This window comes from Mastacembelus armatus, chromosome 15, assembly GCF_900324485.2.
Source record: "Mastacembelus armatus chromosome 15, fMasArm1.2, whole genome shotgun sequence".
NCBI lineage: Eukaryota > Metazoa > Chordata > Actinopteri > Synbranchiformes > Mastacembelidae > Mastacembelus > Mastacembelus armatus.
Genome location: NC_046647.1, coordinates 21,257,215 through 21,543,189, shown reverse-complemented (window position 1 = coordinate 21,543,189; position 285,975 = coordinate 21,257,215). Strand labels below are relative to the sequence as shown.

Below are 285,975 nucleotides of genomic sequence, written 5' to 3'. Positions count from 1 at the left end.
TTGCAGGTCTCGCTTGTAACGCCACATTTTCTCCCTCCCGTCTCATCATTTTTACTCCTCCCTCCTTTACCCTCTCGCTCTTTCAACAACCTTTTCGTGCATCATTCACTTCTCTCCTTCGTTTGCGTCATTTATACTCATGCTTTTCTCCTTAAAACCCAACTTCTCTTGTCCTCCTTTATTTCTTCTACTTCTACCATTTCTACTTGTCTTTTTCTCCTTCTCGTGTTTTCTTCATTTCATCTGGACTCGTCCTCTGCTCTCATCCTTTCCTCCTCACTCTTTTTCTTCTCTCCTTCTCTTTATTTGTCGATGTTCTTATCTTTTGCTTTCGTCTTCTCTCTTTGTTTCATCAGGACCTTTCCAACCTTGTTGTCAGTTCGTGTTTTGTCATCCTTTGGGGTTTATCCTTTCTGTCCCCTGTCCTCTTCTTTTCTGTTGTCTCTTCTTCTTAACAAGACATTTGTTGCCTTGTTTTCCACGTGTCTTTTCTTCCTTCCATCACTTCTCTGCTCCTCTTCCCTTTCTCCTTGTTTCAAAAAGCGACCTCTTCTCTTCTGACGACACATTTTCTTGCTTCCAACTCATCTTTTCCTCTGACCATTACTCCTCTGCTCCTCTTCCCTCACAGGTCGATATTACTGCTTTTTTTGATTTCCTCTTCTTCATTTTATTCTACTTTGCCTTTTCTTCATATCTGTCTCCTCCTCTTTCTTCTTCCCATCGTTCTCTCCAGTTTAGTCTCCTCTCTCTTGGTTTCCTTTCTGTTCTCTCTTCATATCAGTTATCACTTTCTGTTTGTCTTTCCTCTCCTCTCAAATCTTCTTTCTCCTCCATCGTTTCCTTTCCTCTTCTTATGCTCAGTTTAGTGAGCAGTAAAAACAATGATAAAATAATAATAAAAACAACAACTGTCCTGTAATTATAAACCCATCTCCATCTGGATCTCACACACACACACTGAGCGAACAGGAAGTCAAACAGAAGGCCAATAAGACACGCTTGACTAGCGGCGACTCTGCAGTGTGTGTGTGTGTGTGTGTGTGTGTGTGTGCGATAGAGAGAAAGATAAAGTGAGTGTGTGTGTGAACAGAGTATTCACTCCTGGCGTCGTGTGAACCTCGTGTCCTCACAGCCACAGGAAGATTAGATAAATCCTAAAGCATTTTCGTCGATACTCAAGGGAACATTTTCAGACTAAAGACACCTGGAGGTCAGGGAGTGACGCTGCATCCTCCTTTGGTAAAACAGTCTGTAATCAAGACTCATTACTATGTGGAGATGAAGAGCAGCTTCATGTTATTTATTTTACTGTGTGTGTGTTTGAGTCATGAGATGTGTGACTGTCACCTTCTTAAACATCCTGGGACTGAATTTACAGCTATAGGTTTTTACAAATGACTGAAGGAATCTATTAATACAAACTTGATGTGTGTGTGTGTGTGTGTGTGTGTGTGTGTGTGTGTGTGTGTGTGCATGCGTCTGATTAAATTTAAGAAGCAGTGGTGCAAGAAATCATTGCAAAGGGACACATCTGGTCATAACAGCCCAAGGGACGAACACACACACACACACACACACACACACACACACACACACACACACACACACACACACACACAGCAGAGTTTGAACTGTGCGTCGCTTCGTTAGGGGAAAGAGAGACTTTATCACACTGTCACTGCCTCTAATAACATATATTTTAGGAGAAATTTCAGTTTCTAGTTCCATAACTAATTGGCTTCATCATTCATTCGTCAATGCGTGGAGGCGCGGTCTAATAGCTGGTCGTTGAGAATCGCTGATCTGACACAGAATCCACGCACAGTAATTACACACGGACGCACAAAACAACATGCGAAAGCAGCTCAGGAGATAAATGACGTAGCCCCGATCGGTCATGTCGCACAGAGCACGAAGGAAACGAACTTTTAAAATTACATTTGATTTTGAATCATACTTCATAAAGCTCTTTGACCTTTTATTGCAGTATCAGAAATGTTTATGGTTAGTTGTCAGTTTTGTTTGCTTGTGCTGCAGCTCTGGTCTTTTTTTTGACTCCACACTGATTTTTACCTCATACACCAGTTTCATGGACAATATTGCTTCTATTGAACTGAAATGAGACGTTACATGGTTTAAATATGACTTTTAGCAAAATGGTTTTGCTCGCTCACCTAAATATAACAACAGTAAAAGTTTTGTGACTGGGTCAGTGGTTTGACAGAGTCGTCTCGGGCTGTTTACTCATCAAGGTGTCTAAATCTTTGTAGGTCTTTCCTTTGCTGCCGCCGTGTTTTTGTCTCTCCAGGAAACTCTTCACGTCACCTAATGTTCCCCAGCGTGGAGCCGACATCTAATTTCTTCAACAAATAATCAGATCAAGCATTTAACGGCCAATATTTCCCCCTGAACGGATTGTTAAAGGTTTTTATTTCATCTCCAGTCTGTTCCCGCTACCTGATGCATCTTTGTTCTGACCAAGCTGTTATTCCTGCAGCAATGGAAAATCCCATGCAGGAGAAAAAAATGACAGGAATGTTTAAAATATACAGTCATGACCAAAACAATGTGCAAAATAGTCTCATTACATCTGAAGCCTGGTCACATCAGGCCTCTGGGGTCAGTTCTTATGTTCCACTGTTTAGTGAACTACGACCCCTGTTATCTAACCTTTTGTCAGCTCATCCTGGGCAGGGGTCCTCGGAGCACCCCGGACAGAATAAACACAGATGACACGTAGATGCCCTTGCTCCGGAGCACATCAGCAGTGTTGGCTCTGTTGATACCTTGCATCCAACAAGTAATTCCTTCTGCTGCTCAGAGGCCTTTCTAAGAAGAAAGTAAGATAGTCAGATATTTTGGCACTCAGGCTCTGCTCTAATGACACAGCACACAAGCAGATAGCATTGATTAGAGTGACCCCTCTTTCTAAATCAATAGCAATGATCCCATCTAGATAACGTTACACACAATCAATAATGCTCTGTGTGTGTGTCTGTGTGTGTGTGTCTCTGTCTGTATGTGTGCGGGTGTCTGCAGTTGTTCCTCATGACCTGTGTGTGTGTGTGTGTGTGGGTCTTAAGATAGTTTTGAGACCGCATTTGTCTGTGTCAATTCGTGCATGTGTAAGTGTGTGTGTGTGCGTGTGTTTCAGGGGGTGGGGCAGCTTAAGGTCAGCCAAGGTGAGACGTAATGGGACTCTGACCAGATCCAATCTGGGACCACTTGTGGCAAAATGAATTGGCCCCACACGCGGAAGCTGAGTCAATCCGAGAGTGTGTGTCTGACTTTGTGTGTGTGTGTGTGTGTGTGTGTGTGTGTGAATGTGTGCCCTGCGTTTGTATATGTGTAAAGGCCAGGCTCGCTGTGGAAAACTAATCTAATTTTGACAGGTTCGCACAGACAAAAGGGCACATGTATTAAAAAAAAAAGAAAAACTTCACGCCGCGCCACATTTGCTTTGTACTTCCAAGTGTGTACACACTCGCAGGCTGAACACATCAAGTGTTTCACACACCAGCCGCCACTTTGTGACTGTCTGTGATAAGTGTAAAATGTCACATGATTGGCTGTGGAGAAGCATCTCCGTTCGCTGCCTTCTGGTCCATCGAAACACGGTTGAATATTGTAATAAGATGCAGCTTTAAGTCCTCGAATTCTCTCCGCTGCCTTTTTTGCTCCTTCGCTGCAGCTTCTTGACCGCTTTGCCCCTGCTATTGATTTGGGTGATTTGTGGGTCAAAAGACGACTAAACAAGGTTAAAACTGGGCTAAAGTCAGCTGAGGAGAGAGAAGGATCAGAAATGTTCACTTACTAAACAAACTCAACCTAATTTCAAGCCAAATGTCTACGTGTCCTTTGACCTGCAAATCACCATGATTACTGGGAGCTTTGTCTTGACTTTATGATTCACCTTCCTCGGTTCTGCAGAAACAAAGGCATTCGCTCCTCGTCACCTCTAGGTGCTGAGCTCCACACAGTGACGACAGTGCAGGAGGCTGCTGTTTGAGTCTGCACCTCAGCAACAACACTTTTGAACTGTTGTTCAAACCTCTGATGCTGTTTATCAATGCAGAGTGTGTTCTGGTGAAATACAGTCTTCTACAGAGAATTATTGATTGTTTGTAGCCTTAATGCTGCTAGGCTAGCAGGTCTGCAGTTAGTTGGCACCTAAAGTCTTGGTCCAACCTGCAGGAGATTCTGAAGCCAATGAGTTTCGTCTTTTGCTGCCACACAGGAAACGTATTCAGGACATGCCCTGATGTCTTTACTGCAGAAATTAACCAGGGAGAAAATGTGTGGAACAAGAATTCCAGCTGTCATGGATGATGAGCTCAAATGACAGAGAAAATGTCAGAGAAAATGATTCTGACCACTGCAGACAAGACATAAAATGGGTTTGCATATTACTGCATTTCATCCGAGGAGAAGACTCTTCTGCTTGGATTAATGGCATCTCAGGACGGCTACTACATTATTTGATACTGAAAAGAGTTTTGCTTTAACCATGGAGTCATGGTGGTGCCTGACCCTCCTGTGTTCAACCAATCAGACGCTTTGAAAAGATTTCCTCAGCCATCGCTGTCACTCTATCACTGAGGCTTGAATGTCTCAGACTTTCTCTCACTGCTATTTCCGGCTTCCCTCGGTTTACCTCTTCCCTCACCACGCACCCCCATGCAGCGTGGAATGTAAATAAACCAACACTGAAAAGCCACAGCCACACACACACACACACACACACACACACACAGATTTGTATGCAGCGACAAGTTCGACCGTGTTTCTATTTTGGGCCAGTTCGACTTCTTTGTGAGTCTGCCGCACCGGCTTTTGAGTGTTTTGTGGTTGTAAAATAAAGGCTGCAGATACATGTACTTCTCCTCAAAGATTTGTTAGTGCTCTCTATTACAAGGTGTGTGGCTGCGTGTTTGTGTGTGTGCTCGACTGTGTGTGTGTGTGTGTGTGTGTGTGTCTGTGTGTGGAGGGGGAGACAGAGATAACACTGTTCTCCCAGAAATCTATCAGCGCCAACAGGATTGCTTTTCCCCCCGCCTCGCGTTTTCCTGTGTTTCATTCCTGTTTCCATCTCCCCTGTCTCGCCTCTCTTTTTCCATCCCCTGTTCCCCACCCCCTTTCTCCCCCCATTTCTCTACCTCCTACCCCTGTTTTTCCATTAGTCCCTCTTCTCATCCACCTCCCAAACAGAGCACCAGTTGCACTTTATAACATCTAGTTTAGCAGCTGCCCACCAAACACAGAAAGAGACAATGGATAGCTATAATGTGTGTGTGTGTGTGTGTGTGTGTGTGTATTGGCATGTCTGCAAAAGCCATCTTCTCTAAATGATACTCTGCCTCCTCTACCCCTGACAGAGGGAGAGATAGATATGAAGACGGCAGAGAAATGGGAGTAGAGAGGGAAGTGGTGAGGTGGGAGACGGATGAGAAGACGGGAGAAAGAGAGAGGAAAGAGGGATGAGTGGGACAGGGCGATGATGGAGGAAGATGTAACAGAGGGGAAATGACTGATGGAGGGCAAAGAATAAAAAGAGATGTATAGGGTTTAGGTGAGAGGGAAAAAATTAGTTATTGCTGCTGCAGTTTGGAGACAAAGGGGATTGAGGTAGGGTGCGGCAAGGTTGAACTTTGCATTTGTCAATTCAACTGTTATGCTCAGAATATAAAATTTCCTCATGTAGGAGACAAATACATGCGAAGTACAACATATGAAAGGACAAGTGAGCAACCGAGGAGAACCTGGCTGTGATGAAAAAGCTACAAAGCTACGTTAGAGCCAATTAAAAGACCATAACCAACAATGTGTTAGTCCATCTTTCAACTTTCTGACTTCCTAACCTTTCTGTGCCACTGAGCCTGAACATCACGGCTGAAGTTATAAATCCCTCCGGTGCCCCGTCTACTCCACAAGGTGTCCTGCTTATTGAAACCTCACTTGTATGTTTGACCTTCACTGTGCAGAACTTGACAGTCGATGACTGACAGGTCTTAAATCAGAGTTTAAGATGTGCCTGTACAAGCGTGAATGTGTGACACAATGACTTTCTGAATTCTTAGGCCCAAAATGTGACCTTACCTTATTTCTTACTCTTTAGTCTGTTTAGCTTAGAACACGTCTTCCAGCAGCAGCAAGAATAAAGTATCCATTCATCCATCAATCCATCTTTCTTTCTATCTGTCTAATCGACCATCGTGCACACGTCTTAGTCTTTGACAGTCAGGAGGAGAGAGCACCAGCCTTACAGCTGAGCAAATACACCAACACAATAACTGGAGCTCTGCTGGTAGACAACAACTGCACACCCACAAGTGTCAGGGCTGTTGTACCAAAACAAACATGGGCGGCATCCTGCAGTTTGCCCTGTTTACATGCAGTGCACTTCACACTGAAAAAGTCAAAACAGGAAGAAAGCTGATGGTTTAGGTGAGCTCCTGGATGGAAAGGCGTGGGCGACACGGACTGTATCATCTACAAAATGAACGACAAAACTCTTCTTCTTTTGTTTATTTAGCGTACGGCTTCCTCGGCAGCAGGTGCTGACATCAGTCGCAAACATCAGAGGTTGAAGAAATCTTTATGAAAACAACAGGCTTGAGATTAGAGTCTCGTCTTGTATCTTCTGACATGTTGATTAGATCATTTTAAGAAGTTTTAACAAGGTAATTTGAAGTTTTCTTGTGTGGGGAAAAAAAACAACTAGTTCTTAAGAAACTGACTCTCGTCTGTGCTGTAACTGTGAGCTCGGGGTTAATTAGCTAAGGAAGGCCTATCAGAACTTTTAAAGCTTTGCAAATTAACACATTACTTGTTTATTCAACACAGAAATCTAAAAATGACAAGTTGATTTTAGGGGTTGTCACATGCTAACTTGGACCCAGCCCGGCTTTCCTCCTGCGTGGACGTATAAACATGGGAGCAGGAGTAAACGTCCTTTTGGGGACTATTTTTAGCTGCGGATTCATACACTTTTAGTGTTTCAGTGAGTATCTGAGGCAGAAGGACAGTGTGTGTAGGTGTGTGATTGAGTGAAAATAAACTACAGCGGTCGTGTTCATCACAATGAAGAACGAAGCGTGGCTCTCTGATGTGTTTCTAATCATCTTTGTCACAGACGTCCACTATAGTACAAAACAATATTCTGACACTTATGTCTTTTCATGGGATAATAGGAAAATGGGACAGTAGATGAGATGGAAAAAGATAAAGTGATTAAAAGTTTTTCAAACCACATTTATTTCTTTATTAATACACTATAAATGACATTTTAACCATCACACTCCACTTCTTGTACATAAATACATACAATCACAGTGATGTCATTATGTCCCTGTTTAAAACTACAAGTCCAGACATGTTTTGTGCTTAAAAGTCAGTCAATCAATGATCAGTTGTCCTGCTGCTCTCAGTTATAAAATCATTTGTGCTGTTACAAAGACACGGCTGTATGAAGTGGACAACACAAATGCCACAGGCAGAAAAAAAACACACACTGTCCCTGGACAAGACGTTTGTCTCAAATGTCAACTTTTATGTAACTAAGAAAAACACTGTTCCCTGAATTGACCAACACGAGTTGTTTTATGCCCACGGGTATGTTTGTTTGTTTGTTTGTTGTTGTTTTAACCAACTGAAGTTCAGACCTGTCATCATCAGATCAATGCACACAGAAGCCAGAATCAATTCATGAATTATTGACAGGTCAAATATATATATATGTTATATTATACTCAGACAGTACTTCTGTTTTTAAACTGTGCTACCTAAATGATGCTTCAGCCCTTCTCTCTTTCTGTTTTAGTTTTAGTTTGATTATATTTATTTTACAAAACGAAGTAACTAAATAAACTAGTCTTTTGTTAAACTCTAATTTATCTCATTTGTTTTATATTTTTAAAGAATTTACAGTTAATTTCACCAGAATATCTCTGGCTTATAAGGTTGTTATGCTAAAATTGCCAATTTACACATCAACAGACAGGGAACAATGTTAGTATTCATTTGGAGATGTGTTTGCATCATAATTCCTATTTTCTCTCCTTTTAGCTCTGATTTGGTGTCTTAAGAGCTGCTAAACATGTAGCGTCCTCCCCCAGTTAGCTGCTAACTTTGTGTGTGTGTGTGTGTATTTTGGTGTCTGAAGCTGCAGTTTTGGCCATAGGTTATAATTCACTATATGCAGAATAAGCAGATTCACTGTTATTATTCCAGAGAAAGATTAAATTAGTATTCACCTAAATGCAAACATGCAGCATACTGTATTACATTTACCATCCCCTGTTCAAACGCTTCAATATGTACATTTAAATTTTACAAACCGTGCCGCCTCAGCTGACAGTGATTTATTGGATTAACTGCATCTATTCTACTTGGAATTCATAACCTAAATCTGTGCTATAAAAAAACCCCCCCCAAAAAAAAACGGGTCTTGCCATTATGGGTTTAGGCTTTAAGTAATTATGTTGCAGGTATCTCCTGTTAGGAAGTTAGCAAGCCTTTCTAATTGCAGTATTGGATTGCTCATGCCTTGCTGCAAACCATTAACTAAATGTCTGAGGAGCCAGATATACGCTGTGAGGTAGTTAATTAGAATGGAGCAATGCCAGCGGTTAAGACATCCCATAATATATCTATAATGCCTGAGAGATCTGGAATGAGCAACCTCTCTGACTGCTGGAGAGTGGCTCAAGCTACCAGCTGCATTTTCTGACTTCTGAGATGCTGAACGTCAGATATTGAAAGCACTGTAGCGAGAGGAGGCAGAGATGTTCATTCATCAATCACTTCCAGAGGATTTTGTCATTTCTCACAATTTGCAAAAGAAATCCTGATCTTAGCTGAAACATCCTCCATCTATCCTTCATTACCTCGAACTCCTGGCCTGTCTTTTCTTTATCTACCCACCTGTATTTCCTCTCTTTTATCCACCCCTCCTCCGGTCGGTTTCCCACTCTATGCTCCTCCATCACCTCTTCATCTCTTCGTTTTCTGTCTCTTCCTCCTATTCCCTCTAGTCAGAAATTCCTTAACAACACTTTTCTTTTTTTGCGAGAGGACAGACAAAGATTGATGGAATGAACGGCAATAAAGAGACAGGAGGAGAGGGGGGAGCACGAGTCAGAGAGACGGGGGGTAAGTGAAAGAGCAGGGAGGGATGGAGGAAAAAAAAAAAAGAGGAGTGAAAAATCTCTGAGCCATAATCTTCACTCAGACTGGAGAAGCTCTGCCAAGCTGACCGACCACACACACACACACACACACACACACACACACACACACACACACACACACGATTTGTGTGGGCTAAGTTTAAGACAGAGTGGAAATCAATGCAACCACTACCACTATACATGCTAATGAGAAACACTGTGTGTGAGAGAGAGTCAGTATGACAGAGGATATGTGTATAAAACGAGTATCTCTGTGTGTGTGTGTGGACGTAAGTGGAGGATATCTGCAGCGTGTGTGTTTGTGTGTGGTCTAATCCTAACTAAGCCTGTGGATGTGTGTCTGACTCTGATACAGACTTGTAGGCTGATTGGTGCATCTGCCCTGAGTGTATATGTGTGTGTGTGTGTGTGTGTGTGTGTGTGTGTGTGTGTGGTGCATGAGTACACACGTGTGTATCTGTGTTACGGCCTCACTGGAGGTAAACCGGGCTTCCTGAATGCAAAGGACCGGGGTAGTATGTGAAACTAGTCTCTCTCTCTGGTCATGCTATCTCTGCTCAGGCGGGACAGGCTGACGTCTGCTCCGCCGCCCGGGGGAGGTGGACACAGATGCCCAGGGTCAGGGCGGTTGGAGGTGAAAGACGAGGCCGCGTAACTACAAGCTGCGCTAACCCGTCCCTGAGTCTGAAGCCGTGATCCACAATCGTCATTCCTGGTCCCGCTCCAGGATCCGAAAAATCCATAACACCACAGCCAAACATCAATGTTGGGCAGTTTATCAGCAGTTTAGTCAGATTACAGTGGCTGCAGCACAGAGATAGTACAGTTAAGATGTCTGGCTGTCGTATGGTGGAACATTTACATTTGTTTTACGAGGAGCTGGTCTTTATTTTAACTCTGATTTACATACACAATGTGCAACTGTTCTGCATTAGTGAAATCTGTTTTTTCAGGGGAATATTGGTGGGATTATGTTTCCCGTCGTGTAGCACATTCGACAGCACAGATTTTATCTCACGAGCTGATGTTTCAGCACAAATGTACCACCTCCAGAGCTTAAAGACAAAAACAGAATTACATCCTACATACACCTGGATATGCAGATCCCTGTGAAAAGAACAGTTGGTCTGGGTAATTGTAACTGAGCACTGAAGAAGGTGCACCGGTGCTGAAACATGAGCTTCTGCACTGAAGTCTTTATGTTTGTTTGACACCTACAGCCACAGATAATGTTTCCCTGCAGACTGAACAGTCACAACATCAACAGTCACAACGTTTTTACCAAACATTCAGCACATTTTCTCACCGGTTATCAGTTTGGACCCATCGCTGACTATCTTATATTTATGGAACATGTTATTAACTTTGGCAGGTGGATCTGAACAGTTCATTAACCTAAGATCTTAGAAGAATAAAATTTAGGTCATCTGTACTTCTGCTCTACATGGATGAATATTATTATGATTTTATGAATTTTAACTCAATTTGATTCAACTGACCTCACACACTGGCCCACCTACTGTACTGGATCCTGACACTGATTACTGCTGCTGCAAATGATTATCACACATATGATGGACAGACCACACTTCATGTCTAAACTGAGCCTGTGTCACTAAGTTCCTGGAAGAACCTGACTCCAACAGACCAGACCAGACCAGACCAGACCAGACCAGACCAGACCAGACCAGACCAGACCAGACCAGACCAGAACAGCCAGTTTCTCCCCCAAATCACAAAAAACCCTGAGATCCTTCTTAGTTTAAATATCAGCCTGGATCTCTCTTGCTGTTGTAGCAGCCGCACAAACACACAAAGAGAGTGAATTTACTTCACTTAAAGCAGAACAAATTTCCAGACTGTGTATAAAAGTGAAAGTATTAAAGCAGCCTGCAGCCTCGAGTCTGTACACAAATGTAATCTACACAATGTGCTGAGTCCAATCCAAACTGAGCCTTGTTGGACTCAGTTGTGTGTGTATTTATCTCCATATATGCACTGTACTTTAAGTGTTTGTGTGTATATAATGGGTGAAAGTGTGTGTGTGAGTGTGTGTGTGGATCTTTGGTGCGTGAGTGTGATTTGTGAGTGTGTCTCCGTGTTAATTGGAGGGCTGTTGTCTTGAAAGATCATCCATTTGTCTCCATCTGGCCCTCTGGCTACAGACACCTCCCTGCTACAACACACACACACACACACACACACACACACACACACACACACACACACACACGCAATCACATCTACTCACAAGTGAACAGCACATTCACTCGGCAGTGGAGTTTTCCGCAGCGAGCCAAGGTCCTCACCAATACACTTCTTCAAGGCAACAATACTGACAACATTATATCAAAGCCGCCACTCAAACACATTTTAATCTGCATCTTCAATCAAACGTGGCTCTGTGCTGTATGATTTCCAGTTCTGAAGTGTGCAGGATAAAAGCCTCTAATATCGACTGTAAAGTGGAGGTGCAGGGCATACAGCAGACCCACTGGCTCATTTCAGAGCAGCCTCGCCTCTCATTCATTTAGCGATGGAAAGGTGATGCTCAGACTCTCTCTCCATTAAAAACAACACAATTGCCTCCTTCTTTCATCCAGCGTGAGCAATAAAGTCTCTGTCTAAAATGAAATAACCATAATTGTGAGTGATGAGTGAAGCTGTAGTGATGAGGCCTGTCGTGCAAACACTCAGGACAACAGCGAGCACGTGTGTGTGTGTGTGTGTGTGCGTCTAATGTGAACAATGTTTATTCATGCCATTTAGACTGTTTGGCTAGAATGTGGGTCATGCTCACAAAATAACAGGCCAAACACTCTTGAAAACGATGCAATATTAATGTCAATATGTCTGTCTCATTCTCATCTCACTGTCACAGATTTGGTGGGACTTTTTAAAGGGCCATTACACCCAAAAAGCACTGTCACATACTGATTAATTGTTAATAATAATAATCTGTAACTTTATAATAAAGGCACATCTTATGTCAGTAAATTTTCAAAAATACTCATAACATTTTAGCTGCACAGGCGAAACCTGCACTGAGGGACAAGCACGTACAATAATACATTCAGCAGTAAGGCAGCAACAGCCCAGACGCTCTGTGTGAATTTGTATTACTAGTTCTTCATCAATGGCTGCAGAAAAAAAGACTTGAACTCGGTCTCACCAAGCATTACGTATGTTTTCACTATCTGAGCTTCATTTGTCTGGATGGATGAGCAAACATGCTTTCCCATATAATACCAGATCACACCGAGAACAAAAATTACCATTTAAAAGCAGCTGGCGTTAAATGCAACTTGGCAGTCTGGCCGGTATTCGGCCTGTGTGGGAGCGCACCGAGGCACAACAACACATACACAATGGAGTTCAACCCATATGGTTTCTGAAGGCTGCAGCAAATATGCTCAGACCAAAGTCACCAGCAGCAGATATCAACTATTTTTGAAAGGTGACTATTTTTAACAGAAGTGCAACACTTATTATTTCCATTCTCAACTTCTTCTTTGCTGACTAAAAACATTCAGACTCTAAAAACAACGAGCTGAGTTGATTTATTTGCCTATTTTGCCAAACCCACACCCTGAAACATTAAACATCCAGTTTCCTGATATGGAAAATAAACCAAACAGAATATTTGGCTTCATTTCTGTTGATCACCTAATCACACATTTCATCTCAAATTGAAATGATATTGACATTAACTCTAAATGTGTAAACTTCAATACTGTAATTAGTATAAGTCAAAAGATGGCACCGTACTTGAATTAGGTACAAATGTAAATGATTTTTAAAGTGAAATTGGTTGTTTTTAAGTATTTCAGCAGTCAGCATATCACACGACCTATTTACGTATCTCATTGCAGCTTCACCCCTCCACCCACACAGATTCTTTCCTTTCATACAAGTACAAAGTGAAAGAAGTGGGAGGGAAAGCCTGTGTAATTAACCCACAAAGTGCACTGAAGACTTCAAAACCCTTCTGTCTTGTTCTCGTGCTGTCTCTGTGAAGTCCAGTTGCCATATCAGACGGGCTAATTAAAGCAACGCGGAGCGAGAGAGCAGAGGAGGAGGAGGAGGAGGAAGATGGAGGGTACGAAGGAGCGATGAAGAAGAAAGGAGGGATTCAGGGATGTCACATTTCTATCAAAGAAACCTCCTCTTCAAACTCATTTCTTTGCCACTGGACCTTAATGTAATGCTGATTTTCTTCATATTTGGTGTTTGCTGTTCTAGAATCATTAAAGTCCCATGTGATTGCTTTTTCGATGACAGTGTTTTGATAAAGAGAAGCAGATGATGCCTGTGGAGTGTTAATTAAGACTTTTTTGAAGTTAAGGAAATGGAAAACGTCAGCCTGAGGACCTCCCTGGAGGGGGAGAGTCAACTTTTGAAAAAACAGGCAAACCCATTCATTTGAAATTACCTAACAGACTAACCCCCTGGGGGGGGGGGGGCACCTGTGTGTGTTTGTTTTGTTCTGATGCATCTGAGTCGTCTTTAAAGTGATTCCTGTCTGGGTTCTACCTGGACATGAACTACATGCAAAGAGAAGCCCTGCAGCTAAGAGTCTGACTCCACAGCCGGGGCCGGGGTCGTGCTTGACACAGACGTGCACAGGGACACCCACCGAGCAACACGCACATCGAAAGACACACAAAATCTCTTTGGGATCATTTTGAATCTCTTTGTGGTCATTTTGGGTTTCTAGGATCCTCTTATGTTCCTTTGTGATCATTTTGCATCTGTTTGTGTCTATGTTGTGTTCCTTTCTGGCCATTTTGCATCTGTTTGTGGCCATTTTGCTTGTGTGGGTTTTTCATCTCTGTAGCCATTTTGCATCTCTTTGTACTCATCTACTAGCCTGCACTAGGTATTTTTTGGCTATTTTGCATTGCTTTGTGGACAATTTGCATCATTTCATGGTCAGGTTTTCCTGCTGCAGATAGTTTGTCTCTTTTCGTGGCCATTTTGCGTCTCTTTGCGGCGATGACATCTGGAGTCAGCCTGCTCAGTAATTCGTCCATGGTCCTTTACCGTCTCAGCCCATATGGAATAAACTTCTCTGAGTGATTTTGACTCAGCCTTGTCTCTGCTGCATGACTTATGATGAAATGAGCTGAAAGATGAGACACAAAGAGAGATGGAGACATGGAAAAGGGGAAAGACAGGAGGAGGACAAGACAAAGAGTGGAGACGCATAGAGATGCAGAGACAATAAGGAGGATGTTATTCCTGCATCATTACTTTAACACTCATTCTCCCTCTACTGTCTCATCTTCGCTTTATTATTCGCTCTCTCTCTCATCTTTTGCTTCGATTATTCATCCCCTCTTCCAGTCTCTATCATTAGTTTTTATCTCTGTCTCTCTCACTTTCTGTTGTTCAGACAGTCGAACAAATGAGCCATGAAATATTCGCCATCAAGACACAGACAGAGTTTCTGTGTGTGTGTAAGTGTATGTGTGTGTGTGTGTGTGTGGGTGGCAGGCTGTGCACATGCATGTGTGTGTGTGTGTGTGTGTGTTCAGTCTGACTCTGGCTTTGAAGTCTGTTAGGTCTACTAGCCGCTCTGGAAGGTAGCCCACCTGTGCTCGATCAGACTTTTGTGATCCAAAAAATCATTTGGCAGGCACAAAATCAAACTGGCTGCTAAAAACTGCGAATGAATGGCTGCTGCACAGCTGACCAGCCAGGGAGAAAGGATGTTTCATGTAGATCTCAGCCAGAAATCTCACAAACTGTTTGTAAGGATCAGATAGTAAAAATGTAATAAGTGAGATTTCAACCAAATCTGAGTGTGATGACGTTGCAGAACCTCAGCCCCTTTACAGGCGTACAGTTAACATCTGCCTCATCACTGACCGTAGCTTTTTGTTTTTGTGTTTTGAGAGAAATCCAATGGATACTGACATCTGTTTATAAATTGGTTTTCACTATCCTCTGTTTAAATCTCCATTAAAATGACAAAGTACTTGAAAACTGGAGTCACTTGCTCAATTTCCCTTTTAGTTGGTACCAAACTGTGCAGCAAATATGTCAAGACAGCTGAAGTAGCTGACCTGGGTAAACCAAGATCACTTTTATTGGAAAGTGAAGGTTATTTCCACATTTAATTGATCATAATCTAGTTATTAGTTCCAATTCACTTCTCAAATTTAGTCCAGTTTTAACCTCTTGACCTGTAAATGATCAAATTAGCGCTGACTGGGATACTGTAGTCCATTAGTGGCTGCTACAGACCTGTTGATGTTGTAATTACCTGGTTCCTGTCAGAGGTCGATCAAAGTCCTCAATGACGTAATATCCCATCAAGATAATTAGGTTAACATCTTCTAATTAAGCAGGAACTGAAAGGATGAAAGTGAACGGAACAAGAAGTGAGCAGACCGACAAATGTCCAAAGTGCTGGATCCTGACTCATGGTGGGGAAAAAACTGATTTCCAGCAACGTGCGTTTGGTTTGAGTTTTTTTATTAAAGTGTTTGTTTTGTTTTCTTAAACTCAGAAATCTGCATCATAGAAGTTGTTCTGTGGATGTGCTGTTGTTTAAAGTGCATCATTTGTTTGCAGCACAGATGTTCCAGATGTTACTCATCCTCGCTCTTTTCACAAAACTTGAAAAATCTGCTGAACATTCTGCGTCACAGATTTGAAGCCAGAGACTCTGCCTCTGTCTGCATCCGGTGCGGGTCAGTTAACGTGCCGTGAAGTCGGAGATCTGTTCGTCGACATGCGTCGTTTCAGGTGTCACCCTCGTTTTAGTTTCTGCTCCTTTGATTGTGAACTTCAGCTCATTGTGGAACAAACTGTTCTGGATCCAAACATCTTCCCTTTTGCCATGAAAACTGTAGGAAACGGCTTCACTTTCAGCCACCGGCTGTGCAGGATTTACACAAATGATGTCATGTCATCATGCTAATTATGAGGCTGGTAGCAAGTGGAGTAGATAAATAAATAAGTAAATAAAAACATCAGCAGACATAGTTATGACTTTGGGGTATTTCTTGTTTCTAAGACAAGAAACAAACAGTCTCTTGTTCTGTTACATCTCTGCTCCAACTGGATCACTTAGTGCCATGTTGGCATGTCTGTCATGTCAGAATAAGGAGATCTAGTAGCCAGAACACTTCCCTACATGTCCACCACAGATAGCTCGGCGCTTGGTAGTGAAGTTCAGTAACGAAGTGATGTAGATTTATGTTACCTAGGCAACAAAAAACTGCGCTTTTCAACCTCAACACCTAGACGTCTTGTAAACCATCAGGTTAATGCTCAGCTCACAGAAACGGTTAATGAGTCCGCTATTCGATGTGGATAAGATCTCTCCTGGTTCTATCTGCAGTGGGTTTGCTGCTGAGGAAACTGTCAGCCCCCTGGATCTAGTCCAGAGAAAATCTCACTGCAGCACGATGGGCAGCTGGAGCACAGATACATCCAGTCGGCTCAGTGCTGCTCAGCCTTTAGAGTCCAACCAGTGCTGCTGTTGCTGGGCCTCTGCCGCTCTTTGCTGCAGTGCCTCAGTGCACAGAGTTGTGCTCTCCACCAACACGCTCTGACACAAACAACATGTTAAAAATGTGAAGCAATCCCCCGAGTGCGGACTGGGAAGTTGTTCTGGCTAAACGAAATGCAGCAACTCCAACAGCTGAGTGAGCAGGAGGGCGCTCCCCAGAGGCAAAGGCCTGAAAACCAGCCCTGATATAAGATCACATCAGTGGAGTCTGGAGGTAAACTATCCAAACCCATATATATAAAAAAGAACTTTAGTGGTATGATAGAAAAAAAACACGAAAATCTGCCAAATGTACTTTACTCTGCCCATTTTTCCTTGATTTTACTTTGTGCAGTTGTTCACCTGCATGGCTGTAATGACTATGGAGCTTTTAGTGCTAACTATAATTAAAATGCTGAACATATTTTTAGATGTTTTCATGGAGAAATAAAGCATGTTGGCTCTCTAATGACTCAAATACCTGAAATAATGAAAGTCCTTCTTGCCTGTCCGTTCATTAAGGTAAAACTGTGATGGACGTGTTGGGTTGCCAGGTTTCTGATGTTTTTACATCTTTTAGAGGAGGTCTTAATACTGCGGAGTCAAGCTGTCAAGACATTTCTGATAAATGTTTTGCAAATAGTTCCTTTCAATTAAAAATGAATCTTAAGTCTCCAGGCTAAAATTTATTTTAATTTTTCTTCATTTTGTTCCATTAAATTCATTTGGCAGACGAGTAATGTGCAATAACTGCATTCACACTGGACTGGACATATTTCATCTCTTCTCTCTTTATTATACACTGAATTCTAACTGAGGTAGCAAATATTTTGTGCTCGAGTTACTTTCTTTCTTCGTAAACTGCTTCTCTTTAGAAAAGTCTTATTTCCTCTGACTGGTCACTTCAGCTTCCAGTCTTATCCTCCCAACTCTGCACGTTCAGCCGCGAGTACGAAGGGTCATTCTCTTCTTGACCCACGTCAAATCTCCAGTAAATGAACAAGAGACATTTGCTCAGCTAACAAACCTTACAAAGGTCTCATCAGTTCAACCCTGCGCTCATCCGTTCTGTCTAAAGGAACAGGTCTGAGACTGTTAGAGTTTCTAAAATACAAAACAAGACAACAGTAGGTTTCTGTTTGCTGCGCTGCGATAATGTGGAAGTCTGGATGTCTTCATGACAAATTAATAAACTCTTATTTCCCTCTAGAAGACCAGAACAGTCCACTAATATAATATAACATAACATAATATAATATAATATAACATAATATAATATAATATAATATAATATAATTTTGTTCCTTTTACCAGGGCTGAGTGGTGCGTTTAGTAAAATGTAAGAAGGCACTGATGGGAAGGTCAACCTCTTTTCTTTAATTTCAATTAGAAAAATACACTTATTGTGATTGTATGGTAGATGGTGCATGCACATATGCAAACACACACACACACACACACACACACACACACACACACACACACACACACACACACACACACACACACACACACACTCATTTCATTTCAAATTCCTTTTAATTTAAACCTTGATTGTCCCAGGCGGTGTTATTTTCTTTGCTTCTGGATTGGATTTGTGATGAAAAACATACAATATTAAAAACAATTAACACAATAACACACACAGAAAATTACAACTGAATGCAATATACAAACAAAAAAATAAATAAATATACAACAGCTCCAGAGTTAACAGCTCCATAAGGTCCTATAAAAAGTTGATTATCATTGGAAAATATGATGTTCAAATTAAGCAATTACACTTCAGTGGGGGTAAAGTAATCCCATATTCTTCTTCTCTTGATTTTTGGCACTCGGAGATGTTACTCCGAGGGCTCACGGCGTCCCCGAAGGGCCCGGCCAGGGCGGTGAGGCGCGGCATCAGCTTTCCTCAGCGTATGTTTGTCAAAGGTTGAGTCAGTTTTTCCTACTGAACGCCAGTGACCTTCCTGGTTACTTTTCACTGAGCTTTCTAATCTGTTTTTACTGCTGGAGCCTGTTGAGTCAAGCCGCAATTGAAAATGCTCAGAAGAACGTGATGAAACTCGGCGCCTTCCTACAGGCTGCACGTCTGATTGTGTTTTTCTAAACACACAGTTTGCAATAACAAGATATTTGTCCACCACTTCAATTTTTTTGCCTTTTATCACAGTGGGTTTCAGAAAAGGGTTGAGACCCTTTTAAGAGCAGCACAGCGATGAGTCTGCCACAGCATGGGGACACAAAATAATCAACACAAAGGCTCGGCCTATTTTCTCGCTTTTTGCAAAAGATTAAAAATGACCCCACGTGACCCTCAAACTTGATAAAAATGTCTCTCCATGTACTCGCAGCAGTGAGTCATTAGTGTTAAGAAAGTACAAGCTTGCAGACAGAACACAAACCTGAGGGAGACAAGGGAGAAGAGATCTGTCAGTAAGAAAGTCATTTACTGGAGCTGCAGCTTCTGTGAGGCTGGAAAAAAGCTTCACTCACAAGTCGTCACACTTCAGACTTATCAAGCCAGTTACAAGACACCGAAAATCAAATTAGTTACAGCCGAAAGCTTTGTTTCTGCACAAGTTCTATATTTCAAGATACTGAGCTGAGCGAGGCATCCCATAATGTGGATTATTTCATGTTTTTCTCTCTTTTATCATATTCATTCTTCAGTCCCAGGTAAAAGCATAAAGCGGCAGAGTTGAAATGAAAACAATGGGACATTAACAATCAACAACTCTGCAGCTCTTTAGCTCGTTCCTTCAGTTTTCCTGCAACACGAGGTCATTTATCAAACATCCTCACTTCAACCAGACGCAGGCGAAGAAAGTTGAGCGTCTAGCAGCTAAATAAACTCTTCCCAGTCTGCTAGAGACCAAACCGGAGCAAAAAGAAGGAGGAACACTTGGCTTGGACTAATGTGGTGCAAAGAAACTGTGTCCACTGGATGTGTAAAGAAGGAATTAGCTGTTAGCTGTTAGCATTTTGTGCCAACAGTGTGTGAGGTGTGTGTTTCTCTGAGTATAGTTTGCAGATTTAAACTTTGAGTAATTCAAACCCATTTACTAAGAGTGTGTTTATTTGACATGCTTTGATAGTTGAAAAATAATTCCATCAAACAGCCATTTCAAGCTTTCATATCAAATCTGATTGAATTCATTACAGTTTGACAAAGGTAAAAGGGATCAGTCCTGACTGCTCTGTGCAGTGACAAACCACAAGAGAGGAGCAGGAGAGTCTGGACCTGAGGGAAAGTGTGTGGGGTTTTATTTTCCTTCATTAAAAATGTTGCACCAGCCACAGACTTTTGCATCATTTCATTGTCAGTTCAGACTGGCTGGTTGGCAGTAATGAACTGAAGCAGAGAATTTACCTTAAAGGCCTCTGAACTTTTGTCATCTCTCTCTCTCTCCCTCTCTCTCTATCTATCTATCTATCTCTCTATCTATCCATCCAATCTGTAGGTGTTTGGTTTTTTGGACTCTCTCTCTCTCTCTCAAGTATCTGAGAATTTGTCCTGTGGGTTTTGAAAAATTCATTCCCACTATGGGTCAGACAATCTCCACAAAACATTCCCTCAGCTAAAGTCAGAAAAGAAAGATTTTAGCATTGCAACAATACAATAAATGTTTGATTGTGTTTGCGATGCTGTGGACCAAACGCTTCTAAGCTGAAATGTGTTTTAATTTGAGTTTTACTGAAGAGCAATTTCCAAACTATCCAACAAGCCATGTTTAATGGACATGGAAACCCATCTTCAGTGGGCTAATGCAACCCAACGACATCTTTAATGACATAATGCAAACCAATGCCGTCTTTGATTAAATAATGCAAATGTAATGTTTCGTTCTGTAATAGAATAATGCAGCATAAATTCGTATCTTAATAGAATTATGGTAGCTGCAGTAATCACTTGTCTGATGAGCTAATGCTGACTGAATGAGGAGATTCCTGCGGTAATGGCCGAGGATGGCGGCTGCTCTCGGACGGTGAGGGATGAAACAAGGTTGTCTGTGTTTCCCCTCTGTTTTTATCACTGGTCTCTATTTGTCTCCATCTGTCCTCTGTCACATTTTCAGTCTGGCTCACTCAGGGTTTGTCTTTCTGTCTCGGGCGCCTCCTCTCCCCCGGTCCATCTCATTATGGCCCCAGAGTTCACGAAGCTTCCCAGCTACGATTTTTAGGGACAGAAAGTTTGAAATTTCCAACTTATGCAAAGTGTGTGTCTACACACACACACACACACACACACACACACAGAACCCAGACCTCCACTGAAGGTCATGTCACAGATTGAATGTTCTCTACTTTTAAAGATAAATCAATCTTCCATTAACGGAGATGGTGTGTGTGTGTGTGTGTGTGTGTGTGTGTGTAGAAACCTAAAAGTAAAATCCTACATTACTACATCTGTGAACGTCTGTGTGGACACACTGCTGTATTAAAAGCTATGCATGGATGTGAGTTTGCAAAACTATGCATTTCTTTGTGCAAGTGTGTGTGTGTGTGTGTGTGTGTGTTTATGTGTGTTCACTCGCTCAGACACTCAGATTGCTGATCAATAGTTGTGATTGAAGGGCCCATTAGCCATAGGAAGCAATAGAGACAGCATCACTCCATATGACAAACTCTACGAGTGCACGCACACACACACACACACACACACACACACACACACACACACACACACACACACACACACACACACACACACACACAGTATATGACAGCTAACAAATTAAAAGCCTGTGCATGATGAATATACGTCTCCATAAACACATTTTACAACCAACACTGGCTTCGACTGGAATTCACCATCCACACAAGGACGTTTATGCATGTTTTGTTTTTTACAACCAACCTGAGTTACAACACAAACAAGGTATAAACTTTTCTGATTTTGTCTGATGAGCCACATTTTTTCTTTTATTCTCTTGACCCAGAGGGCCATGAACTGAAAACTTCCATGTGTGTGTGTACTGTATTTATGAATTTCACTTGAATATATGCAACTACAACATGGAAAGTACACAAATACCACCAGTAAAATGTACTTAAAGTATAAAAAGTAACAGTATTCACCATATGTATGTATGTAGTATGTAGTTTCTGAAAATTTGTGCAACCTGTTGTACAATAAGACAAATTTAATAATTGAACATGTGCTGCCACTGAGCACCGCGAGTCCAAAGAATGAAACTTAAAGGACATTTGGTTTGGGTTAGAACAGAAATCCTCGTCTATTTTTTAAAAAGGGAATTCATTAGAAACTGAAAAGGAAGTCATTTATCTTGGTAATGGTACGATGACGCTCAAGAACATCACAAAGACGAGAAGCGAGTTTTTTCATAGCGAGACCATCTCTCTCCTTCCCTTCCTTTCTGTCCACGTAGGAGGAAAGAGACGCTGGTTTCTACTGCGAGCTGTGCGATAAGCAGTACGTCAGACACCAACAGTACGACAACCACATCAACTCCTACGATCACCACCACAAGCAGGTGAGTCACCACAACAAAGCACCCAGAGCCACACCACAGCCTCACCCCTCCTGGACAAGGTCACGGGTTTATTACAACCCAGCACCACGACAGGCACTGGACTCTGGTTTCTGCAACGTGACCCAGCACACACCACTGAAATCACACACCACAAAACAAAAGGTCAGCTGATTGATTTTATGGCAGGTGAAAGCATTTAAGAGCAGATACTGTTTATGTTTTACTTCAGGGCTGGCATTTTGACAAAATAAAGTACACAGTGTGCAGTAACTCGTTAGGATTAATACAATAATTTAATAAATGCAGCTAATGTCAGTGATAACTGTGAATAGTCAGGGAATACCTCTAACCCTGAGCTGCTCACTGAACCACAAGTGCTTTGTTTTATATTGCAGACTAATTAAGATAAGATAAAAAGGCTTTAAAGCTTTTTAAAGGCACCTTTAGTAAAAGTAATGTAAATAAATACTTTAGCTGTTGATAGAAAAGTAATTAACCCACTTTTCCAATGATTAAAATGTAATACTTCACTAACAAATGGTAATTTGCCCAAAACAGACATTTCTCTCGGCTTTATCCATTAACCAAATAACCGTTTTCATTATGTATATATTTTATAACACAAACACTACAAACAATATTAAAGGGCATTTGATTCATTTTTAATGGTGAGACAGACAAAAAACATAATGCAAAAATGAAAACTAACCACTGAAATAATAAATATTTTAGGATGTCTCACCCAATATATTGACATGTGACCTTAACCCCAGTGACCCCTGATTGTTGTCACATAAACAAAAAATATCTGAGGCATTTTCTTGCAGAGTCAACAAACCGACATAAGTCTAAGACTCTTAATAATCTCTTCAAAAAATATATTGTAGTGCAAATCAATACAACAAAACAATGATGATCAAGGGCTGTTATAGGTTAAAATCAATAGGACATACTGCACTGATTATATAATAAAACACAGGGTTTCAATAATGCACCTAGCTTATCTAAAAACATCAGGTCTCGTCATATCCCTGTGGTATTTTTTTAATCTTCTCTTGTCATTTTTCTCTTTTCTCCCTAATGTTGAAAGAGCTTGTCTTTTCCTAGTCGGGTGTGGAGGAAGGCAACTGTGAGAACTTGCAGCTGTTTGGATGTTTACAAAATTATAGGTGCTGGGAGGAATGGATCTGCTGTAATTATCATTTGTTCACTTGCAAGCGATGAAAGAGGCATAATATTTTTCACAGTTAGCTCCGTGTCAGAGTTATTAGGTTTACTTGAGGATGCAGAGCATTTAGGGCATATTGTTCAAGACTGCAACACTTGCAGGAAATGGATTTTCTAGCAGTAATATTCTCCAGCCTTTGCACACACACACACACACACACACACACACACACGCACACACACACACACACACGCACACACATGCACAGAGCTGAGCTGTCGTCTTGGTTCATGGTCAGTCATGGTCCCATCCTCTTTTGGAAAACGAAGCGGTTTGCAGAGAGACTACATAACCAGCACAGCTACGAGCGATGCAAAGAGCGAGACTGAGCAAAACAACCACTCACAGTTTATCTTATGTTACGTTGCCTAAAGAGACTTTATGTTTCTGTGATTGAATAGATCATTTGATCAGTGAGATCTGTAAGTAGAAGTGAGCGTGTTGTGATGGCTCTGTATTCAGCATCTTAAAGGAAACCAGGAGGTTAAAGTGCCAACTCATGGCCGGACTTTATGCTTCCACTTCAGACAAACTGTGCAGGTGCAGCAGCCCTTGGTTTACTGTACTCCACTACCCTTCAGTGTGCTGAAGTACCAAGCGTCACTAACAGTCTGTACAGTGGAGTGTGGGAAACACTAAAAATTGAGCACTAACTGTGAAACTGTGAGTGAGACGCAGCTTGTTTACAACATCATCCCCAAACTGAGACGATTCAGATTTAACTTCCCACTTGGCCTCTGCGTTTGCTGTGCAGCTGTGTGTCGTTTCACTAGTGGTTCAGATGCAAAAGAGTCTCGACTGGCCGAGTCAATCGCCAGACCTCAACCCGACCGAGCTGCGTTTCACTTTTACACCAGACTTAAAGCAGAGAGAGCCCACACTAAAACAGCTGCAGGGAAGATACAAAGCGTCTGGTGATGTCCATGGGTTGAAGGCTTCATTCAAAGGATTTCTTCACAAAATAAATATATATGATCATTTCTTTTTACTCCGGTTATTGTGGAACCCCTAAACATTGGTCACGTCTTCAAAAAGCTGGATCTCACACTCAGTTCTTTCTATTTTAACATAAACATACTCAAATTGATGCTTTAATTTGGTATCTGTTATTAAACCCCAAAGAACAAAAATACCCCCAGTCATTCCACACTGAGTTCTATCAGTCAGAATGTGGAGCTGTAAGAAAACATTTTTGTGTTGTTGCTGCAGTTTACAGTCAGTTTACAGTCAGTTTACAGTCAGTTTACAGTCAGTTTACAGTCAGTTTACAGTTTTCTTGCCATCTACTGTTCTGTATGTTCACCCTCTGCCTTTTATCTGTCTGTCCATTTTAGTCTGTTTATCTATTTGTCAGTTTCTCTGTCTATTGTCATCTGCCTGTCTGTGATACGAACCCACTGGTATTATTATTATCATTTCTGACACACACACACACACACACACACACACACACACACACACAGTATCAGTATCTCCAGCTTGCAGACAGAGCTCGGAAAGTGAATTAAGCCGGTCTGGACTGTACTAAAGCTGACAGTGCCTGACTTCCTAAGCGCACATACAGTAAACACACACACACACACACACACACACACCGACACACACACAAAACTTTATACTTAAAAAGCAGTTCAAGAATAATACAGTGCACAGGTAAACCCACACACACATACACAGAAACTAGATGCTGCACATGTTTTTTTTTTTCACAGTTTAACCTTCTTGACCTTGACCCTCGTTTCTCCCTGTCAGAATAATCCCAGTACTCTAACGTGTGTCCTCTAGCGCCTCAAAGACCTGAAACAGAGGGAGTTTTACAGAGCGCTGGCCTGCAGGAGGCAGAGGAGACGCAGGGAGGAGAAACGAGAAGAGAGAGCGCTGAGGAGGCGCAATCAGCATGAAGGGAGGAGGACAGGAGAGTGGTGAGGAACATGCACCTCTACACACTGACCTACTGTGTCTATCACTCTGCTAGATGTGATGTCACTTTATATCACTTTCATCCAACTGGACATGCAAACATGGACTTTTCCAGTTTGCATTTTGTAGAAGAGAGAGCAACGAATGAATGAATCAAAGCACAAGAGGCCAAAACATTAACAAATATATGTGTGCAGACAAATTAAAGCCAGCCCAGCGTCCAGTACTGGCAACACAACAAGATACAAACACACAAGCACAGCAATACAACTGTGGTTCAAGGTGCTCACACACTGTACAATAATATAATGATAGAGCATCTGTGTGTACTGTACATAAAGTTTATTAATACTCAGAAGTCACAGGACCAGACTCCACTGCCCGTGAGAGGCTGCTGGTTTATTTAATGATGCACAGGTGTAAATGAAAACATTAAGGATTTCCAGGTGCAGGGTCCTGGTAGTGTGAGTGCTCGCTGAGAGGCTAATGGCGCTCAGCTACTGTTCGTGTTATTAGTAACGCCTGCTAAGAGAAGTCAAAGTGTCTGCTGTGAAAAACGTCCCTGGTCCATCTCCTGGTTGTTCTGCTGCCCTTCGCCAGATGTGGCACATCAGTGGCTGATCACAAACCAGACCCACTCTGACACTTCCTAATCTACTGAACCTCAGGATCACAGCATCTCAAAGGTTTTACTGGAAGCTGCTTAATGTCTCACCAGTGACACTGATAGACTTTAAATTAGTAAATCACACACATGTCGCGGCACAGAGTTTGGTTTTGTGTTAAGGGTTATTTGAAGCATGAACTCTGGCTCTTTACTATTCAAGGGTCCCAGTGAGCAATGATCTTGATCAAGCGTATTATTTACATCTGTGCTTTTCCTATAGTGCGACTTCCATAAACATTTTTCTTTCCCAAGTCACGACACGCTTTAGTTAGTGCAATATGAGCATCAGGCTGCAGAAATCCTAAACCTGCCTCAGATGGATGGTTGAGCACTGGAAACATCCTGCTGTGTGTTAGTGAGTCACTTATTTTACAGCTGTGTGTTAATGTTGCTGAAAAACACGCAATTATGGAAAGCTCCAACATCTGGGGCTTTCAAGTGGGCTGTTGTGCTCACATGCCTGTAAGACAAATGATAAGGAGATCTAGAAACAGATGAAGTGGATTTTCCTGCTTCCTACTGAAAACATGTTACGAGGAGGGTTCATCTGGCGAGCTCCCAAACACAGACTTTGGCTGCTCAAATTATACACAACAGCCAATTAAGCCACAATTTGAGCTGAGAGCTGCAGGTCGCAACCTGAAGATGCCCACGCGGAGACAACATAGGTGTCTGCTACTGAAGAATCCCCGAAGACATGGACAAACTTTTCATCCATGAAAGTCAGAGTTTAAGTGCAGGTTAGCCCAGGAGGTACTGAGCCGACCGTTGACCCACATGTGTTTGAAAACACGCCACGCTCTGACTGGCATTTCACAGCACTGTACGTGAGTCAAAATAAAACAGAAGGAGAGAGAGATCACTAACTAGCTCCTTGGTTACAAAGAGTGTTGGCACAGCAACCAATAAAATCTATCCTGCTGTGCTTGATGGGATTATCAGTGTGGCTATACAGTGTTTCTGCCCAATCACGTTGTGTGTCTGAACCCACTCTCTGTACAGAAAGTCGTGTATCGGTATCGGCTGTCGCTGCCATTTTCCGATGTGCAACAATGCAGTTTGGCTCCTGGCACAAAGGGCGGCAGAGGAAAAGCATAGTCAGATTGATTTTCAGCTGGATTTCAGCTCTGCTCTCCTCTCACCCCCCTCACCACTGCTCTCTCTGTTTGCTCTCCTCACCTGTTCTCTCTTCTTGCTTCCTCTTTTCTTCTCATCATTTTTTATGTTTTCTTTTCATTCTTTTCCTCGTCTCCTCACTAATTGTCTCCTTGTTTCTTCACCTCCTTTCCTTCCTGTTTTCCATCCATGTCCTCATCTCTTCTTTCTCTTTGTCCTTTCCCTTTGCTCTTCTTATTACTATCAATTCATCCTGTTTTCCCCCTCCCTGCTTTTCCTTCTCTCTTCTCGTTCTTCCTTTTGTCTGTTTAACTTCTTTCCTTCTCTCCTCTCGCCTTGTTTCCTCTCCACCCTAATTCCTTTGTTTCATTCTTCTCTCTCTTCCTGTTTTTCTTTCCTCATCTATCCTCTCCACTTCTTTCCTTTTGTCCTTTCCTCCTCTCCTTCCCTCAGCGCTCCAGGTTCTGGTCCCATGTTCAGATCCACCACAGTGGCCGTGGACCCACAGACTCAGTCCAGACCAGGCTTGGAGCAGAACTGGGCTGACATCACAAGCAGCAGCACAATGGGAACAAGTAAGTCTTGTCTGCTTAAGAAGCGAATACCAGGCTGCTTAAATAGTTTATGAGTGTTTGGTTTTGGGGAGGGGGATATTACTTGAAGGATCAAACAGCGAGGTCTGCTGCAGCAATGCTGAGACATCGAACACAACAAACTTTGTATAACATGTAAAGGAAACGACCAGGAGGAGACGGTTTAGGGGGAACCGGTGCTCAAACACAGCAACAGGAACCTGCTCTGTCGTGTCTGTAACGGCAGAATTTCAGACGGAAATCAGTTGATTTTTTCTGGAGTAAATCACCGCGGAGCTTTTCTCAAACTTGACACACAAATTGCTGCCACTGACCAGCTGAAAACGATCTTGACAGCACTGACCTTTGAGTGGAGACTTGAGGGAGCTATTGAATTAGTTGTTTGTATGTCCCAATGTTACATAAATCTGCTGCTCTGAAGAGTGAACTGCTCCACAGAACAGATACAGCCAGTCATGACATGAGTGGATGGTAGATATACAGTCACTATAAGAATTCAACTCTAAAGGTGGTGACTGCATATTAGTTAGTAATGAGACGAACCTTTCTATCAGTTTCATATCAGAAGTGAATGAAAGATTGCAAACACAATTAGTAGGTGGAGTATTATTTAAGCAGGGCACATCCTGATCATGGCTCATCCCTGTAGGTCTTTGTTGGTGTGGGTTGAATCCAACACTAGACTACAAATGGCCAGATGTCTCTTTGCTGTGCAGATGCTGCTGCATATGCAGTATTTACACTCTTATTACCCCCCGCCCCTCGGAGTCGTCCCCTCGGAGCCAAAACAGTGATAGAAACTGACAAAAACAAAACTTTGGCATTGAAAAAAAAAAAACATACGTCAACAAAAACTGATTATTTTCAGTTTTCATTCTTTTTTCAGCACAAATGTTTCAATGCCCATGTTTTCAGTGCAAAGCTCAACTGTCACTGTGGCTCCGGCTCCATGTTGTCTTGAATTAGTTTTAGCTGTATTTAACTGCGTCAGTTGCATATACAGTTGTAAAACTAAGTTTGTCAATTTGTGGCTTTGAGACAGGGACTGATATTTCACCTATTAAAGCAAACATTCAATTTTGCAGCAGAATTTCTGTGGTTTCAAAGAAAAAAATCGTCACGCTGTTTTTTTTTTCCAGTGAAGTTTTCTTATTTTAAAATTGGAAAAGTTCAACAATTCCATTTAAAGTCGACCCCACCTGAGCGCTAAATGTATTTTCACATTTAGTACCGAAAGAGTAATAATTAATTTGTAGACTTCCCTTCTAAAACTTTAGTATTTAACAAAAGGGCTTTGTGGGGTGAGGGGAAGCCACGATGTGGATCACTCTTAAAGCCATGAGTCATCCTGAAACCTTCACTCAAGAAATAATTGTCTGACTCACTTCCCACACTGACATATAGACAGTTGAATGTCTGGCAGCATGTTGTGCTCCGAAGTGAATACACAAAAACGAATATTACATATTGGAATAAAAGTTCAAATCTTAATTTTGCTCCCATTTCTAAGTGACACACATTCATCTTTGTGCTTATGTTTTTCATCCTACACCCAGAAACCACATTCGTGTTAAAAGCAACAAAAGAATAACAGAGAACAGCCAGAACACTGAATAAATGCATAAGAAGCTTACAGTATGGGAAGTCTTAACAATGAATGCTTTTCTACATGCATCTCTCCTACTCCTTCCCTTATATTCAACTTAGGAAGATAATCCTGTTATGTTTTGCATGTAAATGTTTCCAGTATCAGCTGCTGTAATCCTTTCTGCTCTCCTCTACATCTAGAGCCTCAAACCTCACTCATCCAGTCCTTCCTTCCCCTGGACCCTGCACTGGAAACCAGACTCCTGAGCAACACGCAGTGGGCGTATGACCAGCCGGGGACTAACATCCCCAAGACCCAAATGGACTACAACGACCTGAGAGCCGCTGCCATCATGCCCAGTACCACCACTAAGGACATCATGAGCACATCCACCAAAACCAGTCACTATAACAACATCTCTTGGGCTCGGAATTATTTAAGTGATCCCATTACTCCCAGTAACATCCCAACAACTGCCACTAACACCACCACTAATGGCTCCATTTTCAGCAAAACCACCCTGACCGGCTTCAGCGGCAACACCACCACCACCACCACGGCTGCTATTACAAACACGGCCGACATCAGCAGCAACGGAGGCAGAGCTTCAGACGTGCAGTCGGTCCTCAGCAGAGTCCGGCCCGTGTCCTTCTCACTGCCCAAAAGGAGCTGCGTCCTCCTCCACCAATCAGCTGCCATCTTTATCCAAGCTGGCCGAGGCTCTGGCTTGTCAGGGAAGCAGGAAGGTTTGATGGCACAGGAAAGAGCCAAAGATCTGGGGGAGAAACTCTCAGATAAGCAGCTCAGAACTCCAGTATCTGGAGAAATGGATGATGTGGGTGTGGATGACTGGAACACTGGAAACCAGTGCAGTGTGGACAGAAACACTGCAGTCCAGCACTCCAAGGCTGGAGCCATTATTTCTGCTGAGGGGGGAAGAGGAGGACTCTCTGGGACCAGAGCCCAGGTTTCTTTATGTAATCGCAATGTGATCGGAGTTGAGGCCTCTGTTGTCAGTGGGAATGGAGCCCAGCTCCCCTTATGTAATGACAATGGGACTGGAGTCCAAGTCGGCAGTGAAAGTGGGACTGGAGTAAATCTTTATTTAAATGATGGGACACCAGAACACACTGACAGGGTGAGCACAGTTGTGGCTCCAGCGTCAGTGCCCAGAGACAGTGAGACTGAAACACATGACAATGTGGACTTTCACACAGAGTTAGACCCCCCCCAAAAACTAAATGATTTCCTTTGTCCCTCTGCAAATCAGCCTCAAAAATCAGCTTCTGGTGCTTTAAATGAGGCCAAAGAGTCTTTGAATCAAACACAGCCCAAAGAAACAAACTCCTCTTCGCCAAACTGGGCTAAAGAATCAACTTCTGTGCACCCAAGTCGTCCCAAAGAGCCATTCTGTCGTGTCCTGAGCCGAGACGGCAGCAGGGTTCTCCTCTGGCCGTCAGAGATGGTGAGCTACACCAAGACTTCGCCCTCCATCTCCTACAGCGTCAACCCTCTCCTGTACGACTTCAGAGCACATAACAGGGCCAAGGAAGTGGATGAGGGAATAAAAGGAGGGCTGGAAGAAGGCAGGGAGAGAATAAAGCCATCTGTGATCAAACAACCCGACTGCCAACAGAGGCAGGAAGATACGCAGGGAGGAAGGGAGGTGAAGATAGATGAAAGGGAAGAAGACGATGAAGGAGGACAGGCAGGAAATCCTATGGAACTCGTAGCCCATTGTAGCGGCAGCGACGCAGTTCTGGATCGCAGTGATGAAAGCGCTTTAAAACCTGTTCCCGTTTCTGCACCAACGTTAGGCCTTCAACATAAAGAGAGGAGGAGGAGGAGGAGGAGGAAGAAGAGGGGAGGGGTGAGGAGAGGGATGAAGAAGAGGGGGAGAAGGAGAAGAGGAAAAGACATTGAGAGAAAAAACACAGAAAGGGGAAGAAGGATAACAAGCAATCTTTCTGAGAATCAGACGCTTGAAGGGAGGGGAGAAGAGAGGTTGAAAAGAGAGGGCACCGAAAAAGAGGAGCGGAGAGAGAAGGAGCTATTAACTAATCTCTCAGCGCATCGGCTGGTAGGAGGGAAAGAAAAGCGGATGAGGGGAGAAGAGAGAGGGATAAGAAGGGATCAGACAGAGCGAGAGAGGGCAGGTAGAGATGACGAGATGAGAGGAGAGCTATTAAGTAATCTTCCTGTGAATCTGTGTAATCGGTGTAACCAGCTGTGTCTGCAGGTGAAAAGGGAGGCCAGCCCGCATCAATCCCAGCAATCAGCCTCCAGGTGGGGCCAGGGACTCAGAAAGCTCCTCTGCAGGGGAGCAGCATGTAACGTAGTGATTAGCCCCGTACCTGGGTCTGTTATAGAGACGCCATGCTGTCCTGCAATTACTCCTGACCCTGCTCAGAATGACAGAAAGACGGGGGAGGTACACAAAAATACACAAGCGGTGAAGGAGGAAGGGCACAGAGATGAGGAGCAAAGGAATCTGGGAAAGACAGAGATAAAAGCTGTTCGGGACAGTGAAGAAAACGTGTGTGACCTAGTGATTAGCAGCGTCTCTTTCCCCTGTCAAGACACAGCACGCGAGCCACAAATTTGTCTTCTTCCTACACCTCAGAAGGAAGCAGCATGTGATCCAGAGATTAGCCTTGTCCCCGCTCCCTTTAGAGAAACAGCATGTAATCAAAGACAAAGAGTATCTGCAGGACACAGCGATCCTGTGTTAGGTCTGGAACCACACCGCTCTACACGACAGACAGAAACAGAAGAGAGAATTAGATCAGCCTGTGCAGACATGACCCTCCCTGGCGAAGTGATGCTGCAGAGAGGCGGCAAGAGGACGAGGGCGCCGCCGGAGGCTGAGGCAACGCCGAGGAAGAAAAGAAAAAGGGGAAGGAGACACGCGAGGAGAGTCGCCGGTGCTTTGAGGCTGATACGGGAACGAGCCTGTGTTGGTTTGACCTCTGACCTCAGAGTAGATGAACCCTCTTGTATGCAGGATCTCACAGAGACACAGAGACGCAACGAGACCGGGACTCTTTCAGAAGCCTGCAACACAGCTGGCTGCAGTCGTGAGGATAAAAACACTGACTGTTACTGTCTCTGCCATAAGACAAATAACATGGAGGGAACATTTAGTCGTAACACCGGTGACAAACACAATAACTACTGCCACTGTGACGACAGTAAAGGCAGCACTGCTAATGAACACAGTCAGTTTAGCTCTGCTCCATCTGGAGATGAGGTAGAGATGAAGTTTCCTCCTCTTCCTCACTCTTCTATCACACTAAGTGACCACTGTCATTGTAATGACGGGGGTGAAAGGGACAAGGACAGATGTGGCGATTGCGACATCTGTACTGACAAGCCCTGCACGGACTGCTTCACCTGTAGCACTAATCACACACACACCGAACACTCTCGATGTAAGAAGCAGCACACTAACACCGACAACATGGCCACTGACTGTGATCCCAGCAACAGTACTGACAGAACAACCCGAGCTCAGAGCGATTCCTCTAATGACTGTGACTGTAAGAATGACACATGTGATCATAACTGCCATTACAGCCATACGAACGACCAAAGAGGGCTCAGCGAGGCAGACGAACCCAAAGTGCGGTGTCACATGCGGCACGAAAACAGCCTCTCTGCTTCAGCAAGTGATCACAAAACCTGTAGTGATATTGATCAAAGTGGTCACCGCGAATATTTGCCCAGTAATCATGTCACTGACTGTAATCGCTGCTGTAATGTTGCTGGTGAGAATGCCGCCACAAATGATGCGAGAGATGTCGCACTCCTGAGCATAGATAAGGCGCAGGGAGATGTGGAGAAGGAGAAAAAGGAGCAGGAGGAGGAGCGGCAGATGGAGAGGAAAAGGCTAAAGGAGAAGCAGGAGGAGTGGGAGAAGGAGTGGGTCAGGAGAAAGGAGAAGGAAAAGGAGGAGAAAGACAGGGAGAGGAGGAAGGAGATGGATTTTGATCTTCTCTATCCAGAAAAGAGGCCTTGTTTCCCTCACCACCTCCCTCCACCATGCATCCCCCTCCATGCTCCTCTCCTCCTCCGGCCATCCCTCTCCTCCTCTTCCTCCTTCTCCTTCCATCACACCATCATCCAGCATCACCTCTCCTTCCTCCCACCTCTGTCTCACCTCCCTGTCCCCTCATACCCTCACCTTCTGCCCTCTTTCACCCCACACCTCTCTCCTCTCGCTCTTAATCCAGCTCCTGCTCCTCCTCCACCGCCTCCCCCTCCTCCTCCTCCTCCCCCTCTTCCTCCATCTTTCTATGCCTCATCTTCCATCCCTCTGCTGGATGGCCCCGGTCCATATCCCTTGGCAGCGGCGTTTCACCCTGTGCAGAGTCACCACCCATCTCTGTATCCCCCGCCACATCCTACAGTCCTGCCCTTACAGGTGCTGTTCTGAAAAATGAAAGACAAGCTAAGAAACAAACTCATTAAAGATACATTTTCACATTTTCCAAGGAAGACGTTGTCTGCTGGGTAATTGCAGCGTTTATTACTGCATACTTGATGAAACAGGAGCAACACCAGGGAGACTTAAAGAGAACAAATCCACTCTTACTTAAAGCCAAACCTCTGGCAACCTCAGCACCCTGTCCAGACACTCCAAACACTGATTCACACATGTGAAAAAATGATGGCTAATTATCTTCATCAGTCGCAATCCCGCTCAAAATGAGCCTCAGGTGTACAGGCAGCGGGATCATGGTGGGGTACACAGCTGGGCTCGTTTCCCTCGGCACAAATCAGTCGATGCTCCTGTTGTGCATTTTAAACCAATGATTTGCTTGCAAGGCATGTTAGAAATTTCATAGTTTGTGACTTTTAAAGGACAAATCAATCCTCGTACAAGCTCAGAAAACCTCTTGTGTGAGAAGAAGTGCAGGTTTTTTTTTTTTTTTTTACTTGTTTTCCCCTGAGAGCTTCTACTAATGATTTTGTACATTTCCCTGAATTACTTTCAAGACAGATGTAAACTTGTTGCTCAGCTGGTGGTCACCAAGAGCTGCTGATCCACATTACTTCTTAAACCCTGTTTATCCAGCTCCAAGAAGAAACAGAGAAAATAGAGTTTCTTCCTTCAGTCTCAAGTTTGGCACAAGATCCTGTGGATAAAACAACAATTATTTGGTTTGTTTCCAGCAATGAAATATGAGACGTAAACTAATTATGAGCAGTCAAGTTTAAAAAACCATGTCGGCCTCTATGTTGAATTTCCAGGTCAGAGATATGAGGACTTTATGAAGGTTATATTATCTCCCACTTGAGGAAAGTCCAAAACTACTATGCTAATGTCAGCAAAGCCTGAACCACTGGAGTCACAGCTAAATAAAATCCAATATTAAAGGGACCAACGTTCCACGTCCAAGTTTTCACTTATTGGGAAGTGAAATGTGATATAGAAACTTCTGTGGGGGTATCAGCTGAAAACAAGAAAAAAAAAAAGATCTGGGGGTGTAAAGTTAAAAAGATGTAAGCAAGAATTACACACGAATCGAAGTGCATCATGGGTAATGTAGCCGCCAGGTAGGAAGAAGAATGTGTGGAATAAAGCAGAAAATATCCTGTTTCTGCTGCATGGATTGTGATCCTTTCTATTAAAACTGTACATCGTGAGTCTGACAGTGTTGTAGGAGTGCAATGTTAAATCAACTCTAATAAAACAAAAGAACCACTAAAAAATATGGGACATGAAAACCTGGCTAAATTTAAATATATACCATGCAGGTGCAGTGGGTCAGGACATATAAAAGCCCCCACAAACCCAAACTCAGTTCATGCCTCCTTGGCTTCTTCTCTTTCTCCATGACAGAGACAGAAACAGATGTGTGAACGCTACACACACAGACCCTGAAAGCTAAAAAAATAATCATTCTGTTTTGTCCAGTGCAGCAGTAAATACTCATCTGGCCTCACCCGCAGACAGGAAAGTCAAGTGCATGACTGAGTTTTTTGGAGAGAGGCGTTAAGTTGCAGGAAAGCCAAACAGTTCCACCTCCCAAACAGTTTGCAAGGACCTGAGCATCAAACTGATCCGTCCTTCTCCGTTTCATGCAGTTTTTTAAAATCAGGCTGATTGTGCTGATGGATAAAACTGCTCCACAATCAAATACACAAAGGAAACTGAGAATTGCTCAAACTGCTTCAATAATATGTTCAATCAGTATTAAATATTTGGAAAACCACATTATTTCGCTGCAAGTGCAGTTGGCTGTAAAGCTTCATGGGCTGTGATCCATCAAAGGGCCTTCTATCCATTTCTGTTAGTACAAAATAGAGACCAACACTGATTTGTTATTTAGGGACTGCAAAAATGGCTTACTGTGGAAGTTACTACATAGTACACAGTGTATACTATTAGTTTACAGTATTAAAGTGATGCGTTCAGGGTCTATTTCTCAGCTGCTGAACGTCAGAGCAAAACGTTGAGTTCAGGAATCAGCCTCTGCTCTTTGATTCTGAGGGGCTGACTCCAGCGTCTGACCTTTACACTCGACGTTTTAGACTGTTGATTTTCTGTCATCTCGCTCTGTTGCAGCTGCACTAAAATACCCCACTCTGCTAGATAACTTTAAATTCAGTGACTCACCCAAAGGAAACAAAGGCCAAGACACACACAGAGTGATTCAGCAGGGTGTATGACACACTTGACTTCAATCAGGCCCTGGGGGAGGCAGACATAGAGAGAGATGAGCTGTGATGAAATCTAGGAAGGTGTGAGGACTTGATTGTCAGGTAATCACAAAACAACCATGTTTTGATTAAAGCTCCCTCCCCCTGTTGTCATTCATTGGTTGCTCGTGGTCTGACAGGTGATTTTCAACTCCATAACTAACACAAGTGGTTTCATTCAGCGTGGGCTTTTTTCTGTTAGTAAGGATCTGCCTCTCTGTGATGAAAATCTCTACTTTTGGTCAACAAGTGCAGCAGAAATACAACACAATTACCAGAGGGCGTCTGCTGACAGCGTAAGGCGTAGACGTTCAGAGGTGTGACTGATGAGGGAAGACTATTTCTCTTAGACCTTCGTTCTTACTCCCTATTTGAACATCTTTCTGTGATGCCTTTGGGGCAGAACTTGCAGAACCTGCATTATTCTGGAGCAAGCACGACGACAAACAAACAAAAGCTAATTTTTTTTTAAAAAAATGTATAAAAAACACGACTTCAAGAAGCAGATTTTGTAGGTGCATCAGCAAAGTTACTCTAAGAAAAATAACTGCTGATTCCTCACCAGGTGATCTCACCGTGTCAGCTTTTATAAACAGAGGGAGTGACACATCTTCCCAAACCAACAGCTCTGAGTGCATGAAAAAAAAAACCAATAAAATAAAACCACATTTATCCGGTGCGACAGCATCCATACATGAAGATGTTCTCTCCCTGTAGCTCTGAACCACAAGAGGTTTGAACATATGTTCTCTGTGAACATCGCTTTGATGTTTATTGTGATAAAACTGTGTAAATTAGAGAAAATAAACTGTAATTAGATGTATTTTTGTAGGGACACCTCAGTTGAATGAGGCACAGTTTTTGTATTTATCACATAATCTGATGCTATTTTAGCTAGTAAACAAACTCCACACCCACTTGATTTGTCCTGTCGTCCAGCTGTTGTACATATGTTCTTTAAAGGTCAGCTCTGAGTTTCCTAAGAACCTTTTCCCCCAGTTTTCTCATAAAAATGTCCTGAGATCCTGATAAACTAATATTTGGCTACATGTTTGTGTAATCTCAGCAGACTCATATGCACAGATATTATTCCTGCTAACACAATAGAACTAGTGAATCCACTGAGGAAAACAAATTACTCTGAAAATGGAAATAAATCAGTAGACTTGAGATAAGTGTCTTGTCCCTGTTTTTTCTGGAAAGGAAAAGAATCATATGAAAATGACTTGCTTTCATATAAACTCCATTATCAGGCAAACAAATCTGTGAATCGATACCTTTTACCACCACATTCCTGTAATTTCCCCTGTGTGTGAAATAATAAAGCAAGAAATGTGAAAAGACGAAAAGAGTACGGAGCTCATTCGCCCAATGTCTGAATCACTTTTCAAAATGAGAACGGGATTATAACCCTGGAAGAAAACTGACTGTGTGTGTGTGTGTGTGTGTGTGTGTGTGTGTGTCCACAAGGCCCTGAGACAGCTGGGACCATCATGTTCAATGATTAAAATAGCGTCAAAACTCAACATGTTCAGCACCTGGGGCTGTGAGAGTGTCTGTGCGAGTCGAGTAAGGAAGTTTCTCAATGAATGCGACAAGTCAAGTTCGCTTTATTACCGAGTTCTCAGTAATTTGCTTCTGTGACCTTTAAAAACCAACAAAAAGCCTCCTGACATTAAGGCTTCACCATACAGAACGAGTTAGTGTGTGTGATCCTTCAGCCCTGAACTCAGCTCCTTACGTTCTTTGTTGTTTTCTCTTCGCCCTCACTCTTTTTCCTAAAGGTTGATGGATGTCCCGGCTCAGGCAGCCACTTCACGGTGAACGAGTTAATAGACTCCTCGTGCATCAGCAGCTGTACTTTATGGTTTGCTTCCGTTGCTTCAACCACAGAAATTACTCAACGGCGTGTTAAGAAAACCTCAGCAGTGGCTGATTGTGTACTTCATCAGGAGCACGGAGAAAAGGCTCTTCAGAAACACATCCATTAACGAGCCATTGTGCCTGCTGCCGCTCCCTTTGGGCTTCACAGGAAACAGAATATGCTGAAAAATTGATGCCATTTTCATCAGAAATAACACGGAAGAGATTTACTGCGTGTAGCACGAGGAAAGACAGAGGAAGAAATATCTCTAAGAACATTTCTGGCGTCCTGAGAGAATACTTAACTAGTAGACTGAAATTACTGTTGTACTTCACTGTCGTACTTTAAAAAGACATAGTTTTGACAAGAACTAGGTAAAAAAAAAAAAACCCAAAAAACCAAAAATGTAGTATGGCAAAAGATTCTCTGATTAAGCAGAGTGCCGACTCACTCTGTGGCCAAAAGTATGTGGACGCCTATTCAAAACTTATGGGAATAATTCGCTGCTGCATAGATGATCATTTAATACAACTCAGCCCTTTAAGATGTCAAACAGCAAGAAATTATTAATGTACATTAATGTACTATGACTGGAAAATACAGTTAAACTTAAACTTTATTTCTTAAAGCTCCCAAGGTGAAAAATCCTACAACACCCAGGGTGCATTGCGCCTGGTTGCATCCCAGTGTCATTGTAGTTCCATTTGACACCAAGACAAACTATGTAATGAGTATTTTCCGAAACTTAACCACATGCTCTTTGCACCTAAACTAACGTAGTGTTGGTGTTTAATTTGAACCAGGCTCTTTTTGTGTAGTACAGCACCTTTGGGTTCAAACACTGACGCTGAGTATGTGACTATCATAGTCAAATATTAGAGCCACATGTTATTGGTTGAAAAGCCTGTTCCAAAGAAATGGTCAGTCCTCATCTGCTCTGATCTGGTCTCAGGCTGCAGGGACTTGCTCCCAGTCAGCCACAGCAGCATTAGTGATGCTGATGTTGGGAGATAAGACCTAAATCACAGTCAGGGTTTCATCCCAGATGTGTTGGATCCAGTTCAAGTCAGAGCACTGCGGGAAAACCAGGTTTTCAGGACAAGGACAACGTGTTCCACAGAGATGGAAACACAACAGTGTGTAAATATCTTTAGTGAAACTAAGACTAAATGATGGAAAACAGCACAACAAGGGGTCCAGGACACAATTACAATATACAATTAAACAAACATGTTTTCTTAGGTGGCAAAAAATACTGTTGAGAATTAAATTTGATTTATGATAAGACACTTGGTCTGGTTTGGGGAAACAGTTGAATAGTCTGGGTGAAATAACTACTTGTTTAACATCCAGGGACTTTGTAATAATCATGAAAATGGTTGTGGTTAAAAAAAAATCCTGGTTGAAACAAATGTTGAGGAGAAAAACATCAGTGGTCTCTTGAGTTATAGTCTGTTTATGCATTTCAAAGGAAAAATAACCATTAGCTAACACATTTATCTTAATTATTTACCTTTTCAAATCATTTTCAACTGATTTTAGATGCGAGAGGATCAGTGGGAGTGTTTTTATGCTGCTCAGTCTGTTAAACACGTTGCATAATGTAATCAGACATAACTGAAACATTAAAGAGCAGACGCATCCCGACAGCAAAATGTTAAGATTATGTTTAAATATGTTGAACCACAGAGAAACAGGACCTTCATCTCTTCCTTCTCACTGAGGGAGGGCAGGCACTGAGATTAACGCAGAGGGAAGAACTGGAGACAGAAAAGGAGTTTGGATGTTTCATGTGAGACTGAAGGACCTGGAACTTTTAACTTGAAGCTTTTCACATCCTCAGTTGGATGTTAATGTGTGTAGACTGAGCGGCTGGGGGGGCAGCACATTTCTTTAAATACTCTTCTGTAGGTGTTCAGGTATTTCGAGAAATATTTATTTTTCATGACGTTTATTCAAACATTCAGATGTCGCACAATCATGAAATCGCAACTGTGAACGTTTTAATGAATTTTCAGCTGGATGAAGACGCTGTGTGTTTTTAATTACAGTAATGGATGAAAATGCATTGATCCTTATTTTACATAATCTGAAGACTTTCGGAGTCTTGTCTCAGCCTGTAAGAGGCTAATCCATCCTCTGGTGAGTATTTTAAAAATGTATCACCAGCTTTTGACGTGTTCAGGCTTCATTATTTCATTTTCTGCTGTTCAGGGCGTTTAAATCTGTCACACAGCCCAATTTTAGTTTTAGTTATGACACCAACGTGCGTTTCACTCCTAATATTAGCGAAGTAAGACGTCAAAGCAGGACTTTAACTTGTAATGTAGTTTTATTCCATGGTGGTATTTCTACATTAAGCCCAAAGGAAGTGGTTGATCTGTGTGATTCTGGAGGCAGCGCTCTGCTTGTGCGTGGTTGATTTCTGGTAATGGCTGCACGGGATGGACGGCCATTTCCTCTCACAGGATGTCAAGACTCAGAAAGCCCCAAACCACAGGGAAGCAGCAGAAAGCAATAACATTTGTTCCAACATTTTTGATCACTCCTGATACAGTGCAGAAATGGGTCATGGCTGCCAGAGGCGCATCAAACATCTTGTAGTCGTCTGAGTCAGTGGAATCTCTGATGGGCCGTTCTCACCACGCTGTCAACACCGCTCCCCGATTTCAAAGCTGAGAGTGTTTTAGTGCTGAGAAACTAAAAAGTTTTCTGCTCTTCCACTTTCCTGCTGATTTACTGATTGCATCTCACTTCCCGCCTGGAGACACCGTTTCTGTGCTGTTGCTGCTCCTGTTTAGGTGAAACTAAATGTTATTTTGGATGGAAAACCTCTCCGCTGCACATCCATCGCTCGCTGCATAAAGAGATTCATCATCAGGAATCAGCCCGACGACTGTGAGCTTAAACAACTTTACACACTCATCCGGGGATACGCAACCAATTGTGTGCAGAAAATACAATAGAGCGGGGAGGACGCAGCCTTGAGCTGCTCAATAACCAAATGTTTTTAAGCTCCCTGACCACCTATTCTCCTCACCATACAATTACACAGAGTCTGGCTGCAATTCAAATCTGCTTCCTGTGGATGGGATTGATTTGACACGAGCTGAGGTCCAAAAAAAGAGAGAAATCATTAGCAGGATCTTGATTCGTCCATGATCAACTAACACTTTTTAACTAAACAAGCTGGGTACTGGGTGTTTCCTTTAGGGAAAAGGGTTTTGGAGACAGGATCACATGTTGAGATATACTTAAATTATATCAACTTAAAAAACAGAAAGAGAGTTTAGATGTTCTGGCCCAAACATAAGAGGGTTAAGGGGAAATATCTTATAATTAGAGAGATGATTGGGTCAACATACATCACTGGAATCTTTTTCACTAACTATAACCTATAGCAGCCTATAATATTTTCACTTTGGTTTAGTAATGATAACACTAATTTATCACATTCCTGATGTTACTGTTAAAACACTGGTGAGTTCAGATTTTTCACATCTTTCAGCAGTTTTACCTGCAGAACTCACACTTCTCACAGCTGTGAAATGAAGATCTCACAGACTATCACACCAAACAACAGACTGTGTGTCTTGATCCCAGTTTGGTGATCAGATGCTGATGCGCTACCTGGATGTGGTCGCTGATGTGCTGCCAGCGCCGTCAGCGCAGGTGGCGTTCACAGCGGCCAGCAGCGGGTGGACTGATTGCGGCTCAGGAGCAGGGAGCTGAACGTTGGCTCGATGAAGTTTCAGTTCAGCATCAGGCTGAAAGGTTTTAACTGATGTGCTGACTGTCAGTCATTTAAATGACATTACAGGTAGGAGGACCTGCTTCCACTGAACCCCCTTTAGTGTTTTATGATGTGGTTTCAAGAAACACAGTCGCTGCTTTCATCTCGCAGTGAAAGTCTCTGTGTTGTGGCTCTAAAGTGCTGGTGCTGGCAGTCATAAACATTGTCACCGTCAGTTTTTATCAAAATGGAGCCGCAACTGTTTCTGCCACATGGAGAATTTAGTTTGTAATGACAGATGTGACACCTGGACACTTTCAGAACAACATCGTTTTAAACGACTTCTTTTCTTTCACAAGCTGCATCTTGGCTTGGTAGTTTATGATGACATTTTCTGCACTGACTTCACTCACACTCTTAGTCACAGATTTAAAGCAACTGAGCAAATGGCACCAACCACTTTCCAACCATCCATTATCTAGTGCTTATTCCCATCGAAGGTCATGGTGGGCTGAAGCCAATCACTGCGTGAGAGGCAGGGTCTGTCTCAGGGCCGACACACAGACACACTCTCACATTCACACCTACGGGCAATTTACAGTCCCCAACCAACCAGACCTGCATGTGTTTGGACTGTGGGAGGAGAAAACCCACACAGACACAGGGACAACATGCAGACTCCACACAGAAAGGCCCCGGGTCCACCTGGGTTCAGACCCTAATCCTGACCTGCATGTGTTTGGACTGTGGGAGGAGAAAACCCACACAGACACAGGGACGACATGCAGACTCCACACAGAAAGGCCCCGGGTCCACCTGGGTTCAGACCCTAATCCTGACCTGCATGTGTTTGGACTGTGGGAGGAGAAAACCCACACAGACACAGGGACAACATGCAGACTCCACACAGAAAGGCCCCGGGTCCACCTGGGTTCAGTTCTTTTTTGACTGCAGCCCTAAACTGTGGTCACTAGATGCATAAAGTTGCAGCTTCACATTAACTATTTGCTTCTTTTGCATTTCTGTTGCTTTTTCATGAAGCTGCGTATTTTATAGGGCAGCAGTGTTTTTTTCCTAGACAGTAAGAAAAGAGTGAATATTTCCACTTCCTCTGCTGGTGAATAATAATTTAGGTGACCTGATCTGACCAAAATAAAAACCTTCAGCATGACTCCACAGTCAACTGCCAATGTTAGGAGTTTTCCATCAGAATAAAAAGCCACATTTTTTTCCCACTTTGATTTTGTGCTGTCGCCTCCTTTGCCTCACTGCTTTTTGTTTGTTGGTCACATAGAAATGATCCTCATTATATTATTCTTGACTCACTAAGTGGCTGACACACAAAGGGACTGGTTTTACTCTCATATTAGCTTCTCAGGCATCGCAGAGTCAACTAATCTGTGCATATCTCCGCTATACAACTGATCTGAACATGACAGCACATGCTCTGTTGAATAAAATACTGAATCCGTGAATAGATAAGTACAATTCTTACTTCCAGCCTAGAAATCACCTAACAGCCTGTGGGTTTCACCATTTAGGCTTTAAAGGACTGCACACTTGAAGACAGAAAACCTTCTCTGTATATATAGAAAGTTTATACACAAACACACAAATCCACACAGAGGCTACTTTGGCAGGCAGCCCCTCTTAAAGCCGTAATCCATAGTGATTGAACTGTGACATCCGAGCTAAAGCTTTACAGATGACAGTGCTGAGCTCTGGCTCTCATTTAACTGCAGTTCCTCCCCTTCAGACCTCTGCAACAAAGAACAATTGCGAGGTGATTCCAGACCTGCAGTTGCGGTGAAGCTGCGTCTGTGCTGTAAGTGTAAAACAACTGTGATGAGATCTGGGGAATAGATTCGTGAAAACACGGGTAGTGCTCCCCAGAAACGTGGCTGTTAATGATGACTTATAAAACTGATCCTCGTTGTCCTCTCCTCCAATTGGCTGAGCTGAGAGCGTTGTTAAACACCCAATAGACGCACACCTGTGACCGCATCAGGGCTAATTTAAATCTTAATGCGCCAAAAGAGGATCACCGCTCACAACACGACCTGAGCTGAAGTGCTTGATTGAAGGATTGGATTATTACAAAGGGATAAGAGTTTCATTTATTGAGCCTTTCTGTGTTACATGAACGAAATGGTGTGAGGCTTCACGTCTGCAGCTCAGCCACTCACGAGTTCATCGTTACATTAGCAAGGAGCTGTGGATGTGTAGACACATTTTTACAGCTCCTGCCTTTTGTTGCTTTGCTGAAATGAATGTGATCGCGGTGTCAGGAGCTCAAACAATCATTAGTCTTTTCAGCATCTGTGGTGCGGCACTGCAAAGTGTCAGCTGTTGGCATCACTGATTAGAGGTTTTACTCTCTGGACTCTCGGCTGTGCGGGAGAACTGCACCGCCTCCTCTTCAATTACATCAAAACACAGAGCAGGAGGGAGATGTTCAGGGGAGAAAGGAGTGAGGAGCAAGAAGACCGAAGGAGCAGAAAATTAAAGAATAAGCCACGAGAGGCCACAGTGATTTGAGAAGAAAAGTCTTTGTCTTTTTAAAATCCTATTAGCTGATTTAACATCAGAGTAAAGCAAGCTGTCAAGTGGCTTATTGCTTCTTTTATTGCTTGTGTAAAATAGTCTTAGCACCAGTGTAATAAAAAGGACTGCGGTGTTATAAATGATAAAGTTTGAATCTGCAACTTTTTTCATGTACAGTGTGTATACCAGTCAATAGTTTAAACACTTCTGGTTTAATGATTTGGTCTGTTCTCCTCCGTCAGAACTATGAAGTAACCTGGATGGGATTATGTCCACATGTGTACGTGTGTCAGTGATGCTATTACTGACTAATAGAACAGCAGTTATAGGCAGGTGAGGAACTGCAGCATCAAAGTACTGAGTGCACGAAGAACGAGAGAAATGTGTTCTCCTGACATGAAAAGCGTACAGGAAGCAGACGGTGCACAGAGCGAGAGGTCGGACAGTAAAATTGCAAAGTGCAAAGCCAGAGCGTGGAGGCTGAGCTGCTGGATCAAAGTGTGTATTTACCTTTAACTCCAGTGACCTGACTTAAATCCCAACATATGCCAAGAAGGTTTCCACTGTCGGGAAAGTTTCATTTCAAATCAAAGGTTAAACTCCTATGACTCCATGAAGTCGATCTCTTCCTCCTGCCCAGCCACAGACTGAGTCGTCTAACTTCAAGTGAGGACGTCTGACTCACCACGAGTTTCCTAAAATCACCAGCACAGAGCCCAGCTGTTAAAAATCATTTTTTGATAATTGAACGTAAATGGTTTCATTTTAGTGGTTGGCACTGTTGCCTCACAGCAAGAAGGTTCCTGGTTTGAAACCCATCAGGGGCCTTTCTGTGTGGAGTTTGCATGTTCTCCCTGTGCTTGTGTGGGTTTTCTCCAGGTACTCTGGTTTCCTCCCATAGTCCAAAAACATGTATGTCAGGTTGATTGGTGACTCTAAATTGCCCATAGGAGTGAGTGTGAGTGTGTGAGGTTGTCTGTCTCTATGTGGCCCTGTGATGGACTGGGGACCTGTCCAGGGTGGACCCCTGCCTTTCACCCAAAGAGAGCTGGGATAGGCTCCAGAAGATCCCTGGGACCCTGGTTAGGATTAAGGGGGTCTAGATGATGGATGGATGGATGTTATTATTTTAAGTTAACTCAGTGTTTTCAGAAATGACTTTGCTAGATGGGAAATTCACAAGCTACCCAGCAGAATGTAAATTAGCTGCACCTTTACCACTGAAGTGATGAACACAATAATGCATCAATAATTAAAAAATCCAATTATATGTTATATATATGTTTACATATATGGATCTATCCATCCATCATATACATAATATAAATATATGTGTTAATATAACACGTGCCTATTTGCTTCTAGTACTTCAAGTATATTTGGCTGCTCATCCTACTTCCACTGTGCCAGGATATATCTGCTCATCCATTTTTATTATCACAATTTTATTTATTTGTCTAAGAAAACGACGCCAATATTTTCGCCCCCTCCCTCACCCTCGTCTTCTGTGAGTTACAGGAAATACAGAAATAATTTCACAGTTTCAGACACAAGCTCCACTCAGCAGCTCCTGGTGAGGACGGCGGCCTGAACACGGGCTTCACCAGGCCGACCGCAGCACATCTGTTTTCATGTCAGCTCGTCAGGAACAAATCAGTTTTTATGTATGGATTTATTGACACCATTGATTTTCTCTGGCTCGCTGCAGAGGGCAGGGGAAAGTGAAAGCAGAAAGTGAGACCAAGAGCCTGATCAGTCGTAAACAGACACAAGAAAAAGGTTTTCAACATATAAATAAATGCAAATTTGTGTGATTTAAATCTGTCTTTGTTAATTGCGACTCACTAATGCAGCATGAGGCACTGTATGATCAGAAAACTGACCTGAGGAACAGACTGTGAGGGGACCACCTGTCTGCAGCTCTGCCAATGCTGTTAAATGAACCAGCACCAGAGGTGATTCCATATGTACAGACCCTGGATCTCTTCTTACAAAAACCAGAGTTTAATTCTTAGTGTTTTACCTCGTCTTACTCTTCGTTTGATGGAGAAGAAGGTAGAGTTTGTGAAATATCCTATAAATCAACAATATTGTGTTGTTGATGAATTGTTTTTTGCAGCAGGCCACTTTGTGCTGATGGTCCACACAAGATATTTCAGACCTGTGGGAAACACTGAGCATTAGGACTTAAACCTCTCAAGAGACTAATCATGATGAAGCCTAGTAATGAATTCAGCCCCAGCCCTGGACTCTGCTATAAGTCCTTCATGTTAAAGGTAGAAAATGAATAAATCAAAATGTGTTTATGTAAATTATAGGTGTTAAATAAATAAATGTAAATCAAATAAGACAAAGGTTTACAGAAAACTGCATTTCAAATAAGATTAAACTGATGTGTAAGTTCAAGCAACATGATGTATTTTATGAATTGACCCATTATTATATTATATTATATTATATTATATTTAATACCTATTGACCTACATATTTTTATGGGAGTAAACGTCACGGTGGTTATTTCTGGTTATGACCAACGTGAGTCATGATGAAGTCTGGAGGAAACAGAGTAAAAAAAAAAAAAAGATTTATCTGGTACTTTGCAGCAGCTTCCAACACGACTGAGCCAATCAGAGCTGAGAGCCGCAACTAACCAGTATATCAGGGAAGGTAAAGATGGAAGGACGAAGCACTATAAGGCATGAAGAGGAGGAGACATTACATCAAGCGTGTGTGTGTGTGTGTGTGTGTGTGTGTGTGTGTTGGAGCAGGGAAGAATGGCGTGACTAGAAGAAAAAGAAGAAGAAGGAAGAAGAAGAAAATGGCAAAGAAAGAAACAGAAAAAAGAGGAGAAGCGTGAGATGTTCTGCTGTCTCCACTAGATGCTGAGGGTCCAACAGAACACACAGTAAAACTCTCCCAGTCCACTGCCAGACACACACACACACACACACACACACACACACACACACACACAAAACTAAATAAATAGCTTTATACTCAGCAACAGCCAAAGTGGGTCAGACATCAAAGTAGCCACTCGAAAAGCTGCTGGAACTGTCGACACACACAAACACACAAACACGCACAGTTGCTTACTCCAAATTGCTACTTGAACTGTCTACACACTCACTTTTGGAGACACACACTTACTCGTGCTTACACCACACACACACACACACACACACACACACACACACACATACGCACACACAGTTCTCCTTTTCCCTCCTAACTCTTTCCCACCGTCTCCTTCTCACACACACACACACACACACACACACACGTGCACACACACACACACAACCTCTCGCGTCTTGTAAATTGCAGTGAGCGGTGCCATGGCTGACCAAATAACAGCAATCAAGAAGACTGAGTGCAGGGGACAAAGGCTGTTGGCCACTTTAGATACATACACACACTCTGTCTCAACTTCAGCAGCAAGGACAGGTCAAATAATGGGAGGTACAGTATCCAACCATCTATCAAGCCCTAAATATTGAAATGTTTTTTATTTCAACCTTGAATCAAATGATGGGTCAATAATGTGAAAGGGGACACTCTCAGTGAGACTCCACTGGGCCTTCAGCCTGTTTTAGAGCAACGTTTGCATTTTAGGGAACATTTAAGTGCTAGTTCAGCCTCGCTGCTCTCATCAACCTGGTTTCCAGCAGCAGCAGCAGCAGCAGCAGCAGCAGACAGCTGTTGTCTTCTCAGCTCCAATAAAGCTACTGTGCCCAGCACCAAACAGCAAACACACACAGTTAGAAGGGAGCTGCTGGAAAAGCTTTTAGCCGCTGAAAGTAAACACTGGACTGGACAGAAATGAGCTGTGTCAAACAGCTGTTTGCTAATATGTCAGCTGTAACAACCTAATGAGGCAATAATATGTCAAGACTGTATGTCTGTCAGATGTTCCTTCAGCCCCAGTTGGCCAAAGAATCATTAATGCAGATAAAATAAAAAACTTCAATGAATACATTACTTTTTATTAGCTCTCATTTTACTGCTCTTTTAATTCTTTGCTACCAAAAACTAATTCCTTGTGCATCTGTTGTGAATCTGTGAGATTCTCACTCAGACATTCAGACTGACTGGGGCTGCAGCAAATTCTCATTTTCTTTTCATTCATATTTTCTATAACCTGTGAAAACCTGCCACCACATTGTTAAAGCTGAAGATGTTGAGATCACTACCTACTAACTACTACTACTACTAGTTACCAACTGTCCAAAATCCACATGTATTGAGATTATTGTCACATATAAAAAAGAAAAGCATAAAACCCTCACAGTCAGCAGCTGGGACGAGGAAGCACTTTGCATTCCTGTTTGAAAAATTAGTGATCGAATGTCAAAATAGTTCCCAAATTAATTTTCTGTCAACTAATGTTCCAGCTCTGTTGTTCATTTTGGAAAAAGCTGCAACAGAACCGACTTCACAGAGCTTGGAGTTGATTTTGCAGGACCTTCATTTGTAACTGAGTGTTTCTGTAGCACAGTGCCTCTACTGTTGTTAGTTCTTCCCCAACAGATGAGACACACAGTCACAGGTGTACTGAGATATTTACTGACATGCAGCAGAGCTTTACACTCTATTGCGACACACTTGAGCCGGTGCAGAGATCTGAGAGTTGGTGTGACGTTCAGTTGTGTTTGTCAGGACTGACAGCAGCCCTGTGAATGAGCTGAAGCTGCCTCAGACATAAAATGTTAGTTCACCTGCTGGATAAAGCTTTTTATTTTTTATTTTTGAATGTTTATCCATCAATCTCAAGGTGTTTGTTTACTCTTTGTTTAGACAATAAGAAGAAGCTACTGACCTAAAGATGCTACTGATATTTAGTCTGTCATCGTTACTGTGTTGATTTACTACAAAGTTACTTTAAGGTTAATTAAAAATATTAAAAATGTTTCCAAATTCCTGAAGTGCATCTCATTAATCATGTAAATATGAAATCCTAACATATGCATATCTCTGATTAACTGCAGCTTGAACTGGAAACATCAGCCTCTTCTTAAATAACCCTCTGTACTTACATTCAGGGCGTTTTGATTTTACTGAACCCAAAGTTTGTGTTGACTCTGTGACTGCATCCACAACACGTTTCTGAATTTAGCTGCTGGAAGCACAGGCTTCCCGTACAACAAACGGGGAGTGATTTATTGTAGCAGGCAGCCAGTGTTTTCATTGTCAGGGGTTGGTAATAGGAGCCAATTGAAGAGTGAAAGAAACATTGTGTTGCTTTGAGTGGAGGAACTATAGCGAGGAGCACTGTGGGAATGTGCTGTTCTTTTCTGTCACCCTCCTCAAACCGACCAGCTTCCACTCCAAAGCCCAGCACACCTCCACAGGATCTGGACTCTGCATTACCTCCCATACAACTGGCTGACAGCCTCGCACTGTTAATTGTGTTATGCAAAATTTAAGAATATTTATTTATTTGTTTTCCTTAATCTGATTTTCAGTGGGATGTTGGACCTGTGCATGGGTGGATAGGTAGGTGGGTAAAGTCTGAAATGATACAGCTCTGATATATTTGCAAATCAAATATTTTCCAAGAATTTGTACCTCCAAGATTTGTTTAGACCTATTTTTGCTCACAGAGAACTAGTGGCAAGCGTTACAGAATCTGTCCACACGCAGCACAACTTCCTTTTTTTTGCAGTATTGGAGATTTGTATTTATTGACGTTAGACCGCTGGTTTGTGTGATCATGTAGTTTCTTCGCCTGTGAGTGAATAGCCCCTGAGGTTCGAGCGATGTGCTTCCTTCTTATCAAAAACCACCTTATTTTCCCTCACCCTGACCACCCAGGCCATAAGCTGAGACTCCCACAACTCACCTCACCGTGGCCCACGGGGCACCGGAGTCGCACTCAGGCGTGAACACACTGTATGACAAGTCAATGAATAAAATGGCTGCAGTAATGAGTTGTGTGAGGTTGCTGCTCCACTCCACTAGTTATAGAGTTTTATTACTGCAAGGGGATGAAGCTTTACCAAAACAGATAGAACTGAAATCAAGAAATATTAAAAGCTGCAAAATTTTAGGTCTGTGAAAATGTTGTCATGCATTTATTACAGCGTCACTTCTGTTTTTCAGGAAGGGCGGGGCATTCAAGGTGTTTGGGTCACAAATTTGCCTTAAGAGCTTTACAACATACAATCTATGTTTCATGACAAAGATGCAGCACATCTGTATCTCTGTACATCTGTACCAAACACATTACTGTATTTATTGACGTGATAAACCTTACTCTTATTTCAACACCAGTTTATCAAACGAGGCACAAACATTAAATCTGAGCAGCAGCTTCTTTTAAATCTCCAAATATCTTCAAACTTCTTGGCGTCTTGAAGGTTTTTATTTTATCGTTTATAGTCGGAACATAACAAGCTGTTTGCCTCATGAGTAACTGTAGTTTTCACTCAACAGGCTCGTAGTATTAGATTTGCTGCACAGCTGTTGTATTGTTGTATTATACATTAGACTGAGCGGGTATTCGTGTTATTGTGTCCACCCCCTGTAGCAGTGCTACCCTGCTGCTTTGTGCTACTGAGGCAGTAATTGCACAATCTGACTTTGCTTTACTGTGTGCACAACCTTATATTAGCCTACCCCAGCATTTGCTCACTGTGCCATTTTACAGCCTAAGGAATTATGCATAATGCTCTGTAACTCTTTTAACGTGCTTGAGAAGTTTATGCAACTTTATGCTTTCATCAGCAGGACTCAAAACTGGACACTCACTCCGCTCTGTCTCACATCTCCCTAAACCCCCAGCGCTCCTATACATCCCTGCTTTAGTATGCCGAACACTCTGCTAAAATAATTACTGAGCTCATATAGAATTTCTCTAAATTATTTAGACGTAGTTAAGCACAGACTACATCCTATAGCTCCCATTTTCCTGCTGCATTGTCCTCAACAGAAATTCCTGTAATTTTACAATGAATTTAGAGTCGAGACAACAAAAGTCCCACAAACATCCCCGATGCCTCCTCTCCCTCAGCTCCATCTGTCTCCTCTCGACTCCTCCTCTCCTTTTCTACTTTCTGTTTTCGTTGTCTGTTGTCTTGTAAATACCTGAACCCTGACCGACACCGTCCCAGTGTTGTCATGGCGACAATATGGATAAGTTTAAGAGCCGCTAATTGATGCACAATATAATATTTTCATGCTGTTGTGTGTTTTCCCTGAGTGCTGCACCTCTGTGCTGGCTGGTGTTGCTGCAGTGGCTCCATGTCTTTGCCCGGGCTGCTTTTCCTCTGCTGATGTTCGACGCCGATGCTGCACCTCAGCGATGAGAAAGGACTCAAATGCTGACAGAAATCAATGGCTAATGAGCCATGAAATTCCTTTATTCCTTTTTTTTGTTGTGTTATTATTCACTTTTGCCACTTTTTGTTTTTCTGTAGGAAATCTATGAATGTGAGGTCTGTATTGTACAGAAGTCAACCTTGTGGTTTTGGACAAAATGCCCACAGCTTTTAGTAAATAAAAATCCTTAACTACAAAGATTCTGGGGATAATTTATGTGGAGTGATGTTTGAAGGTGTTTAAGATGATATGTTCTTTGGAAAACTTTGCTAATAATAATAATAATAATAATAATAATAATAATGATTTTTACTAAGTCAGTGACGACAGATAATGTCACATTATGCCAGGGTATTTCTGGCACTGCAGCAATAGAGTCTGATGACAGAGATATTAAATAAAAGGTAATAACAGCGAGAAGTCATAAATGTCTTTTTTCACCAACTGCTTTATATTTTATTTTATTTCATTAACTGTTGTTTGAAAGCAAATTTCTCTTTGCAAACATTTAAGGCAGTTCCCTCCAAATGATTTTTTTTTTGTTCTGTTTCTTCAATTTCTCTTTTCATCTCGATGGAAAAATTAAAAGCACTGACAAAAATTAATGAAAAAATAGTCTGACCAATCATTTTATTCAGCCTGAACAAACCCATTGGATGACTGACCTGCCTGTCAACCTACTTCCTACTCACACTCACTTTGCCCTGGTAGCGACGTCTATATAGTAACTATTTGGACAGTTACAGATTTTTTTGTTCTTCAGGCTTCAACAGATTCAATTTAACATAAAATAATGGACAAATCATGTGCCAGGTGTCAGTCAGTATTGAAAAAACCAACTCTGATTATGGGCTTTATACCTCTGAACACACAGATGGTGTCTGTGACTTTCACAGCTGCAGCACAGCCCCCACCCAAAGCTCAGCGATGAGCAAACACCCTTTTCCCTCTCAGCAAAAACTGCATAAATAAATAAATATGTGAGGACAGGGTTAATGAATGTCACAGAGCAGTGATAGAATACATGGTGGAAGCTGCACAAAGTGCAAAGTCTGTGATTTAGGTTTTATAGTTAATTACTGTAGTTTCATTACTATCAGTGTCTCGCTTGTCTGGTTATTGACCCCTAAATCAGAAATAACATTACCAAGTGTGTTATTGATGTAGTAGAAGAAGCTAGATTCTTAAAATATCAACTAACATTTTTTGTTACATAAATTGTTGTGCTGCAAATTAAAAAGAGTGAAGTTTTTAAGTAGATTTGGAGCTGATCCCTTCTTATTAAGATTACAGCTCTTCTCAGGACTGACGTCACCGTCCTGTCAGCTTCCCTGCACCTGCACCGTCCGGACAAATCACATGTTCATCATGGAGTCATGTGACCTCAGGTAATCCCTGCTCAGCTCAACCTCCCACCTTTAGCAGCAACACACAACGTCAGCACACAACACCTCCTACATCGATCACTGTTTCCTATTCAGCAGATGGCAGTCATTTAAAATTCATGTTATGTTTTAATTGAAAATATAATGGTCACTTTCAATGTGAATAATCATAGCTGCTGGCTGCAATCTGAATGTGACACCGGTGCCATGTGTCATGCTGTTAATACTGTAATAAATCTGGTTAAAACCTGTATTTGTGTTTCTATGTGTTTCCGCAGTACAGACTCAATAAAAGCAGGCTAATTGCAAACTCCAATTTCAGTTCCCTCTCCAAACATAAACCCAGAAAAAAAACAAAAAACAAACAAGTGCTCAACAATCATTCAGGGAGGAATCGATCAAAGAACAGGCGGGGGTGTATAGTCCTCAAGTGACAGTTGTCTCGACAGAGTACAGTGTTCCTACATGACAAGTTTTGTTTTGCGTAAAGCGCACAACTCTTACTTTTCTTCAAAAGAAAGAAAGAAAAACACCAGAACGCAACAAGTTCATACCAGGAAGTTTGTCAAAGTATTTTGGAAAATGAGAAGTAAAGCTCAGGAACAATGACACTTTTTTAAAAATTCTCACTAAGTCTGGTTTCTATAGTGATATAAATGTCAGCATGCACTTTCGCATGAATACGTCTCGATGCAGAAAGACTGAGATTCAACACGTTTCTTATCAGAAATCAGAAAGCGACATCATACAGTATAATTTACCATCTCCCACTGTAAAAGGACAGAAAATGATATGTTTTAATGAGGGAATGAGGAACAAGCTGCCTGGTAGCAGGAGTTATCTGTTCTTTGCATGTGCTTGGATTTGCCAAGTGAGTCTGTAACACAAAAAATGAACCAGACCCAGAATGGCAGCACATCAGATTTCTGCCTCGCATGCACCAAACCAGTGCTCTTTCCATGGCAACGGTATCAGTGGCTGTTTGGCAGCCGCCCGCAGTGTACCGACCAAATGACAAATCAACAATGCTGATTCCATCACTACTGAGATGCCTTTCATTCCTGTGTGTCTGTCCGCCGAGATATGTCTGTGGATCGAGACAGAGCCGCCCAACCAAAACCCAGAATGCTAAGTGGCCCTGTGATATTAAAAAAATAAGAGTGTGGGTTTGATTTCAGCTTGGAGATTAAGGACGGTCTCTGTTCCTTTAGCACAAAAACACATAGTTATACTACATAGTATTACTAAGGCTGAGATTGAAGCAGTAGAAGTACTGTTTGTTGGATTAAAATCATCTGAAAGCATCTACTTGTCTATATTACAATTTTTAAGTTGTTTTCTAAACTAAAAACAAGACACAGAAATGATCATTATTATTAGGAAGATAACTGGTTTTGCACAAACACACAAAGACACCAAGTCTAATTGGGTTTTGTCCTCAATTTGTACCTGCAATGGCATATTTCATGACAAAATAAATAAACTATTTGGAGAAAAAAATAATTCAGTTGCTGTCCTGATCCTAAAATGTAGCTGATCCTGATATTTCCAGTGATTTTAGAAAAGCTGATTCATCACAGAACTGCACGAGTTTCCAGCATTTAACTGACCCCTCTTGTCTAAACAGTTGAGATTTTGCTGCAGGATCGCTGTGGACTCGCCTGAAATCGACCACTCAGCTCTAACTTACAGTAACTCTTCAGCCTCAGCTATGGCTGACAATCACAGCAGCAGCTCATTAGCAGAGAAGCTGCTGATGTGAAACGACACCCGGGCCGGCCTGTTGGCTGGTAGGTGGGAAGGAAGCACCGAGAAGCGGATCGTTAAAACTACAGCTGATGGACTTTAAACTAAAAATAAATATATATAAACTTCACAGATGTGTTTCGCTCATTGTTCACCAGGTAATTATATCTTATAAAACCACAGGAGAGGAAAGGAAATTGGCTCTTTAATGAAACCATAAAACATGCCATACATGTGCTTCACAGTCTTCCACACAGCCAGATCTCTGGGTTAAATGGTTTTAAAAGCTTCAGCCCATTTTAAATGAGCCTGTAAAACATCAGTAAAAATCCAGGCAATGCTATATAAACACAAGGTGCATAATAAACACCTTTTGGTTCGGATCATCTTTGTACTCCAGGTATTTTGGGAAAAAGCATCACAGAGTAATATGCACAATAAAAATGAAGGCACGTTTTTAGATGAATCACACACATTTAAAATTAGCTCTGAGAAAAGGGAAACTCATTTCCTGTTAAAAACTTTTCAACAAATACATTTTGATCCCAATCACTGAATCACTATCGAGCAGATCTAAACAGCAGCTTTACACACGTTCAATACAATCAATTCTCTCCACCCTCCTGTGATCACAAGTGACAGTGAGCGCCACCCTGCTTTACAACCTGACGCACCTCATTTACCAACCACCCGACTGAATATTTACTGTAAGCTCGGAAAATAAATCAGAGAGGTGTCCACAGTACTAATACTGCATAATACATACAAACCTGCTTTTTAAAGTCAAAAAGTGGAACAAAGAGCCATAAGAAATGGAAATGAACGTGTCACATAACGTCCACCATCCTGTTTCTGTACCAAGACACAATAATCACATTTACAGTCTTTTTAAAGTCGCTTTTCGATCCTTAATGCAACAGGAACTCGTCAAAAATAACAGGAAATAACAGGAAGTACTAATGTTCCTGCTGTTTTAAGACACAGCGACACACACACACTCAGCCAATGTGTCCTTTAGTTTACAGCTGATGTCTGTACATTTGTTAGGAAATCAACACAACCTGTGCATCGTACTGTATATTCAACCAGATGTCACGTCGACGTAAAAACCTCACTTTGTATCCGGACTCAGTTTAACGCGCCCCCACAGGCCACTCTGGCAGAGTTACTATCTGAGTCATTACAGCCAGTGACAGGCCTGTGCCTCCTGTTGACTCCTGTGATATACTGTGTCAAAATTTACCACCGGTTTCGCCGGTAAATCCATCAGCCTTAGCGCTATAACCTGCAGAGTGACGACTGGCAGCCGGTCAGTTGGCAAATTTTAATCACCAGATGCCTCAGACGCAGATTTTTGTCAAACTTCCTCTATATTTTTAAACCAGACACGCTCGGAAATTGCTGCACCTTGAATTGTTTAATCAATGATTTGAAATGGTGAATTACTAAAGCATGTGGATAATTACTGTTTCTATTTAACACCTGTGATCCTCTTGCATTTGCTCCGTGAAAATCCCTCGTGGGATTGAAGCTCATAATTTGCTGTCTTTTCCTCTGGGAACCTTTAATTCTGGACTCTAAACACAGCAGCCCACAAATGCCCTAAAGTCTGCCAAGCAGTTGACACGTAACAAAGGCCTAATTTTAAATGAAGTTAATTATTTCGTTGTGTTAAAGGTTTTTCCTCTCGTGAGATTCTCTTGTTGCTGGAGTAGAGCTGCAGCGATGCTGATAGCAGTGCGACTCTTTGCAGTTTCCTGGACATTTGCTCCATCTCACATCTCAAATGCTGCCATGGCAACTGCGAGGGTTCAAATCCCACCTCTTCATCTCCTCCTCCTCCTCCTCCTCTAATCTCCTCCCCTCATTCTCAATCCAATCTCTTCTCCCAGTGAAACCATCAAATTATCAATTCACAACCCCCTCAGCGTTCATATCTGCGCCTCATCTCATGCTCTCTCTCTCTCTTTCTGTCAATATTTACAGAGTTTCTCATAGACTCTCGCAGGTAATAGTGTTTTATTCCCACAGCTCTGCACGATGCAGGCGTGCACGCACGCACGCACGCACGCACGAAGGCCGAGTGAAATGGCCATTCCATCTAAATGAGCACTATTCAACTAACTCTCCCTGCTGACTGCTACAAATGGCTGCCTCTGGATGTGTGTGTGGTGCAGCTTCAGTCTTCACCCATGGACATGTGTTTGCTCGAGCGGATACACGTGTCTTTTCTCCTCATGTGTGTATGTGTGTGTGTGTGTGCTCAGGTGTGTGTGTGTGTGTGTTGATAGCTCGCTGTCCCTTCAGGTAATCTCATGGTTGAGAAGAGAGAGAGATCAAAAAGGGAAAAAATATTCTGTGAAAGGGAAATAAAGACAGAGACATCACTGCTGCAATAACTGAGGAGATCAGAAATGGCAATGAATATGCATAAATGTACGTATGTGCAGATGAGAGACTTATGGTAATACGCCCCTCTGCCTGCATTTACTTCTTTCTTTCACAACTTAGTTTTACTGGTGTTGTTTTTACACAATTCAAATATTAAACAGGTAAAACCCAAAAATGTGTCATTTAAAATTTGTTTTTGAAAAGTGAGATCTTGTGACTAGTGACCATCCATGTAGTGCAAAACCCATTTGTGTGTGGGCTGATACGTGTGGAGTTGCATTGTGGGTAATGTAGGCGCCAAAATGCCTGGAATAAAAAGATACAATATCACTGGCTGATTTTGATCCTCTTCAGTTTAACGACCCATTATGAGTCTGACAGCATTAGAGGGCAATTCAAACATCAGCCAATTTAAGCATTAACATAAGTAAATCCTTGCAAATCAAAAAGTTAAACTTTGCTGAACTAATAAGCAGCAGTTCTGATTCTGTTCTGACATTAGAGAAAAACAAAGATGCTCAAGGTTCGAAATAAAGACGATTATTGTTCACTTTTCTTAACCCTGCACAGCTGGAGTGTTTGCAGACTGTTATGACCCGGGTCAAATAAGCTCATGGAATAAACTGTGTCAAACTGTCCTGCTATTATGCCCTTGCTAACCTCTTTTTAACTTTTTACCTCTTCAGTTAACGTTTGCATGGAATGAGGAACGATCCTGAAAACAAAATGCCAGTGTGAAGTCAGAAGCCTGCTAATAAAAAATAATAATCAGTGTAATGTCTGACTAATGCTGTTGTGTTTTCCTGCTGTGTGTGGGAACTTGTAAAACCTCTTTAACCACTTATTTTTCCAAACAAAACAAAAAACAAATACCAACATTTTGGGCAGACTTTACCTCCTTTCCCTTGAGGAGAGTCACTCGTCTCTCCCAGTGAACAGTATATTCAGGTTCTTCATATTGCAGCACCTCTCCCCATCATCTCTGAGCCTGAGCTCTTCTGTGCATGACGGTCAAATACCTCCACTGCCCAAGAAGCATTTAGGAGCCAAGGGTCCAAGCACTGTGTTAAAAGGGCTTGATGTAAATCAAGTCAACTTAAAGCTGGGACTCTAACACAACGTGCATTATGTTATCTCCACTCGAATCTACTAAATAATAACAACAAAAGAGTAACAGTGCAAATATTTGTGGTCTGCATGGAAGGTGCAAATGCAAATGAATTAACAGGAACATACGGTAGCTACTCCTACACTGTACATATGGACATGTAAGCAAGAACCAGCCTGCAAACACATATGTTAAAGTGCAGACAACCAGTCACGTATGGAGCAGAAATGGTGAAGAGAAGCTTGTGAAACTCATAGCTCAAGATAAATATTTAAATATTAAAATCCCCAATCGTCTCACAGCTGGTGCCAGCAGATAGCAAAATCAAACATGCAATATGGTGCTCGTCCAACACACACAGATAAAGATTAAAATACATGTACACTTTATACAAAAGAGGAAATTACAGAACGTTTACATTTGCAGACTATAATGAATATTTATGACCATTAGCAAAACATGATGACCTAGAAAGGAGCTCAGCGCTGAGTGATCCAGGCAGCTGGAGAAAACTTGACAAAGAAATAATATGAATATTTACAAAGATTTATGAAGCAGATTTATGAGATTTTAAAAAGTTATTTTACCTGAATTTACTGTTCTTCTGTTTCTATCTCAAGTTTCTTTCAGTTTCCTTTATTATCATTTTCTCCTTTTCAGTTTTTTTGGATTTCATTTTTCTATCATGCTGTACTAATGTGATTTTAAAACCACCAGTGCCTAAGCAAATGATTATACAGACCAGTACCAAATGAGAGCAGACAGTTTGATGGGCAACAAGTCAACCGTGCTGAACATCAGCTCGTCTGTGTCTATATTAAAACATGGCAGATGACAATTATCGTACAAGTGTGTACAACTGAGGCAGCTGTCAAAAAAAACGGCACGACGAAGGTAATTTTTAGACCACAGGGAACATGTCAAAACTCTCCTGCCAGCTGCATGATGAGCTGCGTGATGGCCTCACTGGTCCGACTTAATTGCATAAGTAACTCTACATTTCTTTGATGTGGTGCTACGACATGGCTGAAGGTTTTTTGGTGGCAGCAGGGGCTGCAGGTAGCCGTGATTCTGCAGCAGCAGCAGCGTGACCAGTCAAATCCGCATTAATTAAATGAGCTGCTGCCTGCCCTGCCAGCAACAAAACAGCTGATGAGCAGAACCTGATCATGGATCAATGCTCAGGATTTTCTGTAGTGACGCAGGAACAGGCCCAAGACTCTGGACTAAGCTGTGACTGACTTAATTCCAGTTATACGACAGTTTGACGGGCCTGTAATGACAAGGAAGAGAAAGTCAAGGGCAAGACCACATAGACCCACTGCACTCTCAGGCTAACAAGTAACTCCACCACGTCCTGTGTGAAGTAAAAGCTTTGACCCACAGCAGAGTGTTTTCTGTACACACTGCACATCCAGTGACACAGTTCTTGTCCTTTCCCCCTCCAGCCTCATGTTCCCTGACTCAACGCTGCTCACCTGCTTCTCATTCCCTCACTTTCCCCTGTGGATATAAACATATGTATGTTTGTGTCTGCATGTATACTCGCTCCCTGTGGACTATTACTGTTTGCATGTTTTGTATCTGCAAATATATTTTTGGATTCAGTTTTTTCTCTTCCTTTTTTGAACTTCATGTCTTGGCTTGGATTTTTTTCTAACTCTGCTTTACCTCCCGTCGTCCGTCAGCCGGTACTTCATTAAAATCGACTGTTTATTATATCTGTCTGCCTGTCATGTTTATCTGTGCTTGTGCCCTCTCTCCCCGGTGTGACATCCAGCATTGTACTGTAGTGCAACACTACATCACTGCAGCAGAGTGGAAACACGGGGTTGTCAACAGTAGTTGGCAGTGAAAGCAAGTTTATTTGCCTGAATGCAGCTACTCTTTATATAGAAATGACTCTGCAGATTCAGAGGTCTGCTTCCTACTTGACAGAGGAATTTATATTTTTGAAGCATTAACTGTTGCTGACTCATAGTTTCATTACTCAAATCCTAATCTAAAACAGTGCACAATACCATCTGTTGGTAAAACAAATGTGCTGCAAATAAAATTCATCTATCCATTTTATGCCACTTATCCAGGGCCAGGTTGTACAGACGTCCCTGTAACCAGCAGCATTTCCCAGCTCCCACTGGGGGATCTCAAGGAAGATGACTATTAAGTCTTTCTCCGGTGTGTTATAGGTCTACCCTAGGGTCTCTGAATCATATTCATGCCATCAGTAAGTCTGCTTGATTAACGACTCTCTTAACTACACCAGGACTACAACCTGTGTACACCTATAGGGTGTGTGTGGTGTACACCTGTAGGGTGTGTGTGAGAGTCGGTAAACTTTAAACCTTTTACAAAAGCACCTGCAGGTTAGTTGACACAAACAGCTGAAACGAGACTCTAATGTGCAGTGACAAATGTTACATCAAACCCTGTAGGTTCAAAAAAGCATATCTATATATACCTACCTATGAATATATACAGTATATATCTACCTAGATATTATCTCTGGGGACACAAGAAAAATGATGATGACGGGGAGGCCTGTGCAAATATGTAATAATCAAAACATCAATGCTGATAATAGCATAAGTTCAGCAGTCAATGCGTCAGCAAGTACAGAATCATTTTACAGTTTTTACAGCTTTTTGCAAATGCACTTTGCCCGTGAAGTTACAAATCTAAAAGTTTGATTATGACATGAAGATGGTCAAGGAGTTTGAATTCTGGGTAAAAATGGAAAACATACAGTATATGCTTACAATGATTCACTTCATTTTGCTTATGTCTCCAACTTTTAGCACATAGATGCGTATTTTAGTTAAAATACATGTTCCTGGCACTTAATGTTCCTCTTCATTAAATGATAAAAACACGGTTTTAACGTTTTTGGACAAATCTTTTTAAATTTCAAAGTTTTGTGTAGCAGGGAGCAGAGGTTTCTGGGAACTGCAGAAAGTGAAGTGCTGAGAAACAAATTAACAACTTTACAAAATTTGGTTTTTTAATGGTTTATGTTTAATTGTGATTGGTTGCGACAAACTATAGCATAATGGTTTGTTGTTCTTGTTGTTTTCTGCTGTTATCTACTGGAAATGATCACAACCATTAACAACCAATGCAGCAAACAGTAATGGAAGCAAACCACTGCTAAAAGATGCAGTGGAAACCATTAAATCAGAGTACAAACCCACTACAAACCATTATGCCAGAGATCTAATGGGTTTCTAATTCTTAGTAATGTTTCTGTAACCATGGAAATAACAAAGGTTTGTGCAATTTCTTCTTCATGTTTAATTTTTTCTCCACTACTACACAATACTTCCTGGAACACAGTGAACACTACAGACTGACATTTAACAGTCTCGGAGATGCAGGTTGACTTTTTCATTTAATGATTTACTGAGGTGATATACTGTAAGTAAGCTTTATGAAACGTACAACACAGACTTCACACAGTTGGATTATGTTTTGTCCCATATGTACCTGCTGTTAGGACACAAATGACAACTATGCAAAGAGAGAAAAGCATTCAGCATCCGCAGGAACAAAAAGTACAAGGCATTAAAAACTATAAGTGCATCCTTCCCAAACAAACAACGAGTGTGTTCAGCACCACACCACTTTGATGAATAATAAATGAAAATAAGACCTCGGTAAGTGAAACCATTGGGTGTCTACTGCAGGTGCAGGGTTTTGACAAGATGTTGTTTGGCTGAGGTTGTAAATAATGATCCTAAAACATCATCAACTCAAAGTCAGTTTATTTAGTAGATGGCTGCATAAGCTCCTGTGTTATCAAAATATTTGCCACTTAATGTTCTTCGTACGCCGTTTCAGGGCGAGCCTAAAGAACAGTCACTCATTAAGTACAGCAAGTGGCATTTGCTATGTGAAACATCTTCTCTGCTCTTTGAAGGTTATTTTTTTTATTTCATTAAAATGTATGAAGTGCAGGAAACCCTGAGATAGAAAAATGGGTTTTCAGTCAGAGACTCTGTACCGACTTCAATTCTGACTCTATCCCACCACCGTGGGGCCGAGACTGAAGCCTGAGACTAACAAGAGTGATTCTTTGGTCTGAAATTGTGGACAGTTGTGCAAAGGCAGATAAGTAGGACGGTTGCACTTGTGCTACAGTAATTACTGCTCCACTCAGAGTCCTTTAACAGTCTGAAAATCTGCTGAGACAAACTGTTTATTTACTTAAATTCAGATTCTATATGTATCAGAAACGTAACAGCTATAGCCTATTTGATCTGACACACAATTTTCCTCAAGCTATTTATTGTGAATAAGAGGCAAGAATCTTAAGTTAAAGCATTTGGCATCCACTAGTCCCTACTCCAGCTTTCAATGCAACATATTATTTTAAATAACTACAACTAGAGAAAATAGCGTTGAGTCCCCTAACCGAATATTTCCAAGCACGCGTCCTTTAGATAATCATTGTAATCAAGTGCTTTTTGTAAGCTCTTAATGAGGCTTGTTCACTCCTCAGCTGGTAGTCCGGCCCAACCTTCCTGAGCTGAACTGCTCCACTTCTCAGGTTTGATGGGCGACTTCTCCCAGCAACGAGGTTTCCCCTCTTTTAAAACAGGGAGTCACTCACCAGTGCACCCAACTCATTTTTCCCCTTCGCACTTTCAAATTTTCAGTAGCAGAAAATAAAGTGAAGAAAGGATCAGATTTTTGACCATATTTATTTTAGCCATTAAAACATCTGCCCTGACGTTGATTATTAGTGATTCAGGACACGTCTCACACACAAAACCAAACCAAGCAGGGACTGGACCCGATTAGAAACCTGCTTTAAAGTAAATACCTCGTTTTTCATTTTTTTCTATTCTGCTCTTATTATTTTTTTAATCTTGCTGCTGTGACGATGTGGGAGAAATGAGGGTTCTTCTTATCTTAAAACGTGACTGTAGTTAACAGTGTTAACAAGTGGGGCGTGAATCCACAGCTTGTCTGTGACCTTTATATTTGAAACTAAAAGTAAACAGATACAACAAGGCTTCCCAGTGGAAACATCATCACTGATATACCGCACAAAGTGATGATGCTGATAATACGTTAATGTGTAACTGTGCTCATGAACATCATTTGGTTAATTATTCAGCTGCTCGTTGCCAATAAACTGAAGCAGGTGTTATTGCTCTTGTTTAATTTAAGACAGTTTAAAAAACTGTCTTAGTCAAGACGTTTGGATCTGGTTTCTAAATGCACCGTAAACTGGCCTCTGTGTGAAAATAACTACAACTACTGTGGATGTAGACAAGCTCTCTGAACCAAGCTGTGGGATTTGTAGTTTTAGCACATAATTAATGCTTTACCAGGTGCATGATCTCACCCTTTCGCCTCTTGAAATCATCACTTTTAGACTTAAGCCCTACTCAGACCGGATTTGTTTCTGTAGCAGAGGTGGCTGATTTTAACATTTACCACCCCCTGGGCTGGTCACTGGTTTTAATCCCGTCTGAAGCATGTATGTAGGTAATTTTTCACATCTACCCAGGTAAGAATTGTAGCTGCTATGACCTACTATTTTGCTAGACTCACTAGTCCTGTTCTTTTTACTCGGCTCAGTATAAAATGTGATTTTCTGCAAAATGTAGAAAGTCAGTTTTTTTCTGATATAACAGAAGAAAACACGCTAACAACAACACATAGGCCAATTTGGGATCCTCTATGACAATAAAAATAAAGCCATCAGGAGAGCAAGACCCTGCAAAATCTCATTAAAGGGCTGCTGTATTGTCAGAGTGGTTTTCTCTTTTAACCCAGTTTTTTTTAGCCTTCAGTATATTTGTTTATTAGAGTACTAATAAAAATATGCCACATTAGCTATTTGCAGTTCTTGTTTCCTGTACCCATGACAACTATCACCAAACGACTTTAATAGTGCAGATAGAAATGTGATGCATCTCAGGAAGGCTTTGAATCTTCCACTTTTAAAGCAGATTTCTAGACATTGATGGATTAAATGTAAATATGGACATTTAATCAAGATGGACATGTGAGATAATGATATCCTCAGGAAGTGCAAGTCACTCTCAGAGATATCAATGTGTGTTTCAGGTCTGTGTGTAAGGAATTGACTGTGCTTTGACTCGAAGATTGAAAAGGATTTTGGATCAAATTCAGCTCACACAATATCTGTGACTGTCCCTCTGCACCTCCCCTTCGATTCTCCCATGTCCCCTTAGGGAGGCTCTCGGCTTTGTCCTGTCCATGCCTATTAGAGACCACACGCTGTCATTTTGTGATGACTTAGAGATGGTTCTGGTTTCTGTCGTCCATGAGGTGGCCAGACTGAGGGTGGTGTGGTCATTTACATCACCCAGATTCAGGGCACCAAAGGTGACGCCATGACACGTTAACGTATTACAGCAATATCCAAACGGTTGTGGAGGAATGTCTGTTTAACACACACACACACACACACACGCACACACACACATGCACACACACACACACACACACAGGGCATTAACCCACAGCAATCACATTCACACATAGAGTACCATGAGCACATCTAATCCCTACCTCTCAGTCACAGAACACACACGCAGCCCCTCATTCTCTATTCCAGAAGCCTGCCGTCTGGAACTTATCGATGACCGGTCAATACTTTCTGATCGATTGACCCTATCACCATGGCAACCACCATTTAGCCCACTATCTTAGGCCATTCATTATAAAAGCCATTAAGCCCCGTGTGTGTATGTGTGTGAGTTATTGCCACCATTAGAGAAGAAAGAGGCTCCTGCTGTCTGTAAACTGCGTTCATAGAATCACAACACTGGATTCAGCAGCAGCTACTTCCTGCTTAACACAACGGGGTTTTCGTGTTTTATTGTTCATATCTAAAAGAAAAAGCTCAAATCTTTTTCTCAGTCAGCTTCTCATTGCAGACGAAAGGGTCCAACATGCAGAAACTGCTATTCGACAAAGCAAACAGGAGAAAACCCATCCTCCCGAACCTTTCCAGCCTTGGATTTAAAACATTTTCATAAATCAACAATCCAACCTTCACACCCACTTCACACCATGACTGGCCAGATGCACAGAGGCAAGAACCTGGGTCTGAACTTCACAAATATATGTGGCACTTGCACAAGTGAATAACTGTAACACAAAAAAGTAAGGCTGTGGTGTTTGTGACACCAAAATGTTTATTGGTTTACTGGTTTGTTAAGAAGTATTTTTGTGCTCGAGTGCATCATGTGAATTGCACCTCCAACTGTGGCTGCCACACCAGTGGCCACTAAAACAACTGAATGTTAAAAATGCAAACTGCTCACAGAAAATAGCTACGAGAAACATCAGACTAATTATATTGATAAGTTTTTGGAAAGTCCAAAGGATTAATAGTCAAAAAATGCTACTAGAAAACGAGGCTTATTTAAGTTTCCTCAATCAACATCTAATCAGTTTTTTAACTGTGAAAAAATAGGGTTTTTTTGTCTAACAGCGCAACAATGTGAGATGACAACATTATGACTGGTTAAGCTCATATGCAACCGGTAATATGGGGTTTAAAACACACGTCTTTGTTTCAAGTGCCAGAAGACACTAATGTTGTATTTGTGTTCCATTAAAGGCTTTCAAACTAGACGCAATTTTGGCAAACCTTAAAATGTTGATCCAAAACTCTGCAAAGAAATTGTCCTGTTCCTGAAGAACAAAGGCATGAAACCGACCGTGCACACACCGCGAGACAGAAACAATGAGGTCCACTTGTCAGTCAGTTTCCATTGTTCTGCATGTGATTGATTAATTTTACTGTCACTCGTATCCGAGTTGTGGTTTAAGCTACAGTTTTTGTCAGTGCTTTCAGACGTGCCAAACAGGACGCCCATTAACATAATCAATATAACACTCTGACATTTTGACTATACACTGAGTGTGCAGAGCTAATTGCTCTGCTAAGCCCTTGTCAAATTCTGCCTGCCACCAGCAATCAAAGGGTATGGCACTAATGGAGATTTCAGGATGGTCATATATTTCAGGATGAAATTTTAAGCTTCATGTTTCACTCTGTGTTACTAAACAGTGAAGTACAGACAGAAAATGTGTAGAGCTGCTGCCCTTCCTCACTTTATTCCTTCACATCATCACTTCTCCATTTCCCCTCTTTCTTCCATGTTGCTATTTTTGCCAGTCCGACATGTTTTTGCTGCCCTCTTAGCAGATGGGCCTGCAGATGTCACCATTGGTTGTTTGGTCCCTGTGTCGAGCTTTGGTCCAGAGCAACATGTCCTCAGAAAGCAGATTGCCATTAATATTCCTGAACATTCACTGTCCCCTGAGGATGATTCTTAATTATTTTGGTGACTCTGACCCTGTGACCATCAGGCCAAACTTTCCCCTTGTAGACTAGAAATATTAAAACTCTAATGACCAGACTGGCATCGCATTTACTTAGCACACCCACGATCCCCAGAGAATCACCTGATTGCAGCTTTCCTGTAATGTTGCCCCCAAAAAGAAAATAAATGTCTATTTGTAAAATCATCATTACCAATTAGCTTTTGGAGATTTTAAATGCCTGTTGTGATCATTTCCCATGAAGACATCACTTTAGAAAAGCACCAACTATTCACAATCAAGAAACTGGCCTTTAAACAATTAAATCTACTAATCTGCTGTGTTGTCTTTGTATTTTTGTTTGTTTTTTTTCTTCTATTCTCTATTGTGTTTTCTTGGTCTCAGTGAGGCTGCCACATTAAAAAAGGATCAACTACCTACTGGAGCAAACAGAATAAAAGCTTTGATCATTATGAAACTAGACCTGATTTTAATATATTCTGCTGTTTTGAGGAGCAGATCTGAGAACATACAGAAGGCAGGGGAAATTCTTTAATACACCAAAAAAAACACACACAAAAAAAAAAAATAATACAGAACTAAAATGACAGCACACCTGTTCCACAAGACAGATATCAGTTGGACAGTTTTAAACACTAAAAATCTACAAAAACCATTTAGCTTCCACTCCCTTTCTCGTCAAACAGAAAAGACAGATGTTGTTTGATCAGAGAACCACTTTTCCTAAAAATAAACACCAAAGGCTGACACAACATTCAACCCCATAATGATCCTGTTAGAACAGATTCTCAAATATCGCTTCCAGGCAGAAGCATGTGTTTCAGATGGGAGACAGGAAGGTAAAAAAACGGCACGAAAACAACCCTGGATTGGTCCATCTCTGGTTCTCACACACGCACACACGCGCACACACACACACACACACACACACACACACACACACACACACACACACACTTGCAGCTTTACTCCTCTAGCTGCATACCGAATAGTTTCCCTGGGATGAAAACTTTCTCATACAATGCTGTGTGTTTCTGAAACCCTAGATATGGAGAAAAATACTGTGTGTGCAAGAAAGAGACAGAGAGACGGCGTTTACTCTCACTATAAGATAAGGCCAGAGAAAATTTGGATTTGTGCATTTGTGTGTACCGTACGTATGTAATGTTTCTGGTTTTACAATCACTGCGGGGACTGAAATGTCTTTCCACACTCACTTTGTACGGTATGGACTCTGCCTTTCTCCTGGGGACCATGTGCATGTAAATCACTGAATCATTGGTTATTAGGATGATGGCTTGGTTTAAGGTTAGAGGAGGTCTCCAGGAAATTAATCGAAGTCCCCATGAGGAATGAAAACAAATCTCTGTGTGTGCGTGTGTGTGTGTGTGTGTGTGTGTGTGTGTGTGCGTCACACTGGGAGCTTGTCATGCCCAGTTGTCTGTGTCCGGCAGATTTCTACTCCCCATGGGACACACACACAGTCACACACACACACACACAGTCACACACACACACACACACACACACACTGTGCCCTTCTTGCTGACACTGCTTTTTAATATTTCACTACATGCAGGCCTAGCCATATGCTGCCCTGTCATACACCTACACACACAGATACTTGCACGTACACATGCAGCACATTTCTGCATTGCTCTATGTGTGAAGACACCCCATGTCACTGAAAACCTCTCCCAGTGTTCAGTCCTAAAACCAAAACCCTCTTCTTTTTTTTTTTCCTATTTAGAATGACAACTGCATTTTTACCATTGCTGTGAGGACACACTGCAGAAGTGGAAGACAACCAATTCTCACAACCACACATACACACATAAAATACACACACACACAGACTCTTCTGACATCTACATTTGTTTTCTCTGGCTGTGCAGAATTGGCGTTTTGTTGCATTTTTGAGTTTGGTTCTTATACAGTATATTCACTCTGTCCAATTACGACTGAACAGCACTTTGTAAACAATGTTAAAAATGACTCACAGGCAGCTCCTGTACTGGAAAAAATAAAAAAATAAAAAATAAAATCTGGTAACCTGTCAGCTCATTTTTTTCATTTTGAGCGTCTGGCAGTTGGGAGGAGGCAACTTGTCCGTGCCGTTTGCCATAATTCGCCGCTGAGCAAAGAGCCGAGTATGAACGTCAGTTCACAGTCAAGTCTTTAGGCACCTGACGCTGCTGTCTGTCAGATGCCAACATCAATATACTTAAAGTCAGTGTTCTCAAACGCCCAATCAAATCCACTGTACGTCTAACACTGGCTGCAACATTTCCCCTAAATCCTCACTGAAGTGGCATTTTCACACCCAGTGAATTAATCCAACAGCACAGCATTAAACAACAGCAGCCTCCTATTGTACCGTGAACAGGGAAGACTTGATGATGATGATGATGATGATGATGATGATGATGATTGTATAAGCCTGCTCAGACAGGACTCTAATTTCTCTTACCATCTTAGTGTGTTGGCACGTTAACATTTGGTAATTAGCACCAAACTTTGAGTCATTTACTCATTAGACATTACTCATTGAAGTAATTATGTCACTAATTAGTCAACAGTAAACATAACACGTTACATTACATGCCTCACAATTTGTTCAGAGAAAACAACCATGTAAACTGGGACTGGGCCTTTAGTGGGCGTAGTAGTAGAAGTGCAGATGTATGTTTTTAAAACTAACTTTAAAAGTCAATACGTATCAATGAAGCTTCTGTCACTTTATCAAATAATAGAAGAAAATTTACTCATATACATCACAGGGAGAATAAAACTCAGTCTGAGCTGAGCCCTTTGCTTACACACACTCCTGATTGTGAAAGTCAAGGTGGTTTTACTAAACAAGCTGCTGGAGTGTTCAAACGTAACACAATCAAAAGCCAAGTTTCTGTTTTCATTAAGACCTGAATTGAAATAATTTGTCTGTGGTAACAAACATAGTCGGTGTGTCCGCTGGCTCATCATGTCCACAGACTCCAGACTGTGTGCACATTTCTCCCATCATTGCCACTGCAGACATAAACCGTTTAAACAGGTCAAGGTAGTATGAAAAATGGGAAATAGGCAGGAGGAAAGAAAAGAGAACCAAAACTTGAATTCATGCATTTGACATCTGGAGGAAATGCTGCTCATCCAAAATTAAAGTTTGGCCTCACCAGAAGTGCTAACGCTAGAACTAAAAGTTTTAAGCTCATGGCCCAGGTCTGAGTTTTTTCTCTGTGCTAAATGAATTATTAACATGAGGTCAAGTCAGTATGAGATTATACTAAGAGATAGTGGGAAATCAGTGAGCTTTAAAGAGAATACCACAGCTACAGACTGTGTATTAGTTTGTGCACGTCCCACTTTCCTTCACTCTGTGCACAACAAACTAAACAGTAATAACATGGAAACCTTTTCCCTGTTTGCACTTGTGCTTTAACAAGATAAATCTGATCATCATGGGGATTAAACTGAGAAAAGAGTCAGCCTGTACGAGAGTGTGTTAGACAAGGAGAAACTGGTTGGCAAAGCCAGAGCAGTGTGTGATGTTACAGGTACAAATAAAGTATTTTGACGTTTTAATTTGGAGGCCTGTTGCTAAAACACAGGGAGTTTGAGCCAGTGGAGGCACTGAAGGGCTCACCAGAGTCATTTCAATACATCCTGAGGAGAAGCTCATGCCAATGCCTTCAATACTCATCAAGGCATTTCACTTAAAACTACAGATTAGCCTCATGGTAGCATTAGAGCAGCAGTCAGGGGAAGTCAGGAGGTTTCATCTTCTGAGCTTCACTGGTTTTGTAGTCTTGGCCTCACGCTGCAGCTGTGGACTTTTAAAAAAGCTAGAAATTAAACCAGTGCTTGGTGATCATGAATGGGTTTGAATGCCTGCAGCAGATATCTGTATTCTGGGTCTTGTCAGTGCCCTTGAGCTCAATGTCTCACCTGGAAACTTTAGAAAACAGCAAAAAAAAAAGTTTCAACTTCTTTAAGTCAACATCATCCCAACGTGTCAAAAAAAAAAAAAAAAAAAAATCCAAAAGCTAAACTGCAATCTGGAGATATAATTTAAAAAAAAAGTCTGCATAGTGTTGGATAATTGATGTGCCATAAAATTATAATGTCCCACATTATAATTTTATAATGTGGATTTTTTTGTGGTTTTATTGATCTCAAACAAAATCAGCCACAAAAACCTGAATCCAGTCAGTGACTTGGAATAAACCAGTTCCTTGAAATGAAGCTTTCTTCAAATCCACACTTCCCATGCATGTTCGTTCACAGCTAACAGGTGAGGACAGCCCTGCAGCTCTAAGGTCATGTACAAGGTCACCAAAGTTTGCAAACTGTTTATACGTCACGCCAGCGATGATTCTCGGTGAGAGTTCTGAGACCCTTAGTGCCGACTTCCACCTCTGAGATGGTTCATAAAAATCACAGCGTGTTTTATCATCTTTCATATTGTGGTGCTACTCCACCTTCAGTTTATCTGTTTATCTTGCTTTACATTAGCAATAAACACCTTTTTCATAATGCATCATCTCCATCTATTTGTATTTATTGTAGATTCTCCGTCACTCAGTCTGACTGCAGGGCTAGAAATTTCATTTTGGTTGGGGTTTTTTTCAGTCTAGCCTGCTTTGCTTTTTATAAAGAACATTGAATTTCACGACCTCTAAGTGAGCACTTAAAGGCATCCCACTCTAAATTAAGACCAGCTGAACCAATATTACATCTGAATATGTCCTCAATACATTTGTTCGATGTTAATGATTAAAAACACTGTATTCCAGTAGATTTCATTAACCAGACTTCAAAGCTTTTAACAAAAATCAAGGGCAAAGTTTGGAATGAGGTGCAACAAACTGAATTTACACAAGGTTGGACAGTGTTTTTCTAAAGATGATCAGGAATAAATTCTGGAGACTGACAAGGTCACTTCAGTAGTTAAATGACTTTTGAAAGACATTACATGAACAGCTGCCTTCACTCGGAGGATTAAAGTTATTAGTTGGTCCTTGTTGCCATTTGCCCAGTTGAACAGCTGGAACTCTAAAGGAGATGTTGGTGTGATTTGTAGTGCAGAAAACTTTATATTCAGTCCTGAATAAAATCAGTGGGCAAAGAAAGAAATCTAATTAAATCTGAGTGTTTTTACCTGAGCTCTCAGTGTGAAGCCATAACTATGTTGATGAGACTATGTGAATATTTCACACGATTATAACAAGACAATCAAAAGCATTCAGCCTGTTCAGTCTGTATCTATCTGATATCTTACACCTGCTGACTGTAAGATCTAGCAGGCCCTGCAGTGAAAAGTAGAGCCTCTTTGCTGAAGTCACAGTTTCTGTTTAAAGAAATATAGTCCTCAGTTTCAGGGAGAACACAAAACATGTGCTGCAATAAGTGCAACAAAATGTTTTACTACGTTTCTGATTGTTCTGTTTTTAAACCAATTGTTTGATCTATAAAATCAGAGAAAATAGCACTCACCATTATATTATCAAGACTAAAGTGATGCCTTAAGCCAGACCGCGTCAGGTGACTGATAGCAGCGTATTACTTTGTGTTGTGAGTCCAAATGTCGGGATATTGGCGGAATCTAGGATGGGTCACCTGACGCAGTGTCTGGTGTCGGTCACCTGTCTGTCTATCAGCAGTGGTTTGTGAGAAGGTTCTTGGCCTTGGAAAAAGTAGGTGGATAAAAAACTTTATCTGAACTCCTGGTCCACTTACTAACTTTCCCCTGAGCTTTCAACCATCCACTGGTGACGACAGTGAGATGCAGTTAAAGCAGTGAATTTACAGATGTGCAGATGCGTCCCCGTCGTTTCCTTCCAGACACCATCATCAACTGTTCCCTCAGACTGTCAGATCTTAAAGTACCTAACAAAACCATAAAAGAGTTTAATAACAGTCACCGTCACTACCAGTGTGTACTTTAGTACAAGTTAACAAAAAAACATCTGTGTATGTATGTCAACACTGGACAATTTACTGAGATGCTCAGTGCTTTTGCAACTTGCCCAACAGGAGGACAATTTCCTCAATGTTAACAGAAAACATTAGTATTTACTGCTGCAAATTAGCTGAATGTAAATGTCATATCTAGGAAACTTGATTGATCTGCATGTGTCAAAGTTTCCAGGGTGTACCTCATTTCCCTTAATCCCAGAGATCTCCCATCAGAATCTGAACTAACCCTAGTCTGTCATAAGCCAGAGTAGGAAGCAAACCTGATGGTCTTTGTGAAAGACTGCAGGAGTTCACTACATAAACCTCAAACAAGGCCTGAAATAACAAAGCATGCAAATGTAACTTGGCAGCATTAACGGGCCGTTTATCGAGCGTTCACATTTATCCGCCTGCTCTCTGCAGCTTTGACTGATGTCTGTAGAAATGATGGAGAAAGGAATTAGAAAACTCCCTTGCCTCCCAGCGAGGCCAAATAAATCATGCAGTCACGGTAAATGACACAAGCTTATCAAACTTGACTCCAGTTGGAGACTTTGCCTCTTGTCATGTGCATTTAATTTGATTTTATTTTTATGCTGCAGTCTAATAGCAATGCAACATTGCAAGCGAGTCACCACCAAGGGAGACAATAACAATAATGCCTCCCTCTGGCTCTTGCCGTCACAGTATTGCCTCCTGTTGAGTTGGGCCATTTTTTGCCTCGCTTAAAATTCAAAGATTCTGTCTCGACAAAACCAGACACTTTTATTGAAGTGTTAATAAAATTCTAATCAATTTTTCTTTCTCATTTTTAGTATTACAGGTCCCTCCGTCCTGAAAACACATAAGGTGTTGCGACGTTTAAAAATAATATTATCAATATTTGCTCATTTGGAGTTAAAATTGGATGTTTTACTATTATTAATTTATCCTAGTACGTCATCAAGTGTTTGATTAAAAATCATGTGTATGATAATACCAAACAAATAAAAAATATCAGATTCAACATCCTGGGTCTTTTTGTAGTTTTTGTAGCTATGATTGCTCTCAATTATGAAAACATTTTATTTTCCATCTCATGTAAGAAAGGATGAGTCTGGAGAGAGAAAAGGACAAATTTAAAATGAACAGTGTTTTGATCCGAGGTAAGGCCAGACTACATTTTGGTGCACAAAACCATAAAGACACACAAAAATAACCAGAGACACATGAAAATAGCAAAGAAGTGACATGAAAAAACTATAAGAAGATGAGAAATGGCCCAAAAATTAGAAAACATCCCACAGAACAACTATGAACAACACTTTCAGTCTGGGGGTCCTAATGCATGTAGGAAGGGTTGGGGGTCTTTAACCTGCCTGTGCCCAGTGTGTGTGTGTGTGTGCGCGCGTGTGTGTGTGTGCTATATCTCCTCCCTCCATATGAGCTGAATTTATGGACCCTATTTTATCATATTTATCACACTCATAACACTACAGCTAACCTCGGCTGACTTTGATAACTCTGCGTGGTACTCATGATAAGGTGTGTGTGTATCTGAGTGTGTGCGTGTGTGTGTGTGTGTGTGTGTGTAAGACCGGGTTTGACTTTCAGAGCATCTGCTGGGTGTGGACATGGCAGGGGGGCACAGGTGGTATATTGTTGGTACCAACACACTCATACACACTGATGAAGCTCACAGATGCTGACCTTGTACGAGGCCAGGCTCCTGGACTGTCAGCGCTTGTCACACTCACGCACACACACACACACACACACACACACACACACATAGAGGTGCCCATTTACTCAGGGCTTGTCAGAGGCTGCCATCCTTCCCAGTGGGGGTATATGTGTGCTGCTGGTGAGCAAGAGGGGGCTTGAGGTGGGAGTATTGATGAATAATGCTGCAGGTAATGAGATGGGTGATGATGGGGACAGAAATGGGAGCAGCCAAGAACTTGTTTATATGTACTTCGCTGTCTTATCACTTCTTAAATTATTTGTGAAATTGGTGGAGAGACCAAAGTATTTAGGGCTGGGAGCCAAAGCAATGATGCAGGAGAGTATTCACACAACCCAGGGGTGCTATGATCCCTAAGGTGTTCTCAGAAAAACACTGCAATGTGACAAAACAGATACACACAAAGTAAAGAGGCATTCAAAGAAAATGGGGAATTTAAAATCCTAGAAGTTTTTAACAATAACAAAGTTCATTAAGTTTTTTACGTACAAGATCTCCATTTTTTTCTTTTACTAAAATAAACTGATGTTTTTTGCTAATAGAAGTTTATGAGCAATAAATTAAAAGTTTAAATTTGAACAGCGTCAATCTATAAAACCAAAGTGCAGCAGGTCATTCAGCAGGTGGAGAATCAGCAACATCCCTTATCAGTGCTAATGTTCCTGTAGAGCTGAAACAATCAGTTCACTAATCAATCGGTCAACTATTCCAATAATCAATACATCAATCCAGTGATTTTTCAAGCAGCAATAAACAAAAAAAAAATCCCCTAGTTCCAGATATCGTTTGCTCTTTACTGTCTCTTATGTGATTGGACAATAAATATATTTTCATTTTGGAAATTCCTAACAATTTATAGATTACCAAGAAATCAATTAGGAGACTAATCAATAATGGAAAACAAATGGCTGATAATCAATGATTTGCTCAGGTCATTTCCTAAGAAAATAGGCCAAATATCTTTTGGCTCTATCTTCTTAATTAATTTGATGCAGTGATGAGATTTTTTTCACCACTTTCTTAAATTTACTGCCCAAATGATAAACTGACCAATCAAAAATAAGACTGTAATTCAGGATAACTTCCTGTATTAATCTGCAGATTTTACTCTCAATTAATCATCTGGACCATAAAACATCGTAAAATAGTGAAAAATGTCCATCACAATTTCCTCGAGCGAAATATCGGCAGAATAAATCGACAATGAAAGCAATAGTAGGTTGAATATATCACTAAATACCGACGGTGAAATTGGAGCTTTAAAATATTTTTGTGTCTATGTCTGACTTTTATTACAATTTCAAACATTATCTAATGTATACAGTAAAATGTGAGGGGTTACCGTCTCCTCCGTCCTCTGCACCTTACCTCATTTAACTGCTGTGTATCCCGATCTCACTGGACACTGTGCCCTCTCTGAAAGCTCCTTTATACCATAAGAGCAACTGAGATTATTTTTATTATCCTCGATATAAACCCGACATGTTAATTAGACTCTGGGTCGCAGGAAAGGTTCTAAATTACAAGCCATCAAGAGGAAAATGGCAGTAAAGTTTGTCTTTGGTAGATAAATCAGTCAGGGTCAGTGCAACGCTGGCCGACTGTAAAAGAGGGAAGTATGTGAAAGAGTCGGTTATATTCAGTCAAACTTTGGTGCCTTTGCTGTTTATTGTCTGTAATCACAACAAAGAGCCTCCTATGTAACAGCTCCTCTCCACAAATCTGTTTCTCTGCTATATGAATGTTAATTAACCTGATGTCGGTGTGTCCACATCTGTCAAACAGCGTTCTGTGTACTGCTGCCTTGCCTGGCTGGGGTCAGGGCTTCGGGTCAACTGGGTTTACGGTTAATCTGTCAAGTCCAGTCAAATCAATTTTATTTTCATAGCCAGGGATCAGAGGCCTCTACAATCTGAAACCAGCCCAGTCCTCGCTGGACTCTAGCACTTTATTGTTTCTTCACACAAAGCTTCATCCGACTCCGGTTGACTGTAAAGAGTTTCATTTCCAAAGACCTCCAACCCTGCAGTACTGCCGTTGGAGCAGCGAGGCTGGTGTGTACGGCTGGACACAAAATATTAATTGCACAGCAAGAACAAGGTTTCAACCAGAACCAGCTCTTCAGATTAATTGTTTACCTGCAAAATCTTGCTGAGAAACACTGAAGATGCAAAGCCAGTGGTTTTAACCTGAAATGCTCTGTTGTGCAGCACATTGTGGATCTTTAAGTATCTTTACTAGCTGCTGTTCATGCTGCATTTCTCTGCAGTTTACACAGCACAATTAGGCATCTTTTGACAGCTGGGGTTCCTGGAGCGCAATACGTTACAACAACTGAAATGGATTTGGCAGGCTTTACTTAGCCAACAGCAATCATTAAAAAATGCAGTGATTGGTCCCGATATTGATCCTGCAGATCAGCTCTGGATATAATGGTCTGGGAGCTGCCCAGTGCTGCTCTGCTGGCTGACGCAGCACTGAATGAGCAGCTGGAGGGGAAATACCATAGTCAAAGACAGTTTGATTGTAGCTGTATAGGGAGGCTTCAATATTCGCAATCCAAAACAACTGGTTTATGAAAAAAAAGCATAAGCAAGAGGCGATAAAAAACAACATAATGGATTTAATGTTCTGTCTCCCTTTGGCAGGACATTTTAACGCTTTTCTGCAGGAGTGGAGGAATAATCAGCTGCTGTATTAGCTGCTCTGGGGACTCACAGTGACTTACATTCATTTTAAAAACACAGAAAAAAACAACACTTCTTGGACAAACTGAATACAAACAAGCAGACCCATGTAATTTTATTTCTCTCTGTGGCCCAGGGTCATACTTTTCAAGAGAAATGCTTCCCTGTCTGTACACGTTGGTACTGAAAGCCACAGAAAAAGCCATCACGTGCCAACCTTGAGTTTTTGCAGGAACGAAAAACACCCAGAACAAGATGAAACAGATAGAAATTGATTTTATTTATTTGTGCCCCCTTACTGTGAAACCTCTGCCACTGTCACAGAGTCAGCTGGAGACTGTGCATGAGTCTCATAAACCGCAAAACAAGAGCCAAGCACCAAGTAGTTAAGTGCAATTGGTGCAGCCCAGCATTTGGATGACCTTTCTTGCCATTTGAACCGAATCTGCATGTGAATAATTAAGTGTAAGACAAAACATGACTGAGCTGAATCATTTCATATCATGTCATTTACTATAACTTTCATTGCTCTGAAAAGAAATTCAGAAATAATAAAAACATCCTATTTATAAAACCTTAAGTGTCTAAATACTTTCCTCAGTATGTAGGCTGTCTGAACAAACTGCATGATCATTATTACCAAAATAAATGTGAACAACTGACAGATCTACATCAAAAAGACATACTGTGAGAAATAATAATAATAATTTCCACACAGCCTGCCTGGTTTTCTTTTGTTGTCATGGCATAAGCACAATAATACACCTAAATAAGAAACTGTGGTATTTGTTATTCCAAATGCCGAAGGACAATCGTGATTCTGCAGTGGTTCTTCATGACAGACGTGGGTACCAGTATTTGCACAGACTGAACGGGAAGTTTAAATTCCCGTAAAGCCTTTTTATAAACACTTACAAGAAAATGATAAAAGAGGATCTATGTCGTGTGTGTCAGGAATATACGATGGGGAACGTTGCTCTGTAGCTGTTTTGTCCTTGTGGATTTCCACTGAGGAAGATAATTTTCAGTGTCTTCAGATATCAGCGTCAAATCTTGACAGTCTCTTTCTTTATATTGAACTTGTGATTGCCTGTGACAAGCGCAGCACTCACTGACTGTGATCACTCAACAATCATTAGCGGCCGCAGCAGTTACATGTTGGGTGCTCATGGAAGTGACTGCTTCTCTCTGTCGCTGTTCAATTAGCGGTATTTTCATTTTGAAGCTACATTTGAAACATTTACCATCAAGACACGCTCGTCGTACATCCCGAGAAGCTTTGGCTTTTGTGAGGGTGTCTCTGCTGTTTGCACTGGAGAAACACGTCACACTTTGTCAATGTGTGCTGAGGAACACATCAGCAGGTTACACAGGAGCCTTTGCAATGAAAGTAAGTGCATGTCTTCTCCTGAACACGAAGGCTTTGAATTCAAAGAGATAGTTTTCTAATAATTTATGAAAATGACAGTAGAAAAACACCTGGACATGTGTGACTGGGAATAATAACAACCCCACAGAGATTTTTCCACTGAGTCTGCAGCTCCCCTCAGCTGTGCACAGTGTCACAGTGAGTTTCAGCTTGTTGTTGAGCTGTCAAGAGTAGACCAACTTTACTGTTTTGGTTCACTCTGACCGTTCTCATGGTGTCATTTACTGCTGCAGGAGGAAGCGGCTGTTTTGAAATAACAAACTCTAAAAACCCACTAGCTGCGTTTACATGGACCCACTAATGAGAATAAAAGCTCAGGCAGAATTAAAACAAAAAACAAAAAAACATCATGTGTCCACCTCAGTCAGAACAAACAATTCGGGAAGAATTAGAAGATATTTCAATTGTACATTAGGAAAACAATCATTGCATCGTTTCTTCTCTCTTGTTGGAATAAACAGATTCTTTCTGCACGTGTCGGCCCGAGGGGGGGGGGACAAGTTTCCAGCAGGGACAGAAACATGGCGGCACCAAAACAAAACTAGTCTGTGGCTGATACATTTTTGTTGGAGTCTTTTAAAGGATTGCTGAACGCAGGTTTATACAAGTATGTGAAAAGATGATGGAAGCTGCTATCCACCAAAAAATCTGACTAAATACTTCAAGTGTATAAACACACACTGGGTCAGCGTCTGTGTCAACAGTTAAGTTGGAATCTCTAATAGGTTTGATTTCACTCCGAAGAAATATTAACCACAGCCATTGTAGACATCTGTCTCAGGACCCAACAGCAGACACACACAGCTGGTGAACATAATGGAGCATTTAGCAGCTAAATAGCTGATATGTTCCTCAGGAGACCAAAAACAAATTCAAAGGAGCGTGAATAGAGTCCACATCAGGTGGACACAAACACTAAAGAAATGTCGCTCTGTGATTGCACAAATGTGGTAGAAGTCACTAAGATGTATGTAAATAATAGCTGTTAAAGTGTCTTTTGTAATAAACTCCTAAAGGTCACGGTAACCTTTACTGTAAGACTGGAGAGACTCTAGTGTCTCTGTCTGAAGAACAGCTTGCGGCATTTTGTGCTTACTGGAATATGTTATTCAGAGGAACCTGACCTTGTTCTCATTAGAGTTTGGTATAAGAAGCTGATCAGATTCTCTCATATCTGTCACATATAAGGTTCAATCTATGCGACCAGAATTTATACAGTGGAAACAGGCAGTGGCTACGTATCCTTCCATATTTCATGTGTACACACTAATCTGGACAAATAAAGGCTATGAACGCTTAAAAAAAGTCTGAATCCTTCGTCTTGTTAGGTCTTAGTTTAATTTCTGCATTTGATTTTAAATTTTAAAGTTTGACTATCTTATACTTTATGTGATTTACGTCATTGTTTTCTGTTTTTTACTGACTTTATGTTGTTTTGGTTATGTGTCTATTTGCTCCTGATGTTTTTTTAGATTATGGCTGTTCTCAAGTCTCCCTTGAAAAAGATTTCACAATCTCAGTGAAACTACGTGAATAAATCAAGTTTATAGATGCACTTGTACTTTATGGGGCTGTGTACATTGTTCAGTACAAACAATAAGATGTCCTGTGACTGCACTCTTCTGCTCAGGCGTATTTAATGAGATATTGTTTATTATTTAATTAAATGAGGGAAAAAGTTGCACCTTGGCCTCCTACAGAAGTTTAAAAACAGTTTGACGGCATCGAACACACACCTTTATCTGACTGACATACAAAAATAGTCCAAATATACCAATTAATTGTTAATGCAAATTATTTGCAGCAGTATCTAGCTCAGCTTACATGCAAAACAAGAATGTTCAAAGTCTGACAACCAACTCTCCCTCTGCAGGAACTACAAATCACACAAGGACTAAAAACTGGTCCCTGTCCAGGCTGCAGCTCATCATGTTCAGCCTGAGCAAACTTGTCTCACATAAGTTAAAATACAAACAGCAGCACAAAGCAAACACAGCTCGACAGAGGTTGTTGTTTACTCACATTATCTGAAGCTGAAGATGCTTTTTGAGGGCGAAGTGGGAAAAATATCCGTATAAAAAAAAAAAAAAAGCTCCACCTGTTGTGGACGGAAGTCTTCAACTCCACCTTCCGGTGAGCCCTGCTAACAAACTGGTATTAATAACTCTTCGTTAGCTAACACTTACCTTTTTATTTATTTATTTAAATAACTCTTCCAACTATATAGTTTGTTTGAAATGTTTTCAAAGTTCACTCCACGGTGTCTGTCTTTACAGAGTCCGGGCTGTAATCAATCAACATCACCTGGTCACCTGGTGGCAATACCCTCTTTCACCGCACAGCTGATTAACATGGGCCTGCCGTTAAACTCCAGAGGGGCGCTGTTTCACACCATGAGGACACTTTCTAATTTGGTCATTTTATTGTGATTTGGTATTGGATATTCTATACAAATAAAATTACATTTAATTTATTATTATATAATTACTATCTATTATTATCTTATATATTATATATAAGTTTAGTTGGCTTTTTAAGTAAAATAAATTATGAACTAATCCTGAAATTGTTATATTCTAATCACAAGAAAAGAATTGGCCTACAGCAGTGCTCCACTTGATTTCTACTGTTTTATGTTGTATGTGTGTTGTTTATGTGGTGATATTGTAGTACATACTGTAAATACTCAAGTACTGTATTTAAGTAAAGTATTGAGGTACTTTATGTATTTCGATTTTATGCCATTGCATCCTTCTTTCTATATCTACTTTATCAAATGTAAATTCAAAATTGACAGCTATAATAATATAAGTACTTTTTTGTTTTTTGTTTTTTGGAGTCATATAAAATATTTCCCTGTGAAAATGTACTAAGATAATGGTATTAAATATATTTTAAATATGCATAATGAGCTCTTAAGGATATATCCTTAAAGGTTAATTCAGCGCATGCATTTTGAGCATAATACATGAAAGCAAATACGCTTATCTGACTGATTTAGAAAAGCATAAATGAAGTTGCAAACGAGATGAGATTTGGAAGCAGCTAAATACATTACAAGTCTCGTTAATTTACTTTTCTTACTACACAGGCATCTTTGACGGAGCTGTCTAACATCAGTGCCTTAACAGTAATAAGAATAAAGTTGAGCGTCTCACTGCACAGTTCTCTACAAACATGGGTCTCTTTTTTCATGCATCTATTTACTCTATGACCTCACACAATGAACAGACACAATAATCACAAAACTGGAAAACAATGGGAACATTAGAGTTGGCTTTAATATACACATGCCTGCTAGGGTGCCCCTAGAAACTTTGGGCCCCAAGAGCCAGTATAAGCCTGGGCCTCCCACGTGTCCCTGTTAGTTCTGGGCCCATGCATGTTGCTTAGACGAATGTTCAGCTGGTGCATCAGGGAGCTTGGGCAGAAAATATCTCTTATCACCTGGTCACGTCACAGTAAAAGAGAAGCTAGTCACTGAACACTTTGAACACTTTGACATAAACACACACACCTGAATGCACACACAGATTAAGTGTATATTAACACACAGAAAGAAGCTGATAGATGCATTCCCACATCCATTACACACACAATCAATGAAGAAGTTCACATTCTCATGCACACACATACAGATGAGGGGACACAGAGAACTGAACTCAGACACACACACACAGTGCACCACTGGTGGTTTGATTGCCTCTCGATGTCAAATCAGTGCATTGCTTATTAACGGCCTTTTTCTTCGTTTCCCTCATGTTTTCTCTCTCCGCTCCTTCCCTCTCTTTTTTCATCCCTCCCTCGCCTTTCCTTCCTCTCCCTCTCTCCTCTTCACGCTCCCTCCCACTCCTCTGTCAGAGAGCAGATCTGCCTGAATAATTTCTTCCCCCTGGACCAGCTCTGCTCTTTAATTCATGAGCCAGAGCGCAAGTGTGTGTGTGTGTGTGTGTGTGTGTGAGGAATAGGGATCGTGTCAGAGAACGTGTGTGTGTGTATTTGTGTGTCAGCAAGTGAGAGAACAAAAAAGAGAGCTAGTGACAGAAAGTGTGACACTGTCTGCTCGTGTGTGTGTGTGTGTGTGCTTTTTTTTTTTTAAATACTGAAACTGTATTTGTGGTGTTTCGAGGTCCCTGCAGCCTGCATATATCTGTGTGTGTTTGTGTGTGTGTGCATGGTGATAGTTGGTGCACCAACATGCATGGAGACCTATGTGCATGTGAGTGTGTGTGTGTGTGAGATCTTCAACCACATAAAGTCTATTTTTAACTTCAGGATGAAACTGGCTCAGAGTCATTTAGAACTGACTCCTCTGAATGAATCACTTGCTTCCATTCAACATTAAGCTCCTTCCACTTCTGCTCAGATGAATCATTTACTTCTTTTCCACTCTCAGAATTAATCTTTTAGCGCTTTACGAACGCTTCAAAATTAATTATTTGGTTTATTTCAGTTTTTCTAAATTGAGCCATTTAGCTGATTGCAAATCTTAACTGAAATGCTCAGATCATTAAAGCGGAGTTCATTTCAACTCTAATCAAAATAGTTTGAGTTGAGCTGCACAGTGTACACGCAGGACGTGCCTGGACTTCAGAAGAGGATGATTCCCTTTATTTATTCTAAGTTTCAACTACCAGTTTATGTCTGTAAATTATAATCCGTGTTGCTTTGATAAAAACAAAGGAATATTAAAATACAAGCATGCCTGCAAGGCTCCGACAAGCTGTGAATGACAGCAGGTGAAATGTTCATCTGTATTGTTTTATTGGCAATAACAAGAGCCTCGGTCATGAATCTGAAACTGATTTACAGGTTTCATTTCAAGCTGCAATAAATTTCCCTTTACTGTCTGAAATTCATCTAGTAATATTTCAGAAACACAGTTTATTAACTCCTTAAATTGTAATAATTTTTGGAGCAAACGTGACATGACTCTTAAGTCTAATAGTACTGAGCTTCACAGCCAGCAATCATCTGCTGGTAGGCGTGAAATATATATTTATATATCTTCTTTTTTCTAAGTGGGGGATGTCTAATTTTGGAATTAAAGTCTTCCTTTTCCATTTAAGAGAAAAGTCTTATTATCTCTGGTAATTTGTAACCTGTGAACACCATGCCTTTATAATCTGGACAAAGAATTGAATTCAGTGAAAACATGATTTTCTTGTAGCGACTCAAAAGTTAATTATTCCATGTCACCATCTTTTCATCTTCACTGCAGAAATTTTAGAAACACTTTCTTTGTCAAATCCATCTGCAAAGGAATTGCTCAGTAGTTTTTGGTGCACAATCCCTAACTGTGTCTTTTAGTATCAATAATGAAGGAGAGCTGCATTCAACAGTGAGACAACATATACATTTTTAATGTGAAGACATTTAGTTATCTGTCAAACACAATTTATCCAGAAGAAATTCTTATAGTCTTGAATAGTGGCTGATATGAGGGGATGCCCCAGTAATAAAAACAATTACAGGTTGTGTATGCAATTTGTTTTTTTATTATTCAGTCTGACATCATTTTCCTTTTAGCTTTTTTGCCCTACATGGTCCCCGAGCTCCGCTGGAGCTTTAGTTAATATCACGTGATCTTCCTCAAGGAATGGAGACACAAGCTTCTCGTCCACTTTGCCTGAAAAGCTGTTCTGCTTTACGTTCATTCAGATGATCTTCAGATGTTATTTCTCTAACCTGGAACAGCTGTGACGATCACTTTAGCACAGAAACCTAGACGTCACCCGTGCTAACTTCAGTCTCTGCCCTGCGGTGACAGTAAACAGAAATATTATGTGAACCAGCAGCACTGTAATGAAAACAGACTAGTAAAGACATATTTGGTGTAGCTGACACCAAATGGAGAAGGTACTGTACTGTTGCAGTTCACACTTAATTGAAAGCTGTGAATAAATGGAATTAACCGTATCTCTATTTGCCATGCAAAAAAAGTCATAAGAGACTTTTAGATATCTGAATAATTGAAGATACCTGCTGCTCAGTGCCTTGTTCATCTCTCACCCTGACCCTCCTGGCCAGACACTGAGCATGCACAGGAAAACTTCTGCAAAATGCCCAAGATGCAGCAGTGCGGCTGGTCTTTAACCAACCAAAGAAAGCTCATGTCACTCCACTTTTCATCACTCTACACAGATTCAGGTGTATGAGCCTCCTTATTCCCAACGGTCTGCAGATGAACAATGACCTGTCCTCGTGTCGCTGTGAGGCAGGAAATCTCGATCCAGACTTCCTCCTGTGTGGTCCCTCGGTGGTGGAACAAGTTACCAAATGTGATTTGGTCAGCTGAATCTTTCCCTGACTTCAAAAACTGTTTGAAAACCTACCTTCTCCCAGAGAACATATTCATATGACTTGCCCTTTCTGTCCGTCTCTCATCCTACTCAAGCTTTTTCTACTAAAATGTGTCATTTTCTAGGCATTGATATGTTCTTCACCTCCTGCACCTGTCAGCCCCCTGTGTCAAGTGGACTGTGGAGCTGGGGGTTAAAACATCACATCTCAATGACTTATTAATCTGCAGTCACCTCATTAGTACATCAATGTGCCACATGAATAAATGAAAATGTGACTGGAGCCAAGCTGTCTTATCTACAGACTTAAAACAGGAGAAACTGAGTTCATTCTTGGAAACAGCAGTTAAGAGAAAATCCTTGTCCTGAGATTCATTTAGTGGCTGTTCTGGTGCCTTCGATCACGTCACACGATCTTAATCAGCAGATGGCGTTTTGCCCACTTTCACGGAGGTGTAGATGTTCAATTTTCCATTTTTTCTGAGCACTTTCAAGACTTCTCAGCCGTGTTGACTCCAGATGCTAATGAAGATCAAGTGGTAGATCAAAAGCCCAGAGCAGCTACTAAACAGGCCTTGTAGTGAGGTTGTTTTTTCTTGCATATAATGACCTTCCTCATTAATGTTTCCATTGTTTCCAGTTATCAGCCAGTAAACCATCACCCTCCATTCCTCCTTGAGTGATTCAGTACAGTTCAATTCAATCTTTATTGTCCCCTGAGACTAATGTGGTTTGCAGATGGAGTTACCAATAAAATGATGAAATAGAAATCCACAATAAAAAGGCACAGTAGGAATGCAATAAAATATAGGAACACAAGTAAAATCAAAAAACCCAGCCAACAGTTTTATACCACACAGAAAAGCATGAGCTGATAAAACCCTGCCGGGAGTCAATAGCTGAATATACTGCAATAAAAAAAATAAAAAAACAACAACTCATTGGTGCTGCCAGTGCTCCAAAATGAATTGGAGGTAACACTCATGACTGACAGTAATAAGGTTTACAAACAGCTTTACTCCATTTTAAGAAAGAGTTCAGACATTTTTTTTTCTGTGGTGAGTGAATAACAGGACAACTAGTTAAAGAACAGACCCTCCTGATAACAATTTAACATTGTGTAAAAGAAGCTGCGAAATAGCTGAAGTGTCTTGGTCCATTTAGTCATCTGGAGCTCTGTTCTTCGATGGATAACTGGGTATTAGAAGATCTTTCCAGTGCTACTACAATGGTATAAAAATTGCTACAAATGCAGCATCAATTTTTTTCAGTTATCTGAAACATCAACAGTAGGCTAAACATCCTGTTTTGGTGTTAGTCCCTCAGGATTACCGAGCAAAGCGCTCCTTTCTAGACTCTTCATTTTGCACAGACTTTCAACCGTCACACAGGGAGAAAGAAATCCACCAAGAGAGGTGGAATACACAACAATCTCTCCACCGACAGTCGCCTCAAGGGACCAGAGTACAATGCATCCAGCAGACGAGTTGTGGTATCAGTAAAAGGATATGATTCTCCCCTTTCTTGGATGAAAAAAATGTGTTCTGTTGCTGTCAGGATCACTTCTTCTCCTACTTCTGCTCATTACCTGAACATAAAAACCAAATCTAAATACAACAAATTCACACTTGTTCTGCTGGGGTTGTGGGAAATGCAGGAAATCATCTAAAATAAATGTAGACAAGGCAGGTTGAGGGGAACGTGGGATTCACTAAAATGAGAAAAGAGGAAATTACAACAACTTCAGCAGAAATAACTCCTGGACTGTGAAGAACATCACAGGCTGATGAGATCTCAGTGGTATGCCGGGGAAAAGCAGGTGAGGTGATGGGAGGTCTGGGCCTTTATGCAGCACTACACTCTTTTTCCATCTACTGTAAACTGATGGGTTTTTTCCCTTCTAGATCGGGAGTTGCATGGGTGGGCCAGGTTGAAGGCAAGACTTCCTGCCCTTTTCTTTTCTCCTGGTGTCAGGCAGCTTCTGGATGGGGAGTAGCTGACAGCAGATGACCTGCTCAGCAGTCAGCAGTGCCAACAAGGTGCTGCAGTTTGTCTGGGAAGCCGGAGGAGGCCTAGCTTTGATTATTATTTCCAAAAAATTCAAGTGGGATGTGTTGTGTGGGGTCAAGCTTCTCACATGCCAAGGGAAGAAGATTGACTGATGTGCTCTGCTAATTAGGCCGGAGATGTTTTCTTTCCATCTGCAGGCGTTAGTTGATTCAAGTGCATTTGTGTGTGCCTGTGGTATCATGCCGTCTGCAGAAAAGATCGATGCTTGTATAAATATGAGAGAAGGGTTATAGGGAAAAATGGTCTTTCAGCAGATACAGTGATTTATTAGAGCACTCTTACACACAAAGATCCTCACAGAAGGAGAGAAAGAGGGGATGGGAGCAAGAGAAGGGGAAATGCACGGAGAGTAAGTTTGCTCAAGGCAATATTTCCCACCTCTGTTGTCTTAAAATCTAGCCTTCAGTCATGCAGTTAGGAATCATGTCAGTGTGGGCTACTATATACACATACACAACCTGTTATGTCTCCACATCAGCTCAAATGAAATAAAGTCAAATCAGAGCATGTAAGCAGACACACAGGCAGCAGAGAGCATGCAAACACATGGTAGAGTAAATTCACCGTCTCACTTGGGGACTCATTAGAACACAATACTAGGACTGTCATCACGTGAGCACCCAAACTGAATAAATGTTGTCCCTTACCCTTGAAAACCAAGGCTCATTAAGACACACGAGAGCAAATGAGAGCCCAAAAGGAGCAGGCGTGTGTGACCCATTTTGGCTCGTGACTGCGACAATAGTTTGCTGTATAAGATACACACATACACACACACACACACATGCGCATCCTTAACAGTCAACTGTCCGAAACTGAAACAGGATGTGGTTAAAGGCCATGCATGTCAAATGTGCCAAATGAAATCACATTAGTAATTTAAGTGAAATCTAATTACATCAAGTTGAATCAGCAGCTGAAGCGGTAAAACCCCTGCTGGTAGGCTCTGTGCCCTGCAGTCATGACATGCATCTGGTTACAAAAGAGGTTTTCTTCTTAGAGCTCAAACACAAAGGACTGCAGCCTTGTTGTTGTTGCTCTTCTTTTCTTTTGCTATCTGCTTATACCCCCCCCCAAAGCATTTACAGATCAGAGACAATACAGAGTACAGAACTAAGGTTTGGAAACACACTATATCTAAAATATTATCCTGTACTCAGGCTTTAAAAGTCATACCAGGGGTGTCTTAATTGACCAGCAGCCTATACAACCAAACTGTTAAATAGGAGCAATAAAACAGTCTTATGTGCATGGGCCAGATGGTGGCTCTGTAACATCCTTTTTATGATTAGGACTTGATTTGTAAATGGAATCACAATTCTTTTTTTTTTTGTCATGATTTTTCACTGCAACAACTGGGATTTTGCACCATACTGAATATTCATAATATCTGTGTAAACTCCTCCTTATCATTTATCCAACTATCTCCCACTTAGGAATCTGGCATCTCTGGGCTCTGGTGATTCCAGCTACAATTCTTTGACTTACTTTGGTTGATGAAACTTGACATAGTAAATGATTTTGTCATCCTACAGTGTTTCAGTGAGTTTTGTGTTTAATTAGTTCTATAATGATCAGATACTTATAACTCTGCCATGCTTTTTAAAATCAGTTTACCAATCTAATATATATAATATAATATTCATTTCCATTCAGGTGCTTGAAGGCAGACGGCTGCTGTGAAGAACTACATATTTTATTATTGTTCACATTCTGATATCAATATATTCTCTTAGGATGTATGTTGGAATTTGTTTCATCTGATCTCTAAACTACTCAGTGTCTGTTACCTTAACTGGCAGATGTTTCAACACTGACACCTTGTGGTAAATACTAAAACTGCAATGAAGTACTGTCACATTACTTCTGTTGCTGTGCAAATACCAAAAATATTATCAATAAAAATGTATATGTATTTTTTATAATAATTAGAATTCATTTTGTATAAATTTGTTGTATATGTGATTCTTCTTCCATTATTATAAAAGAATGCACTCGACTTTATCTAGTAGGCCTGTGTATAGTTCTTTTAGTTACATAACTCATATGGTCTTTCCTTGCTTTGCATGACAAAATTATTCACCTCTTTTTAATGTCTGTATCATTTTGATTAGCAACAATTATAATGCTGTTTCTGTCTGTCCGTCTTGGATGAGGGATTTTAACCTACCAGCACATTTCACATTAATGTACGTAATATTATTTTATTATAATTACTTTAATGTTGCAGCAGGTAAGGGTGGAGCTAATGGTAACTACCTTATATACTTATAATTTGAAGTACTTTATATACCGCTGGGTAGCTGACGTTATTATTATTATATTGCTGGGTGGACTGAATTTTCAGTAATAAATGGATCAATAAAGTTTAGTTATTTTGTTTAATTTGTCTCATTCTTAAAAGGAAGTTATCAAATAAATGTAGTGCAGTAAAAAGTACTAATACCTACAAATAAGTACAGTATTTGAATAAATATTGTTTATTACTTACAATCACTGAATATAAATAGTTAGAAACTGAGCTATGGCCAATTTAGTATAAATATATAAATAATAAATATAAATATATTATTACGAATATAAAATTGGGTTTCCTGATCCTTATTTCTAAAAATTTACATTTTACATTTTATTTTTATTTTAGCAAGTTGCAGCTATCCGAATAAATTAGTTTCTCTATAGACTACACTACCCGTCATGCCTCTCGTCGTGCGTGATGACGCCACCGAACATCAACAACTAACATGTGGCCTAGGAGCGCCGTTGCTTTGCCGTGCTAGCAACAACTGGGTAATGTGGAGGCGTCCCAGTAGAAATAGTCCATTAAAATAAATACTACACAGCTAACCTACACGCTTTTTTTACACAGCTAAAACCTGAGCCAGGATGCCTCCGAAGAAACCCCCCCAGGCCACGGGAAATAAAAAAACTCAAGAGAAGAAAAAGGAAAAGATTATTGAGGTAAAAATAACACGAGTTAGCTTGTGAGTGTTTAGCAGCTAGCTAACGTGCTAACCAAAGCTAACATGAGTGCTGACAGGTGAACGCTAAACTTACTCTCACTTTTGAACAGCTGTCAGCGGTACCTGGTTGTTAAGCACATGTTTTGATTCATTTAGTTGACTTCTAACAAAAACGCCAAGCATTATAGATCATTATAAGTGAGCTAGCCGGCTAACTGCTCATGTTAGCTTCCTGTGGCGGCCCAGCAGCGAGGGCCGAACCGCCTCAGTAAAGCAGTTTGGGTTCCGAGTAGAAATAAGTGGAAAATTAAAACTTTATGAATGTACTTTGTGAGGTTTTGAAGCTGGGATAACTATGAATCTCTGTCTCTAAAGCAGCTGTTGAGTCTGTCCTGTCCCAAACCCTTATCTGCCTTTTTCATTCCAGACCCGGATTGTGCTGGAAAATATGACTGTGGCAGGTTTTGATTACTACAGCACACTTTGAGTTTTATTTTTATTTTCACTGATATATAAAATGCCCTGATTTGAAAACTGTTTTTTAAACTATTGTTATGCATCTATGGGCTGGTGCTTTTTGCCTAAAAATCCCACTAGATGATCAAAACCATCCTGTCCTGTGTTGATTTACATTATTCGTTATTGGTGATTGTCTGACCAACAATCTTAAATCCAAATAAATGAATTTCACTTTCATTTCAATAAACAAACATGTCCGGAAGCTGAGAAGCTTGGAACAGCAAATATTTGAGGTTCTGTTAGTCGTTCAGGTAAAAAAAAATCATAGTAACTCTATGATTTATCTTATTCACAGTATCATCTGTGCATCCAAAGCCTGACATGTCATATTCCCTGGTGCCTTAGAGCTCTGTTCTTGTCTAAAAACTGTTACACTAATCAGTGAACATTGTTGTGCTTACACACTTGGTCTGTGATGGATAGTTATTGCCACTGTGTTTTTTCTTTAGCTCAAATCAAATCCTGGTTTTGCCATAGTCGCTCACCGACCACTATCCACATGTTGGTCTTAATGTAACCAAAAAGCAGCTGCGTCATCCTTTGTTTTAAACCATGGTTTAACCAGAGTTTGTGAAAGTTTAACAGGAACTATCTAGAGCTGCTTACTGAAATGTTACTGGGAGAAAATTATCAATGACGATTAATTAACATGTTTTGTTTTCCTAGGACAAGACCTTTGGCTTAAAGAACAAGAAAGGGGCCAAACAGCAGAAGTACATCAAAAATGTGACTCAGCAAGTGAAATATGGACAACAAAGTGCCAGACAGGTCAGCAGGCAGTTCTTGTCCTTGATATGTCTTGTTCTCTGTTTCTTTGGACCTGTCTTTTGCTTAAACCATCCACAAATCTGTTTTCACTCTACCCATCTGCTCCTAAACCACATCATTTTTTATGTCACATTTGAAAAGAAACAGCTGAACAAGAAAAAGACAACTTTATAATGGCTAGATTGTATCAGGAGTTTTTGGTCACTTAACTGTGAGGTGGAGAAAAACTTCAGTTTGTACTCAGATACATAAAATGGGCACAACACAATGTGCCCATAGTTGAATCTCTGTGAGCTAATTTCTTGCGATCTGATAACCATCTTTATGTGTTTCTCTGTGCAGATTGCCCAGGCTGAGGCAGAAAAGAACAGTAAGAAGGCTGACAAAAAGAAGGAGTTGGATGAGCTCAATGAGCTGTTTAAGCCTGTAGTCACTGCCCAGAAAGTGAGCAAAGGTAACCAGCACACAGTCACAGAAGACAGAAGATGAATCAAATTTAACCTTGCGAGTCTTTCATTTTAATGAGTCATTAAAAGATGTGAAAAACTTTTTTTTTTTCTCCACTAAATTTGACTAATGTTCTATAAAACACATTTATGCTTCTCTTGTTTCTGCAGGTGTCGACCCAAAGTCAGTGCTGTGTGCATTCTTCAAGCAGGGCCAGTGTACTAAAGGTGACAAGTGCAAGTTCAGCCATGATTTGTCCATGGAGAGGAAATGTGAGAAGAGAAGTGTGTATGTGGATGAGAGAGATGAAGACCTGGAGAAAGGTTAGTGTGCCGTGTAGGTGACCAGGACACTGTTAAATCATACTGCTGAGCTTTGTTGTCATATCTTCATCATGACCTTTTGAAATCATCCCTGAATGGATAAAAAGTGAATATAATGTTCAGAGCTGCAGTGATTAGATGATAAATTAAACAAGTGGCAGAAAAAATTATAATCACTTTTGAAACGTCATCTAACTGGTTAGGAAACTGTTGAACTTCTAAACGTTTATAACCCAAACAACTAATTTAACACTGAACTCACTCTAGTGAACTGTGTTTAACATGACGCCTGTTGTGTTGTGGTCAGACACTATGGAAAACTGGGATGAGAAGAAGCTGGAGGAAGTGGTCAACAAAAAACACGGAGAGGCTGAGAAGAAGAAAGCCAAAACACAAATCGTAAGTCTGATCTTTTAAGGAATAATGAACAACAACCAGGTGGAGAGAATTAACAGCTGCAGCCAAAGCTGTCAAGCGTTAGCAAGGTGCATGTGTGATTTGATTTTTGATTTTTTTTGGCCTGGTCTTTGTTTTGATAGAAAGATAATGGTAAAAGTTCTGAGACTTTCACAGTAGAGTCAAGTCATGAATTAAAGTCAGTGGATTCAGTTAATCCCTGATCTCATGTCAGTTTGTTCCAAATCATTTGGAACTGGCAAAATATGGAAAAATACAAGATGCTGTCTGTTTTACTGTCGTCCATTTCATTGTGTTGTCTACAGGTGTGTAAATATTTCTTAGAGGCCATAGAAAATAACAAGTATGGCTGGTTCTGGGTGTGTCCAGCGGGGGGCGACAGCTGCATGTACCGGCATGCCCTGCCTCCGGGCTTTGTGCTGAAAAAAGACAAGAAGAAGGAGGAGAAAGAGGAAGAGATCTCGTTGGAGGAACTGATAGAGAACGAGGTAAGGAGGGATGGATGGATACGGTCCAGTTTTAAGTGAGAATGTCTTCATCATATTACTGAAGTGTCCCACATCTAAACAAGCTTCTAGTTAACTGTTGAGAGTGATTGACTCGTGTCAGGCATTATAAATACCTGCTTGGTTGATTTTACCCATGATGTTTTCTCGCCATGCCCTGACCTCTTGCTGTCTCCCTCCAGCGTGCTGCTCTGGGTCCAAACGTAACTCGGATCACACTCGAGACTTTCCTGGCCTGGAAGAAGAGGAAAAGGCAGGAGAAGGTTGGACCATGTTTAAACACTTTAACAACGTTGATTTGTCAAGGCATCACCAGAAATGTTCCACCTTAAGGCCCTCATGAGTTCTTATTCCATGACTGCGTCAAACCACCTAAACCTTTTTAAGTGGGTATATGTTTAAATACAACAATACCTTCTACTGTTGATTAATAGGTGGATAAAGCAAGGGAGGAGCTGGAGAAGAAGAAGGCAGACTTTAAGGCTGGAAAGTCCCTAGTGGTGAGTCTGAGAGTCCAACTGTTGTGTGTCTCTTTATAGATTTCTGTGGTCACTTCATATCTCGTCTCCCTCACATTTCCACTGCAGTGCAGGGTTTAATTAAATCACGTGTATCTGCAGGTGAGTGGCCGTGAGGTGTTCGAGTTCCGCCCGGAGCTGGTCGATGATGACGATGATGAAGCTGACGACACTCAATATTCCAGCGAAGAGGATGAAGAAGATGAGGAAGAGGTAGTTATGAATTTATTACCACTGCAGTGTCGTCGTGGCTCGGTTAGACTCGTGCTCGCTGCTCCCTGAACCTCCTTCAGTCGATGGTTATTTGCTTTGTCTTTGTATGACTCCATATTGATTTGTGCAGTCCAAGGTGTCCCAACACAATAACTGCTGTCTCCTATAGTTTACATTGTTTCATATTATAAATAGTATAACAGTGTTGAGAGCAGGTTATTTTGGTGATGCTGCGGCATATATCCACTGGTCCTCCAATAATCAGAGAAATATTTAAATACGACCCCAGTGAGCGTTTAAATATTTAGACAACAGTGAACAAAGGCAACACGTGTGATGCAACAATGGAGTAAAGAGGGGATTAATGAAATTATGCACATGAATCAGTCCAACATCTAAACAGAAAACCCAGAGTTTCTCTGGGTTTTCTGGTTGAGGACTCAACCACATGGTTGGGATCTTTCTGCTGCTGTGGAGGAGAGAAGAATGTTAATTATGTGAAAATGAAAATTAGTTTTCAAGCTGCTGGAACAGATAATGTAACTCCGAATGTCCACTAAGAGTACGGCACATGAATTTAACATCAGCTCACAGTGAACTCTTGACAAAAACCAGGGCTGAAGGTGCTGAAGACAAAATGTAAAGCCAGTAGTTTCCACATTTTCAGTGCACAAGCAGCTATAATTGGTCTTTTTACAGGTGATGCAAAGTGATTTGTGTGTTGGAGAGAGAGTTCTGTTTTTAAAGGGCACGTTGCTGAACTGGAGTTGCCTGTTAATTACCTGCACCTGTTGTACACTTGTTGGCTGCTCAGATTCAAGCTGTGACTGGACACAAGTCTAAATGCAACAAGAAAACATTTTTCATTCATCATTTCCTAATGAATCACAGTTTGATTTTTGGTGCCTTCATTAATCTGTTCTTCTTTTTCACATAACGCAGAAAGTCTTAATTTTTCAGTTTTATTTGCATCAGGTGTTTGATTGATTAAAGTCCCTGATGGCGTTGAAGAGTTGGAAGGTTTTAATTCCAACATGTTACAACAAATAACCTCTAAACTTGTCTTTGTCAATTTTTTCCCCCCAGGTTGATACTACAGAGGTCCAAGACATAGATTTATCTCGCTTCGTTCCACAAGAGGTCGACCATACAGGCATTACTGTAGCATCCATGGACCGTTTCACCTCTAGGAATAAGACTCAGCCGACAGAAACAGAAAATGGTAAGAAATTCTATCTAGTTGCTTCTGTAGTTACCTGTAACCATCTAATAAATTTAGATGGTATTTAATTCACTGTAACGCACTTAATTGCTCTGATTTGCCTAGAAGAGATTACCTGTAGCCAACATTACAATGGTGTGTTTTTATGGGGAAAAGATGTCTATATGGTTTTAAATTTTTACCAGGTCAGGCTCATCATGTTTCTATCCATCAGATCAGCAGAAACACTCTTAAGTAAATGGAAAAACGCTGATCCACTTCACAGGAATGTTTCTGTGGGCATTTAAAACATCAGGGAGTTAACTCAAAATCAGTAGAGAGATAATTTGAGGATTAAAACCGCTGACCAGCACGGGAAATGTTAAAATCCCTCCACCGCTCCTGGATAAATAACCCTCGTCCAAATGGGCCTTTCGCAGATGATGTACAAATCAATGAAAGAAGACTATTGTAAATCCTTGCTCCTTCTCTTTCTGTCCACAGAGGAGCAGATGAACGGAGCTTGTGGCGGTGCAGAGGCCAACGGGCTCTCAGGTGCAGAGGGAGGGGGGGAGGATGGAGGGGGGCAGGACGACGAAGAAGAAGAAGAAGAAGAAGAGGAGGGGGAGGGGGAAGAGGAAGAGGAAGAAGAAGAAGTACCAGTGGACGAGAACCTGTTCACAGGTGAAGACCTAGAGGAGCTTGATGAAGAACTGAGCACACTGGCGCTGGAGGACTGAGGTGGCATTCAGGACGGACTAAGTGACAAAGGGACAGACTGACGGGTGCATGGAGCTAAACAACAGAGACCGGATGTTTGATTGATTTTAAATTTCAGAGACTCCAGTAATAAAGCCTGATTATATCATGACATCACTGCCTGTCTCTGCCCCCTCTGTTTTCTGTGTGGCCCCTCACCCAGTGACTGTGTCCACTGGGTGTCCAGATGTCCACAGCAGGGCCAAATCCACATGCTTGTTTGCATTAACGGAGAATTTGTTGTTGCCCAGCAGACTCTCTGGCATATGGTGAAACCTCTGATAAATTAGGCTTCAAGGGCTTCTCTATCTAATCACAATTAAAAATTCAATATGGTGATTTGCAGAGTGAGACATTACAAGAGCTTTAAAAGTGAGATGGTACTGGGGCAAATGGCTTCAATAAATGTATTTGCATGATTGATGGATGTGTAAAAGAGCTGCTGTAAGGTGAAGTGGAAGATGAACAGGATTGATTGTGCTATAAGAAATGAATTTGGTCAGAGCTCCAACTTGCTCCTTCACCAAAATAAAAGCTGTACTCTGAGGATGTTGGCACTTGTGAAGACAGTTTCATTATTCCACTTAGCGAAGTTAAAGCTTTGTTGAATATTCTTGTATTATTTAACGTTCATGTAACTTTTTGAAGAAAACACAGAGGCCAAGTTTTTAAAAATATCAGCCCACATTAGTCCTGGAATTACAGCCCAGCAGGGGAAACAAATGGACCCACTGCCAGCCCAGTGTTGTAAATGTCCTCATAAGTTGCTTCACCCCATGAAGAAATAAAATATTACTGTACATCCAGTGTGCATTTCTCTCAAGTGATATGAATTAACAGTACAGAGCTTGTGATATTCAGCTGCCCTCATTGATGACATTAAAAACAAGAGCTGGTCTGAGTCCTGGATCTCGATCATGATTTACTGACAAATGTTAATGAAATTTGTTCTGCTACAATTAGTGAAAGACATACAATTAGTGACATACAATTACTGAGGAATGTGCATAGAATTTCGTTATAAAGCAACTGGTATTTCATGAGGGAGCCTTGAGGGAGTTAACCCAGTTTTAGTGCCAGTGACATGATGCTTTTAGAGCTGTTAATCGTGACATCTGCCTTAACAAAATACGATTTAATGGCTCCCACATCATGAGGGTGATGAAGGTAATGACAAGTAAGTCATTAAAGTGACCTCTACTTAAATGTGCTCTCATTTCCATCTGCCAAGACAGTTTGTTGAGCTGATGTTCATTTTCACAAACCATAGTCCATCCTCATGCTCCACAACTACATTTTCCCACTGGTTTTATTTGGTTACATTTAGCCAATATAATATTTTATTGTTATTAGGAAGAATCTGGTTCGTTTAATAGAACAACTACAAATAAAGGAGGAAGATACATTCCCAGACAGCACATTTAAGTGGACTTCAAGCCACGAGGGAGCACAGAGACAGTGCATCCTGTAACTGTGTTATGTTTATTATCTTGAAATCGTTATTTAACAAATAACTGTTGACAATCACCTGTGCAGTCATACATACATAGGGAAGAAGAGATGAGACAGGCTGAATGGTTGAACTGACTTTTATTTTATAAGACAAAAACAGGTTCTTAGTCTAATAAGCACATCTGAGAGGAATTAACATGGGATTACAGGGGATAGGGAAAAAAAGGACCAGATCTGCAGAACTACAAAACTGTTCAGACTAATCCAGTTTTTAGCTTATCAACAGGCTCTAGCCCGCCTGCCCAGCTTTTCAAAATGAAACTGGTGCCAATCATCCAAACTAAAAAAATTAAAAGATTTAAAGTGTCTCCTGTTGATAAATCACTTCGTGCTACTGCTGTAGTTACACTGGTCTTTCCAGCTGACAGGAGCCAAAAGCAGCGCTGACGTTAAAAATGATGACCTTAGCGTAAAGGCATGACACACGTACTGTATGTGTTGCTGCTGTTCACAGACTGTATTGACTAAGACTCGTTATATCAGTGAGTCACAGCAAGGTCAGAGAGGTGTCAAAGGTCGGGTCAGAGGTCGGGAGAAGGTCTTGATGTCGGTCGGTCTGTCAGGTCAGGTGTCATTGTGTCATGACAACAGTCGCCTAGGGAACAAGAAGCTGCAGCGTTACTCACAGGAAGAGAAACATCTGTCATCAGAGACTTCATTCAGTCAGACTGACAGTAAAGCAATAAAGAGGTGGGACTGACTGAGCTCTGACACACAAGCTGTGTCTCAATTCAGGAGCTGCATGTTTCGAAGGATGCGGTCAACAAAAGCGCTAACAGTTGTAAACCTGGGAGGCCAAACTACGGGCCGAGATGATCTAGTCTATGCCCCTACTGGTGATTTATGAAACGCCTGCTCCTGCTGCCTTAACCTTCACAGTTGGTGCAGAGTTGGTGGGAAAACAATGCTGGGAAAATGCATTAATTTGAAAGAGCCTGCAAAATCAGACAGCCTTGTTGTGATGCTGTGACACAATTGGCCTTCGAAGGATACGGCCCCTTAAGTGGGACACAGCTACAGTGTACTGTCTGCAATTAACGCATGTTCACTGGGAGCTAAAAGTTTTATATTAAGGATAAAATTGAAACAGAAGAGCTGTTCTAACACACGTTAGAAACTCTGCAAAACTGTGAGAAATTTAACTCCACTGTGTGTGTGTTGTTTGCACAAACCATGCAACATGCAACCTATAACACATGAACCAAAATACTTTGGTAGCTAATGTCCAGTTATTCGTACTGGTGTTCACTGCAGCAGAGAACTTGGCACTTACTGGTCATTCCTGTGGCGTGGTGGTCCTAGTAGGTGCGAGGACGTTTGTGAGACTCCTCTCTGGGAGGATCTGCCAGCATAACCTTCATCTTCACTCCGTTGACAACCCTCCCGTGCAGCACTGCCATGGCCTCATCTGCACACTGATGGAGAAGTATTTGTTCTATCCATCCTTTTTAATAAGCCTCCATCCCTGCTGCTATTCTGACTATTTTTCTATATCTAGTGCGTTTTTAATGTCACCTGTTTGTCGGCGTACTTCATGTATCCGACTTTCCTCCCAGGAACCAGATGGACCTCGATGAGTGACCCAAAGCGACTAGAAAGAGGCAGGGAAGGAAAAAGACATTTAACTGTAAAGCGGAACATCTGTTAATGCTGATTGTCTGGGCCAACACAGTCACATTACACTGTCATCTAAAAGCACTTAGCTTGATGTTCCCATCCAGAGTCATTTGCAGTGACTGAGCTTAAGAGATGTGATCGACTCAACATCTAACCCTCCAGTTAATGGACCATTATTCTTACCATTTGGTCATTTTGTCACATAAATACACAGCATGTATATTTACCTCATCAGCCCATTTTTATAATGTTAGAATTAAGTACAATTTTGAGCCAACACATGGCTATTTACCAGAAAACGTCTTCCAGCACGTCTGGGGGCAGTGGAGAGGGGCTGAACACGACAAACAAGCGCTCCTTTGCCTTGCTGTCGGGTGGAGCGAGCTTTTTTGGGGGGGGCAGGCTGACGTCTGTCTGGATGCGGGGCAGCGTGGAGACAGTAGAGAAGCCCTGGACCGTACAAACAAGAACACAGCCAAGAACATTTTATTTTTTACACCTAAACATATAAAACTAAATCACCCTGAAATGTTTTTACAGGGGAAAAAATTACAATTTGTCTCCAAAGTGACAAACAGCAAGAAGCATATTATGGTAGTTTTACTTTATCATAGATCAGACAGATATTCTGCTGAACATAACACAGCACAATCAGTATCTGTATTCTTTCAATAAATGACTTCTATGCAAAAGCAGCATGTAGGAATCTCCTGTCATCAAGAAACAGTCTCTAAAAAGCAATCCCAAATGTTATGTAATGTAATCTCATACAAACTGAAACATCATCCAGTGCAAAATAATAATAATGAAATTAAAATAAAATAAAGAGCTGAGGATAGAGCAGGGTGACGTCAGCTCCATAAACCAGGCACTGACAGGGGGTTTCATCACTTGGCTCGTGGAGGGTCCGTTCCACACTGCAGTCATCATCTGGGCTGCAACAAACTGCATGGCCATCCGCCCTACAGGACTACACACACACAAACAGGACCACAGGCTGTTTCAGGCTGTTCCTCAGTGGTTCATGGTTGTTACCCTGTGACTAATTTACTTAAAGACTAAGCTGAAAACAGACAATTTCCAGTATCAAATACAGACTGAAATACTTCTGTGTTTCAGCTTTAATGCTAGATATAATACAGAGTGCATGCTGGGTAACTGCTGGCCCCACAGCGGCCAATAGACACATCTACCCATAGATATTTAACAATGAAATATCACGAAGAACACATACAGAGCAGGTTACTGCTAATTGTCTTCAGCTTTTAATTAATGACATATTACCATTAATTTTTGTTATGTACCTCCATTAACCTATGTCTGCAGACACACAGTATCTGTGCAAATGTACCTGCCACGTTCCTCGCCATCATCCACAAAGTTTACTGCCAGTCTGTTTCCAGGTGGATATTCAAAGCCATTCAGCTTCTCTTTGGCATAAAGTGCTGATCCCAGGTTACTGTAGCGAATCAACGCATGGCCTGAGGGGACGTGACGCAGGAAACATCATTAAGCCTTAATACTTTAAGTCATCAAAATGTTTACACATTAACATACACAGAGTACACGAATTACACACTGCAGTAAACCCATAATCATTAAAACATGAATATAATTAACACTCACAGCCATATCTCTCTGTCTGCTATTTCCACATGAAAATTCAATAGCTGACCTTGAGAACATGGACCATTCATGAAATACTAAAAGTTGACTTATTTTCCTTTCCTGGAGATTTTGTGACCTTTCAGAATACAGATTTTGTTCTAAACCTTGAGTTTAGAAAATCTGATAAAAGGGTATTATAGTGTCCAGAGGATTCATACAGTGTTTACTCACAAACCTTTGCTCATTCCATAAGCATCTCTCTGCAGCTCGCAGTACTCCATACCAGGAATGATGTCAAACAGAGCAAAAATCTGCTCCTGGGTAAGTGCAGCCCGTGTGGACATCATAAGGCACCGCGTGATGTCACCACAGCGATAGTCCATGACCGGGAAGTTCCCAGGATCCGCTGTACATGGAACAGGGGCACCAGGCTCAGTAAGAGGACAGAGACAGCTACAGCAAGAGATTCCCAAATGTATTCAGAGACGTCCTACAGGACAAGGTCCAGCTGTAATTACATGTTCTTGTTTTACAGGCCTGTTACTTCCCTCCCTGGGATACTTTTTTACTGTGCTCTATGCATGACTGAAAGGAAGATAGCTCTTTACACAAGGTCACAATGAGCTCCCTGAATAACTTGTAACTCACTTGAACGTGAACTCGCTGCCGTGTTTCTTGGTGCGTTACTGCTAATGTGAAACCATTGACAGGAGAACAGGGAAGCATTCATAAATACAGCACTAAAGGATACATACAAACAGCTCTGACTGAGTATACAGACCTCAATACAAAATAGTTCTGACACAACATAAACTGGCTCTGAAAGTTAAGTACTCCAAAGGGTACTTGTAAATACGCAACATCCCAAAAACATGACATCAAGTATACACAATTAACTTATATATTAACACAATTCATTTAAGATTAGGCTGTCTTCCTAATATTCCCATCTGACAACACATGCACCAAATCAGGGGATCAGCTTGTTATGAAAAAACTTAAACCCAGACATCACATAAGAAACACAGAATTTGGATGTCGAATAACTGCGTACCCATAGGGAAGGCGTACTGGTTCATGGAGTCACTACCGCCAATGTAATCCCCTCTGGATGACCCGCTGGTGTAATCTTCTGTTGCTGCAGCCTTGGTACGAGGTTCAGCCAGGATAGCCCTGTAGGCTAATAACACCGACATCATCAGCACCACAGTTCGGGGTAACAAAAACGTCCATAACATTTCACAAAGGGTTAACAACAGTGAGGTGCAATAATGGCTGGAAAGAGACTTATAACTGTGGTAACTGTACTCTATAAGCTCAGGTAAGAGTGTCTGGAAATTTGAGTTTTTGGAGTAAAATTTTCCTTCTCCGAGTAGATTTTCATGCTGCTACTCAGACTGCAAATAATAAGAAAACTGGTTAAAGAGTTTAAAGCCATCTTACTTTTGTCACAGTTTTCTATAGCAAGGGCAGCTTGGGAGGGTTTGTAGTATCTCACATAACCCAGTCCTTTACTCTCCCCTGTGAACTTGTTCTTGATGATCACACAATACTCAATATCTCCATATTCCTGAAAAAGAAACAGAAAAAAATGGTTATTTGGAATTATACATTATCTAATATCTCCATTCACATAACCAAAATAAGAGTACTTCAGAGTATCAGTATGTTGTAGAGAGCCTAATACTACGATTCAGACAGAAAACAGAAGGTCAAACTGTTTGAGGCACAGAATTAAACATCACTCCTATGGCATATTGAAATGTGTTGACTATTATTTCTGATGTAACAGCACAAGTAATAACACTGGTGACATCTGAGCTAGTAAGAGACAAAGTGAGAAGAGGGTGTAGTTACTTTGAATGTGTCTTTGAGGTCCTCCTCTGAGAAGGTTTTAGGGATCATGACAAAGATCCTGGTCAGCTCTTCATCCTCAACATCTCTGTGTCTTGTTGAAGACCGTGACTGGGCAATAAATACCTAATAACAAACCACACATAAGAAAATATTAAGGATGATGGTGTATAGTATTAAGACAACAGAAACCAGAATTAAATTATTGTTTATGTATTGCACTATAGATACTTATTTATGATCCCAGCTGGATTTGAAACGTGCAGCATCACAAAACCCTTCATCCTGAAAATGCCATGATCCATTAAGACAGTTACTAATCATGATTTAATTTACTTCTCCTCTATGCAGCCATGCAAATAATTAGGTTTAGATTCCTATGACACAGTTTTAAAATGTTTTCTCCTAAGTCTATCTAAATACCACAGAGGTGGTAGTAAATTCATCAGTGCTGCTCATGTGGATTTTCCTGAATAACTGAGGTTTTGCTTTGGAAAGACCAGTTAAGGTTATTGTTGGGGGTACCAGCTTCCTGTGACTTGGGCAGAGATATCAAAGATGTTTTAAACCTCAGCAAGCAGCTGTCGATACATGAACTATGATCACTGCTGGATGCCAATAGAGAAAACTGGGAAACTGTTTTCGGGGGGAACTGGCCCTTTAAACACGAATCTCCAATACAGCTAGCTAGTTAGCTTTATACGTTAGCATGCTAGCAAGCTAACTAGTAGAGTGTTAACGGCGTTAACCTCAAACTGAGGAAAATTCACCAGCTAACCAGCTTTTGGTCGATCGGTACCTTAACGGGTTTGGTCCCTTCCATCAGGACCTTGCCGTGCATCTCCTCCATAGCCAGGCAGGCCTGGGAGGACTTGGAGAACTTCACGTAGGCTATTCCTTTGGACTCCTTCGTCTGCTTGTCTTTGACAACCCAAACGCCCTGAATGTCCCCAAACACCGAGAAACTTTCCCGAAGCGCATCTTCAGTGATGGACCGACTGGTGACCACAAAGAGCCGACTGTTTGGGGGGTCGTCCAGGTTTTCGGTGGCTTGTTTAGAGGGATACTCCTCCATCTTTGTTTCTAGCTAAGCAGCGACAGATTCACTGACCCTCGGAATATCCTGCTTCTCATTCAACTTAGGCTATCACCATGGAGACAGCGTATACACTTGAACGCCGCATGAGGCGTTGCTGTCAATTCATTACAGCGAAACGTTAAAGGAATGTTTTTTTATATCTTGACCTCTATAATTTGGTGGTATCCGTACAAATCTAACGTTTTGAACTTTTTATGAAACTTTATTATTGTATTCAATCAGGGCATTTGCCAGAAAGTGACCCACTTGTACAAAATACACTATATTCTTTGTGTATATTAGAAAGATTAGATTTTATTAAATGTTGCGACCTATGAAACACCAATATACAGATTATAGACGCCGTCAGCTGCTGAAATGGCATTAGAGACTTGTGAACTGTTTGTAGGGCTGAGGTGAAGGAATGAGTCATGTGCAGGTCAGGTCAGTGTGTGTGTGTGTGTGTGTGTGTGTGCCATTAAACCGGTATTGTGGCCTCTTACTGACAAAGGTTTAGTTAAAAATACTTTTACTATGATTGTACCACAAATTCTTTTGGTTTCTATGCTCAAACAAACCAGTTTAGGTAGTTTAAAAAGTCTCTTTAAGCACTAACAACTCAAAAGTGTTTGAAATGTGAGAAAGAAGCCCCTACCAGACATTGCCTTTTCCATAAGAGGTCCCAAGCTAAAATAAAAAAAGAATAATTTTGTATTGTTTTTTATTTATATAAGAGTAAGTAGCCATTATTATCTGTCAAATAACTTTTAAAAAATATGACTATATCCATTTTATTTTAAACAGGGAGATATTTTCAGTTTGTTCATATTCCCAGACCACATGCACTTGAATATTTTCAACAAATGAAATTTTCTGTGTAGCTAAATGAATGAATGTAAGTTTTATTTATGTATAGCCTTATAAGGCTAACCCAGTAGGCGCCCTTTACTCCATGCTATAAACTAAGGAATGCGGCAAGCTGCGGTACCAGTACTAAAACAGTCTTTTCGCTTCTTTCACTCCTGCTTTCCACTCCTACAAGATAAACAACAAATGGGCAACCGCCTGTTTAGTGTTAAAAATATGCTAATTCTGTTGTTATAAATTTCAGCTTTGTGCTCCTAAAGTCCAAAGATAAAAAAATGAAATATATAGAAGATATAAAGTCAGATAAGGAAATGTCTTTGTAGAAATGGGACGTGACCGGAGGGAAGGCAGCGTCAGTTTCCGAATAGCCGTCACGTGATTGTGGTGACGTAAAAGGCCGGTGCCTCTAGAGTGAAGTGACCTTCTTTACGACCGTCATAAAGCGTTGAACCACCGAGAGAGACGGACAGTAGTCGCGTTCAATACCGCGTACTTTTATCAAAAGGTACATCTTTGTATTTTCTGTTTAGCCTCTGTAACACACAGTGTTTGGGTTTGTAGGTATATCATTCATTATGATGCTGAGATACTTGGTAGTGCTGAAAAAGATATGTGGTTAGGTAACGCTAGCTAACGTTAGCTTCTGTGTTGCTAAGTAGCTGTTTCTCTTTACGTTAATTCGCCTTTTACTCAAGACTCAGTAGAGTATTTTTATGTTTAGTTGTTTTATAGGGACGTATAACTATGCTTGTTTGGCGTCCCCGGTGTCGTCGCTATTCGGTAAAGCCGCCTGCGGTACTTGGGACACCGACATTGAAGCATCCTTGACCGCCTGGGTGGGTGACACTCCCGGCTAGCCTCAGAGGCCTAGCTAGCTCATAGTCAGTGGCTATCGCAACATATAGTGTATGTGCGTGAATCCCACGTTAGTTACTGTAAGTGTGTGGGAGCTGATATTAGGTTGTGGTGAATAGAGCTTTTAATCCATGTTTTTGGTGCTTAATGAAAAACCGGTAGCTCGCCATGTTAGTTAGCATTAGCTAACTAGCACTGATGCTAACCTTAGCTTGTCTGTCATTGAAAATTGAGCAATTTAGCCGCAGGGTCTCGGTCCTAAAGGTGGTGTAGGGCGAGAAATGCTGTAAGTTTAGGTGTAAAAGTATTTGGGACAGGTTAAAATAAAAGGTGTTACACCGAGTTCTGCCTGCCACCACGCGCGAACGCGCACGGCAGCCAAACCACCCCCAAGACGAAAGATACCGTATTTTCTGGACTATAAGTCGCACTTTTCTCATCTGGCTAGTTTTTGCTAAAAAGCGATTAATATTCGTCCGAATACTGCAGGTTAATTACACACTAGCGATGTTTAATCGGTAGTTAGAGAACAAACCCAAGAAAACACGTTTTGGCATTAACACACCTTTAGTTAAGGACTTTACCTTACTCCCGATTAAACTCGTGTATTGGATTTTCTGGGCAGGTGCGAGAGGTTAGTTACCACCTGTTGACCTCATGTATTCGATCACCTGTCAGATTAGCCCGAGCTGTTGGCTGTCGTGTAAAGAAGGCTGAGCTCCAGATGCAGTTAAAGTTGTCACCTCCAACGACCTTCACAAGGTGGCGCCGGTCAGACCAGAGCAGTGAATGAGATTTCTACCACGTTTAAAGGTCTTTGAATAGAGAATGGGTAGCTTTATTTATTCCCTTTATAATAACAGCATGTTTGCTTCTTTCTGGCCTCACTTTCTCTCCAGCCGACTATGGGAGACGCTGCCAAGGGAAAGAAGGTTTTTGTCCAGAAGTGTGCTCAGTGCCACACGGTAGAGGAGGGAGGCAAACACAAGGTGGGCCCAAACCTGTGGGGTCTGTTTGGACGCAAGACTGGGCAGGCAGAGGGCTTCTCTTATACAGATGCCAACAAGAGTAAAGGTGAGTTCACTGGTGGTTAAATGAGTTTGAATAACTCTAACCCTGGATGTAAATCAAGTGAAGACCAGATGTGGTTAAAGATGGAATTTGACTATATCTACAGCAATTATTTAAATTATTCAATTGAAAATTAATCTGCAGATACTTTGATCTTTTTTTTTAAAATAATAATTTCAATAATTTGGTGTTTCTAGCTTTTCAGATATTATGTTTAGTCACAAAAGGCTGAGAATATTCCTAGATTTTAACTTTAGATGTTACTTTAATTAGTGGGAAGTTAAAAGTACTTTTTCACATTTGACATTTTTTAGGCATAACATAATCAGACAATTTAGCTGTAGCCATAGTTTTAATCTTTCTTTTTTTTACCGTTTGTAAATATCTTAAAAGGGATTTTGTGCATTGCAAAAAAATGCAAAACTTAAGTTGAAACTTCTAAATGGTGGCCACTGATCTCAGGTCTTATTTTCCACACCTCATTGCATTGAACATATTATTTATCCTGCTTTGATCGTCGACCTGTCTACACCAGGTATTGTGTGGAGTGAGGACACCTTGATGGAGTACCTGGAGAACCCCAAGAAGTTCATTCCTGGAACCAAAATGATCTTTGCTGGAATCAAAAAGAAGGGAGAGCGCCAGGACCTCATTGCATACCTTAAATCAGCAACCTCATGAACTAGCTCATAAAAATCTGATTATTTAATGTCATTTTATTACATTTTGTTCATTTTTAGGTTTGCACCTTCTAAATATATGGATTTATGTTTAGTCATTTGTACAGAAGGTTTAGAAAGTGAATCACTGTTCAAGTGGCCAAACATAAAATTAATCTGTTTTCTGTTTTGTAAATCTGTACTTTGACTTTAATAACAAAACTGGTATTATTTCAAATTGTTACCCATGATGGGTTAACTGGTTTGTCACTTACACTGTTAGTCACGACATCACATGATGGGTAGTGTCTGCCAGCAGTCATCAGCTTCATTTTAAAACCTGTAATCAAAAGTTATTGTCTAATGTCAGTTACAACAAAGTGATACAAGGAGGATGTTTTGTGATTAGTGGTTAAATAATGCTGTCTGCCTGCTCCAGGGCTTCATGCCAAGTGTAGTTTCTCCTTTGTCATTACATACTGATTAGTGAGAAGTTACCACTTGCCATGAATGCCCTTTTAGATTCGACACACAGCCCCTCTGAGCTCCTAGTTTTATCCTCTGCCTGCCACCAGACTTGTTATAGGGTTTTTAAAATTTTGTGCTGTACCAATGCCTTCAGAAGCACCATGCTGAGATTCCTACAGTGTCAGATCGGCTGTGATACACTCACTATACATAAGGCTGTGCAGCTATGTCTTGATGTTAGGAACTATCACTGGCACCATCTGGAGTCAAAAGGTATTTTTATCTTCTTGGTTACGTCAACCTGAAAGGATTTTAACTTGTACTGTAATTTGCCAGAGTGAATCTAAAATGTAAAGGACTGCTGTCAGCGTGTACACAGTACTACACTAACATCATTAGGTGGTTTCACTATGTTGTGAACAGGATCGATTAAAAGAAAACATCTAGAAATTTAAACACCTGCTTGTCTCCTCATTCCAAGGTGTTTGTCTTAACAGCAGGGCTGAGTGGTGATGTTCAGATATTAGTCTAATCCTCTGTGCAGCTGTGCTGAAGTGTAGCACACGCATTCATGTGGAAATGACCATAAAAACAATATGATGAGCTTTCAGAACAACTTCAGGTCTGTCTAAAAATGTACCTCAGTGTTTTCTCATTTCAGGAAATGAACCTCCAGCCCACTTGACCCTGATTTTTACGGTCTGATTTATTTTGTTTTAATTGGTGAAAGTTTGTAACAATAGAACAAAACTGTCTTGCTCTCTGTTTAAAGAGCCTCGTTCTGGTGTCATGTTTATCCCTAAACCCATGTATTTTCCTCTGAAGGTTAAAGGTTGTACACCTCTTCATGTTCTTAAGACTAAGCCTTAACTTGTACACCCTGGTTATATGAAACATCATTGGTCATGATAAAAAAAAGTCAATTACTGAAACAGTGTAAGATGTTTAGCTTTGTATTTCGACACTGTATCAGGTAAGTGGTGAAAGTGAAATTTTCTTCCTTCTGTTCTCTGTACATGCAGTCAGTGCTTATATGGCTTCATCTCTGTGAGCCAAAGCCAGTCATATAGTGACTGGGTTATATGACCATCCAGTCGTCATTAAGGCTTTCTATGGGTGTTCAGGTCCAGCAGCCTATCTAAGCTCAGTGATCAGCAGAGATGTGTCTGGATCAATTTGCCTGCACCGCCTGGCTGCAGAGGCCTGAGCAAAGGTAGAGATTTCTGCTGTTGTATGTTATATGAGGATTTTGTTTGTGGAAAACTGAAATTAAGATAAACAGCTATTGGGAGTTGTTAGGAGCCTCCCTATAGTTTTATATACCTGCATTTACTGTCCCTGTGTCTCTCAGAGGGAGACGGGTGTAATTGTAGTTAATGCTTTCTGTAATGTAGCTCCGGTGATCAAACTGATTTTTAAACATCTTTGTCCTTTAGTAGTCTGGTACAAATTTATTTCATCTGTGTAGTGTGAGAACCGTAACAGGTTCATGGGGCTTCAGGGACAGCTAGTGGTCGATGTGGGTATTACACAACTAAATGTATTTGTGAAACAAACTTTATGTAACAGGAAATAGAAAAAGGATCCAGGAGCAGTTTACTTCACAGACAGCAGCAGGAAGGCATGGACAGACTGATGGAAGTAGGTGAAGGTAATAAAGGTATGGGCAGCTTGTAAATGAATGCTTTCATTATCCCTGTCGTTTAGACAACGTGTGAACGTCAGTTAAGACTTTACTACATGAATGAACTTCAAAACCTTCACTCTCAAGGTGTAGACTTGGTTTGTTGTAGCAGTGTCATTCATTCTGTCAATCATTCTGTCTTGTCCCCTCACTCGGGAGGTGCTACAGTACCAGTTTGACCTTGAGCATAAACACCAAACTATACTTTTTGTATTGCTTATGCTTTTTATAGGTTTAAATAAACTGTGGTTCTTTTGAATTAGATCCTGTAATTCAGAGCCGGCTGCCGTACGTCTGCCATAGATGGGAGAAGAGATCAGAAATCTCATCAGTGCTGCAGTTCCCAAATATTCCTGGTGTATTCAAATGACATGACTGCGTATTCTCTCATCTGCCCCCATTCCAAGCTGGGTTTGTGCCGTGGGAACTAGGCATAGCTGGATCAGAAGCCCAAGTGGTCATGGGACTCCTGGGAGCCCCTGTAAGAAGTGCTGGTTATGTCTTGTTAGACATAGGAGATTAGTAAAAATAGATGAAAAATAACCAGAGAGGAAGATGCGAGAAACGGGAAAAGTTATGTGATTCTAACAGTATTTGAACCTGGAACCTTCTTGCTGTGAGGCAGCAGATCTAACCACTGCTCCTCTGTGCCACTCTGTCTAGTAACTCTAATATCTGAAAACAAACACACAAGAGCATGTATGAGAAATTTTAATAATAAATAACATTTTCAAAAGTGAAGAAGTGGTAAAAGGTAATCGGCATTTGTGGTTTGTATTAATGTTCACTGATGGAAATCCTCATCTCACAGGGCTAGAACAGGCACTTCTGTGGTTAAAACCCAACACAGATTAGATTCTTGGATATCCAGTAAAACTTATGACAAAAAAAAATTAGCAGCTTGAGGGGTTGAACATTTCCCTACATCCCCCGTCAACGCTGTAAACCAGTCAGATCGAGACGATAGCTGCTAAATAACTGAAGAATTTCCTCCATACAGCTCTTAGTCCCAAATTAGAGATTTCTTGAATACGTCTTTTATTACCAGTCATACATTTATTGTGATATCTAGAATGTAAATCACGTCTAAACGAGAGCAGGTGTGAAATCTCTGCTGTAAACTAACACCAGTCTTGTGCTCACCTTGTTGATTTTTTTTTGTTGTTGTTGTCGATCACCAAAAGCGGCTCCATCGACAAAGAGAAAATGTCAACGTGACAGCTGATGATGTGTAGAAGTGTTGTAGCTTGAGTGAAATGTCTGATAACCAAGGAGGGCTGCATGCAGTGTGATGGGAGCCCAGTTTCACCTCAGCCTCAGGTGTGTAGATGATCATTTAGCAGTTAAAGTTGTAGAGTGTTTCAGGAGTTCTCTGCCTTTGAACACAAATTACAGGTGAGTGCATTTCCTCTACATACACATTTAATCTGAAAGCCCAACACCTCATCGTCCAGTTACTGTCAGTCAGGACTCTACACATGTTATTGTCTTCTGAGGTGAGTGACTGTGACTCTGGCATGTTTTGGGTTGGTCTGTCTCAGTCTGGGTCTGACAGAGTCTAAACTTCAAGTCTTCAGATTCAGTTGCTGCCGGTTATTATTATACAGGTTTTTACAACATGATTGTTATTTGTGATGGACGTTGACAAGTGATGATGCCACTGTTGCCGAAGAGAGACGTGCTGTTAAATAAATAAAAGAAGAAGAAGAAGGATGGTGAGTTGTTCTTCTGTACCTTTTCATTCAGGAGCTTAACCAAACTCTGTGCTTTTCTTCCTCCAGTTTGGGTCTTTTCAGCATAAATTGCACTTCATAGAAACAGTCCAGCAGCCATGTTTGCTTTGGTACAAGAGCACACAACAGTTTGTGCATTTACAGAATCATCACCGGTGGTTTCTGAGGGGTCAATCAGTGCGTTGACTAGAGTCTTTCTCCTCTTGTGTTTTAGGGACAGCGTAACGTCAGAAGGAATAAGTCCAAGACACAACCAGAAAAGTTAGAGGCAGACAGGCAGAAATGTATAATGTTTGGCTCTTGCAGCTATTTTAGATGAGGCGCTGTGTTATGTGCATGTGGGCAGGTGGAAAATGTGAAATATCTGTCTCAGGTGAGTAGTTGAATCTGTTTCTGCTTTCTTTCTAAATAGAGAGGTCGTCCGCTCTCGTCCTGCTGCTGGTTCCACTGGTTCTGCTGAATCTCCGTTTGTCCTTCTGACAGAGGCCTCCATTCTGGCAAAGCAGCAGCACGTCTCCTCCACCGTTTTGGATCTGAGGGCAGCTGACGTCCCTGCTCGCTGGACTGTAGCAGGTCGTGTCGGTCCTCTGGTATCCATCATCCTGGATCTGATTGTTTCCAGTCTTCTGCCATGCGGGCAAGTAGCAGCTCATCTGGAGGAGGTTTACCTCGTCCACTTCCGCAGCCATTTTGTTCTTCTCAGTGGCCATGTTCTCAGAGTTTTGTTGGTTAGCCAGCCGGTGGTTGGGGAAAGGCAGGGACAGAAAGTGCGAGGAGCCAATCACACACTGGCTGAAGTCTGGAGGTGGAGTTGACAGCGGTGGAGGAGAAAGTGAAAGCTGCTGGGCCAGGGAGCCGTTATCAGGAGCGACAACCTTTGTGGAGAAGAAGAACCGCCTACAACAAAACCCATATGATGCAGATTTAACACACACAGTGTATTTAGTGTACCATGTGAATAATCAATAGTATGATGCTCTTGTAGGACCAATCAGTCTAATTTAACATTTTAAAGTAGTTGAGCTAGTTGAGTCATGTCTCAGGTCTGCAGGAAGCTCTCTCAAAATACTTTTCTGACAACCATTTCCACAGGACTAATGCAAAAATCCTTCCTACTTACTTCCTTTAACAATGTTAATCACTGACAAACCCAAACCCACAGGGTAAACACAACCTTAAAGGGTGATTAAATGTTTCCAAACATGCAAATCTCAGTCCTGCTCTTTTAGACCCAAACTTCTTCTTCTTCTTCAAATCTGTCCAAGACCAACCCCCACACACAGAGCTCCTACCTGCAGCAGTGTCTCCAGGCCAGGTGATGCAGTTCGAGCACACTGAGGACCAGAGAGACGGCCGACACAGCCAGCATGAAGACTATGAAGACGTTTTTCTCTGTGGGTCTGGAGACGTAACAGTTCACTGGATGTGGGCATGGTGAGGCCTAAAAGAGGAAGAGTGGTTGTATTTCTGCTTTTGATGGTTTCTAGAATACAAAATAATTCATGTTTCTGCTTTTACCTTGCAGACGTACAGAGGGTTGAGAAAGATGCCATACATGAAGTACTGCAGACACAGAAACACCACCTGTGTGGAGGATCAGTCATCGTCAGTAAGTTATGATATGTAGAAATACACATTTACAGGTATGTCTGAGTTTACTGTCATCATGTATCATGTAGTTGTCATGATTTATTCATTACAAAATCTAACACAATTAAGAGGGATCCTTATGTGAGTAACAACAGATGTAGAGGACTCACATGTTTGAAGAGTTACGTTTCTGATAATTATACTTCTGCCAAAACATTGTTTTTATAATTAATTCCAAAGCAAATCGATTTGACAAAATGTTTTAATTCTCAAAGAGAAAACGAAGGATGAAGACGATCGTAAGAAACATATTTAAATGTGCCCTCTAGTGTCACTATGGGTCTGTTTTTCTGTTGTTTTCGGTCCTTTTTCTTGTGCATGAGAACTTGACACACATTCAGGCAGCGGTTCCACATTATTCCACTTCACTTCTGAAGAATGAAATGCATTCAACACATTGGTTTCGACTCCAAGGAGACACACAATGTGTCTGATCAGTCTGATTAAAGAAAACCTCAGGGCGTCTTTATAGTTGATCAATTTTGTCCATTTGGGGCAGGAGAATTTCACACTAATCCGTTTTTAAGACTGTTGGTTGACTAATGAATGTGCCCAGTGTTCTCTCTTTAACTAACTGCTTCTGTTTTCTACCAACTCCTGGTATCTGTCTCTGTATCTTCCATTATTCACCACCAAGTCAAAAGGCTTAAAAGTGCAGTAAGTTAGTAGTAGTAGTAGTAGTACCTCCATGATGCTTCGTATCAGTATACTCAGTACGTAGGTCTGTAGCAGCGCTCCCCTTAGACGAACCCGACCTGCTGACAACCCTTCACTCTTCTCCTTTCCTCCATCCTTGTTTCCTTTCCTTCCGTGTTTCTCTTCTCCTCCGTCGTCCCCTCCTCCTGGATCCTCCTCTCTCTCACCCCCCTCTCCCTCATCTTCCTCCCTGCTCCTCCTCTTCTCCAGTCTGCGGACAGTGTGCATGGCGTGACCCATGTAGATGAGACTTGGAGTGGACACGAACACGATCTGGAGAACCTGGGAGGAGATCAGCTGATTTTATAATCAAGAACTGTTGAATTAAAGGTTCATGAGACTCAAAATGATGACATACTGTATAGGCCATTAACCACAATCTTTGTATAGTTCACGTCGGTGCCAAACATTCTCCAGTTTCTAATATTTTCCAAGTGCCCATTAGGTTTAGTTCGGTCTGTATGTGAAGGTGCCTGCAGAAGCTGTTTTAAAACTGTTTTGAATGGTGCATTCAAGGACATCACAAAGAAGATATGTTTTATTTTTGACAGCACCATCCAACCCCTCATCCCCCCAGATATCATCACTCTGTTCATCACACCATAATCAGGTCGTGCAGTTCGTTACCCAGTATCGTATATGTGCTATAGGGAACGCTCGGTCGTAACAGACGTTCTCGCAGCCCGGCTGTTCAGTGTCACAGTTAAAATCTTCCTGTTCGTCTCCCCAGGACGACTCCGCGGCCGTCCCCAGTACCAGGATACGGAAGATAAACAGGATGGTCAGCCACACCTGTGGAGTGAAAAACAGCAAACAAAACACAGAAAATATTTATCAGCCCCTCAGAAATAATATGGAACCACAGTGGATATTCTGCAGAAATAATAATGAGTAATAATCTCTGTTCTCCTTTATTAAAAAAAAAACGTGGGAAGACCTGACTGGACGACTGCCTCATATTTGTATATATTAATGGGTGTGTTTGTGTTTCATACCTTGCCAACCGAGGTAGAGTGCTCCTGTACTTCCTCCAGAAAGTTTCCCAGCAGGCTCCAGTCTGCCATAACTGATCACAGCTCAGCACAGAGCTTCAAACCTGCTCTTCGATGATCTGTCAGCTGTCGCAGTGCAGGTACAAGACTCACCTGAGGACCTGAGAGCACACAGGATTACAAGTATTTGTTCATTTTGACGCCTTTTTTCACAGACACTGATATTTAAGTTACACTTGATGTAGAATAATAACAATGAAAGTTCCTCTCCTCCCTTTTGTTGTAATGCAACAAGATGGATTGTTATCAGGGAGCACAGTCCACATGTGTGTGTGGAGACTAACAATCCTCAGTTAAAACATGTAACAAACAGAAACATCCTATTTCCATCCCACTTTCTGACCCATTTTCGTACATTCTTTTACTGTAATTACATCCTCATCCTACATCCCACATTCTTCTGTCACGGTTTAATGGCAGCTGACTGGAGAATTAGCACCATGTTGCACCTAATTTCTAATATTTGCAACTGTGGATAGTGAGGCACATTAATGTGCTTTTTATTTTTGTAGAAATTTCCTTATGACTTGCACTAAATTTCGGAAGCTTGACTACGCGCGCGCGTGTGTGTGTGCGTGTGCGTGCGTGCGTGTGTGTGTGTCCCTCTCCACTCTGGCCCTGACCCCATTAGTAAAAATGTCTGTGCCCATGTCTTAGTTTAGCATAATTTTCGGTTCCCACAGTCCCTCTCCGCCGCTCTCTAGGGAAGGAAAATGAGACATCGACTGTAAACAATGCTGGTTCCACACACACACACACACACACACACACACACACAGCCTATCTCTCCCCTTCCTTCTGTCAGTCTTCCTGCTTTCTGTGTGCATGCATATGTGTACTGTGTGTACTACTACTATTTTTATCACTGTAAAATACAAGCAAGTCTACAGCCCAGCTAGTGGCCATGAGAGGCTCAGCTAAAATAAACTACAATAACCAGGTTTGTGTCTTTAGGTCATATAGTGGAGACACATTGATGTGTCAGATGTCAGATCATGTTCACACCTGCACATCCTAAACTCAGCTGGACTCAGAGAGTCTCAGCAGAGCGAAGCTATTTTTGTGCACTGGCCTGGACTTTCATCACACTCCCTTCGTTTGATTCCTTTCATGTGTCTAACCACAGAGTGTGACTTGTTGCTGTAGTTTTTTTGATGACTTCGTGCTGAGTTTTGTGTTTTACGAACTGTCCAAATTGCAGATGAATAACTAAGATAAGTGGAATTTATATTGTGCCTGTGGGGAGGGCAAAATACATGAAACCACATCTTTAAAGAAATGAAACAATTCAACTTGGATTCGGGAAACTTGTTTGATTCTCCCTTTTATTAAATGCCCCTCCTTTCCTGTTTTTGGTCACTGAACAAACCATGTGTGTGTTTCTGTGCATTTTTCTTTCACAAGTGCTCCCAGCATCATTAATAACAATATTACTTCCTTGTATAGACTTTCGCCTGACCTTTGCATGCATGTGTGTGTCAATGACTGTGTGTGTGTCCATTATCCAACACTCACTATTGTCCTGCATCCTGTCTTGATAAAGAACGGACACACACACACACACACACACACACACAGAGAGGACCACTATGTCTTTCCTTTTCTGGTTTACAGTGATAAATAATGAATCGTTCAGACCTGAGGATGTTTTTAATCCGATAATTCACTTTATTTATAACTTAGATTATTAATAGTTTGCAATAAGTTGACATGATGAACATTAGTCTCAAACACGGGTCCAAAACCGATGATGTGTCCACTGTTTAAAACTCTTTCAGAAACACAAAATCCAACCTGTTTTTGTTTTTAGATGTTTGTGATTTGAAGTTTAAGTTTGGTCATTTATTTTTTGCTATGGAAAATGAAAGTGATTTAATCTTGAATTTGAACGATTTTGGATATAAATTGCCACAACTAAACTTCGTTTAACTTGATCAGTTGAACTAGATCAGTGAAAATCCAACCATCTACCCGTCACCGTTCTAACTTGTTGCTTCTTTCTGCTTTTATGTCTTTGCATATTTTATTTCTGTGTTTTGATGTAATTTTTTTAGGCAGTTTAACCTGTTTTACACAGTTTATCACTGAGAACCTTAAATGTTTGAGAGACGAAACGAATTTAAAAAGTCCCGGAGAGGTTTTAAAGGCTGTTTATAACAGAAAACTAACAATGAAACTCTGAAGAGAGAGAAATAAATGAAAATGCTTGAAAGTTGTGATATTCTACATAAATATTTTGCTACTTCAGCTTGAAAATGAGCTGCAGCTGGTATTTTAAAGAATCGACCTGACAGACGTATAAACACACATTTTACCTGACGTAGGTTTCAGAGGCAGGTAACTACAGATCTTATGGTGGTCTTGGTAAAGTCCTTCGCGGCTGACGTGCCTTTGAGCAAAGCTCTTCTTCCCGTTCCGCTGAGCCTCAGCAGGCAGCAGCTGGACACATCTGTATGTGAGGTGGTTGCACAGGTTTTTCAGTTGTTTAAGCTGCACTACTGTTTTTTAATAACAGTCACAAACTGGTGTTGCTGTCCAAGTTTAGTCGTCTTCAGAAAGCCTTCAGGTTCACGGCAGAGAGCCAGTCAGCCAGTCGGACAGTCTGTCAAACAGTCAGACAAACAGACAGACAAATGGACTAATGGAGAAAGAAAGTTGAGCTGACAGTGAGACAGTCGATCCAGCAGCAGACGGAGAGTTTGAGTCCAGAGGTCTGAAGTGAAATACATGAGACTGAAGTTTTTAGCAGCCTCTCTCTCTCTCTCGCTCTCTCTCTCTCTCTCCCTCTCTCTCTCTCTCTGTCTCTCTCTCCCTCTCTCCCTCTCTCCCTCTCTCTCCCCATCGTCTCCATCTGAGGAGGAAGTGGTCCTGGTGCCTTGCTGCCTGCTATTCAACTTTCATGCATGTGTATGTGTGTGTTTGTGGTGTCTGGCATCTAAAGGAAGTCAGATATTGTGTTAGGACACAATGGCTATAGGTCCAAGTCTCGCATTCGTCTCAGTCACAGTTATCCTCTATACATCTCTCTTTGTCTGTCTCGCTCTCTCTTCAGCCAATTAGCTGCAGTGATTGTGTACAAACTTACTTTAAAATTCCCACATGGTTTCGTGCCAGAGTCGTGTTCACTTTCCATCTTTGCTCTGACAAAATTTCGGGCAGAAAATTAAAGGTTCTGCAGCTCCGCTACTCACTAAGAAGGTAATTCATTTCTGGATTCCTGGATTTCTTGGAAAGAAACATGCAGTTTGGTATAAATAACTGGAAAGAAGAAATAAGAAATAACTTGAGGTCCAGTCCGATTATATTTATACAGCAAAATATCACAATTTTAACACAAGGGGAATTATATTTTGTACAGCATACAACACCCTCTGTTCTGAGACCCTCAGGGTCAGGCAGGAAAAACTCCCTCAAAAATCCCCCGTTAATAGGGCAAAAAGAAACTTGGTTAGTGTGCCATTGTTGTTTTGTATTTCTGCATGTCTTAAATACAAAAGATCTGTGGCTGTGGACATTTTGGAGTTGTATAAATAATAATAATAATTTTATACTTGATTATCCATCCAGACTGATGGATAATGGATAATAATGTTAGTGTTCCCTTCCTGTTCTTTGGTCCGGTACTTTAGAACCAGAAACCTGCAGCTAAATCGACTCCCATTAGTTTCACCTATACATTGTCTTCCCAGCCAAATATTTAACAACTGCAAGACGACAGACGGGTTAAATATCGTGGCAACGGTTTGCTCCAGGCTTTGTTAATCAGCATGGAAAATTCATAGACTGTGTCTTTTCCCTGGAGAACTTGTGATTGTGTGGTTTCCTCCAGGGCATTATCAGTGTGTGTGTGTGTGTGTGTGAGAGAGAGAGGGAGAGTGTGAGAGCAGATTTCCTATTTGATTCTTCTGGTTACACCATGTGACACTTAAAAGATAGTGAACTCAACATCATCAGAAGCTCTTTAGTTCCTAACGAAGACAGAATATTTGATGTTTATAGGTTTTATGTCTGTTGAATGGTGATGGGGGCATTAATGCATTGACACGGCTGCAGGTGGTTTAACAATGTAGTGACGCCATGTAGCTCCCCTTCACAAAGTCTGTCTCCAATTGATGTTCTGCAACATATAATTAAAATGAACATCTCCACAGTCAATAAACAGCAGAAAGCTGCACATTTTGAGGGAGACGTATTCATTTATAAATTTTGCTGAAAGTCTCCTTGTGACCTTTTCATCAAAACAGCTTCTGAACAGCATTTTCTGTTTTTACAAAGTCAGCATGACACCGCGGGATTGATGAATAAAGCTCTGTCTTGTTCTCGGCTGCTTCAGGTGATTGGAGCATGTGTCAAACTTGCAAACATCATGACAAAAATTGGTGTGAAACTATTTTTCCTGAGGTGAAATTTTTGATTGTTGATCCTCATGTTCTTGTCATTTGCCATATTGTTTAGCACATAGTTTATATTTCATATATTTCACTGGCACAGTTTGGAAATTAATGAAAAGTCTCAGCTCTGGGGAATCTTTTGTTTCTCAGATTTTACCTGTACATCATGAAAATAGATATATTTTTTTGTTGTTGGCGAAGTATAAGTTAGTTCTGTATATTGTGTAACGTATTTCAGTTTTAAGCAGTTTGACGACTCTGGAAACTTGTTGATCTTTGGACATTTATCACATTAGAAATGTCAAAACTCCCGAGGCATCAATTGATAAATAAAATACAGTTTGTTGAGCCGAATGCTGCATGAACGTTTAACAACTAGAAACATGTCAGCGGCACTTTGTGTAAATGTGTAAAAACATGCCTTTTATTGTGAAAGGACTAATAATGAATCGTGTCTGGATTTGAATGCACCAGACACTCAACAGCAGAAAGAGTGTGAGCAGACTTTTAGCTCTTGTCATCGGCTTCTCTTCTGTTAAGTGTGTGTGTGTGTGTGTGTGTGTCTTTGCATGTATCACACCTCTGCTATCATCTTGCATTAAGCTCGTGAGAAGGACGATAACATACCTTCCCAAACACACTCTCGCTGAACTCCGGACTATTTTTGGGAAGTGCTTCGTTGGTGAACGAGGAGCCGGATTTATCTGAACCTCTGACACACAGCTGAGTGTCACACCAGGCACAGAACGAGACAAAAGCTGGAGAGAGGTGAATTATTCCACCAGCCACACTGACACTACTGAGAAGCCGAACTAACTGGTTAATTAACCAGTTCGTTTACTGACAGAAAATTAATTTGCAACAAGTTTTTAATCACAGATGAATCATTTCAAAGTGTAGTACGTGGGATTCAGCAGGGCCCAGGAACAGAACAGTATTCATAATTTAGTTTTTATTGGTGTGTAATCACCTGAAAATATGAATTGCTTTCGCTAAGAATATTTACAGAGGCCGCAGTGTTGCTCCGCCATGTTTCTACAGTAGCCCACAGTGGACAAACCAAACACTGGCTGTAGAGAGGAAACAGCTGGGCAGCTCTAGCAATAAAATGCTAAGTAAAATAAAACAATAACTTATGTCTTAAAAGTAGATTTTGTCATTTGCATGTTAACTTGCATTTCTGCAGGATTTTCAATGAGCATCTACAGGAAAGTGTTATTTACCGGTTGTTTTTGTATATTTACTCAGTTTATGCTTCTTCCCACGTGTCAAATGTGAACGTTTGTTGAAACTAATTGCACTTTCTGTAAGTTTTAAAGCAGGCGCCCTTTGTCAAAAGGAGTTATGTTAATTCTTCTTCTTCACATTTTATTTTATTAAATGGTATTTGAGATGCAGGCTGGAAATGTGGGGAGAGAGATGGATGTCAGGCACAAAACCTGTGTTTTAGGAAAGTGTTTATTTTAGTGTGTAGTGGGATCAGGCAGTATCGCTGCAGCACATGGTGACTGGCCCAGAGAAGGTGAATAAACCAGAGAAGAGTGTTTTTGAGTGTGTTAGAAAACATGAGCAGTATTTCTGCGAGCAGATCCTTCAGGATGTAAAGTTGTCAAATGGTTTATTTCTTCTGTGTGTCAGGGAGCAGACTAATGACTTCAGCTTTCTTGTTTTCTCGTTTTCTCCTCTCGGAGGTGTAACGTTGTCTGAACACGTCCGCTGCCCGCGTGCCTTCGACTTGTCATTCCTCACACCCGTGTGTGTTTGTGTGTGTGTATGTGTGTGTGTGTGGGAGGGGGTGAACAGCTGGTCTCCTTTCTCTCCTAGCATCCTCCTCCTCCTCCTGCTCCTCCTCCTGCTCCTCTTTCTTTTTGTAACCAGACGTTTTTCACTGCGACACCTTTCTGATCACTGTGTGGATGTGAACTCTCTGAATGGATCCTGGCAGTTCAGATATTTGGATGTGGATTTACCACCTGACTGACTGACTGGTTTCCTGGCTACTTTCCCGGTGCTGACTGACTGCTGATCAGAAGTAATTCCCTGGATTCTGACTGACGAGTTGATTAAAAAGCAACAACCTCTGGACCAGTTAGACCAGGATGGTACGGCTGCATGGTTTCATCAGTAGTAACAATATTCATGGTTGTAGTAGAACAACTACAGTAGCATCAGCAATGGTGTCATTACTAAAATGAATCGTTTTAATGTGAAACTGTAAATATTTACCTCATTCTTTACATGATACAGTAGATCTAAACTTTCTCCCCTCTCCTGCTCGTCTCCTCTCTTCTTTTCTTTTTCCTTCCTGTTTTCTAATCTCTCATCTTCTTTCCTCTTCGCTCACCTGTGTTTTCTCGTGTCCTCTCGTTGCCTCTAACCTCCCCTTGTTTCCTCTCCTGGTGTTTTCTATCCTTTCCTCTCTTCTCTTCCATCCTCTTGTTTCTTCTTCTCTCCTCTGCAGACGTTGACCGTCCTCCTGCTGCCGCTGCTCCTCTCCTCTCCTCCCGTCTCGTCTTCTCCTCTGGCCAAGGTAAACTCAGAGTGTGAAGGATTTTATATTCTGGAATTAAAATGACTCAAGTAGTGGAAATTCACAAATTTAAAGTAAAGATGCAAATCCTGACCACAGATGATGAAGATAGTTATGACACTGACAAGGACGTTGATGATGATGATTATGCTGCTGCTGAAGTCTAAACATTGATCCTTAGGTTTTTCTCAGTTTTTGATGAGCTGACCTTGGAGCGTTCTCAGTTTTCAGAAATGATTTTACAAAAATGTTTACTGAAATATTCTTTCTAAGTTTGGTTTACATTAATCACACTATGAAGTTGTGCATAATTATGAGAGGCGCCCTGTGCATATGATTTAGGGAGATGTCAGTATGTGGCTGTGAAATTTGAAATGTTTTTAAAGGAAGAAAGAGCCTGCACACACACACACACACACACACACACACACGCAGACACACACACACACACGCAGACACACACAGAGACAGTGAGCAGGTCTTCAGGTATGTATGTGATTATAGTTGTCAGCAGCTAATCTCAGCTCCTCCAGGTGTAACTCTGGTTTTGAACTGTGCAGTGTGTTGGTTTGTTCATCTGCAGGTGTTTGGTCACCTCAACACAAAGAAGAACATCTGGTGTTGACTCATGTTCAACTCACAGGCAATAGTATCTAAAAATCTGTCAAAATCCATAGTTTAAGTAAAAGCAGCATATTAGAGAAGATAAATAGAAGAAAAGAAAAGTCGACAATAACCATTAAATAACCAATAACAAATATAAGACTTTAACTACATTTTGAGACTCTGTGTTTATGGTAAAGTGTTAATTGCATGTTATTAGTTACATCACAATGTAAACAGAAAAAAACAGAATAGCAGCAGAATAAATGGAGGAGTGATAAAGAGAAAAGAGCAAAAATAGATTAAATATTGAGAATGAATGTGGGAGGAAAAGATGAATGAAAAGTGAGTGTGTGAAAGAGAAAAACACAAATTGTTTTACAGTCAGACACTTTGTGTGTCTGTGTGTGTGTGTGTGTGTTTGGTTGAAAACAGCAGATGTCTGCTGCAGAGCCACAGGCGACAGATGTGCCTTTTGTTTGTGTGTGTGTGTGTGTGTGTGTGTGTGTGTGTGTGTGTGCTCCAACATCTTTGTGTGGAACAAGACATTTTAAAAAGGTGAGGATCATTTGGATATTTTGTCCCATCGTCTCTCGTCTTCACATGTTTAAAGGTTTTATGTTAAAGAGTTTAATTAATGAATTAATTCATTCTGTCACTAAGGCTCTGGACAAGCACAGAAATGTGTCTGTGTTGGATTTGGTGAAACCATTTCTAATCTTGAGCATGATTCACTCAGGTGCCAGTTTATTTTGTGCATGTACTGACGGTTAATGTAGTAGAATAAAACTAAAATACTTCGTCCTGTCATGAAGGTGAATGTGTGTGTTTGTTGAAACAGTTTCCATCTTTGTCTTTGTCGCTGTATAGAAACATCTCCTGACTTTCTTCTTCACTCCCATTACAAACAATTGTATCATAAACAAAATTGTACTAAACTTTTGTGTGTGTTCACCTTAAAGTACATTTTCACACACATGGTTTTAAAAAAATGTGGAAATGAAGATTTGTTGCTTTTGCCATAAAAACTTTAAATAAGAGCAGATTTAAAATGAGCTGCACCGCTGACCAGCTGCCTCTATGTGTGTGTGTGTGTGTGTGTCATTGTCATTCAAAACGACGTGCAGCTCTCCCAGTGGGAGGTTAAAGGTCACCATCTGCAGTCTGAAACACACATACTGATACACACTTTTCATTTCAGGACATTGTTTACAATATAAAACAGAAATCGCATGAAAATGTGATTCAGCTCCTTCTCTGTGTGTGTGTGTGTGTGTGTGTCAGGATCAGTCGGTGTGTGCCAGGACTTTCTGCGGTGCAGGTCGAGTGTGTGTGTCGACCGACAGAGGAGAGCCGGTGTGTCGCTGCTTGGAGGTAAAAATCCTTGATTGTTTTCCTGTATAATGATTTTTACCAAACACTTTCATGGCTGTTTTCTCTTATATTTTCAAACAGGAGAGAAAAGTTCAACCTTTTCTTTAATTTTTACTGATGTTTGTTCTCTGCTTGTCAACAGCCTGTAAACTCCCCACAGGGTTTTATGTTTTCGTCAGCATACACTCAAATTTTGTTTGTTTTCTCAAAGAGAAAAAACACAGATGCATAACATCATTAGTGGTAATCAATAAATATGATCAAATAGCCTAAAGCGTAGTCTGTTTTTTTACACCAACACAGCAGAAGAGTGTAAGAAATAAAACTATTATACAGTCTTCATATATTTTAAAGTGAGTTGATCTCAGTTTGTCTTTGTCTTTTTGATGAACAGTCTGTCTGTGAATAACTGACTACATATACATGGAGTTGCTCACAGCTGCCTCTGTGTTTCTGCAGAAATGTGACGTATCAGAGCACTGGGTGTGTGGCAGCAACAGCAAATCCTACAGGAATCACTGTGAGCTGCACAGAGACGCCTGCGTCACCCACACCAAGATACATGTGGCGCACAGAGGACCCTGTCTGGGTCTGAATGCAGCCTTTAAAAACACTTCACACACATATCGACGCAACATAAAGAAGGTGGAAGCTGTATATGTGATTAGTGACAGTGATTTCTGTGCTTCTATTTGCAGACAAGCCAGAAATGACACATGTGAGCCCCAGTAAGTCTCCAAACTAATGTGGAATCACACCTGAAAACAGGACATCTCAATACTCCGCCTCTGACTTTTGTCTGCTTATGATCGCAGTTGTGTGTTTACTGTCTGATCGCGACTGGTTGAGAGAGCGAGTGGTCCAGTGGGTTCAGGAGGAGCTGGGGTCTGATAATTTGACCTCAAACGCATCATCAGCCCATGATCTCCTGCAGACGTACTTTCAGGTGAGACCACTTCACTTCCTCTCTTTTCGTCCCAGGAGAGCGGTTTTTCTAACCATGACCTTATTTTCAAGTGATGAAAAATGTCTGATTGTTTTTAAAGGTGATTTCATGTAACTCCAGCGCTCCGTGACCTAAATGTTCTCCAGCTATATGAGAATGACTGAATAAGAGATTTAAGATGCTGTTTATTTAACTCAGTGTTTACACGTCGCAGATTTATGATAACGGAGATTCGCAGCTGGATTCCAGAGAGTTCCTGAGCTTCCTGAAACATAATGAAACAGCCCTCAATCTCACATTGTCTAACACTCTGGAGACCAACCTGCTACTGAGGTAAACACACACATGCAGACAATAACGTCATGACAAGGCCTGTCACTGAGCAACATCCACGTTAACCTGACTCTGATTTTCTTTTATGTAATAAAATCTGCACAATCCTTCTGTTTCATGGTTGAGTCAGGTGCACTAAGTGGTTTGTGTTAGATCCCAAGGATCAGGAGTAAATCTAACCAGCCCAAATGTCTTCTTCATCTGGGCCACAAAGTGTCACTTGAACACACCACACAGACTCCGGCTTACAGCCAGCCAGGACGTATGTTCTGTGAAATACCTCTCCGTACCAGCAGGGGGCAGTAGTCTGTATTGTTGATTCAAAAAAGGAAAGTGGAAGACCTCTGTCTAATGCAGATATACAAAGCAGCATCTGAAGTTTGTCTGAACAAAAGTGCAGATGTTGCAAATCGACGGTTAATGTCTGTCCGTTCATGTCTCTCTCTGTCAGGTCTCTGTGTGTCGATGCTTTGATAGAGCTTTCAGACGAAAACGCCGACTGGAAACTGAGTTTAACTGAGTTCATTAACTGCCTGACACCCACCTACCACCCACCTGAGAGAAGTATTTACACACGTCCATCAGTGCTAAATCAACAGATTTAAAATAATCCATCCTCTGACCACATCAGGCCGCACTGGGACAATAAACAGTTTTAATTTACTGTATGCTGTGTGTGTAGAGTGTGCTCTGGAGGATGAAGTGTTCGAGGACGGAGCTGAAACCCAGATGGAGTGTAATAAGTGTGTGTGCGCCTGTGGAAACTGGGTGTGCACGGCCCTAATCTGCAGTGGTGAGGAAACAACTGAACGTGTGTATAAACACATGATGGCCTGTTGAATTAAAGAGTCTGTGTAAGAAAGTCATGTGTGTCTTTTGGTAACGTGGTTGAGTGTGTTTCAGGGCAGCATCAGGTAGAGGAGGATGAGGAAGGAGCAGAAGAAGAAGAACTGACAGAAGAGGAATGGAGCAGGAGAGTGGCTGAACTCAGTGTGTTACAGGTGAAACATCTGTGATGGGAAATGTAGTCCATTATTCATTTGTCTTTATAAATTATAATGAGAAAGTATCAGTATTCTCAGAAAAATACTTAAAAATAAAAGTGAATAGTAATAATAGTGAATTTTCACTGCTTGTAGTGTGAAGAAATATGTGAAAGCACCTTTTTACCTGTTCCAACAGGAGACCTTCACCTGAGGCCACACCCACTGCGCCTGTTCCAGCCAATCAGCAGCAGCCGAGTGGTCTGAACGCCACAGAGGACGAACATTTTACAGCTTCACTTCTGTATCAGAAAACCTGCAGTTATTATTACTATCAAGGTAATTTAAGCTGCTGCATATAGAGAAAATTTAATACTTCAACATAATATTTACCTGAATTAAGTTACATTTGAATCTACATTTCTCCACACATCTTAATTTCCTCCCTGCATATGTCTGTGAGGCTCACACACTGCAGAGAAAGCACATTTAAAGATTATTTATGTAGACATCTATGTAGACATAATCTATAATTGCTGGCAGTTTTTAGACCTTGATTTTTCTTTTCATATATTATCAGAATAGTTTTTTGAAGCCAGTCAGAGACTCAGAGTTAATGGTCGCTATTTATGAGAAAATCATTAATGAGAAATAATATTTTATTCTGATTGTGAAGTTATCAACTGTTGCTTTTATAAACACCAAAATACTTAGATAGAAAAACATAACTGTTTAGTTACTTTGATTATGATGATTGTTCACTTTTAACACAGTTCATTGTGTATTGGATCGGACTCACGTGAGGCTCAGTGGACTATTATGGATTTGGTTGCTTGTTATGTAAGAAAACAGGCTGAGCAGAAAGATATTTCATTTGCACCTTTTATTAAGAAAAAGCTCAACTTTCACTTAGAATCAGGATAAGAAATGAACATGATACTGAGAATGATGTTGTATAGGACGCATCTAAAAAGCAGCTGAGATGAGGATTTTTACAAGTTACTGCTGCAACTGATTAGTCTGGAGGGAAAAAAATATTTGTTAAATGTCATGTAAATGATTTTAATCTCTGTCCTTTATATTGGAAATTTCACAATAAACATGTAAATTAACCACATAGCTCATTTGTATATAGTGTACATGTACCAGAAGATGCATGTTTAGCAAAACTGTGATGAAACTATTTTAAAGAAAAAAAAATTTGCCAGTTATTAATTAATTTAAAAAATTAAATAAATAAGAAAAGCATAACCACTGCAGAATATAAACGTTACGGTAGTTGGCAAACAAAAGTTAGAAAAAACATAAACTGAGAGAGTTTATTTTGAAGGGTGAAAACAAACTCTAGAATATAAAGTTTTTGTGCTTTATTGAACAAACTGGCTAAATGTTTTGATTAAGATGCTGTATAACCCGACAGGTGTAGATATCAGTAAGGTCGCCACACAGGTTCCTCCCCTCTGATGGAAAGACAGGTGCCCTCAATGTAGTTCAGCGCCGTGAGGATGCTGCGGTCCTCCCCTGTGGGCGGGAGAGGTTGGTTCGGTCCATAGTAGAAGCTGCCGGGCTGGAACGGACCACTCAGTGGAGGTGGGGGGGGGGGAGGAGAGGACAGGTAGGAGCTATATGCAGGCTGAGTGGAGTAGGGCAGGGCAGGTAAGTGGTGCATCCTGGGATTTGGAGTGAAGGACGACCCGAGCGAAGTCACCTGGCCCAGAAACGGCGGCTCATTGGTCCACAGAGAGGAGGAAAAGGTGCGGCAATCTGAGACAGGAAGAGATCACCTTTTCTGAGCTTTCAGCTGCACTTCATGGCCTTTCCTCAGCCGTTTGCTCATGTCATCATGTGAAAAAGCCAATGGGTAAATCTTTACTTTTCCCCAACGCACATTTATTTTGTCTAATTCACTTGGTAATAAACAATTAAACACATTTACTCAAGTACTATCATGTAATGAATGAAGTACTTTTTACTACACTGCAACTGAAGAAGCAGTTAGATCAGAAATCCTAATATGGGCACAATAGTGTGTGTAGTAAATGTGTGATACAACATAAAGAGCTGTAACATGCACACTGGAAATGAATATTGACAGGAAAATTCAGTATTAACGCTGGTTGATACACTGATTAATTAATAGAATATAATAATAATACACTGGACAGACTCTCATCTGGGCTTTCCAGAGTTACCTGATTGTGCATTGCTGCTGCTGGAAGGCCTTAACACTCCCATTTTCACCTCCTTCTGCCTCTGTCCTGACAAACACAGAGACAGAAGCACAAAATAAACCCGATTGAAATCTTGGAAAAAAGCATCATTTCATTTTCTCTGGTGTTCACTGACGTCTTGGCAGTCGTGGTCCGTCCACTGTAACTTTGATGGCTCTTTGGACGGTGGCGATCTGAGGGGGTGAGGTCAGCACATTGATAGTCAGGGTGAAAGTCTTGCCTAAAATAAAGCACACACACATAAACATGCTCAGGTTAGTTAGTATTATTGTTTCTTTTGATTAGTTCTTGTGTCTGTACCACATTTCTTTACCTCTGCCGCTGCGCCCTATGAAGCGGAGGTCATTAAAGTGGGCGCAGCCTTGCTTCATGGTCGCTGTGGCGTTGCGTAGCTCGGCGCTGCAGTTGTCATCATTGCCAGCCATCACTGTCACAACCACGCCATCTGGCACATCACTGCCCAGGGCAACCACCTGCAGCACGGAGAAACGGTCATCCTGGAAGGCTAAACTCTGGGCGTAATGTTGGCACCACAGCCTTTGACCGTCAACAGGTCGAGTCCTGACTTCAGATAGGTTGATGGATGCACAGATAGATGCATGTAGAGATGCACATACACTGAGAACAGATGGTTACTCACAGTGAATGCTCTGGGCAGGGTCTTGTTACACCTCCAGTGCTGCGGCAGGCTGCTGCAGAGGAAGTTTGGGCTGTCGGTCGGCACCAGGCCTCTGGGTATCGCTGTGGTGCTGTGCTGGTGGAGGGACATGACCTCCTGGTCATCCAGCAGGCGGTTGCTGGACGATGGTGTTGGCTGTCGCCGCTTTCCCACAGGATCTGAAAGGTAGAAACATGGCCTTTCTCTCTTCAAACGTCTTTCCTCTCACACTTCTCTTTGGGTGAAAGGCAGGGGTCCACCCTGGACAGGTCCCCAGTCCATCACAGGGCCACATAGAGACAAACAACCTCACACACTCACACTCACTCCTATGGGCAATTTAGAGTCACCAATCAACCTGACATACATGTTTTTGGACTGTGGGAGGAAACCAGAGGACCTGGAGAAAACCCACACAAGCACAGGGAGAACATGCAAACTCCACACAGAAAGGCCCCTGATGGGTTTCAAACCAGGAACCTTCTTGCTGTGAGGCAATAGTGCTAACCACTAAACCACTGTGCTGCCCATGTTAAGACCTCTCATATTTATTTGGAGTATATTCCTAGATAAACCAAAAATGAGCACACATTGTTAAGTATTGTTTGATGTCTGCTTGACCTTAATGGGAACCTGCTGATTTTGTTTTGTGATGAAACTTGAACATGGACCCCAGTCAGTACAAAAAAAAGAAGTGTGAATTAAACTCACAAGCTGACCTGGAAAGTGAGGTCATATCTGAAATGTGGCCTGAATGTTGATCATGATCACACAGTTTTATTGTTTATTTAAAATCCTATTAATTTAACTAAAATTACATTAATCCGTCTGGATATTTTTGTGCAAGTTAGCTAAACAAATTATTTACACAGGGGTTAACCTCTTTTACCACCTAAATTATGTCATTAACTTTATTTTATAGACTTGGAAAAAAAACAGAAGCATACAAGTACCATAAACCCCCGCGTCTAAGGTCCTTCTACGTCATCAAATCGCGCCGGTATGCGAAGCTAACGACAAACAAACAGTCGACGTCTTTCTCGGAGATTTGGTGAGAAACGACGTGTTTTAAGTGGTAATTTCTGTCTCTGTGCCTCTTCCCTCTTCTCCTCCTGTTCGTCTTTCTGTTGTTGTCTTTACATTTGTTTTATTCACCGCAGTGTTTGACTAGGAGGGAGCTGCGCTGTATTGTCATTCAGATTTCACTGCCGGAGGGGAAGTTGCTGCGGTCGCACCACCTGTCCCTGTTTCTGTGTTTGCCTCATTTGCCTCATTTGCCTCAAATCTGTTCTGCTATCTTGTTTTTTTTAGCCTCCTGGCTCGGCTCCCTTTGCTGTCCTTCCATTCCTCCGCGTTAAACACTTTTGTTTTCCTCGAAAAATCCCACAGAAATGGTAAAACCGCGCCCCAGTATAACCAGTTAGTTGTTGTGTTTAATGCGTGTGAGGTTTGTTTTAATCAAACTGGATGCTGCTGTGAAGCACAGCGACTTTCACCAGTATCAGGTTTGGACGGTGTTACTGGTGTACATTAGTATTACTGCAGTATTACAGTAAATACTAAAGGGAGAAATATGTCTTCTGCTCTCTGGTCATTGTTTATTATTCTCTATGTTTATACGCTGTTTAAAGTGTGTGTGTGTTTAGGGAATGAGCTGTGGGACAGCAGGGCTGTTGAATCTGATTAGTGATGTCAGAAATAATGACAATGAAATGACACAAATCAAAGATATTAAACCGTAAAAGCAGCAAATTATCCAGTTTGAGAAGATGGAGTCAGCAAAACTGTTTTCATTCAGTGAGTCGTCAAAATCATTCATTAGAAATGTGATCATTACTCTAAATGTTGTTTCACCACACGCTGAATTTAAATTTGATTAGTTAATATCAGCAGACCAGAGGAATATCCACCATCAGATGCTGGTTTTGTCAATATTTAACATACAAATTGTCAGGACATGCACAACCTTCAGTTGCTTTGGATTTGGAGCTTAATGCACAATTTGGTTGTTTTGTTTCTGTCATCAGGTGGTTTGGTTATGAGCAGTCCCATGGCTGGCTCTGCTGCCTCCAGTTCTAAAGACCGTCCAGCTTCCAGGACCAGCTTCATCCCAGAGTTACAGAGCATGATGTAAGACAGACACACACAGACACACACAGACACACACAGACACACACAGACACACACAGACACACTCACACAGACTCACCCCAGTACAGCATCGGGCTGCTGCTGCTGAACAGACTGTTTGAAGCCATAGAGACCTGTTTAACAAATCACAGCACCGCAACCGATAATCATTTTGACTCATGATAGTTGGGAAAAAAAACAAACTCTCTCCAGGAAATAAAAAACACACAACAGTCCAGAACTAACATATTTAGCACATAGTAAATTATAATATGAGCAGTTTCATTGCAAGTGAGAAAATCTACATAAATAAACCTTTAGGTTAAATAAATGGGCAGGTGTTTAATTTCTGCCATTCTTAAGCAATTCACAAGTATGAAACACTACAATAATAATCTGTTAGTGAATATTTATGTGATCATCAGACTTGTTATAACTCTAAAAACAGAAGTAATCAATAGAACAAGTACACCTGTGGACAAAATCCTGAAAATTCTTCAGCAGCAGGTAAAAGTGATGAACTTGTATTCATACAATTAACATTTTCCACCATTCTCACATTTTATAAACCAAATCATTAATGGATTCATCAAGGAAATAATTAGACGAATCAGTATGAAAAGTATTACTAATATAATAAAATGCATTTCCTGAAATTAATTGGCACAGTAACTCTAGAAAAAGTTTTTAATCCAAGAAACAGCTCACCTTGTGTTGTGTGCGGGCTGCACAGAGGTGTTGGTGGTGGTCAGAGAGGCTGAAACCCAACTAAACCCCAAAACCTAAAACCAATGCTCAGCCTGAAGCCAGCCTGCCCACAACCCCAAACCAAAGCCATTCTCACCTGTGTGATTGACAGTTGCACACAGCCAATGAGAGCACAAATAAGGGGAGGGGGTGCAACAAGAGGGACTGTCAGGTGTTTGTAAGTGACAGAGGGAAAGAAGCACTGAGAAAAGGAAAGAGCTCCAGGATGTGGGTTAGTCTGCCATTGTGGAAGTGGTTTTTCTGGATGCAAATTGAGGTTTGACTAAATGGATTGTGTGTGTGTGTGTGTGTGTGTGTGTGTGTGTGTGTGTGTTTGTGTGTAAATATGTGTGTGTGTGTGTGTGTGTTCAGGGAGACAGAGTTGTAGTCACTGGTAGATTGTATTTTTTACTTATTTTTATTTATTTCTTGTTGAATTCATGTTTCTCTCAACATTGAAGTTTGTGTCATGATAGAAAAATGAACTAACGTACAGATTCATACACTGATGCTTTTCATTTTTAGATAACTCTGTTGCAAAACTAAAAACTAAACCTTCACCTGAATAAAAACAGTCAAACATCATCTGAATTAAATAAAAAAGTGCAACTCTGCTCAAATAAGATGTAAACATGAACATGCAGGTTCATATGCATATATATTTACACATCTTATTTATCTGATATTCCTTATCTGTAGTGGTGTTTTCTTCTTTATTGTCCTGCAGTTTCCCCATAGCAGGAGAAATAAAGGTTTTCTTATCTTATCTTATCTTATTGGTGGTGTTGTTTGTCTTTATGTAAATTATAAATAATTCAGAATTATACACTACTTGAGTAGATGTACTGGTTACAACACAATAGAAGAAAATAGCACAAGTTGAAAGGAGCATTGACATCTTGTCGTCCTTTATCAAAGTAAATCTCACAGTAGATTAAGATAATTCTCACAGATGCTGCTAAGCAAAGACCCTCAAAATTAAAGATATACTTAAAGTATGAATACTTCAGATAAATACTTAATGTAAGACTCACTTACTGCTTTTCTCTACATTAGATTTTAAAATTTTGCCTCTTTTTTCCAGGTTCGCTCTGGGAGACGCTCGCAGGCCTTTGCATGAGACAGCAGCTCTGGTGGAGGACATTGTGCACACACAGCTCATTACTATGGTAACGCTCAGTACAGTTGCAGGCAGATGTGATGGTTGTAATAATGGGAGAACAGATGAATCGTCTCTGTGGAGGGAAATTAGTCTCAATAAGTGGTGACGAATCCATCTGGGGATTGTTTCTGTTGTTTATGTTGTCCAGTCCAGAACTAACAGGGTCAAACCTGATTAGACCCAAACCAAAACTTATTGGAGCAGAATTTAATTTTAAAGTCTGTTTTTGAAGAATGTAAAGCAGCTTGAATCTGACCCTCTTTGAAACCTGTTTAAACTCAAAAAATTGAAGGTTTAATTTTTAAAAATATAGCTTCACTAACTAAAGTTCATCTGTAAATCTTTTGAATGTTTCTGGACTTTCACAGCCTTTTTACATGTTGTAATTGTCTTTGTGCCAGAGAAAAGACTATTAGATCTGTATTAGATAAGTCTGCTCTGCATACCTTAAGTGAAAGACTAAAATCAGTTAACAGGATTTGTGTGATTCTAAGAGAAAATATGAGAACAGGCTGTTTTTTTTTATCATAGTTATAAAAGAATTTCATAGGCATTAAATTTCTGAATTTCCCTTTGGGGATCAATAGGGGTTATCTAATCTTATCTGATCGTATTAAATGAAAGCACTGAATCTGGTAATGGTCACATTTTCTTCTGAACTTTTTGGTTGGTTTTGTATCAGCTGCATCAGGCCTGTGAGGGGGCAGCGCTCCGGGGCTCAAGGGTCATTTCAGCTGAGGACATCCTGTTTCTGATGAGGAGGGACAAGGTAAACAAGACACAGAGTCTTCTTTCTGATTTACAAAAAATCTTACTCACTTTGTCAAATGCCACTTTGGAAAATATTGATTACCAGTTTTGAAATTGGTTTTATTCTCTTTTCTTTGATTGGTCACATTCTTTGTCTCCTATCCAGATGAAGGTTGCCAGGTTGTTAAAATATCTGCAATTTAGAGATTATAAATCCAAAATCCTAAAAACTTTAGATGATGAGGACATGCAGCAAGAACCGGGTATACACACACACACACACACACACACAAACACTAGTCTACAATTAAATTAGAGAAGATCAAACTAATATTACAAAATGAAAAGTTGCTGTTAAACATTTTTTAATTCAGTAAACAAGTTTGACTTTATTTTGCATTTTGTTTTCTGTTAATGTTTCCAGACAATCGGGCTGGTGCAAGTGGTGCTGCTGGGAGTAACCAGCGGAGGCAGCGATTGGCCCAGGATTTACTGGTGTTGTTGGATCAAACTGGCGAGCTCCTGTCATTAGCAGAGCGACAGGAGCTGGACCCTGTGAAACAGGAGAGGATGGAGGTCAGAGCTCAACACGATCGGTGTTTGTCAATGCAAAGAGCACCATGTTCTTAGAGTGACCACTGATACTTAGTTCAGCTGACTATCAGGTGAATGAACATAGTCATGATGTGAATGAATCAGCTGCAGAATCATGTGGCACTATAAACATCTGTAACCTTGTTAACTGGCCACAGCTGGAGCCTTAAAATGCTGATATAATAAAAATGGAGGGAAAAAAATGAGATTAAAAAGTCTGTAATGAAAACTAGACAGATTTCTTCAGACTTTGTGGACTAAAAAGAAATGAGCACAAATTATTATAATTATTATTATAATTATAATTAATTATTATAATTATATGAATTTTTACTTTATGCTTTATTTATTTAAAAAAACAATTAATAAAAATCAAGTACCAAAATTACCACTGGTGGGAAGTGGTGCATGAGAATGACTTTGTAGTCACACTTTAAAAACGATGATGATGATGAAGATGTAACTGTGCTACCTGTTTTTTTTTGTTTTTGTTTGTTTGTTTGTTTGTTTTTTTCAGCGTTTGGAGCGTCAGACTCGGACGATGGACCAGGCTCAGTACTCTGAGTTCTGTGAAAGTCGGCAGCTCAGCTTTGGTAAGATTTGGTAATGATCAATCGTTTACTCCTCAATCAACTTAATGAAGCTAATGAAGTCATAGAGATACAGTTTATGTTGCTGACTTTTTAGTCAGACGTCTGTGACTTTGAGTTTGACAGCCAGTCTTCCACTTCTTTATCGATGATTTCTGTTGATCAGTAAATAAATCAAATTTAAATCTTAACGTGTGATGTCAAGTAAACGTACTAATCCTGCAGAAAAATTATGCCTCACAATAATAATAATAATAATAATAGCATTAACCATAAATGATGTTTTTGTTAATATCTGCTTCTGCAGTATGGTGGAGTAAGGGTACAAGTACCTTAAAATTTGTAGTAATCGTATGTAGATAGGTTCCACTACTTAATAATAATCTCCTATAATGAAATCATCCTTGGATAGTTAGTTTTATCTGACCAATTGTCTTTTTTTATGTGATAAATTATTAAATCAATAATTTATTATCACAGTTGCTGAGGAACAATCTCATGAGTGTTTCAGCACCAAACCCACTAAACACGTGTGAAATACCATATTTCAAGATGAAGGTTTACAGAAAAATGTGAGGAGAATCTGCGATTCTTTGCCTCTTTATCTCACTTCTCTGAAGTCCCATGACCCCATGTTGGGCATCAGTGGAAGCCTTTCACACACACTACACAGTGTTTTCTGATTTCTTGTGTGTTTGTGTGATTTCAGCTAAGAAAGCATCAAAGTTTCGGGACTGGCTCGACTGCAGCAGCTTGGAGCTAAAACCCAACAGCATCGCCATGGAGATCCTGTCGTACCTGGCCTATGAGACGGTTGCCCAGGTGACGTTTCGAGTCATGACTACCTGTCTGCATTGTACCAGGTGTTCTCGCCCTGTAGTGATGGTGTGGAGGAGGATAACACCTACGGTTGGATATTCACGAGCAGATGTAAATTGTTTTCGTACAGGGATCGATGGTTTTAAATACACAGGCAACTATAGATATTCAGGAATAAAACGTATCAAGAGGAAATAAGACTTTTTAACTCAGAGTTGTAAATGGAGTCTACAGGATCATACCTACACTTCACCAGACTCTAGTCAGGCTGTAAGATGTGTATGATTAAGTAGATGCCTGGATTTGCACCTAAAGAGAGAAAATGCACCATTTATCCAGTTTATTTATCCAGTTGTCTTGTTACCTTGAGTTTTTCACTGAGCCCTGTTTGTTTCTTTCTCCAGATTGTGGACTTGTCTCTATTGGTAAAGCAGGAAATGACAGCAAAGACTAATCCCATCAGTCATGTGACCTCTGCCAGCTACATCCAGTACAACACACACACTGAGGTACAGACTTCATCTTATTCATGGTTTATTTAATTCTGATAGTTAGTAGTTGTCAATCACTAAAACCAGGGAACCACAGTTATGTTCTCATAACATAAATGACTTCTCCATATTTCTGTCCAGGTGAAGAAGGATCCAGACTCACCTGAGGCCACTCCCCCCTCCACACCTGGCTCCTCGCACTCTTCAAAGCCCCTGCTGCAAGGTAACGGGAGCCTGGACGGCCGAGCGAGACAGAGGAAGCGTAAAAAGGTGTGTGTGCTGGCTGAGGTCGACCCTGAATGTTAGTTTTGATAGATAACATGTAAAGATAACGATCAGGAGGTCAGACATAACTACAGAATATTGATATTTCTTTATGTTTAGATTTTTTATTATGTCAAAAGTTTTGGTGTAAACACTTAAATGCTTATTTTATTGCTGTGTTAAGTGAAATATCTAGTTTTATCACAGTGTGAAGACCTGCCCTTGGTGTCCTATGTCGTATTAAAATAGAACTGTGTGTTTCAGAGCTGTCCGGCTACAGTGGAGCCTCCGAGCGGAGCCATCCAGCCCTGTCACATCAGAGAGGCCATTAGGAGATACAACTACAGACACACAGTGAGTAAACATGGCACATAACTGTCATCAGTAACACAACACTGTGTATGACAGGCTCAAGAATGTGAATTTGACATTGTACTGTGTGTATATTAGGTTTGGATCTGCACTGGCCATGAAGTGATTTTTTTTTTTCTAGACTTAAACTAAGAATCAGGACAAAATCTGCAGTTCTCATCTTTTTTATTAAGTTAGCAAAGTTTTAGTAGGAAATGTCCTGTTTACTTTACTTTTGATTAACAAAAAGAAATTTTAGACTAAAAATAATTTACCTTAAGACAAGTGAATGACTCGTCACACTCAACAGTTCAACTTGTGCAGTTCGAGGTCATTCTTTAAGCACAGATGCCAAATATTTGGTTACTAAATGTGAACATTTTATGCACTTTTTCTGCTTTTTGATTACTTAAAAAAAAAATGTAACAAATAATTTGACAGTCACTTCATGGTCAGTGTGGTTTGGAGGAATTATTACACCAGCAACTGTTACCAGGCAAAACTTTGGACATTATTTGATTTATGGAGAACAGGTCCAAAGTTTTGACTGGTTGTTGTCCACAGCTTAATGGACCTAAAAAAACATCTGAATTTTCTCTTTAAAACCTCAAACACACCTTCTGTTTCTTTCAGAGTGCATATTGGAAGAGTGGGACGGCTTTCCTCGCCTGCTGAGGATGCAGCACATTACACACTTTACTGCAAGTACGTTTGTCTTTTTGTTCTATTTCTGTAATAAACATTTTTTCAGTCAGTCTGTGTGTTTGTATTCTGACAAACACAGAATGGTTTACACATTTCACTCAAATATCCAGCTCATTGTTGAAAAACTTTATTGGTCACTAATACAGAAAACACAAAGGACTACTGAGCATGCTCAAACCTCAGCTTATGATTTCAGCACATGGACTCCTGGGCTTATCTCCACAATTGCTGCACTAATTGAAAAAAAAAACAAAAACAAAAAAAAAAACGACAAAAGTTGAAAACGTCAGAGGGAGAGAGAGCGACTAAACATGTTTGTTTCAGAGCAGCTACGAGCTTGGTGACGTGCAGTTTTAACGTGTTGCTCAGTATTTCTGAGCGTTGTTGAGCAGGGATTCCCTCTCCATCAGCAGCTCTCCGTATCTCTGCTGCAGTTCTCGCTCTCGCTCCATCTGCCTCTCCACATCCTCCCGCAGAGCCTAAAACACAAACACACCCTGGTCAGGCCAAAAAAACCAAAAAGTAAACTTTCAGCTAAGTGCACACCTGTACAGTGTGTAAATGTTTTACCTCTTGTCTCCTGGGAATAGCAGTATCTTCTTGTCTTTTCAGCTGAGTGAATGTCTGGAGCTCTGTGGCGGCCTGCTCCACCTAGTGGACACAACAAGTATAACACGATTGTAATTTCAGGTCGACACTGAAAAAAGTTTGCATCCTCTTAATTTAAAATGGTAACATGATATATAAATCATATTCAATTGTTACAAATGTTCCAGTATTATGTTGATTAGAAAATTCTTCTACTCCTGCCATTTCAAATTAAGGCAATGAAAACTTAATGTAATATTTAATGCACATTCAGATTGTCCAAATGTATCATCAGAAAAATATAAAATACTTAACATACCATTGTCCTTTACTCCTTTTGCCATTTCAAAGTAGGTAAAAGGACTTTTTCACCACATATTTTACTAAGGCGTGAACAGCGTCATTTTCAGCACTTATAATACTACGTCGTCCAAACCATAATGTTCACCGCAAGCTACGCTACAGCATCATTTTCCCACCATGCTACACTTTCTTCAGCTTGTGTTCAATATGGATTCAAGCTAAACTTATACTCAGTGAAAAAAAAAAAAAAAAAAAAATCTTTGTAGGTGCAGTGAAAATGTACCTGTTCCCAGAGTTCATTGTGTTGCTTCAGGAGCCCCAGCGCTCTGGACTGAAACCCCCCCAGTAGGATTTTGAGTTTCTTCTCTAGTTTAGCTGCTCTCCTGGCCTCTGCCGTCATGTGACCACGATTCACCTGGAGGGAGACAGATACAGCAGCCTCAGTGTTTGGACTACAGGTCTTATGCAAGATTCTTGGGTCAAATGTGCCACTAGAGTCATTTCTGGATGAGTTTTAACGTGTTTAAATGGTCAGTGAACTCTTTACGTATTCTTACCTCTAGTTTTTTCTCCAGGCTTTCAATACGGTCTTTTTTTGAAGCCAGGTTAGCTCTGGTATATCGGTTCTGACCTGGTAAATACAACACCTGCACAAAGACAGAAACAGATAAATAAAACCTTCATCTCATATGAGAATGGCAGCAGCTCAAGTCCACCTTCGGAACAATTTCAGAGTTGGCTTGTACTTTAGTAATGTAGGTGATGAAAACTGTGCCTTTTCATTTTGGGAGAGGGATGCTCACCTGTCCATAGCATTCCTCCCACACCTGGCTGTAGGCCTCCATGCTCAGATCACCATGGCCCATTCCTGCCTTCACCACCTCCATCTCTCCTGCCAGCAACACCTTTGCCTGTTCATGAATATGTCACACAAAGGCAACACCATTAACACAACACTATAACTGCATACTGGTTACCCTGAAACAATCTGTCAGCCATCAACACCAGCTGAGACTATTATCTGTTACCTGCTCCATGTCCTCTGTGCTGATTGGCTTGTAGGTGTGTGTTTCCAGGTAAGTTATGTGTGATGCGTTGTTAGATGCAGATGTGGGGCCTCTGGATTTTCCACGTTGCAGCTGATTGACTGCGTTGGCTCCCGGGTGGTGCAGGCAGTCATGGTGCAGCATGGTGATCATTTCCTGCTTGATCAGCTCCTCGGCCATCTGCAGGTCAGACAGCGGCTCCATGGAGGCGGGACGCAGGACAGACTCGTTTACCTGCAGACATAGATGGTGACAAACTGACATCGTCGTGCTGAGAAGAATGAAAACGCTGATTTTTCAAACCGATCACACAATAAAAGCAACTTTCACACCGACCTACAGTGTCTAAATGACTGTTCGGCTCATGGAGACACTGGTTCAATGGTGACATTTGATCACTATATTTAGTACAATATCAAAGTACAAGTGGCAGTGTTTGTCACTGTTCACAGTCTGATCACTTCATGTTTGTTTCTGCAGGGAAATTTCACTGAACAGAAAATAGAGTGAGTGACTTTAGACAGGAGAGCTTAAAATTTGACAAAATTTGACATTTAATGCTGCTTAAGAATGATTTCTTGGTTTTACAGTTTTATTATGTGTTTCTTCCTTAACCCTCAGGGGTCGACGAACGCGCCAGTATGTTTTGTGGCATCTTCTCCTGATAACGCCGAAACAAACGTAAATTACTCCGTCAATTCTGGTCGTACAGATAAGAGCAATATATCATTCGAATCTGTAAAGGGTCTAGCTCTCATAATAACAAAATGCTGTGCTTTTGTAAAATAAAGAAAGCAGACAGAGTGGGCTCTGTTTTCTCTCTTCACACACATAAATAAAACAACCAGAATCTCAGCAAACACTTGCCTCATAAAAATAAGAAATATATGGCTTGAAAGCTTGAAATGTTTTCTTTGAAATGAATTCAACTCGAAAACAAATCATCACTTTTTATTTAACCCGCATGAATGTAAGGAGAAGTACGTTTTCTCCTGTCTCACCTCATTACAGCTAATTTGGCTCATTTTTTTAATATTATATATATATATATATATTATATTTTATATTGCAGGTCTTTGTCTTCTCAGGTAAATCACATGACTATTCACATATTATTGTAGCCCAGTTTGTGCTGATTACAGTGTTATCAGACTTTAGCCATTAATATGTTTAAAAGCAACTGAAAAAAAGCACAAATGTCAGGACATGTCAAAACTTGTCCAGGGCCCCAAAACCCCCTTAGACCCCAGAGGGTTAATCCAGAAATTTTCCCACTGTCCAGGACCTCAAAAGGGACTTAAGACGTTTTGTCAGTGGTGTTAACACTGCCACCCAGAATACACCATCAGGGAGTGTGTTTCTTACCTCAGTAGGTCTGGGGAGATGCCTCTGAACAGCAGTGTGTCGCAGCTTCAGCTCCTTCTCTCTTTCTGCCTCCCGCTGAGCCTAAAACACAGTCGGTCTTAGCTTGGCAAGTCTTACTTGACCTACATAGCCCCGCATGCCCATAATAAAAGTCTATGAAGTGCTACGATGTGGTTTGTGTATATGCGTGAGAATTTGTACACACACCTGTTTGCGTGCCTCCACGTCGGCCGAGTCCTCGACGAACCCGGCCTCCATCTCCGTTTCTTCGAGTTCTTTCTCTGCATTTTCGGGAAGAACAATCTCAAAGTCGTTTTTGGGAACGGGCAGTGACATCAGGCCCTGACGCAGCTGCTGCAGGCTTTCCCTTTGCTGTGTGTGGAGGAGAAAGGCAGCAGTAAACTTCCCATTGATTCACTCAAGTATTACTTATTTGTTTTTTTTTATTTATTTTGGCATCATAAGCGTGTTTACCATGTGTTTAGCATATGCAGGATCAGCCAGTTGCTCCTCACTGTTAATGTTCAGTTTGTCTCTTAGTGGCGTACGGCCGGGGGTCAAACCTGGGGTCACAGCCCCACGTGGGGTCATCCCTACTCCGGCTTGAGGTGTCATGCCCTCTGACCCCTGACCTGGTCCAGGAGTTCTGTAAGAGATGACACGAATGTGAACTGGTTTGTCATTTAGCTGCACAGTGTTATATGAGAGGTGACAGCACTGCTGACCTGAACGGTGTGCTGAGAACTGTGTTGGGCGTTTGGACCTGCTGCCGCTGAGGTGTCACTCCACTGAAATCACTCTCGTGCAGTGGAGTGTTCAGGCCTCCCTTCAGAGGAGTGTCGATGTTGGTCAGAGCCATCAGGTTCTGGGCTTCCTGCAAACACACACACACACAAACATTAAATATTTGACACACAAAGGTATTGCTGATTCCAAGATCATGTGTGTGAGCACTCCCACCACCAGACTTCAGTAATATATGCCTCCAATATTGTTCCACTGACTCAATTCAGAATTGTAACTCCTGAGCTTAAGGAAACTAAGTTTCCTGTTCCACAAACAGAGATAATTTAAACTGAGTCAGTTATTGTTGTAACTTAGTCGCTGGGAGGTTTTCTTCAAGAACTCTGAGTTACTGTGTCTCCTCCATTAATAAAGTCAGAGCTGAACTAATTCTGATCAGCTGTTCTGGAACCAAAAAAATCAGTTTCCCCATAGAACTGAAATAAAAGATCTCACCCTATTTTAAGGCAATTTTACAAATAAATGCAGACAGTTTGTAAAACTTAAGTCTGTTTCTTGAATGTAAACAGAATCTAAATATTTTTGCATTTTACACAAGAATTTTTGCTCAGAAATCAAAAAAGAAAAATGAAAACAAAACAAAAAGAATCAAAAGATCAGTGGACGATGTAAAAACTCACTGTTTCTAAAAAATACTCCTAAAAGACACAGTGGGGCTCAAAGGCTGTATGTATATTCACCTACCATGTGGCACTTTATGCCAATGAAGATACATGGCACATTGAAAGTGTGTGCTGTGTTACCTGCAGTATCCTGTCCTGGGCAGCGGGGGTGCGAGGTGTGCGGAGACCTGTACTCATGGTGTTGGTGACGCTGTACTCTGACAAGAGAGTGGAGGAGGCCATGTTACTGCTTTCGCTCTCTTCAGCAGCTTGACGGGCGACCTCACTCGCCACTCCCAATTTGACCACTTCCTCCAGCTCTGCATCATTGATCTATGGAGAACATTGAATCAAGCATGAGTACATGCAGTACGTGTAACAGAGATTTAATAAAAGGCCTAACTAATGAAGACCATCTACAGGACAACTTGGACCTAGTACAGTAAAAGACTTTTCAGACAAAAAAGTTAAAGCATCAGTGAGTAGTAAATACCTGTGGTGCAGGTAAAACCAGTTTGGAGCGTTTTTTGGTGAACTCGGCGACTCCGCTGGTCTGGAGGATGGCAGACGGCAGATCACTTTCTTTCTTCTTCTTTATCTTCTGTTTATCTTTCTTCCTGTCCCTCTCCTCACGCTCGCTGTACAAACACACACACAATAAACAGGTAAAATGTATGAAAAAATATTCCTCTGTTAGTTTCACTCTTTTGAACTTCTTGACATTACATTTGTATAGAAAATGCAAAGCAAAGGTGTCAGCTAACGGTTAAAGCGCGTTGTGTGTTGTAACGCTGCCATGTGTTCACTGTACATAAAATACAGTGTTACTGACTTGCGAAGTTCACCGTCCAAATGCTGCTGTCTGAGTCGCTTAAAGTTTGGCTCCAGACCGTCGTACTGCTCCATGCTGGTGTCATAGAAACCCTTGAAACACACAATTTAAAAATAAATACAGTAATTTGCAACTTTAAGTTGCAAATGGTCTAGATGTGTTGATTCCAGATTAATCAGTGGTTACCGGTGCAGGTTTCTTTTCAAAGGGGATTTCGGCATTGTAGTCCACTCCTCTCTTCTTCTTCCTCTTCTTCTGAACATCAATTCCTGCTGCTCTCAGCTCCCTGCGCTTCTGCAGAGCAGCCAGCCGCCTGCAGTACAGAGTGAGAGACACTCCATTAATGCCTATTTTTGTTTTCTTCGCTTTCCCATCCCTAAAGTTTCAAATAAAACATCGGACATGACTAAATAAGGTATAACCCATTATGAGTGTGTGTATCTAACCTGGCTTCCTCCAGCTGTTTCTCTCTGGCCTTCCTCTTGGCTTTCTTGCCCTGAGTGTTGGCCAGTCGAGCCCTGGCCTCCGACAACATCTCCAGCTCGTCTACAGTTGGTGGTGCAGACAAACACGCACAATTCATTTGTTTTGTGACGGCACATATGATGCAGTCAGAGCTAAACTGCTGTCTCTTGCAGCCACAAGCATAAAAGAGAACTTGTATTTGATTTATCTACAGTGAGATTGTGGCATGTAAGATTAAAAGTTTAACTGGGTCCTGGGCACATTCCTGTGATAATATTTTTCAAAAAAGGTTTCTAGAGAAGTGCATCGCTTCATCCAACAGTATTCAGTGTGTTAATGTACCTTCGTCCATATCCACAGGGTCTGGTCTGGCAGGTTTAGTTTCAGGATTTGGATCGATCTCTCCTGGTTTTAATTTCCTGGGGTCATCTCCCACTTCCTCCTCATTGTCTCTTTGTGCAGCCTTGTCTCTAAACACACACATTTAAATACACATTAACTGTGACTCAACAACATTTGCAAATATTTTCAATAGACTTTTAAAAAAAAACTAACATTTTTAATGTTTTTTTTAACAAATTACAATTTTAATTCAACGTGCTCCAGACACTGACAGCAAATTCTCCTGCAATAAATGTCAAGTCTTTGGGTATAATATATAACTGATGAAGTTAACAAATAAAACAGTTACTTATGTTCCAGTATATGTTTTGTGCATGTGTGTGCCAGCTCATATAAAACATACAGCAGGTATTCATAGTGCTCCAGACACTGGGCAGCTGTGCGTCCTATGATGGGGGCGATGGTCCTCCACTGAGTGGGCATCAGCTTGGCCAAATGAAGAAGTTTCTCCTCCTCTTCTCTGGACCATTCTGTTTTCTTGATGCTGGGGTCCAACCACTCATACCTGCAGGCAGACAAAAACCCGAACCATGATTAATCAGATAATCTAAGTAGGATGAAAAACAGCAGAGAAAACTGGTACAGAGTGAAGACACACAACCAATGCAGGCAGTTACAAGCAAACTCACACCATACATACAAACAGTGACAGAAATCACACAGATTTCTCTAAAATATACAAAATTAACAGCTTTAACTACATATAGAAGTTTTATATTCACATCACTTTATCAGACTCACCATCTGGCTTTACATTGTTTGGCAGACTTTCGGTGCAGGAGGGAGGCGATACGAGACCACTGGTTTTTCCCATATTTCATCACCGCTGCCTTAAGGATCTCATCCTGGATAATTGAGGAGATTAGAAAAGAGAGAGACAGAAAATATTAGACCCAAATCCAAAAGTTTGATTTTGCCAAGATTTTGATCCAGCCAGTCACAGTTAAAGCCACAGCTGGATTAATTGGCTGCAAAAAAAAGTTGATTTCATGTCCCAGAGGTCAACCAGTACTTTCTAGAACTAAAATGACAATAATCAATTAATTTTATTACTGATTTACTGCTTAAGTCATTTTCTGAGCACAAAAGTCTCTGAAATGTGAATGGTTGCTTGTTCCCTAGTTTTCAATGACTAAACTCAGAATATTTGCATTTTTACAGATGTTAAACATTCACAGAACAACAATGGCCATAAGCTGAACACAAAACAATCCTCAGAAAAACTGGATAATAAAAACAATTGTTGGCTGCAGACTATCAGAACCTCTATGGTGGAATAACTACTTACTCTGCCTGGACCTTCAAACACACAAAAAACATTGAAGAAATATGGAAACAACAACAACAACAACAAAAAAACAACATTGCTTCTGGGACAAGACAAATCCTAATGGTATGATATCATATACTTATTCATCCCAAACACTGCTGACTAGTTACAAATACTATGTATTATTGATCCATTATATGTGTTAGAGCAATCAGGGCACGTTAGCTCAGTTGCTAACATCTGCATTAATGTGTTTTAACGACGCTGCCGTCTTTGCTGTTGCTATTTCTAAGTATCTGGACACAAAACAACTCCACACAAGCTCTACCTAAACTCTCTCGACAGAGCTGGCAGCAACACAAACAAACAGAACTTGCTAAAACGCCGTTTGGGTTAGCAGCTAGCTTCATGCTAACCAGGACCCATAGGTTTGCAATAGCAGGTTAGCTTAAGCAGCTAGCCGTGTAAACACGCACCTCCGTATTGCGCCACACGCCTCCTTTGATCATAATTCGCGGCATCTCGGCGGCTCGGTGCTCTCTCCTTCCTCGACAGAAACGGATCCAAACTGGTGTAAATTTCTGGCGTTCACAGTTTACACTAAAACAAATCTGGACACAGAGCAACGCGAGGGAGCAACGGTCATGCGCTGCACCGGAAACTTGTGTCGCAGAATTCAATAGCTCCGCCGAGATGTATTGTGGGTATGGTAGTTTTAATTGGTGTTGTGTCGAAAACTGTTCCCTCGTGAATCGTACCCCCGTTAGTTTTGAAGCTTTCGTGCAAAAACAGGGTGGTCCACCTGCACATTCACAGACATTTAAAATCCTTTGCTCCCCTTTGGTGAATAGAATGTCTACCCATTTACAACCAGCTGCCATATTACTCTTCACAACTTATTTAACCAAGATATCAGTCATTTTTCATATTGTTTATATAATCAATGTAGTATTGCCTTATCAAGATCACTGTTAAATGCAGTAGCGCCATCTTGTGGGTAGGAATAAACTTACACTTGTCAATAAAGCTAACCAGAGGAAAATTTAGATCATTAAAGTGCAGTAATACACAGATATTTATTCTACTACTACTACTATTATACTGTATACATTTGTATTGGCTAACAGATGAGAACTTGGACTACGTTACTTTTCCACTGTAAAATGTTCAGCACAGTAAAGTCTCTTTAAATCCAAATATTCTTCATGCTTAGTGTCATATTGAAATATAATTAGCAGATTTTCAAACTTTAAATACCAGAATACTACTGTCTCAGTGTATTGGCTCTATATGTCCATATTTGCTGCCTGAATAAGCACCAGAGATCAGTCTGACATCTGAAGCGATGATGTTTTTATTTCATCTCGGTATCTGAAGTACATATTTACTGATTTTCACAAATGATACCAGGCTACATGTTCTTCACACGTTAGCACAACACGGAGAACACTAACATCAACATGACGGCAGACATGCACAAATGAGGCAGTGACAGAAGTAACTGCACTGACCAATCATGGGCCTGAACACAAAGAACCAACCAATTACAATGGGTGACGTTACTTCCAGGTCGGGGGTGAGGAGAAGACAAGGGGAGACAGAGGAAGAGGAGGAACAATGAGGAGAGGAGAGCAGAAAGGGTAATACCTAAGATATTAAGACAAATCGTAACACTGAGCACCATAATAAACAAAAAATTATATTTTCAGTATTAACAGTAAATATCATTAATCTCATAATTAATATTTTTATCCCCTTTAATAACATATATATTTAAATCTCATGTAATTTGCACACTTTCCCATCAAATAGTGTATATTCCTTACTGCAGTGGACACACACACACACTCTGACACACACTCTGTCCCACACACAAACACACCTTTTCTGTCCAGTGTTACGAGAACAATACTGCAGGACCAGGGACACAGGGTCATCTAAAGGTGATTTGAAGGTGATGCTTAGCTGGCTGGGGGGTCACATGCAGACTGATATGTACAACTGTAAACTCCCTCAGGCCCACCCTCCCTCCCCTATCCCCCCTTCATATCTCTGTCTTTATCTTGACACATCTTTACACTCCCTGTCATTCTCCCATCCCTTGATTTAATTAGCAATCCTCCCCAGTCTCACCTTTCATCGGTCTTTATACTCTATACCCTCTTTCCCTCCCCACACTCCCCCTTTGGTCTCCTCCTTCTGCATTTGTCTATTTCAGGTCTCCAGCGTCTCCCTGGATGGTCTTTTTGATGCGGAGTAGCATCGTGGTCAACCACTGGTCTAGACGAGACACAGAGTCGAACTCCTTGACGGCCTCTGTGAACGCCTCGCTGTTCTGCTCCTCGTGGGCTTCTAAGAGTTTCTGTTGTGACAAAACGCAAAGATCACTCCACTAACACAGATGGATAGATGGATGGATGGATGGATAGATGGATAGATGGAAAACAGATTTACCTTTAACAGTTTGAGCTCTCTTGAGTCTGAGAAAGCAGGAAACATCTCCTCATACTTCTCTATGGCCAACTGCAACACACATAACAATGTCAGATTATATATATATATAGATATTCAATCTTAGTATTTCTCCCACTTTCAGCTAATATTTAAAAACTAATGATGACATCATGTGGCAGTGTCTGTTTTTTAGCGTCTCTTACTTTGGCATTCAGTTCGTCCACTATGAAGTGACACAGTGAAGCCTTGAAGAAATATTCTTTAGCGTTGTATTTCAACAGGGGATTGTCCATGGTGCTCATAGCAACCTGTAAAACACACACACACACACACACACACAGTTATTTATTGACTTTTTAAGTCTGAGTGTGATCACATACATGCATGATGTTTTTTTTAATCTATCTCATGTTTTTATTAATGTTTTTAAATGGTTTGACAACAATGCACCATATTTCTGCTGAACATACCTACATGCTGCGTTGCATCAACATCTCTCCGACTCAGCAGACTGCTGCAGTATTTGCTAAAGTAATATTTACTGAATGGAAACTGTATTGATGGTGTTTGCTCAGCTGTTACCTGTTCATAGATTTCAATAGCTTTCTGGTACTGCTCCAGCTGAGCGCTGTAGTGTCCCACCTTCAGAAGACATTTGTTGGCTGAGCTGAAACCCCAGATAAGAAACTCATGAGATAATGTGGGATTACTGCTGCTTTCAACATTACACAGTTTTAAAGAAACAAACTGAATGTAAAAATACATGTTTTTAAGAAATGCTTTCCCTTTACTGTAAGAAAAATATCTTCTAAGGCAAAAAAATCTAAGGCACACCTTTAATGTCTTGTTCTCTGAGAAGAGTAAAGTTTAAATAAATAAAACTAGAACTAGATCTTTAAATCATGTTTTGTTGGATTATCAATCCAAAACCAAAAGATATTTATTTTGCTGTGATAAAGGAAAAGAAAACATGAATACTTGCAATATTTGGCATTTTTTAAGTGAAACTGCTGATTGATTGATTAGATTGATTAGTTTAGTAACTGTTTCAGCTTTAATCACGTATGTGTGTATTTCGTGTTAGTTCTACTCTAAATTCAGCTCATTGACCTGTTAGATTCTTCTCCCTTGTAGTAATCTGCTGCCTGCTCATAGTGGGCAATGGCCTGAAAACAAACACACACACACACACACACGCAAAGCATCATTTCTATTCAGTTTCTGAAAATCTGCATTTTATAACAAAAAAAAAAACAACAACCAAAGAGGAGAGAGAAAGAAATGTGTTATATCTGTTCCTCACCTTCTCAATATCAACCAGCTCCGATTCGTAAATCTCCGCTATAGTGATGTGATGTTTGGCTGCAATCGTGAAGCGGCCCTGCAGCCAACACACACGCAGGGTGTTATTCAAAGGTAACAACTGGGACAGAGTGATGCTGTGGCTGGGGCAGAGCTTACCATGTCAGTGTAGATGTCAATGGCCTGATTTAAGCAGTTGATGGCCTCTGGAAGGAGACAGATAAGAACATCAGGAGAGGAGTAATAGCTCCAAGAAAGCAAAAGAGCCTGCAGAAGCCTTCTGAGCCTACTAAATCAAATTACAACACGTCACTTTCAGCATCCTCCCCCCGTGACTACGAACACACAGTATTTCATTAGGCTCATTGCAGGGAGGCTGGAGAGCTGTTGCAGTATAACCTCAGGATCAGTTTTCCTAGAGCAAACCAGGGAACCATTTTAATCCTCCACAGCTCCACCTCAGGGCCCTGACTCAGAGTGAAGAGCAGCAGCTTCTCCTCTCACCACAGGGGCCACAGGTACTGTACTGGTCAGACTGTAGAAAAACACAGACGCTCAATTTGTGACATCACTTAATGTGCGTCTTGAAGCCTTAATGTGAGTCGTTACTGTTTGGTAACATCTTGGAGGTCCTGTCAAACAAACAAAGACCAATAACTGGACAGATAAATGACAGTGTAGTTCCCAGAGCTGAGAATCCCTCACAGACATTTTCTATATGAACAGACATCACAGCACACTCAATATACTTGAACACCCTGTTTTTGTTTACTTCGATATGTGTTTGTGCTTCACCTGGGAACCCATGTTTCAGGTCATGCTATGAACTGTGGGTAATCCAGACAGTCTGCATAAAGGGCTCAAAATGGCTCAGGGAGAGTCCTCATGCTCTCGAATATCAGACAATGGGACAGTGGGACAGGGGGGTCAGCCGTAAGCCCTGAGAGAATCAGTGGGAATCAGCTCAAAGTTTTGGGCCCTGGGTCTTTCCTCATTTATATCAGTCTTTACAAACCTTACAGAAAACATTATTGGCGTACAATATATAAATTCAACATTACAATCCTCATTTAGAAGAAAATAAGACGAGATAAACAGCTTGCCAAGACTGGATCTCAACTCAGTCGGCCCTGGCCTCAGAAAATGTGACGTCCAAATCCTACATATGACCCTCCAGATGTTCCTCCTTATGTAACTCACGTCTGTTCTATTCCCAATGTTTACATCTCTTTGGAAGTCGAAGCTTAAATTTAATCAGCGGTGCAGAAGAACTAAAGGCCTTTAATGCAGTAAAAGCAAAAACACCATAATATACAAATCCTCTTTTCCAAGTAAAAGTCCTGCATTCAAAATGTTACTACAGTAAAGCTACAAAAGTATCATCATCCAAATGTACTTGAAGTAACCAAAGTAAAAGTAGTCATTGTGCAGAATGGTCAGTGCTCACTCACCTTGTGGGTCGGCCTTCTTGTAGGCATTGCCAGCGTCGACAAAGCTGGTGGCAGAGTCCAGTTTGTTCTGGAGCTGCATGTGGAGCCGAGCTGCCTGGCAGAATGCATTCCCTGCAGCTAGACACACACACACACACACACACACATTTTACAGACAAACAGTATTGTTGTCTGTTTTATAGAAAGGACTCCGGGGTGAAACCAGCACCAAACGGCTGCTAATGTGGCTAACGTGGCTAACGTGGCTAACGGCTGCCAGTCTCATCAGATAGTAGGTTGGTTGCATCTTGTTTTATCCAAAAGCTTTTTTTTCCTGTGTGTTTCTGTTCAAGCTGGACTTTACAAAGACTTTTCCTTCTGTCCGATGCTGTTTCACAACTGAAATAAAACTAAAAACCATAAAATACACGTATTGTTTTTAAAAATTGTACAGCATTTAGAGCCACTGTTATTAGATACTGATTAACTTCCATTCAGGTGCATCCACAGGCCAGTAAATGATCCCCCTTTGTTTTCTTCATGTGTTTCCTGTAGCTGCCTTGTTTGGTCTAACAAAGATATTCAGTTCATTATCATATAGCACAAGGGAGATCAGCATTTCCTCACATTGAAGAAGCTGTGCCCATAAAATGACTTTGGCCAGTTCGTTTTCCATCAGTGATCGGTGCAGCTCTGTGTTACCTAACGGCTAAATGAATATAAAACACTGCTGATGAGCGAATATGTTGTGGAAGAATGTTGTGTCCTCAAACAGATCCGCTCTGACGGTGTTTCACACTTTAGTCAAGTGTTTGCTGTGCACTGCATGTGTAGGTACATATTACAGATGTGCTACAGTTATTCAAAAGGTATAAACTTTGTGTCATTTTGAATACTTATAATTAATATTATTAATTAATTATTATATTAATATTTATACTTAATAAAATTAAAAATCCAAACTCATCTTGTCCTGTCATTTATACATCAAACAAGGCATTTAATATTCCAAAAAATGACCAAATATGACGTTATGTTTTATTTTATTTTTTTATTTAGGAATTTGGTTTGATTTATTTTGATGCAGTTTGGTTTGATTTTAAATGCCCAAATGAAATTTATGTTTTAACTGGGATCCAGATCAGCAATAGGGTCCAGCCCAAGCTCTCTAAGAAGACGAGGAAAAACTCCGCCATGACCCTTGGGCCAGTTGAAGGGACACGGGAAGAAACCTCGGGAAAGGCAATTCAGAGAGAGATCCCCTCTCCACAGACGGCTGGGGGGGTGCACTTGTATATTTGTGAGGAGCAGATCAATTTAGAGTCACCAATCAAACTAAGCTGCAGGTCTTTAGACGTGGGAGGAAGCCGGAGCACCCGGAGAGAACCCACGCAGACACGGGGAGAACATGCAAACTCCACACAGAAAGGCCCGGGATCAAACCTGGAACCTTCTTGCTGTGAGGTGACAGTGCTAACCACTGCCCCCACCGTGCCGCCCTTGACAAACTTTTCTGGAGTACAAACAAGATTTGCTTGTACTGTATAGTCCTCACAAATATACAGGTGCAGATGTATTTGTGTTTTCACTTCCTATTGCTGATCATGGGGATGAATTTTTTGTACCACTTCTTTTTCTTTTTGGCCAGTTTGTTCTCCAGCCCTTCTAGCTGGGCTCTCAGAGACTGCCCTGTTGTCTCCCACTGCTGCTCCTTCTCCTGCAGAGCCTTGTTGAATTGCTCCTCCAGGGAGGTTTTCTCCTGCTGCCACTGGAGATGTTGACTGTCCAGCTGGTCTTTGGCTTCTTTTAAGGCAGTCTGAAACTTGGTCCTGTCCTCTTTGTGGACCTTTAGTTGGGACAGATAACGGTTTTTGTAGATGGTCACATCTGCCTCAAGTTCCAGTTTGTTCTCCTCCCATTGCTCACGTTCGGTTTTTAACTTTTCCTCTGCTTCCTTCAGAGCAGCAGTCAGTGTATTGGCCTCCTGCAGGTGAGTCAGACTGGAGGCTTTGAGTTTTTCCAGCTGCTCCTCCAGGGAGGTTTTCTCCTGCTGCCACTGGAGATGTTGACTGTCCAGCTGGTCTTTGGCTTCTTTTAAGGCAGTCTGAAACTTGGTCCTGTCCTCTTTGCAGATGTTTACTTGGGACAGATAACGGTTTTTGTAGATTTTTACATCTACGTCAAGTTCCAGTTTGTCCTCCTCCCACTGGGCACGTTCGGTTTTTAACTTTTCCTCTGCTTCCTTCAGAGCAGCAGTCAGTGTACTGGCCTCCTGCAGGTGAGTCAGACTGGAGGCTTTGAGTTTTTCCAGCTGCTCCTCCAGGGAGGTTTTCTCCTGCTGCCACTGAAGACGTTGACTGTCCAGCTGGTCTTTGGCTTCTTTTAAGGCAGTCTGAAACTTGGTCCTGTCCTCTTTGCAGATGTTTACTTGGGACAGATAACGGTTTTTGTAGATTTTTACATCTACGTCAAGGTCCAGTTTGTCCTCCTCCCACTGGGCACGTTCAGATTTTATCTGTTCCTCTGCGTCCTTCAGAACAGCAGTCAGTGTATTGGCCTCCTGCAGGTGAGTCAGACTGGAGGCTTTGAGTTTCTTCAGCTGCTCCTCCAGGGAGGTTTTCTCCTGCTGCCACTGAAGACGTTCACTGTCCAGCTGGTCTTTGGCTTCTTTTAGGGAAGTCTCAAACTTGGTCCTGTCCTGTTTGCAGATGTTTCGTTGGAACAGAAAACGGTGTTTGTAGATGGTCACATCTGCCTGAAGGTCCAGTTTGTCCCCCTCCCACTGGACACGTTCAGTTTTCAACTGCTGTTCAACTTCCTTCAGAGCAGCAATAAGTTTATCGACCTCCTGAGTGTGACTGGCCTCTTTCCGGTCCTTTGCAAATGTGCATTTGCTCTGCAGGTCCTGGATGTTGTTGGTCTGCTTCCCTCTCTTCCTGGCCTTAGTCAGCTCATCTTTCAGTTGTTTAACGTGACTCTCTGAAGAGGTCACTTTTCCCACAGCTTCTTCTAGCAGAGCTTTCAGCTGACAGATGGTCTTCTGCATCTGCTCCCTCTCATCAAGATAGCCGGCCAGCAAATCCTCCTGTATATCCAGGTGGACTCTGCCCTCAGTCTGACTACTGGAGAGCCTGGCTTCGCTGTCCTTCATCTCGGTCCTTAGTTGTTCCTCCAGGACGCTGAGGTAAAATGATGTAGGTGGTGTGCTCTTTATCATGGATTCTTCCATTTCTCCGATTTCTGTCGATCTCGTGGATCTTGTCTTCTGTAGTGTGAACTGTGTACTTCGCTTCATGTGAAACTCAGTGTGAAACAGTTTCTCAGCTCCAGCATTAATAAACAGATCTTGTGACATCAGATTCCTTTGTGACATCAGATTCCTTTGTGACATCACACATTCCGTTCCTTTGGTCTTCATCCACATGGTTAAAAAAAATGGCTGCTATGGTGGTTGCCATTGGATACCATCTAACTTATGCTTCACTATGTGAATGTGATCATTTCTAAGATGGAGTCAGCTGCCGATAAAGGAATAAAGGATTCTGTAAATGTAAATGTCATGTTTGTACTATTTTAAAACAACAAAAATGTAAATGCTGCTAGTTTCATGTGGTCCTGACATTCAAACTGACAGCACACACACACACACACACACATATATTTCTTTTCTGGTTTGTAGTTGCACTGAATCAAAAAAACACATCTAAAAAGCTAAATTCTGCTCAGCGTGAGCTATTTTTAGCACACACTGGTTTCTGTGTCTGTGAATGTCTTTTTATTTTTTTCCAAATTCTTCATGTTAAACGTATTAAATGTTTACACAAATCCACTGTATCCTTATGCCCAAAGCTCTTATTGGACTTATTTTATTTATTTATTTTCCAGGATTTGTGTGTGTGTGGGTGTTTGTGTGTGGGTTTTTGTTTATTTGTGCACATATTTGTGTGTTTGAATATGAAAGTAATATGTGTGTGTGTGACCTACCGCTCCAGTTCTTTGCCATCTTAAACATGTTGGCCGCTCTGGCGTACATTTCACAGGCATCCTCCACCTTATGGTTGCCCCTGTAACACACACAACATATTAGGGGAATCACACGTCTGATCTTGAGGAATGAGTTACTGAGCTTGGAAGTCTTCACTAATGTGGACTGTATAATTTACTGTATAATAACAGTGTCAGTGGAAACTAAAATCATCATCCCATGGAGGGCTATGTTCAAACTGTAAATCAAAGTGGAAAACTGAAATCACAGGCTCATCCAAATTGCATCCGTTTCATCACTGATTCTCACCATGTGTTAAGATTTCTTAACCACGTTCTCACAGTTACTCAAGTGTGTATGGCCTTATGTGTCTGCACACACGTCCAACAATGTCCGGCCATTCTCCTGATCTCCTCCCAGACCTGGATCAGGGCATCAGTGAGCTCCTGGAAAGTCTATAGTGGTACCTGGTGGTGCTGGATGCACCAAGACTTAGGCGCTCAATTGCACTTAGATCAGGGGAACATGAGGGCCAGTCAATGGCCTTCGTATATGCCTTCGTCACCCAGGAACTTCCTGCATACTCTGGCCACATGAAGCCGGGCATTGTGCCGCACCAGGAGGACCCCAGAGCCCCAGGGCCCAGTGCAAGGGCTGACAGTCAGTATGAGGATTTCATCCTTGTACCACTGGCTATGACATAGAGGTTTGTGTGGCCCTGCAGGTATATGGCTCCCCAGACCGTCACTGACCCCCCACCAAAACCTGTCACACTCGATGATGTTACAGGCAGCATAATGTTCGCCACAGCACCGGCAGACTTGTTCATGCCAGTCAAATGTGCTCAGTTGGAACCTGCTCTCATCTGTGAAGGGAATGAGGACATGCCGACTCTGGTGTTCTCCAGGGATGCCAATCGAGCTGCATGTGCTGGGCTGTGAACACAGGTCGTACTAGGGGGTGTCGGGCCGTCATGCCAGCCTCGTGGAGTGTGTTTCTGACAGTGTGGTCAGGATCGTGCACACCAGGAAACCCAGGTGAAAGTGACTGATGCTTCCTAAATGGACAGATTGATATCCTCGATGTTTAACTGATTTAGTGTTGAGCAGTTCATTTCATCATCATATGAGCCTCATTTATGCATCTGAATGACACAGTGAGATTTCAGGCCACGTAGCTGCTGCACGAACTAGTTCACAGAGTGTTTTCATCACTCTCCACAGGACAGAGCACTGGCTTTGCAGCTCTAGAGATGCTTTAGAGATGAGTGTAGATGCACATCTTCTAGAAACAAATAAATTCCACATGCTTTCAACACTTTGAGTAAATTGTGCTAATCTACTACAGATATTATTGGCATTTTGAAAAATTATAATCTCTACCTGCACCAGGTACTGCAGGTATTGTATTAGTAAAATGGCATGTACTGTCCCCACTTTTCACTGAGATACACTGGATGATCATAATCTCTGTCACTATGTGCCCCCAACTGAATTTCCTTCTATAACATGAGGCGGAGGCTCATTAAAAAAAACATGCTGGTACCAATGTGGGCAAAACAGATGTGACCCAGTTCAGTTCCCCAGTTTGTTAACAACCTTATTTATCTACAGTTCGGTTCTGACCTGGTAAATACAACACCTGCACAAAGACAGAAACAGATAAATAAAACCTTCATCTCATATGAGAATGGCAGCAGCTCAAGTCCACCTTCGGAACAATTTCAGAGTTGGCTTGTACTTTAGTAATGTAGGTGATGAAAACTGTGCCTTTTCATTTTGGGAGAGGGATGCTCACCTGCCCATAGCATTCCTCCCACACCTGGCTGTAGGCCTCCATGCTCAGATCACCATGGCCCATTCCTGCCTTCACCACCTCCATCTCTCCTGCCAGCAACACCTTTGCCTGTTCATGAATATGTCACACAAAGGCAACACCATTAACACAACACTATAACTGCATACTGGTTACCCTGAAACAATCTGTCAGCCATCAACACCAGCTGAGACTATTATCTGTTACCTGCTCCATGTCCTCTGTGCTGATTGGCTTGTAGGTGTGTGTAGTTATGTGTGATGCGTTGTTAGATGCAGATGTGGGGCCTCTGGATTTTCCACGTTGCAGCTGATTGACTGCGTTGGCTCCCGGGTGGTGCAGGCAGTCACGGTGCAGCATGGTGATCATTTCCTGCTTGATCAGCTCCTCGGCCATCTGCAGGTCAGACAGCGGCTCCATGGAGGCGGGACGCAGGACAGACTCGTTTACCTGCAGACATAGATGGTGACAAACTGACATCGTCGTGCTGAGAAGAATGAAAACGCTGATTTTTCAAACCGATCACACAATAAAAGCAACTTTCACACCGACCTACAGTGTCTAAATGACTGTTCGGCTCATGGAGACACTGATTCAATGGTGACATTTGATCACTATATTTAGTACAATATCAAAGTACAAGTGGCAGTGTTTGTCACTGTTCACAGTCTGATCACTTCATGTTTGTTTCTGCAGGGAAATTTCACTGAACAGAAAATAGAGTGAGTGACTTCAGACAGGAGAGCTTAAAATTTGACAAAATTTGTGTTATATGAGAGGTGACAGCACTGCTGACCTGAACGGTGTGCTGAGAACTGTGTTGGGCGTTTGGACCTGCTGCCGCTGAGGTGTCACTCCACTGAAATCACTCTCGTGCAGTGGAGTGTTCAGGCCTCCCTTCAGAGGAGTGTCGATGTTGGTCAGAGCCATCAGGGTCTGGGCTTCCTGCAAACACACACACACAAACATTAAATATTTGACACACAAAGGTATTGCTGATTCCAAGATCATGTGTGTGAGCACTCCCACCACCAGACTTCAGTAATATATGCCTCCAATATTGTTCCACTGACTCAATTCAGAATTGTAACTCCTGAGCTTAAGGAAACTAAGTTTCCTGTTCCACAAACAGAGATAATTTAAACTGAGTCAGTTATTGTTGTAACTTAGTCGCTGGGAGGTTTTCTTCAAGAACTCTGAGTTACTGTGTTTATACTGTATTTATTTAAAATAAATACAGTAATTTGCAACTTTAAGTTGCAAATGGTCTAGATGTGTTGATTCCAGATTAATCAGTGGTTACCGGTGCAGGTTTCTTTTCAAAGGGGATTTCTGCATTGTAGTCCACTCCTCTCTTCTTCTTCCTCTTCTTCTGAACATCAATTCTTCGCTTCTGCAGAGCGGCCAGCCGCCTGCAGTACAGAGTGAGAGACACTCCATTAATGCCTATTTGCCTACCACTGGTTTTTCCCATATGTCATCACCGCTGCCTTAAGGATCTCATCCTGGATAATTGAGGAGATTAGAAAAGAGAGTGACAGAAAATATTAGACCCAAATCCAAAAGTTTGATTTTGCCAAGATTTTGATCCAGCCAGTCACAGTTAAAGCCACAGCTGGATTAATTGGCTGGAAAAAAAAAGTTGATTTCATGTCCCAGAGGTCAACCAGTACTTTCTAGAACTAAAATGACAATAATCAATTAATTTTATTACTGATTTACTGCTTAAGTCATTTTCTGAGCACAAAAGTCTCTGAAATGTGAATGTTTGCTTGTTCCCTAGTTTTCAATGACTAAACTCAGAATATTTGCATTTTTACAGATGTTAAACATTCACAGAACAACAATGGCCATAAGCTGAACACAAAACAATCCTCAGAAAAACTGGATAATAAAAACAATTGTTGGCTGCAGACTATCAGAACCTCTATGGTGGAATAACTACTTACTCTGCCTGGACCTTCAAACACACAAAAAACATTGAAGAAATATGGAAACAACAACAACAACAACAAAAAAACAACATTGCTTCTGGGACAAGACAAATCCTAATGGTATGATATCATATACTTATTCATCCCAAACACTGCTGACTAGTTACAAATACTATGTATTATTGATCCATTATATGTGTTAGAGCAATCAGGGCACGTTAGCTCAGTTGCTAACATCTGCATTAATGTGTTTTAACGACGCTGCCGTGTTTGCTGTTGCTATTTCTAAGTATCTGGACACAAAACAACTCCACACAAGCTCTACCTAAACTCTCTCGACAGAGCTGGCAGCAACACAAACAAACAGAACTTGCTAAAACGCCGTTTGGGTTAGCAGCTAGCTTCATGCTAACCAGGACCCATAGGTTTGCAATAGCAGGTTAGCTTAAGCAGCTAGCCGTGTAAACACGCACCTCCGTGTTGCGCCACACGCCTCCTTTGATCATAATTCGCGGCATCTCGGCGGCTCGGTGCTCTCTCCTTCCTCGACAGAAGCGGATCCAAACTGGTGTAAATTTCTGGCGTTCACAGTTTACACTAAAACAAATCTGGACACAGAGCAACGCGAGGGAGCAACGGTCATGCGCTGCACCGGAAACTTGTGTCGCAGAATTCAATAGCTCCGCCGAGATGTATTGTGGGTATGGTAGTTTTAATTGGTGTTGTGTCGAAAACTGTTCCCTCGTGAATCGTACCCCCGTTAGTTTTGAAGCTTTCGTGCAAAAACAGGGTGGTCCACCTGCACATTCACAGACATTTAAAATCCTTTGCTCCCCTTTGGTGAATAGAATGTCTACCCATTTACAACCAGCTGCCATATTACTCTTCACAACTTATTTAACCAAGATATCAGTCAGTTTTCATATTGTTTATATAATCAATGTATTATTGCCTTATCAAGATCACTGTTAAATGCAGTAGCGCCATCTTGTGGGTAGGAATAAACTTACACTTGTCAATAAAGCTAACCAGAGGAAAATTTAGATCATTAAAGTGCAGTAATACACAGATATTTATTCTACTACTACTATTATACTGTATACATTTGTATTGGCTAACAAATGAGAACTTGGACTACGTTACTTTTCCACTGTAAAATGTTCAGCACAGTAAAGTCTCTTTAAATCCAAATATTCTTCATGCTTAGTGTCATATTGAAATATAATTAGCAGATTTTCAAACTTTAAATATCAGAATACTCAGTGTATTGGCTCTATATGTCCATATTTGCTGCCTGAATAAGCACCAGAGATCAGTCTGACATCTGAAGCGATGATGTTTTTATTTCATCTCGGTATCTGAAGTACATATTTACTGATTTTCACAAATGATACCAGGCTACATGTTCTTCACACGTTAGCACAACACGGAGAACACTAACATCAACATGACGGCAGACATGCACAAATGAGGCAGTGACAGAAGTAACTGCACTGACCAATCATGGGCCTGAACACAAAGAACCAACCAATTACAATGGGTGACGTTACTTCCAGGTCGGGGGTGAGGAGAAGACAAGGGGAGACAGAGGAAGAGGAGGAACAATGAGGAGAGGAGAGCAGAAAGGGTAATACCTAAGATATTAAGACAAATCGTAACACTGAGCACCATAATAAACAAAAAATTATATTTTCAGTATTAACAGTAAATATCATTAATCTCATAATTAATATTTTTATCCCCTTTAATAACATATATATTTAAATCTCATGTAATTTGCACACTTTCCCATCAAATAGTGTATATTCCTTACTGCAGTGGACACACACACACACTCTGACACACACACTGTCCCACACACAAACACACCTTTTCTGTCCAGTGTTACGAGAACAATACTGCAGGACCAGGGACACAGGGTCATCTAAAGGTGATTTGAAGGTGATGCTTAGCTGGCTGGGGGGTCACATGCAGACTGATATGTACAACTGTAAACTCCCTCAGGCCCACCCTCCCTCCCCTATCCCCCCTTCATATCTCTGTCTTTATCTTGACACATCTTTACACTCCCTGTCATTCTCCCATCCCTTGATTTAATTAGCAATCCTCCCCAGTCTCACCTTTCATCGGTCTTTATACTCTATACCCTCTTTCCCTCCCCACACTCCCCCTTTGGTCTCCTCCTTCTGCATTTGTCTATTTCAGGTCTCCAGCGTCTCCCTGGATGGTCTTTTTGATGCGGAGTAGCATCGTGGTCAACCACTGGTCTAGACGAGACACAGAGTCGAACTCCTTGACGGCCTCTGTGAACGCCTCGCTGTTCTGCTCCTCGTGGGCTTCTAAGAGTTTCTGTTGTGACAAAACGCAAAGATCACTCCACTAACACAGATGGATAGATGGATGGATGGATGGATAGATGGATAGATGGAAAACAGATTTACCTTTAACAGTTTGAGCTCTCTTGAGTCTGAGAAAGCAGGAAACATCTCCTCATACTTCTCTATGGCCAACTGCAACACACATAACAATGTCAGATTATATATATAGATATTCAATCTTAGTATTTCTCCCACTTTCAGCTAATATTTAAAAACTAATGATGACATCATGTGGCAGTGTCTGTTTGTTTTTTAGCGTCTCTTACTTTGGCATTCAGTTCGTCCACTATGAAGTGACACAGTGAAGCCTTGAAGAAATATTCTTTAGCGTTGTATTTCAACAGGGGATTGTCCATGGTGCTCATAGCAACCTGTAAAACACACACACACACACACACACACACACACACAGTTATTTATTGACTTTTTAAGTCTGAGTGTGATCACATACATGCATGATGTTTTTTTTAATCTATCTCATGTTTTTATTAATGTTTTTAAATGGTTTGACAACAATGCACCATATTTCTGCTGAACATACCTACATGCTGCGTTGCATCAACATCTCTCCGACTCAGCAGACTGCTGCAGTATTTGCTAAAGTAATATTTACTGAATGGAAACTGTATTGATGGTGTTTGCTCAGCTGTTACCTGTTCATAGATTTCAATAGCTTTCTGGTACTGCTCCAGCTGAGCGCTGTAGTGTCCCACCTTCAGAAGACATTTGTTGGCTGAGCTGAAACCCCAGATAAGAAACTCATGAGATAATGTGGGATTACTGCTGCTTTCAACATTACACAGTTTTAAAGAAACAAACTGAATGTAAAAATACATGTTTTTAAGAAATGCTTTCCCTTTACTGTAAGAAAAATATCTTCTAAGGCAAAAAAATCTAAGGCACACCTTTAATGTCTTGTTCTCTGAGAAGAGTAAAGTTTAAATAAATAAAACTAGAACTAGATCTTTAAATCATGTTTTGTTGGATTATCAATCCAAAACCAAAAGATATTTATTTTGCTGTGATAAAAGGAAAAGAAAACATGAATACTTGCAATATTTGGCATTTTTTAAGTGAAACTGCTGATTGATTGATTAGATTGATTAGTTTAGTAACTGTTTCAGCTTTAATCACGTATGTGTGTATTTCGTGTTAGTTCTACTCTAAATTCAGCTCATTGACCTGTTAGATTCTTCTCCCTTGTAGTAATCTGCTGCCTGCTCATAGTGGGCAATGGCCTGAAAACAAACACACACACACACACACACACACACACACGCAAAGCATCATTTCTATTCAGTTTCTGAAAATCTGCATTTTATAACAAAAAAAAAAACAACAACCAAAGAGTAGAGAGAAAGAAATGTGTTATATCTGTTCCTCACCTTCTCAATATCAACCAGCTCCGATTCGTAAATCTCCGCTATAGTGATGTGATGTTTGGCTGCAATCGTGAAGCGGCCCTGCAGCCAACACACACGCAGGGTGTTATTCAAAGGTAACAACTGGGACAGAGTGATGCTGTGGCTGGGGCAGAGCTTACCATGTCAGTGTAGATGTCAATGGCCTGATTTAAGCAGTTGATGGCCTCTGGAAGGAGACAGATAAGAACATCAGGAGAGGAGTAATAGCTCCAAGAAAGCAAAAGAGCCTGCAGAAGCCTTCTGAGCCTACTAAGTCAAATTACAACACGTCACTTTCAGCATCCTCCCCCCGTGACTACGAACACACAGTATTTCATTAGGCTCATTGCAGGGAGGCTGGAGAGCTGTTGCAGTATAACCTCAGGATCAGTTTTCCTAGAGCAAACCAGGGAACCATTTTAATCCTCCACAGCTCCACCTCAGGGCCCTGACTCAGAGTGAAGAGCAGCAGCTTCTCCTCTCACCACAGGGGCCACAGGTACTGTACTGGTCAGACTGTAGAAAAACACAGACGCTCAATTTGTGATATCACTTAATGTGCGTCTTGAAGCCTTAATGTGAGACGTTACTGTTTGGTAACATCTTGGAGGTCCTGTCAAACAAACAAAGACCAATAACTGGACAGATAAATGACAGTGTAGTTCCCAGAGCTGAGAATCCCTCACAGACATTTTCTATATGAACAGACATCACAGCACACTCAATATACTTGAACACCCTGTTTTTGTTTACTTCGATATGTGTTTGTGCTTCACCTGGGAACCCATGTTTCAGGTCATGCTATGAACTGTGGGTAATCCAGACAGTCTGCATAAAGGGCTCAAAATGGCTCAGGGAGAGTCCTCATGCTCTCGAATATCAGACAATGGGACAGTGGGACAGGGGGGTCAGCCGTAAGCCCTGAGAGAATCAGTGGGAATCAGCTCAAAGTTTTGGGCCCTGGGTCTTTCCTCATTTATATCAGTCTTTACAAACCTTACAGAAAACATTATTGGCGTACAATATATAAATTCAACATTACAATCCTCATTTAGAAGAAAATAAGACGAGATAAACAGCTTGCCAAGACTGGATCTCAACTCAGTCGGCCCTGGCCTCAGAAAATGTGACGTCCAAATCCTACATATGACCCTCCAGATGTTCCTCCTTATGTAACTCACGTCTGTTCTATTCCCAATGTTTACATCTCTTTGGAAGTCGAAGCTTAAATTTAATCAGCGGTGCAGAAGAACTAAAGGCCTTTAATGCAGTAAAAGCAAAAACACCATAATATACAAATCCTCTTTTCCAAGTAAAAGTCCTGCATTCAAAATGTTACTACAGTAAAGCTACAAAAGTATCATCATCCAAATGTACTTGAAGTAACCAAAGTAAAAGTAGTCATGGTGCAGAATGGTCAGTGCTCACTCACCTTGTGGGTCGGCCTTCTTGTAGGCATTGCCAGCGTCGACAAAGCTGGTGGCAGAGTCCAGTTTGTTCTGGAGCTGCATGTGGAGCCGAGCTGCCTGGCAGAATGCATTCCCTGCAGCTAGACACACACACACACACACACACACATTTTACAGACAAACAGTATTGTTGTCTGTTTTATAGAAAGGACTCCGGGGTGAAACCAGCACCAAACGGCTGCTAATGTGGCTAATGTGGCTAACGTGGCTAACGTGGCTAACGGCTGCCAGTCTCATCAGATAGTAGGTTGGTTGCAAACTGCCTTGTTTATCTTGTTTTATCCAAAAGCTTTTTTTTCCTGTGTGTTTCTGTTCAAGCTGGACTTTACAAAGACTTTTCCTTCTGTCCGATGCTGTTTCACAACTGAAATAAAACTAAAAACCATAAAATACATTATTGTTTTTAAAAACTGTACAGGATTTAGAGCCACTGTTATTAGATACTGATTAACTTCCATTCAGGTGCATCCACAGGCCAGTAAATGATCCCCCTTTGTTTTCTTCATGTGTTTCCTGTAGCTGCCTTGTTTGGTCTAACAAAGATATTCAGTTCATTATCATATAGCACAAGGAAGATCAGCATTTCCTCACATTGAAGAAGCTGTGCCCATAAAATGACTTTGGCCAGTTTGTTTTCCATCAGTGATCGGTGCAGCTCTGTGTTACCTAACGGCTAAATGAATATAAAACACTGCTGATGAGCGAATATGTTGTGGAAGAATGTTGTGTCCTCAAACAGATCCGCTCTGACGGTGTTTCACACTTTAGTCAAGTGTTTGCTGTGCACTGCATGTGTAGGTACATATTACAGATGTGCTACAGTTATTCAAAAGGTATAAACTGTGTCATTTTGAATACTTATAATTAATATTATTAATTATGAATTATTATATTAATATTTATACTTAAATCCAAACTCATCTTGTCCTGTCATTTATACATCAAACAAGGCATTTAATATTCCAAAAAATGACCAAATATGACGTTATGTTTTATTTTATTTTTTTATTTAGGAATTTGGTTTGATTTATTTTGATGCAGTTTGGTTTGATTTTAAATGCCCAAATGAAATTTATGTTTTAACTGGGATCCAGATCAGCAATAGGGTCCAGCCCAAGCTCTCTAAGAAGACGAGGAAAAACTCCGCCATGACCCTTGGGCCAGTTGAAGGGACACGGGAAGAAACCTCGGGAAAGGCAATTCAGAGAGAGATCCCCTCTCCACAGACGGCTGGGGGGGTGCACTTGTATATTTGTGAGGAGCAGATCAATTTAGAGTCACCAATCAAACTAAGCTGCAGGTCTTTAGACGTGGGAGGAAGCCGGAGCACCCGGAGAGAACCCACGCAGACACGGGGAGAACATGCAAACTCCACACAGAAAGGCCCGGGATCAAACCTGGAACCTTCTTGCTGTGAGGTGACAGTGCTAACCACTGCCCCCACCGTGCCGCCCTTGACAAACTTTTCTGGAGTACAAACAAGATTTGCTTGTACTGTATAGTCCTCACAAATATACAGGTGCAGATGTATTTGTGTTTTCACTTCCTATTGCTGATCATGGGGATGAATTTTTTGTACCACTTCTTTTTCTTTTTGGCCAGTTTGTTCTCCAGCCCTTCTAGCTGGGCTCTCAGAGACTGCCCTGTTGTCTCCCACTGCTGCTCCTTCTCCTGCAGAGCCTTGTTGAATTGCTCCTCCAGGGAGGTTTTCTCCTGCTGCCACTGGAGATGTTGACTGTCCAGCTGGTCTTTGGCTTCTTTTAAGGCAGTCTGAAACTTGGTCCTGTCCTCTTTGTGGACCTTTAGTTGGGACAGATAACGGTTTTTGTAGATGGTCACATCTGCCTCAAGTTCCAGTTTGTTCTCCTCCCATTGCTCACGTTCGGTTTTTAACTTTTCCTCTGCTTCCTTCAGAGCAGCAGTCAGTGTATTGGCCTCCTGCAGGTGAGTCAGACTGGAGGCTTTGAGTTTTTCCAGCTGCTCCTCCAGGGAGGTTTTCTCCTGCTGCCACTGGAGATGTTGACTGTCCAGCTGGTCTTTGGCTTCTTTTAAGGCAGTCTGAAACTTGGTCCTGTCCTCTTTGCAGATGTTTACTTGGGACAGAAAACGGTTTTTGTAGATTTTTACATCTACGTCAAGTTCCAGTTTGTCCTCCTCCCACTGGGCACGTTCAGTTTTTAACTTTTCCTCTGCTTCCTTCAGAGCAGCAGTCAGTGTATTGGCCTCCTGCAGGTGAGTCAGACTGGAGGCTTTGAGTTTCTCCAGCTGCTCCTCCAGGGAGGTTTTCTCCTGCTGCCACTGAAGACGTTCACTGTCCAGCTGGTCTTTGGCTTCTTTTAGGGAAGTCTCAAACTTGGTCCTGTCCTGTTTGCAGATGTTTAGTTGGGACAGAAAACGGTGTTTGTAGATGGTCACATCTGCCTGAAGGTCCAGTTTGTCCCCCTCCCACTGGGCACGTTCAGTTTTTATCTTTTCCTCTGCGTCCTTCAGAGCAGCAGTGAGTGTATTGGCCTCCTGGAGGTGAGTCAGACTGAAGGGTTTGAGTTTCTTCAGCTGCTCCTCCAGGGAGGTTTTCTCCTGCTGCCACTGAAGATGTTGACGGTCCAGCTGGTCTTTGGCTTCTTTTAGGGAAGTCTCAAACTTGGTCCTGTCCTGTTTGCAGATTTTTAGTTGGGACAGAAAACGGTGTTTGTAGATGGTCACATCTGCCTGAAGGTCCAGTTTGTCCTCCTCCCACTGGGCACGTTCAGTTTTCAACTGCTGTTCAACTTCCTTCAGAGCAGCAATAAGTTTATCGGCCTCCTGAGTGTGACTGGCCTCTTTCCGGTCCTTTGCAAATGTGCATTTGCTCTGCAGGTCCTGGATGTTGTTGGTCTGCTTCCCTCTCTTCCTGGCCTTAGTCAGCTCATCTTTCAGTTGTTTAACGTGACTCTCTGAAGAGGTCACTTTTCCCACAGCTTCTTCTAGCAGAGCTTTCAGCTGACAGATGGTCTTCTGCATCTGCTCCCTCTCATCAAGATAGCCGGCCAGCAAATCCTCCTGTATATCCAGGTGGACTCTGCCCTCAGTCTGACTACTGGAGAGCCTGGCTTCGCTGTCCTTCATCTCGGTCCTTAGTTGTTCCTCCAGGACGCTGAGGTAAAATGATGTAGGTGGTGTGCTCTTTATCATGGATTCTTCCATTTCTCCGATTTCTGTCGATCTCGTGGATCTTGTCTTCTGTAGTGTGAACTGTGTACTTCGCTTCATGTGAAACTCAGTGTGAAACAGTTTCTCAGCTCCAGCTTTTATAAACAGACCTTGTGACATCAGATTCCTTTGTGACATCAGATTCCTTTGTGACATCACACATTCCGTTCCTTTGGTCTTCATCCACATGGTTAAAAAAAATGGCTGCTATGGTGGTTGCCATTGGATACCATCTAACTTATGCTTCACTATGTGAATGTGATCATTTCTAAGATGGAGTCAGCTGCCGATAAAGGAATAAAGGATTCTGTAAATGTAAATGTAAATGTCATGTTTGTACTATTTTAAAACAACAAAAATGTAAATGCTGCTAGTTTCATGTGGTCCTGACATTCAAACTGACAGCACACACACACACACATATATTTCTTTTCTGGTTTGTAGTTGCACTGAATCAAAAAAACACATCTAAAAAGCTAAATTCTGCTCAGCGTGAGCTATTTTTAGCACACACTGGTTTCTGTGTCTGTGAATGTCTTTTTATTTTTTTCCAAGTTCTTCTTCATGTTAAACGTATTAAATGTTTACACAAATCCACTGTATCCTTATGCCCAAAGCTCTTATTGGACTTATTTTATTTATTTATTTTCCAGGATTTGTGTGTGTGTGGGTGTTTGTGTGTGGGTTTTTGTTTATTTGTGCACATATTTGTGTGTTTGAATATGAAAGTAATATGTATGTGTGTGACCTACCGCTCCAGTTCTTTGCCATCTTAAACATGTTGGCCGCTCTGGCGTACATTTCACAGGCATCCTCCACCTTATGGTTGCCCCTGTAACACACACAACATATTAGGGGAATCACACGTCTGATCTTGAGGAATGAGTTACTGAGCTTGGAAGTCTTTACTAATGTGCACTGTATAATTTACTGTATAATAACAGTGTCAGTGGAAACTAAAATCATCATCCCATGGAGGGCTATGTTCAAACTGTAAATCAAAGTGGAAAACTGAAATCACAGGCTCATCCAAATTGCATCCGTTTCATCACTGATGCTCACCATGTGTTAAGATTTCTTAACCACGTTCTCACAGTTACTCAAGTGTGGATGGCCTTATGTGTCTGCACACACGTCCAACAATGTCCGGCCATTCTCCTGATCTCCTCCGAGACCTGGATCAGGGCATCAGTGAGCTCCTGGAAAGTCTATAGTGGTACCTGGTGGTGCTGGATGCACCAAGACTTAGGCGCTCAATTGCACTTAGATCAGGGGAACATGAGGGCCAGTCAATGGCCTTCGTATATGCCTTCGTCACCCAGGAACTTCCTGCATACTCTGGCCACATGAAGCCGGGCATTGTGCCGCACCAGGAGGACCCCAGAGCCCCAGGGCCCAGTGCAAGGGCTGACAGTCAGTATGAGGATTTCATCCTTGTACCACTGGCTATGACATAGAGGTTTGTGTGGCCCTGCAGGTATATGGCTCCCCAGACCGTCACTGACCCCCCACCAAAACCTGTCACACTCGATGATGTTACAGCCAGCATAATGTTCGCCACAGCACCGGCACACTTGTTCATGCCAGTCAAATGTGCTCAGTTGGAACCTGCTCTCATCTGTGAAGGGAATGAGGACATGCCGACTCTGGTGTTCTCCAGGGATGCCAATCGAGCTGCATGTGCTGGGCTGTGAACACAGGTCGTACTAGGGGGTGTCGGGCCGTCATGCCACCCTCGTGGAGTGTGTTTCTGACAGTGTGGTCAGGATCGTGCACACCAGGAAAACCAGGTGAAAGTGACTGATGCTTCCTAAATGGACAGATTGATATCCTCGATGTTTAACTGATTTAGTGTTGAGCAGTTCATTTCATCATCATATGAGCCTCATTTATGCATCTGAATGACACAGTGAGATTTCAGGCCACGTAGCTGCTGCACGAACTAGTTCACAGAGTGTTTTCATCACTCTCCACAGGACAGAGCACTGGCTTTGCAGCTCTAGAGATGCTTTAGAGATGAGTGTAGATGCACATCTTCTAGAAACAAATAAATTCCACATGCTTTCAACACTTTGAGTAAATTGTGCTAATCTACTACAGATATTATTGGCATTTTGAAAAATTATAATCTCTACCTGCACCAGGTACTGCAGGTATTGTATTAGTAAAATGGCATGTACTGTCCCCACTTTTCACTGAGATACACTGGATGATCATAATCTCTGTCACTATGTGCCCCCAACTGAATTTCCTTCTATAACATGAGGCGGAGGCTCATTAAAAAAACATGCTGGTACCAATGTGGGCAAAACAGATGTGACCCAGTTCAGTTCCCCAGTTTGTTAACAACCTTATTTATCTACAGTTCGGTTCTGACCTGGTAAATACAACACCTGCACAAAGACAGAAACAGATAAATAAAACCTTCATCTCATATGAGAATGGCAGCAGCTCAAGTCCACCTTCGGAACAATTTCAGAGTTGGCTTGTCCTTTAGTAATATAGGTGATGAAAACTGTGCCTTTTCATTTTGGGAGAGGGATGCTCACCTGTCCATAGCATTCCTCCCACACCTGGCTGTAGGCCTCCATGCTCAGATCACCATGGCCCATTCCTGCCTTCACCACCTCCATCTCTCCTGCCAGCAACACCTTTGCCTGTTCATGAATATGTCACACAAAGGCAACACCATTAACACAACACTATAACTGCATACTGGTTACCCTGAAACAATCTGTCAGCCATCAACACCAGCTGAGACTATTATCTGTTACCTGCTCCATGTCCTCTGTGCTGATTGGCTTGTAGGTGTGTGTTTCCAGGTAAGTTATGTGTGATGCGTTGTTAGATGCAGATGTGGGGCCTCTGGATTTTCCACGTTGCAGCTGATTGACTGCGTTGGCTCCCGGGTGGTGCAGGCAGTCATGGTGCAGCATGGTGATCATTTCCTGCTTGATCAGCTCCTCGGCCATCTGCAGGTCAGACAGCGGCTCCATGGAGGCGGGACGCAGGACAGACTCGTTTACCTGCAGACATAGATGGTGACAAACTGACATCGTCGTGCTGAGAAGAATGAAAACGCTGATTTTTCAAACCGATCACACAATAAAAGCAACTTTCACACCGACCTACAGTGTCTAAATGACTGTTCGGCTCATGGAGACACTGATTCAATGGTGACATTTGATCACTATATTTAGTACAATATCAAAGTACAAGTGGCAGTGTTTGTCACTGTTCACAGTCTGATCACTTCATGTTTGTTTCTGCAGGGAAATTTCACTGAACAGAAAATAGAGTGAGTGACTTCAGACAGGAGAGCTTAAAATTTGACAAAATTTGTGTTATATGAGAGGTGACAGCACTGCTGACCTGAACGGTGTGCTGAGAACTGTGTTGGGCGTTTGGACCTGCTGCCGCTGAGGTGTCACTCCACTGAAATCACTCTCGTGCAGTGGAGTGTTCAGGCCTCCCTTCAGAGGAGTGTCGATGTTGGTCAGAGCCATCAGGGTCTGGGCTTCCTGCAAACACACACACACAAACATTAAATATTTGACACACAAATGTATTGCTGATTCCAAGATCATGTGTGTGAGCACTCCCACCACCAGACTTCAGTAATATATGCCTCCAATATTGTTCCACTGACTCAATTCAAAATTGTAACTCCTGAGCTTAAGGAAACTAAGTTTCCTGTTCCACAAACAGAGATAATTTAAACTGAGTCAGTTATTGTTGTAACTTAGTCGCTGGGAGGTTTTCTTCAAGAACTCTGAGTTACTGTGTTTATACTGTATTTATTTAAAATAAATACAGTAATTTGCAACTTTAAGTTGCAAATGGTCTAGATGTGTTGATTCCAGATTAATCAGTGGTTACCGGTGCAGGTTTCTTTTCAAAGGGGATTTCTGCATTGTAGTCCACTCCTCTCTTCTTCTTCCTCTTCTTCTGAACATCAATTCTTCGCTTCTGCAGAGCGGCCAGCCGCCTGCAGTACAGAGTGAGAGACACTCCATTAATGCCTATTTGCCTACCACTGGTTTTTCCCATATGTTATCACCGCTGCCTTAAGGATCTCATCCTGGATAATTAAGGAGATTAGAAAAGAGAGAGACAGAAAATATTAGACCCAAATCCAAAAGTTTGATTTTGCCAAGATTTTGATCCAGCCAGTCACAGTTAAAGCCACAGCTGGATTAATTGGCTGCAAAAAAAAGTTGATTTCATGTCCCAGAGGTCAACCAGTACTTTCTAGAACTAAAATGACAATAATCAATTAATTTTATTACTGATTTACTGCTTAAGTCATTTTCTGAGCACAAAAGTCTCTGAAATGTGAATGTTTGCTTGTTCCCTAGTTTTCAATGACTAAACTCAGAATATTTGCATTTTTACAGATGTTAAACATTCACAGAACAACAATGGCCATAAGCTGAACACAAAACAATCCTCAGAAAAACTGGATAATAAAAACAATTGTTGGCTGCAGACTATCAGAACCTCTATGGTGAAATAACTACTTACTCTGCCTGGACCTTCAAACACACAAAAAACATTGAAGAAATATGGAAGAAAAAACAACAACAACAAAAAAAAACAACATTGCTTCTGGGACAAGACAAATCCTAATGGAATGATATCATATACTTATTCATCCCAAACACTGCTGACTAGTTACAAATACTATGTATTATTGATCCATTATATGTGTTAGAGCAATCAGGGCACGTTAGCTCAGTTGCTAACATCTGCATTAATGTGTTTTAACGACGCTGCCGTGTTTGCTGTTGCTATTTCTAAGTATCTGGACACAAAACAACTCCACACAAGCTCTACCTAAACTCTCTCGACAGAACTGGCAGCAACACAAACAAACAGAACTTGCTAAAACGCCGTTTGGGTTAGCAGCTAGCTTCATGCTAACCAGGACCCATAGGTTTGCAATAGCAGGTTAGCTTAAGCAGCTAGCCGTGTAAACACGCACCTCCGTGTTGCGCCACACGCCTCCTTTGATCATAATTCGCGGCATCTCGGCGGCTCGGTGCTCTCTCCTTCCTCGACAGAAACGGATCCAAACTGGTGTAAATTTCTGGCGTTCACAGTTTACACTAAAACAAATCTGGACACAGAGCAACGCGAGGGAGCAACGGTCATGCGCTGCACCGGAAACTTGTGTCGCAGAATTCAATAGCTCCGCCGAGATGTATTGTGGGTATGGTAGTTTTAATTGGTGTTGTGTCGAAAACTGTTCCCTCGTGAATCGTACCCCCGTTAGTTTTGAAGCTTTCGTGCAAAAACAGGGTGGTCCACCTGCACATTCACAGACATTTAAAATCCTTTGCTCCCCTTTGGTGAATAGAATGTCTACCCATTTACAACCAGCTGCCATATTACTCTTCACAACTTATTTAACCAAGATATCAGTCATTTTTCATATTGTTTATATAATCAATGTAGTATTGCCTTATCAAGATCACTGTTAAATGCAGTAGCGCCATCTTGTGGGTAGGAATAAACTTACACTTGTCAATAAAGCTAACCAGAGGAAAATTTAGATCATTAAAGTGCAGTAATACACAGATATTTATTCTACTACTACTATTATACTGTATACATTTGTATTGGCTAACAGATGAGAACTTGGACTACGTTACTTTTCCACTGTAAAATGTTCAGCACAGTAAAGTCTCTTTAAATCCAAATATTCTTCATGCTTAGTGTCATATTGAAATATAATTAGCAGATTTTCAAACTTTAAATATCAGAATACTACTGTCTCAGTGTATTGGCTCTATATGTCCATATTTGCTGCGTGAATAAGCACCAGAGATCAGTCTGACATCTGAAGCGATGATGTTTTTATTTCATCTCGGTATCTGAAGTACATATTTACTGATTTTCACAAATGATACCAGGCTACATGTTCTTCACACGTTAGCACAACACGGAGAACACTAACATCAACATGACGGCAGACATGCACAAATGAGGCAGTGACAGAAGTAACTGCACTGACCAATCATGGGCCTGAACACAAAGAACCAACCAATTACAATGGGTGACGTTACTTCCAGGTCGGGGGTGAGGAGAAGACAAGGGGAGACAGAGGAAGAGGAGGAACAATGAGGAGAGGAGAGCAGAAAGGGTAATACCTAAGATATTAAGACAAATCGTAACACTGAGCACCATAATAAACAAAAAATTATATTTTCAGTATTAACAGTAAATATCATTAATCTCATAATTAATATTTTTATCCCCTTTAATAACATATATATTTAAATCTCATGTAATTTGCACACTTTCCCATCAAATAGTGTATATTCCTTACTGCAGTGGACACACACACACACTCTGACACACACGCTGTCCCACACACAAACACACCTTTTCTGTCCAGTGTTACGAGAACAATACTGCAGGACCAGGGACACAGGGTCATCTAAAGGTGATTTGAAGGTGATGCTTAGCTGGCTGGGGGGTCACATGCAGACTGATATGTACAACTGTAAACTCCCTCAGGCCCACCCTCCCTCCCCTATCCCCCCTTCATATCTCTGTCTTTATCTTGACACATCTTTACACTCCCTGTCATTCTCCCATCCCTTGATTTAATTAGCAATCCTCCCCAGTCTCACCTTTCATCGGTCTTTATACTCTATACCCTCTTTCCCTCCCCACACTCCCCCTTTGGTCCCCTCCATCTGCATTTGTCTATTTCAGGTCTCCAGCGTCTCCCTGGATGGTCTTTTTGATGCGGAGTAGCATCGTGGTCAACCACTGGTCTAGACGAGACACAGAGTCGAACTCCTTGACGGCCTCTGTGAACGCCTCGCTGTTCTGCTCCTCGTGGGCTTCTAAGAGTTTCTGTTGTGACAAAACTCAAAGATCACTCCACTAACACAGATGGATAGATGGATGGATGGATGGATAGATGGATAGATGGAAAACAGATTTACCTTTAACAGTTTGAGCTCTCTTGAGTCTGAGAAAGCAGGAAACATCTCCTCATACTTCTCTATGGCCAACTGCAACACACATAACAATGTCAGATTATATATATATATATATATTCAATCTTAGTATTTCTCCCACTTTCAGCTAATATTTAAAAACTAATGATGACATCATGTGGCAGTGTCTGTTTTTTAGCGTCTCTTACTTTGGCATTCAGTTCGTCCACTATGAAGTGACACAGTGAAGCCTTGAAGAAATATTCTTTAGCGTTGTATTTCAACAGGGGATTGTCCATGGTGCTCATAGCAACCTGTAAAACACACACACACACACACACACACACACACACACAGTTATTTATTGACTTTTTAAGTCTGAGTGTGATCACATACATGCATGATGTTTTTTTTAATCTATCTCATGTTTTTATTAATGTTTTTAAATGGTTTGACAACAATGCACCATATTTCTGCTGAACATACCTACATGCTGCGTTGCATCAACATCTCTCCGACTCAGCAGACTGCTGCAGTATTTGCTAAAGTAATATTTACTGAATGGAAACTGTATTGATGGTGTTTGCTCAGCTGTTACCTGTTCATAGATTTCAATAGCTTTCTGGTACTGCTCCAGCTGAGCGCTGTAGTGTCCCACCTTCAGAAGACATTTGTTGGCTGAGCTGAAACCCCAGATAAGAAACTCATGAGATAATGTGGGATTACTGCTGCTTTCAACATTACACAGTTTTAAAGAAACAAACTGAATGTAAAAATACATGTTTTTAAGAAATGCTTTCCCTTTACTGTAAGAAAAAAATCTTCTAAGGCAAAAAAATCTAAGGCACACCTTTAATGTCTTGTTCTCTGAGAAGAGTAAAGTTTAAATAAATAAAACTAGAACTAGATCTTTAAATCATGTTTTGTTGGATTATCAATCCAAAACCAAAAGATATTTATTTTGCTGTGATAAAAGGAAAAGAAAACATGAATACTTGCAATATTTGGCATTTTTTAAGTGAAACTGCTGATTGATTGATTAGATTGATTAGTTTAGTAACTGTTTCAGCTTTAATCACGTATGTGTGTATTTCGTGTTAGTTCTACTCTAAATTCAGCTCATTGACCTGTTAGATTCTTCTCCCTTGTAGTAATCTGCTGCCTGCTCATAGTGGGCAATGGCCTGAAAACAAACACACACACACACACACACACACACACACGCAAAGCATCATTTCTATTCAGTTTCTGAAAATCTGCATTTTATAACAAAAAAAAAAACAACAACCAAAGAGTAGAGAGAAAGAAATGTGTTATATCTGTTCCTCACCTTCTCAATATCAACCAGCTCCGATTCGTAAATCTCCGCTATAGTGATGTGATGTTTGGCTGCAATCGTGAAGCGGCCCTGCAGCCAACACACACGCAGGGTGTTATTCAAAGGTAACAACTGGGACAGAGTGATGCTGTGGCTGGGGCAGAGCTTACCATGTCAGTGTAGATGTCAATGGCCTGATTTAAGCAGTTGATGGCCTCTGGAAGGAGACAGATAAGAACATCAGGAGAGGAGTAATAGCTCCAAGAAAGCAAAAGAGCCTGCAGAAGCCTTCTGAGCCTACTAAGTCAAATTACAACACGTCACTTTCAGCATCCTCCCCCCGTGACTACGAACACACAGTATTTCATTAGGCTCATTGCAGGGAGGCTGGAGAGCTGTTGCAGTATAACCTCAGGATCAGTTTTCCTAGAGCAAACCAGGGAACCATTTTAATCCTCCACAGCTCCACCTCAGGGCCCTGACTCAGAGTGAAGAGCAGCAGCTTCTCCTCTCACCACAGGGGCCACAGGTACTGTACTGGTCAGACTGTAGAAAAACACAGACGCTCAATTTGTGATATCACTTAATGTGCGTCTTGAAGCCTTAATGTGAGACGTTACTGTTTGGTAACATCTTGGAGGTCCTGTCAAACAAACAAAGACCAATAACTGGACAGATAAATGACAGTGTAGTTCCCAGAGCTGAGAATCCCTCACAGACATTTTCTATATGAACAGACATCACAGCACACTCAATATACTTGAACACCCTGTTTTTGTTTACTTCGATATGTGTTTGTGCTTCACCTGGGAACCCATGTTTCAGGTCATGCTATGAACTGTGGGTAATCCAGACAGTCTGCATAAAGGGCTCAAAATGGCTCAGGGAGAGTCCTCATGCTCTCGAATATCAGACAATGGGACAGTGGGACAGGGGGGTCAGCCGTAAGCCCTGAGAGAATCAGTGGGAATCAGCTCAAAGTTTTGGGCCCTGGGTCTTTCCTCATTTATATCAGTCTTTACAAACCTTACAGAAAACATTATTGGCGTACAATATATAAATTCAACATTACAATCCTCATTTAGAAGAAAATAAGACGAGATAAATGCACGATTATATCTCCTGATTGTCAAAAACAGCTTGCCAAGACTGGATCTCAACTCAGTCGGCCCTGGCCTCAGAAAATGTGACGTCCAAATCCTACATATGACCCTCCAGATGTTCCTCCTTATGTAACTCACGTCTGTTCTATTCCCAATGTTTACATCTCTTTGGAAGTCGAAGCTTAAATTTAATCAGCGGTGCAGAAGAACTAAAGGCCTTTAATGCAGTAAAAGCAAAAACACCATAATATACAAATCCTCTTTTCCAAGTAAAAGTCCTGCATTCAAAATGTTACTACAGTAAAGCTACAAAAGTATCATCATCCAAATGTACTTGAAGTAACCAAAGTAAAAGTAGTCATGGTGCAGAATGGTCAGTGCTCACTCACCTTGTGGGTCGGCCTTCTTGTAGGCATTGCCAGCGTCGACAAAGCTGGTGGCAGAGTCCAGTTTGTTCTGGAGCTGCATGTGGAGCCGAGCTGCCTGGCAGAATGCATTCCCTGCAGCTAGACACACACACACACACACACACACATTTTACAGACAAACAGTATTGTTGTCTGTTTTATAGAAAGGACTCCGGGGTGAAACCAGCACCAAACGGCTGCTAATGTGGCTAATGTGGCTAACGTGGCTAACGTGGCTAACGGCTGCCAGTCTCATCAGATAGTAGGTTGGTTGCAAACTGCCTTGTTTATCTTGTTTTATCCAAAAGCTTTTTTTTCCTGTGTGTTTCTGTTCAAGCTGGACTTTACAAAGACTTTTCCTTCTGTCCGATGCTGTTTCACAACTGAAATAAAACTAAAAACCATAAAATACACGTATTGTTTTTAAAAATTGTACAGCATTTAGAGCCACTGTTATTAGATACTGATTAACTTCCATTCAGGTGCATCCACAGGCCAGTAAATGATCCCCCTTTGTTTTCTTCATGTGTTTCCTGTAGCTGCCTTGTTTGGTCTAACAAAGATATTCAGTTCATTATCATATAGCACAAGGAAGATCAGCATTTCCTCACATTGAAGAAGCTGTGCCCATAAAATGACTTTGGCCAGTTCGTTTTCCATCAGTGATCGGTGCAGCTCTGTGTTACCTAACGGCTAAATGAATATAAAACACTGCTGATGAGCGAATATGTTGTGGAAGAATGTTGTGTCCTCAAACAGATCCGCTCTGACGGTGTTTCACACTTTAGTCAAGTGTTTGCTGTGCACTGCATGTGTAGGTACATATTACAGATGTGCTACAGTTATTCAAAAGGTATAAACTTTGTGTCATTTTGAATACTTATAATTAATATTATTAATTAATTATTATATTAATATTTATACTTAATAAAATTAAAAATCCAAACTCATCTTGTCCTGTCATTTATACATCAAACAAGGCATTTAATATTCCAAAAAATGACCAAATATGACGTTATGTTTTATTTTATTTTTTTATTTAGGAATTTGGTTTGATTTATTTTGATGCAGTTTGGTTTGATTTTAAATGCCCAAATGAAATTTATGTTTTAACTGGGATCCAGATCAGCAATAGGGTCCAGCCCAAGCTCTCTAAGAAGACGAGGAAAAACTCCGCCATGACCCTTGGGCCAGTTGAAGGGACACGGGAAGAAACCTCGGGAAAGGCAATTCAGAGAGAGATCCCCTCTCCACAGACGGCTGGGGGGGTGCACTTGTATATTTGTGAGGAGCAGATCAATTTAGAGTCACCAATCAAACTAAGCTGCAGGTCTTTAGACGTGGGAGGAAGCCGGAGCACCCGGAGAGAACCCACGCAGACACGGGGAGAACATGCAAACTCCACACAGAAAGGCCCGGGATCAAACCTGGAACCTTCTTGCTGTGAGGTGACAGTGCTAACCACTGCCCCCACCGTGCCGCCCTTGACAAACTTTTCTGGAGTACAAACAAGATTTGCTTGTACTGTATAGTCCTCACAAATATACAGGTGCAGATGTATTTGTGTTTTCACTTCCTATTGCTGATCATGGGGATGAATTTTTTGTACCACTTCTTTTTCTTTTTGGCCAGTTTGTTCTCCAGCCCTTCTAGCTGGGCTCTCAGAGACTGCCCTGTTGTCTCCCACTGCTGCTCCTTCTCCTGCAGAGCCTTGTTGAATTGCTCCTCCAGGGAGGTTTTCTCCTGCTGCCACTGGAGATGTTGACTGTCCAGCTGGTCTTTGGCTTCTTTTAAGGCAGTCTGAAACTTGGTCCTGTCCTCTTTGTGGACCTTTAGTTGGGACAGATAACGGTTTTTGTAGATGGTCACATCTGCCTCAAGTTCCAGTTTGTTCTCCTCCCATTGCTCACGTTCGGTTTTTAACTTTTCCTCTGCTTCCTTCAGAGCAGCAGTCAGTGTATTGGCCTCCTGCAGGTGAGTCAGACTGGAGGCTTTGAGTTTTTCCAGCTGCTCCTCCAGGGAGGTTTTCTCCTGCTGCCACTGGAGATGTTGACTGTCCAGCTGGTCTTTGGCTTCTTTTAAGGCAGTCTGAAACTTGGTCCTGTCCTCTTTGCAGATGTTTACTTGGGACAGAAAACGGTTTTTGTAGATTTTTACATCTACGTCAAGTTCCAGTTTGTCCTCCTCCCACTGGGCACGTTCAGTTTTTAACTTTTCCTCTGCTTCCTTCAGAGCAGCAGTCAGTGTATTGGCCTCCTGCAGGTGAGTCAGACTGGAGGCTTTGAGTTTCTCCAGCTGCTCCTCCAGGGAGGTTTTCTCCTGCTGCCACTGAAGACGTTCACTGTCCAGCTGGTCTTTGGCTTCTTTTAGGGAAGTCTCAAACTTGGTCCTGTCCTGTTTGCAGATGTTTAGTTGGGACAGAAAACGGTGTTTGTAGATGGTCACATCTGCCTGAAGGTCCAGTTTGTCCCCCTCCCACTGGGCACGTTCAGTTTTTATCTTTTCCTCTGCGTCCTTCAGAGCAGCAGTGAGTGTATTGGCCTCCTGGAGGTGAGTCAGACTGAAGGGTTTGAGTTTCTTCAGCTGCTCCTCCAGGGAGGTTTTCTCCTGCTGCCACTGAAGATGTTGACGGTCCAGCTGGTCTTTGGCTTCTTTTAGGGAAGTCTCAAACTTGGTCCTGTCCTGTTTGCAGATTTTTAGTTGGGACAGAAAACGGTGTTTGTAGATGGTCACATCTGCCTGAAGGTCCAGTTTGTCCTCCTCCCACTGGGCACGTTCAGTTTTCAACTGCTGTTCAACTTCCTTCAGAGCAGCAATAAGTTTATCGGCCTCCTGAGTGTGACTGGCCTCTTTCCGGTCCTTTGCAAATGTGCATTTGCTCTGCAGGTCCTGGATGTTGTTGGTCTGCTTCCCTCTCTTCCTGGCCTTAGTCAGCTCATCTTTCAGTTGTTTAACGTGACTCTCTGAAGAGGTCACTTTTCCCACAGCTTCTTCTAGCAGAGCTTTCAGCTGACAGATGGTCTTCTGCATCTGCTCCCTCTCATCAAGATAGCCGGCCAGCAAATCCTCCTGTATATCCAGGTGGACTCTGCCCTCAGTCTGACTACTGGAGAGCCTGGCTTCGCTGTCCTTCATCTCGGTCCTTAGTTGTTCCTCCAGGACGCTGAGGTAAAATGATGTAGGTGGTGTGCTCTTTATCATGGATTCTTCCATTTCTCCGATTTCTGTCGATCTCGTGGATCTTGTCTTCTGTAGTGTGAACTGTGTACTTCGCTTCATGTGAAACTCAGTGTGAAACAGTTTCTCAGCTCCAGCTTTTATAAACAGACCTTGTGACATCAGATTCCTTTGTGACATCAGATTCCTTTGTGACATCACACATTCCGTTCCTTTGGTCTTCATCCACATGGTTAAAAAAAATGGCTGCTATGGTGGTTGCCATTGGATACCATCTAACTTATGCTTCACTATGTGAATGTGATCATTTCTAAGATGGAGTCAGCTGCCGATAAAGGAATAAAGGATTCTGTAAATGTAAATGTAAATGTCATGTTTGTACTATTTTAAAACAACAAAAATGTAAATGCTGCTAGTTTCATGTGGTCCTGACATTCAAACTGACAGCACACACACACACACACACACATATATTTCTTTTCTGGTTTGTAGTTGCACTGAATCAAAAAAACACATCTAAAAAGCTAAATTCTGCTCAGCGTGAGCTATTTTTAGCACACACTGGTTTCTGTGTCTGTGAATGTCTTTTTATTTTTTTCCAAATTCTTCTTCATGTTAAACGTATTAAATGTTTACACAAATCCACTGTATCCTTATGCCCAAAGCTCTTATTGGACTTATTTTATTTATTTATTTTCCAGGATTTGTGTGTGTGTGGGTGTTTGTGTGTGGGTTTTTGTTTATTTGTGCACATATTTGTGTGTTTGAATATGAAAGTAATATGTGTGTGTGTGACCTACCGCTCCAGTTCTTTGCCATCTTAAACATGTTGGCCGCTCTGGCGTACATTTCACAGGCATCCTCCACCTTATGGTTGCCCCTGTAACACACACAACATATTAGGGGAATCACACGTCTGATCTTGAGGAATGAGTTACTGAGCTTGGAAGTCTTTACTAATGTGCACTGTATAATTTACTGTATAATAACAGTGTCAGTGGAAACTAAAATCATCATCCCATGGAGGGCTATGTTCAAACTGTAAATCAAAGTGGAAAACTGAAATCACAGGCTCATCCAAATTGCATCCGTTTCATCACTGATGCTCACCATGTGTTAAGATTTCTTAACCACGTTCTCACAGTTACTCAAGTGTGGATGGCCTTATGTGTCTGCACACACGTCCAACAATGTCCGGCCATTCTCCTGATCTCCTCCCAGACCTGGATCAGGGCATCAGTGAGCTCCTGGAAAGTCTATAGTGGTACCTGGTGGTGCTGGATGCACCAAGACTTAGGCGCTCAATTGCACTTAGATCAGGGGAACATGAGGGCCAGTCAATGGCCTTCGTATATGCCTTCGTCACCCAGGAACTTCCTGCATACTCTGGCCACATGAAGCCGGGCATTGTGCCGCACCAGGAGGACCCCAGAGCCCCAGGGCCCAGTGCAAGGGCTGACAGTCAGTATGAGGATTTCATCCTTGTACCACTGGCTATGACATAGAGGTTTGTGTGGCCCTGCAGGTATATGGCTCCCCAGACCGTCACTGACCCCCCACCAAAACCTGTCACACTCGATGATGTTACAGCCAGCATAATGTTCGCCACAGCACCGGCAGACTTGTTCATGCCAGTCAAATGTGCTCAGTTGGAACCTGCTCTCATCTGTGAAGGGAATGAGGACATGCCGACTCTGGTGTTCTCCAGGGATGCCAATCGAGCTGCATGTGCTGGGCTGTGAACACAGGTCGTACTAGGGGGTGTCGGGCCGTCATGCCACCCTCGTGGAGTGTGTTTCTGACAGTGTGGTCAGGATCGTGCACACCAGGAAAACCAGGTGAAAGTGACTGATGCTTCCTAAATGGACAGATTGATATCCTCGATGTTTAACTGATTTAGTGTTGAGCAGTTCATTTCATCATCATATGAGCCTCATTTATGCATCTGAATGACACAGTGAGATTTCAGGCCACGTAGCTGCTGCACGAACTAGTTCACAGAGTGTTTTCATCACTCTCCACAGGACAGAGCACTGGCTTTGCAGCTCTAGAGATGCTTTAGAGATGAGTGTAGATGCACATCTTCTAGAAACAAATAAATTCCACATGCTTTCAACACTTTGAGTAAATTGTGCTAATCTACTACAGATATTATTGGCATTTTGAAAAATTATAATCTCTACCTGCACCAGGTACTGCAGGTATTGTATTAGTAAAATGGCATGTACTGTCCCCACTTTTCACTGAGATACACTGGATGATCATAATCTCTGTCACTATGTGCCCCCAACTGAATTTCCTTCTATAACATGAGGCGGAGGCTCATTAAAAAAACATGCTGGTACCAATGTGGGCAAAACAGATGTGACCCAGTTCAGTTCCCCAGTTTGTTAACAACCTTATTTATCTACAGTGTGATTTTATATCATAAAGATGCAAAATGTGAACAAAGACTATGGTGAGGGGGTAAAGGGGGTAAAGGGGGTAAAGGGGCAGCAGGTCACCTTGAGTGTTTTTGTAATCAGGTTGTTGATGAAAAATATTTCTATTATTTTCATCATCAAGTAAACTGCTGATTAATTTTTCAAATTAATTATCAATTAATTAAGCTCTACGTAATATCTTTAATATAAATTGTATCTGATCATCAATATGTCAAAGCTGTCAAAGGTAAAAGTCTTAAACATAAAAAGAGGAATGTTTAGTATTTAGTTTGAAAAAATGACGAATCATTGCAAACCTTCAGAAATGTTGATTCTTTGGTGCAGTTTGTTGACACTGGTGCTTTGTCACATTAATCTGTAACATCTGTCCATTAATCAACATCTGTGTCAGGTTGCATCTTGTCAAATTCATCTTCTACTCTTTCCATTTTGCGTGTAAACACCCGCATTTTCCACGTACATGAAGGCCACGGTCCGCATCTATCTGCACACACACACACACACACCAAAACAACAGCCCCCGCATAGCACACCGTCCTGCCTGCGTTTTTCTACCCGCCTCCCTGCATCCCTGCTTCGGCCTCACGCTCCACCCGAGCCCGCTCACATCCAGCAGTAGCAGCTGGAGGAGGAAGATGAGGAGGAAGATGAGGAGGAGGATGAGGAGGAGCAGGCCACATTATCTCCGATGACAGCTCATAATTTCCATGTACAGCGAAACAAAAAAAAAGACGCTTAGATAAATCTCTCACGATGAAAGTCACCAGCTCCCTGAATAGATCACAGGAATATTCTGGAGATAAATACAAAACCGATCAATGCAGCATTTGATCATGTGGCGTCTAAAGCTGATCACTGGGATATTTTATGGAAATTATAGAGATTTCTCGTTTGTTCCCCCCACCCCCCCTCCAACATGAGAGACTGAGGTAAACAGATGAGAATCAGAGCATCCTTTACCCGAACATCCCTCCCAGGAAGGATCCGGACGCTTTGACCTTTTTGTCGGCTTCAGCCATCAGCTGCATGGCCTCCTTCTCTTTGCCGGAGTTGTCCATGGCGAGCCGGGTCTGCCGCTGGTGGAGGGACTGGAGGAGAACAGGCCGATATTCCGCAGTGGACGGAGAAGAGGAGGAAGAGGAAGAGGATGAGGAGGATGAGGAGGAGGAGACACGTCTCTGCTGGTGCTGATGCTGAGCCCGCAGCTCTTCTTCTACGGCGACAGAGAAGGGTCATTTGCGACTCATTGCCACCATCTGCAGGACAAATGAAGAAGAAAATATATGGGATATATAACACTTAAAGGGTCACACAAATTACAACAAACCTTATGTTCTCCCTTAAACTGCATTGCTGTAAATCCATGCAGATACGTTTTCATTTGGAGTCCTTGGAAATCTGTCAGTAAATGTGTAAAACTGGTAAGGATGATGGAACAAGAGACTGAATTAGTCTAATCTGGGTATAAAACTCACAATTTACATGGTGTGAGGTCAAATCTTCCACCCCTGTCATTTCTTTCTCCCCTTTATTGACCAGTAAAACTGGTCACTCAAATCTGAACCAGAACAAAAAGCAGTTTTGTGGCCACAATATCTGAAATGCTTTTACCTCATTTCATTGTAAACAGCTGCCAGCAACATAGATTCATCTGGAGTCGTGTTCTGATGAACACAAACCCAATCTCCATTTGTTTTAGTCCTATTTTAGTCTCCAGCAGCTTCTTCACCTTTGTCTGCTGTTTGGTGAAGATACGTAGTTTTTCTTCTGTAGCTGCTGCTGGAACCAAAGTCGAACCAAAGTGTAAAAAGTGTTAAAAGACCAAACTAATAAAACAATGAGCTAAAAAGAAGCAAAAAGAAAAAGGCTGTTTAGTTCTGCAGATTTGGTGATAATTTTACTGTGGAGTCATCACGAAAAACAATTTCTTTTCTAACGGAGCCACTGTTATGTTTTATTTATTAAGTAATATTTAGTAATAAAATAAAGTAATGACACAAAAACAGACTAGAAACATTGTGGAAAGTAAAAACTCAAACTTGTACTAACAGGTGATTTAATAAACAGACCACTCACAATAAAAACTCAGTAAAACATGTAGGAAGACAATATGTATGTTATGTTTAATGAGCTGTGGTTTACTAAATATGTTCTTACTGTTACATACAGGCAGAAAGTCCATCCAACAAATCCATGACAGACCATGTCTCAGCTTGAAAAGCCTCCTCCACCTTCCTCCCCCATGACAGCTACATTACAATGCCTCTGTGTGAAAACCCACATTGTCCCGCTCGTGCACAAAAGCCACAGCAACAGTCGAGTTTTGTGAAGAAACACAAATGCAGGAGGTTCTGTCACGATGGGGTTGACAACAGTAATTACTTTGCATTCAGGACGTCTCTCAGCCACCTTCGTGCCTTTACCCATCCTCCCACAGCACAGTGAGCTCTGCAAAGTGAACACAGCTCAGACCTTCGGCTACAACAAGGGGAAATATAAACAGATAACGCCTCATTCTCAGGTTAAGTATTTTAATTATCTTTAAAATCAGTCTTAAAATGGCAATCGGTAAAACCAAGCAACAATTGAACTGATGGAGAAATCCAAGACAATACAGCATGCTCAGTTTGATCACTAAAGCGGGGCTGCGTTCAACAAGACTCTGTTGGAGAACCTCTGCCACTTTGCAGACATGTTTTTAACATTTGATTTCGTGAACAGTGAGGTACTTTAACGTTAGCAAGAAGTGTTAGCAGCTGAGTCTGTATATTGCCATGAAAACTGCAGGACAGGCTACTTTTACGAGGTCAGGTCCAGAACGTGGCCAAGATTGTTCAACTCAGTCAAGAGTGACTCAAATTTTAAGAGGTTCTCTGCAAAGAAGTTGTTGAACGCAGCTTAGGCCTTAGTTGTATAAGTCCAGAGGAAAAACAAACCGTGGAAACCAATAACTTTCTGGAAGATCACTGTACAGAGCAAGGAGCTCAATTCATCTTACATTTTTACAAAAGAGACTCTTTGAAACAACACTCTGAAACAACTTTATAAACAATGTTCTTGTTGCTTAATTATCATGAAAATAACAATTATAATATAAATATCTACCAGAGTGGTAAGTGTTAAATAAATAAACCATGCAGTATCTGCAGACTCTGAGGCCCCTTCACGACTAACAGGACGTCCAGCTGTTTGTGTCGCCGTCTGAAAGAACTCATGGGATGGTTATGCTACTGGTCAGAAAACACATCTTTTAAAAAGAAATAAAAAGTGGTCAATTTGATAAAAACTGTAGTTTGCCCCACAACCTTTATGTGCTAATCCTCTTCCTTTTCACAAACATTACTGAAGTAAAAGTCTGATAAATGTTTTAAACTAACAGTCATGCGATGATATATAATTTTAATAACTTAACAGAATCGGTCATACAGCTTATTTTTCTCTCCAAATCACATGAATAAATAAATGCTAAATAAATAACTGCATAATCAAACAGGTGAGGAGTCCTAAAACTGGGTAACTGAGCTTAAATCTCGCAAAATACAAAAACGCAGATTGTTCGTTAACAAGTCTTTATCCTCCTTAATCACATGAAAATCATTCAAACGACTTTCTGTTTTCAAGTCACTCGACAAGTGTCGACAAATATGAATAATATGTCTTTATAGTTATGTGAATGTTTCTAATGAATAATCACCCTAAGGTGTAAAAAAACAAACAGTCTAATAATATACTCTTGAAATATTACATGATGTAACAAAAAAACCTTAAAGGAAATATAAATAAATACATTTCACAAAAGTGTGTGTGTGTGTGTGTGTGTGTGTGTGTTTGTGTTATATGTGGGGACAGGAGGACATTTCTGCATTGTGAGGACATTTTTGCTTGCCCTAACTAATTTAAAGGACTGTTTGAAGGTTAAGACTTGGTTTAGTTGAAAAAGAAGAGTTGAGGTTAAGGGGCTCTGGAATATATTATGGCAATGAGGGTCCTTACAAGTATAGCAAGATGTATGTGTGTCCTTTCCCAAATCTTTAAAGTGTGAACATTGAGAGCATTGTTGTTAACAAAGGTAAATAAATGTTAATAGTATCAGTAAATACAGCTGAGGTGCCACCAGTGACACTGTGATCTTTCTAAATGTGCCATCATGGCAGCCACATTGGCTTACAGACTAATAAGAAGTTAAATACTCAAAAAACTGTGGTTTGGATTTATAGTATTGTGTACAATTATTTAATGTACCTCCATGTGCATATAAACCAGAGACAGGCCTCGAGTAACAATGTAAGTTCACCGATCTTCAAATGCATGAACAGAAATAAGTAGAGCAAGCTGTCAGATAGATAGAGAGACAGATAGATTGGGTGTCATGCAGTACAAACTGTCGAAATAACAGAAAATAAGATTAAACGCTGAAGTGCAGCAAAGTGCATGCTTGAATGGAGTTAAAAAGAGTTAAAGCATTCTTCCATTAAAAAGAAAATTAACAGTCTTTATAATCTTCTATTTACTCTTTTATCAGTGTTCCCCTTTTTTTTTGCCTTTGTTTGGTCGTACTTTCCTTTATTTGATCCTTTTTACTTTGTTTTATTCCACTCTTCATCTATTCTTCCTCTCCTCTCTCCTCTTCAGTCCTCTTCTGAGAGAGTTTCATGGGGAGTTGATGGTCGGGACTTGCTGTGACCTCTGACCTCTGTCTTCCTGTCCTGCAGGAAGTCCCGAATCTCTCCAGGCAAACGCTGAAACTTTTCCTGAAACTCTGCCTCCACGGCTCCCTGCAGCTGGAGAAAGACAAGAGCACTGTGATTCCCACTAATTACAAACAGCTTGTGGAGCCACGGCCTGCTGATGGTTTCTTCAGCAGAGAGCTTGATTAGCTTCATTAGCTTCTGCCGCAAACAAACCTGAGATTCTGTAAACATAGAATCAGTGAAATATATTGGTGATAACTCAGTTTTGTGCCTTGGTTACTTCCAACTGTTGAGACAGATGGATTGTACATGTAGAAAAGCAACCAGCTGTTGTCAGCCACTACCGCCAAGCCTTGAACAGTTCCAATATGGCTGCCAGAGGGCACGTTACATCATTCAAACGCCACGCACTGACGTCAGTTCTGATCCCAAACTGTGTGGGTGCGGAGCCACAGACAGCAGCACCAGCTTGGAGCCCCTTGTACTAATGTTTCTTGCTGTGTAAGGCATCCAAGCATGAAGTACACAAAGTGGTAGGAGGTGCACAAAAAGGAAGAGCAGAAAGAGACAATGTTGGCCTGCTGGAAACAATAAGCATTTGTATTTTACCTTTGGTTTCTGGTCTTGTATCTCCTGCAGGAGCTCTTTGTGCTGCTCCACCAGCTGATCGTGGCGCTTTGCCTGAGTCTCCTCCAGCTGGAGGCAGAAAAGCAGAGACAGAGTTGAAGAGGCTTATGAAAATCTTGATTGCTGAGAAAGACAATGCAACATCTGGACACACAGACTGTTTTGTTCCCATAAAAGTTTCATCATCAACTTTGAAGTTGTCAGTCTATAGAAAAGCCGATGAAAAATTCCTTCATCGTCTGCTCACCCGTTTTATGTTCTGGACCACTTCATTGACGTAGGACTTATTGATCTCGATCTTCTCCCTGGGAAGGCACAGACAGATGAGCTCAGTTCAGTTTGGGCTAAAGCTGATTAGACTAGCTGGATGAATCAGTGCATGAAGCAGATGATGGAGCTGCAGCAGGAATCTGAGGTGAACTTGTGTCTGTGTGTTTATGGATCATACTCCTCTGCCAGATGTTTCTCTTTGGTCTTCGCCTGGTTGATCTTCTCTGTTCTCCTTCGGTCCATCTGTCTCTTCAGCTCTTTCTTCTCCCTACAGCAGCAGGACAAACATTAGAGTGGAAATGCTTTATAAAATACTGTATGTGACTGGTTTTTCATTTTGTTGGAAGTTGTTGTAAATAGAAAAAATCCAGAAAGAGATCCCAAAATAAAAAGTACATTAAGCACAAATTTGGGGCACTTAAATCACAGATTTTGATCTTACTTGTCACAGATGTCTTTGAGTTTCTTCATCTGGGTGTTGTGAGTCTCCTCAGCCAGACTGGTCAGTCGCTCTGTTAGCTGGAGTCAAGACAGTCGCATTTTACATTTGTGCTCAAAAGGCACTGGGTCGACACAAAATGAATGAATCGCTGCACCACCTGGACACTGATGCATCATATTTTGTTCTATCTAAACCCAAAGGTCAGGACCAGCTGTAAGGGAGGGTTTTATTACCGTTTTTATATGTTCTCGCTGTAGATATTTCTGACTGTAGTACTGTTCCTGCCTGAGAGCCAGAAGCTGCTGCTGCTGCTCGTCCTTGAGCTGCTGGAGACGATCATCCTTCTCGCTGTCTGAACATGAACCCCTGATGAACAAACACACAGATGCATACCCACGATGGTCTGATACCTTACAGATTTCCGTCTGACACAAAATGCGGAACAATAATAGTGAACAGTTAAGAGAATCCCACATTATGTGTGTGCACCTGCTCTTGCTACACTGTCTGGATGTTTTCTTGTACTTGTTGTTGAACTCTCGGAGAAACTCTGAGGTTTTCTTGTGGTGTCTCCTCACTAACTCCTTCATCTCTTTAAACTGACGTCTCTGCTCCTTCTGGTAAACCTTTGACTGCTGCAGACTCTCCATGGTGCACGCCGGGACATCTGGTACCACAGGGGATCAGGGATACAGTGTAAGTGTATTAACAGACCCTGAGAAGAATTAATTACAACTCTAACATCATTCTCTGGTGTTTGTATTCATTTTAATTATTCTGAGTTCTCTATTATTATGTTTTTCTACATATATATGATGTAGCTTGTATTTCAAAAATGATTGGAAAGTAATAAATAAATACTGACCTATCAAAATACTCAAAACCAGATCTTCAGTCTTTGCTGCAGGTTTGGCTGCATCTAAAATCCAGAGGAGAAATAATCATCATCAGTAACAAAAATACTATAAATAACAGTGTTTGAGTATTAGAGATATTGTAAAATTAATAATAGTGACATTACACTACTTTAAACACTAAATTCATGTTTGGGTGTCCTTGTTTGTAGGTGAATGTTACCTGTTGTAGCTGTTTGCTGATTGGCTGCAGAAGCTTTTGGTGTTGTGGCGATGGGGGTGTGGCCTGTGGGGCCAGAGGCGGGACTGAGTCCGTTCTCCAGTGGAGCTGATTTCAGGTCGTTCTTACGCTCTGCACAGCTGTCAGCTTCATCCTGCGTAAAGAACCCAACACGAATCAAAGCCAAATGATTTTCAAGACAAAATATAAAAAAAACACCAGAAACAGGACTGACCTCTGTCTGTGCGTCCTCCTCTCCGTCCTCCAGAGTCAGAGCCGCCAGCTGTTTCGACCTCTGCTCCAGGAGGTTGACATACCGAATGGGGTTGGACAGAGCCTCTATTACATCTGGAGAAGAAATATGAAAAAAGAGCTGTGATCTGTTCAGAAGCTCTGTAGAAACACAGCTAATGTCACAGACACAGTACATTCACACAAAACCTACTAAGAGACTAGTAAATGTGAAGAGACAACACTAGGTGGTGCTGGCTGCAGCCTCCTAACAATCCCAGTGGTAGTGTCCAGGTGTGTGTAAAGTGTCTTTTCCAAATTAAATCTGAGATATTTTTTCCTTTATTAATGAAAACGTTTGTGTTTGTTGTACAATTTAACTTTAACTAAACATTTGTACCTGCAAAGGTGTCGGGGACGTAGTCTTTGACTTCGATGTAGACGAACACAGCCGGCAGAATCAGAGGCTGATTTTTCTCGTTCCTCAAACCGATGTAGCGATAACCTGAAAGACACATTTACCAACACACAGGCTGACTGAACTGTTCAACCAGCTGTTGAGCAGCATGTCTCTGCATGATGTTTAAAAACAGTGGAGCTAGAATGTCCTTGAAGGAAAGGTAAGACTTTTTTAATGTGACAGCTATATATATGTACAGAGTCTACACAGGCACTAAAGACAAAAGAAAATAAATATTCATGTATTCATCTTTCAAGTTGGGGATTAAAGTAATAACGTGAGACTTGCATGTAAAGAAACGTCCTGTGATGCATTTCCACATGCAAAGAAACATGTTTCTAAGACAAGAGGAAAGCAGAGCAATGAAAAAAGGTGCAACTTATAGAAGCACCAACTCTACTGACAATAACATGACTGGACATCTGGGAGGTGCAGAACAGAAACAGCACAAAACCAAGCAGTTAGCACCAATCAAAAACAAAAAAACAAGATCTAATAGATAATAACATGTATGACCAGACTGAGTTAAATTCATACCTGGTCTAACGGCAGATGCTGGAATAATGCGATGGCCAATAAACTTTCCTCCTTCCTCAAAAGCAGCGATTCTTAGAGAGGCCAGAGTTGGAAGAATCACCTTTCAGAGACAGCAGAGGTCGGATTAGTGTGCTGCGGAGTGTACAGTGAAAGTATCAGCCTGTGCTGTGTCTCACCTTTTTAAAGATAATCGGCTCCTCGTCCCACACTGGGTTGATGGCGTTGTTGTTCTGAGAGGTTTTGGTCTTCAGCGCTTTCCTCCTGGTGTCCACAGGCAGTCCAAACATCTCCACCTCCACATACACACCCACCCTGCGTTCAGTCAGGAACTGGCCTGAAATCACCTGGGACACACAGACACAGCTCTTAAATAAACAGGCATTAGAGTTAAACTGGGAACAAGTGACAGGTTTGTGGCTGCTGGTGGACTAGAACAGAGCTGAATAAAACCTGTGAAAAATTTTTTTACTGCTCTGCCAAAACAGACTAATCTCATTCCAGTAAAGAGACACCACCACCATCCATTTCTGGCCCCCACTCCCACCTCATTCTCACTGTCATGCAGCCCCCAACCATATACAACAGATCCACTCTAAGCGAAGGAAAGGATTCAGATCGCACCTTCACAGAGAGAGTGTTGGCTACGATGCCGTCCACTGTGTTTTCTGTGAAGGGGTCAAAGTGTTTGTCTGGCCGTCTCATGAACTCAGGCTTCAGTCTGTAGCCGCTGCGACCATTGTACTCAAACATGAAGAGATTCAGCTGCATGGACAAGTCTGAGACAGGAAACTAACGTTAGGATTAAGAATACAAAGACTTGCACAAACAGGCTGGATCAGAGCTGTTGCCGGTGCTGAGGAGTAGCAGGGGTTGTTTTCCTTTTCTTTCATGTTGAATGTTTTTTTTTTTTGACTATAAAGCCCCCTGAGGCTAATTTGTGATATTCAGCTATATAAATTAAATGTGACTTGATTTTGGGATCAATGAAATCATAATAAAATCTAAAATATGGTGCCTTGTACATAAAAACATGCCTGACCTGAGTCCCAATATAAATAAATACCCAGTCACAGAGATTAAAGTTATTTTGAGTATTGAATTTTTAACACATTTCTAAAATGGCACTATTTTTATTCAAATACTGAGGTAAAAGTTCACTTTTACATGCAAATTAATAGCAAGAGTAAATACAACTATATCATAAAATAATAAATAAAAGCGTTTCACCCATAGTTTGGTAGTTGAGAGCTACCAGCTGACATCCAGCGTTCCAGAAGAGCTGAGGCATAAAGTTTGACGAGTCCACTCGGGTTCCTTTTGGGTAGATACGACTCAGCTGGTATTTATTATATCTGGTTCATGTGAGGTTAAGGACAATGGCAGAGTTAGCTCATTTTGTTTTCTGTGCCATGCTAAACATTTTCACATCCTATGTGGACACTGGGATGAGACACTGACGTATTTCAAAAATGAAAATACATCAAGACATCCTCGAGCTGTACATTTACAAAACCTCATGGAAGAGATCAATCACTGTTTCTGCACTTAATACATCATCATACAGTATATATATATACAATTCAAATCTATTACACCTAGTAACTAATCCATTTATCCATTATCTAACACTATCTTGGTGGGGCTGGAGCCAATCCAGCTGACATTGGGCGAGACGCGAGGTCCATCATCAGTCTAGTGACTAACACTACTGCTATTTAAATCCAAATTCATAATAGAAGTGTAACAAACTTTTATACAAAAGAGCATCAAAAGAGGGAAAACATAAAATATAAAAGCGGTTGCCATGGTACTGTATGTTGTTACTGTGGCAACTGTTGCCAAGGATACTCCACAAACTCCACGGGTGACTTTGTGAGGTGCTCCAGGGCTTTGGTCTCCACAAAAGACGACATGTGGTAACAGCGGGCGGCCTCTACACACACACACACACACACACACACACACACACACACACACACACACACACACACACACACACACACACACACACACACACACACACACACACACACACACACACACACACACACACACACACACACACACTTCTGAGCCATTGTTTTGGTTGATTCATGCACATGCTGTGCACACCACTGTTGATTGAGTTGATTTCTCAGATTATTTGACGTTTTGCTTGGTAACATATAAAAACCAAAATAAAAATCAGAAAACGTCTTTTGTTTTACTTTTACTTTAAGATAATGAGTTCAGTCACTAATCTCCTGCTCTGTCATTGTAAATTTTCATCAAATGTTGTCCTCAAGTTCTGAAATCCTCCTACACAGACAGCAGAGGCAGGAGAGAAAACAGAGTGTGTGTATCAGTCTTCTGTCAAAATATACAGCTCTGAGCCTTTCTTTCTTACTCTTGGAGGCTTCGAAGGAGTTGAACTTGGTTGGCTGGACATAGTTTACCAGAGTGGACATTTCTTCCGTAGCCACGGCCTCTCGCTCTGCTGAGCCCTGACGTGATAAACAACAGGGATAAAGTTTGAGTGTTGAGGGTCTCGTGTTCAGATCAGAGCTCTCATGGATTAACATTTCCAATAACATGTTTTAGGAAAGTGTCTGGAGGGAACTTCAGCTGTAAGTTAAACGCAACGGGTTGAACGTTTTCCAACACATCTGTTTGTGAAGAAGAACTGAATAAAAACTTAAGCTCAGCTTGAATGACCAAGCTGAGGACGACAAAACAAAACAACAGTCGACATTAAGAATAAACAACAACAGCAAAGGAACTAAACAGCAACACACTGCAGAGACAACAGCAAAAGAATTAACAACCACCACCAAAAACACTAAATAACCAGATCCACAATGACAGCAGCATGAACAGGAAACAACAAAACAATGGAAAACACTGTAAACAGTAACACATGGCGACAGCAGTGACACTGAGCTCTGTGTGATGTCACCACTGACCTTTTTACCATCATCATCGTCGTCATCATCATCTTCCTCACTCTCAGCCTCCATCTCTGTTAAAAATTAAACAAGCCTTCATCCCTTCTGCTTGTTCTAGATATCTGACATGCTGACTACAAGGCAGACTTGTTATCAGTTAATAGGTTTGTAATCTCACTGCAAAACACCATCATTTAGAGTTCAGTCAGTTCAATGAGATCAATCTAAAGCTGCCTACTCATTCAGTGTTTTAACATGAGAAAACATCCTGTGTAGAAATTTATGAAAAGAATCAAAGACTTTCCATCAGTCACTTAGTAAAAATCCACAAACACACCAAACTGAACTTTGAGCTGTTTTCAAACAGAAAACACACAAAATCTAAAAATATAAACGGAGCAGATGTCTGTAGTTTTGTCTGCAGGTGATTACTCAGCCCACTCACACATTCACTGACTAATAGGGTCAAAGTCAGTGCATGAGTATGTACTTCAGCACAGCTAGTAGCCTGCTCCCTGTGAATGGCTGGGCTCTCAGTCCCAGACCTGTTTGCACATCAGACACGTCAATAAATCTGCCTAATTTCCCCTTGCACCGCCGTTTAATTGCTGTTCGGAGCTTGTGACCGCTTCTGAGATGTCCTGCTCGTTACTGAGACATCCCTGAAGACGTGCAGAGGACTGAAGAGGAAAATCACAGCTGCCTCTTTGGCCGAAGTCACGACGGAAATTTTGGCGGAATAGGTTGATCTGTGAGAGGCATTTTTAATGCAACTCAGAAAAATACACAAGAAGTCTGGGTGACGACCATATGATTCAACTTTTGGTGATTTTAATATTTAAACTTAATGTGAAAATTGTCTTTTGATCAGATACAATAAAAAAATTATTATTTATTTTATTAATTACTTCACTTTTTCTCTGAAGTATTTTAAATAGAATAAAAAATGAAGGATGGTTGTCATATTCTGCCCCGGTCCTTTCTGTCTCTCTGTCTCAAAATGAAGCTGATTTGGTGATGACTCATATTCATGAATCTGTACGTCTCCTGGAAGGAGTTGCACAAAAACCACTTTTGACATTTGGTGCCTGTAATTAGAGGCTGAACAGTCTTTGGTTCTTGTCTCCGCACATAGAAAGTCAAAGAAAGATTTACTTCCTGTCTCTTTATGTGATACAAAGACTGTCCGTGTGTCACACATTTCACACCATGAATTACGAGGCTGAAAAAGTCATTTTGTCGTCGCGTCTTACCTCCTGTGTTGTTGCTAGGAGACACTGGCTCGTTGCTCTGATTGGCAGGTTGGTCTGTCAGTCTCTTGGTGTCTGTGTTATTAGCTGGTTTGTGGGATTTCTTATTCTTGATGAGAATTTTTCCCATCAGCTCTTGAGGACTGGGCAGGGGGACACCCGACTCCAGCTGCACACACACAATGGACATGACAGTACAATTATTACCTCAATCACTGTAGACTGCAAAACAACAACCAGTGTGCATTTTGTTATTTTTATTACAACGTTGCATAGAACATTTGTCCTGGTGTGTTCTTACAGGGTATTTGTCCAGAGGGTCAATCAACAGCGCTTCTCCAAAAATGGACCGACAATACTCAGCCATTTTAGCCTGCTGCTTCAGCCTGATGACGGATGGACAGTTATAAAACAGAGAAATCCTCCGTTAAACACCCCTTACTGTGCAACCAGTCATTCTGAACCCTCAGCTCATAAATAATGACAGAGATTCTCACGAGTCCACGTGGTTTTCAAATGACAGTATGACGGGGAATGGTGAGGTCTTGAAGGCGCACTCTGCAATGGCTTCAATCACTTCCTGTAAAGTACAAAACAAAAGCACAGCTTTAAGTTTTAAAAGAGTAAAATCACAGAACAAATCAGCCGAGGCCATAAAAACAATAACAGCTTCATTCTTTACATCAAATTAACTTGTGCCACGTTGGACAGTAAAAATACGACTGATTTAACAAGGCTTTCGTGACACTACAGTGTGTGTGCACCTTAAAAGAGATTTCTGATGTCATGGTAAACCCGTGTGTGATAACAGGTTCCTCCTCAGCAGTTCGGCCTTTCCACACATCTAGTTCCACGCAGCGGCATCCTGCCAGGAGAACCTGCCGGTACATCTCCACCGAGGAGCTCCCTGCCAGCTGGCCCGCTGAAATGCAAGGACAAGAATAAAACAAGACAGTTTGACAGATGACAATACGACATTTTATGCCAAATGCTTCAATAAAAAGTTGCAATATTGCATCTGTGTTTTAGGATGAGTTTGTCTTCCTTGGTCTAAACAGAACAAGAAAGTTTCATTGCCTTTTGTTTCCAGTGCTCATGGATTTTAGGAGTTCAGTGTCATTTCTTTGCATCCTGTTCATTTCTGGAGTCACAACAAATAAAAATATGTGCACTGGATTGTAATTTCCAGTTTACACTAACTCTGTGCTGACATAGAGTCAAAACCATCCCTTTAGACCTGTAGTCATGTCTCCTAAGAAACTGCCAAACAATGCATTTGTTCTGTCAATGCAAAAATAATGGATCCACTGCTGGTAGCTATGTTGAGAGGGAGCTCACCTGTCAGGTACGTGTTATGTGATGAGTTGATGAAGTAGTGAGACAGGGGGAAGTTCATGTCTTCAGACTGATCCAGTTTGTCTGGTGGAATGACTCCGTTCTCATCGCTGGACAGATAAGCAGAGAAAGCCTGGAGAGAGATGAGGCCTATATAAAACACACACACACACACACACACACGCACACGCACACGCACACGCACACACACACACAGTATGTAACTGGCTCATATAAATGCTTTGTGGTCTCTTGTCCTTGAGGTTACAGTTACGTAAATACTGTTACTATTTGTTTAAATCTGATATTTACGTTTCTTGGCCATATCCCCACATGTACGAGTAGTTTACCATGTAGATACAGAAAACAGACGTGAAAAGACAGAACTCTTGGACCTACTGAAGATGGTTTTGCATTATTATATCACAGATGGAAAAGATAACAAAAGATTTTTGTAAGAGCTGGTGCTGGATTTGAATTAGATGCCAAATTTGCTTCTGGCAGGATCCAACAAAAATGTGAGCGTCTTCAGTTCTTATTTTAGCAGTTTACAGTCTGTGGGGATGTGGCTAGAAATGTACTGTGGCATCAACCCATGTACACATATAATGGTGCAGAACTGGTTGTTACCAAACGCAACAGATGAGCTAATAATATCTTATTATTATTATTATCTTAATGATAAGTTGGAAAAAAAAAAAAAACGTGTAGCGTTTGCACCTTGTTTCAGCTGCGCCTGGTCATGTTGGTACCGCTCCATCAGAGCGTGTGTCTGCGCAGGGCGAAGAGGCGGGTACAGGATTTCATTGAGCCTCGGGTCTCTCTGTTTGTTGTTGATGAACTCTGTCATCTGATCGACTGACAAAGCCCCATCATCCCCTCCTCTACAGAGCACAGCAGGACCAGAGCTGGGGTTACAGAGTACTGCAGGATGTTTACACGTCTGTGCGAATGATCCACATTTAAGACACGCTAAAATCTCTAATGTCATCTGAAACTGCACAATGTTTTCTTCCACATACTTTATTTGGATGAGGCAATAAACTGTTGGCAGGAGCCAGAATGTGAGAAACTGTTTGTACAAAATGCACCTGACGAGCCTCATATGAGCAATTTACCTACCAGCTCTGTCTAAACTGTTGTTCTCCAAGTAAAAAAAAAAAGTTTTTTCACGTATATGTTGATCTATTTCTTTACAACAGTGTGAAAATCTGTGTCACAACTGATCAATCAGATTTTCAATATCTCACATTATTATAAACTGAATCCTCTTAAACTTTTAACTGTTGTTCAGAAACAATGATTCATTTAAAAAAACTTCAACTCTGGGAATTTGTGATATTTTTCCTTATATTTGAAAACAATCCATTCACGACTCAATAATGACAATGACCGATTGCTTACAGCGTGGATGTGCGGATCACAGCAGTTAAGACTGTGATTAACACTCCAGTGCTACAGATAGAGCCTCTCATTAATCCTTCTCTGTGCACAAGTGGGACAGAAGATGAATCATACTTCATTCTTCTCATATCAAGAAAATTGGCCTGAAGCAAATAACAACACACTTTAAAAGCTCATTTTGTAGCGAAGCCTCTTCGGCATTAATGCAGCTGCAAATCAGGTGAAGGCTTTTCTCAAAACTTACTGCAGTTTAAAGATGTTGCTGAGCTCAGAGCGAGGACACAGACTGTCCAAGAAGCTCCTGTAAGCTTCAAATGTAAAGTCGTCCAGTTTGATACTGTCACCCTGTCAAATATAGAGGACACTGATGGAAAAACATTTACAACTCATAAATATTTCATTTGCTAGTGTTTAACACATGACATTAGCCTCCAGCTTTCAGCATCTCCTACTTTATTTGCCTCCAACTTTCTAAAGACGATAAAACTTAGTAAAAAAGTGTTTAACCTACGAAACATGAACAATTTCCCCAACTCTTTCCTCGTGAAAAGAAACTTTCTGTGCTCACAGAAACGAAATCTGATTCACAAAGACTGTGTGTATCGTATATTAATTTCTAAGCATGTCTGCCATGATGTTAATGGTTAATTTCTCCTGTGTATCTGCTGTTTACTGACACTAATAGTAATACAAACTTATTTGAAGTGTTTACCCGTCCGTAGGGCAGTCTGCAGCTCTCCAAGGCATTCTCCACTCGCTTTCTGTCAGACGAAAACAGCCGAACGATGCTGCGACAGAGAATGACATCACGCCATTATCAGCTCTTCCTTAACCACAACATGTCACCAAGCCTAAACCTACATTTTTACTTCTTAAAATACCTTCTCCACTCTTCCCCCTCTAATTAACCGCCCCGAGATTACGTCTGTAACGTCTTCCTCTGACTCCACAAAACCTCCTGCACCTTCCTCCTGCTCTCCCAAAACTTTACCTTTGAAAGTTTTACCTTAACAATACGAAGGTTCTTACTGTGCTTCTGAAAATCCTTCCCCAACCTTCTACTTTGCCTTTGCTGTCAAACCAGCTCTGCAGCTTTAAAACCTCACCTCTCCGACTCAAATTCCAGGATGTACAGTACTGTGTAAAAGTTTTAGGAGCTAGAAATACACAGGAGATACTTTTAATATAAATTACACAAATAGTTTATTAATGAGTTCATAATAAAAGAACCAAACCTTAAATCTAATGAGTATGTGCAGCTCTTCCCTTTGCCCTTAAACCAGCAGCAGGTCTCTCTGGTTTGACCTGCACACACTTTCTCCTGGTACTTTGCAGAACCTTGGAGAACCTGCTGAGGTTCTTCTGTAGATTCAGTCTGTCCCTGTGTTTTTGTCTCTTCGTGTGATCCCAAACTGACTCCACACAGCCCAGATCTGGGCTCTTGGGGGGCGTGAGACCATCTGCTGCAGGACTCCTGGTTCTTCTTGCCTCTGAAAATAGTTCTTCAAGAACTCTAGTGGGTTCTGTGATAAGAATGTAAAAGATCTAAATTGTCTAAAAGTCCTGTATCATCTCTCCCTAATTCAGCTCCTGGGTTTGCTTCTAAACTGCAGCTTTCTATCACAGCTGTATGATCCATCTCGTGCTCTGGCAGTGGTTGATTACCAGGTCAGTGCTGAATTAAGCACCTTCATGAATCCTGTCCCTGTTTTTCCTTTCCCAAGTGCACGTGGAATTAAGTTTATTTTTGGAAGCAAGGGCCGAAAAGAACAAAGTTTAAGTTTGTGTGTGTCTCTGCAGATTTCATCAGGCTATTTCCTCACATCTTCCATCTACTGTAACACGTGCGCCAAAGTTTCTACTCGGAGAGAACAGCTGATTAAGGATTAATAATCAGGAACTTACTTCTTCACAGGAATCCGGCCCTCTGCGTTTAGCTGGAGGGTTAACCTGACGTATCTGAAACAAACAAAAGCTGTGAGCTGCGTCTCACATTTGTTCTCCCTAAACTCTTTAGATCTCAAGGGACCAACCAGCAAAATGAGGACCAGTTTAATATAAAACATCAGGAGAATAATTATCATGATCATGGACTTCAGTGATACTCCAGTCTGGAGGTCTTGAGCAAAGAACTGCACTTTATTAACTGGAGGTCTGTGGGGAAAGTGTGTGTAAAATATTGGATGTTTTTATTTTCCAAGAAATCTGAAGTGATATTTCTCCACAGGTAGAAACATGATAGAAATTAAATTCTTTCAAGGTTCTTCTGATGGAGGTCACAGACGGCTCTGAATTATTCTTCACAGCTTTGGAAAAGAGCTACCTACGTACAGATGCCAAGATGTTACACCAGGATGTATTGCAGGTATCTGTGTACTCACGCTTTCAGCAGGCTGTGGTCTCTGTTGAGGTTGTGGCTCAGCAGGTTGGAAGACAGAGAAAACAGTTCCTCACACCACACCTACAGAAACCAGATCATCATCGTCATCATCGCCATCGGCCCCTCACACCATCACTGTACCGGGTTCAGTACCTTGGCTTCGTCCTCCTGTGTAGCGATGAAGTTCAACTGGTTGACGTTTACCAGGTCTGAAGCCGTAACCACGGTAAGCATGCGGTTCTCCAGCCGACCAACCAGGTTTCCCACATCCAGCAGCTCCCGCAGCTTGGCCTCCTATTGGACGACACAGAATGAAAGCTGTCAGCTGAAACAAAGACACACTGGCGGTACACTGGGAGGAGACGGACAAGGGGAGGTGGAGGCCATTTGGGACAGTTTTTGTGTTTCTCATGTAAAAAAAACAAAGTGTTCTGCTACTATCACCTGAGAGAACATAAAAACATCTCACACACAATTAGAGTCTAGATCCAATGTGAAATAATGCATTTCTAATATGCAAAGCTGGTGTGGTGCATTGGGGCATAGTGGCATCTGTGGGAAAACCTGCTGAAACTAAAAACTACAAGCTGATGATCAAACAAAGGGAAATATTTTTATCCTCATGTACTAAAATATCTGTGAAATGGGTTCAACGTAAAAACTGTTTACCATGACGCTGGTACAGGTAGAATTTTGTTTGTTGGTTGAAGAAGCTGTTTATTTAATCATGAATGTACTAAAAAATCTCACACTTCACGTTTTTTTTAAAAAAAAATATTATACACCTATTCGCTGCATTCTGGTATTTAAACACAAATATGATGTTATCATACAATACAAAGGAGTGATAAATGAATCATGTCCATGAATGTCCCAGAATTGCAGGTAAATTGTAAATAATGTCGCAAATTCCAAAATATTTGACTCTCACTTTTATTCAAAGCTGGTGTGAAACAGCTTCCTCCAAGTGCAGGATGATAACTGGTTAAACTGGTTTTAATGCATCTTTCCAGTTTCCTTCATGTAGTTTTTGATGTGAACTGTAGAACAGGAGCCTAATGGAGATTTGTGATCATTAAACCCCAACTTACATGAGATTAACATCTATTTCTGAGTGAGAAAACACATGTGGTGGTGGAGCAGGAGACTAATGGAGGTTTGTGAAGCCGACTTGGTAATCATGACTTAAATTACCACAGTCTCTGAACAATACATGTCACCTTCTGTGTTATTTATAGAAAGCTCTTTAGGCAACACACACAAAGTGCTTCTAGTTGTAGAAAGATAAAACACGCTGACAGGACATAAGCAGCATCGAAGCTCTAAATACACATCACCAGAACGGAGCAGTACTACACACACACACACACACACACACACACACAATAAAACAATACTGAACATTTAATTTAACATGAGTTTTTCTGCATGAGAGGAGCAACATTCAGTGAGTGGAGAAGTGTCTCTAATGCAGGAAGGTGAAAGCCTGGACCAGACATATGAAGGGAAAGCTGAGACTGAGACGTGACGGTACCTTGGGTGTTTTGGTGCTTCTACCCGTTCTGACATCTTTTACCAGGATCAGGTCCAACAATTCTGTGTCCTAATGGAAACACAAACACACACACACACACACACACTCAGGAGTTATCTTGGAGATTAATGCTTCTTAGGATTTAAGCTCACCTGGAGAGAACGGGTGTGTATGTACAACAATCTGCGATCACATGCTTGTCTTTCCTTTGCAATACTGATTCCTACAGCCTTTACAGCACATTTACATTTACACCACGTGTTATATACACACTATATAAGTGGGTGTGTGTGACGTGATGTGCAGATTGACATCTGCTGCCTGTGTTCATACAACATTTCTTCCAGGACAGAATCACAGTATCATGTTGATTAACAATATTAAATCAACAATATTAAAGCCATAGTTGTTTGAAAAGACGCTTTTCAGGTCACGTTAATAAACTATATTGAAGACCAACGACAAGAAGTCGTATTGTTGACTGATCATTTGTAAATACAAAATAAACAACATGAGCTAATGAGGAAAACCTTGCAGCCAGCAGCAGCAACAATAGATTAAACCAGAAATCAAAGAAGAACCCGTCTGGCTGCATCAGTAGATCAGCATCATTGCATGTTGTCTGTTGTTGTTGTCGTCATGTTTTGCTGTATTAACACAGTTTCCAGAGGCAGAGAAGCAGTGCCCCAATCAGTTTCAACATCAATCAGCATCAAAGTGCTGCACACCCACAGACCACAAGAAACACATACTATTATTATTAATACTAATACTAATACAAACACTGAGGCCTCGAATGAATTAAAAACACTACTAACATTTAGCATTAGCTTATCGTTTAACAAGGAGCACCTGTGGCAAATATTGTTGCTGAAGTTACTTGTTGAAACATGATATATATATATATATATATATATATATATATATATATATATATATATATATATATATATATATATATGAAATATGAAAATGATTATTATTCAGAAAATATTTGTCTGTCTTCTCATTTAAAATGGAGACCCACAGTCCTCAAATGTCAACTCATTATAGAAATAGAGCACATGAAGCTAAAGTTTATATATTTAGGTGACTGAAGGCAGTGTATGAGTCTGTGTGTGTGTGTGTGTGTGTGTGTGTGTGTGTGTGTGTGTGTGTGTGTGTGTGTGTGTGTAACCTTGTTTTGGTCAGTCCAGTAGAGGTAAAATCCATGTGGATCCACATACAGAGTCACAGGTGAAACCGTAGACAGATCCTGAGTGAAAACATATGAAATGTCAAACACATTTTCTGCTCTGTATAAAAATAAGGTCCTCCATAGAAATTTAAAATGCTCTCACACAAAATCTAATGATCTTTCACGGCTGAAAATTACTTTATATGAATGTTTTCCTTTGATTTTGGCAGTGACCTACTTGCACTTGTCTAAACTGCTGGAATAAATAATAAATTCTGTCATATTTCTTGGGGGGACAATGTCATTAAAAACATGACATGTTTTGGCTTTAGGGAACAGCATCAGTCCGTGTAGGAAGCTGTTTCTGCACAGCACAGAGGAGAAAGAGAAGTTTTCCAACTAACTTAGGGATTATTTTAAAATTAGCTTTTTATGACAGCGTGTTATTTATCCTGGTAACATCTTTGTCTGCTAAAATATTTGTGTGGATGTGAGGGCTTATGAAGCTCTTCATACGGCTTTGCATATTTTTTGAATAGGCTGTGGATTCTGCTGCTTGAGCTGCTTTCCTCATAATAGCGCAGCCTAAAACCAGAAGAATGAAAACTAGAAGAAAAAGCTCAGAAGATGGTTAACTAGATCCCCGGTTGTCGCTCGTTGGCATAGCAACCAGTTCTATTTTTCATAAAGCTCAGTTCCACATGTTGGAGAAATTCAAATATCAAAGCACACACACACACACACACACACACACACACACACACACACACAAGCTTTGTCAGGGTGAACAGATCCAGTATTGGATCAGTTCTTCCATTAAGCTTGATATTACATGGCTCAATACATCGATTCACACAAACAACCAAACAAACATCCATCTGTTTAGGTGGTGGTAATCATGTCAGTTACCATGGCAACCGGACAGCACGTTTCCCATTGTCAGGTCTCTGTACTTTGGCATACCAACGCACACACACACACACACAACTTGGCAAATACCTACAATTATGCATCTGACTGTGACACATAAGGCCCTGGAGGGGTAGTGCATGTGTGTATTTTGTACACACACACACACTCAGTACAGTAGATGAATACTAATGGATTCCACACCAACAGGTGGCAATAGAGATACTGACCACTACTGCGTTTTTCACGCACACACATGCTGCCACACTCTCTCTCTCTCTCTCTCTCTGTGTGTGTCTTGCTGGCATCACACAGATACTTACTGCCAAAGCTCAATCAACAAATGAATAGTAAACACATCTGACAACATGGCACATCTCCTCCTTGTCTCATTCCTTTTAAAAGCAACCACATTTGAATTAATGGCATTTTCCTATATTACCAAAACATACGTGAATACTGCAAAAATAAAAGTAGAACAAGGTACAACAGGTATTTAAGGAACATCAGGCTGCTTACCTCATCCCATTTAGTGAAGTTACTTCCGTTCCTCAGTGTGTGAGAGACGGAAGGAGGCTGGAGTTTCAATGCATGGACCCCCGGCTGAGCGCTCGCCATGACTGTACACACATTAATGCACACACTCTCTCGCTCTCTCTCTCTCTCTCTCACACACACACACACACACACACACACAAACTGAAGACGCTCAGTCTCAGACACTTGGATGCAGCATCTCTGTCATGTCCAAGTCCAAACTCCTCAGAAGTCAGGCAGAGATGCTCAGCTGCAGCAGCATCTTCTCGTCCTCAGATTTGGTCCCGTCTTTTGGCCGCACTTGTCTTTCACTCTTTTTTTTAATTTGAGCTCTTCTTCTCTCTCCTCTTTCTCTTTGTTCTGTGCCTCCTTCCTCTCTTTTCTTATCCCTCCCTTTGCTCTTCTTCCTCCCTCCCTCAGCTCGTCTCCCCCTCTCTCCTCTGTTGGTGCTGCATCTCACAGAGAGACAGACTGAAACAGATGCCTTCGTGGGAGACAGGATACATGTGTGTGCGTGCACGAGTGTGTATGTGCACGCACTGCCTCCTCAAATTGACTCATCGGCGACATGCGCACAACGGCAGCTTCCCACAGATGGGGGAGGGATGAGAGAGGGAGAGCAGGAACGACAGAGAGAGACAGAGAGAAAAAGAGAGTGGGAGAGATGGAGAGAAACGAAGAGAGAAGAAGAGGAAGAAGGGAAAAGGAGAGGAGGGAGAATAAAGAGCTGGAGGGAGAAAAGGGAAAAGGAGTGGGTGAATCAAATCAAACCAGGATTATGGTCAAATGAGGCCACTTTTGAATATACACTACACTGTCAAAAATATGTGGACACAGAAAATTACGCCCGTATGTGATTCTTCATCTGCTGCTGTAACAGTCTCCCAGTCAACACTGGGCAATGATTGTAATCAGTGATGGCGTTGGATGGGTTGAGGTCAGGGCTCTGTGCAGGCCAATCAAAATATATGACAATACATCCAGAGGTCACACATTGACCTCTGCTTTTGGCTCTGGTTTTATCTGTAACACATAAAACCTTTTTTATTCAGGCCTGACTTTGTGCATGATGAATCAACATGCATCTCTACTCCATATAGTGCCTCAATATAAACAGGCTGGCATCAGCTTTTTATATTTACAAACACACCTAATAATAATAATAATGATAATAATAAGGAAGCAAGGAAAACAGTGGGTGAGACAGCTGAATAATTGAATATTGGAACAGTGAAGGCAGAAAACACAGACTGCAGGTTTTTCTCTAAATGCAAAATCTGAAATTGTCAGTTTTGGTGCACGTCAATAGGAGAACATGGTTTAGAGTGTGAGTATGTGCGTGATGATTCAGACAACAGGAGGCAAATGAGGACAATGTAAGGACACATCCCTGTGACTGTCTGTAATATCAGCCCCGTATTAACAATAAGCAGTGGATTCAATCCGGTCGTGCTTGTCTGTAAAACAATCTCAGAAAAACATGCCCTTAAGTGTTTGCAGAGCCGCAGACGACGCAGATTAAAATGAAATGCTCATAAAATCCCCCACTGGTTTCACAGGGATGGTTGTGGTCAATACAAAGGTGTGAGAGGACACAGTTATCTCTCTTTCTCTCTTTGCTGAGATAAAACTATTAAACTAATTATCCATTTTCACTGGAACTTTGTGTTTTGCAGAAAGTAGTTTTCCAAAATTATTATAAAACAGACAAAATGCAGATCGTTGGAAGTAAATAAGTAAAACACACATACAGTGATTTTCTGAGCCAGTTCCAGAACGAATCTGATTCGGCTCCATGTGTTGTTCAAAACACTAATGATTCAAAGACATAATAATGATGATAATGGGCATGAAGCAAGTCCAGCATACCAATAAATCATTAGCCATTAGCAGAGGCATCATTGGATCATCAGAAATCACCATTTGCTCCTTACAAAGAGGAAATATATTTAAAAGCTTTTTTCCCCCCTTACTTTAATTACTAGACTTTAATTTTGAAGGAGACATAGCCCTGACATCCAAATGATGCAGCTGTCAAATACGGCAAACAACCTCTGGAACGCTCAGAAGATGCTAAAACAGCTGGAAAGCAGAGACCACGTAGGGCTCAGAATTAGTTTTGTGCTCTCTCAGATCTTTGCCGTCAGTTTATCAGTATAGATCCAGATCCACAGTCCAGAACAGTTCACATAAGCGCAGAATGAGCTTTGCTTCAGTAAATACTGGGGAAACACTGAGCAGATCTATGGCTGTCAGCACAAAAGAGTAGTTAAGGTACTCTGTGCTGCAGCTCAGTGAGGGGGCCATCGAGGAGCTCCCACAGCAGGGTGGGAGGTTTTATCTCAGACAGTCAGTGCATACAGAGAACAGGGTAAACAGACAGCACCATCAGTCGTTAGTGCTGCCTGTTTATGGCCTCCTATGGCTTTGTTCTCTACATTCATCATTTTAGACGATATATCATGATCACAACCTGGTTCTTAAGACGATAAAACCAGCAACAGATTATAAAAACTAATACAAAATGTTGTTAAATCACATAAAAGGAGACTCAGATTTGAGTTTTTGTGCATTTTAAGTCAAAAATAGCTAATTTGAAAGTAGCACATCAACTAAAGTCTGTTTTTGATTTTATGTCCACATATACAAACATAACATAACATAAGCCTGCAGCACAGATCTTTTATAATATTTTTCTGATAATAGAAAGTAAGAAGTCAGGTTTTGAGGAGTTGTTTTTTTTTATGATCCCTCTACAGAAGAAATCAAACAAACACCTAAAATAAAAAAATATTTGTACTGCAAATCATTAATGTGATTTTTAAACCAAAAAGTGCAGATAAATTCTCATGTTATTAGTTGTTCGAAAAATGAAAGGTGAAAATAGATAATATTATAAATCTTTACATAAAATGTTCAAATTAGGCTTCAGAGAGAAAGATCCTATTACGGTGTTTTTACCGGCCAGCAGCTTATGTTCCTGCAGTTTTTCCTATTCAATGGGAATTACATACAATAATTTGGGTGTTTCCTTTCCAGTTCTTGGTGAAATTATGTTACATGGCCATCTTATACTTATAATGTTCATTTACATCCTCATTGTCCGACTTGCTCACCCTGATGAGCTCCATTTGAACCATATTACAGGATCTCAGCAGCATCGTCACTGACGGACAAAAGTACAAAATGAGTTTTCCTTAAAGAAAGTGTTTTCTTCTTTGCCACACGCTGCATTACCAGCAGAAACACAACTCAAGACAGTCCTGCTGCCCACACACTGGCACACACAGACAGAGGTGCACACATGCACACACATAAACAGGCACATGCATTAACACACACATGCACACTCCTGAGCCTTCACCAGCAGATCTCCATGCTGGGAGCTTATATAAGGGGGAGTGGGAGGCGGAGAGTTATTTCAGGAGCAGAAAAGACGTATGTGTGCATGTGTATATGTGTGTGCATGGCTATAGTACCCGTATGGATTTGTATTGGTGCTGCTGTGTGTGTGTGTGTGTGTGTAGGCCTACTGTAAGGACTATAAGGACTCTGATTCAGGGGGTTTCATAACCAGTCAAGTTTGAAGTGAAGTTTGGCTCAGAACCTCTGGCAGCTCAGAGCTTCTGTGCCTGTGACGCGTTCACTCACACCCCAGAGCCTGTACACACATTTCAAAGGCAGCGATCCCACAGAGCTGCGTAGCAACTGGAAAAAAGCCTGCTTTTTTAGCTGTTGTCGCCACAGACCCGTCAAGTGCAGCCAGATGTTGTGACAGCAGCATCCCTTCCCTCACGGCTCTGATAAGTGCCTTTCCAAAGCCTTCTTTTAATTGCGGTCTTCTCCCAGAAAAGCTCACTGATTTCCTACTGATCTCTGGAAAACATTTAAAAAAGGGCTGGCTCACCACTGTCTACTGAAGGCACATTCCCTGTTGGCTGTAAGTACCATAAATTAAAATTTTATTTCTCCACTGCACTGGGTTGGAAACAGAGCTTCCCAGTTATGCCTTTCTCCAAACCTGATCAAATGAAATGTATACCATCTTCGTTCCTGCATTCCTCCAGGCATAGGTGAGAAAATACTGTACATCTTTTTAACTACGACAGCAGCACAGCTGAGTCCATCAACTTTCAACCAACCACTTTGTACCTAAGTCTCATAATTCATCAAATATCGAAGGGACTCAGGGTGGGAACCTTTAGGGAGTCCACGATTCGATTTGATTTCGATTCAGAGGAACAAGATTTGATTAAAAAACGACACATCAATGCATCGATTCTATACTTGCTACCTGTTAAAACCCAACTGCACATATTCGGGCCGGAAACTGTATTTCTGAAAGTATTTCCAAAGATTGTAATTTGAATCAAGTCCGACAAACTATACATCATTTGAAAGCAGAAAACCTCACGATTCAAATTCTATATGGTTACAAGCACGCATGTATGTAGGTCGTTTGTAGACCGGTAAAATGTGTCGGACTGGTGGACTTTATTAAATCAAATATTAAAATCGATTAATAACTTTTCCGCCTCGATTCAGAATCGTTTTAAAGTGAACGATGATGCATCGAAAAAATGATCATTTTTCCAGCCCTAGAAGGGACATTTTGTAAAAACATTTAACCCAAAGATTTTGGTAATAATCCACCTTTCTGGATTCTCTTGCATTTCAGCATCAGGCAGGAGAGGCCAGAGTCAGGATCAGAAGCATCACAGAGTCAAATTAGACGAGAAAGTTTGATTATTGGATTGTAAATTTTAGATATGCTGCAGAGGAAAACAAGTTATCATGCCCATTATAGACTGAAGTGGATAAAGTGACTGTCGATTTGCTGCCAAAACTCTGAGAGCAACAAGATAACTGGTTAACAGAGGTCGAAGTAAAATTAGATTTGTTCAGGGAAATGCAGAGTCAGCTTTGTGAGTTGTGAGTGTGGAAAAAAACAGTAAATATTGAGCAGAAGGCTAAAGTTTATATGCAACCATTTACAGTTCAACACGGCAATATGATAAACCTTTTCCGCTGGTTTCACCATTTGCAGCCTGCAGGTCCAATTTAAATGATTTCATAACAAAGGATTTCTCCCAAGACGCTGTTCAGCAGAGGTGAAGTTTCTTCAGCTCTGGAGGAGACAGGACTCCTCCATTTGAAGGACTGACTGAACGGTAGCTGGGGGGCTGACATAAGCATACTGATCCAAAGTTTGTCCTTGTTAGTGTGATTCAGCCTGTCTGTGGGTTCTGGAGAGCTGGGCTGTGAAGTGTGAAAGCACATTTTGCAGTTCTCGCCTCCATCTATAAATCATCTGTATCTGTGGTGGAAAGACTTTTTACCGGTTGTTGCAGCGGCTTTAAAAACTAACTGCATGGATGTTCTCTGGAAAGCTTAAGAGTGTTTTTTTTTTCCAAGTGACTCTGGTTGAAGCACTAACACAAAACCAAGACTCACTGAATGAAGAACAAGGATTCAATACCAAGACATGATTCCTTTACAGGACATTTACAGGATGCTATGTTTTCATCCTTCCAATTGAATTTAGATTAAAATAAAGAATGGAAGATTTTCACACATATTAAATCACAATTAAACTTCACAGTATTTTCATTTTCTATACAGAAATGCTCTTCTGTGGAATTAGTTTTTTTTTTAGAAATATGACAGACGAGGGTGAAAAGGGTTTTCTGTCAACCACAGCCTAATATGACTTGAGTTTTTGTAAATAAATATGCAGACGTGTCAAACCTGCACATAGTTACTATCAGTTTTTTCCCTTTTCCCAGCTTCGCTTTCACTATCTTAGCTCTCTGTAGTTTAACTTTCAACTGATGCCGAAGCAAAACAGCATGAATAAAAGCTGTCAATACTGTCACATTCATCCGATTCGAGTACTGGTACACCACTGTGAGCTGAAAGAGAGGGGCTTGATTCTTTTTCAAGCTTTCATCTCTGAGGCATTACTAATTAAAGAGCGTCTCCAAACACTACATGAAAAGCCTGTGGGGCATCATCCAGTACTTCCAAATTCTACACTTCCAATTTGTGTTATCAAATATGGACTTAAGAATTTACAAAAAAAAAAAAAAAAAACAAAAACACACCAGAACTTCTTTACACAGTCATTTCATGAGCGTATGTATAATATCTCACTTTAGCAGGAGACACATTAAATTACTCGGTGAAGAGATAATGAGCTGACATCCCCACATAAGGCCACAAAAACAATTCGCACAAGCCTGGAAGTCATCTGCACACGGTCGGTAAAGAAACAGCATTACCCAAGTGATGCAGAAAATGTGGGCAAGTAAGTGTGAGGAGTTAAGAAGGTTACACAGCGTCTTTCTCTAATTGTACCACTTTTCCTGAGGGAAAAATAAGCAGCAGAGTCTGATAAGATGCCACAGAAGTTCAGCAAAAAACAGTCCAGAAGTAGCTCATGTTCTCCCCGAGTCTGCACATAACCTCTGGCTTATCGATCCTGAGACTGGAAGAACATGAAAGGAACATTGCAGCTTTTTTAATAAACGTAAGAATCAGCAAATATACAGTAATGAGTACCGCAACTTTCAAACTCTTAGCTCATTAATTCATTTTTATCTTGAGGGCAGGTAACATTTCAGGAAACCCTCACCAAAAATAAACAACAGGTTAATCAATAATAATGTGATTATATTCACTATTAACTAACCTGTTGTTTATGGCCTGGTTTCATCTACTGTATAAAATGTCAGAAAATAAAGTACCAGGTAAATATAATGGATTTAAAGGAACAGAAAACAGAAGCAACAGTAAATCAGTACACTTAAGGAGCTGGGAAAGAAGTTTTTTGTTTAATCAATAAATGTTTACCTCGCAGCTGAAGCATTAAACTTATATTGTAAAGGACTCGGGACAAATGAGACAGTGTGACCTTTTTTAAATCCTGGATCAGTTGTCAAATCCGGGCCTCGTAAGATTCACACCACCACAACCCAACACCAGACATGAGACAAGGCAGATTTTCACTTTTATTGATAAATCATTCCTTTATAAAACCGACGTTTGTGACAATGATTAGGCTGGCAACCTCTTGATTGAAAAATTAAGAAAAAATAAAAAGGAGGTCCTGTGAGGTCACCGGACATATACTCGGTGTGTGTTTGTGTGCGACTGTGTGTGTCGGTAGATGATCTATATTTAAGTTTGCTATTTCGATCAGTCTGCATGTGTTTTGTCTAGTTCAGTTGCAGAGCTGATGTGAGGTGTTTCTGTAGTGTTGGAATAAACCATCTGCGTCCTCGATTCCTTTCCCAGTGTCATTGCCAGGGTACCTCATAAATGGTTGTCACAGCTACTTGGTTTCAGTGCTCGTGGCCATAGTCCATCTGTCCGTCCGACTTCTGCCACAGCCGATCAGTGTCCCCTGCAGCGGCTGTTCTCTGCTTTTGTTCTGCCTCTTAGGCGTTTCCTGGCGCGCCTGTCATAGTGATCTGTTGTTCAGCACCTGGACGGTCTTACGGCCATAGTGCCAGTAGCTGTAGCCTGACGCTGCTGTTGTCAGCGCTGTAACATACCTGCAATATAACACATCTCATGACATGTACTGTGAACCGAGCGCAGGCATTCAAACGCATTACTGCAGTTATTCTGTGTACTTTACTTTGTGCTTTACATAAAAAAAATAAAATAAAACTAATAATTTTTTCCAAATGCCATACAAGTATAATTCTAACTTTGTATGGACTGGAAAAAAATAATTGTACAACCATGCAAGACAAAGAGTGACACCAGCAAACGAGGCTGCTGAAGTAGATCTGTATTAAAATGTAGGTTATGGTGAGACAATAAAATGTTAAGTTGGATTTCTGCAACAGCTAATTCTGAGTTACAGACTGAAATGAGTCAGCGCACTTAACCCGAGCACCGCGATGGAACAAACAGCATTTATGTGCTTGACTGAGACAAAACCATTTGCATCCAAAACCCCTCTGCACAATGAATATTTTTCTCACTGCACCCACTACACTGAAAATGAAAGGACATGGCAGATATTAAGGTCAAGTGTGCGAGACCGTGCGTATGCATATGTAACAGTGTGTGGTTTACCATAAACACTGCAGCAGGACACTGTCTGTATAATGGAAGACTGGGGCAGCCAGAGAAGCAGCAACCAGAAAGAGCTGGATAGCTGTGTTCACCTAAAAAAAAAAAAAAAAAACATTCAAACGCTAAGTCAGAATAAAAACATCATGACAGGCTCATTATTTCTGGGTGAATGGTTGCTGGTTCTAGGAACAAAAGGACTGTTTTTGCAGCTAACACATAAACACTCCTGCCAACCAGGACTGTATCCTCAAGTGTATCAAAATAAATTATTCAAAATTTGTGTTGGAGCCATCAAGGAACATTTTGACAATGAATTTTAATGTGTTTTGCACAACAGATTTCTGTAATCATGCTACAGAGTTTAGTGCTCCTGATATTCAGGGCTCAGAGTCAAGATGTAAGGAACTGCTGTAATTTTAGTATGTTAATGTGGTTACAACTGCAGCAATGACCAGTTTACTGGTAATGACCTAAGTATAGATTTGATGTATGTTCTGCCTGTGTGTGCACAGATTTTCTCCAGGTGCTCCAGCTTCATCCCACAGTCCAAACACATGCAGGTTAGGTTGGCTGGTGACTGTAAAAGGCCCATAGGTGCGAATGTGAGTGTTTGTCTCTGTGTGTCAGCCCAGTGATAGATGGCTGATCTGTCCAGGGTGGACCACACCTCTGACCGAGCATCAGCTGGAGCCCCCACCCCACTGCTCCAACGCTTTACAGGAATACACAGCAGATAATGGATGGATGACATCTTTAAAGTAAAGCTTAAGGAGCATAAATTAAAGTAACATGTCTTCTGTGTGAAAACCCACTAACATTTCAACAGAATGACAATAAACCTATGAAGTTGTGTTGATTCTGTAATGCACAGGTTATATCAGCTTCTGCATCTGGTGACTGTCATGTACAGGCTGCAAGCAGCAAAGGAAAAAAAAAAAACATAAAACCATCACATACAGTCATCTTATCCTATTCTCTATGGCTCTGGTGCTGTGAAATCGCCACTTTTGTACAGTAATGTACAAAAACGTTTGAAGTGCAGAATGAAAGTGGGTCATTTGTGTGCTCACCTTGCTGAAGAGCGTGGGTTTGAGCTGGGCTGTGGTGTAGCAGGGGTTAAAAAACTTACTAAGGGTCACCTGGAGGGAAAACAGAGAAGAGACTAAAAGTAGAAACTCACTTCCTTTCTAAAACATCATGGTTTTCCAGAGTACATCAAATTCACAGTACTGTTTGGCAGAGATTGTACTTCACAGTGTATTGTATCTCACCGGTGGAGGAACAGTCTTGTACCTGACCCAAAACACTGCAGCTATCAAACCAACATCTCTGAAAATCACCAGGGCTGTTAGTGGAACTGCAACACAAGAAAAATCAATGATCTCGCTAAACTGCATCAATGCCACTAGAACTGTCGCATGAAATAAAGAAAAATGATTTAAACTGCAGCTCTTTGATGTGACTTTAGTACCTGGTATAAGTTCAGCATAGGTGAGACTGACGTATAAAATACTGATGAGAATCTTATCAGCCAGTGGGTCGAGAGCGCTGCCCAGCGCCGACTTCTGACTGGGCCAAGTTCTGGCAATATAACCGTCCAACTGAGATAGAAAGAAACAGAACAAAGGATGAAAACAAATTTAATAAATGTTTTTTTAAGGTCTTATCAAATGTCTCCAACCAAATTAGTATTTTAAAGAAACTGAAATTAAACTGAATTAAGCACAGGTGTATAGCTCCAGACTGGACACCTGCAACAAGCATTTTAATTAATGAAAATGTCTGTGCTACCAGGTCTGTGGCTCCAGCGAGGGCGAACAGAGCGAGGCTGAGATGAAAGTGCTGCTGGATGATCAGGTGACCCAAAAACGGAGCCAGTACAATGCGACACATACACAACAGGTTGGGGATTGTCCATGGGTTTTCATACTGCACAGAAACAGAATGAGAAGTTTTACTTCTCACTTAAAAAAAAACAAATGACAGCACGAACATAGTGCGACAGGTCGATCAACCTGAACAATCTATTCCTGCAGGTTGGAATAAATCTTTGAAATTAATGCTCAAGATGCATCAAGTTACTTTTCAGGACATTTTCTGACTAGATTACACCAATATTCATATATTGATGCTGCTTTTTAACATAAACATACAAGACACACTAAGCTCAGTTTGTGCACCTGTCAGTCATGTTTAAGTAAATTACCTGAAAAATATCCTAAATATTTCTGTAACCCTTCACAGGCAGGTATCAGCAGTAATCTGTAACTAATCAAATTAATCGATGATAGAACATTTACAAATGTTTAATTAGCATTACCACTTCTCATGCTAAACCTAATAACAGAGTTTAAGTCTACTCTTCTTCTATGCTTCTATCTGTCCACGCGCTCAACAGGTTGAGTTCCTGTCACTGGACTCACCAGCTCTTTGAACTTGAACAGTCCCTGTCCCGGTACCGGTACCGGACTGGCTTCGGTCCCTTCCGCTCCGGTGCAGTTGTCCGGTGTCTCCTTGGTCTTTCCGCTACAAAGTCCACGGACTATGGGGGTCAGAGCAGACCGGAAACCGCCCGCAGACCTTTCGTGACCTCCTTGGTGGACAGGTACGGGTTCTTGCACGTGCCAGGCTGCCGGTTTTACCTGGTGGAAGATCCCGGTCCAGCACGAGACGCGGGTGTTTGTGCCTTTGAGCCTGAGGAGGCACGAGCCGCTCACCTGAGACGGTTTCAACCTCGTGCACACGGGGGCAGGTGTGTGTCGGTGCCGCCATGACGGAGGCTCGAGCCGACACACACCAGCACAGCGCGCGGACACCACGCAACGAACATCTGCACTGCGGGACAGCGGCGCGGAAATCCTCCGGAAACACATCATCTTCCTCCCGAGCCCTCCGTTACCGGCCTGCAGGTCTCGTGCAGCCCGTCCCCGGTTTCATGGTTAAAGTCCGGAGTTGGACCGAGTCACTGCTCCAGCAAGCAGGCTGCCATGTTGCCGTAAACTGACACGGTGTCGTAAAGTTTCCACACACTTTTCACACTTAGTGCTTTTATTTTGAAAAGTCACAAATTTTATATCAGCAAGAGGAGCCGCTCTTATCTGATACTGTAAATATTTTTATGCATTGTGTTAATTATATTACGAACAAAAAGGACCCGCCACCCCCCATTTTTGAAATATACATATATATAAAAAGTATTTTTACATCCAAAACGTAACCAGAAACAGTTAATTACATAGAACAACATTATCAGGGTTTACCAAACTCCTCTAGCTCTTAGAAATGTGTTTAATGCAGAACAATCCACTCTCAAAACAATCCAGCTTTTTTTAAGTCCAATTTCACTGGTTGAAGCAAAACCAAAGTAATTTTTTAGATTAAAGCTTTCTGTAAATAAAGGCTGTCAGAGATGTGATGAGGGTTACTTCCTTTATAAGCCAGAGGTTTTGCAAACAAAAGTCCCGACTGAGGTTTCAGAAGTTAGACTTTCTCCAGTGTTTGTTGTGACTGTTGGTCTCTGTAAAGGTTACACTTTGGTAAACTGGCTGGTGGTTTGGTGAAAGTGCTGCGGATAATGGATTCCCCATCAAGTTGAGTGAGTCTTTTCATTCAGCCTGAAGACTGACCTTGTACTGCGGCCTGCAGGGGTGTGTTCTGAGTCTGTAGTACAGTCATATTGATCAGATTGTCTGCAGCTGGTACAGCTTGGCTCCCTTCTTTAACAGGAAACCCTGTTCATTCAACGAATTCACCAGGCCTTCAAAATCCATCACCTGGAACAAAGAAATGTTTGACTAAAAAAATATGCAAACAAGCACATAAAAATAATTAAATCTGTGACCAATTCTCAAATTCTAGATTACTCAACAGGTTTATGGCCAACACAAGTCTGAAGATGACTTGCGGGGGAAATGTGTCTCTCTTGAGAGTCACTTCATTTTATAAATATTTGCCCAGATGACAGTCACAGATTGCTTAAGCAGACTGACATGTGCTTCACATGCATATAAATCTGACCTTGTGTCACTCTACTGTTTCCATCTAGTGCATGTGTATATTTCAGTGATTGCTTTCACCTTGATGTTCAGTCTGTCGGCCACAGATCGAAGCATCTGTAGGTCAAACTGCTTTTGATTGGTCCTCTGAGCGTGCGAATGCAGTGCGTTGACTAATCGTTTTGCAACGCTGCGTTGACTCATGCCTGACCCAAGCTGAGAGCGCTCAAAGTCCAGATTGCCAAGACCATCTGAGTATGTATCAGCCAGACTGCAAAACAACCACACACACACAGAGGGAGGGAAATTCACACATGAAAGTAGATTCAGAGCCAGGGCTGCAGAACTAAAACAGTCTTTCTTACTGGATGTGTTCTGTAATAGTCCTGTAGCAGTGTACTGCCTGGTGAGACAGTATTTTTTAAGATTCTATAGATTGTGAATTAAAAAAAATCAAGATTTCTTATTATTTGAAAAACCGAGATTGACTGATCAGATAAGTTCAGTAGTCACAAGCTAAATAACGTGAACAACTCTTTCCTCTGTAAACCCTGGTTTCCTCTTTTTAAATATCTGAACTGATTATTTTAGGGGACACACACTCGAGGGAAAACAACTCAATAACTGATTAGATGAAAGAAAAATGTGCTGACATCAACTTGCTGACATTTGCCGTTATTTTCTGACAACAAATAGACTAATCAAAAAGATGACAAGCAGATTAATCAACAGCTGCAGTCGTAACACACACACAGAGTCCTGCAGAATCACCTGTGCTTCATGATGTCCACCACATCCTCAGCGTCACTCTTGGTAGCCGTCTCTCTGAGCTCCAGCCTTGCTCTTGCCTGCACATAAACACAAAGTCAACCACATAAGCTCTGGGACACTAGTGGGAAAATGTGTGAGTAGGTTGAAACCTGAAAACAGTAACAGAATAAGCAGATGCTATATAGCATCTTAATCCTTCACATTGTGAGGTGTGATCAACACATAAAAGCCTACCTCAGTTAGTCTAATTAAAGATTCAAGCTGTCGTGTAGTGATAGGTGTGGAGTTAGCACAGTGTGCCTGGGATCTCAAGCTCAGGTAGAAGTCCTGAAGGATTTGCGCTGCTTCAGGAGAGAGCGAGGGATGGACATACTGACGAGCATAGCTGATGTATTTCCTTAACAAGCATGTTGGAATGGGGTCTACAGTTTCATCTGCAGGGATCTTGAAACAGAAATATAAAGCATAAATGCATGTTTTTTTTTTTTTTTTTTTTACATGTTTCAATGCAGTTATCATGTATGATCCGTCTTTTACCTTCAGGCGTTCAGACAGTGGCATGTCTGAGTGTTCTAGTAGGATGGAGGTCTCAAAGTCACTGCTGGCTCTGGTTACTACAGCGCTGCTGGTTCTCCCTCTTCCAGCTCTGTTTGCCATGACGTGCTCTGACAGATGGCGGTCATGTGACTCGTCTGGGATGTCCAGGAGAAGGAAGACAACATCGAAGCGAGAGAGAAGAGCTGAGCCCATTCTAAAGACACAGACAAAGTCAAATTTACACAAACATACAGTTACATCCTCAAGCAGTAGCTAAAAAACATTTCATTTCCTGAAGGCCTGCTGAGCTAACCTACTTGAGGTTTTCAGAGACAGTCTTGCCTCTGTTGTAATGACCTCCAGTGGGGTTTGCTGCAGCTATGACTGAGGTTCTAGCAGGCAGAGAGGAGACTATTCCAGCCTTAGCCAAACTCACAGTCTGCTGCTCCATGGCTTCCAACAGAGCCTGCTGCTGGTTACCCAACTTATCAAACTCATCAATACAGCACAGACCTAAAGAGAACAGACAGAAAATGGGGAATGGGGAGAAGAGCCAGGAAAGGATGACAAAAAAAGAAAAACGTAGGAATAAAAGATATAGGACATGTAAAATCCATACATGTCTCCACTCCAATTCCTACCTTGGTCAGCCAGTACCAAGGCTCCAGCCTCCAGAGCATAATCTCCTGTTCCTGCGTCTCGAGATAAACTTACTGTTAGTCCTAAAAAGATAAATATTACATATTAAACTCCCAACCTGATTTTGCTGCATTGGTGCATATAACAAACTATACAGAGTAATTCTTCAGTCAACTTACCCGTGGTGCTTGTGCTATTGCCACATACATAGATTCCTCTGGGAGCCACATTACACACTGCCTACACAAACACAGGACACACATATATCTGAGCATTTAATGTTACATTTACATACCAAAATGGTTTATAAGAACAAGATGTCACAGCTTCAAAAAGTCAATGTGAATTACTCAGCTAAAAAAACAAAATCACATTGTTGATTGTGTTGTTACTGATCTCTGCCAAGCATCACTATTCAGTTTAGTGTTGAAATGTTTACTGTGAACTCTGTTACCTGTAACATCTGACTCTTTCCCAGTCCCGGGTCTCCCACCATCAGGATGTGTGGGTCTCCTCTCACTGGGACACTGTTCTTGTCTGTGTGTTTCTGTCTGCCTCCAAATAAAGCTAAAGCTAGGGCAGCTTTCACCAGCTAAGGACACACAAGAATACAGAACGCTGGACTGAACTTCTATGATTTTTGACAAATGACGCTGACACAAAATGATCTGTTTAAATTACTGCTGTTTTCAGCCAAATCATAATGATCTCTTTGTAAGCTGTGATGGAAATGCTGCTGGTGTTGGAGTGCATCACATAACTCACCAGATGGCCGTAGATTACAGGACACAAAGAGCTGAAAGAGGCAGGAAGATCACAGTGTTACGTATCTTGGTATGACTTAACAGCACAGGGTTTCAAATCTACACCCACACTAACAGCCCTATGAAGGCTGCAATGCTGATTTTAAAACACACAAGAGTTGAATGAATGAAAAATGGCAAGACACATTCCAAGATGCAAAATCCTTACCACCAGCTGGGGCAAAAAATTTTGAGTTTGGCCTAAGATGGTGCCATTTTATTATCTACATCAAAAAATTGGATCCTCTATAGACACTGGTCATTTTAGGGCATTTTGGGATCAAGTTCAGTTTGAAAATGTCCAACAATGGCCTGTGTGATTAAACTAAAACTAAAAGTTACAATGTAAAAAAATGCAGTAACATTTAAACAGTAAACCTGTACGACATATCTTACTGTACTATAAGTCTCAGCAGGTTGGGCTGTGACTGGATCTCCTGGATGGCATACAGCTCCTTCAGACTGAACTCCTCTCCTCCAGAAAAACCTTCAAGAGACCCTCTTGACCCTTGACCTCCTGAGTTGGACTGCTGACCTACACATTAAGTAATAAAACCTACATTAAAAATATAACTGCTCTGCACTTAAAACTAAAGTCCAACTGAAAAGACACACTGGTACCTTTAGTATTACTGACAGAAGTGGCTTCAAGGTAGAGGAGGAACATACACTGATCCTTATTTCCACGGGAACTACCTGCATACAAATAAGTGTGTTTATTGTGCAGGCTTTGTTTCTGGCCATGATGAAGGCAGGAGAAAACTTCTAATTTATGTCCTCCTTATCATACTTAAATACATAGTTCATAGATTTGTACATCTCTCTATTCACACAAACGTTTATTCCAAGTTTAGGTGGATGAGTGTTTGTACCATCATTGGTAACTCGAACTATCCCTGTCACAGTAACTGTGTCTCCAGGGACACAGCTGTCACAGAGGTCAGAGGTCAGTTGACATTCCACGGTGCGTGGGATTCGTCCAGTCTCCCTCTGCTCACCACCTATCAGCTCCTGCACCCTGAAGAAGCACAATGGTGACTCTTTTAATGTTATATCAGAGCAAACCTTCCACGACAACATTTTGCCTTCCTAGTACCTAAATTTAAAGAATGTTTCCTTCCTCTTTAAGCATTTTGGTCATAACTTAAAAATAACCTCTGGAGCCATTGAATGTCACTGATTTAAGTCCACAATTAACAACTGTGACAAAGGATTTACAGCTTTCAAAAGCTTTCAATTGTTAAACTGCATACACACACATACATGATATACTCACTTGATGATCTGCCAGTCTACGGTGTGTGTAAGAGGAGAACTCCGGCTGGGAGCGAAGGAACGACTACGACACTCAAGCTGGATACACTAGGTGATAAAAGACACATATATATATATGCAATCAAAGACTGTTATGTGTGCATCCTGAAAGGAATCTGTATGTATCTATAGAGCATTAGTTGTATATACTAAGTTGTACAAACAAAGAGTACAAAAAGGTTTTGCATACCTTGGTAGGTGTAGCGTATTTCCCATGCTGCAGTGGCAGAGACTGTGTGTGCGAGCAGGCCAGGCACCTAAAGGCCATCCTGGTACATAACGGTCTAATATTGCTAACTCTGACCACGGTTCCCCTCACACAAACCAGCCGCCCAAACACACTGGCACGCAACATCCGCAAAGGAGTCAGTGGTTCATAGTTATACAGCCTGTGGATAATTTACACAAATAAAGTCATCTTTGTTCATGCAGGCAAACAATTAGGCGTGCGTCACTGTGCGCATTACCTTGCACTAATGTGAGGGATGTTGATGATTGGTGTAGCTACTGAAAGTTCCTCCCCTTGCAGCTCGGCAGCCTGTTTCTCCAAATCTAAAGTCAATACCTGAAAAACAACAGACAATAATGATAGTAATAATAATAGTAAAAAAATAAAAATTAATTTTCATGATTCGTTCACATTAAATATGTATGTACTGAATACTAAACATCAATTGTACATGTACATTCTGAAAGGCGGTAACTTGTGCGTAGCAGCAACTGTGTGTGTGTGTACCTGGTGAATGGCCACTCCCAAGCATTTGAGCATCAACTCCGGCTGTTCTTTCAGCTCTGTAATCACATCAGGAAGTCTTGAACGCACAGTCTTGTCTCCAGTCAAGTCTGCATAATCCACCAGTACACTACCTTGTCGCTCAATCTCATCCTGTACACAAACACAGGGAATCTAATTTTAATTGACAAAAATAAACATTTAGGAATAAAGATTCAGGACACAACTAACGATCTAACTGCCCTTGAAAATAGCAAATGTCACAGAGCTCTAAGCTACACAGAGATGTTAACCAAAGCAGTCAGTTTAGTAAAGACAGGCTAACCTTGTCATACAAGTGAATCTTGGAAGTAAAATATTTCTCAAACACTTTGATCTTCTCCACAGAAGGTGAGCTCTCTATGAAGCCTGCACACAAAATAACACAAAAAAACAACACATCATCATAACATGACATGTAAAACTTCTCCCCCTTATGCATTATCATGTGAAACAGAGCTATAAATATACATATGTACCTTCTGTGAAGTAGAGTGACCATCCTTTGTATGGACACAATATATCAAGAGTAGGCTGAAGGAGGACTGAAGAGAGAAGTCAGTCAACATATTTTAATTTCTTTAATCTTTGTCAAACAGCAAGAAGTTGTCATTATGAAGTACACAATAAATCTTAAAGATGTTATTTATTTTGATATTATTACTAGATTTACAGTGGGTACGCAAAGTATTCAGACCCCTTTAAATTTTCCGCTCTTTGTGTCATTGCAGCCATTTGCCAAAATCAAAAAAGTTCATTTTATTTCTCATTAATGTACACTCAGCACCCCATCTTGACAGAAAAAAACAGAAATGTAGAAATTTTTGCAAATTTATTAAAAAAGAAAAACTGAAATATCACATGGTCATAAGTATTCAGACCCTGTGCTCAGTATTGAGTAGAAGCACCCTTTTGAGCTAGTACAGCCATGAGTCTTCTTGGGAATGATGCAACAAGTTTTTCACACCTGGATTTGGGGATCCTCTGCCATTCTTCCTTGCAGATCCTCTCCAGTTCTGTCAGGTTGGATGGTGAACGTTGGTGGACAGCCATTTTCAGGTCTCTCCAGAGATGCTCAATTGGGTTTAGGTCAGGACTCTGGCTGGGCCAGTCAAGAACGGTCACAGAGTTGTTCCGAAGCCACTCCTTTGTTATTTTAGCTGTGTGCTTAGGGTCATTGTCCTGTTGAAAGGTGAACCTTTGGCCCAGTCTGAGGTCCTGAGCACTCTGGAAGAGGTTTTCTTCCAGGATATCTCTGTACTTGGCCGCATTCATCTTTCCTTCAATTGCAACCAGTCGTCCTGTCCCTGCAGCTGAAAAACACCCCCACAACATGATGCTCCCACCACCATGTTTCACTGTAGGGATTGTATTGGGCAGGTGATGAGCAGTGCCTGGTTTTCTCCACACACACGCTTAGAATTAACGCCAAAAAGTTTAAATCTTGGTCTCACCAGACCAGAGAATCTTATTTCTCATAGTCTGGGAGTCCTTCATGTGTTTTTTGGCAAACTCTATGCGGGCTTTCATGTGTCTTGCACTGAGGAGAGGCTTCCGTCGGGCCACTCTACCATAAAGCCCCGACTGGTGGAGGGCTGCAGTGATAGTTGACTTTGTGGAACTTTCTCCCATCTCCCTACTGCATCTCTGGAGCTCAGCCACAGTGATCTTTGGGTTCTTCTTTACCTCTCTCACCAAGGCTCTTCTCCCATGATTGCTCAGTTTGGCTGGATGACCAGGTCTAGGAAGAGTTCTGGTCGTCCCAAACTTTTTCCATTTGAGGATTATGGAGGCCACTGTGCTCTTAGGAACCTTGAGTGCTGCAGAAATTCTTTTGTAACTTTGGCCAGATCTGTGCCTTGCCACAATTCTGTCTCTGAGCTCCTTGGGCAGTTCCTTCGACCTCATGATTCTCATTTGTTCTGACATGCACTGTGAGCTGTAAGGTCTTATATAGACAGGTGTGTGCCTTTCCTAATCAAGTCCAATCAGTTTAATTAAACACAGCTGGACTCCAATGAAGGAGCAGAACCATCTCAAGGAGGATCAGAAGAAATGGACAGCATGTGAGTTAAATATGAGTGTCACTGCAAAGGGTCTGAATACTTATGACCATGTGATATTTCAGTTTTTCTTTTTTAATAAATTTGCAAAAATTTCTACATTTCTGTTTTTTTCTGTCAAGATGGGGTGCTGAGTGTACATTAATGAGAAATAAAATGAACTTTTTTGATTTTGGCAAATGGCTGCAATGACACAAAGAGTGAAAAATTTAAAGGGGTCTGAATACTTTCCGTACCCACTGTATATATTATCGTAAAGCAAATGGAACTCACCTCTCTGAGTGCCAAAGGTATGGCTTCCTGACGGTCCTCCCCCAAGACTACCTCCACCATTCCACCCTCCTCTTGACGGTCCTCCTGAACCTCTTCCTCCTCCACCTGCTCCTGCGGCTGATCCAGCTCTCCATGGTCTACTCCTCCATCCTCCACCTCCTCTCCATCCTCCACTTCCTCCTCCACTACCGCCTCTCCATCCTCCACCACGTCCTCTCCATCCTCCGTTACCTCCTCTCCAGCCTCGCCCACCACCTCCTCCTCCTCCTCTCCATCCTCCACTTCCTCCCCTCCATGAGCCTCTTCTGGATTCTTCTCCACTCATTACTTTCCTAAGGTAAAGCATAAAGGAGGAACAAGAGTAAGAACTTGGAAAAGTGTCAGAAAACCACATTGCAAGGTAGTTTCTTCTAGAGTTGTTTAAGTCTAACATTCGTCAACCAGGTATTATTTTACCAGGTATTAACCAGGTATTATTTTACCAGTCAGGTAAAATAAAAGATAAAACCGAATTTCTTAACTGATCAGCACACATCGTAAAATACTACCACTGAGAACGATGAGTTTCCAACCACAGCGGCTGGTATTTTAAACAACTCATCTGCCACAGAATTAATTTCTCGATTGACATGTCAGGGCAGAGAAAGGGGGAAAACAAATGGATCTTTGTCAAATATGCAGGCATACTTAATGTATGCTAAGGCAAAGGAAAGAAGAATGTGGTTGTCCTTTCCTTAGCTGAAAATGAAACATACAGTCTATAGCACACATTTGTAACTTGCAGTACCCAAAAACTACATTATTAAGACACGACCTTAGACTATACAGTCAATAACACTTGGTAGGAAAACTGTGTTGTTGTAAATATAACTGTTCATTCTTAATACACTTAGCTAAGTTTAACATTAACCAACCCACATTGGTCCAAACCCTGTTTAGAAAATTGGGAATTTAATGTTACTGTAATTATGACCAATGCAGACCCACCTAAGCCCTACCTACATTTACCAATCTTCTTTACACAATACATGGAGAATTTCTGCGTACAAACAATCTAGTATCCAGTACTCTATTTCAGCAAATTTCCAATGTTTATAATTCAACCTTTAAGAGTTTACGTGCTAGCGACGTTCGTAAATTTAAGCTAGCTCTTGAATTACGACTCGTCGCCAAAAACAATACATTTACTGACTAACTGTCTGCGGCGGAGTGAATTAAGATAAAACCGAATTTCTTAACTGATCAGCACACATCGTAAAATAATTTAAGTTACGCTAAATCCACATTAGCTCAGGTTTTAATACTAACGTTTCAGTTGTTCAGACGTTTGTATTTATTAAGACAACTTACCGCGACGTTTTACTCAATATTCTGTTGAAACATTACAAAAACACAAGTTGAATGCCACCAACGATTCTTTTCGCCTCATGTGAAATATCCTGACGCTTAACGAAAAGCACATTTTATGATAATTTAAGCAAAACGCAGGTAAAGTTTAATTTAGTCCGTCGATGTTTATGTTTTCATGTCAAAATTCCCTCCACTGACGCGGAAGCTTCTTCTTCTGCTGCTTTTATTTGCACTGCAGCAGATCAGGCTCTTCGGCGCGTTACCGCCCCCCAGAGGCCTCCAAAGCACCCGCTGAAAAAAACCTTCAAAGACATATTGCATTTAGGGAATCAATTAAAAACTGGAATTCAACTTAAAATATTGCTCCACGTTAAGGGTGTAAATGCAATAAGAGAGCTGTGTTCCCTGAACACTTCCATTCTGTTCATTAATTTTAAAAACACTCCCCACTATAATAATATTTCAGTAGAATTATTTGTGTTTTGACATTAAAATGGACATTTTCTAGCATATTATACACAAATAATATCATACATATATCTCCATATCATTAGGGCAGCACGATTGATTAGTGGTTAGCACTGTTGCCTCACAGCAAGAAGGTTCCTGGTTTGAAACCCATCAGGGGCCTTTCTGTGTGGAGTCTGCATGTTCTCCCTGTGCTTGTGTGGGTTTTCTCCAGGTACTCTGGTTTCCTCCCACAGTCCAAAAACATGTATGTCAGGTTGATTGGTGACTCTAAATTGCCCATAGGAGTGAGTGTGAGTGTGTGAGGTTGTTTGTCTCTATGTGGCCCTGTGATGGACTGGGGACCTGTCCAGGGTGGACCCCTGCCTTTCACCCAAAGAGAGCTGGGATAGGCTCCAGCAGATCCCTGAGACCCTGCTTAGGAATAAGCAGGTATAGATGATGGATGGATTTCCATATTATTTTAATGCTTTATCTTTAAAATTTCCACATTTATTTTTTTAACCATTGTTAATTAACGTCTGCATCTTATAATCAAACCTTTCATTTGTTTGTTGATTAAAATGACTTTCTAGGAACAGGACATGAGTCTTTGGAAGCAGAACCCATCCTAAAATTAGATTTAAAGCTGTGATTGTGTGCTACATGACAATGTCCCTCCCCCCCAATAAAAAAAAAAAGTTTACTCAGGCCTCTGCCACCATCCTTTGGTTAAATTGTGTCATTACAGTTTCTTCCCAGATGATCCGCCTCGCACTTATTTGTATTCATCTTCTTCATAAACACAAATGTGTGGATATTTTAAATTAAAACAAACCTCAGTTTTTCTTTTCCACCATCTTTCTGCAAACCTTCATGCATACAGACACATTCACACATGAGCCCATGCACAGAAACAAGTCCCCAGAGTTACAGCGTATAGTAGAAGATGCTCTTAATGTACTTTATAATCCAGCCGTGATGATTTCATGCTCACACACAAACCCCTGCATTTACACTTGTCAGTAACCTTACTCACATAAATGGATTTGAGATGAACTTTTCTCTCATTGCACAGAATACAGTCAGTATAAGTAAACTAAAATTCAGTGTAGTGTCTAAACAGAAAGGGCAAACACACAGAGGTAAGTGTACGAGAGCACACACACATACACACACACACACACACACACACTCTCAGTGGAGTGGTTCAGGGAGACAGGAAGACAGAACGAATGAGGACAAAAATCAATAACTGAACTACTGTGGCCTGGAGTAGTTAGTGGTAATAGGGGAAGGCTGAGAGGGATGGATGAACACTAGCACACACACAAATACACAAACGCACTCTAGAAAAGGAAGACAGATACAGAAAGAGGTTGTTGGTAAGGTCAAAACAGTTGTGAAGGAGGCAGACAAAGAAATAAAGACAGAGCAATCCTAATTCTCCCCTCTCATCATCCTTATAACACTGAGAAATAAAATAATGCTTCTTCCACATTATGTTTGGGAGTCCTGTCCTATCTGATAAAAGGTGTTGTGTGGAGAGAGATGTAGACATTGACGTGCTAGAAGCGAACGTAGCGTTAACAATCACAGCAGGGATAGAGCTGTGCCACTCAGCAAGGCATTTAATCTCTACTTGATCAATCAACGGCAAACGTCTCACAAAATCAATGCCAAGTCAAGACGATTTAACAAACAAGAAGAGACCATTTTTCAGCACGGTTTGTTTTTCTGCCAGAGTCCAAGACCCCAAAGTTAAGTAGGTGGTGAGTCGCTGCTGCTGGGTTGTGACATGACAAGAGCATCGATATGTTTTAAATGAGTCTGGGTGTCAGGGGTGAGAGGCTTCATTACTTAACGTGTTTGTTAGGGAGGGCAGAATCTGGAGCAATGTCAAACTGAGTTATCTTCACAGAAGCAGTCGTCTGTTTTGGATGCTCTGCTACTTCGCTAAACTGTTGGGAGATTCAATGATTCAATCAGATTCTCATTTGGAGTTAGAGCTCGTCACAGTGCGAACCCACAGAGAGACCATGCATTTGTTTTTTCCACATTCAGTACCACACCCACACTGACCCAGGGGGTAAGGATTTATTATGGGGCAAATGTCTCGTTGGCTCTGCAGTAATAGATGAGTGTTGAGCTTTCTGCTCATTTACAATGTGTCTCGCAGCAACAGAAGAAAAGTTTTACATAGTAATGCCCAGAGGCCACGAGCTAACAGAAAGACTAATGGAGGTGCAAAGCAGATGTGAGGCAGCTAAATAAAAAACATAAATCCACGCACCAACATGTAATCCTGTAAAATACATCCCTAATCTGTGCTGCAGTCTCTTGTAGTCTGCATGTTGACGAGATGAATATGTCACAAGATGATTAACTTCCCGTTTTTGTTTCTATTTTGAAATCCTAATATCCGTACTATAAATACAAGATGGTGCCCCACTGGTACTGTACTGCACAGTGATCAATTGTGGCTCCAGGAGACCAGCACAGGTCGATGGGTGAAGGCAGGTGGCCGTCACCTGTTTGCTGCAAAGAAATATTGAGCTGTCAAACCCTTTTCTTCACTGTTAACATCTCTCTCTGTAGCAAAAACCAGCAGTCTCTAACTAACTCTTGGTTTTAGGTGTTTTGGTCCGTCAGTGCAGTTTCCAGCTGCAGCAGACGACACTTTATGTTAAAAAAAAGTTACTACCTGACCAGCTCCAGACAGGCAAAGCTGGCAATTAGCAGGTGAACAGAGTATTTAGCTGCTTAAAAGCCAGAAAATTCCCTCAGCACTTGATGCCAAATCCTATACTAAACGTAAAGTGGCCAGATGGCCAGAGACACAGAAAGAAATGCTACTGCTCTATTTCTGTGTTCACTGTATGAACTGTAGAAGGTGCTAATGTTATATTTACAGCTTGTAGCATGACGCCTAAATGGATAAAAAAAATCTGTAAATGCAGGTTTAAAATCACTGTGTATAAATGATCATACTTGAAATGACTCTAACGGCATAAGGTTTTGGTTTTTGGGAGCAGAAAAGTGACACTGACACTATTATAACTGGCCAAACTTATTGATATAGTCAGTGCGTTTTGAATTTTATTGTTACCACCACTAAAGGGCACCAAAGCCACACATTTTCAGATCTGTCTATATAAAAACAAAGACATCACATGTAAATAAGGCAAGTTTTTTTTACAGATTCCCTCTGCTGGCATTTCTGTACAACACCAACCTCAATATGTTTTGGAGTAATATCTAGATTTTACATATCGTCCTCAAAAATGTCAAAAAGCCATTTCCCAGGCTGCTGGTTTGTTTCTCTAATAGGGACATCGAACAAAACACTGATGCTGAATACAACTGAGACAGGAAAACAAAACTGCGGGTAATCTCTATGTCCCCAGTTAGACATTATTAGCTGTCCCAAATCACCAGAATAAGTCCACTGTACACACACACACACACACACAAGTAAAAATACCAACTCAACCCTGGAAGAGGCTGCTCTGTCAATCTGCCACCAAGCCCTGTGACATTTCTGTCTTCTCTGCAGGCCTCCAGACTACAATTACAGATGGAGGCAATTCAGCTGTTATCTGAGAGTGACATATGCAGGAAGACACCAGCAGTGACTCTGAAACACAGAAACTGAAACCTGTCTCTTACGGCCCTCTGAGAGCTGCAGCTCTTCTCTTAGCTTCGCTCTGATGGGAATGTCAAGGATCGCTTCAGCTTTGTTATTTTTTCTTTTTCCTGTACTACTCAATGCAATTTGAACACAAAATTTGCCCGATGACATTTGTTCTGTGCTTTTCCCTCAAAGCCTGTGTTTAAAACAGAGATGCATAATCATCTCTCCTTTTTCCTCCGAGGAGTTAAAACGAGCAATTAGTGGCCTGTGTGACCTCTCTCCTCACTCCGTCTCCTGCCTCTCTTTCTGGGTGCCAGTCACGCAAAAGGCCAAAACATATCCGTCAGACTTTTTCCCCTCACTTTGCATTTTCCTTTCACCGTCCTCATTCACTCTGTGGTAGTTACTCACACACAAACGCAAACTGCAAACACTCCTGCACATACACGTCCACAAAAATACACTGTAAGCCTACTAATACTACGAAATACATACGTGTAAACACACAGAGAAGAGCTGCTGCTGCACAAAGACTCACTTAAACATCTTTATTGACACACTGCATTAGAGTGTGTGTGTGTGTGTGTGTGTGTGTGTGTGTGTGTGTGTGTGTTTTATGACTGCATATTAGCTCTGAACCCCAGTGGGTCTGTTTCTTCATCTCAACTAATTTGTGTTTTTACTGCACACTAATGGACTATTATGAAACAGACACACATCTATAGAATCGCAGTAGTTGCTCTGTGTGTGTGTGTGTGTGTGTGTGTGTGTGGGTGGTTGGATGTGTGTGTGTGTGTGTGTGTGTGTGTGTGTGTGTGTGTCAAGTTAGCACAAGAGTTTTCTCCAAGTCATCAGTTTCAAGCGGTGAGGATAGATTGGTTTTAACTGAATATACGAAATGAAACTCATTCCATTAGATTTTTACTTTTCCCAAGAGGCAACAATTAGCTCAGAACAAGAGCCACTTTACAAGGCCCAGATTACGACTGCAGAGCTGGAATGAAATGTTCAATTAACATCACACTGTATAGATTTTAGAGGGAAATGTAAACATGTTACTCATTGTAATTGTTGCCTGATAATTAGTTTAATATTCTTTACCAATTACACTTTTAACTGAATGCTTTGTCTGGGAAGCATCTTCAGTGAGCGAGGTTGGCTGAAGAGGGGGGAGCAAGATGTCGGGGGGGGGGGGGGGGGGGGGGGGGACTGGGAAGCAAAGTTAAGTTGTTGAGCTCTCTTCAGAGTTTGATGAGAACATTTAGCCTCATGTCTGTGTGAGTGGAGTCGATTAACTTAGTATAAAGCCTGGAAACAAGGGGAAATATTGTATTATCTCATGTTTCATTCACTCACAATTGGACAGAAATTGATGATTAGTGGTTAAAGAGGAGTGATACACGGTGTTACCTGTCATAGTGTTGGAGCCCGATAAGGTTAGTAAACACAGGTTTTATTATAGGCACTATGGCACCAAACCTGGCAACCTCATTGTGCTAAAGGTCAAAATCTGAACAGTAGCAAACCTTTTAAAAAACACACAAATTGTCACTTATGTTTGTGTTTCCTGCCTGTGAGAACCTGAGCTATAGAAGTTGTGTTTTCTTTCAGACCCTGTATCATCAGATCTGAACCAGCCCATAAAGCTACTTTAGCAGGTCTAAAGAGACAAAGTGTGGAGTTAAAAGAAAGACTTTAAAACAAGAACATAGAGTTTTTACTGTGGTTTCTGCTCTTTTCTTATTACGAGTGGTTGTGACTGAGTTTGTATATTCAGGGATTATTTCCTTCCATTTCGCCCTGTGGGTGTCAGGTGATTGACACTAAGCAGAGCGTTACTTAATCCACACACTGATATGAAAATTCCCAACATGGGCACAATGAAATAATGATGAAACAGAAATGCTGGTAAAAATAAATTAGTACTTCATGTTTGGTGTGATGGATTATTGCACTCAGGCATTTTTCAATCTGTGGAACTAGTTTTTCACATTTTATACGAAAAGAATGAGTTTCTTTTGAGGCTAAAAGAAATTAATCTTGATTTGTCTACCTACACTGACTGTGTACAGATGACAGCAGGGAGGATTTAGGCAACAGACTGGATGTTAAGTCAAATGTTTCCTTCAGTGCGTTTACAGAAAACTTAGAAATACAATTATTAAGACTAAATAGAATAAATTTTAAAGAGCCAATCCTTTCAGATTAAAGTCCAAATCTCCCTAATGTTAAGTGGATTTTCTTAGTAATGCAAAGATGTAATGCTAGTAATTAAAAGATCAGTTAAATCCCAATAAAGCAATTATTGGAAATTGACAGACAAAATGCTACAATGAATAATAACATGGATTGACGTGTTTCAGGAAGAAAAGGGCATCTTTTTCAGACGTTATGTTTTAAGATGCACTTTAAAAAAAAATCACCCACAACAAATTTTTCAGCCTCACCAGGTACATTTTAACCTTAACTGTCAACATTTGCTAAAGGCCCATATGAAAACCATGACAGTCAGTTTATAATTTAGATTAATTTACCTCATGAATGATTTAAAAAGGCCGAGGTAGAAACTAAATGTTAGAATAAACCTCAGCCAGTAAATTGTCCTCACATGGTGAATATGGGTTTTAGTTTATGTTGTTTCAAGTAGGAAGAGACAAATAAACCTGCAGGGACAATAATCCTCCAGTTTCAGGTTCCAAAACAGAAAAAAACAGCACTTTGTTTCAAATGCTAAGAAAATGCAGATAAGATAAAGAGGTGAGTTTTACAAAAATGTGCACACACGCTGAACGAAATGAAGCCGATATTCTTCTCAGCACATCTCATCACTCAGTACAGACGAAGCCAGAAATACCTACATGTACGCTGAAGATCCATAGATGAGAAAAACAGGAGCCTGGTTAAAACAGCTGGTGGTAGCGATGTTATTCTATGTGTCTTCACTTACCGCTGCCTTCCACAGCTGTTACAAACCACAGTTACAAAAAGACTGATAGTATATTCACAGGTTGTTATGTTTAGGCACAAAAATGACGTGTCTGGGCCTGACGAACCTCCATAGTCATAGTTAAAATCAGAAAGGGACATGTTGACTGACATGTTCAGGCAAAATCAGTGGAGATTTTTGGTGAGCGTCCAGCATTTAGCCCTGTGACACCAAGAGGACGTGTTTATTAGTGAGAGCCAAGTAATAGATTCCTTCAGATTGAAGAATTATCAGACATCTAAACTCGTGAAGGTTGTGACAGTGACTTTATCTTGCCATGCCTCAATCTCCAGGTAAACAGCAAAGATACAGTGATCGTGTTACAAATATTATTTCTCAGAAATGCATGTATATGTATATTTTTAGCCAGTGCAGCCAGATGATGTTGTACTGAGCCAAGTTGAACTCCTGTGCTGGATGACTACATTTTTTTGCTGGAGCCTTTTGTGTTGGTGCTGACTCCTCACTCAAAAAAATGAAGAGGCAGTCAGACCATGGCACATCCAATTTCTTGGCTGCTAGATTCACTTTTGCATCTGACAGAAAGAGTCATAATTTACGTTTCCCCTGAGGTTCCTGTCGGTTACACGTGTGCATTTGTTGTTTGTTTATCTGAACAAATGACTGAAACCGCAGCTTTTCCTCTGGACAACAGACTCTTTACTCTAAACCGTCTTGTGACTGAAGTTATTTTTGTCATCATGCCTTAATTTCCTTCATATTCTGTTAACTTACTGCAAAGCATCTTCACCATCGCCACCGTAGATCCTTTAAATTGGCCTTCGCCTGTTTTGTGCCATAAAAACCATCCTGCTCAGATGCCAAATGTTCCAGCTTGTGTGTTGCCTAATGTGAGTGTGTATGAGTGGCACATCAGTGTGTGGTGTGTGTGTGTGATGCACATGTGTACAAAGGGGGCAGGCGATTCTGGAGGAGGTGCTTGACTTTCCATGGAGCCATGTGTATGTCTCTATGAGTCGCTGTGTTTTCTTGAGGCGCTCTCTTGTCTCCATCTTGACGGCCTAAACTCGTCAACTTGTGCACTTTGGCGATGAAAGTCTTTGTTAAAACAAACACCAAATGCAAACTATTTCTGCCTCTGGAAACCCTGCTGCCTGGAAGTCGAAGGTAAACACACGGTGGGTGTTTTGTACCAGGAACAAACAGCAGATTTCTCGGCTTAGGGCCTTGAAAGCAGCAGGATGTTTCTTTTTTGTTTAGGTGACAGTGAAGCAGACATCTTTTTTTTTTTGTTGTTTGCCTGAGAACTGCAGCACCAGCATCATCACGCTCACTGACTGTTGCTGATGCAACAAACCTGTTTCCATTAAAAACACCAGTAGCTAATAGCCTCTGTCTGTGCCAGCTAACCAGGCCAGGGAGCCCTCCAGGGATCAGTGTGGGTGTGCAAGTGTGAAAATAGCTGCCTTTTTGTCTCTGGGAGTGCAGAGTAACAGGACTGCCACCTTCAGGGACCTTTTCCATTACAGCTAATAAGCCAGGATAGATGCTGGTTAATGAGCCTGTGGACCGGTGCTGATCCCCGCCCTTTACCCGGAGAGTCCTTTGTTTTCATCGATGCTAACTGTTGGGGAAAGTGACAGCGTGGTCAGCTTCTCAGAGACTTGGCTTAAAATGGGAAGTAATTCATTTGGTGACTGTGGAGACATAATATCACTGGAAATTGTCACATCTACTCTTCGGTTTTATAGTAGGTGGTGTTTTAGTGTGAACTTGAATTACTGCGTGAGTCTGAGAAGGCTGCCACTGTGACTACGTGGGTAGGACTAAGAACTGTGTTTGGAAAGTCAGCACAGCAGTGTTTCGGTCCTAAACTGCTCATTTGCTGCAGATTGGAATTTCAGTTTTAGTCAGAAGACAAAGTTTGTCATCACTGTTGTGGATTATAACAAATAAAGGATGCTGCAAATTATTTTGATACACATTTAGTTCAGACTGTTTCTGTTTTGTGGAAAACAGCAGTTTAAGTGAAGGGGGCCTTTTTTGACAAGAACACCTCCAGGCATATCACAAGCAGAAGCTCTTTTGTGTAAAAACTATTTAAAAAACCAGCATAAGAAGCAAATAGTTGCTGCAGGAGAACAGTCTTTAGCCTCACAAAACAGGTCTCACTGCTTTTTTTCAGTGAGTCAGTTTGTTTAAGGACAGCACTGCTGAAGGCCAAGAGCAAAAATTTCTAAAATGCATTGTTTTCTGATTTCTGTTTACACTCCTTCTGTCCTTGAGGCAGCTGTTCACCCTGTGCCAAGTTTTCTTTTGGCTTGAAGTAGTGTAATCTTGTGGACTGGTTTGCTCCCAAGAACCTGACCTCCACAGTCTGGAATAAACATACAGTCTGTATAAGCTACAAGTGACAAAGAGGTACCAACGTTCTCCCAGGTTTCTGCTGAGGTTGTGAAACTTGCCACAGTTCAGTTCACAGTTGGAGAACTTGGATAAAATCGTAGCAACACAATCTGTAATGCCTATAAATAAGTGCTATTATAATTTCATTACTGCCAAGAAATCTCAAAATAGGCCAAACAAACAGTGGCCTGCTCCTACTCCAGCCCAAGTCAGACAGATCTTCCTCAGTGCCACAGAGTTCTTGTCTAGAAACTATTAAAAACAAAACACACATCCTGTTGCAAGAAGATCGTGAGTTGTGCGTCAGTCCAACACTGAAAGTAGTGACAAACACAACGTCTACACAACGTCTGAGAAATGCTGAACAAAAACTATGAGGCTCAGCAGTTTTAGGAAATGATTTAGCCTTTTCAAAAGTCAAAGTATAAAACACAGTCGAATAAACTGCATCATGATGAGGCAGGTGAATGTGTGTGTGTGTGTGTGTGTGTGTGTGTGTGTGTGTGTGTGTGTGTGTGTGTGTGTGTGTGTGTGTGTGAGCGGGGGTTGACATGGTCTTTGAATAATTGTTGAATAGTTTTCAGTGCTGTCCTTATCTGTAGCTAAAACAACCAAAGCAAAACCACCAGAATAGATTAATGAGTAATTGGATTTAAAGTTTCTTATGACAAATAATCTTAATATCACAAAGGTGTTGATAACATTTCCCTTCAATTCGTGCAGCACCTGTAAATCTTGTTTCTGTTTCTGTGTTTTAACATCAGAGCGTCAAAACCTGTGAAGCCCTAATCCTACGCCCCTTTTTTCCTGCAGGCTTCTCTCATTCTTTCTGTGAAGGAGCAGAGGCGCAGCAGCTTGTTTCGGCCGCACAGCGGATCCTGAATGCCGACTACGTCTCCTGTTGTTCAGTGTCAGATAAACGCATGTGCTAAATGCTTCTTCAGTGTGATCCTAAGTGGCATGAAGCAGAGGAAGCATGCACAGAGGCAAAAACCAGCACGAATTATCTGAAATAATTTGCATGGTTCCGTTCTGTTTGTTTGTGGTTATAGCTTTGAACTGTGCTGGGCTCCTAAGACCAGTAATGTATTGTTTATGGCACTGGGGCCTCAGGCAGACAGAATGATGGATTGAGCCGTTCTGTTTTCTTCTCACAATCCGTCTTCAAAGAAACAAATCGATCTGGAACAGAGAAGTATGGGGAATGGGAAAAATCGCAAAAATAGACTTTCTTTATAGTGTTTTGATGCTGTGATGGGTTATTTTGTCAGGAGCATTTTTTGGGTGAAATCAAAGTTTACCCTTTGGAGCATAAAACAGCAGGGACGTACATATGTATGAATTTGTGTGTGTGTGTGTGTGTGTGTGTGTGTGTGAGTCGTGGGATTGTTTGTATTTGTGTGTATCATGGTGTGTAAGCATGCACAGTGCTGCATTCAGGGCCCTTTTACAAAGCTTAAAATCTGTTCAGAAAGAAGCTTTATGAATATTTTATGTTTAGAAACAGACATTTAAACACATTCATCTCGATTTTACGCATTAACATCGATTTATATTTTGTCTTACGGTTTTTCATTCACAAGACAATTTCCACTTGAGCAGTCAAAGTTCACCGAGGTTGTCTCAGCACTGTGTGACTGACAGCTTCGTAGACCTTTTTTTGTTTAAAGCGTGAACTGCTTGGATCCTCCAACAAATCCATGTCATAGTATTTTTCCTGGAAGGAGTTTAGTCATTGATCTATTACAGTGTTTGTAAAATGTGACGCCTGTAGCTGTCAACGAGATTGACAGCTGAAATAAAATAATGCACAAACCCCTGGTGCCATGGAGGAAACTGCAAAGGTAAAGGGTGACAGTACATCTCTGGAATCAGTAAAACTAGAACTCTGTCTGTAGCTCTAAGCATCATATTACACTACAGTACACCACACTCACCTACAACTGTAGTAACTGTGATAACTTTCATTGTATTTTCTGCCGATGCAGATACTTTTAATTTTCACTGCCCGGGATAACAGGCATGGATGGATTACTGAGGACCCGGGGGTCCAAGGGGTCAAGGGAATAGACTGTTAACCTGCCTGCTGTAAAGTCCACAAACAACAACAAAACCCAGAGAAAAAAATGATGCAAAACAGCTACACAGAGATATAACACCACCAAACCACTGTGTATTAGATATGTGTATTCCTAAGTACTGTCTCACTGTCTTTATGCCACAGTGACACTATGTAAGGTGTTACCTGCACATGGCTAAAATCACCAGTAAATATTGGTGAAAAATGACTAGGAAGCGATGCAGAACAAGACAAATTGGCACAAAATAGCTAATAAAGACCAAAAACTACAAAGGGACAACCAAAGAAGACACAAAACCCCAGTTTCTCTTGATCCATCCATGATAGCTCTGTGGGTATATGTACATGAGGGTTAGATATTTTTGGACCAAAAAAAACCCCTTAGTTTTGTTGATAAAATAAGAAAAAAAAGACTTAATCTGATATTGCAATTTAATGATGAAAGAGTCAGACCAACAGGACCCTGCAATGGGAATAAACACAGAATAAAAATAGAAAAACAGACTGGAAATGTGAAGAGGAGTCACATCCCTGGACAGGTCCCCAGTCCATCACAGGGCCACATAGAGACAGACAACCTCACACACTCACACTCACTCCTATGGGCAATTTAGAGTCACCAATCAACCTGACATACATGTTTTTGGACTGTGGGAGGAAACCAGAGTACCTGGAGAAAACCCACACAAGCACAGGGAGAACATGCAGACTCCACACAGAAAGGCCCCTGATGGGTTTGAGCGAACGCAATAATCAAACACAGAAGAGACAGACAGCACACACACACACACACACACACTCTCTCTCTGTGCTGCAATCCTCAGTATGGTTCAGCTGTTATAACACTCATCACCTCTTGAGGGCAGAATGACTCCACAGTAAAATAAAAATATCTACCTCTTAATCTTTATCTTCTCTACTTTCACCCAATCATTTCTTTTTTTTTTTCTCCAGACCTTAAACCTGCATTTGTTCTCTGTTCTTTCTTTTGTTCTCCCCTTCTTTCTTTTGACCTCTCCATTCCTCTTTCTGTTTCTCCCTCTCTGTGGTGTACCAGCTAACAGTGTCAAGGGCTTCACTGCTTTACCAATTCCATCAAAAAGCTATTTAACAAACCCCAGACCTGAGCAGCCGTGCCTGCAATACCTCCACTATTCCTTTATTTGTTGATCTCTCTTTCTCCTGCTCACCTCTCTCCTTCTCCCGTCATCTTTCAGTCTGTCTCTCTTTCCTTTCCCTACCTCTCCCATCTCCTCAGTATCCCCACCTCTTCTATGTTTCATGACTTCTTTTTCTGGGATTTTTGCCCTTTTCTTCTTCTACCTCTTGGGTTTCAACCCGTTTCTCCTGTTTGCCTCTCAGTCAATTTGAAGCTGCTGCCATGAGGAAAAGGGCCCAGTGTTTTCCAGCCAATATTCCAGTGTAATGATGTGCATAATGCAGACGAATAATCGAGTGGGATTATCAATCAAACACTACAACCATCCTGCGGAGACATCTTTTGGCCTGCAAAACTTCAATAACACTTCAACATTCACTATATTGCATATGCAGAGTAATTAGAGCTCGTGGAGTAGAATCATATATCAACATATGAAATCCTGCACACTGTGCTTTGTTGTGCTTTTTTCCACCACACTAATGCTGATCATTATTATTATTATCGTAGCCTGAACAGCTTCATGAACAGGGGGCGGCTACAAGTGTGACCACAACATTTACACCTCAGAGAAACAGCAGAAAAGACTAACGAGCAAAACAGGATTGAACGAATGAGCCAGTGACTCTTCATTGTACTTTGCATCTTAAAGATGAATAAAAAATAACATCTTTGTACTATAAACGTGTTGCTGAATGACCTTACATCAACAGAGAGGGAATAAAGAGCCTGTAGTCGGGGACAAACTCCTAAACTCCTCAAGTTTCAACCTCTTGTAACAAACAACTAAAGAAAAGGGAATAATTCAACGTCTTCAAAGTCTCATGTCTTTATTGTAAGAATGAAGATGCTGCGATACAGGACATAGTAGCTTCAAGTCTTGAGTCTTCATTATGCTAACATTAGCTCCCCTCTGCAGCTCCATTTACGTTTATTTCTCCCAAATGGTGACTGACTCTTTCTGCAATTTCCTTTTTGATTTTGTGGTATTCTGAAATATTCACAACTTCCTCCCAAGAAGTTTGTCCTTAATTGAACTGTGTATGGGTGTGGATGTGTTTGCTTGCTCACAGGGGCCCGTCCTCAGTCCATCTTCCACCACTCGATTGATTTTTTTTTTTTCTAAAACAATCTTTGTTGATGTATTTTATTGTTGACACAGTGGTTTGTGTGAGCTCAGCCTTTTCGCTTACCGCTGGCTGCATGGTGCCAACGGTTTTCTGATCCATTTTTCTCACCCAGAACTGCCAAAGTTAATGCAGCCAGCCACAGTGTCCTGTTCAATCTGGTCAGCAGCAGTTGCCTTATTTATATGCATGTATTAATACGAGACAGACCAAGGAGCGACGTGCAGAGAGCGACCCTTTTCCAACTGTTTGCCTGTTTTCCTGCTGCTTTTGGTGCTGTGTACATCCACATTAATCTTAAGGATAATTCGCTCTCTGGGTAGCAGCCATTACTCAGTGGTGCTCTGTGGTGTGAACATTTTGCTCCTCATAGCACCAGGTGACACAACAACCTGCCAGCTCGTTCCTCGATCGCAGCAGAAGTGACAATCCGTCAGCGTCAGCTGTGAATGGCAGGAGGTGCACGCAAAGCTCAGGATGCAACGTTTACCGCAAGGTTTCCTGCTGCATTTAACGTCAGGGCCCCGTCCAGCATAGGAAGATCCCTGCAGGTGGATGGTACAATTAAATACAGCTCCTCTAACTTTATCGCCCACACACACACACACACACACACACACACACACACTGTTTGGACCCAACCTCTGATATGACCCAGAGGATCGTCTCATGAAATAGCACCCCTGTGGTGGCAGGAGCAACCTCACCTTCATCATGATGGTTACAAAAATAAATACACAGTTAGGGTTATAAAATGGAAACTGTTTAGGCTCTATCTATCTATCTATCTATCTATCTATCTATCTATCTATCTATCTATCTATCTATCTATCTTTAGATGCAAGTCAATGGTTTATCTCGATGTGACTCTGGAGGTCTTGGATGTTTCGCCTTTGTTGTGGGAATTTGTTTATTTGTGTGTGTGCAATGAGGAAGGAGTGTTGTTCAGCAGGAGGCCTGAGATTGTGCTGACACCAGGGGGAGATGTCAGGGGCACAGACAGTCTGGACATCCTGGCTGACAGCAGGGTGCAGTCTGTTTTCGGTACGTGTCAAATCCTTTCTCTCTCATCCTACCCAAATTTCGATTCACAGTCTGTGTCTTGACCTCCCTCGTTCTCTTTACCCCCCTCTCCCTCCATCTTTTTTGCCTCCTCCTATCCCTCTCTTTCTCAGCTACTGCACTGGCTTGAACTAAGCAGCACTGGCAGTAATAGACATTGAACTGCAATTAATCCTGCCTCGCTCGATTTGCCGATAGTCATCCTGCTGAGAAAAGAGGCAAAGGAGGACGAGGAGAAGAAGGGAGATGAAAGTAGAGACGAGGGAAAGAAGATAGAAATGTGGAAAAGTGATAAGAGCCAGAACAGAGACGATGCAGTGACCTCTGTGACATATTTATTGCATATTTTGCTGCATAGATTAGTGTTTATTTGGTTCAGTCTTCACGCTGATTTGAAACTGACAAAGAGGAGAGAGAAGAAAAAGAACGGATGAAGGAGAGATGCATGGGGTGCAGGATGGGGAAAATCAAACAGTTTGAGTCTCATTTTGTGTGTGTGATGGAGCAAAAACACAAAAACAGGGTTTTTGCTGAGATAATAGAGATGGAGGACTTAAGTTAAAATGACAGTGAGATTTAGAGAGCAAAATAAAGATGGGATAAAGATGAAATGACTTGCTCTCTTCAGCAATCTGGACTCCATGTGGCAAGGTGACATGGGTAATTCCTTAAACTTCAACCAACCAGGTGTGCTCTGGCTTCTGCACAGCTGGTTGGCACGAAATTGTTGCGTTAACGAACAGTCAGGACACACAAGAAGAACCAGAAGTGCAGAAGGATGTTAATTCTGCAGCGTATGAGGCCAGTCTAGTCCTCAGTGGTCAGTTCTCCCACAAAGCTAGTGGTTTCCCGTGGATAAAGGCTTTGGCTGGAGCAGGGTGGCTGAGTGCTTTGCTTGTGGATGTCAAATTTGCAGATTTAAACAGGTGGCACATTATTTGCTGGCATTTGCAGAGCAGCGCTGCAGGGCAGCTTTCGCAGGATTTAGCATTTCCATGCTCCAGGCAAAAGAACGGGCTTTTTCTGGAAGTCTGGGTTTTCGCTTTTCCAAAATCACTTGTCTAAAATCAAAGGAGCTGGCTGAAACAAAATGGGTTCTTCTGTATTATTAACAATTATTTGTTTTTCTCTGCTCTCTCCTCCACAGTAAAGTCAGTATGTGGGTTAATTTGCTATTAAGGAACGTTCATGTCCAAAGCATGGTATCAGCTCAGCTCTACTCGCTTCAGTTCTTCGTTTTACACTGACGATTCATACCCCCTCAATGTACCTGGTCGTCATAGTGACCCCTCATGAAACTACCGTCATCTTCAACACGACTCACAAGAACAATGGAGGATATCGAGGCGATGCTGTTTTTGGTTATGGGTATGTGGCTGTGGAGGCTGAAGGCAGTGAGAGAAAGGACTGCTGAAAGAAACAGGGGAGTCTGGGAAAAAAGACATCAGAGTGTGGACAATGAGAGGCCTGGGTGGTACCAAAGAATTGCCAGATACCATACACCATTTTTGACCAAAGACGTCAGCACCATGTTGTGGGAAAAACCTGTTGTTCTGAGCCATATCTGAATAAAGACATACAGCAAAGCATGAAGCCCCAGTGTTCCCTGCTCTTACACGTTCTGGTTCACTGTGCAGACGTGTTTCAGCTTTTCTCTTAATAAGCCCTTAAAGTGCTGGAAGACACATTTCCAGGATGTCCGGCTGTTCCCCAGAGGATTATTAACGTACAGTGGTGTAATCATCATTCATATAGAAGCTCTCAGCTATTTGTTTATCTACTGTCTGATTCATTTAGCCACTGGACAGCTGAGCAACAAACACACAGGGGGAAAGATTTTGAAGCTGTAGAGTTGGTGTGGTCAACCCAAAGCCTGTTTACACATCCAGCAGACACGTAACAACACAATCAATCAATCAATCAATCAATCAATCCATCAATAATGTAAGTCTAATGTTTGCTCTGCTTTTAGCTCGCTGCTGCTACTTTCTTCACCAGGTAGCAGCTAACTTGTGCACAGCGGCTTTATCGGCACCTGCTGAAAACAATGTGCTGAGCATTATAGTTAATGTCTTATAAGACAAAGTTAAACTGAAGGAGGAACAAAGACACACATTGTGCGAGCAAGGTCACAGTCTGCAAGCCTTATATGATTGGACGTGTAAACAAAACAAGGCAGCAGGCATCAACATTTGGAATAAACTGTAGCTTAGACCGGAGACACATTTACTTTCTGATTTCCAGCCCACGTTCTCCCAAACTGTTTTCCTTCTCCTTCTGCTGTTTTCTTAGCTTTAACTACATTTCATTTGCTGTCTCCTCAAAACGTGTTAATTATTGCCTATCCACTGATGGGAAATGGAAGTAGAAATGGATTGTTCTTATTTTTCACAGGAAACTGTAAAATGCGGGGAAATGGCTGCAGTCACACCACATGTCACGACAAATGTTTGTGGGTAGTTTTTGTTCAGTTGTATCTTTCCTGAGACTCATCGATCAAACTGGTTTTTCCTTAACCAGTGTAGAGAATTTCAAGGTAAACATCACTGAATCACAAGCCGTACATGCAGTCATACAACAAACGCTCGTCCACTTATCTATTGTGTGTGACAGCAAACCAGGATCACACCTGGATCCTCTTTCAAAAGGAGAAAATAAGCTGGTGGCACAGTTTGTGACTTCTCTGATGAAACCCGCTGCAAGGTTACCTCATGCTGAGCATCTGCAGCACCTCATTTATAAAGCCTATTATTATTTCAACTTTTAGCACATTCCTCTCGGAGAACTTTCTCTTCTTAATTAATTAATTTATCACCGCTACATTCAGGTGTACGGCACAAAGGGGCGACAGAAATCACGTCTACCACATTTGTCGGATTTCAGGTGTCTGACAAATCCACTGCTGCCAACATCAGTGTCAGGTTAAGTTAGAATCGAGCTAGAGAAATAAGCAAATTTGTGCTTCTTCAGCGCATCACTTTACACTTTACACAAGAACAAACACACCGACTCAAGAAGAAGACAGTAAAGTGCACGCGGTGAGACCTGCTGTGACCTATTGCTTGATAAAAAGTCCTTGTCAGTAAGAAATGTATAAAAACAAAAACAATACCTGCTGCAATGAAAACAGAAACAGAAATAGCATCATTAGCAGCACAGTATTACGTAACTGGGTTGGGTGGTGATGTTTGTGTACACAACAACAATAAGGAGAAAAACTTAATTTGACACCAAGTACTCACTTCTGAATAGGAGAATAAAGAATAAATTGATTATTGTAGTAACGTGTGATCATACGTGCATATGTCGCAGGATAAATACAGTGTTTATTAAAAGGAATAATAAATATTAAATGCGAAATTAAAGTGTAGTCGACCACAGAAACAAGCAAACATGTCACTTCCTATGAAATATTCATAAAAAGAGAAAAATTTGCCTCAACTTTTGTACATTTGTGTCTATTGTGAATAATGAAATGTCAGCTTCTAGACAGATTCTTTAATGTGCTTCACCTCAAAGATTTTTCTGTCTCTCTCCAAGGCTACTTTGAGTCTTTGCCTCTTTACTGGTGGATTTATACATGCAGATCTTATCTGTTTGCACTTAAATAAAAGTCAGCTGGATAAAGTTTGCACAGGCCTGGTTGAAAGCTGAAAGGGTTTGAAGAGCTGGATCCTCTGATGAACAAAGCAGACAAAGTAAGCAATAAAACATAGAGATTAAAGTGACATCAAGCAAAGGCTCCACTCCTGATTTGCAGCAAACACTGTGCCCGTACAGTCCAAGGTCCCGTCTGCTTTTCTCTACTAAAAGTGCTCTTATGCTATGGGTCAGTAAACAAAATGGGCTGTGGAGCAATAAATGGTCCCTAGATGGCAGGAGTGGGACTATTTTTCCCACAAATTGCCCTGGGTGTCGGACGAAAAAATGTTACACTTCCCATTTAGTTGCTGAGTTTTAAAAGTAGGCTGCTGATACTGAACTGAAACGGTTTGGAAACCTTTTAATTTGGGAAACCGAGTCAGTCGCTCACCACACACACACACACACACACACAGGTTTTATCTACCTCCAAGACATTTTTGAGGAGTTTGGCCACAGAACACAAAGTGTCGCATACAGAAAGTTATGGCAGAGATAATAAATGTAGAATTAAATCAAAGTTCTCATTAGGTTTTTATATGTGTAGCTCTGGTCACATCTGGGAACACTCGCCAAAATAGGTCCAATGCTGTCAGACGAACAGACCATAAACAGGCAAACAGTTTACAAATGGCAAATATTGCAGTTCATCCAGGAAGCCAGCCAGTACATCTTTTGTGGATGTTTACAGCAGACAGTCCTGGTCCCTCATGTTAGCTCTTTGGCCTCTCGTGTTTCTTGGTGACTTCTCTGCCTTACCCAAGCTCAGTAGTTGTTTTTGTGAGTACAGTCCGAAAACAGAACCGATGGAACTGATGGAACAAGCTAAGGAAACTTAACAAATCGGGTATGTAGCAGTGATGTGTGCAGATTTTGTTTTGGTATCACAGAGACTGAAATCTGATACTTCTTTCAAATATGCTGCTATATAACAAATGCATAAATCACGTCCTGGGTGGATTTAGCAAATATAAACAGGGGAGGTGACATAATAGATGTGGGGAAACAGACTTTAAATGAGTAATTTGTAAGAAGTCTTAATTAAATAAACAGTAGTTTTTCCATTACTTTTCAATATTCTGTACTTGAGAACGTATGGATTTATTCTGTGCCTTTGTCACAACCCACCAAACAGACTAGACTGTGTATTTACTGTAAACACAAGCTCCCTGAACAGCCTTTTGTTCCACTTCAGTGAACATTTAACTGCTTGAACTCTGTAGTGCTGATGAGTTTTAACTGTGTTCATGCAGCAGCGATGGGAAACCACAGCACGCTCCCCGACGCCCCAGCTGGAACCCAATGAAAACATAACAATGCAAAACCAAACGTAAAGGTCAGTGGTCAGAAGAGTTTATGGCTGCAGGAGGATCCAACTAGGACCAAAACACGAAGATGTGGAAACAAAACCAAAGAAACTCCCAACAACAGTTTCACTGCAGTTTACTTTTGTCTGAAACAGGCAGCATCTTGCCCTAAGATAAATATTTGGGTCAACACTCATCTATTAACCACAGCTGCATAGTTACACATATCTGACATGTGTGAGGCCAAAACCAAGTAAAAACACACATGCACATTGTTACGGCAGAGAGAGCTCACACAACATCTGTGATTTGACTCTCTAAAACATATACAGGTGCACTTTAGCAATGAGGACGGGGAACACAACAAACTTTTCTCTCCGTTTTAAAAGGTAACATTACACAGAAAGCCAAACTCTACGGTCACAAACCGCCAGCAGCCACTCGTGATAACAAGCCTCCTGTGGTAGCTCCAAAGTAAAAGCCCAGCAGCACTCGCTTGTGTCTGGCTTTTCACTAAGTGCCCTGTATGAAAACAGCTTTTATCAATGTGGCACATTGAAGTAAATGCACCAGAGTGCGATACCCGATATGTCTGTAACATGTTGACCCTCATCACTTTGTTGAGCTTTAAGTGTTTTGCCATGTTCGCTGCTGTTTATCAAGGGAGAATCAATTTCATTTGATTTATTTAGGATTCAATCTCTACTTGAACACACACGTTGAATGTCGTGTTTCATCTTCAACACATTGTGATATCGTGGGACAATCCATCTGTAATCATTTTCTCAAACTTCCAAACTCACATGGCTGTGGTTTGAAATCCAGCAGGCGGTTTTTGTAAAGTGTGAGATAAATATGGGAGCAGTTATAAAATTTTACCTCTAGGCGAGAAAACAAATTAACCATAAAACCTTTAAATAATTCGTTGATGCTGGATGAAACTGGCCAGTTGTGCTGAACATACAGGGAATTACCACATCAGCCCATCAGACACAGCGTCAGGAAGCTTTCTGGATTTAAAGATGGGGCTCTCGGCTGTTTTTTTTTAAAGGTCATTATTATTATTATCGTTATTTAGGATTAGGTTTCACCAGCGTTACTTCATTCTTGTGCTTTAGCACTCAGTTTTGGAAAACTGAAACTCTGCCAAAATCAACAATTTAGAAAGAAGTGAAAAAAAAAGACACTGAACCTCCAGTAACTGTGATATGAAGCGACTTTTCCCTTCTTTACAAACAGACCTGCTTATTCATGGGAATAGAAAAGTGGAAGGTGCAGTAAGTGGATCAAGACGTAGTTACAACATCAAGCGGACGAAAATCTATTTCGCCTAAAAGGCCTGATCCACAACAGCAGTCACACACCTGCTGCTTTCTCAAGAGCCGGGTTTGTTAATGTAGTGATTTATAGCACTCCAGATGTTTAAGGTATAAGATGTAATGTTACTGTTCCATGGTGCCGTCCAAAACCTTATAACAAAACACACACACACACACACACACACACACACACACATTTAGTTGCTCTAGCATATCTTTCAATAGCTTTCGCTCCTTTTATCTGATCCTCTACCCCCCACCTATCGCCACCGCCTCTCTCCATCGCTCTCACCCCTTCACTCCTCACCTCCTTTCATTCCACACCTCTCGCCGTCCCTTCCCCTCTTGCTCTGTCTCTCCCTGGCTCTCTGCCATCCGTCTGCCTCAGTGCCTGAGGTGCCGCTTGCTATTTGGATGATTTAGTCCGAGAGGGAGAATGGGATTTCATTAGCTGTTTACCTGAGGGCCTCTGGTACCTGTGGTGCTATAAGGCTGCTTTATTAAAAAATCCCACATTCAGCTGGGGAGAGGCCCAGTGGCTCAGCGGGTTAAGGTTCACCCTGTGCATCTGGCCATGGGTTCGAACCCTCGCAGTGGATGTGCACCTTTGGGCCCGCGTCACCTGCCACGCTACCAGAATTTCTTCTGTCTAATCGTCGAGCTGGTGATAAACACGTTGAGTTAGGGCGCGCTATGCACGGTGAGTTCGAGTCCTCTGAATAGGCGTGTGCCTACTGGCTTCTGGAATCTACGCTGCTTTAACGCCGGTTTATTAAAAGTCAACACAGAGTTCACGCCAGGTTACGAAGCTCGGCGAGTGTTGTGAATTGTGAATTTGAGTTGATTTCAGGGAAGAACAATAAAACAAGTTAAGAGCAGAGAACCATTTGATTACATGTTTACCTGAGGGTCTACACTGCTGTGACACTCCAACCCTTTTTTATTAGTTCTTTTTTATTGGCTATTAAAGCAAAAGTTTTATTACAACTTAAATCATATTTTTACTATTTTAGTCATCGCACTGGTTTTGATAACTGAGAAGGCAACGTCACTGCATTAGTGTAAGAAACATGAGCAAAACCTCATATCAATCACATCTCTATATATCTCTACATATATATCTATATATATCTATATATATATATCTATATATATATCTATACACAGCTCTACGAGTAATTTACAACCAAAATTAGGATTTGTTATGTAATTATGTTGTATAACACAATAAGGAAACACTTTAATGAATATATTTGTCATTTTAAGGTAATGTTTGGGCAGACGCAGGTCTTTGCTATGGAAAGTTGTTTTTCTGGCTCATGTTCATACTGAATCTTAGCCTCCAGTGGCAACGTTCAAAATGACAGTTTGAGTGTGGTATGTAATGCAGAGAAAATTAAGGATGTTAAAGGGAAAGCTCATGGTTTGGGTTAAAATAACCACCTCCTTAACGTTGCAGGGCCTACGCCGTCATTGCTACAATAAAAAACGTGTGGTCTCCTAATTACAGTGTGTAGATATGATAGTGGTGTGTGCAGCTTGTCCCCACTGAACCATAACTACAGTCACAGGCACTGGAAACATCCAAAACTGACTAAATAAGCCTAAAGTTTAGTCCAATTATCTAAAGCACTTTATCTGAAGGTTAGACTGAAAGTGAGTGCAGCTGAAATGATCAGGAAGGTGTTTATACCTGACACTTTTGTTTTTGCAGTATTTTCTCTCCAAGGTTTATTTCTCCTCAGATAAACACACACGTTGTATAAACATGCACTTCAAACAGAAAACAACACAAGAGATTTACAGTATTTCATTAAGCTTATCCATGCTACCACTGGAAGCATTTTTATTGTGAACTACATGGCAAAGCTCGTCTGAATGTGAGCCATGGTCAGAGTCCAGGTTCAGTGATAAATGCGACGCTTTATGAGCCTGTTTTATAAGGAATCTACACCAGCAAAGCAAACATGCAACAGAAATTGGGAATCCATTTTTCTGAGCAGAATTAATCAAACACAGGATGGAGCTGGAGAGTTCCCTCTTGGCAGCATTTCATAATGAACCAGCAGTATTTGTTCAGATGTCAACCTGTAGTAGAATTAATCAAACTTATCTTTGTAACGTCAGCTTTAATCAACTTTGCTTGGCATGTGCTGTGCCCTTTGACATCATTTGTATGCAGCAGTCAGCTCTATGCTCACAGAGACAGCTGTGGGTATAATAATAGGTCACACACACACACACACACACACACACACACACACACACACAAGAAGGGAAAAAGCAAGCACAAGGGAAGAGTAAAGTTGTAGAGAGCTGGAGGAGGAGGAGAAAGGATCTGGCAGAAATAAAGAAATGAAGATGTAAAGGGAAACAAACAGGGAGTATGTTGTTTTTCTACTGTGTGTTTTTATGAAGCCACAACAACACAAAGACATACTGAGACTGTGCTGCTCCCTGTTTTAGCAGATCAGTGTGTTAATAGTCATAAAACACCACAAAATGCAACTCAAAGTAATGAAAATATGAATGTAGGTACTGTATTACATATGTACCAGCAGCAGTACACAGTAATACTTTCACAACCAAACACGTAGCTATGAGCAAACAACCTTAAAATATTCATATAGTTTTCCAGCATGATTATTTTTACTTGTGATGAGTAATATTTACATAATGGGGCAGCACAGTGGATTAGTGGTTAGCACTGTTGCCTCACAGCAAGAAGGTTCCTGGTTTGAAACCCATCAGGGGCCTTTCTGTGTGGAGTCTGCATGTTCTCCCTGTGCTTGTGTGGGTTTTCTCCAGGTACTCTGGTTTCCTCCCACAGTCCAAAAACATGTATGTCAGGTTGATTGGTGACTCTAAATTGCCCATAGGAGTGAGTGTGAGTGTGTGAGGTTGTCTGTCTCTATGTGGCCCTGTGATGGACTGGGGACCTGTCCAGGGTGGACCCCTGCCTTTCACCCAAAGAGAGCTGGGATAGGCCCCAGCAGATCCCTGGGACCCTGGTTAGGTCTAAGGGGGTCTAGATGATGGATTTATGGATGGATAATTTTCATGTGACGTTAACATTCGGCTCCAAGCTCCAGTGGCAGCATGACTCTCTGTTTTCTCCTTATGAAATCAAAACATCTTTAATGGAACCAGGAAAACATAATATACCGACCCCACACACCTCGAGACATTAGCTTATCCATCGAGATGAGATGGAGCCATGGTGCTTGGGTAACAGCCTACACCTTAGACCAGTGCTGGTTAAATGCCAACCTGAAGCCGGAGCTTGTTCCATCTGAAATTGTTGAAATAATCCTCTTTTTGTGGTTTGGTGCGGCTCCAGAGGTTTACTTAGACTAGCTTACTTTTCATAGGCATCATGCTTGCACCATAAAATGAGCTTTCTGTGAGTCTTCCTCTTGGCATAGGTTGGAAGAGATAACTGGCTGACAGGCAGCCTGCTAGAAAAGTTGCATTGGAGGCCCATCACTCTGGGAGAGAGCCGAGGCTTTTGAACACTACGCTGCCTGAAAACCACCAGTGCTACAATAGGGCTGGCATCCCGGGAGGCCTTCCCTCCTCACTGATGCTCCCTGTCTGCTCTCAGCGGCTGAAAAAACGTCTTCAACACACATACACATGGTGTAAGACACACACACGCCTGGTACCTGAGGGAGGAACAGATCAGAGGAGGTGGGTGGTGTTGGAACATCCCTCTTTCCTTTTCGCTTCGTCTCTCTTGGTGTCATTGCTTACAGGTTCTCTCCCCCCTTTCCCTCAAGCGCGACCTTTAACTGTGACGTTTCCTCCTGACCTCCTGTAATCCTCCCACCTGCTACTCCTTCCCCTCAGCCTGTACCGCAGCTGTAGCCTCTTTCTGTCAATTTCTCCTCCCCTCAACCTCATCCACTCCTGTCACCCCCCGACTATTCCTGTCACATTTCAATCTCCTCTGCCCCCTGCCTTCACTTTCCCTCCCTCTTTTTCAGTCAGCTGGTCAGCCAGCATGTCTTGTCATCCCTATCCTACACACACACACACACACACACACACACACACACACACTCACACTCACACACTCATCTGTCAGTCAGCCTGACCTACTTCCACCTCTAGACCTCAACCTTTTCCCATGAAGCACTAAGTTGAAATGTCTGACCAGATGATCAGGTCAGTTCTGTTTTGCTTTACATTGGGGGCACTTGCTGGTCTCAGTCGGGGGCCTGATTATTTATTGATGGGGCTGTGGAGTTTGACATGACATTTCTAATAATGAAACGAAAATGAAGAGTTTTATCTCTCTGTCGGAATAACAAATGCATCTCAGATGCTATGAGCATTATGAACTTTATAGTTGGTTATTGCAGTAACTGAGGGAGCTAACTAAGAAACAAAAAAAGCAGCTGCTACAAACTTCACAACAGCGGCTATAAATGTAAATAAAAATGAATCCAGGCTAGTCTCTCTAATGTTAAATCGTACAACTGAGAAAACAGCTCTGTGCATTCAGTGCTGTTTGGATTCTCCACATCACATATCACACTTTCAGTCTAGGAACAAGAGACAGACACACAAATCAACATCAGACAGGACTCAGGAATAAACAGAATGACAAATAACTATTGAAGAAGGCTTTGGGGACCAAACAGATGATCTGGCAGCAGGGTAATGATTAGATCCCAAGTCTCAAGGGTAGGCAGAGGTAACTGGTTAGGCAAAGGCAGGCAAAGACCATAAGATATGAGATGAGGTGATGGTTAAGTTCAGATTAAAGCGAGAGGAAACACAAATCTAAAGGCCTTCACTTCCCCCAGAACCTACCCCCAGTCTAAGACTAGCAATCACGGCCATGTACACAGTGAGTAAAGACAGAGCTGCTTTATGATTATGATTAGAAACAGGTAGGTGAGATCAGGTGACTGCAAATTCAGCATCTTGCTGATGTTGGGAGGGTTAGAGAGACAGAGAATTAAAAATTGTTTTCTATAAAAACTAGGAGACAAAAATGCAGAAGCATCTCATGCAAGTCTGCAAAAGCAGCACTAATGTGTTATTCATTGTGTCTCCACTGAGAATCAGAAATCCCCGCTGTTGCTGTGCACAAATAACCAGCCTTTTCATGTGGACTTCTGCACAAAAAAAAAAAAAAAGCAATTAGCCACTATCCAGCTGATGAGAGTCAGTGCTGCCTTTTTCACTGCCTGTCTCTTTTCTGTTCAAATGTCTCCCTTTTCTTCAGCCATTTCAACCTGCTCCACTCAGTCCAGGCCTCCATTCACACAGCCCCATTGTGCTGATTTCAGGGTAAAAAAAAAAAAACATTTCAGTGCTGATTCTTTTCTTTCGTCTTGGCTTTTATGTGACTGCACTGGTGGAGAAGAAGAAAAAGATGGAGAGGAGCTGGATGAGTCCAATAGGAAGGCTGAATATGAGGGCTGGTGGATCTTTTACTTCATTCATTCAAGTGTGTTGACCCCATTACAGGAACGTACAAAAACACCCCATATTCCATTTGTACTATCAGCTGATACTGAAAGAGCATATGGACATGAGTATTTTCTATTAACTGCAGCTTTTTCACTCCTGTTCACTACGGGTGCTGCCTGTGACCATTCAGAACCACAGATCTATATTTAGCGATTAACTGTGTTGATTTACAATATACAATTTTTTGTCAATCAGATTGTCCTCACAGTAAATCTACTGTATTGATTTATTCGGTACACACGGCATTTACTGCATGTCCACACGTCCTGCAGGAGACGTCCCTCTGAGGTTGCTTTTTCTGGCGTTTCTCCTATTTATATTTCAGGCTCACGAACTGGGCGACACAAGATCTGAATAGTGAATTATTATCTGCAGACGTCATCTGTTCCCCACAGTCTACCATGCTTTTTCATTTCCAACACCCACTTCTGTGTTTTGCTGAGAAGTTTATGGGACATCCAGAGTCTTTCATCGACAAATATCATAAATACATATACACATATATACATTTCTAGCTTTAAATGCAGATAATAATAATAGTTTCCTCATAATAATAGTTAGCAGCTCAGTGCCTCCTGTTTATCACGTCAACAGTCTGTCCATGTTCAACAGAAAATTATATATATCGTAATTACCCCAGTTTGCTGTTTAACATGAGTTTAGTCACTGTATTAAATAAGCTGAGCATCATCATTGGATGAGTTTAAAATAAGCTGAATAAAAACTAAGAACGGATTTAGCTTCAAAAGAGTTTTGACATAAACTTTACAGACTTTTCACAACATAGCAGGAAGATTTTCTTTCTTTTGCACGGAGCTGAGAAAGCACCTGAAAGTGAAAAATCTGCAGAATATTTTTAGCGTTTAATCTTTAGCTCCCCCAGCTGCTTCCCAATTAATCATGATTCTCAAATGATAAAAAGCATCACAAATGCTTCTGCCCAGGCTGCAATTTGTCACCGCATGACTCGGAACATATGGAGGGAACATGCATATACAACACCTCAGTCTGCTGTGCATTAGAAAGACAGAAGACGAAACATCATTGCATCATTTCTGAGTCAGAAACAAGACATTTATCCTTGTTATCTTACTGTGGGTCAAGACATGTTTCTCTTATTCTTCTTAAAATGAAAAAGCAACTGATTGAGGTGCTATACATGCAGCCACAAGCCATGAAAATCTCCTGGTGCACAGACAAAAAAAGTAACTCCCTCTAACACAGACTTAGCCCTGCAGACGACAATTTACACACAACACATGTGCAGCCTTCTATACCTGCTTTTCTCAGTGTGCTTCAATGTGCATGTTCAGCTAATGTATACTAGCATTTCAAACAACAGCAACATGTTGACTGATGATGCACTGCCTCAAAACTATGGGCACGGAAATGCTGAACACGTTTAGTAATGTTTTATTTCTATGTCATGCGCACCGTGTTACTCTAAGTGCATTAAACCAGTCTCCACCTCAGCTCCATTCTCTGTTTGTATGCAGTGTCATGTTCCTCCACAGTCTGTCCGCTGTCTGCTGCTCTCCTCGCCTCAGTGGCTCTCGGTCCTTCTGGCTATATGTAAACTACCAAGCATATGCCAGGCTATTTCCACGCTCTACCTGGGTGTGCCTGTCTATGTTTGTCTCTCTCCCTGTGGCTGTTCATGCATAAGAACATGCATTTGTGTGCATCCATGTAACTTGTGCAGAAACTACAGCTCCTTTGTCTTATCCGCCCTGTTTGCTCTGTATGCATGTGTTTCTTCAACCTCATTGTCACATTATATAAATTCTCTCCATAGCAAAAGCCTCATATTGTCAAAATGTCCGGACATATACAACATTGCTGTGAATTTATTGTGGGTTGGTTTGCATGTGGGTTTTAAAATCAGGATGGTGGCAGCTTAAATGAAATTTCAAGTTCAGAGACAAATTTCTGCTTTATTTGGCTTTTAGATCAGTGTTTTTTTGGTTTTCCCAAACATTCCTGTATGGTTCAGTCTGGGTGTGCCCATTAGCAGCTGGAGGCAGCTGTTTTTTGTGCAAAACATCAGTGTGTGCAACCTGCCCAGCACCAAACAACAGACAGACAAACTAGCCATGGGTGACATACGTGGATCTGTTAGCTTCAAAAGAACAAAACTCTTCTCAGGAGTTTGCAAAGACCAAAGCCAAACTAAAAGGAGAGAAAACACTGGGTTAAATTGAAGTTTTAGTTTTGACCATAACAGATGTATTGGTATAGGTGACAATATGTGAGATTACTGCTTTTTTTACTGCGTGTTTTAGAGGCCAGAATAATCTACTAACACAAATAAACTCTGTCTAGCTTTCACCTCACACCTGTGTACATATGTATAAAGTGACTGAAGCTGTTTTGTCTTTTCTCCCAATTTGTTAAGACCCCATTAGCACTCTGCCTTTGCTTTTGTGTGCGTTGATGTATATATTTCACCACTTTTAAAGGTTCCCTATCTGTGCCCACGCCTCCCTCCGTCTCTTCTCCTCCCTGCTCTGCTCTCAGGTGTGTTATTTGTGAGTCAGCCTGCTGGTCTGTGAATGTCTCTCCCTCCATTTTATGCTCAACTCCTTCAGTACTCATTAGACTGTGAAGGGCAATCTACCCACCACTGAAAGAGAGGGAAAGAGAGGGAAAGAGAGGAAAGTGCCAATTTTCCCTCTTCTCCTTTTCAGCCTTACAGCCATTACATATGGAAGACTGTTTTTAAAGATGGGCCGTGCCGCTTTCAGTACGGGTGGGACAAAATCAATTTGGATAACATAGCTGAGCCTTGTAAGGAACAAATGTGACAAGTCAAATACTGTTGGGAGTGTAGTTGCCACCGAACTGACCGGCTGAAACGTCTCAGGTGTTTTGTTTTCCTCTTTCGCTGCTGCTTTTTTAATAAATATTTCTTCTAATACAATCCCATTCATACATGTGGTTATAAATATTCATTCATTTCCTTTTGCCAGCTTCACATTTTAGTAAAAGTTAACTTGTTAAATGTTTATTCAATGTAAAACAATATTTTCTATACAAGAAACAACTTGTATGGACAATAAGTCCTAAAACATCAATTATTGACTCGACCGATTATTCAGACTTTAAGAACCTGAGAGGTTTGATCACAGTAGAAAATTCATCTGGTGTTTAGTGTTTCCTGTTGTGAGGCACTAAGCAGCTGCGAATGCCTTCAGTCTCTTTGATTTACTTAGTGTTTTCTGACCCACTGGCCACAATAAACAACCACTGTTAAACATGTTTCTGAGTCTCCAGTGAAATAAATTTCAAAGCTAAACGCTGTCCGGTGTCAGCGGCTGCTAATGTGATATTTGGCTTTATTGCAATATCCCGCTGAGCTAGAAATCAATAATTCGATTTGATGTGCTCAAGACTGTGGACACAGTGGCGCTGAACCACAAAGACACACACACACACACACACACACACGCTCACGTGCCGCACACACCTAAACACACAATATGGAGAAATGAATGTGGCAGCACATTTTATTGTGTGTGAGAAGCTGCTCCTTAATACAGCTTTTATTAGATGTTCACCGTGTGTGTGCGTGTGTGTGTGTGTTCACTGTGCTGAGACAAGGGTCAACTTGTAAGGTGAGACTGAAGCCAGAGAAAGGCTGACAGTGAGAAAAGGGCACAGGGCAGCTTTCCTTTGTGGCATGTGGCTCATGCCACAAAGCATCTTGGGAGTGGAACTGACCCGACTGTCGGTTTCCAAAGCAGAAGAGCTGAACATTTGAGCAGGTAGGTTCAAATGTTGATTTTAATTTTATAAAAATGCTGTTTTAGCTCAGTTACTTCAAACCACATTAACCCCGCCCCCCCCCAATCTCTGCTCACCCACACGGGCCCCTGCACTCCAACACCATTTCTGTTGTCTTGGATTATGTAGTATGCGAGTCTGGCCTGGGAGGAAATGGCCAAGATCAGGTCCAGAACCATGCTGTGGAGGGGGGGTCTGTGCATCTCTGAGAGCCACAACAGGTGGAATGATGAGTGTGAGCGCATCCTCCAGTTAAACATGTGGGGCAGGAGGCGTTCTACCAGATCTGTGTTATAGTGCTCAATCTGCACTTGGGGTTGGGGTTGTTGGCCCAGATTCTGCTGCTGGCGTTTCTTGTACAAGTGGCCCAGTGATCGGACTGAACGGGTGCATGAACAGGACAGATGGAGTGTCCCATGTTAGGTGGTTTCTTTGCGTTTTCACGGATATTATTTTTGGACCCAAGGAAAAATGTTCATATGCTGATTAACTTTGTATCAGGGATGGCTAAACTGGCCATCTGGACTGTCAGGAGGAACAGACTCGGTCTCTGGGTTGTGTGGACCCTGAGCAGATGACTAAAGTCTGGTGGCAACTCGCCTAGGGGTGGAGTACGGCTTTTACGAGGCAGTAGGTAGACTGAGAGCTGTCTGTCTTACGTGGACTTGGGCCAGAAATATCTGGACACTGGGTGATGAACATTCAGTCCAGTCTTGCTGACTGGTAGCTGGTGTGTTAATGGTTCTGATGGTGGTTAAATGTTATTAATGTTAACAGATAGTTTTCTTGTTTGTTTCCTCAAAGGCAGATTTTAGCATGTACTGATGCTCATATGCTGGATCCCTCCCATTAGCTCCATAAAGGTCTTAATATTCAATCCTCCTCTCCTCTTTCGTATCCTCCACCTCCCACCTTGCTCTTTCCTTCTTCCTCTCCTCCTGTGCACTTTCCTCTCGCTTCCTATTCACTGCTGCGATCTTGCTATCTTGTTTATATATATTTTTTCCCTCTTATCTTCTGTCAGACAGGAAAACAGCCATTTGGGGTCCTGCCGACACCAATTTCCACCACAAGAGCGACACACACACACACACACCCACACACACACACACACACCAATTTCCCCTGGTGCTATAGCCGGCCACCCTGTTCTGTCTAATATAGCTCTCAACACAATCTCACATCATCTTCTCGTCCCTCCCTCTCTCTATCATCGGCAGATCCCACCTGGCTTTCCCCCTCTCTCATCCTCCCTTATCCATTTCTATTCCTCGTTTGCTCCCCTTCCTTTCAGCTTTTCCCTCCTGTTGTTAGTTTCTACCTTCCATTACCTTCAGTCCTCCCTCCCTTTTCTCCATCCATCCATCCATCTGCAGTAATGGGAAAGCAGGGACTGCTCAGCTGGTCCGTGTGCATGTATGTGTGTGTTATAAGACCATGGGGATTGCATTTCAGATGGGTTCATTTGCCTTGGCTGTGTGTGTGTGTGTGTGTGTCTGTGTGTGTGTGTTTGTGTGTGGTCTCACCATCTCCTAGTTGAGCTCCAATGTCACACACACTTATATTCCTCCTCTCATCCAATCAATCTCTGCCAGAGTCACTGTGTGTGTGCCGGCATCTTGTTTAGGCACTTTTGACAGACTACGTGCATGAGTCGGCCTAAGTGTGTGTGTGTGTGTGTGTGTGGCTTTTTAGGATGCCAGTAGCAAAAGTCATCTTACTTGTTCTGATTCTGCCGACAGATCCCTAATGAAAGAGATTATTCTGTGTGTGTGTGTGTGTGTGTGTGTGTCCATTACAGCCATAAACTCTTCATCCTTATGTCACATGACAGATTCCAGCCAGATGCCAATTGTCTCTGTGCAAGTACCAAAGGACAAGCTGTGTTAATGCCAGCCATCTTTAATGTCTCCCCTCGAACTCACTTGACAGCAAACAGCTGAAGGTCTTCTATGTGTGTGTGTGTGTGTGTGTGTGTGTTGGTGGAAAAGCTCCTTCCTCTTACTGAATTATAGAAAACGCTTTATGTAAATATATGATTTAATCATCACTAAGCAGGATGTTGATTTACCTGTATTTTGAGTATTAGACAGCCGCCACCTACAGGGTATGAAAAGTGGCTCTGAAATGAAAGTAGACAATTATTTGTTAATTGTATGTGAAGATGAGCGGATTCCTTATTTCTTTTATAATGCTGTTACAAGGAAAATACGAAATGTGAAACTCAAACATAAAAGCAGCGTGCAGCACCTGGATGGTGTATATTCTGCTCACACAGCATCTTATAGATAATAATAATGAAATTGGCAAGGGGGTGGTGAAGTATGTATGTATACTTTGCACTTCATCACCTACAGACTAACTCACTGAACTCTGACAAACAGGACTTGGTGGCTGCAAAGAAAATAACAGACTGTTTGAATTCAGGATCCCTGCTGTGCCTTTACAGCAGTTTGGTTTAGTTTTCCCCAACACTAATGTTGCAGCAGAGAGACTGTTCTCCACTGCTGGAGACATGTTAACAACAGCACAGCGGCACACGCTGCGTTTTCCCCTTCCCTTTAATCCAGAACTGTCACGGCTCAGAAACACAGGACTCAGAGACACTGAAGAACAGCGCACCAGCAAACTACCAAAACGTAGTGCAGACAACAGCAGGTAACTGTTTAAACAAGGAGCAAAAATCAACAGACTGGCAACAGCCAGGAACAGCCAGGAACAGCCAGGAACACCAGGCAAACAGACAGAGGCTAAAAGACTCGAGGAAAAGTCCAAAAACGCGCAGGAGGTCAAAACAGGAAGGCAAAAATGGCAGGAGAGGACATGAAGTCCACAGCCCTGGACTTCTAACTGTAGACCTGGCAGATTTTCCAGACTGGCATCTTGATTAAAATCCCAAAGCTGTTTTTTCCTGTGTGTTTCCTCATATGTAACTGAGAAAGGACTAAGCCACAAGGACAAGACACAAATGAAGGAAACGAGGACGCAATGAAATGCATTGGGATTTACTCAGTGAATAACAGCAGGCAGAGAATGAATGAACGAATCAGACTGAACTGTGACGAGAAAACAATGATTGGTCATTAAATTATACTTTGTTTCCTTTAGTTTTACACAGATGAAGACTGCAAGATGTTTCCATGTTAATGCATTATTTAAAAGCATAATAAAATAATCACCATCTTACCACATCCCTTTCTCTGCTTTTTTGGTTAGTCAGGCCAGATAACTGTGACTTCCTTTGGCAGCTCAGTGGCCAGAGGGCAGGAGTCAGCGGTTTGGCACACGGTGCACTGGAGTGAAAGCCAAAATAATCAAGAATCAAGAAGAGAGTCTGAACTGAATTCAATTCTGACAACAAGAATCTGAACTGGATTAAACTGTGGCTTTGCCAAGAGACTCTCTCTCTGCAGCAGCGAGGCCAAATGGAGTATTTACAAAAGTTTAGAAACTTTTTTTTCCAGAAGTCACCTTGTACTGTTGAAAAACAGGTTTAGTTGGTTGGATTTTTGTATTTACACATGATGTTTCCAGTAAAGATAAAACAATTTCTAGAAAGTCACTCAAGGACCAACGTGTTCAGACACTCAGTCTCAGGTAAAAGAGAATATCAGATAATTTATTATCTGCTGCCGTCCATGAGAAACTCAGTCTGGCTCAGTCTGAAATATCTGACTCATCTTCACTGTCCTCAAAATTAAAATTACAGACAAAAATGCTTAATATTTCACCGAGGTGAGATACATCAAGTGGCAAACACACAGGTAAATGGTTAACACCAAGCACAAGATTACATTAAAAACCTCAGGTGGTTTCATTTGTAGAGAGACTGGTTTAATTTGGATGAAAATCAAATCCACAAGTCACTTGTTGTTTCTCTAATAATAATAAATTATAATATCCTATGGTTATAATGCAGGGAATGTTTTGGTACTTAACTCTACACTCACATTACTCCTCCACATAACTTTCAATTCCAGCGCCGTAAACTGCTTCGGTAACATGTTTGTCCCACCGGAGCCGATAGAAATGGACGAAGTTTGTGCCGCTGGACTCTGTGCAGGAGAGGACAGGGAGGCTTCACTGATACGGCTGCAGAGCACAAAAGGCGCGTGACAGTGATGTGGCTTTGACGGTGATGGTGAACGACAGGTTTGCAGGACACAAACAGCAAATGGAAATTGAAAGGTGAGCGGGGAGTCGAGGTTTGCAGGTACTGGATGGCTGGTTAACTGGGGCAGGGAAGCATGGAGACAATAAAGGTTGAAGCGTGTGTTGTCCTGTGGGGAAAGTAGATGACTAACAAGAGAGAGAGAGAGAGAGAGAGAGACTGTTTGTTTGTACAGCACATTAAACATGGAGGAAACTCTGCTCGTGAATGTTTTTGTTGTCTTGTTTATAAGGTTTGATGATGAGCTTGACACCACCACCTTGTGAAGATGTGAGAACCAGCCACAATGTCCACACTTTGTACAAGGGTCCCCACAAAGATGGTACTGAACTAAAACGGACCCACACAACTGCAAAAAGACACATAGTCGGTAACGTGAGTCACTCGACAGCTGGTAGACGGGTGAGCAGCTCAGCTTAAGAACCTGGCCGGTAAAAGAAAAATAAACCTCCCCGGAAGAAGAAAGATCTAAGAGTCTAAGTAGAGAAAACAAGCAGCAGTTCAGGGTTTTGTTTGTCTGGCTGAAATGGGCTTCTCTTGCTGGAAAGAGACACAAATAGAAAAATGGAGGGAAAGAGGCAGGAAACAAATAAAGAAAGAAAGAAAGTCAATTTCTTCCCAAAAGGAGAAAGATGGTTGGTGGTCTCAAATCCTGTGCAAATCACAGCTGGAAATGGAACAACCTAGTGTGTGTGTTTGTGTATGAGTCTGGGCCAGCCACCTCTGGCAAATCAATAAACACTTACACACTCAGGGGTGGATTGATGAAACGTAATAGTTTGGGGTCTGAGAAATACTGATAAAGCAGAGAGTGAATCCTGTGGGCAGGGATAATTGAAATATGATGATTTACTTCAATACACTGTATTACAAACAAACAAATAGATCACTTTCTAATAAATCACCGACACACACATCAACTTTAAATTAAAGGCAAACCATACTGTCTACTGATTAACCATCTAAAGCACAAAAACAACACACAGTACAGTTTCATTCACAGTTATACAGCTCAGCTCCTTCTACCTGTCAAGAGACAACATGTCTGAGTTAAAGTCAAACTGGAGAGTTACACCCTGGAACAAACGAAGCTAAGGCAGCTAGTTCACAACAATTAACATTTGTAAATAACACAGGCTATTAAAGTAAACCCCCAATTTAATTTCAAACTCATCTTAATACATTATTAGTAAAATAAATTAGTGACCTAAATTAGTAAATTATATTGTTCTTAACAATTTAGCGCTAAAACGCATGAAAATCTATATATTGCCACAAAAAAGCGCCATAAAACTTGTGGAGGATATTTGCGGTTTCTGTGAACAATTATTAGTTAGGTTCTAAGGAAAAATCTGCAAACGACTGAGGCTGCAAACTCTGAACCGCGACTTCGCTGGGGTACACTGTCTTAGTATTATTAGTATTATACTCAAAATCTAGACCATAAAAGACCAATGGGGCACAGTGCAGGTCTCATTGATTCTTACTCACCAAATAGTGAATATTTATAGTAAATTCACCCAAGTTCTCAGAACTGGTTTATTATTGTTTTCAATAATCGTGTCTGTCTAAACAAACTGTGCTTGACCTTTGCTGTTTGCATCTTAGTTTTTGGGTCCAATTCATGTGACGTATTTCCCTCTGACTGATGATCCCAGCACTAAACACCTGATGAGCATACAAAGTGTTCTGAGATACAAAAGCCTGCAAAGGATGTGCCTGCTGCGTCCTCCGAGCAGTCTATTTAGAAATGCTAAGTCAAACACAACTGGATTTATTGTTTTAATCTAGAAAGGCTTTAAGGAAAAGAAAGAAAGGGAAAATCATTTTCACAGGTTGGGTAGGTAAACAACTCCAAGCGGTCTGGGCTGGAGTCTAAGAGCGAGAGACAAAGGCCAAACTAACAGATGGGCAGGAAAAAGACCAGCCACAAGGAAAAGATGACCAGATGCACATGGCTGGTACATAGATATCCTGGGCCTTATGAGGGAAAGATGGACAGGTGTGCCGGCAGCACACACACTTAGTGAGGCTGCAGAACTCTGGAGACATAAGATATGTTAGCAATGAACAAGAAAAAGAAGTTATGAACAGAGTCAATAGAGCCACAAAGACGGTGCCCAAGAAAAAAAGCGCCAACAATAAAAAAGTAGTTTGTCCCTTTTTCTTTTTCAAGTTTTCCAAATTCTTAATGTGTAATTTTCTTAATCTAAGGATTTTTAGTGAAGGTTTTAAAAATGAATGTTTAGCGAGTCTGTCCCCAAACAGACCAATGAGTCTAATCCAAAGTCCAAATAAAGTTTGTTGACACTGACATGTCAGCTTGGATGTGAATTCATGAACTCCCACCAATGCACAAATAGCCTCGCAGAGAATTGTATTACAGTTTGCAATTTCTTGAAAATCCCAGACACCTGAGGGATAAGCTGAGAGAGGACAAACATGGCCGTGTGTGCATGCAGTGCTACCAAAGCCTGCGCCGGATTTCTCCTGTCTAATATGATTTCCAGGGTGGGCAGAATCTGGGTGTGTAAACATATAGGATATATCTTTATATACATAAATATCTACAATGTGATGTGATGGTTGTACCAGTGAGACGAGCAGGTTTGTGGAGCAAAGGACAGAGATGATGCATGGACACATCATCTTTCATTAGAGCTGCAAGTGGGTGCTAATTGTTGCCTCATGCTCTTTGAAAGTAAAGTCAGCATTTGTTCTTGCATCAGTTTTTCCAAGCACACTCAGTGTGCACAGTCATGTCAACCTAGAAATGTGCGAGAGGGTGGTGTGTCTGTAAAATTTATGTGTAGCAGTCAATCAAACAAGGCCCATAGTACTCATTAAGTCTACGGAGTATTAGTGAAAGTACAGAGAGGTCTGAGAGACGCACAGTGAATGAGAGCGGCTGGATCTTGATCAAAGTCTGACAATACTATACTACAGGGAGATTATTATTGCAGAGGGAGGTGGGGGGTGAGACGATTTGAGAAACTGGGGGTGGGAGAGACAAAAGCAAAAGGGATAAATTGAATCAATGTGAGAGGAACCAAGTGGAGAAAGACAGAGTGAGAGGAGGAGGAGGAAAAAGAAAGAGGAACTGTGAAGGGTGGTATATTGCTGCACCAGTTTTGCTTCATAAAGCAATGACTGAAAGATATGAGCTTAATACAAATTGCAAATATTCCCCGGTCAGATCTCTCTCGAAAACACATGCACACAAACATTTTCTGCAAGTCCAACCATATTCTGTGATCAGACCAACGATGCAAATTCAACTGTCTGCTTACACTGATTTAATAACCTCTTACAATGGAAATGTGGCAGGAGATGCATTGATCAGTATGCATCAGAATTAAGATATTGATATCACAGTGACAGGAAAGGAAAGGGATTGATGTAGGGCCCAGGGGGAGCTGATATGGGAGACTCTCTTCCTATTTCCAATCTTCCCTTAGTTTTTGTTCAAATTGTTTGAGAATGATGTTGTCTGGAATTATGAAATGAGAAAACACCTATAAATCATCTTCTGGATCATAATCACAAATAATATATTAGTCTTGTAATTTGGGGACTTTGTGTTTTAGGCTTTCACTTCCAGATCCTCACTGGGGGTATTTGTTTGAATTGCCCTAAAATTCCTATATCATATCTCCCTGACCTTAAAACACATTCTTGCATGTTGTGTGACAAGACTCAACATTGATTAGTTTTAATCGATCAAATCATAAGATGATGCACATGCTTTTATGGCCAGTCCACAGTAGGTTTGTGGTATTTCTCTCATCATATTACAGTGTCAGTCTGTGCCTCCTCTCCAGCCTCAGCAGATAATGGGGAAGAGATTTGTCTGTCAGTAGGTGTTACTGCAGCACCCAAAGCTGAACAGAGCAGGCAGAATATTTATAAAAACAGCCACATAAGAAGCAACACATCCAGCCCCGTGTTACTGGCCCTTACCTCTAGCGTGCAAACCGTGAAATGTCACAGACAGGCCATGTAGAGCAGTAATGTGCTAAGCGGCAACATCAACATCACTTCAATATGGTCCCAAGAAGAGGAAACACCAAGAGTCATTGTCAATAAACCAGATTTTACTCTGTAATATATTTTTCACTTCTCCAAACCAAACAGCCAATGTCCAGCTGTACAAATGTGACAGAACACAGGGAACAAGCCATAAAGAAGAGATTTTTCTTCTTTCATACCTTCCTCTGGACTGACTTGACTTTACGCTGGTGAAGTATATCACAGTAGAGCCAAAACAAAACAACAACAAAATCCTGTCAGACCTAAAAAAAATAAATAAATAAAAATGAAGAACTTTTGAAAAACTTTTCATTCAGTTTTTCCAATAAAAACCATAAGGCACAATGAGGGTTAGTGGCCCCTTCAACAGACTGGATAAAGAAAATGATGCAAATAGTAGAAAGTACAGTAGTGACTGTTTTAAATCAGTAAAGTGCATGGTTCAAGGACAGCTGTGTTGTCATGTGGCAGCCTGTGACAGTCTGTCATTTCATTACCCTCCTCCATGATCTGATAGTTCGGTCCTATAACACAAGCGGCTGAATGGTCCTAACCTTGGCCGAGCGTCTACGGGGATTTTACACTGAATAATTTAAAAGTCTTATGACGAAACTACATGAATTGTGCACCAGACCCCAGAGTGAGAAAAACATTTTTGCACAAATCTGCTCTTTTACATACTACACATAAATATATTATGAACGTCACTCAAAATGATGTTGTGATGTGCTGAAAATGGAGCTGCTGTGACTCAAATTTGAAGTAAGTGGCACAGAGACATTTTACCTCCATTAAACTTGAAATTACAGCAGCCACAGAGCATCAGTGGAGAAGGTTCTAAATAATTTAGGTAAACCTTCAATACGAAAGGCACCAAACTCCTCTAGCAGTTTAGCCTCCTGGCCAAACAAACTCTTGACTGGAAGATCCAGCTTTGACAAAGATCCACCATGCTTAAGGGACCTTGAGCACGACACAACATAAATCGAAGTTTCTTTGGGGATCAATACAGTGCCACGTTATTCCTCCCTGCTTCGGGGTGTTTCTGCCGTTTACTGATGCAGCTTTAAAAAAATTCCCCCCTAAAACAGACGCCATCTAAATTCTGTGTTCTGGCTAAATCTACTGATTACATACTGAGACACACAATGGCTGCAGACAAATGGGCACGGGGGTGAGATGGGTTATCCACAGAGCCACACAAGTTGCTTTGAAATGACTTATGAGCTTCAGAAAAACCTTTAAGTCATCTCACACCTTCAGATATATATATATATATATATATATATATATTTTTTTTGCTGTCAGCTCCTCATCCCCTGCTCCTCACTGCCCTCATTCCACCTCGACTATCACAAACAGACACACCAATATTACAGACACACATCCCACAACACTGACACTCGAACTCCAACAAACACCGACGCACTCGCAAATAGAGAATATTGCAATGATGGACACCAAAGCCAGAGGGTGAAAATTGAGGCCGGACGTCACGTCAAACCAAGGACTCATAACAGCTCAAGACGTCAGCCTGCATGAGTGTGTGTGTATTTTTATTCTTGGCCGAGAATACACACTTTTGAGCAACAACTGCTCACAGTCACCTACCTAAGCGCACACACACAAAGATGTGAACACACAGATAAACACACAATCAAACACACACTCCCTCACAGATTGTCACTGACGGATGAATCACTCTAGACAGCTCATTGAAACACGGAGAGACAGTGTGGTAGTTGTCACACTCGTTTACTGAGGCTTGTCCATCCATCTCGGAGCTCGAGTGTCTGTCTTTAGACAGATGAAAAGAGAGATGGAGGTGTGACCTCTCGCAGATTGTCTGAACCCACCTCTCCATGCCATCCCTCTTTCACACCCTTTAACTCTTCCTTCTCCACACCTTCATTTTGACTTTTGTTTCCCACAGGTCTTCCTCTTCCCACCGACATCTCAGCCTTTCATTTTCTTTTCTTCTTTATCGGGTCATTGATGCCTCTCTTCAAACTGAGGCCTCCTGTACGTGTCTTGGCTGTGCAGGGAAACGAATCCCTTTAAGAACCTTTTATGTGCGATACACAATGCACAAGCTCCTGTGTAACTTTGAGGCAGTGAACAAATAACCTGGAGAAACCCATCACAGCTGGGGAGATCTTAAGCAGCGCAGTGTGATCTCATGGTAATTTCTAGAAATATATACAAAAAGCAGCTCAGCCCTGCGTTGTTAGCTCTGTATGAAAAATTGAAAAGCAGGGAGCAGCTGCAGAATCTCATTATGAGAGCTGTCTGTGGGGCTGGTTAGAAGGTTAAAAAGGCAGGAACAAGGCACCAGATAAAGAACCAAAAGTTAGTCTTGCATCTCTACACCTGCTGAAAACACACTTCAGCGTCATGTACACAACATTATCTGTGCTTCCTGTTGGGATTAAACAGTGTTTACATTTTAAATAATAGACCCTAAACTCCACATCAACGGCCAACATATCTATCTATAACTGAAATATCAAACGTGACACGTCACAGCCGTAAAAGTTTTCAAATGTTGTCACATCAATCGGACATTTTGATGGAAAACAAAGCGAGTGGACATTTATCTGGTACTTTTGCTAGCAAACACAATTCCAGTACCTCAGCATCTCACCAGAAAATGTAATCAGGTCACATCCTTCAAAACGTATGTTGGAAAATAAGGCAGGGATGGACTCGATGACTGGCTGAGACCTTCTGAGACCGGACAGGCCACCACATTTACAATCTGTGCCTGGACACCAACCAGCAGCCTGTACTGTTTCTGTGCAGTGTAAACTTCTCTGAGGGAGAGGCGGGAACAACGTGGACTGAACAGCAGTCAGACTGGGACCAGTCATGTCCAGACCCCGTTCATAATCTGAGCATCAGTTCTTACCTCAGTCCTCACCTTTGGTTGTATACAAGTGTCATTCCTAGGAGACACAGTAACATCCCAAGATCCACACTGCTATACTAACTATATGCTGTTTTTAAAGATTTATATTTACATTTCAATAAAAGGTCAGCAGAGATGGCCCCCTTGATGACAAGCTCCACGTTTAAATGTCACATTATTTATTAGGCATGTAGTCCTTGGTCCAGGATCTTTCTGCCATTTACTCGAGTGCTTTAATCAATGACAGCGTTTTAATACCATGAGCTTATCTATGTTGCATATTGTTGAGAATAAATCCACTGATTACATAGTGAGGTATTGATGGCCACAGGGTGCACCAGGACCTCACATTGACACATAGTGGGAATAAATAGTTTTAGGGCTGAGGTTTAGGTGTTTGGTGATTTCATGATTTAGTGCAAATAATATAGAAAGACAACAGCATTGACCTTAAATGTGGAAATGATTTTGCTCCAGTAAAGACTTTGAATAAATGGATCAGTAGAGCAACAAGCCAGTTAATAGAAGTGATGCTTTTTACTGTTTGACTGGTAAAAACCAACACACCAGGAGAGCAAAGAGGACAAACCTCTGAGCAAAGCGAAGTCAGGATATAATACACATCAAATGTGTCTCGGCAAACATTTACAAACTCATCCTGATTTGCTTAGTTTTGTTCTCTGCAGCTCATCTGTTGCTCTGTCCCTCTATCACTTCTATTCCTCTGTATTTTAACACTATTAGTCAGTCTCTCCGTCTTTCTCCTCTGTTTTTTTTTCTCTCTCTCAGCTTCTCTTGCACTCTGCCCCTTCATTCATCTTTTAGTGTTTCCACCCATCTTTCTCTCTTGCTTTTCCCCTACACTTCCCTTCCTGGCTCCCTCTCTTCTGCCTCACAGCGTTCCTTCAGGCCTCGCTTGTAGTTTTCTGTCCATCAGCGCTTTGGGGAAAATGAGAGAAGGGAAAGATGAGAAGAAGCGAGCACAGGGCCTTGAGGCCTGCCGGCTGAAGAGCAGAGAGGAGACAGAAGAGGAGAGCACAAAGAATCTGAAGTGGAGAGAGCGAGGTCAGCGGAGGAGCGCAGACCTTACACTCGTCCATGTCTGGGCGTTGACAAATGGCTGTAATGACCTGAGATTAACTGGCTGGAGAGGTCAAGATGAGAAAAGCTCTCCCGAAGACAGAGGAGAGGGAAAAAGAGAAAAATATCATGGACAAGAAAAGAGCGAGGGAGTGAATGAGAACGAGACGAATAGACCTCCCTCCTGAGAACAGAGCGTTCCCAGCTGTTGGGTGAAGACTGTTAGCAGTCTGAGGAGGAAAGAGATGGATTGCACTGTTTGTCTTACTTAAGCTTTCTTTAAGTTCTGCAGCCAGGGCCGGCTGGCTGGTAAAACCAACTGAGACAGACTTTACTGTGTGGTTTAGCACAAATCAGATTTGAATATAAACTGGCTGTTCTAGCCAAGAAAACCAAATGTGAAAACGATGCTGGTGATGTGTGAGACACAGGCAGCTCATCTTTAGATCTTTATCCAAAAATCTGGTTACATGAATTGAGTGAAACATTTGAAATAAAAAGCACACACTGCTTTTAGTACAAATAAAATGTAGATTTTATCCAAACAAAATGCGTCTAACTTGTGTTTTAAAGCTGATGTTCTTAAAATGCAGCAAAATTCTGCCATTGTCTTTTGTCCCTTTTAATGAATTGATCGTTCTGTCTGCATTCCCTCTTTTCCCATCAACATTTTGTTTGTGTGTGTCTGTAAATGTCTATTGAATCTGGTCTCAGGGAGAGAAAGACACTTTGTTGACCTGGGCTGATAAATAATTTAATTCAATTACCACCATCTGTATAGAGGAAGTCCGGGTACAGCTCTAGGTGAGAAAGCTTAGACATTCAAGGTGCACGCCACACTGGGATGCACAATGAACTTCAGCCCATGCTGAGCACCGTGACATTTAGGGGAGAGATCGTGCTGCACACAGATTCCTCTAATGTGTGTGTGTGTGTGTGTGTGTGTGTGTGTGCTCCCTTTCTCAGCCATCAGAATACAAAACCTCCACTGGGAGCTGAAAAGTCTGGTGGAAGGTGGTAATTGTTGCTGTAAGGCCACTAGTTTGTTTCTGACAACTGTCACAGTTTCCACCAAAAGCCACGAACCCTGACAAAGTGCCACTGGGCTGGACACTGGACTTATGAAGGCTTGGAGCTCCGAAATACTCCCAGCATTACTCCAGAGGTAAAAATGTGAACAGTTTGGATGGAAGAGACCTTTCACTGATGCGCAGCTACTCTCTGCTGTATTAATAATATCAGAAAGTAATCCTTTTACAATAACTTTTTCATTTCTAGGGCTGAGAATACACTCGGCTCTGTCAGTAAGTCTCTGCAGCAGTGGTGCCCTTGGCGCTGTGTGCAACAAAGCTATTATTTCTGGGAAGTTTTCTTGAGCCAGCAAGAAGCTACAGAAAATGACACTCCAGCTCTCTGAATGCAGCGTAACATGGGTCAATAGCACTGCGCTGCACTGGGAATACGTGAAACGGGAGTTGAAACCTTTTCCGGCACATTCACACCAATACCAGAGAGTAAAACGAACTGGAATTGATTTTTGGCATTTCTTTTTCACACTGTTCACTTCCTAAGGATCACAACAGCTCCTCAAAATAGAAAGATTAGTCAGTGAGTGTGTTTTTAAAATCGTCTTTCATGCATTCATCCCGCACCTGTTCTGTTTAGGACCTATTTTCAGTGCTCTGCTCTTTCATGTAGCTTACTGCGTGGCCACATGTTCATAATGCAAACTGCTGAAATGTTGCTGAGCTAAAATGTGAGCCTCATCTGACCCACTGGAAGCTCAAGAAATGAAGCCAGTCCTCATTTGTTTTGTACAAGAGGTGAGTGATTTGGTTCTCGACGCATAGAAATCAATAGAAATAATAGAAAACTATCAAGACAACAAGCAAAAAAACTGTTGTCTTTCATTGTTTCCAAAATCAGTCAGTGTTTTATTTAAACAATCATTTAAACAGCTCAGAATATATTGTATTTAATATAATTGAGTATAGATATCGTCATAATCTTTGCACCACAGGATCTTAATTGTATTTTTAGATGGAGACAGGTGATAGAGAAACACGCTGATAGAATCAGATGACTGTCTATGTAAACACGTCACCTCCTGCACCCCCCAAAAATCCTTTTTTTCCAGTTTTGTGAGTGTGTTCTGATTGCTCATAGCTAATGGTGTGTCAGGGCTGAAATGATCTGTGACTAGAAATCCTCTCCCTCAGCTCACGCTCACACACACACACACACACACACACTTTCATCTCAGTAATATTGCTTTGTAGTAGCAATAAAATGTCATTTTAGAGACTGCTGAAGCATCATCTCTCCTATGAGGATTGTGTGTTCGTCTGCTTGTCTATCAATATCACCATGGAAACCTACCTGACTTGAATTGTCTGCACATAAGTAGGTATAATATGACTAAAATCTTCATATGTGCTCTCTGCGTTTTCCCGACGAGGAGCTGGTCGTAGGAGAGGCAAACGCATAAACAGGATTTCACATCTGGACTCTGGTTCCAATTAGTTCTCGGTCATTGTTGCTTCACTGCAAACTGCGTGTTTCCGAAGATTACACATCCACGACACATTCAAAGAGAGTCATGCCTTATTCTTTAACAACGCAAAGATCTCTCGCTTTAAGTTCAGTGACTGGTGAAGGTTTGTAATGTAGATTTAGATACTTTTTTTTTAACGGTGATTTGTAAAGTTGGGGTGACGCACTTTAGTTTCTTTCCAACTAAGCAGCTATGATGTTTTGATTGCTTTCTTTCCATTAAAGAGAAAAATATCTGTGATGCCAGATGGCTTCTTGACTGCTGTCGTGCAGAAGTAGAACATAAAGTCTGTTTAACTACTTTTATTTAGTTATAGAAAGTGATGGAGGAGAAAACTGCACACGATTTCCTGAGCTGTAACTACCAGTGAAGACATAAATTACACAAAGTAATTTGTGCCTTTGGATAGTGGTGCTCGCTCTGCTGTAATAGAACCTAAACAGTCACGCATTATCGCTTATCGTTTTTATTCTATTTACCTGAAATGCTGCTTTTTCAGACAAAAATAGATTCTTGTGTATTTTCACAATTTGTTCTGAAGTTCTTATGTTTTTAGAGAAATACTGATTCAATAGCACCTGCTCTTGTCCTTCATGAGACAAGCAGATCTCAGCACTAACTTCCCCTCAAACAGAAGCTGCTCACCTGTGCTTGTCCACAGAACAAGTGTTCCTGAATGGTGCCTGTCAACAAAACAAGCACCCCACTGTACGGAGGCTGCAGGCGATAAGTGCCCCACAGGAGTGGCTGTTAAAAAAAATCAAGGCCTGCTCAGATGCATCTGTTTATCAAATAGGCATGCCTACGCACTGCAGATGCGAAACAAATAAACAAACAATGGTCCTGCCGCGGTGCGTGGACATAAATCAAGCGGCCCTCACCGGTGATTGTGCACCACAATCACCCCTCAGCTGTCCCGGTCCAGAAATTAAGTGCCTCTCAGAGGCTGCAACATAAGAAAGCAAGTGCACTTCTGTGTGTTCTCCTCTGCACAACAAGTGGCATTTTTTCTGCTGATTCTATACATCAAGTACTCCCTCAGTCATACCTGTCCAAAGATTACAGTGATATTTTATTTTAACAGTGTAGTTTCTTTTTGGTTTGTTTTGTTGTTGCACTCACACCTCAGCAGGAATTCCAGGGATCTCCAGGGATCCACCATCACCACTGACATGCTGGATTCTGCTCTACAGGAAGAAATATTACCCAGTTCATCTTTTTACTGTGAGTCAACAAATTGTCAGTAATAGGAAATATGAACAGGTGCACTTATAAATTTTAAAATATAACAAATAGAGTAGCAATCTACAATCACCTTAAATACTTCTGCTGTATTATGTATGTATTTAACTTGAGTGCAATAAGAGATTCACCAATAGATGTGATTTTTTTTCCCCACTACGTTAATTGGTCATTAAACGCCCCTTCATACTGAAACACAACTGTCCCACTGAGGTTGTACAGCGACAGGGAACAAATGGTTGTCAGTGTACCTGGTATGTAAGACAACAAGCACCCCTCGCAGAGTGGTTCATAAAACAAGTAGTGAACAGTGGTGCATGTCAACAAAACAAGCACCCCTTTGCTGTTGAGGTTATAGATGACAAGTGCCCCTCAGGTGTGGCTGTCTGAAAATCAAGCGCTCCTCAGTGGTGTGCCAGGGACTGTCTGTCTGTAATTGCTTTGAGCCGTCAACTCAGTGGTAAACTGAAAGGACCCAATTAAATCCCACAGACGAGTGTCTGTGAGCGGGCGGGCGAGCAAGCGTGTGTGTGTGTATTTGTATGTCTATCTTTGTGGGGACTATATGGAGCATATTTCTATCGGAGTGAGGACGTTTTGGCTGGTCCTCACTTTTTCAGACTCCTGTTTGAGGGTTAACACTAGGGTACGAGCTAGGGTAGGAGTCTAGGGAATGCATTATATTAATGAGTGTCCTCACAAAGACAGAAGTATGTGTGACATGGCAGAGGCTTCATATTGCTCCCAGCAGACCGTAGCAGGGTTGTAGTGGCGTCTTGTCGCCATCTGAGGCCCTTTGCTGTTTGTTCCTATGTGTGTGTGCTAATCAGTGCTCACCATGTCCCCCCCCCACCTCCATCTTGTTTTCTGCCTCTTTTCTTCCCTCTCTCTTGCTATTTCATCGTCACAGGCATTTTAGATCATTTGTGCCATTTATTTCCAAGCAATCTGCATAAGCAATCGGAATGCCTCAGGTCTGGCTCCCCGCGTGCTCAGAGCTCAAGCAGGTACACGTGCAAGCTTTACAATGTGCCAGTCAATCGATCAATCTTTATTGCCTCCAGGAAGATAAATTCATCTTGCGGGCAGGTGATTAAACAACAATAGTAAAAACAAGTAACAACACAACATGAATAACAGGCACATGCCATATCCTGCCCAAAAACTCCTAATGGTCAACGCTGTTAAGAAAAACATTCATCTCACTCTGCTAGTTATCTCCTCCTGCCAGTCCTGCCTCCCTAATTTACACACTGAGATCTGATCACATTGTGGGCAGAGCAGGAGCAAATGAGAGCGCTCACTAATACCAAGACCGTGCACCTCAAAGTTTAATTTCTCCACATACTGGAATGTGTGACATGATTATATTTTAGACTTGAATGTATAAGGATGTACTTTTGTTTGAAGAGTCGTTTGCCTCAAATTACACCTTGAGGGAGAAATGAAGTATTTCAAACCGAAAGACATCTTACTGCAGTAATGTGCTATTTGCCTGGATTTCAATTAAGGGAAGTAACAATGGAAGCACCAAAAAACAAGACAAACTGAATCCAGAATGAATCCCAGTTCCACACTGTCTTTGAGGAACGAGAATTAAATTAAATGGCTTTAAATAGGCTGCAGTCTCCCCACTTTCTCTGCATCTCTCTCACCTGTTGCCCCTCTCTCTTGGATTACTGAATAACAGCAGCAGCAGGTGGGTCATCAGGGTAGTTTTAGGGGTCAGAGGTTATTGTAGCTGGGTCAATGGGGGTCAGAAATGTCTTGGCAACAGAAGGAAAGGTAGAAACATATGCAAACAGGAACGCACGGTGACAGATACATTTTTACACAGAGACCATTCTGGAGCCCATCTCTTAAAGGAAACAGAACAAGCACACATCCATAAAAACAAGTTAATACTCATCAAGGGACATGACCCCAAAGTGCCAAAGGTGTAACTTGAATATGATACTAAGGGAAAAATCCCAGAATGAAAAGCAGAACAATGTCTCACAGGACAAAAACAGTGATGAGGTATTACAACTAAGGTCTATTTGCATGTATGCAACGACCATCAAAAGCAGTGATGTAAGAAAAGAAAACAAAGAGGAGAAAAAATTTAAGAAAGAACGACAAAGAAAGATATGGTTTGCAAAGACCTGCAACAAGCTGAACAGCCCTCGATAAAACAACCAAGAAAAAGGAGAAAACAAGAAAGAGATTACTGAGCAAATGAATGAAACAAGAAACAAACACCCAAACCATAAAGAAATCAAACAAGCAAGGACACAAGAAACAAAAGAAAATAAGGACAGCATCACGCCGCGCCTGGAGAAATAGCCCCCCCCCACCCACCACCACCACATCCTTCACAACCTTGTTTCAGCTCAGTAAATAAACTATCCATCATCGTTAGCCATCTGGCATCTTAGCCTATCAGAAACCTAGGAAAGCTGTTACCGGGTGGCATAGGACGTGGCGGCTCGCCGGATAGGGCCAATTGCCTCTGAAAGATTACTGCTTAAAACGAGGCTGTACATGTGTATTATGTTCACTGAGCACGCAGTGAGTGAGCGGCTGTGACACTGATACTGGATGGGGAAAAACATCTGAAGCAGCCTCGATGAATTAAACCATAAAATCTTTATTCAAGGTTGGACCGATATTCCATTTCCCAAGTGGGGGAAAGGAGATGTTTGGTTACCATTTTAGTGAGGCTGACATGAGGGTGCTGAGTGTGTGTGTGTGTGTGTGTGTGTGTGTGTCAGTTAATTCCCCAAACTCATACCTGCTGCAAACAGGAGCAATTGAATGTGCATTTATTTGTGTTTGTGAGACAGAGGTCTGCACATACTGAAAATGTAGATTTATAGGCAAAAAATGTACAAAAACACTGAAAAATGCATCAATGACAAACTATTGACACTCCAGAACCATATTTTTTTATTTTTACTACATAATTTATGATTTGAAGTTATGATTATGTGATAAATATGGCCACACACTAACTTCCATAACAACCTTTAGAATCCACTTTGTATTCTTCATTGATTTTGGCCGGTGAGAAAATCTCCTCCTCGGCTGAAATCCATCTTATTCTCTGTTTACATATCTGTGAGTGACTTAATTCTCCAAGCTGCAGTTGTTGGGAAGGGAAAACAAGATTGATAACGTTTGTTTGTCAGCAAGAGAGACACTCTGCTTCATCAATGCTGTCGCACGCTGCGCCTGATGTGTGTTACATTAGCGGGACTATATGCTGATGTCTTGGCTCTGGCTAAATAACAGACTGCACAGTGCTTGTTGAAGGAAAGTGAAGAAGAAAGTGCCCTGAGATCAAGCAGTGGACTTCATTTTCAGACAGGCCATATTTGCTTTTCTCTCGTGTTATTCTAAATCCAAGTTGCATTTGAAAGTTTAATCTTAATGAAACCACCGGACAGAAGCTCAAACTGCCAAGATATCTATTATTCAAACCGAAAAACTAAAGCCTAGGAAACACACCACTGCTTGTAAATTTTAATTGGGAACCAGAATAAGGTAATGCTGTTATATCCATCAAGAGCTGCTGCAGCAGCGTGAGCGAAGTAAAAACCATCAAAAACATCAGGCGGCAGTCAAGACCCAAGCACAGAAAAAGTCAGGACACTGTAAATGCAGCAACCAACGACACGTCTATAAGACATATAACAATCATGGTAAAATCCATGAGCGTTGGTTGTTGACTGCTCAGAAATTAGAGGTTGCACAACTGAATATTTAGCCAGTACAGGCACAAACAGAGCAAACAAAAGGTCAATAAAACTGGGCAAAAAAGTAAAAATGCATTAGAGTATAGTGGCAGAACGTAGAAAAAGCTCCTGTGATGCACATGCACTAATGGAGCGACTCAAAGGCTAATTAATAAGTAGCTGGATAACAGATCGAGAGCAGTGCTGTTTGTGTGACGTCTTGATCTGATGAGCATGAAGTTTTATCAACAGCTCTGTTCCTTGTGTTGGAAAACACCAGCACTTTCTGTCCTGCTGGTTTTCTGTCTAACGTAAGGTGCCCACAAGCCCCCGCAGCAAATCTCCAGACATCACTGTGGATCTTTCTCAGCCCTTACACTCTCTATTAATCTACTCCTTTCACTCATCCACTGTGTCCCCCGTTCCCTGGGCTATAGTGTGTTGGGAACTGAAAATATTATGAATCATATTCAACAAGTTCCCATAAGAGACAGTGAGCGATAGTGTGAAGTCGATCTAAATTCATCTTCAGGCCTGCTGGAGGCTCCAGCTCGGCTTTACAAAAAGACAACATGACGTGATACAGCAGGGTGCTATAAAAATGAGCTACAGCTTTCATCATTTGGACATCACAGCAACATCTCACCACAGCTTTTTGTCAGCACTCCCTGAATAAATTCAAGCAAAGACCGGACTGATGTAAAGCCTGGCATCTGTAATTACACCATGGTAACCCGTGCTGAAAATCCTATGAATGAATACGAGCGCTTAATGAGCCTCATATTTTGAATATGTCTGTAAACCAGCCTGCACCTTTTCCTGTGCTGTTACCTTTCTCAGCACAGACAAGAGATTAAACCGAGATTATGTTGTTTGGAGAAGCTTTGTGCACATTCCCTCTGTGTGCATTGACAGCGTAAGGATTTGTGTTACAATACTTCTCATTAGCAAGAGAACAGGTTTGTTTTCTCTGCACATGTGCAAAAGAAAGGAGCCCTCTGGTCATTTTGCTTCTCTCACTTTTGTCTATCCTTGGAGATCCTATCTGTCCGCTGACATTTCAGCCTGCTGGCTTTCACCTCTACACGGTTCTATAAGTGCATGATGCTGGTAAATCACAGCTTCGCAGATTTATGTTTTTGGTTGGAATAAACTAGACAGATATCTGATATCTGTGAAGACAGAAATAAAACAGAAAGCAACTATTGGTCTTTTACAGTACAACGTGTTTATTTAGGCAGAATCAAACTAGTGCTGTGTGCATGTGAACGAGTCTTCACCCTGCTTTTAGTAACTTCTTGAATAAATTGAAGAATCAGGCCTGACTTACTCTTTTTATAAGTATAAACTAAAATGCACAGCAGAATAATTTACCTGGTGAATACTGCGTCATGATTAAAACCAGACGTCTGTCACAGGTGGAGTTTTGCTTGGTGACACATGAGCTGAGATATGTAGACTAGACTGATACCAGCCTTAAAAATGATACTAGAAAAACCCACAGGACGTTGCAGAAGCTCTGAACCTTTGATTTTGTTGTTATTGCTGCATCATGTGTTCATCATAACTACAGGTTGTCCATGTCTAAATAGAAAGAGGAGACTTTTCTTTTGTGTGTCTGTGTGAAGAAAGATCTTAAATTAGATTCTTCAAACAAATTGCCGTTGGACAAACCATTTCTCATTCCTTTTTTTAAAACCCTGCACATTGGGGCCCCAGCATGGGTTCCCTGAATCATGGATGATTTTGTTCTCAGCTTCTAAGAATTTCAGAACAAGAGAAGACCCAGACATGAAAAATACGACGACTACAAAAGGTATTGTCACTAGTTGAACTTCAGAAAGTTCATGCAGATTTTGCAGTGGGTTCTGCATTTAACTGAGGTGGCTGCAAAATATGCTGTTCAACAATGCCGGGGTGACGCTGGGCACCATTACACCTGACAGGGCAGGACAGGTGCACCACTGACAGGTTCACAGACTGTAGTGACATCATCATGGACCTGCTGAGTAACAGCAACCTGAGCAGTGGTCGAATCATTTACATTAAGGTGAAAACATGTTTTTGACATTTATTAGAGTACTGCTCCATGAATTTATTATTAGTATTACATAATAATAATAATAATAATAATAATAGCACAGATTAAAAACTGGAAGATGGACTAAGGCTGTTTTAAAATCTCCTTTAGGGAAAAGTGATATTAACTTATATAAATTACAGTTTGCTCGGCTTTTGACAGCAGCATCGCAGCTCCCAGTCTCTCCTGCATATTAGAACCAAATATAGAAATACATGGGAGCATTTATTAAGTTTAGGGTTCCATTCTTTGCGTCTCTGCAGCATCGAAACAATAATCAACTCCACCCCAGGCAACCGCACGTGTAACACTTATGAATCAACAACAATGGCCTCTAATGTAATAATGTGTTGAGGAAGGCCACAGGCATGAAGAATACTGTCACCTACACTCTGGTTTCCCATAGAACAACATGAAACACAAATACAAAAGAGTTTCTTCTCTCACCGATGTTCACGTCTGGTCTGAGGGTTTGTCCAAGTTGATGTCACCACCAGTGGTCAGGGGTAAAGTACAGAGGGAGGACGTTATAAATCGTGGGCTGCAGGAGTGATGGGAGGCAGAGCGAGGTCTGATCAAGGTTAAAGTTAAGCAAGAGATCTTACTGTGATTTTGCACCATTTGTATTTCTGCAACAGACCAAAGCTTTCCATCACACCATCAGCTGGATTGCTTTGCTCCAGCTCCAAGGGGGAAAGTTTGTTGTGGTTTTATATTTTGTCCCCTTCAGGTCACACAGATCATTTCCAGCTGACCCAGGGCTCGTAAACACGATTCACAATGTCATGCAACTCTGACAAGGAGGTTCTGTTACTGATTCTGTTTGCTTGGCCACTGGATTTCTCAAAAACATGGGAAAACTCAAGTCAATCAGAAAGGCCACAGGCCCATGAGCATCTAATTATTTTGGTGCAGATGTTTCTTTCCAGGTATTCCTTCCTGTTGTCACAGTCAGAGCTATGGTAGTGTTAGAGTTTACCAATGCAACTGTCCACAGCTCTGCACATGACATCAAACCTCTCCAAACACCTGCAAAGTCAACATGCCAACACAAAGCTGGAGTGATTCTCAAGCTAAGTGTACACTGTCCCAGCCCAGCAGCCCCAGTGTTGATTAACAGCAGCAACAGGCAACAAACAACAGGTCTGTAGTGTATGAACTAGGCAGGTCCAAAGTTTCAGATGAGTAATGCTTTATACGTTACATTATGGGTTCAGTAACATGTAAATAAACGCGTTACTGGTCACAATTATGTTTCCTTCAATACATATTTGTTGTACATATTGACAGAGTCCTACGACATGTGCTCTCTGAATGTTTAGCAGTTCTTAAATGGTTTAGTAAACTTGTTTAAATATCATACGGCTGCTCTGTACTGTGTCATGTAAATTAGAACCAGCGCATACTGAAAAATGTATGGTCTCTTGCACACTGTCAGCACAGATTGATTAAACAAGCAGCTATATAACAGCCAGGAGGCCTTGTCACGTTTCAAAGAAACAATACACTAAGCAGCTGTGTACTGTGGCCACGGGCACAAAACAGGTCGAATCAAAAAAGCAGTTCAGACAATTACACCTTCAATAACTCATCTGAATGCAAATATAAGTCAAACACAAATGCAACATGCTTGCAATAGTATCTGCTTTGTTTACATACTGCAGCTATAATGCCGGTTCCCTCTGCCTTACAGCAGTTTTTCTTTACCGCTTCATATTTACACCATATTAGTGTCAATGTCAGCAGCTTTATCAGTATATAAAGCAGCAAACTACAGTGAAATTCACCTGCAAGCAAACCAAGACCCATCATTCCAGGCTGTGCATTATATTATCTTTTTTTTTTGTTGTTTCTTTAAATAAACCAGGAATGTTCTGATTATTAGTAGGTTTTCTGTCCTTCAGTCTAAGCTCAGTCTAAGTGGAAGAGCGACCTGTGACACTGCAGCCAAGACGATGTTTGCTCAAACTACTTACACACTGTCCCTTCTGGTGGGGGGAGACGTGCTGGTGGTTCACAAATGGACTTGTACACTACTTTACTACACTATTTTCCCATTAAGGCACACACTCATACACTAATGGACCAACCAGCAGAAGGTTCAATGTCACGCCCAAGGACATTTTGACATGTGGACGCCAGGGATTGAACCACTAGTTCATTGACAACCTGGTCGACATCCCGAGCCTCAGCCACCACTAGTAAACATTAAGTGAAGGCAATTTCTTTTTGTTTGTTTTTTTTAGTTTTTCAGCTTCCCATTTTGTTTCCATTACCATTAAGAATATGTGGGATAACTCTGAAGAAAAATTAAAGTTTTCCAATTATGCCATTTAGTTTTTTTTATCGTAGATGAATGCTTATCTGAAAATATCTCCATATGCTCCCACCTCCCCCTCTCCTTTTCCTTCCACCTATATAAATTATTCCTTATATCTTCAGCCATTCCTCCTCATTTCCCAGTGTCTGATCCTCCCTTGCTCTAATCGGAGATTAATTCACATACTTCTGTTTTCTCCTTCCTCTGTATATTTCCCATCACTCTTTCATACTTTCACTCCCGTCCCCCCCTTATCTCCAACATATTAAACTTCTAAGTAAACCGGCGCTAAAACTGTGGAAGACTTTAATCTGCTCTTCTGTCTCCTCCTCTGTATTTGCTTTTCTCTGGCTCTTTGTCTTTTGTCCATAAAATAGATTTGGATATCTCAATGTTAATTTATCCTCCTCTCTTCTTCGTATGATCTTTTCAGATCTTTTTTTGTTAATCTGCAAAATGAAACTTCCAGACTGAGTGTCTGGGAAAGGAAAATGCAGCAGGTCAGTGAAGAGTCGCCTTATCTTTAGTCTGTTTCTGCGTTGAGACACATAAAGCAGCTGTGAGGGCACAAAAAACAGCAAGTCAACAACTGCAAAATCTTAACTTCACCTGGACGACTGAGAATCTTCACAGAAACAACAGCAGAAATTACATAAATAATTCATATGGCTGCTTCTGCACTGACACTGCTGTAGTTACATTTGCACATTCAGGTCAGGTTGGGGAAATAGGATTTGATATAAAATAACATTGAAATTAAGTCCCTTTGTCTTCAGCCTGAGTCAAGAGTAAATTTTTTTCTTTTGTTTCCCCAGATTTTCAGGTTACGTCTCAAACTCATACAGTAAACCAACTTTGTCTTAGACTGATGAAGCTATTCGGACGAGCAGTGAAAGGTTTCGACCTAAAAACTAAAAGTCCAGTTGCCATGACTCAACCTCTAGATGTCAAACTGTAAAACTGCATATTAAAATTTAGGCTACAACCAGAACAAACCGTCCAGGAGTTTTATTTTAACCATCATTTTCAGCCACCCTTTCCTTCCCTGACATACAGTTAATATCAGGCCAGGCTTTGGCCTCAAACTGACAATAAACCAAAGAATCATAATTTCTCTTTACATCCCTTATTATTTGAGTTAATGGTAAACAAACAGTGTTTTTGCACAGCATGATCTGTGGACATTAACTCTTACCTCTCTCTCTCCTCCTCTCCTGCTTTCAAACTAAATATCAGTGTTCGATCTTGACAAGCTCAGGTTACCATCTCTCTTCTTCCCTCACTCAATTGAAATTCAAGGTATGTTCTGTGCAAAACCAGATGAAGCATTTGTAGACAGCCGCAGCTGCTTTCAGGGTTTAAAGTGGTTTTTCAGGCTCAAAAGCCTTGATATGAATTCTGCTTTTTAGATTTTGAAACCCTGCACTCATGAGGTTGTTGGACATGTCAACATGCCACAGGGTGATGGAAAGAAATAGCACAAATACGTTTTAGATTTACAAATGCAGTTAATATTTCTAAGTAAATAGTGATTGCAAATGGACATTAAACATCCACCGACCTTCAACTGTCCACGTCAACAACTATTGTTTAAACCTGTTAATTTGGAAACTCTTCAAATCAAGAGGCGGCTATAGAAAAGCAGTAAAACACGGAGCTTTTATCTCAGATAAATTTTCCACTTGAGATAAAAAATAGGAAGAAATAAAGTAAAATAATCAAAACAGCATTTCCTCTTCTGATCCTATCGTCACTCCTTTCCACTGATCTCTCATTAAATAGGCCTGACTGTGGTTATGACTCTTGTTTATCATGACATTACCTCCACTATTACGTCTTAACAAGCAACCTTTGACTGGTTTTCTTTCTGTAATGCTCTTTTGCACATTTCTTCCTCTGCATCTCTCATTTTAATTCCTTCCCCATCAAGAATATAAACTGGATAGCCTTAATTTGAATCCCCACCGTCTCTGTCCCTCCCGGTCTTCAAAATCAGCTTATGGTACTTTATTATCAATATACTCTAATTTCTCACGGGTGGTCGTTCTGGTTTGGTGAAACAATGTTATCCTTCTACATCATTATTAGACATTAATTGACTCATCCTATTTTCTCCCCCCTTTCGGGTCTCCTATCTGGACTCGACTCAGCTTGATTAATTCATGCCTGTGGGACGTGCTGAATGTGAGGAGAAATTTTAAACATTCCCACTGTGTCTCTTCCTTAATCTCCTTCTGCTTTATCTTCTCTTCCAATGGTTTCAGAGAACGTAAGGAGAATATGTGGTGAAAAATGAGGAGACTAGGTGGTGCCAAGGCAGGACAGAAATAAGACACTGAGATTGTTCGTCTCAAGTTTTTGCTGCCTGTCATTGTCTGTCTTGCATTTGAATCCATCAAACAGCCTGTACACAGTGTGTGAATCACAGGGGGTCGTCTCCCCCTAGTTAAGGCCCTGACCCTCCCAAAGACGTTAAAAAAAACAGTTTGGGTGGTACCACAACTGAAAGCCAAACATAATGGAGACACTGAATAAGTGATTAGCTATTCACCTAGTCAGGTATCACTGCACCTAATGAATAAATGTCTTCATTTAGCTCATCTTTATAATGGCAATATGCTTGATGAGGAGGCTCCATGTACCTACTCCTGTCTGGAAATGTGGGTAGTCCAGTTTCTGTATCTTTTGAAAAGCCAGTACTTTAGGTGACCACACACACGTGTGAAAGTAATTTCACTTACGTGGACATGGAATATACGTTTTAGGACAACATGTGAAGTCCCTGTTACTGGTTACAAACACTTGATGGGTTATTTATTTCTCTAAAACCAAATATGTAGAGAGAAAACTGGTTTGCATTTCATCTCTCTGTCAAGTAGGAAAGTTTCAGGTCCATCAAATTCATTTTCACCTCTAGTCATGTCAGCCCTAATGCTTTAACCTACACATACTCCTACTGTCTGTAGGTGAATAACAGTAAAGCAGAAACAGATGGTATGTTCACTTTACATTCACTGTCTATAAAATACAGTGGGCAGAAAGAAAGAGACTCTGTTGGGTTGTTACCTCCTGTGGACAACAGGTGAGGTCTATGCACCGACAGCTACAGTCTCAGTATAGAAAGTGGAAAATAAAAAAGAAAATCACTGTGACATGAACAAAAAAACAGACAATACAACAATAAAAACCCAAACCAGTAAGGCCAACCACTCTCTTGCAGTTGGATTCAGGCTAAATGCTGTGTAAATAAACCTGTCCTTATGCATCTGTGTGTGCTGGCAGAGAGTAATGGGGGAAAAACCTGAAACCCTGACAGTGTAAAAGCCATTTAAACCCAGTGGGCAACACAGGGAAAGAACTGCTCAACTTCAGCGGTGATAAGAGATGCAATTGTGAAGAATTGTATGTGAAATGTCAAACTAAATGATGCCTGTGACACAGATCAGGGTGCATTTTTCATTTATTAAGATATTTGCTCTGCACAAATAGAATTCTCTTCCTGTCCATGGCCATCAGTTTCTGCACACTCAAGGAATTTTCTATAGAACATTTCAGCTCTTCAGATTTTTTTTAACTTGTCATCACAAAAATCTTACCATACCTAACTATACATAACTACAATGCTTCATTGATATTATTGATCTCTTCAAATATTGAAATTTACTGTATCTGAGACATGTTGTAACCACAACGAGCCAACAAAGAGCCCATAAGTTTCAGAGGAAAGACATACATGATATAAAAACTATTAAAAAGCACGACCAGGTCATGTTCACTCATATTTTTATCGATTTAATTACAGGGATAGCAATCAATATACTTCTGAGGATCTGGATTTTAGTGTCCTCTGGTCCTTTTAGAAACATAATGGAGAGCTGCACTCAGCCAAGGAACATGTCTTCACTGAAGCAAGTTATGAGATTTTCCCACGATCGATTAAAATGATGGAAAAGGTGGATAAAACTGGATCCAACTCGAAAACAGGGCTGAAGTTTAAGCTTTTAAGAGAGAAGTGCAAATCTGTCGTCTGAAAGGTAGTGAGTGACCCTGTACACAGAGTGAAGGCTGAACCTCTGCTTTTTACAGTGACTATTACAACCCAAAGTACATTTTCTGACTGGGTGGATCAGACAATAACTGTCTATTATTGAAAAGCCAATTCCAAATTTTGTTTAAAAAAATGCAGTAAAAGTGAAAAAATAGATTGTGATAAAAACTGGAGAAACACAAGAAATAAGAACAACATAAAAAGCGAGAGTGATACAGGACAGCTCGACAGATTATTATACATGGTTGTGGGGGCCACAGGTGCTGATTTACAGTGATGCTGCTGCTCTACCTGCTGAAACTTTAATTTTACACGTCAGTCTTTTAATTATTACATATAACTCTGACTCTCCTCTCACATCTAATTATCAAAGTCGCTTTATTGTTGTCTGAGCCCTGATTTATGTCAGGGTCTTGCAGATTAAACCACAGTGTCTTGCAGACTGCGTGTTTATTTAATATTAATCATCATGGTAACATGGGATAATGGATATTTCAAAGTTTAAATCCCTTTAGATGTGTCAAAGAAGGACATTACTGCAAACCTGTGCTATAATGCAAAAATATCTTAACCATCACCTGAATCCACCAAATACGTGTCTATCCTGGAGGATTATAGCATAATAATTCCTGATAATATATGAAAAACACTCCATCTGTACCTAAATCCTGTGCACTTGGAGAGTGTGATGCTAATACTACTCCTACTTCAATCCTCTGTGCTCATTAGAAACATGAATGAAACGAGGGATTACTATCAGATTCTTCATGGGTGAAATCACATCTGATCGTCACTCAGCAAGTTTAAAAGCTGTCAGCGAGGTTTTTGGTTTAAAGCACCAGGTGGCTCATTATGCTAAATCTGCCATCACATAAGAATGGGGTCAAAATTAATTTCCCTGACAAAGTGTAATCACATAAGACGTTCAAATCTTGCATCACAGCACTTCCTGATAAAAAATGAGGTCACACCCTCAGACATCAGATTAAAGCCAGAAACAGTGTTAATCAGCACAAACCTGATAGTATTTACCTTTTCAAGGGACACCTTTGCATGAACGTGAACGAATGAAAACGATGCACAAGAAAAGAAACAGAAAGTGATAATAACATAAGAGTAAGAGCGAGACAGAACTTCACTGATGGTGCAAGAGCCTTTGGATAAAACCTCCACTACAGACAATCAGCACTTGATTACTGCAAAATTAAAAATCAAAGAGTAAAAGTGAAAAGGCTTATTCTAACTCTATGATCGTGTCCCACACACACACACACACACACACACACACACACACACACACACACACACAACATCTGGGCAGTAAAAACAAGTGTGTGGACAAAATAATTTACAAACACACAGAGAAAACTACAACTTAGGTATCTATGTGAAATTCAATCATCTGAGGAAATGGAGCTTCACAACCTAATGGGATGAACCAGAAGTCGTAATTATGGAGGGAAATTACTGGATATGGTTGTCTAAGAATCATATGAAGCATCTGAAGGTAGGAATCCAAAACGACTGAATTATCAAAATCATGAAGAAATGATTTTAACTTGGAATGATAAAAACTGGACAAAAACGTTCATCAGTGATATCAAACCTCAACAACAGCTGGACCGTCACCTTCATGAAGGAGGATTACTGCAGTACTGTTGTATTAAACTTCATTAGTTTGAGCTGGCTTTACTTAATAAACTGCAAAATGCTCACTGACAAATAATTTCATTTGTTTTCCTAAAATTCCAATACAATACCCACTCGCTGCACATAAATCATGATTAGCATTCTGTTGTTATGCTTCTGCAGTGCAGGCACTTGGTTAGGGTCAGAAAAGAGACTGTCATCCCCAATCATCGTTACCTGAAGCACAGCAGACCATTTGTTTTCTTTTATTGCCTGAAATTATGGTTCCTGCCCAAACTTTTGCTGCCACACACAGGACTCTGCATGTGAACCTGGTCACCAGTCTCACTGTCCTGTCATACATCCACCATCCAGCCTCAAACCTACATGTGCTCTGCAAACACCTTGTCCCAGAGCTTTCAGCTGCATCTCATGGTCTTCATCAGTGAACACATCTCAGTTGTCATGTGACTTTAACATGGAACCTCCTTCAAGTGATAAGAGCTGGTTTGTATTAGGTTGTATATTTTTATAATACACATACATACAGGTGAAAAATAATGTGGCACATTAATGTGACACAAACAGCGTTATCTAAACTTGTTTCCATGTGGGACTCCTGGGAATTACAAATTCACAGGAAGTGAGTCCCACTCGATGGCTCTGAGGTCTGAGGACCACAGCAACTTTGGGCACATTGAGAAAATAACAAAAGCAAAAACCTAAATGAAATTATTGACTCTGATTAATTATTTAAATTCATTTCTATTACAGAGATAAAACCCCACACAGACTGGCTGACAATAAGCAGTGAAAGACAATGAGGGATGACAGAGAGGAGAAGGGAAGGCGTAGGATTCAGAGGACACAAAGGAAGTTAATGAAAGGAGAGAAAGCAATAAGAGAGAAGTAGGATTTTGGCTGATTCATTGAGATGCAGCAGGAAGAAACACAGGAGGCGTGAGGTAATGGAAAAGCAAACAGAAAACGGGATTTCAAGAGAAGGAGATAAGACAAGGAGAAGATAGGATGAAAAGAAAAACATGAAAAGGACTGACAGGTAGAGAGGGGACAGAAAGAGATGCAGTACTGAGCACGGGCCTAAGTCTAACACCCTCATTCTAAACAATAAAAATGATATACAGCATTCAATATCAACAAACTAATTATTTACCATAAACAACAATTCTAAGCTTTTTTGTCACGTCTGAGCTTTAATTGGAACTTGATATCTGTAAGTTGTGTCATAAGTTGAATGAAATACGTGGCTCAGGGCCTGGTCATGGATCAGCTAATCATTACTATGTCTGCCTGATCTACCACCAGATCTGCTTCTCTGCAGAGTCCATCAGCTGTTGGTCTGTGGACCTGCAGACACCAGTACCCTCTGTCTCATGGTTGAAGTGGTGGGACACGTTTTATATCCTTCTCTTTTCTTTCACTTTCTCACCCTCCAACCATTATCCCAACTTTATCTCTCCCACTTTCACTGATGTTCTCTCCCAACAGTATATCCATTAATAACCAAACATGTCTCTCTGCTCTCCTACATCTCTAACCTTTTACTTGTCGATCATTCATTTTTCTTATTTCCTCCCAGATTCCTTCTTTTATTATATTCTATCATGAGCCTCACTCTGTCTCTGTTGTGTATCTCTCTCTGATTCATTTCTTATTTTGCGATTTTATCCTTCCATTCAAGTGCTGCAATGGTTCACATTTTGACTGTTCCTTGTCCTTCCTCTCTCTTTCTTTACAAGGTATGTTGTTTTTCTCCCTTTCTTTTATTTCTCCTATTTCTTTTTCCACCTCTTTAAGGGTTTTACCTGTTTCTATCACTTCTCCATTTTCCCCTCTGTCACTTTCTAAGGAAGCCAAAAAAATGTGCACAATGAGAAGAAGAGTAAAGAAGTTACATTTCCATAAACTAGAAATTCTATAAAATATAAAATAACAACTGTTGGTGAATTTCCAAACACCAGTTGTGATGCAGAGGCAGCAAGAGTCAGGACAGGAGTCGCACTCAGTGCTCAACCTTTTGGCACAGTTACCAAGATGTTGAACTATGAACAACATGACAGGTGCGTTTACATTTACAGAATCCTTTATTCCTTTATCGGCAGCTGACTCCATCTTAGAAATGATCACATTCACATAGTGAAGCATAAGTTAGATGGTATCCAATGGCAACCACCATAGCAGCCATTTTTTTTTAACCATGTGGATGAAGACCAAAGGAACGGAATGTGTGATGTCACAAAGGAATCTGATGTCACAAAGGAATCTGATGTCACAAGGTCTGTTTATAAAAGCTGGAGCTGAGAAACTGTTTCACACTGAGTTTCACATGAAGCGAAGTACACAGTTCACACTACAGAAGACAAGATCCACGAGATCGACAGAAATCGGAGAAATGGAAGAATCCATGATAAAGAGCACACCACCTACATCATTTTACCTCAGCGTCCTGGAGGAACAACTAAGGACCGAGATGAAGGACAGCGAAGCCAGGCTCTCCAGTAGTCAGACTGAGGGCAGAGTCCACCTGGATATACAGGAGGATTTGCTGGCCGGCTATCTTGATGAGAGGGAGCAGATGCAGAAGACCATCTGTCAGCTGAAAGCTCTGCTAGAAGAAGCTGAGGGAAAAGTGACCTCTTCAGAGAGTCACGTTAAACAACTGAAAGATGA

The 285,975-nt window shown here is 41.3% G+C and overlaps 15 protein-coding genes across 28 annotated transcripts; 4 read left to right on the top strand and 11 right to left on the bottom strand.

Moving 5' to 3' along the window:
- Nucleotides 1-83,557: 83,557 nt before the first annotated feature.
- On the bottom strand, nucleotides 83,558-102,931 carry rbm45 (RNA binding motif protein 45). Of its 4 annotated transcripts, XR_003295826.1 has the most exons (12): nucleotides 102,620-102,895; nucleotides 101,824-101,946; nucleotides 101,410-101,536; nucleotides 101,021-101,146; nucleotides 100,202-100,372; nucleotides 99,710-99,839; nucleotides 99,235-99,328; nucleotides 98,651-98,808; nucleotides 98,257-98,332; nucleotides 98,015-98,156; nucleotides 92,655-92,773; nucleotides 83,558-83,981 (listed from the first exon to the last, which is right to left on the bottom strand). XR_003295826.1 is itself a non-coding variant. In XM_026309101.2 (11 exons), exons 1-10 carry the CDS (start codon nucleotides 102,893-102,895, stop codon nucleotides 98,040-98,042), a joined length of 1,398 nt encoding a protein of 465 aa, XP_026164886.1. In that variant the 3' UTR covers nucleotides 92,015-92,773; nucleotides 98,015-98,039. The 4 variants fall into 4 exon arrangements, 3 of the variants coding, with proteins under 3 accessions (XP_026164886.1, XP_026164887.1, XP_026164888.1); XM_026309101.2 differs by lacking the exon at nucleotides 83,558-83,981 and having other exon boundaries at nucleotides 92,015-92,773; XM_026309102.1 differs by lacking the exons at nucleotides 83,558-83,981; nucleotides 92,655-92,773 and adding an exon at nucleotides 96,801-97,336 and having other exon boundaries at nucleotides 102,620-102,931.
- Nucleotides 89,326-96,031, top strand: zc3h15 (zinc finger CCCH-type containing 15). 2 transcript variants are annotated; one of them, XM_026309105.2, is made up of 12 exons: nucleotides 89,326-89,385; nucleotides 89,465-89,556; nucleotides 90,744-90,845; nucleotides 91,188-91,299; nucleotides 91,463-91,615; nucleotides 91,923-92,014; nucleotides 92,338-92,520; nucleotides 92,721-92,801; nucleotides 92,973-93,038; nucleotides 93,159-93,269; nucleotides 94,356-94,491; nucleotides 94,975-96,031. In XM_026309105.2, the coding sequence occupies exons 2-12, from the start codon at nucleotides 89,482-89,484 to the stop codon at nucleotides 95,208-95,210; spliced, it is 1,347 nt and encodes a 448-aa protein (XP_026164890.1). In that variant the 5' UTR covers nucleotides 89,326-89,385; nucleotides 89,465-89,481; the 3' UTR covers nucleotides 95,211-96,031. The 2 variants fall into 2 exon arrangements, with proteins under 2 accessions (XP_026164890.1, XP_026164889.1); XM_026309104.2 differs by having other exon boundaries at nucleotides 89,353-89,556.
- Nucleotides 102,932-104,160: 1,229 nt separating the features above from the next.
- On the top strand, nucleotides 104,161-107,274 carry cycsb (cytochrome c, somatic b). The gene is made up of 3 exons (XM_026310202.1): nucleotides 104,161-104,270; nucleotides 105,520-105,694; nucleotides 106,227-107,274. Exons 2-3 carry the CDS (start codon nucleotides 105,526-105,528, stop codon nucleotides 106,370-106,372), a joined length of 315 nt encoding a protein of 104 aa, XP_026165987.1. The 5' UTR covers nucleotides 104,161-104,270; nucleotides 105,520-105,525; the 3' UTR covers nucleotides 106,373-107,274.
- A 1,993-nt stretch (nucleotides 107,275-109,267) lies between these two features.
- LOC113132191 (gap junction alpha-5 protein-like) lies at nucleotides 109,268-116,346 on the bottom strand. Of its 3 annotated transcripts, none has more exons than XM_026310145.1 (7): nucleotides 115,949-116,346; nucleotides 113,577-113,734; nucleotides 113,209-113,373; nucleotides 112,570-112,863; nucleotides 111,754-111,819; nucleotides 111,528-111,676; nucleotides 109,268-111,132 (listed from the first exon to the last, which is right to left on the bottom strand). In XM_026310145.1, exons 2-7 carry the CDS (start codon nucleotides 113,643-113,645, stop codon nucleotides 110,640-110,642), a joined length of 1,236 nt encoding a protein of 411 aa, XP_026165930.1. In that variant the 5' UTR covers nucleotides 113,646-113,734; nucleotides 115,949-116,346; the 3' UTR covers nucleotides 109,268-110,639. The 3 variants fall into 3 exon arrangements, with proteins under 3 accessions (XP_026165930.1, XP_026165928.1, XP_026165931.1); XM_026310143.1 differs by having other exon boundaries at nucleotides 113,577-113,726; XM_026310146.1 differs by having other exon boundaries at nucleotides 111,528-111,635; nucleotides 111,767-111,819; nucleotides 113,577-113,726.
- Nucleotides 116,347-119,904: 3,558 nt separating this feature from the next.
- Nucleotides 119,905-125,813, top strand: LOC113131902 (follistatin-related protein 1-like). Its single transcript, XM_026309656.1, has 11 exons — nucleotides 119,905-120,126; nucleotides 120,486-120,554; nucleotides 122,442-122,531; nucleotides 122,991-123,120; nucleotides 123,230-123,259; nucleotides 123,347-123,477; nucleotides 123,692-123,810; nucleotides 124,262-124,374; nucleotides 124,493-124,603; nucleotides 124,714-124,811; nucleotides 124,993-125,813. Exons 1-11 carry the CDS (start codon nucleotides 120,124-120,126, stop codon nucleotides 125,005-125,007), a joined length of 909 nt encoding a protein of 302 aa, XP_026165441.1. The 5' UTR covers nucleotides 119,905-120,123; the 3' UTR covers nucleotides 125,008-125,813.
- Nucleotides 125,814-126,222: 409 nt separating this feature from the next.
- On the bottom strand, nucleotides 126,223-129,940 carry runx2a (RUNX family transcription factor 2a). Its single transcript, XM_026308670.1, has 6 exons — nucleotides 129,892-129,940; nucleotides 127,665-127,861; nucleotides 127,338-127,497; nucleotides 127,140-127,244; nucleotides 126,986-127,051; nucleotides 126,223-126,557 (listed from the first exon to the last, which is right to left on the bottom strand). The coding sequence occupies exons 1-6, from the start codon at nucleotides 129,938-129,940 to the stop codon at nucleotides 126,223-126,225; spliced, it is 912 nt and encodes a 303-aa protein (XP_026164455.1).
- supt3h (SPT3 homolog, SAGA and STAGA complex component) lies at nucleotides 128,664-136,334 on the top strand. 2 transcript variants are annotated; one of them, XM_026308668.1, is made up of 12 exons: nucleotides 128,664-128,733; nucleotides 129,710-129,812; nucleotides 131,644-131,728; nucleotides 132,404-132,490; nucleotides 132,638-132,734; nucleotides 132,896-133,047; nucleotides 133,583-133,658; nucleotides 134,365-134,477; nucleotides 134,879-134,983; nucleotides 135,107-135,235; nucleotides 135,494-135,583; nucleotides 136,214-136,334. In XM_026308668.1, exons 2-12 carry the CDS (start codon nucleotides 129,721-129,723, stop codon nucleotides 136,253-136,255), a joined length of 1,068 nt encoding a protein of 355 aa, XP_026164453.1. In that variant the 5' UTR covers nucleotides 128,664-128,733; nucleotides 129,710-129,720; the 3' UTR covers nucleotides 136,256-136,334. The 2 variants fall into 2 exon arrangements, with proteins under 2 accessions (XP_026164453.1, XP_026164454.1); XM_026308669.1 differs by having other exon boundaries at nucleotides 128,673-128,757.
- Nucleotides 136,335-136,396: 62 nt separating this feature from the next.
- Nucleotides 136,397-157,429, bottom strand: cdc5l (CDC5 cell division cycle 5-like (S. pombe)). 2 transcript variants are annotated; one of them, XM_026308667.1, is made up of 19 exons: nucleotides 157,356-157,429; nucleotides 143,434-143,537; nucleotides 143,036-143,197; nucleotides 142,633-142,760; nucleotides 142,272-142,371; nucleotides 142,012-142,138; nucleotides 141,826-141,917; nucleotides 141,487-141,631; nucleotides 141,135-141,326; nucleotides 140,313-140,461; nucleotides 140,062-140,233; nucleotides 139,795-139,959; nucleotides 139,588-139,668; nucleotides 138,205-138,456; nucleotides 137,980-138,087; nucleotides 137,734-137,823; nucleotides 137,460-137,591; nucleotides 136,856-136,936; nucleotides 136,397-136,764 (listed from the first exon to the last, which is right to left on the bottom strand). In XM_026308667.1, the coding sequence occupies exons 1-19, from the start codon at nucleotides 157,398-157,400 to the stop codon at nucleotides 136,651-136,653; spliced, it is 2,439 nt and encodes an 812-aa protein (XP_026164452.1). In that variant the 5' UTR covers nucleotides 157,401-157,429; the 3' UTR covers nucleotides 136,397-136,650. The 2 variants fall into 2 exon arrangements, with proteins under 2 accessions (XP_026164452.1, XP_026164451.1); XM_026308666.1 differs by lacking the exon at nucleotides 157,356-157,429 and adding an exon at nucleotides 144,439-144,623.
- Nucleotides 145,294-157,493, bottom strand: LOC113131443 (beta-soluble NSF attachment protein-like). Of its 2 annotated transcripts, XM_026308671.1 has the most exons (14): nucleotides 157,356-157,493; nucleotides 156,252-156,360; nucleotides 155,745-155,893; nucleotides 155,156-155,398; nucleotides 154,931-155,038; nucleotides 153,133-153,212; nucleotides 149,170-149,286; nucleotides 147,878-147,924; nucleotides 147,720-147,797; nucleotides 147,527-147,582; nucleotides 146,999-147,083; nucleotides 146,620-146,724; nucleotides 146,417-146,485; nucleotides 145,294-146,324 (listed from the first exon to the last, which is right to left on the bottom strand). In XM_026308671.1, the coding sequence occupies exons 5-14, from the start codon at nucleotides 154,936-154,938 to the stop codon at nucleotides 146,172-146,174; spliced, it is 798 nt and encodes a 265-aa protein (XP_026164456.1). In that variant the 5' UTR covers nucleotides 154,939-155,038; nucleotides 155,156-155,398; nucleotides 155,745-155,893; nucleotides 156,252-156,360; nucleotides 157,356-157,493; the 3' UTR covers nucleotides 145,294-146,171. The 2 variants fall into 2 exon arrangements, with proteins under 2 accessions (XP_026164456.1, XP_026164457.1); XM_026308672.1 differs by lacking the exons at nucleotides 147,878-147,924; nucleotides 153,133-153,212; nucleotides 154,931-155,038; ... (2 more) ...; nucleotides 156,252-156,360; nucleotides 157,356-157,493 and having other exon boundaries at nucleotides 149,170-149,425.
- Nucleotides 157,494-158,200: 707 nt separating this feature from the next.
- On the bottom strand, nucleotides 158,201-163,017 carry LOC113131794 (beta-soluble NSF attachment protein). Of its 3 annotated transcripts, none has more exons than XM_026309466.1 (8): nucleotides 162,096-163,017; nucleotides 160,804-160,850; nucleotides 160,646-160,723; nucleotides 160,443-160,498; nucleotides 159,914-159,998; nucleotides 159,527-159,631; nucleotides 159,324-159,392; nucleotides 158,201-159,231 (listed from the first exon to the last, which is right to left on the bottom strand). In XM_026309466.1, exons 1-8 carry the CDS (start codon nucleotides 162,172-162,174, stop codon nucleotides 159,079-159,081), a joined length of 672 nt encoding a protein of 223 aa, XP_026165251.1. In that variant the 5' UTR covers nucleotides 162,175-163,017; the 3' UTR covers nucleotides 158,201-159,078. The 3 variants fall into 3 exon arrangements, with proteins under 3 accessions (XP_026165251.1, XP_026165252.1, XP_026165253.1); XM_026309467.1 differs by having other exon boundaries at nucleotides 160,804-161,179; nucleotides 162,096-162,213; XM_026309468.1 differs by lacking the exon at nucleotides 160,804-160,850 and having other exon boundaries at nucleotides 162,096-162,203.
- A 103-nt stretch (nucleotides 163,018-163,120) lies between these two features.
- LOC113131793 (myosin-13-like) lies at nucleotides 163,121-170,490 on the bottom strand. The gene is made up of 7 exons (XM_026309465.1): nucleotides 170,306-170,490; nucleotides 169,201-169,309; nucleotides 168,694-168,842; nucleotides 168,096-168,347; nucleotides 167,871-167,978; nucleotides 166,074-166,153; nucleotides 163,121-165,604 (listed from the first exon to the last, which is right to left on the bottom strand). The coding sequence occupies exon 7, from the start codon at nucleotides 165,508-165,510 to the stop codon at nucleotides 163,672-163,674; it is 1,839 nt and encodes a 612-aa protein (XP_026165250.1). The 5' UTR covers nucleotides 165,511-165,604; nucleotides 166,074-166,153; nucleotides 167,871-167,978; nucleotides 168,096-168,347; nucleotides 168,694-168,842; nucleotides 169,201-169,309; nucleotides 170,306-170,490; the 3' UTR covers nucleotides 163,121-163,671.
- A 667-nt stretch (nucleotides 170,491-171,157) lies between these two features.
- LOC113131864 (beta-soluble NSF attachment protein-like) lies at nucleotides 171,158-181,837 on the bottom strand. Of its 3 annotated transcripts, XM_026309584.2 has the most exons (10): nucleotides 181,684-181,837; nucleotides 179,080-179,159; nucleotides 175,085-175,201; nucleotides 173,763-173,809; nucleotides 173,605-173,682; nucleotides 173,402-173,457; nucleotides 172,873-172,957; nucleotides 172,484-172,588; nucleotides 172,281-172,349; nucleotides 171,158-172,188 (listed from the first exon to the last, which is right to left on the bottom strand). In XM_026309584.2, exons 1-10 carry the CDS (start codon nucleotides 181,779-181,781, stop codon nucleotides 172,036-172,038), a joined length of 888 nt encoding a protein of 295 aa, XP_026165369.1. In that variant the 5' UTR covers nucleotides 181,782-181,837; the 3' UTR covers nucleotides 171,158-172,035. The 3 variants fall into 3 exon arrangements, with proteins under 3 accessions (XP_026165369.1, XP_026165370.1, XP_026165368.1); XM_026309585.1 differs by lacking the exons at nucleotides 173,763-173,809; nucleotides 179,080-179,159; nucleotides 181,684-181,837 and having other exon boundaries at nucleotides 175,085-175,192; XM_026309583.1 differs by lacking the exons at nucleotides 171,158-172,188; nucleotides 172,281-172,349; nucleotides 172,484-172,588; ... (4 more) ...; nucleotides 175,085-175,201; nucleotides 181,684-181,837 and adding an exon at nucleotides 176,121-178,604 and having other exon boundaries at nucleotides 179,080-179,160.
- A 2,692-nt stretch (nucleotides 181,838-184,529) lies between these two features.
- On the bottom strand, nucleotides 184,530-202,586 carry plcb1 (phospholipase C beta 1). The gene is made up of 31 exons (XM_026309242.1): nucleotides 202,488-202,586; nucleotides 201,060-201,137; nucleotides 199,883-199,951; nucleotides 198,502-198,642; nucleotides 198,350-198,429; nucleotides 197,874-197,927; nucleotides 196,681-196,756; nucleotides 196,213-196,313; nucleotides 195,285-195,448; nucleotides 194,568-194,714; nucleotides 193,994-194,151; nucleotides 193,727-193,809; nucleotides 193,531-193,615; nucleotides 193,233-193,398; nucleotides 191,971-192,053; nucleotides 191,442-191,538; nucleotides 190,904-190,988; nucleotides 190,283-190,407; nucleotides 189,677-189,831; nucleotides 189,232-189,399; nucleotides 189,056-189,155; nucleotides 188,459-188,563; nucleotides 188,063-188,175; nucleotides 187,831-187,981; nucleotides 187,619-187,672; nucleotides 186,987-187,420; nucleotides 186,754-186,830; nucleotides 186,490-186,579; nucleotides 186,289-186,346; nucleotides 186,024-186,110; nucleotides 184,530-185,504 (listed from the first exon to the last, which is right to left on the bottom strand). Exons 1-31 carry the CDS (start codon nucleotides 202,584-202,586, stop codon nucleotides 185,352-185,354), a joined length of 3,636 nt encoding a protein of 1,211 aa, XP_026165027.1. The 3' UTR covers nucleotides 184,530-185,351.
- A 6,419-nt stretch (nucleotides 202,587-209,005) lies between these two features.
- On the bottom strand, nucleotides 209,006-213,598 carry crls1 (cardiolipin synthase 1). Its single transcript, XM_026309808.1, has 7 exons — nucleotides 213,017-213,598; nucleotides 212,385-212,522; nucleotides 212,065-212,194; nucleotides 211,865-211,950; nucleotides 211,664-211,732; nucleotides 210,594-210,685; nucleotides 209,006-210,061 (listed from the first exon to the last, which is right to left on the bottom strand). The coding sequence occupies exons 1-7, from the start codon at nucleotides 213,467-213,469 to the stop codon at nucleotides 209,968-209,970; spliced, it is 1,062 nt and encodes a 353-aa protein (XP_026165593.1). The 5' UTR covers nucleotides 213,470-213,598; the 3' UTR covers nucleotides 209,006-209,967.
- Nucleotides 213,599-213,740: 142 nt separating this feature from the next.
- mcm8 (minichromosome maintenance 8 homologous recombination repair factor) lies at nucleotides 213,741-223,305 on the bottom strand. Its single transcript, XM_026309807.2, has 21 exons — nucleotides 223,111-223,305; nucleotides 221,761-222,092; nucleotides 219,904-219,969; nucleotides 219,711-219,793; nucleotides 219,389-219,538; nucleotides 219,120-219,217; nucleotides 218,843-219,041; nucleotides 218,615-218,700; nucleotides 218,211-218,356; nucleotides 217,960-218,034; nucleotides 217,735-217,873; nucleotides 217,301-217,331; nucleotides 216,990-217,127; nucleotides 216,715-216,775; nucleotides 216,538-216,618; nucleotides 216,214-216,409; nucleotides 215,897-216,110; nucleotides 215,594-215,803; nucleotides 215,360-215,436; nucleotides 214,670-214,859; nucleotides 213,741-214,366 (listed from the first exon to the last, which is right to left on the bottom strand). The coding sequence occupies exons 2-21, from the start codon at nucleotides 222,083-222,085 to the stop codon at nucleotides 214,274-214,276; spliced, it is 2,658 nt and encodes an 885-aa protein (XP_026165592.1). The 5' UTR covers nucleotides 222,086-222,092; nucleotides 223,111-223,305; the 3' UTR covers nucleotides 213,741-214,273.
- Nucleotides 223,306-285,975: the final 62,670 nt, after the last annotated feature.

Bases quoted from the DNA above. Each gene is read 5' to 3' on its own strand.
- zc3h15 (XM_026309105.2), top strand. From the start codon at position 89,482: ATGCCTCCGAAGAAACCCCCCCAGGCCACGGGAAATAAAAAAACTCAA. The intron at 93,039-93,158 runs GTGAGTCTGAGA...GTGTATCTGCAG, and splicing joins AGGCTGGAAAGTCCCTAGTG to GTGAGTGGCCGTGAGGTGTT. The intron at 93,270-94,355 runs GTAGTTATGAAT...TTTTCCCCCCAG, and splicing joins ATGAAGAAGATGAGGAAGAG to GTTGATACTACAGAGGTCCA.
- rbm45 (XM_026309102.1), bottom strand. From the start codon at position 102,895: ATGGAGGAGTATCCCTCTAAACAAGCCACCGAAAACCTGGACGACCCC. The intron at 100,373-101,020 runs GTACGCAGTTAT...TTCCATGTACAG, and splicing joins CCAGTACGCCTTCCCTATGG to CGGATCCTGGGAACTTCCCG. The intron at 98,809-99,234 runs GTCAGTGCCTGG...TGTACGGTCCAG, and splicing joins GCCAAGTGATGAAACCCCCT to GGCTTCTCTACTGTCTCCAC.
- cycsb (XM_026310202.1), top strand. From the start codon at position 105,526: ATGGGAGACGCTGCCAAGGGAAAGAAGGTTTTTGTCCAGAAGTGTGCT. The intron at 105,695-106,226 runs GTGAGTTCACTG...TGTCTACACCAG, and splicing joins AGATGCCAACAAGAGTAAAG to GTATTGTGTGGAGTGAGGAC.
- LOC113132191 (XM_026310145.1), bottom strand. From the start codon at position 113,645: ATGGCAGACTGGAGCCTGCTGGGAAACTTTCTGGAGGAAGTACAGGAG. The intron at 113,374-113,576 runs GTATGAAACACA...TTCACTCCACAG, and splicing joins ACTCTACCTCGGTTGGCAAG to GTGTGGCTGACCATCCTGTT. The intron at 111,677-111,753 runs GTAAAAGCAGAA...TTCCTCTTTTAG, and splicing joins ACCCTCTGTACGTCTGCAAG to GCCTCACCATGCCCACATCC.
- LOC113131902 (XM_026309656.1), top strand. The intron at 123,121-123,229 runs GTCTGAATGCAG...TTCTATTTGCAG, and splicing joins GCACAGAGGACCCTGTCTGG to ACAAGCCAGAAATGACACAT. The intron at 124,604-124,713 runs GTGAGGAAACAA...AGTGTGTTTCAG, and splicing joins CACGGCCCTAATCTGCAGTG to GGCAGCATCAGGTAGAGGAG.
- supt3h (XM_026308668.1), top strand. From the start codon at position 129,721: ATGAGCAGTCCCATGGCTGGCTCTGCTGCCTCCAGTTCTAAAGACCGT. The intron at 131,729-132,403 runs GTAACGCTCAGT...GTTTTGTATCAG, and splicing joins ACACACAGCTCATTACTATG to CTGCATCAGGCCTGTGAGGG. The intron at 134,478-134,878 runs GTGACGTTTCGA...TTCTTTCTCCAG, and splicing joins CCTATGAGACGGTTGCCCAG to ATTGTGGACTTGTCTCTATT.
- runx2a (XM_026308670.1), bottom strand. From the start codon at position 129,940: ATGGCTTCAAACAGTCTGTTCAGCAGCAGCAGCCCGATGCTGTACTGG. The intron at 127,862-129,891 runs GTGAGTCTGTGT...TCTACCTTTCAG, and splicing joins CAGCCCGATGCTGTACTGGG to ATCCTGTGGGAAAGCGGCGA. The intron at 127,052-127,139 runs GTCAGTGAACAC...TGTGTTTGTCAG, and splicing joins CGGACCACGACTGCCAAGAC to GACAGAGGCAGAAGGAGGTG.
- LOC113131443 (XM_026308671.1), bottom strand. The intron at 149,287-153,132 runs GTAGGTCACACA...GTGTGTGTCTAG, and splicing joins GATGGCAAAGAACTGGAGCG to CTGCAGGGAATGCATTCTGC. The intron at 146,486-146,619 runs GTAAGAGACGCT...TGTGTGTTGCAG, and splicing joins TGGACGAACTGAATGCCAAA to TTGGCCATAGAGAAGTATGA.
- cdc5l (XM_026308667.1), bottom strand. From the start codon at position 157,400: ATGCCGCGAATTATGATCAAAGGAGGCGTGTGGCGCAACACGGAG. The intron at 140,462-141,134 runs GTAACACAGCAC...GTGTGTTTGCAG, and splicing joins CCCAGGACAGGATACTGCAG to GAAGCCCAGAACCTGATGGC. The intron at 136,765-136,855 runs GTAAAACATTTA...TTTGTGTTTTAG, and splicing joins CTATTCCCAGGAGACAAGAG to GCTCTGCGGGAGGATGTGGA.
- LOC113131794 (XM_026309466.1), bottom strand. From the start codon at position 162,174: ATGCAGCTCCAGAACAAACTGGACTCTGCCACCAGCTTTGTCGACGCT. The intron at 159,393-159,526 runs GTAAGAGACGCT...TGTGTGTTGCAG, and splicing joins TGGACGAACTGAATGCCAAA to TTGGCCATAGAGAAGTATGA. The intron at 159,232-159,323 runs GTAAATCTGTTT...TTGTCACAACAG, and splicing joins GAGAGCTCAAACTGTTAAAG to AAACTCTTAGAAGCCCACGA.
- LOC113131793 (XM_026309465.1), bottom strand. From the start codon at position 165,510: ATGTGGATGAAGACCAAAGGAACGGAATGTGTGATGTCACAAAGGAAT.
- LOC113131864 (XM_026309583.1), bottom strand. From the start codon at position 178,510: ATGTGGATGAAGACCAAAGGAACGGAATGTGTGATGTCACAAAGGAAT.
- plcb1 (XM_026309242.1), bottom strand. From the start codon at position 202,586: ATGGCGAGCGCTCAGCCGGGGGTCCATGCATTGAAACTCCAGCCTCCT. The intron at 195,449-196,212 runs GTAAGTTTTGAG...TGTGCTCTGTAG, and splicing joins AGCAACATCTTTAAACTGCA to AGGAGGGGATGATGGGGCTT. The intron at 194,715-195,284 runs GTGCAAACGCTA...TGTTTTATATAG, and splicing joins CCAGGCGCAGCTGAAACAAG to GCCTCATCTCTCTCCAGGCT.
- crls1 (XM_026309808.1), bottom strand. From the start codon at position 213,469: ATGATGTGTTTCCGGAGGATTTCCGCGCCGCTGTCCCGCAGTGCAGAT. The intron at 212,523-213,016 runs GTGAGTCCAGTG...GTTTCTGTGCAG, and splicing joins TGTTCAAGTTCAAAGAGCTG to TATGAAAACCCATGGACAAT. The intron at 210,062-210,593 runs GTAAACCACACA...GTTATATTGCAG, and splicing joins GTCCTGCTGCAGTGTTTATG to GTATGTTACAGCGCTGACAA.
- mcm8 (XM_026309807.2), bottom strand. From the start codon at position 222,085: ATGAGTGGAGAAGAATCCAGAAGAGGCTCATGGAGGGGAGGAAGTGGA. The intron at 219,970-221,760 runs GTGAGTTCCATT...TTCTCTCTTCAG, and splicing joins TACCTTTGGCACTCAGAGAG to TCCTCCTTCAGCCTACTCTT. The intron at 216,776-216,989 runs GTAACAGAGTTC...GTGTTTGTGTAG, and splicing joins GAAAGAGTCAGATGTTACAG to GCAGTGTGTAATGTGGCTCC.